At 36.4% G+C, this 288,358-nt stretch overlaps 2 protein-coding genes across 3 annotated transcripts; both read right to left on the bottom strand.

Annotated features, from left to right (window-relative positions):
• Window positions 1-54,786: 54,786 nt before the first annotated feature.
• BBS10 (Bardet-Biedl syndrome 10) lies at window positions 54,787-58,007 on the bottom strand. The gene is made up of 2 exons (XM_063075727.1): window positions 57,800-58,007; window positions 54,787-57,420 (listed from the first exon to the last, which is right to left on the bottom strand). The coding sequence occupies exons 1-2, from the start codon at window positions 57,982-57,984 to the stop codon at window positions 55,431-55,433; spliced, it is 2,175 nt and encodes a 724-aa protein (XP_062931797.1). The 5' UTR covers window positions 57,985-58,007; the 3' UTR covers window positions 54,787-55,430.
• A 6,321-nt stretch (window positions 58,008-64,328) lies between these two features.
• On the bottom strand, window positions 64,329-264,473 carry OSBPL8 (oxysterol binding protein like 8). 2 transcript variants are annotated; one of them, XM_063075453.1, is made up of 23 exons: window positions 264,111-264,473; window positions 206,389-206,497; window positions 158,032-158,169; window positions 117,425-117,495; window positions 110,583-110,660; window positions 108,635-108,736; window positions 105,957-106,160; window positions 102,721-102,805; window positions 101,244-101,415; window positions 99,347-99,584; window positions 98,549-98,733; window positions 95,582-95,663; window positions 95,086-95,184; window positions 93,379-93,475; window positions 85,798-85,896; window positions 85,024-85,121; window positions 83,062-83,151; window positions 81,580-81,716; window positions 79,555-79,740; window positions 79,128-79,215; window positions 70,447-70,552; window positions 68,489-68,591; window positions 64,329-64,463 (listed from the first exon to the last, which is right to left on the bottom strand). In XM_063075453.1, exons 3-23 carry the CDS (start codon window positions 158,120-158,122, stop codon window positions 64,331-64,333), a joined length of 2,544 nt encoding a protein of 847 aa, XP_062931523.1. In that variant the 5' UTR covers window positions 158,123-158,169; window positions 206,389-206,497; window positions 264,111-264,473; the 3' UTR covers window positions 64,329-64,330. The 2 variants fall into 2 exon arrangements, with proteins under 2 accessions (XP_062931523.1, XP_062931526.1); XM_063075456.1 differs by having other exon boundaries at window positions 158,032-158,160.
• Between the last annotated feature and the right edge of the window lie 23,885 nt (window positions 264,474-288,358).

The raw sequence follows: 288,358 nt of genomic DNA, 5'->3' as shown, positions 1-288,358 counted from the left end.
ACAGTGCTTTTGATCTTTAATAGGAAGGAAATATACACAGTGTTTACATATGTGAGCCCGGGGTCAGCCTGCCCAGATTTAATCCTGAATCCACCACTGACTCACTCGTGGTCCCTCTGTGTTTACCATCTATGAAGAAGATACTAACTGTTCATACCTAACAGTCATTTTGAGGATTAAACAAGATCACGCAGGTAAAGAGCTTGGCTCAGAGTCTGGCACATGGTGAGCATTAAAGAATCTTAACTACTACTATCTCCAACCTCCAGATCAGGAAGCCAAGGCTGAAAACAATTAAGCACTGTGTCCAAGGTCACAAACAACAAGAAAATAGGACTGGAATTTAAACCTGGCACTAATACCAAAGTTTTCTCAATGATATAAATTTTTCTGCCTTTTTTAGTCTAGCTCTTCATTCAAAGGGCCTCCAAGGAAGGAAGTATAGTGTAGAAAAACCATATCAACCTTCTTGACTAGTATTCTCTTTTAAGATATGAGAGGTGAGTGTCTAGGAACTTATACAGGGGATTATTATGCATTTGTAAATAGAACTAGGCTAGATCATGACCTTGAGAGCCATGAATAGTTACATGGCTGTCTTAAAAAAAGTTGATCACTTTTTCATAAGATGGACTGATTATCTAAATGTGAGCGGGAAAACAATTCTTCTAAAAGAAAATTTAGGAGATTATCTTTATGATTTGGGGCTGGGCAAAGATTTCTTAGGACACAAAGAACACAAGCCATAAATAAAATGATAAATTGGACTCTATAAAATTAAGAATTTCTTTTCACCAAAAGATACCATTAAGAGAATAAAAAGGGAAGCTACAAAGTGAGAAAAGATATTTGCAATACTTACAACCAATAAAGAATTCTTATCCAGAATATATAAAGAACCCTACAATATCAATAAGAAAAAGCCAAGTAACCCAATAGAGAAGTGGGGAAAAGACAGAGACATGTACTTCACAAAAGAGGTCATTAAAGTGGCCAAGAAACATATGTTTATTTGTTTTTAAATCCACCAAGCATGTGGAATTCTCAATTGACATCTAAGGATCAGAAAACCCAGTCAAGTCAAATACTATGCTGAAGCTTTCAGAGAATCAAGTGTAGATAAAGTAGGATTTGTGTTTATATGAATCATCCTATTGAAATACACAAAACACAAAAGGGCAAGGCATAAAGTGTAAAGACAAGGTTTTAAGCACATGGCAGTAACATAGCTTAATTCTGAATAAAATGGACAATGAAGTTTCAGCAGAGGTAATAATCAGTGGTGCCCTGATGGATGAGCAAATGAGCGGTCTGATCATGTGGACCTCCTGGCTTGAGGGACCTTGCAGGTGGCACTGTTGGTGGTGAAAGGAGGACAGTAGAGCAAGTCTAAGCAATTCTCCCAAAGTAGCACCTTTTCAATGATGAGTGAGACATGAGACTAAAAACATCAGGGGTCACTCTGTGAGCACTCAAAGACAAAAGTGATCAAAAGACAGTTCCTCTTTCACTGACTAACTCCAGCCACCAGGGGAATAGACCCTACCCCTGTTCTAGCTCTCACTCTCTGGTCTCTTCCCATAATTCTACCTAGGCCTTTGCTTGCAGGACACTGAAATAGAGTCCTCTTGATTGTTCCACATTCTCTTCAGGGGTCAGAGATGAGCTGATATCCTTACACCCCATTTGGATGTCTGTTTTTCATCTTTAGTGAACTCACATCCGTAGGTTGTCCGCCTTAGCCTCTGGGAGCTTCAGGACAGGTAGAATGTGCACTATTTCATCTAATTTATCCTGGGTGTGGGACATAAACTGCTGCTCCTTTAAAAGGTTTCAGTGTCAGGCTTCACAGAAATAATGAAAATACGGTCGACCAGCTGGCGAGAATTTCAAAGCTGCCCTTTTATCTCTGGTGGGGAGGGCCCGAGGCTGGCCTCCTTTGCCGTCACTCATTCCATTCAAGGCACAATAGCATTACTGTTTTCTAGAAAACAGCGAAACCCTCCAGGAGCCATTTGGTAACAGGATTTAAAAAAAAACATTACATGACTACTTTCCAGTGAAAATAAATAACTTCCAAGTGGGTCTCAAATGGAACTGCAGGGACGCTTTCCTCAACACCGAACCGAGCACAGGTGTGACACTCACTAGCAAGTTTTGTTCCAACTCATTCTGGATTGTAAGAAACCCAAATGGGTAGATGAGACTATTTTTTTCTTTTGGCATTTCTTCTTTTTTTGTCTTTCTTCCTTTCTTTTCTTTTTTTGTCTATAAATAACAGTAACTCCCTTCCCTAAAATTTTGTTATGGCCTTGTAGAGGAAAGTGGAAAGCACAGGAGAGCTACAAAGAATTAATAAAGATTTGGATTGGCTCCTGAGGAAAAAAGGAAACTGAAAAAGTTCAAGAAAGTGGCCCGAGTCCTTCAACAAGTTTCCAAAGCAGGTTAGAAATCACCTTGTGGGAAATATTAGTGGATGTCTGCAATGCTAATAGTTGGATGAACAACAATTCAACCTTCCTTTCACAACCAGCCTCTGTGAGCATTCTTTAGACGTGGAGTTTCAGACTGTGTTCCACAGAGCCCTGAGGTGTTCACAGGGTTCCATGGAGACGGAGATGTCTCAGGGGCGGGGCAACTGGCCTCTGGCCATCGGCTGGGCTCTGAACTCTACTCCTTCACTTCAACTGCCACATCTGGGCCTGTATCTGTTTTCTATGTTGGTGTCCATTGTAAGATTTATTTAAAAAATAAAATGTTTAAGGCAGAGAGAGGCTGGAAATCATTATTATAGATCATTCCCCTAAGCATCTTTCAAGAGTCTCTCAAATGAAACCCCAGTTCTCCCAACCACTGCCCCTTCAGACTACTAGTACCACCCTTAGACCTGGGTAAGCAGGCACCTGCCTAAGGTCCAATGGCAAAGGGGGCCTGGTGTTTCAGTGTGACTTCCTCAAATTTTTCCAAGTCCCCTCCAGTGCCTGGGACTATAATTCAGACAGTGCACCCCAGCCAACATGGTTCCTGGTCCTTGTTTCTCCTGTTTAGAATGCTCTCTGAAACTACCTGGCATGGGTGGTTAACCAGTTTTCCTGAGGAACTCTGGACCATACCCCTGTGGGGTTGTTCTAGGGCTCTGTTTCTGGGTCCCAGTTCCAGGAGGACAGACTGACAAGAAGATTGCTCCTACTGGCCAGTGTAGTCATTTTTTCACAGGATTGTGCAAAATTGGGCTTCCAGAGTGCTGCTGACATTCTGATCTAGGGTTACTGACACTCACAACAGACCTAAGAGGAGTTCAGGGCTTTAGGCTACTGATAGTCCCTGCCTATCTGTAAACTTGAGTGGCATGTGTGGACCTATGCATTGGGTTTTGTGTGCCATTGCTCCAACTGCAGTGCCATCTCTGGTCTCCACTCCCAAGGGTACTGAGAGTGGTAGCAGCAATCCTTTACCTCCAACCCCTTGCTGTGTGCACCCAGGGTTGTCATGCCACACTGTTAGCAGGCTATGTACTACATTTCAGGGAGTCCTCTAGGGGTGACCAGGCCTGTCTCCTCTGAGGGCTTTTGAGATTGTTGCTGCACAGGAGCAACAGGCCCTCCAATCAATGTTCTCTCTTGCTTCTGATTGATGTGGTGACACTACTCTATCCCGGCTTGGTCTTCAGGCCTGCCAGATGAGAGATGTGTATTCCTTGAATGAATGGGATTGTGCTTTTCCTTCTGGGCTCAGAGGCTCCTTTCCTCTTCTCCCTACAGGTGGCAGTATGGAAGGCAGGAGTGTGTCTGACATTAAAAGAGATGGCATCCTAGAAATGCAGTGATTATGGCCTAGAGAGTTCAAGAGAAGGCATGGTTAGAGTACGTGCTATTTTAAACTTATGGTATAAAGTTCTGAACAATAAACTTAACATGAGCAGAAAATGAATTATTGCTCCCATTTTCCTGCATGCCCTGGGTAAGACTCACATTTGTGCATCATCAATGAAGACTGTAACAACTTTGAGAGACACTGGAAGCCAGTGTACATAGGCAGTGTGATGGATGATGCCACGTCATGAGGAAAGATGTAACCAGCATGAAATAACTGGTACTAGGGAACTGCAAGGGCAAAAAGATCTATACTGCTTCTGTGCAAATAGCTTGCAAAGGGCCATGACATTGTGAGTAATAATTGTGGTGTTACATTTTTTCTTCCAGTGGGAGATATAAATTAGCCAGGAACAGCATATTTAACAATAAAGAGCATAAAGACATAGTTTCTGGACCTGAACAGGAGCAGATGGGGCCTGGACATTATGAGGAATCTTTTCATGCACTGATTGGATAGAAAACAATTATGAGTACCTTCCTCTACCCATTTACTAAATCTTTATTAGTTAATCATCTTTCATGGGTCCATAAATTTTGTAATGCTTTTTGAATAAAATTGTTTATATAGACGGGGTCCCCCAAAATATTTGCCCATGGACTCACACACCCTGAGGACAGCTCTGCTAAGACCGTCACCATGTCTTGCTTGATCTTTTGTAATAACATCCTAATTGACCCCTCTGCTTTTTAATTTCTTCACTTTCTAGTATATCTACCAAATTGCCAAAGAGTGCTCTTTCTAAAATGCAAATCTGATCAAGTTTTTCCTGCTTATAAACCTTCAATATCTGGGAAACCAAACTGAAATTTCTCGGCTTGGTATATAAGTTCCTTCATAACCTGGCCCCTCATGTCTCTCTTAGCCTCATCTTCTACAATATTCCAAGAGCTGCTCCATGCTTTAGCCACACAATTGGCAGCTTTCAAAATCTTCAATGCTCTAAAATGTTCTTTGCTGTCTTGGGATTCCCTTATCATTATTACTTGTCTTCCTAAATGATTCCTACATGTCTGGCAGGACTCACTTAGATTCCCACCGTCACCTCCCTGAATGCCTTCTTCCACCCCACTTTTCCCAAGCAGAAGGAAAGCAAGAGGGGCCAGTATAGCTAGAGAGAAGTGAGGGAGGGAGGGTGGAGTTGTGGTCATAGGGTGTGGGGTGCAGTTCACAGAAGGCCTCTGAAGATTTTATTCTGAGAAAGCTAGGAAGCCATGGAATGCCCCACATGAATTGTGCCTCCCAAAATTCACACCCTTACATAGTCCCTGCCTACTCCCAATCTAGGCTGGCTCCATGACCTACTTAACCAGTAGAATGAGGCAGGAGTGATGTTGTGCCAATTTATGGCCTAAGTCATCAGAAGGCATCCAGTTTCTGCTTTTGTGCTTTGGAAATCCCTGAGGCCATGTCAGATGTTCAGCTCCCTGCTGGAGATATCACATGAGGAGGCCATAGAAAAAGGGAGAGGCCCTGAGACTATATGGTGAGAGCAAAAAAAAAACCATCATCAGTAGACCAGCTGTCTTTGCCAAGGGGCTAGATATGTTGAGTGAAGCATTGTGGATGTTTCAGCCCCATCCAGAGCTGCATGAGAGTCCTGTGTGACATCATCTGAGCCCAGTCAACCCATGGAACCATGAAAAATAATAAAGTTTGCACCAAGATGCTAAGTTAACTGATGAGATAATTGAACCAGGACTCAGGTGAGAGTTGGTCATGGCATCTGCATTTATGGGAAAATGTTAGGTGGAGGATGTGCAGCAACTACTATTAGCAAACTCCATGTTTGGCATCATGAAGCAGGGCTCTGAGGCCAGATAGGCAGGCAGAGTGCAAGTCCAGAGTGCATCCAGCGAGATGGTAAACACACTTGTTTGTTGACTGAGCCAACTGCACTACTCCCTATCACAGTCATCCTGATCAATCCCCACTCTTGATCAAGAGAGATCAGATGATGTAGAGCTAGGACTCGGGCTCACAGACCCCCTGAGCCCATTGTACAGACTGGGTCATGAACCCTTCACATGCAGGTCTATGAGCTAGGTCATAGGAAAAGGACCTGGGAGCCGTAGGTGAAGAAACAATAGGCTTTATTCAGAGCTAGGAGCAGCCGCCCTAGTGGCTTCCCAGAGCGACTCTAGAAGCTTCACACATCAGAGCTGTTAGTTCATTATACTCAAGTCCACAACCCAAAACACCTCTGGCAGTAGCTGCAGCCCAGAGTAGAAGCAGTGGGAAGGGAAAGGCTGAGCCTCAGCCTGGCCACTGGCCCTGCTCACACCAGATACTCAGCAAGATTCTGAACATCCGAGGGGCCATGACCAATATTTTATATTTTCCCAAGAGTTGAGAGATGAACAAGCTTGGTGTGACATCTACCCATAGCTGGGCCAAGAAGTCAGGCAAGGCGACCATCCAGCTGGCAAGAAGGCCGAGGACAGGCAGCCAGTATCTGATGAGATGTTATAGCAGAAATGGCTGAAGCTGATTACCAGTTAGTCCTTTGCTTTTCTGGTCAAGGGCACAGATTCCATCCCAGTTAATTTGGCTTTATTCCATGGTCACAGACACAACCTTTAATCCCAGCCAGCTGCCCAAATTGGATGTGTGCTCCATTAGTGTTGGAAAAGATAGGACAAGACACAACATCCAGCTCACAGCTTTTCTCAGGGAAGTGCTGTGTTGTGAGTGAGTTTGTCTGCAACAGTGACATCGTCAGAAAAAGAAATGGGTTCTAAAACTCATGTACTCATCATCCTCCCCACATGTCAGCCTAAATCTGTTCCTTTATTTGAATTCCATATTTCGGCTAATAGGACCAGCAGTCCTTCAGGTTTAAAGCTTTGACATCATTTTTGAAGTCTCTCTTCTCTCTATTTCCTACACCCAAGCTAGGCCTTGATATCACTTCTGAACATTTCTTAGCTCCTCGCCTCTTTTCTATTTCCACAGTTCTACTGTTGGTACATGTAACTCTTCCATGAAGAGTTCCAATACTTCTTAACTGGTACTGCAGCCTCTACTCTTTTCTTTTTCCTCCAATCCAACTTTCTCATCCCTGTAAGAATAATCTTCCTAAAATATGTTCTGATAATGTCATTTTCCAGCTCCCAATCTATCAATGGTTCTCTAATACCTGCAGCAGGCTTGCGAACTCAGATACCTTCAGGTGATCTAAGAGTGAGATGGGATTAAGCGTAAGACACTAGGGAGCTGTGTAGCTCAAGCGGAGAGTATGAATCCTGCTGAGGGTATTTACAGTCCATATTTTTAGAACCACTGTTCTGACCAAACAAACCACAACATGCCACAAAATAAGGGCCCGGCTCTTCAGTCTAACATTAAAAGTTTTCCATGATTAGATTCCGATCTACTTTTCTGGATCCAGAGCTCAGAGACAGCATGCATATGGCGCATGTGCCACCGCTCTTCCATCCTTGGTCCATGGTAGATGTGACAACTAATCATGGTTCTCTTTCCCGTTGGCTTTCGATAAGGCCTCAGGATCCTTCTCAGCACAACACTCCAGAGAGTAACTATGAACCAGGTGGGCTCAATGTGCCCTTTAAAACCTACTTGCCATTGTGTGCGAGCTTATGTCTGATCATTTACAGCACAGGCCGAATCCTCTAAGTTCCCCATACTATGCTTATCATGCAGACCAGAGAACTGCACTATTTTGAAATAAACAGCCTGCATGAGCTGTTTTTCTCTGGCCCATGCTCTGGGCTACCACACAAGCTGCTATGTTGTAGGCTTAATCCCATTTTAGGTGAGTTGCCCCGCAGGTCACTATGGGTCATGGCAGGAGACTGATCCTGATCCTGGTAGTTTGCTCCAGAGAGAGGCTTGCATGAGGGTCTCATCTTAGCAAAAGCAGAGTTTATGGAAAGTATCGATGCCCCACCCCTACCCCTGCAGTGGCAAATGCTGTCAGCTGATCTCAGAGAGACCCGACAGGCTCAAGCTCCCTAGCAGCATCATAATCTAGGCTGCCAGTGGGTTTGGCTCTGTGGTGTGTGCAGCTTGTGGGAGATGTATATGCTATGACACCCACCCCAGACAGAGTGTGTGGCATGGTTTCCCCTTTGAGGGGCTTATTCTACTCTCTATGTACTGCCTCAATGACTTGGAATCTGCTTCACTTTTCCTATTCAATCTGGGCCTGCACATTCCAAAGAGCTCAGCTTTTTTCTTTGTTTAGTAAGACTTTTATTCTTTCATCTAAAGTAACTGACTTTATTCTTTGTTTCAAGGGAGAAGGTAAAACAGATGTAATAATATCACATAGACTAACTCAAAAACTCAAGGGAGGGAAAGAACCATTTATTTCACAACATATTTAATGGAGCCAATTTGTCTTCATTATGATCCTCTTGAGAGGTCTTCAGCCTGGCACCAGCTATAGTGGATATCATACCTGCTCAGTGTGGATATCATGCCCTAACAGCAGGCTTAAAAATAACAAAATTTGATATGAAAAAGGAGGCCTGCTTCATATTCACCCTAAATGCTACTGTGATTGCCTGTACAGGTTAACATATGTCTTGCAAAGCCTCAGAACGATTGGGTCCCTGGGGCAACCACAGCTAGCCACACAGCAGGTATGTAAGAGAACATGTGGTATGGTCAAGTGCTGCACCACAGCTGGAGCCTGGACCTTACGGAACCCCCATGGCCTTAGCCCACTGAGTGTCCTTTACCTGTTCAGAATTCCTGTAGTTTTCTTCAGGAAAAATTTCTTTCATTCCTGTGTGGGTGTGTGTTTTTTAACTTAGGAATAAACTCTGCTATGGACTGAATGTTTGTGTCCCCCCCCCAATTCATATGTTGAAACCCTAGTCCCCAAAGTGGTGGTATTTGGAGGTGGGGCCTTTGGAACACAGTTAGATCCTGGGGTAGAGTCCTCATGAATGAAATTAGTGCCCTGATAAGAGACTTCAGGATGATAACTCTCCATCACGTGAGGATACAGCAAGAAGGTGGCCATCTGCAAATCAGCAGGAGAACCCTTGTGACGCTCAATATCCAGCACTTTCACCTTGGACTTCCAGACTCCAGAACTATGAGAAATGGATGTTTGTTGTTCTTAAACCACCCAGTCTATAGTTCGTTATGGCAGGCCAAACTAAGATAAATTCCCACAAGAATTAATTATATTTGAAGAGAAGGAAAGAGGTAAAATCCATGCCGAGGACAACTTGCCGAGGAAAGTCTCTGATTATTTCTCTCTATACAAAAGGTGGAGGGAGGGTATTATCTATGTGAGAATCCCCCTTGGAATGGGAATGTGTCAATGTTGGTTTTATCTTTTTTTTCTTTGGTGGCTGGCCAGTATGGGAACCCAAGCACTTAACCTTGGTGTTACAAAGCTATGCTCTAACCAATTGAGCTAACTAGCCAGCCCCAGTTTTTCTTTAATAAAGACAAAGGTATTAGTGAGACAGTATTTGTAACTGGGGTAGCTTCATGAAAAAGGCAGGAGGAGACTGAAATGAACCCTCAGAAACACCTATGTTTCACCAAAAGCTTGTTCATCACTGAGAATTTACCGAATTGCAACTGTAGGGTCGATCTGGCTGGGGGTTGCCAGATCCCTGCCCTGGCTCAGGGCACCTGCATTTTCCCTGGGCTGAGGTCCAGGTAAAGGATGCTCATTAGCATCGAAGTCCCCAGAGCACACAGGGATGCATTTTATAAAAACTCATGAAGGATTTAAAAATAATTTTTAATTTTATTAACCATTTTTTTCTTAATTGATGTGATAACTTTTTATGGAGAAGAAAATGCAATTCACAATAAGAAGATACTATGTCAGCCCCTCCACCCTCCACCATGCACACACCCCTCCCCAACTCTTTGTTTGATCACCCATAGGGTAACTCGAATAATGTAATGCACCACCAGTAAGGAGTCATGCCTCAAATAGCCTCCCAGTGGCTGGTAAGGGGAGACAGAGACCTGTGGTATTTACTAAAATGCTTACTAAAAGTAAGTATGTTGGAAATTGACAAATTTATGTCCTCCTGATCATTGTAGAAATTGTAGTTTCTCATAATTAAAATTTTATTAGGAAATAGGAATACTCAGAAAAGACTGAAAAAAAAATCACAAGATACTATGAAGAATTAATTAGGAAAAAGCCTAGAGAGAAGGTTGCAATGTATAATAGCATATATAATTTCTTTCGTGGCATCAATAGTCAATCTCTTGATACTCCTGGTTTTCTCAAAGCCACCTTTTGTGTTCATCATTATTCAATGTATTTCTCAGCAAATATTTAAGTTACTTATTTATTGCCATATATAAAGTTATAGTATGTCTCCCGTGTTCTGTCTTGTCCTTTTTCCCCCTAAATGCTGCTTTAAATGGCAGGGCAGGATGTAGGATGTTTGATGTTCTCTGAGTTAGCATGAGTGCTGAGCTGCAAATAAATCATAAATGTGCCACATCATTCATGAATTATTCATTTTTGCTTGTGCTTTCTATAGAACACTATGCATCAAAATCAAATCCAAAGTACTGTAATCTTAGGTGGTTTCAGATAATTAAAATATTTGGTTATTCAGCCTTACAGAAAGATTTTTAAAAATTTACATCTTAAAAAAATCCTGAATACAGTACACTATTATTTTTAAAAAATGGTCTATATAAAGTTTCTTACCAGCTAGAAGAAGTAGCAGTCTTCCCTATACTTCCCATGCCCACAGAGGTGATGGATCAGGCCACAGAGAACATGAGGAGTTAAAGAAATCGAGTCCTAATGTCAATTTTTAAAGTAGAAAATAGTGCTTTCTCATAATGTGCATCCTTTCCTGTCTTTGGGTTTGCAGCCCAATTCCATGGCTGTCTAATGGGATATTCTTTCCTCTTTTACAAATGGAGCAAAGGCTGTATGTAACTTATTAAATACCCAACTTACTAAGTTCCAAAGCTTCATTTAGAAGTTGGTTAGTTGAAACAGATTAAACACATTTTCCCAAAGAAACAGGGTGAGTGATTCTGTTCCCAGGGTAGCCCACAGCCTGTTAACTCACAAGACACTGGAATTTTGGAGCTAGTGATAACCTAGAAAGTGATCACAGATAGACGCATGCTCCTATGAAGACTGTGTTCAGGATTTCAACCTGGCACAGGAAGAACAGATCTCCTCTCATTCCTTCTTTGTTCTTGCCTTCCTTGGCTGTTATGCCAGGCTGGGAAGAGTGGGAAAACAAGGAGAGGGTCAGTATGTGGGTGTGTGTGTATACATGTGGGGGGTTGATTCATAATTCTAGGGGTCTGCAAATTCAAATTCACATTTCCCGTGTGTTTTTTGTGTGTGTACATAGGAACACATATTTTCTAGCAAGACAGTGTATTTGTTTCATTAGATTCTTAGAAGGATCTCAAACTCTGATACTCAAAAAAAAAAAAAAAAAGAAAAGAAAAAAAAAAAAAAAGAAAATGAAGACTCCCCGCTGTAGCAGGTATGAACAAGGAATGGGTGGGACTCCTCGCCGGTGCATCCCCTCAGCATCACCCCTCCATCCGAGGCAATCTCCCAAGGCACATACCGTAAATGAAAGGGTTCTCCTGCTGTCTGGGCTCCATTAATACCTGATTTTTAAATCAAAGTTCCTTTCCTCTTTGATGCCCTAGGAAACAGTATCTCCTGCTCTGGAAGCATTTTCTAATAGTAAATGCCTATAAAAAAGTGAAAGCTGACCCAGAATTAAAGACTCCTTTCTTCTTTTTTTTACTACCCTTTTTCTTTCTCCTGTTAAGTTGTTCTAAAAGAAAAGGTCAGAGAGGCTTGATACACAGATGAGACCCACCTACACTTCAGGGGAATGTATTCTCGAGTCTTCTGCAATGTGTGTGCCTTGGTGGTTTTGTTTTGGGATGTGTCTGCTGTTCTGTAGGTGACAGTCTGGGTGGTGTCCTGAGGCCTGAAGGGTGGAGAAAAAGTGGAAGTAGGTCGGGAGTTATCCAAGACAGCTGAATCAATGCTGCAGATGCAGATAGAGACTTCAAACTGTTCATTCATTTACTCATTAATTCTGTTTAGTTATCAAGCACCTGCTGGATGTGGAGAATTATGCTAGGCTCTAAGGGATACAAAGAAGAAAATCCTAGGTCCCCCTTTAAAGACAATGTTGTGGGAAGATGGTCGTGCAAACGAACAATTACAAATTAAATACAATTGTTGTAAAGTAGATATATACATGAAAGCAGTGGAAGAGAGGACATAGAAATCCTTAATTATGTTCAGTTGTTTTTTTGGAAGGTAGGGGGAACTGGTGCGAAATTCTATTTTGAGAGGAGGAAAATTGTAGCCAGGAATGCAACAGGATTCTGGTCCCAGGGCAAGACGTTTAGCTTTTTGGTCTTTAGTTTTCTCCTCATAACATGATGTGGTTTACCAGGGCACCTCTAAGGTCATGGTCAGGGAGGAGGACACCCTCTAGGAAATTCCTCACTGATGGGGAGGTGAAAACAAATGACCTCTACTAATTCAAAAAATCTGTAACTCTATGGTAAATGTATTTCCATGCCTCTGATACGAGAAACTGATGTGCTAGCAGATTCCCTTGAGAAGAAAATATTCTCTGGGGATTGCAACCCATGCTTTTCCATTGTTAATGAGATTTTCACATGCATTTGCACACTTAGGCAGGGTTGGCTGCTAGAGGACTTGTTGAATATTGTCTGTGTTCCAAGAGAGCGGGTTTGGGAAGGCCCCAATTGTGTCCAGATGATTTGGGCTGTTAATAGGGAACTATCCAGCCACAGGTTTTAGAACTGTTGTCATTGGTACTGAATCAGGCCAGAATGAAGAGAATTCAAATCCTTCTTTGCATAACCTCATAATTTGCACACTCCAGTCTGAGGCCTTCTGTAGAAAGCAGATCCATATTCCTTGGCCTCCAACCTACTCCATTTGAGTAGCAACATTCCCCCCACCGTGGCTCCATGTACTGCTGCCAGGTGGCATTCTGAATCAGGGAAATCTTAATTACTATAAATTCTCACCTTGTCTTTCATAGCTCAGTTAAGGGTCCTGGACAAGCTTTCTCCTTCTTTGCTGTCCTCACATCTGCAAAATGTCTTGCTAATTTATCTTCAACCCATTGTCTCTCACACTGAACACAATTCTTCATCTAAAACTTTTGAGGCCTAATAGGTTTTATAACTTAGAATCATCTGAATTTTAGAAAAGGAACATGGTGCGTATACAGTATTTTACAAAACATACTCAACTAGGTCTGGGAAAGCACCCCATAATCAAACACATTTATATTTTAGTTTCAAAACATTTAAATTCAACAAAATTGGATAAATAAAGATCTCAGATAACCTCATATCATTTCAGGTCAGATTTTGCCACTGCATGAATTTTGCACAAGCTCATATGAAGACTTTTCTTTTGACAGCTTTTTTGATTTTGGAATTGCAGATAAGGAATTGTGGACTTGTAATAACAATTTGGTTCATAAAATAACTTGGCAGGGAAACAACTCTTCCATTTTATGTTTCCTTCCCTGTGACTGAAGTCCTGCTTGTTACCCTCCTGGGCTCGCTCCTTGTGGTCCAGCCACAGGGGAGGGAGATGGGTAGGACACCGACTGCCCTGATTGGAAAAACTAATCTGGACATGCTCTACTCAGCGTCACCAATCTCATTCTTGGGAGGGATCTGGTAATTGGCTCTGCTGTGGCTCTCTGCTTAATTTAGTCACAAACTTCTATTTCTGCCTCAGAATTTATTATTACTGTTAATAATGATGATATTTTGGTCTCCTTCTGCCACACTTTGTTTTGTTTCTTAATCAGTTAAGAACTCACATGAGAAGGAGCCTGACTTTTCAGAGACGCCGATGTTTGGTCCTTGGCTGGGAACATTGAGAAATTAAAACAGTGGAATTTTTAATTGAAAGAAACGTACCTATGGAGAGGATTTTGGTGACTTTGGGACTTGGACTTGGATGTGTGGGCAGGGCCTTGGACTTTGGCCATTTGTAGAGATTTGTATTATTAGGCTAGGCAAGTTTTTACAGTTGTTTATTTTAGCCATGGCAACTGGAACAAGAGGATTTAAGGAAACCATGAGATACTTTAACCTTAGCTCTAAGTGGTCCAGGTGTGATATCCAGGTATATGGACCACTCGCCCAGGCTGGATGTTTCCTCTTTTCATTGTCCTAGTCTTGTACTTCAGACACACTTCTCCATAGCTCAACACTTCATTGTTACCTATTTATTTGCCATCCTCTACTACATTTTGGCCCTTTGAGAGCTTGGATGGTTGTATCCTGGTATCAAGCATAGTTCCTGACATTTAGTGACCACTAAATAAATGTTTGTCCAGTGAATGAAGAAACACTGCCTGTAACCTCCCACAGAAAAGGCTTTTTACCCTAGCCAGACACACTGTGAACTCCAGCCCCCACATGCTGAGACCCAGCAGGGCAGAGGAGTCCAGAGCGCCAAGATTAAATGTGTTGACCACTGAAACTTTATGCTCTACTGCCCCAGTCCTAGAAACAGGGAGATTAAAAATAATGTTAATGAGTAGAAGAAAGGAAGGGAAGGAAGGAAATGAAGGAAGGAGGGAAGGTGGGAGAGGGGCAGGGGACAGACATAATTTATATAGTACCTAGCATTGGAATAGGAATTTTCTCATTATCAGTAGAAGTAGGAGCTTTCAAAACAAAATCAAACAACTGCCACCACTTCATAAAGGTTAAACAGGCAAACATCCCCAGCTGCCTTTGGCTATGACCCACCTGATAAGGTATACCCGGCCTACTGGCAGTCTCACCCTTAGACCCGGACAAAGGGGGCTCCTGCTGCAGGGGGTCCCAGGGTTTGGAGCATCCTCCTTGAGTCTTCTGTCTCCCTCTGGTAATTGGGACCAGCTAGGGCTGGCAGTGACATCTAGACAGGGTGCGGCAAGCCTGGACTGGAATCACACCTATGGGGACATCCTGGAACCCTCCTGCCAGGCAGGCCTCTGTGTTAGAAGGGCAGCCTGGTGAGCAGATGTTTTTTTCCTAAGCTCACGTGAGACTGTGCATCAGAATGGTGCTGACAGGCTGGTTTGGGGTAGCTCCAATTATTTATTTAGACAGAGCCCCTGGAAAAAGTATTTGTCTGCCCCCCCCCCACACACACACAGAGGGTTACCTGCCCACTGGTTCTGTTCTTCCGTGATTATATTATTTCCAAGAGAGAAGGAAGACAGAGGAAAGTCTACCTAACGAGCCATGGCAGGAATTATTGAAATAAAGGGACTACATTTTGCAGAGGGCATCGTAGGACTTTGAGAAGTGCACTTCAAGTCTGGGACAAAAAGAATTCTGGAATTTTGCAGAGAAAATATCTGAGTTGTAGAGTTCATCTTAGATCAGTCTTGGCAAGAGTGTGACTGGTTTGGAGAGGGACAAGAGAGACAAATTGCAAAATTTTTCTAAAAATGAAAAATGAAGAGCTCTGGTTGTCTGAATACAACTACGATCTCAATGAGGGAGGAAGTGGAAAAATAAATGGCAGAAGAAAATGAAGAGAAAAGAGATAAAGAATCAGGGACTAGTAGGAGACAAGCATGCCAATATTTTGGGAAGATGGGTTGTCAGGAAGGACAGGAAGCGGAAATCGGAGGCTTTGGTGGTTTTGTTACAAGTAGACACACAGCACTGGGTCTGATTCCTCTCCAGAGTGTCTGCAAGGATTCTCAAACTTGAGAGAAGGGGGCTTGTTGAAAATGGAAATTCCAGGTTCCCAATGCTTTGGTCCTGATTTGTAGTCATGCCTGGGCCCTGGGTATCTGCATTTTAAAAAGTTCTCCAGCTGATTCTGATACAGATGGTCCCTGGACCACACTCTGAGAAACCCAGGCATAAAGTCAGGATTCTTTTTTGATGATTAAAAGAAAAACATGTTGCAAATACAAACACACTTCCTCTGGGTCACAAGGTTAAATTCCAGGCCCCTGCAGAATCTGCTTTTGGGTCTCACCCACAACTCTCTGCCCATTCCTGCAACCTGAGGTCCCAACCCTCCCCTTTAAAGGGCTTCCCAAGCCCACTAACTGCTTGGATGGTAATGAAGCCTGTGTCTGAATCAAAGGCTATTTTCTCTTATGCAAACAGTTCTTCAAGAAAACTGTGTAAATGTTTTGGGGTTTTTTTTCCCCATGGAGGGGTATGAAGTATGTGAAATGTCTGGGTTGGGAAAGGGAGAAAGCACCGGAAAGTTGACCAGCACTTGAGTAGAAGCAGCTTCATTTTTGCACATGCACTGCAAAAAACATTTTAAAAATACTCTCCCCAAGCAGTCAAAACGTAATTACTTATATCAACATTGGCCACGTAATAAATTAAAATGATCAAGAAAAGCCCTATAATTGGGAAAGAAAGGCTATTCAGGAGGCTGCAGAACATAAACAGCCCTTCCTGATCAGAAGGGGAGTAAGAGACGGAGAACCTGTCTAATCCAACTGGTGCTCAGAATTTATCAGAAGGAAGTCCACTTCCTTTTTGGGGCAAGTCATTTTTTCTTTAGTTAATATTCTGCATTTATATACCCAAAGAAATGTTTGGGTTTGAAGGCTATTTAATTCAACAGGTATTTCTGTTGTCTCAGAATTTCAGCTGAAATCCAAAGCTGAGAACAATAGCTAAGGAGCACTACAAGTCCTAAAGAGAAATGCTGGTGACACCTACTCAGGATTGGTAAGAGTGGCCAAATCTGATCCTGTGGCCCTTAGCTTATCACCACCTCCAGCTTGTCTGGAGATGTGGCGGAGGAAAGGGACTTTCTATGAAAAGAACTGTCAGCAGAGTGGGCCCTGGAATGTCCCAAGCAAAGGAAGCAGCCAGAAAACCTCTCAGAGCTGGGGTGCGGCATCTGCCACAAGGGGAAAGTGACAGCTCACCTTGTCCCCAGCGTGATGTTCACTGAGGTGCGCCAGTTCCACACCACAGAGAGGAATCTGCATGTGCCCACAAAAGCTTGGGTGTGCATGTGATAAGGACAGTGGCTGGCTGCACCGTGAGGAGAGTGGCCTGACCTTTCCAGGTTGCGATGGGGTGAGGGGCAAGGGAGACAGCTTGCACCAGGTCTTCAAGGGAGCCAAATGGACACCAGGGAAAAAAGCCAGGCACAAGAGAAAGATCTGAGTGAGAATTAACAAAGAGTATATTCCATACATCAGAGAATACAGCAGGGCAGAAGTGGACGTGGGGGTGTCCTCCAAAGAACCCACAAACATTCCTCACAAGAAAAATGAGCCACCTTTCGAGCTTTTTCCACGATAGAGAAGATATTTATCATACAAGAGAGATGCTCAAGCAGCACTGGCTAAATAATAATTTGCCCCTTTTCCTATCATCCTTCTTCTCTTCTCCCCTTGTCACAAATGTGGAGGAGCGAATACATCTGGGGGGCAAGAGTGGAAGTGGTGTAAGAACAGACCCCCATGCGCTTCTGAGATCCAGGTTCTGAGCATAGGCTAGGCACGAGCAGGGAAAAAGCAAGAAGCTTTTTTTTTGCTGCTGGCTAGTGTGGGGATCTGAACCCTTGACCTTAGTGATATAAGCACCACACTCTACCAACTGAGCTAACCAGCCAGCCTAAAAGCAGGAAGCTTTTAACTTGATGAGAGAAAGGAAATTTAACATTAAATTTGTCTGAATTTCCTAATTACTGCAAATAAGAGTGTTCTAATACTGGGAAGTGACAGGTAAAGCAAAGGGACCTGCCTAAGATATTGTCCAAGGACACAGAAAGGAATGTCTGATGGACTGGTAGAGGAAAAATGAAACAAATTAAAAAGGGCATTTTTTGATTGAATCCTCTGAAGTCCTGCCCATGTGTTAAACCAGGTACCTCTGCACTGTACATAGGCTGCAAAATATGGAAACATGAGTAAGGCTGTTGCTGTCACCAGACAACTTAGACAAATGTGGAAGGATTTCTCGTGGTTATAAGAACATGTGTGTTTTGTTCCCTGTTGTTTTTCAGCCTCCCCCAGGCCAAAAAGATTGCCAGGCTTGTTGGCCTCTTTGCCTCAGAAAGGTTTATGCTTTAGGGCAGAAAACGAAAATACAAGAAGATAGTCTCTCCTTCTGTCTTTTGTGGAAGGCTTTATGACTTCTGTGAAAATATTAGGTATCCAGTAAGAGAAGGAATAGAATTCAATGTGGTCCATGAGTAGCAGGAACCTGCCCCTCCTTCGAACAGCACCATAAACAGGAGGAAAGAGGTCAGAAGGCAAGAACGGAGTTCAGAGAGAGGGCAAGTCCCAGCCAGTGGGCTCCCCTCAAGAAACCATGAAGGCTTGGCTAAGGAGACCAGATGATGGGCTAGAAAATAAAACCATCATTATCTGGACTCAGTGGGATACCCTGTAGGCTTCTTAAATTCTCATTCATCCTAAGGAAGATTGAATTCCCTACTAATCTGGAGGAGTGGGGACTCAGTCTGATATAACATGGCTTTTTAATTGACATTAATTGAATTTGTAGCTATAAATTCATGGCCACTACATAAGAAAAGAAACGACCAAACTATGTGTCTTGATAAATACCACAAGAAAGGTTAAGAGGCTGAGAAGATGGAGAAAACCATCAAGCTAGGGGTCACCAGCAAATTACTTTATGGAGGAGATAGGATTTGAGACAGACCTTGGATATTATGTAAGATTTCAAATGGCAGCAGGGGTGAAGAGATGGGTGTAATGCATCCCAGGCAAAGGGAACAGTTTCAGCAGATGCATGGAGATGGAAAAGTCTGAGGGAAATAGTGGCATAGAAGCACTCTGCTGTAGTCATCCATAGGAGAGATGAGAATTGGGTGGTGGTTGAATGTGGGTCAGGATTTGTATTTATCTTGGCAGCAACAGGAAAACATATTGGTAGGGTTTTTTTTTTTTTCCTTTTTTTATTGGTTTTGAATATTCATGAATTACAAATCTGATTGTCACCCCTCATGCCCATGATGTGAGTGCCACATTCACACTGGCAGCATACCCATTACCACAAACTGCATTTGCACCCCGTGTCCCCCATCCAACCATCTCCAACCTCCCTCCCTGTCCCCCTTTCCCCACCACTCTACTTTGTAGCCCAAGAAATGTTCTCTCCCTCTGTAAGACCAATGCACTACTGTGGTCTTTCTTTCCTTCCTTCTTTCTCTCTTAGCTCCTACATATGTGTGAGTACATGTGGTACATATCCCTCTGTGTTTCATATCGGCAGTTTTTAAGGTGTAGTATGATATGATCAGAGCTGAGCTTTAGGAAAATTAATCTGGCAGAGATTTATGGAATGGATGAAAGAGGAAAGAGACTGAAATGGGACATTGCTGTAATCCAGGCACGAGGTCATGAAGGCTGTGACAGAGCAACAGTGACCATAGATTGTAGGGCAGGATTTGAAAGACATTTGGGAAGTGGATCCCACAGGGCTGAGACCTGCATGGATGTGAGGCAAGAGAGACTTCTAAGTGTCAAGTCCAGCTGACTAGGAAAATCATGATGCCACCATAGAATTGGGAAATAGTGGAAGAGGAGCTAGTTTAAAATTGACAAATTCTAAACTTGAAGTTTAACTGGATATATGAATTCACAACTAGATAGCAATGTCAGGATAGAGGAAGGGTCTAGAGATAAAACTAGCTGTGTCTTTCATAGCAACATAGTTGCCTATCTCCATAGTGAGGACTGTCCCTTAGTGGATATCTCAGAATTATTTGGGGAGGAGGGAGTGGTTGGGCTGTGGCGAAAAGAGGTGTAGAGAACTAAAGCACCGAGTGGGGCAAAGAATGTGGTACATCTGAACCTGAAGAGAACTGGTTTTGAAGAATTTTCTAGTTAAGTTGGGATTTTCTCTCATTTTTTCTAGTGCTCTCTTGAGCCCTGGGCTCCTCTGTCTTTCCCAGCACCTTTCAAGCTTCCCATCCTGTGGATTTTGCTCAAAAACATGAAGGTACGCATTTGAGAACCACATATACATGCTGGGTTTGGAGACACTCTGCCACTTTAGACTTGGCTGACCTGGGAAACATTCCTAACCCCGCTAGCTCTCAGTTTTTTAAGAATCAAAGAGAGAGAGAGAGAGAAAGAGACAGAGAGAGAGAAAGAGAGAGAGAAAAGGAAGGAAGGAAAGAAGGAAGGAAGGAAGGAAGGAAGGAAGGAAGGAAGGAAGGAAGGAAGGTAGAAAGGAAGGAAGGTAGGAAGGAAGGAAGGAAGGAAGGAAGGAAGGAAGGAAGGAAGGAAGGAAGGAAGGAAGGAAGGAAGGAAGAAAGGAAGGAAGGAATGTAGGAAGGAAGGTAGGAAGGAAGGAAGGAAGGAAGGAAGGAAGGAAGGAAGGAAGGAAGGAAGGAAGGAAGGAAAGAGAGAGAGAGAGAGAGAGAAAGAAAGAAAGAAAGAAAGAAAGAAAGAAAGAAAGAAAGAAAGAAAGAAAGAAAGAAAGAAAGAAAGAAAGAAAGAAAGAAAGAAAGAAAGAAAGAAAATGAAAGAAAGAAAGGAAGGAAAGAAAGAAATGAAATAGCTATTTCATGGGCGTGTGTGTGTGAGTGCGTGCGTGCATGCGTGTGTGCGTGCGTGTGTGTGTGTTTAAGAAATAAGAAAATGCATAATAAAGCACCTAGTAGAGTGACTGGTAAATATTAAACCCTCAACAAGTGTTAGTTGTCATCTTCTCTGCCCTGCACATGTCAGTAGTAATTCCCAATGGAGATGAGAATTCCTCAATAGAATGGTGCTGAGCTGGAGAGTGGAGACCTGCATTCTATCCCTGGGTCAGCTATTAAGAAGGTCGTGAACTTGGGCTGTTCTCTCAATTAGGGTCCTCTGTCTCAGGTTCCACACCATTAAAATGAGAGAGTTGGAATAAATCAATGTTTGCTCTTTTCTACCACCAAGAAATTTTTAAATTGGATATACTTAAGGTGTACAATATGATGTTTTTGTATACCTATACATAGTGAAATAATCACTACAGTCAAGCAAATTAAAATATCCATCTTGTCACATTATTACATTTTTTGCATGGGTGGTAAAAGTACCTAAAATCTACTCTTTCAGCAAATTTTCAGCATATAATACATTGCTATTAACTATAGTCCTTATGCTGTACTTTAGATCTCTAGGTTTATTCATTCTGCATCACTGTAACTTTGTACCCTTTAATCTCCATTTCCCCATTTCCCCACCTTCATTCTACTTTGTTTCTATGTATTCAGGTTTTTTTGTTTTGTGTTTTCTTGTTAGATTCCACTTATAAGTGAGATTATGCAGTACTATTTTTTCTCTGTCTGACTTACTTCACTTAGTATAATGTCCTCTAGGTTTAACTATGCTGTCACAAATGGTGGGATCTCTTTTTTCTATTTTTTAAGGCTGAATAATGTTCTATTGCATAAATGTATCAGAATTTCTTTATCCATTTATCTGTCAATGGATACTTAGGATGTTTCCACATCTTGGGTATTGTGAGTATTCTGCAATGAACATGGGGGTTGAGATAGCTTTACAAGGCAGTAATTTCATTTCCTTTGGTTATGTACTGAGGAGAGCTATTGCTGGATCATACGGTAATTCTATTTTTAGTTTTTTGAGGAACCTCCATATCATTTTTATTCTATAATGGATATACTAATTTACATTCCCACAAACAGGGTACAAAAGTTCCCTTGTGTCAACACCCTCACCAATACTTGTTATCTGTTGTTTGTTTTTTGTGAGGTGATATGTCATTGTGGTTTTGATTTGCAACTCTCTGATGGCTAGTGATGTTGCCACCAAGGAATGTTTTATCCTTTCTTCATGTCTTCTAGCTTTTGAAAGATGGTTTTTTTCTTCACCATTGGCAATTGTTAAAAAACTGATTTCTATGTGAATTTCCAGTGTTACTAAACTGGAGTGATGTAACTATTGCCCAAAGTAGCTTGTACAAACTTGATATAAGACAATACACAAGCTATTGGGGTCTTAAATTTAGAAAAACAGCATGTGGACACTATTACAACTATCTTGGAATGTTAAATTCTGGGTTGGACACTGGACTAGACAAGTTGGTCTTTAAAGTTACCTCTTACACTCTCCGAATTCATAAAGTAGTTTAGGGTTTCTACTGTGTGCCTTTTGGAGGACTCAGTCATTTATTTAATGCAGTTAGGAAGATAAAACTAAGATAGGATGCAGTTAGAGATCAATTAAGCACTAGACTGAGCATCCAAACATTTGATAAAAACAGCAATCAGAAGAGAGATTAGTGTGGGATGGGACAGTCAGACACAATCAGTGTTTAGTGTAGGTAGAGTTTTCTTTGGTTCTATAATGACAGATTTTAAGTAGCCTGAAAAGAGGAGTGAAGGCATTCAAGGATTGAGTAAGAGAAGAACTTCATTATAGGATGCAAAGAAAAGAGAGGCCAACAGGAGAGAATATTGCTCTCATTTTCCCAATCCTTTTTCCCAAGAAAAAAATGTATCTACTTCTGCACCCTTACTTCTGGACTCAGTAGTCCTCTGTATGAAAACAAGCTAAAATTTTAATGCCTACCAAACTATGAAGGTATATTGAGACTAAAGAATAAAGCAGGCAACTCCATAAATTATTACCAAAAGTTTATTGATGGGTGACTTACATACAGGAAAGATGTGGTGGGTGACCATCCAGACAGTTGCAGATGCACCCTGTAATGCCTGGAGGGAGTGGTGAAGCTTATAAGGGATTTAGAAACAAAAGTGGAACTATGCTAAAAGGTAAAGTGGATGATTTTCAAGTACCTTACACCCACCTGTTGTTTATCCTAAAGGTTGCTTGCTTCACCCAGAGTTATTAGTCCCTTATCATGCTTACACAAACATAGCATTCCATTTGTTTAGTTGCTAAGTAACCTGTGCAGGGAAAGACTGTAACTATTGAAGCTCGAGCCTGAAAAGTCACAAAGATGGAGTAGGTCTGGCCATCCCTACATCCTTACTTCTGGACTCGGAGGACAAAAATCCAAAGTGTTTTGTGATTGAAGTCATTCTTTCCATTCCAGCTTTATTTCTAGTCACTCCCTCCTCCCAAACTCCATGCTCCAATCATCTTAGAAGATGGTACCTCATCCACCAAGTTTCTCAAGTCCCAAACCCTGAGTCATCTTGGTTTTCCCCTACTCTCCCTTCCCTCTCTTCTCCCCACCAGCCAATCTTCCAAAGAGACCTATAGAATTAATCTCTATAATTTCTACATTATCTTTAGAAAATGCAAATTTGATCATCACTTCTCAGCTTAACATATTTAATAGCTCTTCATAAGCCTCTTATCCTGGCATACCAGACTCTTCATATTCTAGCTTCTGATTACCTTTCTAATCTCATCTCCATTGGTTTTCTTCCTCCCAGCCTTGATATTATGTGTAGGAATTCAACTACCAGAGAAATCTGGAGGTAGCAAGACCAGGTATTAGAAGAGATAACGAGCTTAAATTAAGGCAATAGTAATGGGGATAATGAGAATATGGATTTGAGAAATATTTAGTGAGTAAAACAAAGACAACTCAATAACTAGCTAAGTTTAAGGATAAAAAGAGAGGCAAAGCTAAAATGATGATGATGTGATGACAAAGATGACACTAGTGATTACAATGATAGCAAACATTTTTCTGTACACTTGCTACATGTGAAGCATTGTTCTTGAGGATTTATATGTGTTAACTCATTACATCCTCACAATAACCCTGTGAGATAGGAAAACTGAAACACAGAGAAATTAAATAGCTTGTCCAGATCACATGGAGCACTCCAGTACAGCCTGGCTTTGGAACCATGCACAGCTAAGCACAACACCAAATTGCCTCCTTTGCTGTCCCAACTAATTGCCATCTCCTGAACACACTATATTCCTCTGAAACCTTTATGTATTTTCTATTTCTTCTGTGTAAAATGTTCTTATCCTTTCCCCTGAATGGAAATCTTCTTTAGGACACATGTCAAATGTTACCTCCTCTGGGAAGTCCTCTCTGTGCCTTCCCCCCAGCAGAGTTACTAACTCCTTATTCTGTTTTACCATTATACGGTGTGCATAGTTCTCTTGGCAAACATATTACACTATGTGCCATTACTTGTTAGCACAGCCCTCTCCACCCCCCAACTAGACTATGAGCTTCATAACAACAGAATTGGTGTTATATTTATCTCTCAACCACCAGGAACAAGCATAATTCCTGGGCCATTGCTAGTACTCAATAATGTTTCTTAAATGAATGAGTAGAGAGAGTGAATAAAAGAATAAAAAATATGGAGGTGGGAATTATCCACCGTGCCATGTTCCTGAGTAGTGCTGGTGTGAGCTCTCAATGCAGAACTGAGACAGAGATGAACATCCGAGGAGGGATCAGAAGAACGGAGTGGAGAAGTCAGAGATGAACTTGAGACTGGATGCCTGAAGAGGTTAGCAAAATGACTCCCAGAATAGCCGTGTGGGGCATGCCAAAGTCTGAGGGAGCAACTGTGGGAGGTGGATGCAATAGGAAAGTCTTAAGTTCAAATCTGAAAGGAGGAACAAACAGATGTTACACTGGTTTCTGGGCACTGGTTTTATCAATTCCCCAGCCATTTAACTCTTGGGATATGGCTGTTGTTGATTTATCTTCATTCTTCCAGAACTTCTGAAAATATGTGAACTGTGGAATAGACAGCATTACCAAGACATATCTGGAGAAGAAATCAACTTTTGTAAATAGCATGTAACAAAGATCAAGTCAACATTTCCATGGCGGGAGCCAAAATTGCTTGAGCCCCAAGATGTAATCTCTGAACATTCATTCCATTCACATGGCTGAATGGGTAGTCTTTACCCACCATGTCTCCCCACCCACTGTTGTGGACACCCTCTTATAAGTCTTTATAAAACCCTAGATGACCATCGTTTATGGAGGGACCTCCCCTGTGTGCTTGATTGCTGGAGTCATTTTGTAATCTGCTTCTCATACTTCCCAGCTTTTTAATAAAGGGCAAAGAAATGGGTTGGCTCCTTCTCTCTGTGTAAACATCATCTTCCTTTCCCTTTATAGTTTTTCCTGAGCTGCCTGGAGAGTCACTTTTGGTCCCCCATTTGGAACTATCTTCTATTGTTAGAATCCCAAGAACTTTTCTACACAGTCCTCTACCCACAAGCCTGTACAAATCTCTGTGTTACAGTCTTGTTGTAGGCAAAGTACAAAAACTAGGATTTAAGTGAGGCTATTCCAAATTATTTTCAAAGGACAAGGTTGTTTGTAAAGGTGACTATTTCAGAGCCTACCATCTTAACATACATCTTGGTATCGGATGCAATGAACTATAATATATACTCATTGATCTAGTGTTCAAGGAAGGACTATTATTGAATATTCTGGAGAAGGGAAGTGGCATTACAGAAGTGCAGAGTTGTTATTCACCTGGTATACACCAGCACTACTATAGTGGTTGTTAAAATTTTGACGTATTTTCACAGTGGTTGGTAAAAAGAGCACTTTACCTCCCTGAGTGCCACAACTCTAAGTGTCCTGCACCTTCCCCAGGACTCACCGGACCTCATCTGATCCAGCAGCTAGAGGTTAGATCCCGGCCTAGCAGACCCCATAAGACTCAGCTCCAGCTTGTCTATGCTGATAGATCAAGACCTTGCCATACCAGCTGTTAGGTTTTTTGAATGTCACTTCTGCAAATGTTCTTTGGGAAAATCATTCTGGCAGCAGTGTACAAGGAGTTAGAGAAGACTTCAGAGCCAAGAAATTCAGCAAGAAGCCTATCACCTTAATCAGGAAGTCAGGTAGTAAGCACTTGGACTAATGTGACAGAGGAAGGAGAACTAATCTGAGCAGCCTGTCAGCTCAAGAGGAACAAGGCCTCTTTCAGTGAGTGTGTGTCAAGGACTCATCTTCTGGGAAGCAAGGACATGTCGAAACCCAATCCCATTCCCACAGTAACAAGAACAGAACCACCAGCAACATCAGCTTATTATGGAGTCAAACATTACTAATTTAGGAAAATTAGCAAATTTCCTAGTTCAGTCTGCTCTGGGATGAATTTGAGCCAACAAGTGAGCCCTTATAGGGCTAAAGGAATGTATGAACAAGGATCACAGATCACATAGAGATAAGAAGGTTGAAGGAAAGGGGCAGCAGAGGGAAATGAGAAAAACAGAAAACCAGTTTCAAGGTAAACATGGGTAGTCATCAGCCGAATAACAATAGAATGTCATCAAGAAGAATGATGTCTGAAAACAGATAGTTTTTTGATTAGGGGTGAGCAGAAGTGGGACTTCAGGGATTAAGCACATGGTGTGCACTCTGGAGCACCGAATCTCCAAATTTACCAGGACTGGAGACAATTAACCCATGAACTAACTCAACAACAGCAGAAACCCACGGTGTGGTTTGTTGGCTACAGCTCTATGCAAATGAAAACTCAAGAGAAAGGGATGGCCTGTTAGATGGGTTGGTTAGAGCGTAGCCTCATAACACCAAGGTCACAGATTCAGATCCCCATACTGGCAACTGCCAAGCAAACAAACAAAAATCAAGAGAACCCACACTGACTAGACCTTCTGTTTTATAATTATGTCCTTCCTGATCATCTTTTTTTGTAATTGTTATTATTAGCATATTCATTATTACAAATCTGATCATCTTTTTAAAATTAAAGTATTGATAGCTGGAGGGTTGCTCTTGTTTTAGATAACACCAAACACAGAAGAGGAGAAGAACTTCATCTGGACGTTAAGCCTTTGGTTGAGGATGCTGTGCAACAACTGGGCTTAAACTCTGACTAGATCCCGGGTGTAGATCTCAGATTCTTCCTGAGTGAGAGAGGCGTTGGAAATGTCTGATCCAGTAAGCAAGCATTCCTTATGCCAGCTGTCACACTGGGACTTCCCCAGAAGAGACAGAATTCCGAAGGGATTATCTCAGAATTACGCCCACTTATTCCTGGAAAAATTTGAGTCCAGATTTAATAGTTTTATCTCCATAACTCCTGTCAAATTCCTAGTTTTAATATCCATGAAGATGATCCTTCTAGTAAACTGGCCTTTTAATTTCCTCAAATTCTTCACCTCCAATGACCTTGTCCTCCACTCCTCAGTCACCCACTCCCTTAGTCATATACAAGTCTAGACTTTGTGAATGCTAAGAATTGTATTTATTCCGTAGTCTTATACTCATATTCAAACATCCAATTCTTAAACTACTATCTCCTATATTTTCAAGTCACTGCCTCTGGTACCCCAATTTCAATACTTCTTCAACTCAGTCAGGATTTTTGATCTACTGATCCTATCACTTTCTTACTCCCCACCCCGAAACCCCTTTATATACCTCTAGGGCCAGACTAGGGTGGGACAGGGAGTGCAACATCTTAGGAGGTGCTCGCTCTCAGGGTCCTGCAAGAGCAGGGTCAGCACTTGTATGACTTTGTCTCCTTAAATGTTGCACTTTAAGCACCTGCCTTAGGTCTCAACTTGGTCCCAGACCAGCCCACTTGCCTCATACCTGGGTTAGATTACATGATTCATTAAAATAAATGCTATCAGCCTCCCTCCTATTCATCTGGCAAAACCCCACCTCGGTTAAAGCCAATGTTTGGCCTACTCAAGCCAGCACCTGGGAGGCTGAGCACAGCTGGAGAAAAACACCCACCCTTGCTCATCATTCTCATGAACATTAACCTCAAAAGAACATTTAATGCACATTAATAGTTTCTCTATGTTTCCTCATCCAGCGGTTCTCACTGTTAGGTCTCTGGCCCAGCAGCATCAGTATTACTGAGAACTTGTCAGAGAAGCAAATTCTTAGGCCCCACCTCAGATCTACTGAATTGGAAATTTTGAAGGCAGGGCCTGCCCATCCCGGTTTTATTAAGCCCTGGAGGGGATGTGATGTGCCCTCAAGTTTGAAAACATTTCCTTTGTCAACTTACTCTTTTATCCATCTCCTCTCATCCAACATCAAAGCCCTCCTCCTCCACACTCACAACTTCTTACCTGGATTCTTAACTCACTGAGAACATCAGAAGAGAACTTTCATCTGCTCCCAACAGCAGTTGTCCTGAGGAACCTGTGCCTGTACCCCACACCTGGCCTGCCTTCCTGCTGCGATAACTGCCTGAGCTCTCATCAGAGTCCCGTGAAGTGGCTCCATCCCCTCTCACCTACTCAAGCTCTCAAACTCCTGCAGTTGTGCCCTCTCTCTCCCTTCCCACTGGATTATGCCCATCAGTATTTCATATCTCCCAATCTCCTTTTTAAAAGAAAGAAAAGGAAATGCTCCCTAACTCCACATCCGCTTTCAGCTACCACCCCATTTCTCTGATCTCCTTTGAGCAAAACTTTACAAGCCTCATCTCTCATCTCTGTCTCCAGTTTCTCTCCACTCATTGTCTCATGGATCCACAACTCCACTGAAAGTGCTGTTACCATGCCCTTCCAATTGCTAAACCCAGCAGTCAATTCCAAGTCCTTATCTTACCTCCTTGAGTACCTTCCTCAGTGTCCCTTTGGGGCATCATTGCCATTTTGGTTCACCTGTTATTCACTGGCTGCTGCTTCTCAAACTTCTTTGTTCCATAACCTCCTGACATCTGAACATGGGAGCGCCCTAGAGCCCTGGCCTTGGTCATCCCTTCTCTGGCTACACTCCCTTTCCAGTGATCTCATCCAAGCCCTTGCATATAGTCATGACTCCCAAACTGATGTTTTCAGGATGCAACTCTCCCATGATTTGTAGAGCCAGTCACTTTCTTTACATCTGCACATCCCCAGTATATCTACAAATGAACTCAATATTTCCACCCCTCTCCACCCCCAACCAATTCTTCCTCCAGGCTTGTCAGCTCTGTAAATGGCAATTCCATCCTTTCAGTTGCTCAGGACAGAACACTGAAGTCACCCTGAGTCCCTCTCTTTCTCTCAGATCCTCCATGCATTCCTTTGACAAGTCCTTTTGGCTCTAGCAACAAAAATGCCTGGAACCTGACCACTTGTCACCACCTCCACAATAACTACACACTCACACCACCAAGTATCTCTGCCCTGGATTATTGCAATAGCTTCCTCATTAGTCTCCCAGCCTCCACTCTTGCCCCCCACAGGCTATTTTCCACACAGCAGCTGGAATGATCCCTGTTAAACATAAGCCAGATCACATTACTCTTCTGTTCAAAACCCTCTAGTGACTTGTCATCTCACTGAGAATCAGATCCAACTGCTTGACCATGGCTGACACACACACACTTATGTCTCCTTCTGACATCATTTCCTTCCACTCTTTAGTATCTCTGGCCCCTTGTAGTGACTGGATGAGCTTGGCACTTGCTGTTCCCAGGACTTTGAATGTTCTTCCTCAGATATCCACACACTTCTGTCAAATCTCTATTCAAATTTTATTTCATCAGAAGAAACTTTCTCCCTTTAGAAAAAAAGAGGAGCCCCACTCCAGGGAGCCCTGGGGTCCTATAGAGGGAGACAGACAGTGTGGTGGAGCCTATGAAGTATTCTCCAAGAGCTATTTTCCCTTTCTTCCAGAGGAATAGGATTTAGCTGGGCATATGACTGCCTGGCTACAGGCCGCATTTCCTGGTCACCCTTGTGGCTAGGTGTGGTCATGTGATTATGGAACATAAGTGGAAGTGATGTTTGCAACTTCTGTTCAAAGGCTTGGAAAAAGATGTGATTGTCCTGAATTTCCACTGTTTGTCTTATCTATGAACAGGAACATGGACTTCTCTGCAGCGCAGCTTTGACTGCTCAGTCAAGAAAAAGGCCCTTGGTGGAGGCAGAGAAACAAGACAGAAGGAGCTTGGATCCCTTCGTGACCATGTGGAGTCATGTCACCCACCTGGACTACTCCCCTCAAGACTGTTGTGTGAGAGTGAAATAAATGTCTATATTGTTAGTCTCTCATTTTTGGAGATTATTATGGTAGTTCTGCCTTTATCTTAACACGGACAGCAAAATATCTTCCATGACCTCATGACTAATGTTGTTATTGTTGTTTAAACTCTTGTTATAAAAACTTAATAAACAAAATTTAAAAATAAAATAAAAATAGAAAAATAATTAACCCATGTAACCATCTAGTTTTAGACTTTTTTCACCATATTTACTTTGTTTTTTTCCAAGAGAATTTTCAGAAGAGGCTTTATTTTCAATGATCTTCTGTACTATTTGGCATTGTAAACGATTGGTTATTTCAAACTTTAGTGAATGTCTGCTATGTGTGAACTTCTTACATTGGTGAGGAAATCAGAAAATAACAGTACTGCTTTCCCTTGTAAGTTGACAATGGGTGGAGAGAAGAGAAGAACCATGGGAAATGGAACATGAGGTGGATTGGGAGTTTGGTGGGACCAGGAAAATCTGAGTGAGAAGTGACCACAGCAATGGAAACACTCTAGGGTTTGCAGAAATCCTGGGGAGGGCACTGAACTCTCTACAGCATGCAGGTAAGGACTCAAGCCACTTTATTTAAACATTAAATATATAAACAACTACATAAGACTAGCTAAAAGACATAAGAACATCAAGATAACAATCAGCATGTGTTTAGTATATATGTGAATAGAGAAATGGATGAAAGAATGAACCTAGTACTGTACTACTGGATACAATATCAACTTTGGTATTTAAAACCCAGAGGACCATCCCAGACCAAGCAAAATAAATGGGGCACAACTGTCTGGCTCCTCTCTTCAGACCCTTTGTGTAGAATTTGATCTGGTGCTACCTCACCTGGGCCTGGAGTGAACCTTCATTTGGCTTTGCTCTTGCAATTACTGACTCTCAGCTTCTGTCTCTACCTCTTTCTCAACCACGAACAAGGAAGCTTTCCAAGAGGCTGATCTTCCACCTGCTTGGGAGGTATTCACTTTGCTTTATTTGACCATTTTTTCTCCTAGTAAAGAGCACGGAAATCCACCATGAGCTCTGAAGAACAATCCCACCAGGCTGTGCATATTTTTATTTCTTGAATTCATGTGCATCATGCTTCCTGCTATAAAAAGTCAGGATGGAATTTCCAAATGTAAGTACAACATGTCCAAGAGGCAGGTGGGGGCCAGATAATAGGGTGCTGGTTTTTCAGTTTTTCTTCAAGATTTTCAGACTTTCCTAATTGGGGTTACAAGTCCATATTCAGATGTTTGGTTTTGCCTGATTTTGAAATCTGTAAACTGATTCCCTCCTCTTACAGAAACTGCATTTTCTGAGATAGCTCTTTATTTGCACATGCACTTCAAGGTGGGTGCTGGGAGCTTGTGATAGGATTTTCCAATGTGCCTGCCTTACCTGTTGTAGTAGTCCATTTCTGTTGCTTATACCAAAATACTGGAACTGGGAAATTTAGAAGTAAAACAAATTTTTTTACTTACAGTTTCAGAGGCTGGGAAGTCCAAAGTCCAGGGAACACATCTGATGAGAGTCTTGGTGGTAGCAACAGTAATGCAGGGATCTCACATAGCAGAAAAGGGTGGAGTAGAGAGAGAGACTATCTTTTAAAGCCCTCAAAACCATGCCCCGACCACCATTTTTAATCCATTCACTACTGCATGGTCCTACAACCTAATCACCTGTTCAAGACCCCACCTTTCAATTACCATCATAGGATTTTCCACCTCAATAGTTAAAGTGGGAATTTAAGCTTCAGTGAGGTTGGGGGTGGGCGGAGCAACCAATCTACAACACTTGTCATTGTTAAAATTTATGGGAAAACCAGGAATTTTAATTGGTTATTTTGTTGTCACAATGCCTATGAATTGGGTTCAGGGGCTGTATGAGAATGGAAGAATATTTTTAGTTTGACAGCAACTTATAGTGTCCTATTTGGCAGACAATTTCTCACATTTAGTTATTCAAATCTCACATCTACTTAAGCTAGTCTGCAGATCCTGTGTAGGGGATCTAATTATAAAGATCGAATTCATGGCAAAATCTCTGAAGAAAGGATCCTTCCAGGGTTATCTCTTTCTATAGATGTCTGTGTCTTTCATTGTCCTTGACTATTTTGCAAGTCTGTAGAAATTGAAGTTAACTTTTAGAAGGCTGGTGGTGATGCAAATGATTCCCATTCTTAGAAATACAGAGAAGTTTTTCAAATGAAGGTGCATTAACTTTCGCTCTATGGAAGAGACTAGTTTTGCATCTATCAGCAAAATCAATTCAGTATTCCTGATTGCTTATGTATGTGCTTTTCCTTTGTATTCTCCTTTGAGGCAATTTTTACCTCTTACTAGTTTCCTCATCAAATAATGAGTGAAATAAAATCTTTGACATGTTTATTTTAAACTTGTATAATTTTAGGTGTTTTTTAAGAAAAATTACCCTTTAGCACTTTGATTCTTCAACAACTTAGTTCATCCCCAGAAGTGGGGGTGGTATTGAGGGAGGGGAGAACCCTGAACTTCTGACTAATCATTTACCCAGAAGCAACTGAGTTGACAGAGTTACTTGAAAGGGCTTTACCCTTATTCCTAGACATGTTCAGTATAACTCTATACTGAACAACACTGGATCTCTAGATAGATAGTTAGACAGACAGACAGACAGATAGATAGGTAGATACTCAAGGGTCAAGAAAGAGAGAGAGAGAACTTATCTCTTTACCTGTTCATTCAGTAATCTCATTTTTTCAGACTGGCTTCTCCATAAATTGCAAACCTGCTGCTAGCATCTCAGCAGCTCTTAACCCATATCCTTTGTGGAAAAAACCAAGAGCACCATTGGCATAAGCCTTTTTTCAATAATGCTGGAATGAGAAGGAGCATTCTAACTTGGGAAGGAGAGTGGCATTTTTTACAGGGCTTTAGCAGGCAAGGTCAACTGAAGTTTAGCTACTTTCAAGAATAATTGTTCAAAGATGGTTCTCAGAAAAGAGAGGACTAATTCTTACCAATTAGCAGTCATTGTTTGGACAATTTGGATTTGACCAAGAGGAATGAGAGAACAGTGAGGGGCTAAGGCCACGTGCAAGCAGGGGTAGGGAGGAACAGCTGCAGTAGACAAGGACATGGAGGGCCACCGTGGAAAACTTTCAGTTCTTCAGTGTCTTTACAGCTTACGGTCTTAGGACCACAGAGACCCTTTCCCCCACATTCAGTTGGCTGAATCCTAGGAAGGATTTTGATTGATCTGATTTGGAACACATGCTTATCCCTGGACCACTCATTGTGGTCAAGGAAGTAGGGTCAAAAAAAAAAAAAGAAGAGGCTGTTCCTAGTTAGACCCAAAGGCTAAAGCAGGGGGAGGAGTGGCTCTCTAAGACGAGGGAGTCACCCAGACCTGGCCCATGAGGGCATCACGCTGTGGGGGGCAGGGGGCAGCCACATCTTTATTCCTATTTGTGTCCTTTTCCTCCTTCCAGGTGAAAGGAACAATATTGCCATTAAGGGGATACTGCTCAGGGGAAGGCTACCCTGAGAGAGCCCCCCCAGCCAAGGTGAGAGCCTCTGAGGAGGAGCCCTCAGCACAGACTGCTGAAAGGCTGGACACAGCCCTGCTGCCCACATTGCTTCTGAGATCTTTAGAACGTCCTAAATGCTCACTGGGGTTACTCTGTGTACCAGCAAATATAGACAAGTGTGGCTTCATCCCAACAGCAGCAGTGCTCCACGCTTCTTCATTCTTCTTTTCTCACCTTTTGGGCAGCAAAACCCCTTTCAAGTATTTGGCGCCCATTAACCCCTTCTTCCCTATAAAAGTAAGACAAATCTGCCCTAAAAACATAGTTACTGGTGAAAAAAATTTAAGATTTAGGGAAAGGAAATATCTGTCCTAATCATCTATACTTGGCTAGAAGAGTAGAGTGGTTACAATCATGAACGTTAAGTCAAAATCCCCCAAATTTGAATCCTGGCTTCCCAGGTACTTGCTCCGTGACCTTGGGTCAATACTTAACCTCAATAAGCCCCAGCTTCTCATTTAGGAAATGGGGACTAACCCGTACGTCAAAATTTAAAGGGATTATGCATGTAAAGAACAAACAATTATGTCTGGCATTTATAAGATCCAAAATTACAGGGTTTTTTGTGATGATGAAGATCATGGTGACAATTATGAAGGTAATAAACATAAAATACATAAAATTATGTATATAAACATACATAAAGACATTCATGTTTTCACCACCCCTCCATTACTATTTTTAAAATAGAATTTTAGGATTAGAAGAAAACTCTGATTACCTCAGCCGTTGGTCAAGCTGTCACTTCTCTAAAGCTCAAATGCTCCAGGGCAAGGACGGAGGGGGAATGGAGTCCAGACTGCCCTGAAGGGTGAGTGAAGCCAGGGACAAGAGAAACTTCATTTCAGAGAGTTAGGTCCAGGCTCTCTCTTTGTCTGGGGGGGCGGGGGGGATGCCTGTGTGTCTGTGTGCTTGGATCTGTGTATGTTCACAGAATGCGGTGATTAAACAGTATGTAACATTGGGAAATTATCAACATTGACACCGATTACAGATGCCGGCGAATTAGCAACGTAGGAAGGGGAAATGAAATTTGGCTTAGCTGTGAAAAAGTGATACTAATTACTTTTTGATCATACCAAAAAGAGGACATGAATGTGTCCCCACATTTCTTTTCTCTGTCACCATAGCCTTTAACCAGGTAGGCCCTTGCCGAGGATATTTACATGAGCCTCTCATCTTTTATACTTAATTAATGTAAATTAATGTAAATGACTTAAAGTCATTACATGAGCCTCTCATCATTTATACTTAATTACTATGCAGTACAATCATAATCATGTGTATCACTAAATATGTGCCCAGTAAACTTTCATGTAAGTTGTCTTGATTAGAAGAATCAATTCTGCTCTACTTAGAGGCTCTGCTCAGAACTCACAGTATGTGGCATGTGGGGCATGGCCACCTGTTCACAGACACATTACTTAAATTCCCTGCTACTTCAGGGGCTATCAGAGGGGCCTGACTCCCCAGAGTTCCAGAACTTCCTGTGAGTTTGTATTGACAGTTGCTCTAGTTTGGGGAAATAGTCCTCTCAACCATATCCCAATGCAGGGAGAGGCAGGAAGGATCTGACTTTCTCTTTCTCCTTCCCCCAGCTGGAGGATCTTTAGGCGGCCCAGAGAGCTCACCTCTCACAGCTGGGGGTACACATCTGCACACAACACATACCCCCCCACACACAGAGAGACACCAAGAGATAGCACCAGAGTGATAGAGAGAGAAATAGAGAAAGGCATGCAAACCAAGAGACAAGAAGAGTCAGAAAGATGTAAAAGACTTCAAGAGATGCAGATAGAGACAGTGACAAGCAGAGAGGAAGGTACACAGATGTTAAAAATGGGCTAGAGACACAGATACAGGGAGAGTTTAGTGAGGACAGTGAATTTAGAGGCCTTCATCAGGCCAGTTGTTGTTCTCGGATACCTATGAGACAAAATAGTTCCCACAAGCACACCCAGCCAATTGTAGAGTCCCTTATTGCCCTGAATGATGAGGAAAAAGGAAGAGGGGGGGTGAAAAGAAAAAGGGGAGAAAGGGAGAGGAGAGAAAGATAGAGTAACAGAAAAACAGACTGGGAAAGATAGACAAAGAGAGGTCAGAAAAAGAGAACAGGGATTTAAGCAGGTTAGTGTGTCTGTTGGACCCTCAGCCAGGACCCAGCTGGTTAAAGGGTATGGTGACAGAGAAAAGAAATGTGGGGACACATCCGTGTCCTCTTTTTGTTATGATAAAATTTCTAAGTCCTTTATTGGCTGTGTAGATATGAAAATTTAGTGGGCCCTTACCATGAACCTGGAACCACACTAAATGCTTTTACATCTATTGACTCATTTAATCCTCAAAATAACCCTATCTCATAGGTACCATCATGATGCCCATTTTATGGAAAAGGAAACTTAGGCAAGTCACTTGCCCAAAGTCACCCATGAGATTCAAATCCTGCAGTCTGGCTCCAGATCTTGTGTTCTCAACCACAACTTATCATCAGCAAAGCCAGATATGTAATAAGTAATAGATCAGGTATCTACGATTTAAAAACATTCTTGCTAAATTATAATTTATATCAAATTAACTTAATATGCAATTCAATCAACATTCCCAGAATCAATATACTTTCATTTCAATCAAGACTTCAACACTTTCTCTGCTCAGCAAGAGAAGCAGGGGCAGAATTCTAGCATTGTGGTTAACAACAGAGAGAAGCCTCAAGGGGGTTAGCTACTTTATGACTATCACACTGTAAAATTAGGTAGACTCTAGTTTTCCACCTCTGTGGGTCCCACTTGCTGCAGTGAATTTGGGTTCTATTGCTTTTTAGTTGAGAGACCTTGAAGGGATTAGAATTGTTCCTCAGTGACTACAATTTCCCCTGTGGAAACCCATGCAAAATCTCTTCACCAGCTTTCTAATCTGTTAATAAATAATGATAATTTTTAGAAGAAATCACTTGGTTATCATTCTTGGAGATTAATTAGGTAACAAATTTAGATAAGTGCTTATGAAATATAAAGTGCTTCATGAGTGCTAAGGATTTATGCTCCAAAGTTCTCATTAGGCCTGTAGGACAGAAATTCTCTGCTGCTTCTTTTTCTTCTTCTCCTACTTTTTCTTCTTTAAATAGAAATAATTTCACAAAGATCATTCAAACTGGATCACAGACCTAAATATAAAATGCAATACTATAAAACTTCTCAAAGAAAACATAGGAGAAAAATCTGTGTAGTTGGGTTTGGCAATGAGTTTTTAGATACAACATTGAAGGCACAAACCATGAAAGGAAATATTGATCAATTAGACTTTATTAGCATTAAAAATGTCTGCTCTGCAAAAGACACTATTAAGAGAATCACAAGACAAGCCACAGACTAGGAGAAAATATTTACGAAACACATATCTTATAAAAGACCTGTATGCAAAATATACAAAGAACTCTTAAAACTCAACAATAAGAAAACAAAGAACACAATTAAAAAATAGAAGTAAGGTCTACAAATGTTTGCTCAGGGCTTGAAGTTTCTCCAAGATTCTTGGGCTTTCTTGGTCAACCCAATTGCTCTACCTTCTCTGTTCCATCTCAACAAGTTTGGCATTTTCCTTGTGTCCAACGAGTTTCCAATACTGTTCATTTTTTGTTTTAAAATTATATTTGTCATTTCCATGGGATCTTGAGAGGAAGGGCAGATTGACATATACCCTATCTGACATCTTGAGCATCTTGAACCAGAAACCTGATATATTAGGTTGAATTTACAATTCAGAGGAGCTCTGAGTTTGTTACTTGAAAAACAACAGAAGTAACTTCACAGGAGCCCAAGAGCAACTGCCAAGATATAAATAAAACCACAGAATAAAAAATCTAGAAAAAAAACCTGATCATACTAGGAGGCTGTCACTCCATTGCAGGTTTCTCAGATGCAGTTCCAGAGCCTTTTACCCAACCAGAATAAGTCCAAGACACCCAGCTAAATTGAAAAGCTGTCAATCTAAGTGGACAGAGAGACAGAGAGAAGGAAAGAGAGGGAGAGGGAAGGGGGGGAAGGAGAGGGAGAGGGAGTATGTACGTTGGTGGTGGTATTTCTTCAACTGTAAGCTAGCTAAAACATACCTAGTGCTGACAAAGGAAAAGAGGAGGAATCACTGAGATAAGAGAGGAAAAGATTTGGTGATAGTGAGTCTCTGAAGGAGAAAACTCCATCCACCAGCACATTGCCTGTCCCTTGTCCACGAGAAAGGATGCTCCTCTGTGCTTGCACCTCCTTGTTTGAGAAACAGCCATGCAGTAGCAGGACATCCTAGGAATAGAGAGTGAGGTCCTATACCTTTGCAAGTATGGTAGTGACATGGAAGCAGGGCTTTTCCACCTATCCAAGTTGGAACTGAACAAAATCAGGTCAGGGTCTCCTATGGAAGAATGAATTGTGACTATTCCAAATAGAACACCACCACTTGTTACACTGCATTGTGACCAGAACTCAATGTATATCATCTCATTTAATCTCCCCAACAACCTATGAAATAATTATAATTATCCTCACCATTGTACAGGTTGGGGAGGTTGAGCAACTCTCCTGAGATGGTTAGAACCCAGAACTGTCCGATATTAGGTCCTCTGCTTCTGCCCCCTTTTTCCTGCATCATTGTCCCTGTGGTAAAATGGAATGCTGGTTATGAATATACCTCATCAGTGCTGATTCTTACTAGATTACCCCAATCCTCCTTAAACAACTCATTGGGATGGCAGATGATGGTCATGGACATTTTTACTCCCCAGACCGGATATGTGGGCTGTGAAGTGTAAATCCAAAGTAACTGGCAAGAAAGGGAATTCAGTTCTCTGGTGACTGAGTTGCAGGCTATCCATGAACCATACTGACTTTTCAGTAGGCAATTTGGCGGGGGGGGGGGGGGGCGGGGGGGCGGGGGGGGCAGTGAGGATGTAAAGGGCTTCTAATGTTTGTGGAACCCTTGCAACACAAGGACCTAGTAGGTATTGGTGAGACTTAAGCCTGTGCTTCCTTTCTACAGCTGCTGATTTTTAAACATATTGACAACTAATATAAGAGGGCAAGAAGCTGGAAGTATAGCTTAGTGATTAAAAGCATGAATTTTGGAGCCTGGGTTTGAATCTGGCATAGCTGTTCACTAGCCACATGTGTGATGTCAGGCAAGATATTTCCCCTTGCTGAGCCTCAGTTTCCGGTAAAACAGTTACACCAATACTTCATTCATAGGGCTTATTGCTTACTTAAATGTGATTATGTTTGATATGTGCCCACCACACCGATACTCAATAAATTCTATCTATCTATTCATCCATCCAATCTATCTCCCCCCCTTCCTCTTTAACCCCCCCCACTTGGTCTCTCTCTCTCTCTGATGATCTATTTATCCAACATCATCATTGTCATCATCATCATCATTATCATCATCAACATTATTGTTGCTGTTTTTAGTATCTGGTACAGTTCTTGCTGTCCAGTCTCCTGTTTGTTCACTCTGGAGAATACTTCAGTTCAGCAAGCGGTAGGACCTTCATGGTTCCTACCTTTTACATCTAATTGCCAAGGTGAAGTCATTTAACATCATATACAGCCTGTTTCTAGCTTTGGACCAATTATCTTTTTGGTATAATAAAAGGGAAGAAGCCCCAGCTCTGAAAATTAAGATTATGCTCACTGTGTAGGTTCTGTCTTGACTGTCTACCTTGTTTTTCAGCTGCTGTCCCTCTATCCTTGCCTTGTTCCTCTCCCCACCTCACTCCACTCTGCATACTTTCTGTTTGTCCAAATCTCCTTCCACAGGTCTGCCCTCAAAAAGTTGCTACACCCTAGGAGTTATTTCCAGATGCTGAGTCCTTGGTGTTCCCCATCTGGCCTGGCCTGCCACCTGAGCCCCAGGAATTTATTGAGAATGTATTATGCCCCAATTCCTGTAGAAAACTCACATTCACTCACTCACTCATCTTAAATGCATTGAGGGTCCACCATGTTCCCAAAAGTAAGCTGCTGAATTGTGAGTAATACAGTAGAAAAATGATGAATTTTTTTTTCTTATTCAAATCTGGATTTGAATCCCGACTCTGTCACTTATTACCAGAATGACTTTGAAAATTGCTTGCCCTCTGTGACCCTGTTTCATCATGTGTAAAATGGGTATAAAGTATCTCCTTTATAGGAATTATGTGATTGTTTTTAAAAGTACATAACAACTAGCTTCATAAAAAATAGTTCCTTCTTTCCTTCCTGAAATGAGACTCATCTATTTTCATAGCTTTAACTATTACTTTTATGCAAATAACTCCTAAATTCAATTTATGTTTATTGTGTGAAAATGACTATGCTAGTGTTGCAGGGAACCCCAAGCATTTTCTAATTGTTAAGGTTTCCCTTTTCCACTTGAGAAACCGTTTTAGAAACTCTATGCTCCACTGTAGACTCTGGCCCCTGCCATTTAGCCTGCTTGCTTCCTGGGCCCACCCTCTGTGAGAAAACAGCAGTCTCACACACCCCAGGGCCCAGAGGCAAATTAGGCTCCTGCAGTGACCAACGAACTGTGTCCCACAATCAGCCAATCCAAATTAGCAGGACAGCTTCCCTCATTTACATAAGAGGACCTGAATGGGAACCTGGGAGGGAAAAGGGCGGGAATTTAGACTATATAAGTTGGTCTTTTCCTTTGTTCTGGGAGACACTGGTTTAGGAGTTCTTGCTTCCCAGTGCTCTCCTTGCTTGCAAGCAAAAAGCAAGCAAAAAGAGGTGCTGTGACACTGAACAAAGAGCTGCAACGGTAAAATAAAGAGCTATAAAACAACAACACTGACGCTGGTCTTGGATTCTTCTATGCGTTCGCCCTACAACACTTGAACCTTTAGAGAACTCAGTGGCTATAGTTGACTGAATGGTAGCCCAAAAAAGATATGCCCACATCTTAATCCCCAGAATATTACCTTATATGGCAAAAGATGTGATTAAATTGGGAATTTCTGAGGGGAGGAGCTTACCCTGGATTACACAGGTGGGTTCTAAATTCAATGATAAGTGTCTTTATAAGAGGGAAGCAGAGGGAATTTGACAGAAGAGGAGGAGGAGCTCATGTGAACACAGAGACAGAGATTAGAGTAATGTGGCCACAACACAGGATACTCCTGGAGACACCAGAAGCTGGAAGAGGTAAGGAACAGCTTCCACCAAGAACCTGCCAAGGGAATACAGTCCTTTAATACCTTTATTTCAGACTTCTGGCCTTCAGAACTGTAGGACAATAAATTTCTGTTGTTTTAAGCTATCCAGTGTGTGATAATTTGTTATAGGAGCCACAGGAAATGAATACAAGGAATATAGTGTGGCTAATTGGATGAAGGGATTAAGTAACAGGAGAACCCTGAGATAGCTGCCAGTTTCCAGTTTGGGTGATTTGGGTAGAAGATGGTGCCATTCACTAAGAGCAGGTTTAAGGAAGAAGTTGGTTCAGTTTTACACATGCTGAGTGTTGGAACAGACAGTCTTCTACAGGTTTCTTGCTCTCCTATACATATTGCTGAATACACCAAGAATGCAAGACCTTGACCACTCTTTACCTGAGCCATTTTTCAGGCTTGTTTTTGCAGTGAGCAACCTTGAGCGACTGCTTCCAGGGCAAATAGCAGGCTTGCTGACTGCTTGCTATAAAATAGTAGGTTCCTCAAGCTCACGTTCTTTTCTTCTAATGCAATCTACTGAATGTGCACGCCTCTATCTGGCCTTCCATTTCACCCTCATGGGACTTGGGGTGTAAAGGTAACTGATGTCAGCATGCTGATGCCCATGCTATGAGGAATTAGGACTTTCTCCTCTGATCCAGGATTCTTGTTTCTTCTGCCTGCATTCATAAAATAGTAACAGGCTAACTTATGAGCTTGAAAGTGGTGTAAAACCAAACTTAACTGGACCCTGGGTTTAGGGTCTATGGATCTTCCCAGAAATACCAAATAGGGAGTTGAAAAAATGGGTCTGTAGCTTACCAGAGACATTTGAGCTAGAGATAACAGATTTGGAAATCATCAGCAGAGAAGTCATAGTCAAAGTCATGAATTTGCATTACATCACCCAAGAAAATTTCATGAAGTAAGATGAGAAAAAGGAGAGAAGAAGAGGAAAGGAGAGAAAAGAAGAGGAGAGAAGAGAAGGCTAAGAAAAGAAACCTGAGGAACACTGACATTTACAAGGCAACGAGGAGAACTCAAAAGGTAGACAAGTAACACTGAGGTCAGGGTTTGGATTGCTGTACCAGCCAGCCACCAAAAAAAAAGTAGACAAAAATGATTCAAATATTTTCCTACTTACTCAGCCTCTGTATCTCAGTGACCTTTTACTTACTATCTTTGACTCCTTCCCCTGCCTTCTTCCCCTGCATCTAATTAGTGTCACTTCTAGCTAATCTTTGAGTCACACTTTGTTCCAAACCATCCCTTTTTTTCATTCCTAGCTGACATTCTAGTTTAGACTCTGCATCTGTTGCATAAATTCTTCGCAATAACCTCTTAATTGGTCTCTTTGCTTTCTGTTAATACCCATTACAATCCATCCCACACAGTACTGCCAGATTAATTTACTTAAAATATCCCTTGGGTTGACTCACTCCCCTTGGCTAGAAACAGTCAATAGTTCCCTAATATGTCCATGATCTCTATTCTTTCTTTGCCCATTAACCCTGATTCTTAACACAAAACAGGACTTGGCATCATAAGGATTAAACATTTTTTTGGTATTATCTTTTTAAAAAAACTTTATTTTATTTTAACATCTACTTGTACATTTTTGTGGGGTACAGCGTGTTTTTCCAGTACATGCACATACTGCACAATGATTCACTTAGAGCAGATAGTTTTGTACACGAGTCCACCACTTTTCCTCCCTCACTCCCCACCCCGCAGTCTCCAGTAACCATTACTCTACTCTCTACTTCTATGAGAAGCATTTTTTTTTAAGATAAGGAATAATATTTAATTGTGAAAGAGAAAAAGCAAAAGGATAGGTGGAAGAATACAAAAGAAAAGGGCACACTTAGGTTGACAGGAGGGGTCTACTTTGTGGGGTACTGGATGAGTCTTGTTCGTGGGTAAGCAAGCTATGATCTTTGGGCCAAATCCGGCTACTTGATATCATACATAAAGTGTTTTATTGGAACATACCCTGTTGGGAAAATATAGGAAAATGGTCAGGGCCCCTCAGATGTTCAGAATCTTGCTGAGCATGTGGTGTAAATAAGCACATGCACCCTGGTGTTCCTTAGTTATTGTCTAATGTAATTGCACAGGTGCACCCAGCTGTCCTGGGTTATGGACTTAAGTATAAAGGACTAACGGTTCTGATATACAGTCTCGGGACACTCTGGGAGGCCACTAGGACGGATGCTCCTAGCTCTGAATAAAGCCTATTAATTTTTTACCCACGGCTCCCAGGATCTTTTCCTATTACCTAGCTCGTGGACCTGCATGTGAACGGGTTGTGACCCAGTCTGTACAACATGCTTGAGGTGTCTGTGAGCCCTAGCCCTAGCAATACATGATCATGTCCATCATTTACATACTGTCTGTGGCTGCTTTTGTGCTACAATTGCAGTTTAGTAGTTGTGACAGAGACTATCTGTGTCACAAAGACTAAAATATTTATTATCTAGCCCTTTACAGAAAAAGTTTGCCAACCCCTGGTCTAGCTATAGCTGCAATATGTGTGAGATGTTAGACCTCAAGGAATGCAGAAAAATACAGTTTAAGAAATGATGACTGGGATTACCAATTTGACAGATTTCTGTGGACAGCCTTTGAAAGATTCCAGTAAAGATTTGAATTTTAATTGCTGGACTCTTTCTCCAGCAATTCTGATTCTGAGTCACAAGGCAATCCCAGTTAAATCCCCTTTGTGTATTGATCCCTTAGCATCTTTTACACTATTACGCTCTCTTGAAGTTTCTCTTCACATTTCCACATCTACCTTATTCCTTTAAATCCCTTCTTTCAAATTTCAACTCAAGTTCACTCCCTTTCAATAAGCTTTCTCTGTTCTTTACTGCCCACAGTAAGCTCTCACCTCACATGCCAAAAGCTGCATTTAATCAGGGTTCCCCCATTCAATCCTTACATACTGCTATGTATTTTTGGTAAATCTTTTCATGGAATGGGGCTATCTCCCTATCAGATCACAAGATTATTGAAGTCAAGGACTGTGTCATATATCTTTTCATCCCCCACAGCTTCTGACAAAGGGACTTGCACGAAATTGTGCTTGATAAATTTGCTTATTTCTCTTGTTTTCAGTATTTATAAAACAGATTTTTCAACTTCTGGTTCCTACAGAAATGCTATGTTCAAGCATTTGCACACATTATTGGCTGGGTCAGTTTTTAAGCAACTGGATTTATTATGTAAAATCCCAAACCTTGTAATGAGAATGTGAGGGTGATTGGGCTATGTGTGTTACCTTGTTGATTCGGTGTTCCCTTGCTCCTTAACCCCTCCTGAAGCCGCCTGCTCAAAGGGGTGGAGGGTCTTCCATACAAATGGCCAACAGGTATATGGAAAAATACTCATCATTGCTAATCACGAGGGAAATGCAAATTAAAACCACAATGAGATATATATAACCTCAAACCTGTTACAATCACTATTATGAAAAGGACAAAAGTTAACAAGTGTTGGCAAGGATGTGGAGAAAAGGGAACCCTTGTACACTGTTGATGGCGATACAAATCAGTACAACCATTATGGAAAACGGTATGAGTATTCTTCAAAAACTTAAAAACAGAAGTACATATGATCAAGTAATCCCACTACTGGGTATATATCCAAAGAAAATAAAATCAGTATGTCAAAGAGATATCTGCACTCTCCTCTCCACTGCCAAGATAATGGAATCAACCTAAATGTCTATCAGTGGATGAATGAATAAAAACATGTGGTATATATACACAAAAAAGGACACCTTGTCATCTGCAACAACATGGATGAACCTGGAGGACATGTTAAATGAGATAAGCCAGGCACAGAAAGACAAATACCACATGATCTCACTCATATGTGAAATATAAAAAGTTGATCTCACAGAACTAGAGAGTAGAATGGTGGATACCAGGGGCTGGGGTGGTTGATGGTTGGGAGGTGGGTTGGGGTAAGGAGGTGGGGTGGGGTAGGGAGATGTTGGTCAAAGGAAACAAACTTTCAGTTAAATAGGAGGGATAAGGTTTATCTGTCAATTAAAAAAAAACAAAGTAGGGAGGCTTCTCAGATAGGAGAACAGTTCTGTGGTCAAGTGTATAGCAGCCTTTTATTAGAGCAATCTATGATCATGGTGAAAGTGTGGGTTAATGTCCTAATTTTCTGTTTTGGGATACAGGTCTTCTGCAGTTGTTCTGTATGTTTCTCTTTATTTAAAAAAAAATTTTTATTGATGGATAGCATAAATATATAAGAGCATATATGTCATAAGAGTACTGCTCAACAAATAACACAAACTGAACACACTAGTGTAACCGGCTCCTAGATCAAAAAACATAACATTATCCATACCAAGAAATCCATATCATGCTCTCTTTCAGTTGCTAGCTCCCCCAGCCACTCTGCGGGTGATTGTTTCACTCACTTTTAACAGCATTGACTAGTTTTGCCAGGTTTTGTACTTTATGTAGAAGGAATCATATAGTATGCACTTTTGCACCTGGCATCTTTTGCTTGTGAGATTCATTCACAGTGTTGTGTGCAATGGTAGCTGTTCATTCTCTTTGCTTTGTAATGACTAAATAAATGGTGGCATATTTATACAATGGAATACTATCCATTTCATTTTCTTTTTATTTGTTTATTATTGTAACATAGTTGATTGAACATACCTGTGGGGCACAGGGTTGAATATCAATACCTGTGTGCAATATGTGATGCTCAAATCAGGATAATTAGTATATTCAATAATATACAATGTAATTGTTTTTGAGGCCCTTTACCAATTCCTCTCTTATCCTCCTCCCACTCCCCCTTTCCCACCTCTGGTAACCTCAATCCTGTTCTCTTCTTTTGAAAGTTCAAAGTCTTATTGTGATTGTTGTATCTTTCTTTCATTTTTTAAAAAAAATTTGTTTATTTTTTAGCTCCCACTTATGAGTGAGGACATGTGGTATTTCTGTTTCTGTGCCTGGCTTATTTCAGTTAATGTGATTTTCTCCAAGTTCATCCATGTTGTTGCAAATGGCAGTATTTCATTCTTTTTTTATGGCAGAGTACTACCCCACTGCGTAAATATAACACATTTTCCTTATCCTGTCATCCAATGATGGACATTCAGGTTGCTTCCAACTCTTGGCTATTGTAAATAGAGTTATAATAAACATGCGAGTATAGATATTCTTTCAACATGATTTCCATTCTTTTGGGTATATACCCAGCAGTGGGACTGCTGGATCATTACGGCAGTTCTATCTGTAGTTGTTTGAGGAAAGTCCATACCATCTTCCATAAGGCTGCACCAATTTACAGTCCCACCAACAGTGTAGGAGGGTTATCCTTTGTGTGCATCCACCAGCATTTGTTATTCTGTCTTTTTGATAATAGTCAGTCTAACTGGGGTGAGATGATATCTTAATGTGGTTTTGATTTGCATTTCCCTGATGATGAGTGATGCTGAACATTTTTTCATGTGCCTGTTGGCCATTTGTATGTCTTCCTTTGAGAAATGACTATTCAGCTCCTTTGCCCACTTTTTAACCAGGTTATTTGTTTTATTACTGTTAAGTTGTTTGAGTTCCTTGTATATTCTGGATATTAATCCTTTGTCAGCTGCATAGTTTGCAAATATTTTCTCCCACTCTGTAGGTTGTCTTTTTGCTGTTAATTGTTTCTTTTGCTGTGCAGAAGCTTTTCGATATAATTCCACTTGTTAACTTTTCCTTTTGTTGCCTGTGCTTTGGGGGTCATATTCATATCGTCTTTGCCCAGTCCTACTTCTTGAAATGTTTCCCCTATGTTTTCTTTTAGTAGTTTTATAGTTTCAGGTCTTATATTTAAGTCTTTAATCCATTTTGAGTTGATTTTCATATATGGTGAGAGGTATGCATCTAGTTTCATTTTTTACATATGGATGTCCAGTTTTCCCAGACCACTTCCATTTTCATTAACAATATCTTATATTGAAAAACTCAAGAGCTCAGCCGTTGAAAGTTAAACCCAGTGCTGCAATGAACAGTGTTATACTTGAATCCTTAATTTTACAAAAGCTTAATGGCATCAGTGTCTTGCCTAAGGATGATATCACAGGCACCATATCAGCTTCTGAGCCAGGAAAACCTATTTTGCTTCATATCTTTTATTGGTTTTGCAACAAAATAGTAATCTCTTAAATTCCATTGTTAAGCATCATTGTTGATCTTAGAACTGTATTCATATATCAACATCTTTTCAGAATAAAAATAGAGCAACCAGAAAAGTCAGCTTATATTATATTAAAGTGACATGATTAATTACCTCTAAAATGTTCCCTCCCTTTGTGCTTTACATAGTTGTGAAAATGTTATTTTTAATATCAAAAATTCAACTATGTTTAGTTTACTTTGAAATGTATTTATTCCTCCCACCAAAATACACAGACACATGCCCTTTCATAACTAATTCCTACCCCAAACTCTACTCCCTGGTAACCACTGATCTTACGTAAGTATATAAAATGGGGTTTCCCCTCTCCTTTGTTAGAGACAGACAAGCAGCGCCAGGTCAGGCCTGGCTCCTTGTCACCTCTCCTGTGTTCACTGCTCCAACCACACTGCCTCTTCAGTGCCTCATCCTCTCCCCATTTCCACCCACAAGTCCTAACCCTGCCATATTTTTACCTAAAACTCTCTTCTCTTTTTGCATTGGTCAACTCCTGAGATTTGTGCATCCCTGAGATCTCAGCTTTGACATTGTTTCCTCAGGGAAGCCTTTCCTGACTATTTAAAATCCCTCTACAAAGCATTGTGCACATATTGAAGCAGCAATTTTACATTTATTTGTGTCATTTGATTAATGTGTATCTTCCTCATTAAACTGTAAGCTTCATGAGGGTAGGGACTCTGCCAGTTTTGCTCATGGCTGTATCCTGAGCATACAGCACAGTAGTAGGTACTTAATAAAGATTAAGTAAATGAACATACTTTGAAGCCAGCACTGCTCTAGGTGTTAACCTTGATTCTTTCAAGGGTGCAATAAAATTGATATTATTGTTTCTGTTTTACTGATATGATGATCTTAAACTATGTCCATGAATTCCTTGACACTCCTCTTTCCAAATGGTGGAGCCTAATTCCCTTCCCATTGAAGGTAAGTGACTCAGTGACTCACTTCTAATGAATAGAATGTGGCAGAAGTGACACTATCATAAAAGGCATCGCACTTTCTCTTTGCTCTCTCTTCAGTCACTCACTGTGAGGGAAGCCAGCTGCTATGCTGTGTGACATCAAGGAGCCCTGTGAAGAGGCTCAGAACGTGAGGAACTGAAGCCTCTTGCCAACAGCCATGTGAGTGAGTGTGTGAGCGAGCGAGTGAAGTGGATCCTTCAGCCTGGCAAGTCTTCAGATGACTGCGGCCCTGGCCAATATCTTGGCTACAACCTTATGCAGGACTCTGAGCCAGAACCGCCCACAGGAGCTACTCCCAGATTCCTGATCCACAGAAACTATATGAGGTCTAAATGTTTGTTGTTTCAAGCTACAAAGTTGGGGATAATTTGTTACATAACCATAGCAAACTGAAAGAACTGATGAGGGAAGTACAGCAAATTTAGGTAACTTGTTCTCACAACTAGTAAATGGCAAATCCTGGATCCCAATACAGGTCAGTGTGGGTCTAAAGCCTGTGTTCTCTGTATCATGCCACGCTTAGTGTGGCAATACTAAGTATGGCATAATGAAAATGCTTAGTATGGCAAATGCAAAATCATTTTACTGTGCTGTTATAAAATCTTTGCAGATTGGTTCATGTTACAGTTTGAGAAGATTGCTTTATGGATTTCCAAAGAGGAGCTGCTGACTGGAGGAATTTCTGAGAGAATGGTGAATATAAAGCCAAATCTAATGAAGAATTTTTAGGGCACTGTACTCTTTAAAGAATTTCTGTGAAGAAGTTTTGTTGGAAGAATAGATCAAAGCAAGTTTGTTATGTTAGAAAAGAGATAACTTGAAAGTCACATTTTTCTTTAGCTCATCATTATGGTATTATAAAACAGTTTTCATAGTGTGAATGGATTATACTAGATTGCTTGATTTTTCTATATATTTAATATATTTTTATATGCACTAATATTATATATTTAATATATGTATATATTTAAATACTTATATTTAGTGTTTATAAAGGAATTACTGAAATTCAGTATTTTTCTGAGATTTCTTAGTTACCATTCCAAAGGCCTAAACCTTAGAGTAGACAAAGATCTCTTAAATAGGACACAAAAAACACCAATCTTAAAACATATATTCTCTACCTACTACTTTAATGAAACACGTCCTTTTGGGGACATATTCAATCATAATGGAATCTGGCAACATATAACTGACGAATGTTTGGATGTGGGTCCCAGTCATACCTAACTAGTCATTGCAAGCTATTTATATGCATGGTACCTGGTGGTCTTCCAGCCAATGCTGATTAAATCTAATATCTTCATCCCATCACCCTGAAATAACTCATCCCTTCTCTCCCCCTATTCCTATTTTCCTAATCAAATTAATAAAACATTCCTTTCATCTAGTCACTCCACTACTTTTTTCTTTATTAAGGCATTTTCACTAGTTTCCTTCCTTGTGAGTATTAGCTTCTTGAAGCTAATTTAAGTAGAAGAGTCTCATGGCACCCAAGAACAGGAATATTGCTGGGTCTTGGCAAGCTCTGGAATTGTGCACTGAAGAGATCTCTCTCCATATTGTTTCTGATTTCATCTTTATTCATGTCTGTGGAGTAGGTTTAATTGAGGAGTCTTTACTCAGTGACTCAGAACACGGAACACTGGTTCTCCTAATAACTTTGCAGTTTTAGAGTCTCAATTCATCCTGGAGCTAGAAAAAAAATTAATAATTTCAAGTAACAGCACTTGGGTCTCTTTAGCTAAATTAAGCCCATTCCAGTGACTGCTTTTAAAGCTGATTATTAAAGTCTCAGCCTCTTGTTCAGTTCACAGGCCCCTCCCCACAAGCACTGCTCAGCTGTTTGTGATATGGAGGTGCCGGCCTCTCCTCTCCATCCCTCTTCCTGCCCTGCTTCTGTGTTGGTGGGATTAGAGGAGGCTGGGGAAGAGAACATGTGAGTGTGTGAGTGTGGGCACGCTGGAGATGACAGACGCTACCCAGATTCAATTGGTCCTTGCTGCTACCTTACCTGAGACTGGCAATAAAAAGCTGGTGATGTCTGTGCCAAGGATGGGGTTTTAGGAGACCCATCAAATAACTCTACTCCCACTAGGAGGCAGACAAAGGAATCAGGCTGAGGGAGTTGGAAACTCCACAGTAACTCCTGATAATGTTCGTGCTGGACTGCACATCTTAAGAGTGCTAAATCGAGTAGGCACATGCACTAATAACACCAGGTTTGTGCTTTTTAAAAAAGCTTAAGGTAGGAAGATAGTGAAGGAGAGAAGTCATGGGGAGGAAATGTGGTATTATTTTATATTGGGTGGTCAAAGGAAAGTGTCTGTAAGGATGTGATACTAAAGCAGAGATACCTGAATGAAGTGAGGAAGAGAGCTATATGAAGATCACAGGCAAAGAGAGTTCTAAGCAGATGGAACAGGAGGTGGAAAGCTCAAAGGCTGGAATGAACTTGTGTGTTCAGGGAACAGAAAGACAGCCAATTTGGCATTCATTAGTACTATTTACTAAATGTTCTGGTTCTCTCTCCTTCCAGGTACAAGGCAGGATTGCACTACCTGGTTCTTCTGTGGATGGGTAGGACCATGTGACTAGTTCTGGACAGTGAGTCAAGAGCAGAAATAACACGTATCATTTATGGACAGAGCCAATCAATGGAAGACCCTCTAGAACTCTTTTCTTTGTGATATGATTGCTCCAGATAGTGGCTGCTCCATCAGCCTAGAAGTGAGGAAGATAACAATGTGGGAAGACTTGCCAGCTGACCTCTAACAGACATGTAGTGAGCAAGAAATGTTTCTATTGTTTTAAGCCTCTGAGATTTGGAGTTGTTATTACAGCATGGCGTAACCTATCCTGACCCATAGTCAGTGTAACCAGTGGGGAGAAAGCTAGGCAGATTGATGTCAGGTGAGATCTAAGAGATAGGCAGGGGCCAGATCATGCAGAATCTTGTAGACTGTGATAAATTTGGATTTCATTCTGTGTGAAGGAAAATTTTTGGAGGACTTTGAGCAGGTGAATGACATTATTCAATTTACGTTTACAAAGAATCACTTAGTCCTGCAGAGGAAAGTCCTTGTTTATAGGAAATACATATTGAGGCGTTTAGGGATAAAGTATAATCATGTTTACAACTTGCTTTCAGATGGTTCAGTTAAATGTGTTCGTGTTTGTATGTATGTACACACGTGTCCACGTACACACACAAAGGAGGTAAAATGTTAATCAGTGAATCTTGACGAAGAGTATGTAGGTGTTCATCGTACTCTTTCAATTTTTTTGTGGGTTTAAATTTTTTTAAAATAAAAAGTTGGTGGAATCACTCTATAGAACTACAAGGTGAGATAGAAGCAAAAAAGACCATTAGAAGGCTGCTACAGGTGAGAGATGAAGGGTTTGGATTGGAGTGACCATGGTGGCAGAAATGAGAAATGGAAGAATTTGAAATCTATTTCGTATGTGAAGCCAGCAGAATTTACTGATAGATTGGCTATGGGATGTGAAGAAAAGAGGAGTCAGTGTGTCTCTTAGGGTTTTTTTTCCTGAGCAACTGGGAGATTGATAATGCCATTAACTAAGAGGGAACAACAGGCGAAGGGACAGATTTAAGGGATGCAAAATAGCAATTCTATTTTGGAAATGTTAAGGGTGAGCATCCAAGTGCAGACTGATTTGGCAGCTGGATAAATGAGTTGGGAATTCAGAGAAGAGGTCTGGGCTGGAAATATAAAATCTGGAATTATGAACATCTAGTGGCAAGCCACGGAACTGAGCAGGATCTCTTAGGAAGCAAATGTAGGTAGAGGAGGGCCAGGACTGAGCCAGGAAGAACTGGAGCATGAACAAACTGGAAAGATGATCACGCAGTTCAATGATTTCTCTTATTCTGATTCTATGCTTACTGAGCAAGCACCTGACTATTATTTTATTTCCCATATAGGTCCAACCATAAAGGAAAGATTGGTCATACGGGCTTGGAATATTCTAGTTCCACAGACAATTCTCACTGTAAATAAACTGATCACACTCACAAGTTTCGTTTGAGTCATCCCCTGAGACGGAGCCATTTTCAGTGTGCTGACAAAATCTGGTGAGTCTGCATAAGGGGGAGCAAGACCTGGGGCTGTGGAAATTCCTCAAGGAAGTGATGCTACACTGCTTGCTGGCACTCTTCATTAGTTCTCATCTCTATGCAGCCTGCCAAGCAAGAATGTTCTCACATTCCCAGAACTATTGAGAAAATCCTAAGCCAGGTATAGCTAAGAAAATACTCCCTTTTTTGGCAGTATTCCTTTTCTTTTACTGTCAAAGTTCTATTGATTTGTCAGTGTCTCTTACATAGATTTTCTTTCACACTGTTCTTGCATTTCCTTAGATCAGGGTCCTTCTTACTTTATCGCTATTTGGAGAGCATTCTCTATGTGCTTGCTCCAGATCTATTTTTAAAAATTTTATTTCATTTTTGAGTAGGTAGTACTCAAATGGTTGAAAAATCAAAATATACACTAAGCAATCTCCTTCTGACCTCCTCCCAATCCATGTTTCCCTCCAACATCACTGTCCCTATTCCCTTTAGTTTGTGTGTTCATCTAGAGATTAGGTTACCAATCATTTGCTATTACAAAGCTGCAATGAATAACTATGTATACACACACGTACAATTCATAAGATGTAATTTTTGATTTCTCTCCTGAGCTGTGATGATAGGAAAGACATGTTCTACTCCTTTGGGAGGGGATCAACAATTTCTGATACAAGTTCAGGCTCAAGTTGCATTCCTCTTCCCCTTCCCTTTTAGTCTAAAACAGGAATACCGTAACACTTCTTGTATAACATGATTACGTAGCTTCCCTGGCTGAAGCAGTTCAAGGATGTTCAACTATTTAATGCCTATTATTTTAAAAATAAAAATGGTGTGTACTGATCAAATGAGAAAAAATAAGAAGGTTCATAAGAATTATTGGAGAAAATGTGTTTGTGGGTGGTGGGTTTACATGTAACTTCGGAAAACAATAATAAAAAACTCAGCTGAGAAGTTAATGCTTGCGGGCCGACCCTGTGGCGCACTCGGGAGAGTGCGGCGCTGGGAGCGCAGCAGTGCTCCCGCTGCGGGTTCGGATCCTATATAGGGATGGCCGGTTCGCTCGCTGGCTGAGCGCGGTGCGGCCGGTCACAAAAAGACAAAAAAAAAAAAAAAAAAAGAAGTTAATGCTTGCTTGTCATCTTTTTCCCTCCCAGGGTGTAGCAGGTTGTATTTTCCAAACATAGCTGCCTCAGTATATCCCATCCCACATGCTCTTATCATGTGACAATGACATTCTTCTTTTTGAGTGGTGGGGCCTGTGTTCTCTCTTGAAACTCAGCTGACCCTTGTGATTGCTCAACCAATAGAATACAGTGAATGTAGTCTAGTTAAGCCCAGTCAACATCCAGAACAATAAGAGGTAATAATATAACGATCCAAATTTACTAAGTTCTGGGGTTATTCATTATGCAGGAGTAGAAAACGGGGACAGGATTTTGACTTTCAATTGTCTTCACAATTACATGATCTTGATTCTTTAGTTTTTATTCAGATTTTACTGTAATTTTTTCTGTTATCATTGCAGGTCACCTCAAATCCTTTGTTGTAGATGGTAAAAGTATAACGTACGTTTTTAAAAGTGCTTTCCTATCTAAACCAGTTATGTAACCCCCCCAGTATTATTCTGTAAATAAGGATAACCCATGAAAACTTTATCAGCATTTCGGAGGGATTCTTTTAATTACAAGAAAAAAGATTACTTTGTGTAGATCTGTTCTACACTTTCTGCTTCTCCCCCAAACTGATCGCTTGCCCACAAAAGCTAACAGAAATAATCATAATTTCACCTATGAGGACCGAATGACAAATTCATTCAACAAACAGGTCCTCGACAGACATTTATTTGATATCTACTGTGTGCAAGATATTAGAACAGGTGTGAAACATACAAAGACCCACTTCTAGTTTACAAAGGGGTTCCTGAACTACGACTACTTATACCTATTAAAAGCCTACTATATGCAAAGCACTGGGCCTGTCTGCAGAAGTCTTTGGGCGCCTTCAGTCATGAAGGGGTATTTAAAACAACAACAAAATAAAGCAAAATGACCTGACAGGCAATTTAAAAAATAAATGGAAAAAAATTAAACAGCAATTTTAAAGTAGGTTCATTCAGTAAAAGAAAGTTAATTTATTCTCTCCATATTTACAAGAATGAAATGATGTATCATATAGCATAAATCTTTTTTAAAAAAGAACTATACTCAATATGAAGGATCATTAGATAATGCATGGTAGGATGTTATAGGTTTTTAATGCGTTATTAGTCACCACTTAGAAAACTCTAAAGTTTTTTTCTCCAGTTTTCTTCAATTCAATCTCAACCCATGTAAATAAGAATTTGTTGAATAAATAAACTGAAAACACATACTTAGAGGAATGGCTTAAAAATAAGACTTTTATTCAACAAGCAATTCTGAATACTTGTTATAAACAGCACTGCTTTGGGTGTTACAGAGAACTACTAAAAGTAGAAGAGACTGTCCTTAGCCATAGCTACATGCATAGCATTATCTGCATGTGTAAGTTTTAAACTAAAATACAAACATTTGTAAATTCACATCAGGAGTAAGAAATAACTGTTAAATTATTTGCTACTAATGAACTTGGGCTATGCACCAAATACAAGAAAAACCAGCAAATACATGAAATATCTCTACAAGCTTAGGGGCAGGAGAAAAGGAAACTATGAATTTCATACCCTTTCTGGTATTAACTTTTAAGTACAGAAATAAAAATGAGGTCACAATGCACAACCATATTTCCAGTAACATACATTCAATGGTGTATGAATGGTGAAAAATCTATCCAAGTTTTTCCCAGTGAAATGGAAATAAGCCAAGGGCCACATATAAGTAAAAACTCATTTAATTTATATGCTTTTTGAAATTTGAGACTTTTACCCACTGCTTTACAAATTATACGTAGGGAAAAATTACTTTAAATGAAGCAAATAACATATATTATAAATAGTTAAAATAAGATGGCCCTTGAAGACCCCATCCAAATCTGAGATTAAATAATTCTATATACTAAATACAGAAAAGTGAAGAATAATCATGAAGTAATGGGTTGATGCTTTAATGGTTTGTCATGGGAGAGGTTCTAATGGCTTTATAAGGAGAGTGAATGAGAAGTTTAGCTCTCTTGCTCATACCATGTGATGCCCTTCATTGCTATAGAGAGTCACCACCAAGAAGGCCCTCATCAAATGTGCCCCCTGGACTGTACTTCCCAGCCTCCAAAACTGTAAGAAATAAATTTCATTTCTTTATAAATTCAAAAAAAAAAGGTGAAGAGAGATGAAGAGTAAATAAGGATATGAAAAAAGGAAAAAGGAGCTATAAAGAAACATCCTCCCCTAAACACAAAGATTAACACAGAGCTAAGACAGAGACATAAAAGGGGGAAGAGACACATTTACCCTGATCTTGGCTTCCCCCACCTGGAAGGCTTTCCTTCTAGTTTTTTTCCATAGTCTAATATTTGCCTCTGAATAGTCTGGTGGCCTTAGTGTACTAGTTCTAAAGACTTTTAAAAGTTATGCTATTTTCCTAAGTAAACAAAATTAACTTGAGAATCAGTGGTCACATACCTGTTTTGCTTTATGGCTTGAGTTGAATTAAAAGTTTGGTTAACAAAAATTTTCAGTGTTATATAGTTCATCTTCTGAATCTTGATCATAAACTTTCACAGGCTGTCTCTTAATATTGATTACCAAATCAATGGTTAATATTTTTGCCAAACACTGAAGAACCGAAGTTAGTAACTGGTACTTAACAGTTACTGATTCCAAACCTGTCTGACCACTTACCACAGGTTGATTGGACTGCAGTGCATGAAGAGCTCTTAAATATATTTGTGGAAAGCTATTTCCTTTCTTAGACTTATAAAGGATTTTGGGAATGCCTAAAAGTGCATTAGCTATTATACTAACTATGGTTTGTTCTGATTGCTGGCATTTTTTGGCATAGTTGAGAAGATAGTAATGTAACAAGATCTCAAAATTGCCACCCACTGGCAAAACACAACCTGCTGGCATAGATGAGGAACAGTAACTCTGGGAAGTACACATATCCACTGATTTATCTCTCACTGGCAACATGCTACCCTTTCCAGCAATTTTTGTGACCTGTAAACTTCCATAAGAGATTTCTATTCTAGTGTTTTCTGTTGTTGAATTAGTGGTGGAATTACTCTCAATTATTGGTTCATAGTAATCAATTACCCTGTTTTTTTCTGGTGACAAACACATCGGTGTTTCATTTCTTTGGAATGTATCTGTTGGTGTCAGTTCTGGTGTTAGAATACATGCTTCTAATTCCACATTTGAAACTATCAGATTTGAATATGCTTTTAAATATGTTTGAGTTTTTTCCAGTTCATCTTTGTTCTTTACAACTGTGTCCTGATACAGCCTTTGTATTGAGCCATTACCAATCTCTGGTAACTGATTACCTTCTCTAGTATTCTTATAAATAAGAGGACCTGATGTGTCATTTTGGTCATTGGCTTGTGCCAGGTAATTTAGATTGAGGTCTTTAAATAACTGCCGAAGCATTTTAAATGCTCCATGTAAAGCATTCTCATGTTGTTCAACAAGACCCTGCACTGGTCCACAAAGAACTATACAGTGTGGTATAAATGGACATGGGCTAATCAAGCCAAGATGAACATACCTTTTAGATCTAAGGATAAGGGGTTTACAAAATTTCACCAAAGCAGTATTAGAGATTTCACATTGTGAGGACGACTGTGGTAGTACAAATGAAGAAAGACCAATAATCCTCTGGATAAGAGAAACAACTTCTGATGATAAACACTCCACCACTGATATGCCACTGAGTTCTGCATAATAAGTAACTAAATCTGGTTGTTTCACAGTAGATAGCAGCAATTTTACATTCTGACTAAGTAAATGTTTCATTATTGCTTTTGTCCTTTCCATAATCCAAAACTGAGATGTCTGAAACTGTGCTTCTGAATTTAGAATAAACTCTGATCCAGAAGCTGAAAAAAGAGGCTGAATGGTTTCTGTTACTATCACTATTCGTATGTCACCATCTGCTGGACAGTACACAGAAAAATCTCGCTGAAGCACAAGCCCAGCTATGACCCTGGAATCTGAAACAGGAAGGCCTGTGACACCGACATTCAACTCTGCAAAACAGTCATCTACCAACTCAAATACTTCAACCCCACTTTTACAAGACATACACTTAAAAAAGTAGTCACACATCAATTGTGAAATAAATTTGCGATTATTTCTCCCCACTCTTCCACAAAAGTATGCTTCTAAGAGCAACTCTAAAGAGCTCCTACACAATGTTCTCTCTTTAGCAGATAAAGAAAAGATGGACAAAAAGTGTCTACTTAAGTACTGGTCCATAATATAGTCTAATATTTGTGTCTGAAAAGTTAGAAGAGCTTGGGAAATAAATTTCCATTGACAACAATTTTTCCAATGCCTTCCATGCGTCTGAATATTTTCGGAAATCAAAGAATCCTTTTCTTTGTCTGTAACTGCATGAAGTCCTCTGAGCAAATGGTAAAGAAAGATAATAAATGTTTTAGCACCATCTCCTGTTTTTTTGAGATGACTGGAAACACATGCCACTATCATCCTGTACAAAAAAGAAAAAGCAATTCAGATTTTCAGAAAGCTGGCTCTCTACGTCTATTTGAATCAAGGTAAAACCATGTTTTCACAGTTGTAGGCACAAAAGAATACTGCCCCTTTAATATACATCCTTAGTTTTAGTTTTTTCTTTCCCAGATTACTTTGTTCTATTTAACGATTGTAGGGTTGGATGGAGTGGCGAAGAGGAATGAGAAGTGTTCTTGGGAGTTAAGAGCTGGGGTTCAGGAATGTGCGTCTGGGCAGTGCTGTACCCCGAGCGTACGACGGTCTCACCCAGCGTCAGTATTTCTAGTACACAGCCTCAGGGGGTACAGGTAACAGCTCGGGGTGGCCGGCTACGGCCTAGAGTGGGGCGCGTGTACCTGGCTATGGGATGCTGTAAGTGTAGCGCCTCCAGGAGGCGGCCTCCATCCCGGCTGAGCAGCACCTCGCCGGTGGGCTTCGTATACAAAACTTGGCGCCCGTCGGGCCCCACGCAGCAGCTCACGATCGTTTCCAGCACCTCCGCCACCTGCAACGCCGCCTTCACAGACCCCGCCGCGGCCATAGAACTAACAGTCTGAACCGGTTCCGGTCGCCAGCTTGAACAACTGGACGTACCAAATGGAGCGCGCAGCCGGAAACGGAAGAGGCGGGGAGGAAACCGGAAACCATGGCCGAAGCCGGAAGCCGGGGTAGCGGGGCTTCTTGGTTGGACGAGCGCGGTGCTCTTCCGCCGCTTGGTGGAAAAGCCGCGCCGTTGCATCGAGCTGGACAACCATCCGCGAAAGTGGAAAAGCGAATAGGGTTTTCCAGGAACTGCTCCTGGAGCGGAAACCTTAAGCCCTTCCTCAGCTTCTTTGGTGAATTCGTATCCCTTCAGTGGCATCAGTTGCCTCAGACTCCTTAGTTTCCCAGGAAACTTCCTTGCAAAGTCAACATGATAGTGGGGCCTGTGTGGAGGGTCTGAGCGCCGTGGGTAGAGCTCGGAGGGCTCCTGCCCCCCCCCCGCCAGAAGCTGCTGCGTGTTTCGTGGCAAAACCTCTCTCTCTCTTTGGATTCAGACCTGGGTTTGCTCTGGCATTTACTTATCTGTGACATTCACCGAGTAAACCTCCTTGGTCCCCACTGTCCTCTTTTTTTTTAAAAAAAGTGGAGGTAATGTGAGGCACCCTCCCACAGGAAATGCACTTAATGCCACTCGTGCAGAAAAGGGCAGTTTATTCACTCCAGCTGGCCAGCGTCCATCTCCCAAGGTGCAGCTGAGGAAGAGCAGCATCGGGCTTTGGTCTTATGGGTTTTTTTTAAAAAACTACATCCCGTTGGCACACGGGTTTGTCCAGGTGCACAAAGCAAGCTAGGGAGCTAGGTCATAGAGGCCAGGAATGAGCCATTCGAGCAGTCAAGCATACAAGTTTTCATTGTGTATGGGTCCTGTTCCCAGCTCCTGTTTCTATGCAATTGTTTTTGTTTCTATGAGGTCAACGATTTCTCATGCAGAAGGGGGGGGGGGGGGGGGTAGTCTGCAGGTGAAACGGGGCAAAATGGAGTTACTTAGGTTAAGCAAGCAATCCTACAGAAGCAGGTAGCGTATGTTATGAGGGTGTAGGGAGCTCTATTTCAGTAACGGATACATAAAAGAAAAATCTCCAGGTTTTGAGGAGGTAGAGAATGTTTAGAAAACTTTGCATAGTTCCTGACATATAGTAAATGTTTTTTTTTTGTTTTGTTTTGTTTTTTTAAAGATGACCGGTAAGGGGATCTTAACCCTTGACTTGGTGTTGTCAGCACCACACTCAGCCAGTGAGCGAACCGGCCATCCGTATATGGGATCCGAACCCGGGGCCTTGGTGTTATCAGCACCGCACTCTCCGGAGTGAGTCACCGGCCGGCCCAACAGTCAAATGTTTATACAGTACACCCACCAAATTACTGTGGTAGGTCACCACTCTTCTGGCCCATTATCCCCAACTTCCCCAAAAAGGAATATTTCATAAGATGCAGAAGGTTCAATTAATATAATACCCCAATATAAAACACCTATTTGAGTCAAAACATGTTGTCAGTATTGGCAAGAAAGTGATCTTGTAGATAGTTCATTGAGTTTGAACAGCAACGGGCTATTTTTCTTACTCTATTCCTATGCACAAGATAGAAAAATACTATAGGCCCTCCCCTTCCTTCCTCCCAGTTAATAAGACAGAACCGATGACAGTCAGAAACCTCTTGACCCTGAAGAGAGGGCAAGAATAGGAAGAGAGAAGGGTGGAGGAAAGGGGAGGAAAACCAGAGAGGAAAGACTAAGTGTAATTCATCTGATTTTGAGTCAGTATGGACTAATAGGTGAATTGAGGGGAAAACACATACAGGTTTAGTATATATGTTTAATAGTAAGGTTTGTTTTATTCTGGTTCTATTCATCAAGAAAGTGTTACATTACTTGATACAGATTCAAGAAGTGGGTTATTCCAAACATTTAGAAGTGAAGTGCTACAATCAGAGTTCTACTTAAGTGTACTGTAGAGAGGTGGTTTCAATTGTGCTCTTAGTGTAGTTTTGGAGTTAACTTATCTGAACCTCAGATTGTTGATGTATATAATCTGGCTACCTTCCACTTATTTTAAGGTTGTTATGAAGATTCAAGAAGAATGAATATAAAGCACCAAGTAAAGCATGTATTAGAGATTTTTCACCATCCTTTGCAACTACCTACACACACACACACACACAAAATTTAAAAATTAGAACTAATTTAGTCACCCGATGTTATATTAAAAGTCATTTGATCACAATATTTTCTTTTTAGAAATTTTATTTAGAATGCCTACTTGTAGAAGTTAGCATAATTTTACAGAACATTAGAAAAATTCACTTCTTTTCTCTCTGCAAACATAACAGGTTAGGAATAATAGATTAGAAACAATACATTACAAAACAGTAGCCTATGACTATCTGTACATTTACTATGCACCTTAAGGAAAAGGATTTGACAGTGTACTATATTTACACTGCAGATAACATACATTTATTTTACCATACAAAACTGACCAGTGGTAGTGCTTGAATTTATCAATGGGCATCAAACAAGATATTTAAACTTAGATGTATATTTTAGCATGCTAAAACGTGAAAACAAGTTCAACTGAAGTTCTGTGGCTCATCAGTTCAAATGTTTCATGGCATTTTTCTTTAAATGAAAAATTTCAATATTGTAATACTAACAATTTTACATGATTAATGCAGAAAGAAAATTTTCTAAATATTTTAGAAAGTGTATTCACATTCATTTTGTCATGGGTTTCTTGTGGCTCTTTTAAAATGTTAATCATATTAAGAAGACACTGTTCCTATATGATTTTAACAGTCCATCTTTAATTACAAACTAACAAAGCCAAACAGTATGTTAAGAGTAACAAAAACTAAATTAAATATACTAAATTCATACAATAGGTAGACCAAATGAAACCAACATTATAGTGGCAGGTTATACATTTTAAAGAATCTTTTTCCACTTAGTCAAGATAGAAGTTGAAATGTAAACTTACTGATTTCTGTGGGGTTTTGCCCATTGGTTCAAATTGGAAAACTTGATATAAATGCTAATATTTTATTTCTGTACATTTAACATAATTCAAAATGATCTGCAGTCTCATGTATGGCTCATCAATAACGCCATCATCACTGTATGTCAGACAAAAAACCAAAAAACAAAAAAACCCTATTCATTGCTCACTAGAAATGTTGAACACTGAAAAAAATGGAATTTTATACATTTGTTTTCTTAAATTTTGACTAAGATATTCTTCAAAAGTTAAAACTGCCTTCCGCAGAATTTTGTGTATATATGGCACAAGCTGACACCCAAAACAGTGTGAATTCCATCGAAAAGGCACTGTTTGCAATACTCAGAATAATCTGACAAGTCTACTTCAATGATGTCTGAGTAAAGAATATATTTGAAATAGGTAAACAGACAAACCCTTATAAAAAAGTACAGCATTACTGTTTAAATGTACTATAGCTATATAAAAGAAAATAAAGTGACACAGAGAAATGACCGTTAGGACAACTAAGCCTATAAATATTGAATCATGTTATAGTTATGTAACACAAAAATGACAAAAAGTATTTTCTTAAAGGCACAAAAGCATGAATACTAAATGAGGGTTATATTTTACAAGGCCAACTTTTCAATGGAATGCAGTTGCCAACTGTGACAAAGATTACACTGTACCTTTATAAGCAACAAAAAACTGACATGAAACGCAAGAAAAATATCTATTGCTGAAACTTATTTTAGCATCTCACATGCCCCATTTATTGTCTTTTCCTGGGCCAGCTACATCTCACTAAATGGTGGATAACTGATGGCATTGTACATTAAACAACTAAAATAGAAATGCACTTGTCAATGGTTACTCATCTAAATTTTCATGTGAGAAAATAACATTTTTGATAAAAGAAAAAAACTGGTCACAAGGTCTTAAATCCCAGAAACCATCATGAGGCTCTCAGACAATTGGGCACTATAAATCACATTATGAATCCATGTGTGAAGGAAGATTAATCTTAGATAAAGGACATTCAAAGTCAATTACATATTATGGCTACATACTAAGTTAATTTTGTGTTTTAGAGGATTCACATACTAAACTTTGTATAAACTCTGATCTAAAATTAAGCCACCTGTTTCTGAGTTTTGAATTCAGTTCACAGAAAGGGACAACTAAAAGCATAAGTGAATTTAGGTTAGATATATGCTCTTAGTGTATAAGAAACAGTCATAAATAATCTTGCTTGTTTTCATGAAATAGTTTTTCACTTCTTAGGTCAGAACCCATAACATTTGCCCTACAAAGAAACTTAAAAGTAAAGAGAATAACTACCCTTCCAGTCTTCGAAGATTACCCAAACAAATAAAACACTATTTGGACCAAATACAAGCAGATAAGAACAAAACCCTAAGGAGGGTCCCCAACAAAAAATTTTTAAGCTTTCAGGGTTTAATGATGAAATGATTTTTTGATCAGCCAATCAAATTTTATATAATATAAATTAATACTAATTTAAACCATAAAAAAGATCAAATTGTACAATATTTACAAAGTATATATCAATGAATAGGCAGTTGAGCATAATAACATTAGTAACAGAATGTGAATACAAAAATTATATTGACAAATATGAAATATAATTTTAAAAACCACCTATCTCATGTATTCATGAAAATACTGGGTAGAGGTACATCTTATTTAACAATTTAAAAAGTATTTTCACATGTACATATGGAATACAGCAATGTTTTGTCAATAATACATGGGAAATAGCTCTTCATAGAAATCTAAGGATACTTAAGACAGCCATACTGGTTAGGGAAAAAAAAAAAGCAGGCTCTTTCTATCATTTTTAATTTTCATAGTTAAGCAATCATCCCTTGGTTTTATATTTATCATGGCATAAACAATTAATTGTAATTTTATTAGTGTGTCACAGTCTCTTCTCAGTCAATGCAAATGTGACCTTCATTTTCATTAATAACCACTTCAAAATCTATCAGGTTTCTAAGATACGTTTTAGGACAACATGTTTCTAAACTTTACTGTCTTTGCAAAAATTGCTTATGCGGGCCAAAAATATTTATGTAAAAACACAAAGTCAAAATATTAAATGAAGAAACAAACAAACACAAAATCTTAGGAAAAAGTTTTCCTGAGCCTAAACAAAAGGAATCTTTTTAATTGTGGTTTTGCCACAGCATGAAGTTTCTAAGAACAAAGGGGAATAATGAAGAATTAAACTTCAACACTTGATGCTCTACTTTAGATGCTCAGCTTATTGCACATTTTAAAGAAACCAATTTTAAAGTACACATAAAGGCCACCACACAGTGTTTTGTCTTATTGCCTTTTTTTCTTTTTTGGCTTTTGAAGTATAATATTGGTTATAATTTTTTCTATTCTACTTATTCACTGAACACACTGGGGTCTAAATGAAGGCTAAAATAAGTTTTTCATAAAGAAAAAACATGAGTTAACAGCATTTCGTATGCCTTATAAACATCTCTGGAATTTGGCTTATGTTATAGACCAGTTGCCTTAAAAAAAAAAATAAGAAAAAAGGACAGCAATTAATTTTGACCACACTTTTTTCAGCATGTGCTGAAGGTGATATTCTAATCAAACAGATACAAGTAACTACATACCAGTTTTTTACACTGATATACACATAAGTACATATATACCTGTATTTATAAATATCAAATTAAATTCTAGCAGCTAAAAAAATCTTGTGTACACTTTTTGAGCAATTTGCTACCTGTCTCTCTCAATATATTAATTTTTTCTTGCTGTTTCTAAGAAGACAATTGAACTGGGTGTTTTTAAAATCACTGGAAATGATTTTAACCATATAGTGTATTGAATTATTTATATAATATGTCTATTATTCCATCATTTCCCAGTCTGTAATTCCTTATTAATAAAAGTTTTTTGACTGTTTTATGAAGAAAATTGATTACTATACATACAGTTATAAGATTGATAGCATTTTTGTTATGAACAATGTTAACATATCTCAGACCATACTATAGAATACAAAGATTACTATCAGTTAAGAGTACATAAGAGACAACTGTGTATGCATGTGGATTTATTATACTCACATGAAGACACATTCTCACAAAAGCTAGAAATACCCTGGCACTTAACACACAGCTAACTTTAATAACCAAATAGGATAGCTCTTGTTCCAGATTGAGGATAAAAGATATGAAAGGTCAATACCTCTACATTTATGTCCTAGATTTTTTGTTTTAGAAATATTGTTATGTTTTAATAAAGACCCAACTAACTTGAAAATTGGTCCCAGGCCAAAATCTGATCTTTCTAGTTCATTGATTAAATTGTACAAAACTTCTACTTAAACATGAAGTTTATTATGACTTGAAGCAAAATCAGGAGGAAAATGATGAAGTAGTCCTTTTGCTGCAGAAAATAATCCGTGGCAGGTGTGCTTGAAACTAAATGATTTCGAAGAGTCATAATATTTCTACAAAAAAAAGCAACAATAGATTTTATAATGATTTGCAAAAATGTTAGCTCAGAACTCACAATTTGATATTATATGGTCACAAAGCACTTAATTACATTATCTAAAGTTCAGTCAATACCACTGCCTGAACAGGGAGCTGATTATGCCATGTGAGCCGTTATGAGGCTTTGTCTAAATCTAAATTACACATTGTACCAAACATAGTACTTAATGGTATGCATCAAACATAATTGTTAAAGTTTGATGATGTAGAAACATAATACTATATTACAACAGTGGTTTTAAAACAAAACTTTTCCTTCTTAGTTGGCTCATTAAGGTTCTTTTATTTTTACTTTAGGGAGACAGGGGTGAGGGGTAGAAGAAAATCCTAAATTCCCCAGAAAAAAAAATATTAATACAACAGATTTCATGACATCCCCCGATGAAGAATGCTCTACAGCATTTCATATGCTAACAAAAATAAAATGTTGATTTAGTCATGAAATGAGCATACACTATCCTTATGCCATCCTAAATGCTTTTGGCTAAAAAGAGCTGATTAGTGAAGCACTATTTCTTTTTCGAACTTCAGCTATTAAAGTGTTTCAACAGTATGAAGATAGAGAAAAAAAAGTAGGCAAAACAATCAAGTAGGCTAATTAATTTATAAATATAAATAAGTTAGGAAACTTGAACACTTAACATAAAGGCTAATGATAAAAAGATGCACAAGACATGCTCTCTGCTCGAAAGGAGCTCATAATCCAATTGGGTAGACAGATACACACAACAGCAATTCTGTAGTGTAGGAAGTGCTCAAAAGGATTATGTATAAGGAGCTATGCAAGCTGAATTGAGGGATTAATAAATGCTACAGGGCAAGATGCATGATTAGAAATGTTACAAAAAGGGTGGCATTTGAGTTTAATTCTGAAGGATAAACAGGGATTTTCTTGATGGGCAAGGTGGGAGAAAAGGCAATGTAAGAAGTTCATTCAGGATGCCCACTCTCACCACTCCTATTCAACATAGTGTTGGAAGTACTAGCCAGAGCAATCAGAGAAGAGAAGGAAATAAAGGGCATCCAGATTGGAAAAGATGAAGTCAAACTGTCCCTGTTTGCAGATGACATGATCCTATATATCGAACAGCCTAAAACCTCTACAAAAAAACTCTTGGAATTGATAAATGATTTCAGCACAGTAGCAGGATACAAAATCAACACACAAAAATCAGTAGCATTTCTTTTCTCCAATAGTGAACATGCAGAAGGAGAAATCAAGAAAGCCTGCCCATTTACAATAGCCACCAAAAAAATAAAATACTTAGGAATTGAGTTAACCAAGGAGGTGAAAAATCTCTATAATGAGAACTACAAACCACTGCTGAGAGAAATTAGAGAGGATACAAGAAGATGGAAAGATATTCCATGCTCTTGGATTGGAAGAATCAACATAGTGAAAATGTCCATACTACCCAAAGTGATATACAAATTCAATGCAATCCCCATCAAAATTCCAAAGACATTTTTCTCAGAAATGGAAAAAACTATTCAGACATTTATATGGAACAATAAAAGACCACGAATAGCCAAAGCAATGCTCAGCAAAAAAAATAAAGCTGGAGGCATAACACTACCTGACTTTAAGCTATACTACAAAGCTATAATAACCAAAACAGTATGGTACTGGCATAAAAACAGACACACTGACCAATGGAATAGAATAGAGAATCCAGAAATCAACCCACACACTTACTGCCATCTGATCTTTGACAAAGGCACCAAGCCTATTCACTGGGGAAGGGACTGCCTCTTCAGCAAGTGGTGCTGGGATAACTGGATATCGATATGCAGGAGAATGAAACTAGATCCATACCTCTCACCGTATACTAAAATCAACTCAAAATGGATTAAGGATTTAAATATACACCCTGAGACAATAAAACTTCTTAAAGAAAACATAGGGGAAACACTTCAGGAAATAGGACTGGGCACAGACTTCATGAATACGACCCCAAAAGCACGGGCAACCAAAGGAAAAATAAACAAATGGGATTATATCAAACTAAAAAGCTTCTGCACAGCAAAAGAAACAATTAAAAGAGTTAAAAGACAACCAACAGAGTGGGAGAAAATATTTGCAAAATATACATCTGACAAAGGATTAATATCCAGAATATATAAGGAACTCAAACAACTTTACAAGAAGAAAACAAGCAACCCAATTAAAAAATGGGCAAAAGAGCTAAGTAGGCATTTCTCTAAGGAAGATATCCAAATGGCCAGCAGACATATGAAAAAATGCTCAACATCACTCAGCATCCGGGAAATGCAAATCAAAACCACATTGAGATACCATCTAACCCCAGTTAGGATGGCTAAAATCCAAAAGACTATGAACGATAAATGCTGGCGAGGCTGCGGAGAAAAAGGAACTCTCATACATTGTTGGTGGGACTGCAAAATGGTGCAGCCTCTATGGAAAATGGTATGGAGGTTCCTTAAACAATTGCAGATAGATCTACCATACGACCCAGCCATCCCACTGTTGGGAATATACCCAGAGGAATGGAAATCATCAAGTCGAAGGTATACCTGTTCCCCAATGTTTATCGCAGCACTCTTTACAATAGCCAAGAGTTGGAACCAGCCCAAATGCCCATCATCAGATGAGTGGATACGGAAAATGTGGTACATCTACACAATGGAATACTACTCAGCTATAAAAACGAATGAAATACTGCCATTTGCAACAACATGGATGGACCTCGAGAGAATTATATTAAGTGAAACAAGTCAGGCACAGAAAGAGAAATACCACATGTTCTCACTTATTGGTGGGAGCTAAAAATTAATATATAAATTCACACACACACATACACACATACACACACAAACCGGGGGGGGGGGGGGAAGAAGATATAACAACCACAATTATTTGAAGTTGATACAACAAACAAACAGAAAGGACATGGTTGGGGGGAGGGGGGGAGGGAGAAGGGAGGGAGGTTTTGGTGATGGGGAGCATTAATCAGCTACAATGTATATCGACAAAATAAAATTAAAAAAAATAAATAAATAAAAAAATTTAAAAAAATAAAATAAAATAAAAATAAAGTAAGCCTGAAATTTTCTAAATTAAAGCAAATAAAATCATACAATAATAAAAAAAAAAAAAAAAAAAAAAAAAAAAAAAAAGAAGTTCATTCAATGTGGGTAAAGGTCCAAAGAGAGAGGGCACAGTACATTCTGGGAGACGTCAGGAGTTTCACAGGACTAGAGCATGGGATAGGTTCAGGGGAACAGCAGATGAGGTTGCAGATGAAAACAGCAACTAAATTTAAGCCATAAAGTCGCTAAGAATAGAGAAAATTTCTTTTTCTTTTTCTAAATCATCCAGAACATCTAGCACTAAGTGATGAATACATAAAAGTGAGCAGCTAATATTAAACATTTTTTACTAATCTTAACTCATGCTAGCCTTAGCAATGGAGTAATATCAGGACTCCTCCTCCTCCAAGATACCTCTAAGTGTTAATAATCTTGAATTGCAGGATCACAGCGTGGTATGTAGGGGGAGGGGTCTGGGACTGCAAGAGGAACACTCAAAGGTCTCAGGGCAGTGACTGTTTACCCATTGTTATGGAAGCATTCCAATATTTCAACAACTGGTGCATTCCAATTAAATATTAGCCACGCACAAAGGAGGCTGCAGAAGACTTTGTTAACTCACTTTTCTCAGAAACAACCCCACCTCCACACCCAACCCAGCTACATTCCTAACATGCTATAGCAGAAAGATAAAGCTATTCCAAGTCAACCCTCAAAGAGAAAAAACAACCTCCCTTTCTCTCACAGTATTTTAGTGTTGGAGGAATTTCCTAAGTTTCAGACATCAGGCGATAGAGGCCAAGCTTCTATTCTTGTTTAGCAATGTTATAAAAATGTAAAGTTTGCATATGATTTCCTACGTAACAGTATTCTTAATTACTCCTTTGGACTCAAACGAATAGTCCCTGTCAGAATATTTTATCTTTACCTTTTAATTTCTTCCTGTGTTTGTTTTATAGATTCGATGGAACTTTGAATGTCTCCCAGCTCTATCCCTTTCTTTCTTCTTGTACTGGGTTTTACTGAGTGAGCTGAAAGGACATTTACAATGAAGTTATAATCATAAATACAATTTAAAGTTCAACTTAGTGATTCCCATATAATAAAAACTTTCCTAGACATTAGCTTTTCTGGCTTAGAGATTACCATATTAATATCAATAATCTACATTTTCAAAATTTCATATTTCAAAACTACAGCACTACAAACATATTTAAAGTAACCAAAAAATAGTTAAATTTTAGATGACATCAATTTTATTTAACTAATTAAAATAAATAAGAATTCATTAAAAATATATACATATTCATTTGGGGAAGGTATTACTCTCTTTTGTTCCTTGCTCATTTGCCTACATCTGAAGAGGGAGGATTCTTGAGCCCCCTTTTAAAATTTTTATTAATTGTTAGTTATCTTTATTCCCCTCATCACCCAAACTTTAAACTTTTTCAATCAGTTTTGATACCTCTTCTCCAATTTTTATTGCCAACCAGCAAGCTGTACAGGTTTGTTCAAATCCCCTCTTATATCCATTCCTTCCTTTCCATTTTTGTTCTGATCTTACTTAACCTTTTATCAAGTCTCAGCTTTCTCATTTTTAAAATAGGAAAAATAGGGCTGAACCCGTGGCTCACTGGGGAGTGCGGCGCTGGGCTGGGAGCGCCGAGGCCGTGGGTTCAGATCCTACATAGGGATGGCCGGTGCGCTCACTGGCTGAGTACAGTGCAGGCGACACCAAGCCAAGGGTTACAATCCCCTTACCGGTCACAAAAAAAAAAAAAAAAGGAAAAATAAACTTCACATGGTTGTTATAGGTGTGTTTTACAGTCTGGCACATGTTAATTAATAAATGCCAGCTGATAAATTATAGGTAATACAGTGTAGTGGATGAGAGTGAATTAAGGAGCCAAAGTATCTGCATATATAACATATACATACACCTCCTTATGGGGTGTGTGACCTTGGGCAGGTCAACCCATCCGTATCTCAGTTCCCTTTCCTGTCAAATGGGAATAACAACACTATAACTAACACTCCCTTCTGGTACACTGTGACTCCTGCTTCTAAACCTTTATTCATTTTTTTCCTCTACTACTCCTGTCTGTTGCCCCCATCCAGCTGAGACTGCTGTAATCCATTAGAAATCCTAATAATTCAATAGGGTTCTTGTAAGTAACGTCTCTCAAATTGAACTGAGCTCCCTCTCCTTTAAACTCTTTAACATTTATCATCTACTAATTCTTGGTATTTACCATTTATTCACCTCCAGTGTTATCTCTGTAGGTAAAAATGGGCTTCCTAGCTGAGTGTAAACTTAGACTATGGCTTAAAGTTTTTTTTTTATTTTCTCACTATGTCAAAGACATTACCTTAACCCTGTCTTGACTATATCTCAATGTAGTTCAAGATAGTTTATACATTATCTGACGTGAACAAGAATGGTACACTATTTAATCTAGTAGTCTATAAATTTAATATGGTTAAATTTTTACTTGTCTGTGGCTTCCAAACACTGCAATAATTTATTCTACAAAAAAACCTATTTTAAGCATGGAACTGAGCTCAGACTTCAAAAAATGCTTCCTGAATTCAATCTAAGGACTCATCAGCAATTTTTCAGAAGCTAACAAGGCATAAGAGCTACTATACAGTCTGGTTTTTTCTTATTTGCATGTCTCCCTTTTTTTCATTTCTCATGCTTTTACCTTATGGCCTGGTCTTGCAACTCACCTGTGTTCTAAAATAGATTTTGTACCCCATCTTTGTCCCAATTCTTACATATCTTCTTAGTTTATAATGAAAAACCATTTTTATATATGAAACATAGTATAGCAATATCTTTTTAAATTAGACACATAGTGAATAGCCTACAATAAATATTTTTACCTTCACTTCCAGATGAATCCTGGATATCAGGTTCTGGAGAGGAATAGCCTTTTGCTGCTTTTGTCTGTTGCCTGGTTGTTTTATGTTTCATTTTGGGGACACTAACCTGAAAAAATAATCGTGCTATTATTTGAGTTTGTACAGTATTTTTTTAAGTAAGACCAGTGTTGTACAATTGTCAAAACTATCTGACTCACAGACATAATATGCAGAAATAAAGACAAAGATAAAATAGTCTAATCAACATTTAACAAGATGTCATGCACTTATGCAATGAAATTATTTAATTTTAATAGGAAACTAATTGGCACAAATATAAAAAAATAAAAATACAATGAAGAGTTTCTGTTCCACTCCTGACCCCTATTCACTTAGTCTCTCTCGCACTAAATAGATACCCACTGCTCTTAGTTTGTATGTCCTCCCAGGGATATTTTTATACACGTACAAACAAATATGAATATAGATCTCCCTAACTTCTCTACCTGCACCAGCTAGTTTGTCCAGTAGAATGTTACATGACAGTGTTCTTGAATCATACTTATCTGTTCCCAATGTTAGAAACATTTCCACTGAATGATGTTGGGTTTCCAATAAAATTATCTAGATTACTTACTTTTAATGATATCTGGATAATATAAAAGCATCTTATAATAAATAGAAATGATATTATTTTGCAGAGCATTATTCAACTTTACTGAGAGCATTTAAGTCCATGTACAAGATTCAAAATATATCAAACCATCAACTAGGACTAAATTTTTCTTAGAATAATAAACTTTAGACTATATCCTAGTAATAGGTTTGCAATTCTGGTCAACAGTCCTGAACTTGAAAACTTAAATGCCAGAGAAGAAACTAGTGTCAGAAAGGCAAGGTAATGTACATGCTTAGAAAAACATGCAACCCGTTGTCACAAGTCTTTAACTCTGTTCTTACCTGTTCACCATTCTAAAAGGAATTATCCTCAATTACTTATTCCTTGAAATAATTTTGCAAAATCTTATTCATGTACTTGAAATTAAAAAATTTTTTATAATACACAATAAACAGGCAGGTTCTGGATTCAGCCAACACTCCTACTTCAAATGCTAGAGACTAAAGATTTTATAACATTTACGATACAAATCCACATTCTTAGAGCATGCTCAAATTGGAGATTGATGAAGACTGGTGAAAAGCTTATTTAAAATGACAAAAGGGGTCAGCAATACGACTAGAGATATACAAAGATTAATTGTGATTAGTTATGTTTATATTCAGGAGAAAATACAGATGCCTTGTGTGTCCCTACATGTCAGAACTGTTTCTAAAATTTTTAAACTGTGATAACATATATAAGATAAATTTTGCCATTTTAACCATTTTTAAGCATACAATTCAGTGGCATCAATTATATTAACAATGTTGTTCAACCACCACCATTACTTCCAAAACATTTTTATTATTCTAAAGAAAAATTCTGTAACAATTAAGCAATAATTACCCATTCCCTCCTTCCTCTGGTCCTTGGTTACCTTTAATCTACTTTCTGTCTCTATGAATTTGCCTATCCTATATATTTCATATAAGTGGAATCATACAATATTTTTCTTTTTATGTCTGACATTTCATTTAGCATGCTATTGTCAAGGTTCATCCATGATGGAGCATGTAGCAAAACTTCATTTCTTTTTTTGGCTGAATAATATTTAAATGTATACATCAAATTTTGTTTATCCATTCATCTGTTGATGGACACTTGGATTGTTTCCACGTTTTGGCTATTATCAACAATGCTGCAATGAACATCGCTGTACTAGTATCTACTAGCCATCTATTTGAGTCCCTGTTTTTAATTCTATTGGAGTAGAATTGTTGGGTCATGTGGTAATTCTATGTTTAGCTTTGTGAGGAATCACCAAACTTTTCCACAGCTGCTATGTCATTTTACATTCTCACCAGCAATGTATAAGTGTTCTAATTTCTCCACATCCTCATCAACATGTATTTTCCATTTTTTGATTATTACCATTCTAGAAGGTGTGAGCTAGTCCCTAATTTGATTTTGAGTTGCATTTCCCTTATGACTAATGATGTTGAATATCTTTTCATGTGTTGCTGGCCATTTATATCTCTTCTTTGGAGAAATGTGTAATCAAGTCCTATGCCTGTTTTTAAAATGGGGTGCTTTTTTTTTAAGTTAGGAGTTCTTCATATATTCTAGATATCAAACTCTTAGATAAATGATTTGCAAATATTTTCTCTCATTTCTATAGGTTGTCTCTTCACTTTCTTGATAATATCCTTTAATGCATAAAAGTTTTTAATTTTGATGAAGTCCAATCTACTTTATTGTTGTTGTTGTTGTCACTTGTGCTTTTAATATCACATCTAAGAATCCATTGCCAATTACAAGGCCATGAAGATTTACCTGTTTTCTTCTAAAGTGTTGTAGAACCATTTTGAATTAATTTTTATATTGAGTGTGAGTTAGAGGATCCAACTTCATTCTTTAACATGTGGAAATCCAGTGTCCCAGTATCATTTGTTGAAGAGACTATTTTTTTTTCCCATTGAATAGCCTTGGCATCCTTATCAAAAATCAATTGACCATAGATGTGTGGGTTTACTTTTAGACTCTCAATTCTATTCCACTGGTCTATATGTTATCATTGTCAGTACCACACTGTTTTGATTATTGTAGTTTTGTAATAAGTTTTGAATTGAAAAACTGAGTCTGCCAACTTTGCCATTCTTTTTCAAGATTGTTTTGGCTCTTGAGGGCCCCTTGCAATTCTATACAAATTTGAGGATTAGCTTTTCCATTTTTGCAAAAAATGCTGTTGAAATACTGATAGGAATTGCATTGAATCTGTAGATTGCAATGGGTAGTACTGAATTCTTAACAATATTAATTTTTCCTACCTAAGAACATGGGATGTCATCCCATTTATTTGGGCCTTTAATTTCTTCAGCAATGTTTTATAGTTTTCACAATACAAGTCTTTCATCTCCTTGGTTAAATTTATCCCTAGGTATGTTATTCTTTTCGATGCTATTATAAATTAAACTGCTTTCTGAATTTTCTTTTGGGATTAGTCATTGCAGGTGTATAGAAACATAACTGATTTTTGTGAGTTGATATTATACCCTGCAAGTTTGCTGAATCTGTTCATTAGCTCTAGTAGCTTTCTTGTAGGTTCCCTGGAATTTCCCTATATAGGATCATGTCATCTCTTAACAGGTAATTTCACTCTTCATTTCCAATTTGGATGCCTTTTATTTCTTTTTCTTCTCTAAGTTCTCTAGCTAGAACTTCCAGTACAATGTTAAATAGTAGTGGGGAAATTGAGAATGTTTGTCTTGTTTCTGATCTTAAGGGGAAGGCTTTTCCGTCTTTCCCCACTGAGTATGCTGTTAGCTGTGGGTTTTTCATAAATGCCCTTTATCATGTTAAGGAAATTCCCTTCTATTCCTAGTTTTATGTTTTGTTTTTTAATCATGAAAGTGTGTTGGATTTTGTCAAATGCCTTTTCTGTGTCAATTGAGATGATCATGTGATTTTCCCCCACATTCTATTAAAGTGATGTATTACATTGATTTTCTCCTGTTAAACCACCATTGCATCCTTGAAATAAATCTCACTTGGTCATGGTGTATAATCTTTTTAATACGCTGTTGGATTTGGTTTGCTAGTATTTTGTTGAGGATTTTTGCATCTACATTTTTAAAAAGGTCAGTGATCTATAATTTTCTTTTCTTGTGATGTCTTTATCTGGCTTTGGCATCAGGGTAATGCTGTCCTCATAGAATGAGTTTGGAAATATTCCCACCTATTCTGGTTTTTAAAAGAGTTTGAGAAGGATTTGTGTTTGTAAAAATGTTTGGTAGAATTCACCAGTGAAGGCATCTTGTCTTGAATTTTTCTTTGGAGGTTTTTGGTTACTGATTCAATCTTTTTACTTGTTATAATGTGTTGAGTTTTCATGTTTCTTTTCAGTAAGTTTATGTAATTTCTGTGTTTCTAGGAATTTGACCTCATATAGGTTATCTAACGTGTTGGCATAAAATTGTTCATAATATTACCTTATAATTCTTTTTATTTCTGTGAGGTCTGTAGTAACATTCTCACTTTCATTTCTGATTTTAAGTCATTTGTGTCTTTTCTTGATTTACTGTCTTAGTCTAGCTGATGGTTTGTCAATTTTGTTGATCTCATCAAAGAACCAATGTTTGATTTCATTGATTCTATTGTTTTTCTGTTCTCTCTTTTATCTCCAATCTATTATTTTCTTCCTTCTGCTAGCTCTGGGTTTAGTTTGCTTTCCTTTTTCTTGTTCCTCATCATATGAAGTTAGGTTATTGATTTGCAATCTTTCTTCTTTTTTAACATAGGTGTTCACAGCTATATATTTTCCTTTGAGTACTACCTTTGCAGCATCTCATAAGTTTTGGCATGGTGTGTTTTTTCTTTTCGTTTGTCAAAGTATTTTCTAATTTTCCATGTCTTTTTCTTTGCCCATTGTTTTTTAAGAATGCAGTGTTTAATTTATGCATATTTGTGAATTTCCTAGTTTTCATTCTGTTATTGATTTGTAGCTTCATTCTACTGTCAGAAAAAAATACTCTCTATGATATCAATTTTTTTAAAAAATATTGAGACATGTTATATTGCCTAACATATGGTCTATCCCAGAGAATGTTCCATGTGCATTTGAGAAGAATGTGTATTCCTGTGAGGTCGGGCGGACTGTTCTGTGTGTGTCTACTAGGTCTAGCTGGTGTATAGAGTGGTTCAAGTCATTTGTTCCCTTATTTATCTTCTATCTAGATGTTCTATCCCTTACTGAAAGTGGTGTACCAAATTCTCCAACTACTGTTGTAGAACTATTTTTCCCTTAAATTCTGTCAATGTTTGCTTCATACATTTTGTGGTTCTGTTGATTGGTAAGTATAGCTTTATAACTGTTATATCTGGATAAATTGACCTTTTTTAATATATCACATCCTTTGTTGTCTCTTGTAACAATTTTTGACTTTGACTCTATTTTGTCTGATATTAGTATAGCCATCGCAGCTTTCCTTCAGTTACTTTCATTCAGTTGCATGGAATATTTTTTTCCATCCTTTCGTTTTATTCTATTTGTGTCCTTGGATTTAAAGGGAGTGTCTTGTAGACAGTATAAAGCTGAGTCATGTTTATCTGAGTCCATTTTGCCAATTTGCTTTTGTCTGAAGGGTTTAATCGATTTATATTTAAAGTAACTGCTCATAAGAACTTACTTTTGCCATTCTGCTATTTATTTTCTGTATATCTTATACCTTTTTTGTCCCTCATTTACTCCATTGTGGCCTTCTTTTTTGTTCTGTTGGATTTTTTTGTAGTGAACCATTTTGATTCCCTTTCCATTTCCTTTTGTGTATATTTTATAGATAATTTATTTGTGGTTACCATGAGGATGATATGTGCACCTAAACTTATAACAATCTAGCTTAATTGATACCAACTTAACTTTAATAGTACACAAAAAAAACTTGTTTCTACAACAGTTCCATTGCCTCCTTACGTTTTTGTAACAAATCAGATCTTTATATATTGTATGCTCAATAGCAAGGATTTATAATTAAATTATTTTCCATTCATTTATTTTAAGTCCTGTAGGAAATAAAAAGTGAAGTTACAAACTGAAAATACAATAACACTAGCTTTTGTATTTGCCCATTTGTCTACATTTACTGGAAACCTTTATGTTTTCATACTACTTTGAGTTTGATTTCAACCTGAAGAACTCCCTTTAGCATTTCTTGTAGGGCAAGTCTAGTGGTAATGAACTCCCTCAGTCTTTGTTTATCTTGGAATATCTTAATTTCTCCCCCATTTTTGAAGGGCAGTTTTGTCAGACATAAAATTTTGGCTGACAAGTTTTTTTCTTCCAACACTTTATTTTTTAAATTTTTTAAACATTTTTATTGGACCATAATTGATTATACATATTTTGGGGGTTCAATGTTGACATATGTTGATCAAATCAATATTACTTGCACATATATTGTTACAAATTGTACTTATTCTTTATGCCCCTTGTCCAATCTCTCCCCATCCCCCTCTCCCTCTCCCCTCCCACCTCTGATAACCCTACATTTCTTCTCTCTTTCTGAAAGAGTAATGGTTACTCTGTTGATTTGTTGCCTACATGATCTGTCCAATGCTGAGAGGTGTGTTCAGGTCCCCCAATATTATCGTAGAGCAGATACTTCTGTCTCTGGCATGGGCTTTGTGCAGAGAGATATCCTCTTCTTTTCTTTGGTTTCTGCTGGTGACTCTACTTGTGGCAATGCACTCCAGTTTCTGGTGGACCATCTGTATGTTGGTTGTGGTATATAGTCACTTCGTGGCAGCTGTGGTTACTGTGGTGGCTGGGTGGGCCACCCACATGGAGATGATGTTTTGGCATGCTCCTTACCTAGCTGCTGGTGGCTCCTGGCTCCATACCTCAGGGCCCAAGGCAGGCCCTGTGGCACTGGTGGTGTGCCCGGTCATGAAAGGAGGGTACAGTCCCCAGCTCCATACCTCAGTGCCCCGGGCAGGCCCAGGGATGCTGGCAGTGTGGTTGATTGTGGGTTAAGGGTCTGGTCCCCAGATCCATGCCCCAGGACCCTGAGAGGGCACTGGTGGTGTGCTTGGTTGTGGGCAGAGGGTCCGGTCCCTACTCCATGCCTCAGGACCCCAAGTGGGCCCCAATGGGTACTCTGTTTTTCCTTTCAGTTCTGTATTGGGTTATCTGTTGTTCCCACCACTTAAACTCTGCACTAGAACTAATTTGTTCTTTTGCTTACTTCTTTTTTTTTTTTTCTTTTGCTTACTTCTAAAGTGGGGGAACTTCCTGTGGGGACCAGTACTTGAGCTCTGTGGTTGAACTAAATTGCTGCTTAGCTGTTGATTCCCTGGGGAAGGCTTTTTGTGCAGCACTGGTTTTAATGCTTGACTTTATAGGTACTTCTGGATTTAGTGAAATCCCCTGCACTAGGGTTGTGTAGAAACACTGGTCTGAGCCTGAGTCTTTTCATCAAACTGCACCCCGTGCAATTCTATATTCCTGACCACTCTCATCTGAGTGGTCCTATGCTGACTGGGGTGTAGATCAGGTGTCCTTGCTCTGCCCCAGTGTTCTCCCAGTGGGCCCTTCTCCCCCACTGCCCATGTTCCAAACACTTCCCATGGGACAGGCTGTGCTCTGGCCCATTGTGATGACTCACCAGCCTCTGAGTGGCCCCTTTTCTTCATTTGTTGTGGCTCCTTGGTCCTATGTGGTCCTCAGGAACCCTATTAGTGGTATTGCTGGCCTGGGGGCCACCAAGGCCCTCTTCTCCCCTGCTGCCTCCAAGCAATTTCATTGGAAGGGCACAGCTGTGGCTTTTGCCATCTCCTGCTCCATATGCTCAGCAGCTCCAGCCTGGAAACAGCCAGGATTTGAAATGATCGGAGCGATTTCTTCTTTCTCTCATTGTGGCTTCTCCCACCTTCATGTACTCTGTAGGTCTCTCCTCTTCCCCTGAGCTCTAGCAGCCCCAGCTTGGCTGTTGTTGCTTTCTAATAGTTGTAAATTAGTTGATTTGTGAATGAGAGTGATGCTGGGGACCGTCTATTCCACCATCTTGACTGGAAGTCCTCCCCCAGCACTTTAAATATGCCAACTCACTGCCTTCTGGCCTCCATGGTTTCCAATGAGAAATCAGCTATTAATCCTATTGAGGATGCTCCATATGTGAGGAGTTGCTTCTCTCTTTCTGCTTTCAAGATTCTCTCTTTGGCTTTGACAGTTTGTGTTGGTGTGGGTCTCTTTGAGAGTTTATCCTACTTGGAGTCTGTTAAGCTTCCTGGATTTGTAGATTTGCATCTTTCATCAAAATTTGGAGGCTTCTTTTTTCAAATATTTTTCTCCTATCTCTCTCTCTCTCTCTCCTCTCCTTGGGGAACTCATGTAATGCATATGATGACCCACTTGATGGTGTCCATAGATCCTTTAGGTTCTCTTCACTTCATTCATTTTTCTTCCTGCTCCCAGATTGAATAACTTCAATTGTCCTATCTCTAAATTTGACGATTCTGTCTTGTGCCTGATCAGATCTGTTGTTGAATACCTCTGGTAGATTTTTCACTTTTTATTGTACCTTTCAGCACTGTTTGGTTACTTTGTATAATTTCTCTTTCTTGACATTCTTAGAGATGTGTGGGTACCCTATATGAGTCCCTCAGGTAGTACTCCAATAGGTTAGAATAGAAATATACAACAATTTGTATATAAGGTCTGTTCTGCTCCTTCCAGAACCAGGGAGTCACAATGGGAATGTGGAGACCCTTCATGATTGCCACTGCACTGGGCAGGGGGTGGGGCAAGGGCAAGTAAAATGCCACGGAGCTTTCCTACTGCTTTGAAGTCACTCCTTTCTTGATCCAGTGTTCTCCTGGCTGCTGAAACCTCTGACTGTTTAAGAGAGTTCTGGTAAATTTGGTTCTGACAGTTTTTGTTTTTTTGATGTTTCTTTGGGGTGACTAGAGCTTGGAGCTGCCTACTCTGCCATTTTGCTCACCCAAAATTGCAAATTTTGAAACCAAATTTTAAATGTTGGTTACCATAGATACTAAATATTTAACAAATTTATATACTTGTGGAACTAGTTACTTTTTTATTACATACCATTGGAGTGCGATGTTTCACTTTGGTCTGGATAACACCATCTTTTTCAAACTGTATCATATCATTAAGTGGGTCCCATGGTCGGGTACTACATAAATTAAAAAAAAAAAAAAAAAAACATTTGTTTAATGACTAAACAAAGAACTTCAGGATTTTCTATTCTTTGATTAGATTTTCATTAATAATTATAAACATAGTTCTAATATTAAGATTTGCCTGTATCCAATCTTCTGATCCTCAGCTTATTTTATAGGCTAACTACTATCATAGAGTCAAGTTTATAATGGATGTAACAAATTTAAAATCTCACATTAATATACATAAATTAACAAAAAAAATTACTCCAACTAACAATAACTATTCTAAAAATGAAGGCAACAAACTATGTTAATATATTATTTGAGATAAGCTCTTTTAAATTACTTACTCTGCAAACTTATAATGCCATTCTCCTGTGAGTAGATCAAGTTCAAATAACTTGCAAGTCCACTCTTCATTTTTTGTTTTCCTATCTCTGGCAGCTTGTCTTTGAGCTTCTTCCAAAACATACTTCTCTTGAGTAGCTTCTGTTTGGTCTTTGGCATTTATGGCTCGAGTTACCCGCTGCCAGAGTCTAATACATGTGCAAAAATAGTATTAAAAAAGCAACAGAAAATCAAATTTATATAGAAGAAGCTTGAATCCTCTTGAGAAAAAATAATGCTTACATGGATTTCTGGCTTTGACAAAGCTTATGCTCATATGCTTAGGAATGAGTCAAGATATAAAAATCCAGTCCCTTGAATAGAGAAAAACCTGTTCATAAGTGGAGACTAATTTTTTTTCTTGGCAAGAGAAGCTTACTACATGGGTTCTTAAACATACCTATAATACCGAATGTTGCTGACTCAAAATGATAGGAATGTAATGAAGGTAGGGCTCAAGAATCTACATTTTTAACAAGCTCCCCAGATGATTCTTACACATACTGTTTAAGAGCCTCTGGCCTCATGAACATCCATTAGCATAACACAGTGCTTCACAACCTTGGATGCATGAATTATCAGGGAACTTTTATTTTATTTATTTATTTATTTATTTATTTTTAAGATGACCGGTAAGGGGATCTTAACCCTTGACTTGGTGTGGTAAGCACCACGCTCACCCAAGTGAGCGAACCGGCCATCCGTATATGGGATCCGAACCCGGGGCCTTGGTGTTATTAGCACCGCACTCTCCCGAGTGAGCCACGGGCTGGCCCATATCAGGGAACTTTTAAAATCAGAATACCTGGGGATGGGCCCAAGTATTCAAATTTTTTAAATGCTTCCAGATGATTTTAATGTGCAGCCAGTGTTGAAAACCACTGACTTAAGAGAAAAGACTACTGAGGTAAGATGATTTTCCCTACTAAAGCTTAGTTTATCAGTTGAATAAAAGTGGAATATCTATATTCCCCCCATCTGGGAAGGCAACATGTTGAAACTGAAAGAACAAAGACTTTGAAATCAGACAGACTTGGGTTGAACTTTGTATTTCCCAATTCTCAGCTGGTGAACTTAAAGTTACTTATCCTGTCTAAATCATGTTTCCTCATCTATAAATATGGTGAATTACATCCACACCTCAAAAATTGTTGTATGCTTTGGCAAAGGTTAGATCTAGATGGAGAGCATCATGTAGTTATGGCTGAAACAGAATTTTTAGAACTGGTGCATATATTTTCTTCTATCTTTGACAACCTCAATTTTGAGTACAGAAAAAAAAAATACATATAGACTTGAATCCCATGAGAAAGAATGATATGCATGTGGGAACATATAGTAAGGACCATGTTGCAATATGTGTATAAAGTGCCTAGTAAAGCATGTTTTACACAGAAGCCCCCTTCTCTTAACACAAAGAGGTATAATAAGAATAAAATTGGGCAATGTGTATACAATATTTTTGATTCAAAAGTATAAGTAATCTAACAAGAATTTCAAGACTTCAGGACAGAAACTACCTTTTTACCCAACCAATGTAAGTCCTTTAGAAGCCAGCACATTCAGTGGCATCATTCATGTGTTTCAGAGAATGAAACAAAAGCAGATTCTGTATCATTCCCTTCACCTAGAGTTCTACATGCCTAAACCAGGTAAGAGAACAGTTTCCAGTTAGAAACTAAGAATCAATAATTAGTCCTATAATTTTACTCAAACAAAAAGTTATTTTTTTTAAGGTACTAGAGTAGATAAGAAGAGAAAGAAAAAATGGGAAGTTTAGTTTTGAGCTGCAGAAAAACAAGATTATTTGTATTATATTTATTTGACATTCACATATACCAAAATAGAATACTGTCACATCACACAAATGATAAACTATTTTACTAAATTAAAATATGACAGAAGACAGAGAAAAGTGACCACACTATTGAGGGATTAAAAAATATTCTTTTATCTTCATGAACTTAGCTGAAAAATGGTATACTTACTTCTCTGATTCAAAATCTTCCTGCTCTTCAAATTTTACAGTGTGTCTTATTAGTCTCCATTGCTTAATGTCAGGTGTTGGATTCCAGAAAACCTCTGAATTGTCAGTCTTTTTGTCATTAATAAAAACTTCACTATCCTATATTTAAACAAATTAATAATTAATGTACAGAATTATCTTTATTTAGAAGGGGATTACTTAGTAAGGCAACATAATAATCTTTCTTCTGTTACTTAATCCTCCAGTTAAACACATTTTAAAAACAATATAACTAGCACTTTTCCAAAAGCCCCACATTTCTTGTCCTTTTTTACAAAAACATTAAGAATATATAACACTGGTCAATTTTTTAAAAATTGGTTACATACACAGAAAATTTGTGAGATTTCACAAGTTTTTACTTAATAAACAAATTTCAAACATTACATGCAAAGCCTCAACAACCATCTCCAAACAGTCAAAGTAGAGCATAGCATTTGCTGCAGCTACAACGAGATGCTGTTGACGCTCCATTAACACAATACATATATAGAAAAACCTGAAAGAGCCTTTCTTAGCCTTAAAAATTTGAGCATAATCTTAGACATTTCATTTTTAAAAAAATACTGCTTTATCTTTTTTCCAAATGGCATTCATGTAGAAATCAATCAAAAATTTTTGCCAAGCATATGTGGCCACCTAGCTGAGTCCTTAAATCCAGTTTCATTTTCTCATCATATTTCTCATCACTTTCTGATTATAATGAAGAAAATAGCACATACTCAATGATTACAATAAGAGTGCAACTAGGTAATACCATAATCCTTTTTCTTCACTTAAGCGCCTCTTAACAAAATTACAAACATATGAATTTAGGTCAGCAGAGAAGTAAATATGAGCTATTACTCTCATATACCACTAAATCTTTTCCATGTTCCTCTAAAAGAACTATAACACTAATTGGAACTGTGACTCTTTCTCCCAGATGAGAGGCAGCATAGTGCTGTGCACAAAAGCACATCTCTGGAACCAGAGTTCCTGGGCTTAAATTCCATTTTTTTTTTTTTTTTTTTTTTTTTTTAAGGCTAGTCCAATGAATCAGCTGTGCTGGAATTCTTGCTCCACCACTTTGAGCAAATTATTCAAACTCTCTGTGCCTCAGTTTCCTCCTCTACAAAATGGGAACAGTAACCAACACTAATAAAATGGGTACCTATGTATCTACCTCATAGGGTTATATTAAATGAGTTAAAATGAGTAATAACCAAACAATAAAGTACATAGTAAGTGATATATAAGTGTTGACTATTTCTACTGATTTAAAAATTTTGGAAAGATAAAATATTACATAAAACTAAATATGGCTGATAATAGATCAACACCAAAATATCTATTAGTGATGCTTTTAGTAAAGAAACAAGTAAACTTTTAATTTTAAAATGTGATTAATTTTTTTCCACAGAATAAAATTCTTCTTGTAAAGCTAATATATAAAAATACTTACCCAATGGCCTTCCAAAGTAGCTAGGACTTCTTTTCCCAATTTAAGTTTCCCTGATATTTGATTAACACAATCACTACTCCCTAGAAATGGCTTTTAAAAGACAAAATGTTAAACATTTTTAAACATTTTACTTTTAACATATTTAAGTATAGACAAAAAACAAAAAAAGTAATTGTATAGTTACAGTGCTCTTGAAGGTACAAATGGTGAAATACGGACTCAAATTTTAGGAGAAGTGATTAATAAAAAGAAATTTGAGGGCTGGCTAGTCAGCTCAGTTGGTTAGAGTGTGGTGCTGATAACACCAAGGTCCAGGCTTCAATCACTGTGTCAGCCAGCCGCCAAAAAAAGAAAAAAATTTGAATCGTTGCTGTGGAAAAAATAGGTAAAAGCAGACATACTATGTGAAATTTAAATAAACACAGTAAGAAACTTCACATGATATTAACTTGCTCATGTCCTGTGCTCTCTCAAGTCCTGTGTTCTCTCCTAACTCTCAAGATTGAGCCCCATCAATACAGTAATACACATAGCAATAACAACTTAGTAAAACTAAGGGATTTAACAATCTATTGATAGAAATGACACCTCCTCCTTCAAAACAAAATAAAATAAAATAAATTGCCTCACTGATGTCTCTCTTCGGAGACAAAATTTTGATGCTCCAATATAATACTTAAAGATGCTATAAATTACTTAAGATCTCTTTTGTCATGATTTTCAAACATTATCATCCTACAAACAAAACTAAAGTGAAAAAAATCAAAGAGCATTGCATTAATAATATTTAAGAGACCCTTTTTATCACAGCAAAGTTGCTGATCAGCTGGATATCAGCATAGGAGCAATTTAGTAAAAAATATTATATAGGTCACAGAAATATTTTTATCTGAACATAATGTACTGTCCTACCACAACAACTGACACTGTGAAAAGGTCTCAAATTTCCCTTTACTCTGAGGCAGATGGAATTTTCTGAAGATGGCCTCAACATTATCTACTCTTCTCCCTTCCAGCCCACACGGTCTTCTTCAATGAGACCTTGCCACCTTCCCATTGAGAAATGGAGTCTATATGCCTTCCCCGTGAATTGGGTGGGTTTATAAGTCTTCAACTAATAGAAGATGGCGGAAGAGATGTAATTTGGCTTCTGAGGCTAGGTCATGGAAGGCAAAAGCAGCTTCCCCCTTGCTCACAGGAACACTTGGACTTGGAAACCCTAAGCTGCCAATTAAGAAGTCTGACTACCTTGAAGCTGCCAGGCTGTGAGGAAGCCAAGTCACATGGAAAGGCCATATATACAGATGCTGGGATTACCAGTCCTAGTCTTTCCAACATCCCAGCCCAGGCATTGGATACGTAAGTAATAAACTGTCAGAATACTTTACCCCGCAACTGTCCAGTCACCCATAGTCTGCAAGTCTTCCTGAGGCCCTAGATACTATGTAGCAGACTCAAGCCATCCTCAATATGCCCTGACCAAATTCCTGACCCACAGAATCCATGAGGATTTTTTAAAAATCTATTTTTAAGCTTGTGAGTTTTAGAGTAATTTGTTACACAGAAATAGTAACTAAAACAACTCTGTCTTAACTACACACAGCTAGAGTGCAAGCTGATACATACTTTTTTATATTTTCATAAGGCAATGCTTTAATTTACTGAGAAAGTTTTAACCACTCCCTAAATCTCATCTCCTACATAATACCAACAGTTTTATTAATTAAAATGAAAAAATGATGGCTTTGTGTTAATTTGGATCTTCCAAGGCTGCTGTCTTAGGCTATTCCAAGATATGTACCCAGCTTTGCCCTCATCCCTCAGATGCACTTATCCTTGACCTTACATGAATTGTGTTTTTATATTTAGTGCTTAATTAGAAACTGAACTGTGCTCATTGTTCAATCTTTATGGCACAGCTCCCCTTTAGTCAGGTGATACCTCTTGTCATTCTCTACTAACCTTTAGTTTAAATTCAAGTATTGCACTGTATCCAGTTTTTTGACATGTTATATTGACTGTTCCACCAAGCTCCAGAGTCATTGTGCCATAAAGAATTCCTAAAGAAAAAAATAATTAAAAAGGTTGAAGACAGAGAGACACTGGTTAAAAATAAGCAGTTTTGCAAACTAATTTCCTTCTCAGAGAAACTTATAATTCAAGGGCATTCTATCTCATCCAATAAAAATCTATACTGTAGTCACAAAGTTGGTTTTGTAGGATATAAAGAGGTAACAGCTGATCCACATTAGGTGCAGATTCCATATTTATAAATTTGCTACTCACTAAGATATATTGGTAATTCCTCAATTAATACCCACAGAGCTTTTGCGGTCATTCACCGACAGGCACAGCGTGGCAAAAGATCTGAGTCACCCAATGCGCACAGCTGAAGTTGAAAGAGGCAACATTCTGCCTTCTTGTTTCAGCTCCCATACTGTAAAAAAGTGCCCTTTTTGTACTATATTTAGTGCCATGTTTTTCATATTTTTGTGCTTTTTGTTGATGATGTTTTTTCAGACTAATGTATGTACAGATATCACCATTATAGGTGAGTTAATACAGCACAGAAATATTCAGAGATCATAGCAATAATCTTAGGTATCTATAAACCAAGGATGCTTTCAAACAAAATACAAAGACTCTATCAATCTCAAAACAGCAAATTACAGCCATATACATTTACTTAAAAAGAAGGTTTAAGGAACATTTAACTCAAGTATGTAAAATGTTTACCTTTGCAATGAGCATATGGCATTGTCATTACATAATCTTCGCCTCTATTCAAGAAAGTTAACCGGGCTTCTCCCTCTAATATTGCAGACAGTGAGTTTCCTGAAATAGGTATTGTTTATTAAATTTCACAAAACGAATTCAACCAATTCAAAACAAATAAAATACATTTAGGGCACCTACCAGACATCTACAGTGGAAAGCCTTAAAAACATCTCAATTTCAATGTGCCCAAACATGTATTCATTATCTTACCTGATCCACATTCCCATTATGACAAAAGGAGCACTTTTAAAAGTTCAGTTATGATGTGCCTGTTATTATTTTATATGGGTCACAAGAAAAACCTTAAACATGTAAAATGTCCAACAAACTCTGGTCCACTGTATAGCTTAATTTGTCTTTTTAGAATAAAAACATTATTTCTTGGGCTGGCCAGTTAGCTCAGCTGGTTAGAGCATGGTGTTATAACACCAAGGTCAAGGGTTTGGATTGCCGTACCAGCGAGCCACCAAGACAAAATAAAACAAAATACAAACATCATTTCTTACACATAAATCACGTTACTTGGTTAAGTCCCATGTTTTAAATACTTATAATTGATATAATAATCCTGTGGACGATTTAGAAAAATAAAAAATACATACGCATAAACCACCACATTGCAATCAATGATAAAATTTCATGGTAATTTCTTCTAGCTTTTCTCCCATTCACATTTTTCTCTCCTCACATCCTCAGCTTTACTGAAGTATAATTTACATAAAGTCATATAACCACCACCGGAATCAAGATATAGAATTTTCCCATTACCCCCAAAAGTACCCCCTTGCTCCTCTTCAGTCAATCCTTTCCCCCAGCTCCAGGAAAACACTGGTCTGTTTTCTATCACTATAGTTTTACCTGTTCTAGAATTTTGTACAGATGGCATTACAGAACATGTAGTTTATTATGTTTGACTTTTTTCACTTAGAACAACTGTTTTTTCAGATCCATACACACTGTTGTATCAGTATTTCATTCCTTTCTATTTCTGGTTAGTATTCTGTAGCTGTGATATTTCCATACCAGTACATGGTCATTTAAGTTGTGTTCAGTCCTGGACTATCATGGAAAATGCTATGAACATTTATGAACATTTACGTACAAGTCTTTGTGTGGACATAAGTTTTAATTTTCATGGATAAATACCTAGGAGTGGAATTTCTGAGTTTACTATACGTCTATGTTTAACTCTGGACCATTATTACTCCATGTCAAAACCCATTTGACCATATGTGTACAGGTCTATATCTGAACTCTATTCTATTCCATTAATTTATATTTCTTTATGTCAATACCACATTGTGTGGATTTCTGTAGCTTTATACTGAAATCAGTCAGTGAAAGACCTATCTTGTTCTTTTTCAAAATTGTGTTGGCTGTTCTGGGTCCTTGGCTTTTCCATGTAATTTTAGAACCAGCTTGTCAATTTCTTCAAAAATGCTTGCTAGGAATTTAATTCGGACAGACTGAATGTATGGCTTTATTTGGGGAGAGGTGTCATCTTAACATTAAATATTTCAATATATGAACATAGTATATCTTTCCATTTATTTAGGTCTTCTTTAATTTTCCTCAGCAATGTCTTGTAGTCTTTGGTGTACAGATTTTATACATCTTTCACTAAATTTATTCCTAAGTATTTTATTTTTTGAATACTATTGTAATTAAAGTTCTTTTTAAAATTTCATTATGTGTTCATTTCTGGTATATAGAAATACAATGATTTTTATATTTTGACCTTGTATCTGAGATCTTACTAAATTCATTTATTAGTTCTATTCACTTTTTTGTATTTTGTTGAAGGTTTTCTATGTAGATCAGGAATGTAAATGGTTTAACTTCTTCCTTTCCAATCTGTACGCCTGTTCTTTCTTTAACTTGCCTACTGCATTGGCATGCATCTCTAATACAATTTCTGTACAGAAATAGTGCCTCACCTTGTTCCTGATGTTAGGTAGAAATTATTCAATTTTCACCTTAAGAGTATAAAGTTGGCTATATATTTTTCATAGATGCCTTTAATATAGTCCTAGTTTGTTGAGAGCTTTTATCGTGAATACATGTTGAATTCTGTCAAATGCTTTTTCTACGTCTATTGAAATCATGTTTTTTTCTCCTTTATTCTATTCATATGGTGAACTATATTGGTTGATTTTCAGATGATAAACCAAGCTTGTATTCCTGAGATAAACGCCATTTCATCATGACATATTATTTATTATACTGATTATGAAATATATTTTTATACGAGCGTACCTCATAAAGTCTGAAAAATAGAATTAAAAGACAGTACAAATCTTTCCACAAACTTTTTGAAGTACCCTCGTATATTCTTGTGCATGTATGTGTACATATTATCCTTCACATATATTGTTTCTAATTTATTAAGAATTTGTGCATGTATGTTCATGAAGGATATTGATCTGTAGTTTTCTATTCTTGTAATGTCTGGTTGGGAATCAGGTTAATGCTGGCCTCATAAAATGAGTTAAGAAGTGTTTCTTCTTCTATTTTTCTGTAAGAAGTTGTATAGAACCAGTATTATTTATCCCTTAATATAGTCACTCAATTCTACTTGTACTTAATGTTTCCACAGTTTAGCTTTTAACTTTTGTGTTCCATTTACTTTCAATTTTTTGTGTCTTAAAGGTGTTGGTCCTTGCTGTTCTATCCATTATGACAATTTCTATCTTTAAGTTACATTAGTTAGGCCATTAACATTGAAGAGATCATATTATAATTGAGCTTTGGTCTAGCATTTTACTATGTGTTTTATCTGTCCTCTCTGGTTTTTGTTCCTTATTCAGGCTTTCCTGTTTCTTTTAAAATTTATTTAAATTTTTTTTTAGAATTTCATTTAATTTTCTTGTTGGCTTTTTACCTATACTTCTTGGTGTTATTTTGTGTTTGTATGTGTATGTGTGCATGTGTGTGTGTATATGTTTGCTCTCGGGTAGGGTTTCTCCACGGTGGTGCTACTGACAATTTGTGCTGGATAATTCTTTGTTGTGGAGGCTACCCTATGCATTGTAGGATGTTTAGCAGCATCCCTGGCCTCTACCTACTGAATCCCATAATTATGAAAACTAAAAATGTCTTCAGACATTGCCAAATGCCTCATGGGGGGTGGAAATTGTTCCCAAGTTGAGGACCACTGCTTTAGAGATTAAAAATATTTATCTTTAAAATTTCACAGTCCACTTACAGTTAGTATTATAGCACTTTTTACAAAATAAAAAACTTTGCAACCTATATGTCCTCTCCTCCAAGGCTTTGTACTGTAGTAATATGTGTTATATCTGCATATGTTAGGAAACTCACAAGACAATGTTCGAATTTTTGTTCTGAACAGTAATATGTATTATAAAGAAATTGAAACAAAAAAATGAAAGTCTTTTGTATTTACCCAGATATTTACCATTTCTCACAATCTTAAATTCAATCTGAGGATCTGAGTTTCTATCTCGTATCATTTCCCTTCAGCCTGAAGAACTTTGTTTAGCATTTCTTGTAGTACAAGTCTTCTGGCAACAAATTTCTTGAGTTTTATTTTATCTGAAAATGTCCTTATTCTAAAATGATATTTTCACTGGACATGAAATTCTAGGTTGACAGCTGTTTTCTCTCAACTGAGGTATTCGTTCTACTTTTTTGCATCCTTCAGAGATCCTAATGAGAAGTTAGCCATTATAGAATCACTGTTTTCCTAAATGTATTGTGTTGCTTTTCTCTTGTTATTTTCAAGATTTGCTTTTGATCTTTGGCTTTCAACACTTGGACTATAATGTGCCTTGGCTTGGCCTTCTTCATGTTCATACCACTTTGTGTTCTTTGGGCATCGTGAATGTATAAATTTATATATTTTGTTAAGTTTGGGAAATATTTGGTCATCAGTTTTCAACCTTTTTTCTGCTAAATTTTCTCTCTCTCCTTCTAGGACTCCAGCAACACATATGTCAGATCATATGCTATTACAGTTGGCCCTTTGTATCTGTGGGTTTTGCATCCATGGATTCAACTAACTGTGGATTGAAAATATTCAGAAAAAAATTGCATCTATATTGAACATGCACAAACTTTTTTCTTGTCATTATTCCCTAAACAATATAGTATAACAGTTACATGGCATTTACATTTTATTAGGTATTTTAAGTAACCTAGAGATGACTTAAAGTATATGAGAAGATGTGCGTAGGCTATATGCAAATACTATGTTCATTTTTCAAGTGGCATTCATAAACCACCAGGGACTTTAGTATCCATGGATGCTGGCATCCACAGAAGGTCCTGGAACCAATCCCCTACAGATACCAAGGGATGACTACATTTAACAGATCCCGGAAGCTCTCTCATGTCTAAAGATCATTTTTCTCTGTGTTTTATATATTGGATAATTTCTATTGATCTCTTTTCAAGTTCACTTAATCTTTCCACTGTCATTTCTGTTCTGGTGTAAAATCATTTGATGGCTTTTAAATTTCAGACATTTTTTTCAGTTCTAGAATTTCCTATTTGATTTTTGAAATAATTTCTATTTTTATTTTTCTGTTGACACCTGTCCTACCTTTCTATTCATTGTTACTGTATTTTTTTTTTAATTGAGGGCACTTATTACAGCCACTTTGAAATGCTTGTGTGCTATTTTCAACACTATATCTTGGAACTGACCTCAGTTGATTTCCTTTTCCCTTGAGACTATGCTCCATATTCCTGGATTTCATGAGTTGGCATTTTTGGATTTTATCCTGGACATTATAAATGCTAAGTTGCAAAGACTCTGGATTTTATTATTTTTCTCCAATGAGAGTTGTTCCTTCATTTCAGCAGGCAATTATTTGGTTGAACTTGAATTACAAACTTTGTTTTCTGGGGTGGCAGCTCTGTTCTGGGCACACATTTCTATGAGCTCAACCAGAAATGTGGGAAGAGAGAATTTGGGATATCCCTTGTCTGGCTCTTTCCCTTCTGAGATTCCTCCATTCTGTCCAGTGGCCATGGTTTCTCCAAATTTAGTGTTTGGTTCCTCAAGCCAAAAAGACTGCGAAGTTCCCACCACTGTATGCTGCTAATTGCACTTGGCCTGAGGCTCAAAGCCATGAAAACACAGACTCATTGTATATAATTCCTCCCCTATGTGTGTGGAATTCCCAAATAATTTGCTTGCAACTGTTCTCTCTTCAACATCTTCAGGTAGTTGTTTTTTTGTATGATTTTCAGATGGCCAGAAAAGGATAGGTCTATTAGGGTTTTATTCAGCCATTAATGTCCACACATCTTTATCACAGTGAAACTACATAGATTTTTTGTACCTAAATTTATACATATATTGGCATATTATTTCTCTTATTTTATAGTATTTATAACCATAACAAATCTTAAAGCAACTAGATTTTCCCTTATTAAAAAAAAAAAAATACTTGTTCTTTGTGGAAAACTTGGTAAATCCAAAGACAATTACTCAAATTCCATCATTCAGGTTAATTATTAAATCTTAACATAGTTCTTCACATCTTTTTTCCTTTTATGTGCACATATACATGTTTAAAGCAGAGTTGACTTAATTGCATATATTATTTGTACTATGCTTTTCACTTAACATTATGTCATGAGCCATTTCAAATTTCAGTGTACCTTAGAATCACCTGAGGAGACTAAAAATTCAAGTTCTTGGGCCCAGTAATTTTGACTTATTAAGTCAAGATTGGGGTTCAGAATTCCAAAATTTTGATTAACTCTCTGATTCTAAAATTGATGGTTCATGAATGCCACTTGAAAAATATGAGCAGTTCTCCCAAAGAATAATACATTTTCAGCCTATAGAGAAATGGTTAAATACCTATATTTTATCTACTCTACAGAATATTAGATAGTCATCTAAAAATAAATGATGTTTAGGGTATGGAACAGTGATACAATTAAAAAGAAAAAACACAGCCCACTAGACTGCAAAGATAGTTCTTAACGTAGAAAATAATGGCATTAAAAATTAGTTATAAATACACCAGGTAATGAGAAAATTAGTTAGCTTTTGGGAAAAGAAAGTTATAATCTAACCTCATTCCATACACACTATATACACTGAAGTAAATGCCAGGCAAATTAAAGAACAATGGAAACATGAATGTATGAGAACACATAAGTGAACTATTACATAAGCTGAAGTGAGAAAGGGTTTTCTAATCATGACACGAAAAGTAAAAACCATAAAAGGAAAAACTGATAGTTTGCAGCAAAATGTCAAGAAAGAGACTACTTTTTAAGTGATATATACTCTACCCAGATGTCTTAAAATTTGGTTTAATTTAATCTAAACTCAAGAAAAATGAGTTATTTCCTAAAACAATATAAACTATCAAAACTCACCTAACAAGAGGTTTCTATATGAGCAAGCCAAAACTAAAGAAGAAATGAAGAGGTTATGAACTGCTGAAGTAATCCCAGAAAGTGAGCTATGTACCTGGTAACTCAATAAAAATTTCTACAAGGTAGAACACACACCCATAAAATCCATTTACACTATAGTCAGGGTAGCAAGGTAGAGGGATGGGAGGTGTAGTTGGGAAGGAACAACCCAAATATGAAATATATGTAACCTTTAGAAAAAAATAAGCAATCGCCCTCTGAAACAAACTAGGCAATAAAACCCAAAACCAAAACAAAACAAACATCAAGGGAAATAAAAGACATCCTGAAGAAAAATAAAGGCATACCATGTTCCTGATCTAAAACCTAAAGGCCATGTTCCTGATCAAAAACTACTCTTTGATCTCCCTGTCACAGACATCTATAGTTCTCCACCCTACCCAGGTAACTAGACCTCGGATTTCTGCTTACATATTTTGTTTTTCCTATTTTACCATAATAATTTTTCCCCCTCAGGTTAAAAATTCTTTAGTTGAAATTTAATTCTTTGATTTTTATCCATTTAAAAATGTTAAAAAAACAAATAAAAACATTTAAAGTTATATATTTCCTACTGGTATATAACTTTGGCCATGATTTGTTAGAATTGCGAAATTTTGTATTAAAGTTTCCTACTATAACCATATTTCTCTACTTTTCACTTGTAGCTGCAAAAATTTTTATTGGTATATTATTTGGTCCAAGGTTAAACATCATTATTCATCAAATCTGAACCAAGTATTTCTAACTATACTCGGATTCTTTCTCTCTCTAGTCAAAGACTAAAATAGAAAGACTGCTTCTACTCAGTTACATAGAGATGAAACAATAAAATTTGGTAGGGCTAAAGGCAAAAAAAAAAAAAAAAAACCAAAACATTTTTCATTAAAGGGCCATAATGTGCATCATTCTGTCTTAAGTGATGTTTGTGATAAATTTGCACATATGCATTGAATATTTACATGAAATGAGCCATACCTCTATTTATGAATAGGCAAAAAAGGGCCACTTTTCAAGTAAAGATGACACTTCAAATGACATATAAACTTGCCGAAAACAGCCCAGGACACTGAATAAAAGCTCACCAGAAAATACTACCTCCCAGGAAAGGGTGCAGGTTGAGATGGGGAAACTCACCATAGAATTTGGACTTAGCCAGGATACTACCACTAAGGCAAAATCCATCTTTTCGATTACTAACATAAAAGGCAGATATTGGTGGATGATGGGACACCTGTTGAACACAGGAGAAAACATAAAATATAACAAGATAAGTACAGAATTGTACTGTTATCAAAATTTCAAGTCTTATAATGAGTAAGAAGAAACATTTGGTAAGTAATAAAATCAAAATTTGATGGTTGTAATAACCAGCCTCCTACCTTCCAAGGAAACCTACCTCCTGGTATTCACAACATTAGGTAAGCCCTTCTTACACTGTATCAAAGTTGGTTTGTATGGAAGTGATAGTATGTCATTTCTGAGATTAGGTTATAATGCAGTTTCATCTTGGGGTCTCTCTCTCTCGCAATCATTAGCTCTGAGAAGCCAGCTTCCATATTGTGAAAAACCCTATGGAGAGGGCCCATGCAGCAAGAAACTGAGTTCTCTTGTTAACAGCCAGGTGATAAAGCCTAGGAGTGAATCTTTCAGCCTAGTCAAGCCTTCATATGATTGCAAAGCTGGCTGACTTCTTGACTACAACTTAATGAGAGACCCTGAGCCACAACTACACAATTAATCATACTATCTCATACGATGAGGTTATTCCTGAACCTCATCATATGAGATAACAAATGTTGTTTTAATCCAGTCAGTTTTGGCAGTAATTTGCTACACCATAATGAATCATGAATATAGTGGTTATTTTTCATATGGATTCCTGGGATTGGCTGCAGGAAACAAAGGCTTTGACAAATGTGTTATTTTAATAATGTTATGTTTTCAATATATTTACATGTTATGTTTTCTGAAATGAGAAAAAGCTAAAATCAGTTAAACTCTTCTCAAGCTTCTCAACTTTATGAAGAATTATAGTGAACTAAAATACAAGGTGGTATAATCATTAATTTTTTAAAAATATAGATAAGTGGTTTCAACTTGAGAGATGTACAAAAATCTCTAGGGGAAGAGAAAACTTTTTCAAAAGACAAACGGTTTTCTCATCCTCTTTACACTCAAGGTGAGAATTATTATAGCATGGAGCTACTGTCATTGAGAAAGAATGTCATATTACTCAAATTTGTGCAGACAGGGGAGAAGATTGAGAATCATGAAAATAGATGTACATAAGTTTAAATTAATGAAAGCTCAAAAACTAGAAATATTTTCTGACTACCTACTGTGTACAACAAAAAGAGAGGTATCAGGGAAGGTTGGGGAGGGAATATATCTTCAAGGAGCTAACAATTCAATTAAGGAAATAAATAATCTATTAAAAGGTAAACAATAGAAGTGTTAAAAACAACAGCTTAATCAATAATCACAACGGGTATAAATTTGATTTCAGAACTGGAGAACCACTGAAGAATTCTGAGCATGATCAAAAAGGTGTTTTGGAAATATGAGCTTGTCTAAAAAAAAGAAAAGACAAAAAGAATGGGGGGCTGCAGAGGAAGAAAAGTAAAGATTTATTATTTTTAGTCAAAGAATTCCATGACTGTAGTAGGAATACCTAAGAGTATAGTATTTAGTAGTATTTGGTACTAAAATGTTAAATGTTTACCAAATGTTCATCAATAAGAAAGGTTAAACAACAGTAAGTTTACTGAGTTAATATTTTCTGTAAAAATATTCCAATAACTTCTAAATCTGTTTAGCTTTTGCAACATGCATTTCTTATACCTGTTCAGCAATATAAAAAGTTTTGCTGTTTGTTCTGGGATGAATCCATAAACAACGAAACGTCTCACCAAGTATAGGATTATAAGGTTTCTTCAATCCCTAGTAAAAAAAAAAAATACAAATTTCAAGTTATAAATACAGAAGATTCAAAATAGTTTAAACCAGTCAAAATGGGTTTTATGTATCATGTGGGAGCCATCCTTATAAAATTTCATAGTAAATGAAATTCACATAAAATAAAATTAAATGACTGATAATGGGAGATGGCAAAACCTGTGCTATGAGGAAAATGTATATCTTAAATACCTCTAGTATAGATCAAACAAAAAAATTAAAAAATAAGTTAATTAAGTAATAAATGATCTTAATCATAAATTTTCAATGTTGCTAACTCAAAGAGGCACAGTAATATAACTGTTAATAAATAACCTAAAAGTTACATTAAAAAAAATAAGAAACTCATAAAAGATTAAAGAAAGTAAAATACAAACATTACCTTTGGCTTTTTATAGAATCCTGACAAATACCATTTCACTACTTTCTTCAAACGGAAATAAGGATTTTCTTCAAGAGCAGCCCTAAAAAACAAAATGGTAAACAAAAAAAAATTTACAGAATACATCAAATTCTCCCTCATATTTACCAACTAATAACTGAGTATAAGATATGATTGAAAAACATAATTCATATTTAAAATAGACGGCAAAAACAACCATGTAACTCAACTTCCAAGAATCACTTTCTTAATCTGGTCACTTTTCTCCCCATTTTTCCTATTCTTTGATACAATACCCAGGTTTTTGCTGCATAGTTTTTGGAAACTCTCCAAACCAAGATTTCTCAAGTGGGGTTATGCACAACTAAAGATGTTGTAGGGGTTCTGTGAGAAATAGTGATAGAAAAAAAATAAACACAGCATTTCAGATTCATGCATTTTGTGATGCCTAGCATTTGCAATGATGGGCAGGGGACAAGCAGCCACATTCATTTTGTTAGAAGTCTTCAGCCCCCTAATCAGCAAAGGACCAATGTTCACTTTGTTGAGTCTATTCTCAGTTGCTGTTAGAGGAGATCAACTACAACTGGTGAGTGCTATAGAGCATGAAGGGGAGGTTGCTGTCAGCATCTCCCCTGCAAATGACCTCCCTAATGATAGGATTTTACATTGGTTAGCAGTCCCTAGTGCAAAACATAGAAGTTTCAAATGACAAGTATGGTAATCAGAAAGGTTTTAACCCACTTTTATCCTTCAGCCTCCTTTTATTGGCTACCAATTGATTTTCCAGAGTGAAAACTCTAATAGTATAACAGATAATCAAAGAGTAACTTTCATTTTAAAGAAGAGTTTTGTAGGAGTCATGACCCTCCTGCCCTTCTGCCATTTTGCTGTTGTTGCAAATTTTGCAAAAACATTGTGTATGTTAGAAGTTAATTACAGTGCGATTTTTTTTCTGTTTGTAATGTAGCTATTTATTAAGCTTCATTTACACTTATTTGTAAAAAGGCATATGTATTTCACAAGCATGTCTGACAGTCCAATGTGTTAAGTTTTAAAGATTAGGTGTGAGATGGAAGAGGCTAGGCTGAGGCTTACTGACAACTGTGCCAAGTTGAAAGGTTGCACTTTTCTGGAGTAGCAACCTTCAGGATGCTCTCTTCCTATCTTAGTTTAAATTCTCTTACCATGAAATTTTATTTTAAATTTCACATATACATAGTTCAAAAGACAAAGCAATGTGAAGAATTATACATGTCTTGCTACTGCCTCATCTGTCCACACTGTTCCTACTTACCTCCAACAGGTAACTTTTTTTTTTTTTTTACATGTTTTCTTTAAGCATAAACCAGCAAATATAAATATACAGGCCTGTTTTTCTTAAAAAGAAAAAAAAAGTAGCAAACTATACACACTCTTCTGTACCCTGCATTTTTCACACAAACATAATCCTGGAGGTCCCTCTGTATCAGTTAATAGAGTTCTTCTTTATATGTGTGGATGCACCATATATTATTTAAACAGTCAGATATGGCTGGACACTTGTATTATATCTAATGTTTTACTATCACAAACCCTGCTGCAACAATCTTGTATGTATGTCATTCTGTAGCATATGTGAAGTTATAGCTGTAGGAGTTATTCCTAGAAGTAGGATTAGTGGCTCAAAGAATGAATGCATATATAATTTTGGCAAATAATGCCAGATTCCCTTCAAAGGCACTGTGTTAGTTTGTATCGCCCATGGCAGTGTATGGGAGTGCCTGTTGCCCCACAGAGCCTTAGCAACAGTGTGTGTTGCCAGAAAAGTGCAACCTTTCTATTCGGGAAGATGGGCATCTCTCAAAATCTTATTGTGATTCGTAGAAACCTGCCTTATATTCTGAGAGAAATTAATTTCTAGGTAGATAAAAGAAAGAACTATAGAACATATAAGGCAGAACTGGGGTATAAAAGCTTTTGGACTTTTTGTCAATGTGATGGATGAACAGGAGTATCTTACTATAGTTTAAATCTACATTTTTCTTATTTTGCATTAGGTTTATGTGTTTAAGGGCTGTTTCTATTTCTTCATTTTTGAACTGCCTGATCATTTCTTCCATGCCTTTTTCTATAGGTAGTTGATAATTTTCATTCAATTTCTAAGAGCTCTTTTTATTTTAGGGAGATTAACACTTTCTCTATGATATAACTTGCAAAAAATTTCCACAATTTATCAACTATCTTTTGACTTAGCTTATGATTTTTTTTTGCAACATTCATGAAAGCAATTAATAAACAGAAACTGAAAATAGATGTTGATGCAGATTCTAAAAATCAGATCACAGGGCCAGAACTTAGTATCACAGAAAACAGAGTGCCTTGAAATATCACTGCTGCTAGAATGGGAGCAGCAGGTGAGACTTGGAAAGGTGGGCATCAAGTCACTGTTCTTTGCAAAGTTTACTAGTTTTCCAAGACACTGTTGGGACAGAGGTGAATGGTTCCTCCTCTGCCTCATTTATGACTGCCTTCTTCAGAATTAAACCCAGGATCAGTTGGCGAATTCAGTAGAAAAGCAAAGATGAGAATAGGGATTTATGCCAAAAGCCAGCAACTGGTGGGGCATTCTGCTTGTGATACACTACATATGCCTCACAAGCATGCAGTGAGAACAAACAATGCCAACCGCCTCTCCCAGTGTTAGGTTAGTGAAGAGATCAGAGAAGAGCAGTGTTGTCAGGGGAGGGGTAGAATTCCTGTCTTCTTCAAGCTTGTGACTTCTCAACTCAACTTCACAAATGGAAACATTATAGCAAAGTATTAAATATTCTTCCTACTAAGGTCAACTAAAGAAGAGATGGAGAACAAAGAATGACGTCTCAGTAGAGCCTGATTTTGGAAAAGCACAATCATTGAAAATAGCACTACAGAGAATCTCTACAATTGTGAAGTATCTTCTATTTTAAGAAATAAGAATCTACTTACTCAGATAGGAAATCTGCATGATAGTAGTAATCTGAAAGTTTATCCAGGAAAGAACGGGGTTCCAAAATAAATGTAGGCAGAACCACCCTGGACAGGTCCATGCCAGGACGGACTTGTTTCAGCAATGTCCAGATAAGGCTTTTGTTTTCTTCAGACACCGTTTCTGTTTGAGAAGCCTCTCCTGCCTTTAGCAATTAACAAAAACTACTGAAATATTATGTTTATTTCAGGCACATAGATATGTAAACAAGACAGCTATTTTTGAAAATATAAATTCTCTCCAGGACTATTCTAAGGATTTTTAAAATATGGAGACAACCTTTTAGGTAATAGACTATAGCTATAAAACTTAGGTAAAAACAGTAGTTACAAGAGACATTGAAGTCAATGATATATAGAAAAGATCCACCACAAAAATCATTATACTTTATTGTTTTATACTATATTTACTTCTATACAATAGCAATAACAAGAAACTTATAAACACATATTTCCTTGCAATTTACTATGCATATGGCAATGACATCAAGCAGTATCCTATTTCAAAAGCAAATCTGGAAAAAAAAAAAAACTTTAAATGGACTATTAAATTTACTAGAGTATTTGTGTGAGTATATGTGTTTCATTGTTTATAAATCCTTATATGTTTCACATGTATGCAACTTTTAAAATAAACTAGGTATCATATATTCTCTTTCAGGAAAATAAGAAATAGGTCAAGCAAATAATATCTTCAATTTCATTTGAAAATGCCCAAGAATTAGAAAACCAGAATCTCTGAAAATTACAGACTTCTACCTCTCCAAGTTCTTCATGGCTCTGTTCAGTGTAGGTAGTCTCCTTTAAAGGCTCAACAGGCTCAGGTTCAATATATGAGTCATCTTGCCTTTCTGAAGTATCTGTGTCACTCTCTTCACTTTTCCCCATTACCTCATTGTCAGACTCATCATGTTCTTGATCGTTTTCTTTATCAGATTTATCGGAATACATATCTTGGTCCTTAAAATGCTGTCGTTCAATTTCACCATCATTTAACCTTAAGAGAATGAATTATTAGGAGGAAGAATAAAAGAGGTTAAGAATACTTAATCTACAAATAAAAATGATATATAACATTTATTGAGAATTTACTATATGCTGGGCATTGTTTCAGGTGTTTTAAATAGTTTAATGCATTTAATTTTCAAAATAACCCTATGAAATAGGTAATATTATTATTCTCATTTTATATACTTGTAAACAGAGGCATAGAGAAGTTAAATAAAAACCTGGAGAAATGTTAAAATATGACACTCTGAGCTCTTTGCCTCTCTACCACTTCCAAAAGCAAAATTTTAGACTGCCTCTTGATAGATATTTTTTCTTAGTTTTGCAAACTTCATTACTTGAATCAATCTCACAGTCACTTCTGTTCTGAAGAAAAAGTTCAAGTCAAAATCATATAAGTGAGCGCAAATGAACTACAACTTTCCACCTGTAAAGTCTCCAAAGTCACCCAAAATAAGTCCAAGAGTAAGATGAGAACATGTAAAAGGTAAGTAATTGTATTGGATTTTATTTAATATTTGTCTGATAGTCTTAATCTTGAGGAAAAAGTCTAGGCAGAATTGGAAATAGAAATTTTAGTTTAAGGAAATGAACCTGTAGCCTAAAATCAATAAGTTCTGCAATACTCACCCTATTCTTACTTAAACTGATTAGGGAAAATAATCTGTACAAAAGGGGAAAAATCTTGGGAAGAGGTTCTAACAAATGCCCATTCCTAAATCAGTTACCCCAACCCACTCCCATCCTATCCCATTTAGGCTCCAGGTACTCGGAATTAAGATAAAGTTCCAGATTGTAGTTCTGCAAAGAAAAGATGTAAAAGATCAGGTAATGGAAGTTTTAAAGAGAATAATAATAAAAATAATAAAATACAGTCAAGCAAAAGAATTGGGGAAAAAAACATTTGGTTCAGGTTACAAGGAGAAGAGCAACCTCAATGCTGATGGGAATTAGTGGCTACAGAGCAGAAACCATGGAGTGGGAGAGGGACAAAAAGGGAAGTCTGTTTTTCCTACAAAGCAACAAAAGAGACCTAAACTTCAACAAAGTCTTTGTATTGCTGCTCAGTTTCCCTGGAGAATTTTTTTTTTTTAAGTACTAACTACAATGAATGCTTCAAGGGATAAAACCACAAATAGGATACAGTTCCAATTCAAAACACTTACAATATAAGAGAATTCCACAAATATTAAGTACTGTAAGTCCAATCTCATTACTAAAAACGTGCTATAGAATTGTAAAGGACAGATTCCATCTCATTGCTATGAGGCAGGAAAAGCTTCACATATGATGTAGTATTTGAGACTGACCTTGAAGAATACATGAGATTATGACAGGAGAAAAGAGGAAGGAGGAGTAGAAATCATTCTTAATGGAAGGAACACCATGCACTAAGACAAGGTAGATAGCATAGCTGTTTTTGAGAAAGATAAAGTAATTCACATTAGCTGGAATCAAGAAAATAAATTTCTACTCCTGATCATAGCAGCAAAACAAATTTTAAAATAGGCCTTAAGCCATATTATGGGAAGAAGGTGGGCAAATTTCAATCCTAGATACACTATTAAAATTCCAGGCCCATCAACTAACTTAGTGAACATATATGGTCTCTGAAATCATTAGTAAATTAGTTGCAATAACTACTTACTGGAAGTTGTCACCGCTGTGGAGATTGTTAGCACGTAATAAGCCATACAAAGTCACGTGTGTACTATCTGATGAAATGCTGAGGTCATGTTCCTTTCCTTCCCTGATCATTGTACGTTTAAGAAGACTAGAACATTTCAAAGCCAACTCCAAAGCATCCATCCAGCACCTTCCTAGAAGAACACAGATTCATAAGCAGTATAATTTTAAAAACTATGAAACTAGCATCCATCTTAATTTAGCCCTGTTACCTTGAAGCATATTATTATTTCTTTGATAATAATGCCCTGGAAAACTTAGCTTAAACATAAAATCTTGCTAGGATTTCTTTAGGCAATCTTTCAGTTTTACAAATGCTTTTTACATACTAATCATCTGGACATCACTGTTAGATGGATAGTATACAGTATGCATTAAAAAGCATACCTAATTTAAAATAAATGTACTTCATTTTCCAAATCTTAGAACATTAACTTGCAGCATAATTTGAAGGCACCAAGCAAGGTACATAAAATATACTGAAGGTGTTATGTCCCTACTATGAACAAACTCTCTGAAATAATGTTTCATTGTTGATAGGAGGTCTATCCTCAGGCTTAACATCTATTCTATTTTTATGTATGAAAATTTTTAAGTCAAGGAAATGTCTGTATAATGCTATCTTAACTGCCATATTAATTAAGAGAAACATTAATAGCTTCATTTTTTTAAATTAAAATTTAGAATTGCATTAGTAGAAAAATGTTCATATATATCTGTTAAGTGCTCTTAAAATTCATATATATATTTATTTCAAGATCTGCTGGAAATACCAGCCAAGTAAAACATTTTCATACCAAAAGTCAGTGCCTATATTTTAATTTAAAAAATAATCATCTGGTAAAAGTAAACTTTGGAAGGTTATAAGATTCCCTACACAAACTATGAAACTTGAAAGTGAGAAAGAAATCCATTGTCAATTATTAAGGTTTTAAAGTTACCTTGCTTTCATATAAATAAGTTTTGCTCTCCCCAAATTTGCTTCATGAAATAAGTATTAAGTTGTTATATGCGAAATAAGTTTTTAATTGAATGTTTTCGTATGTAAAAAATAAACGAAAAGTGTATAAGCGTGTCATAAATGTTAGCATTTAAGGATAAGATAAAAAGTATTAAATGTATCTCTAAAATGATAAATCTTAATGATCACAAAGAACACTAAGAAGGCAAAAAGGTGTTAACATGTCAATGGAGGATGAAGAAGAAATCTCCAAGCCGTTAACTCATCAGTCAATTATACAATGCGTCCTTATCAGATTTCCCTGTTTGTGTACCAAGTTAATAATATATTTAGTGTTCTAAGCAATTTATGATTACAATGCTTCTGCTGCAAATGCCATACTAAAAACAGATTTCCTCCCAAAATAATACAAAATAGTATATAAAATAAACCCTTAACAAAGAAAACCAATATCCAATCCATCAAAAACTGTATTTACCATCTGACTCTGAAGTAGCTCGGATGATCAAATAACTGCTAGGTAAGGGTTGAGTTATGGATCCAACTGCTTCACCTTTTGGACCCTTAATAACCAAATAAACAAAATAAATGGTGTACAGTAAATACCATGAGAATTCAACTTTATATTATCCTTTATTATCTGTCATAATCTAAATCAGGCATGGATTATAATTTAAAAGCAAACAAGCTTTAATTTCACCCTTCCTATAAATGCAAATGTAAGGTATTAAGTTTTCTTTTCCAACAAATATACCTCCTTAAAACGGTACAAATTATAGTTATCACTTAGATATTATCTCTACATATTACTCACATATTAAAGGGAACTTAAATTTACCACACTAAACCAAATTTTAATTTAATAGAGATTACCATCTCACAGATACTTCTAGGTAAGAAATGCAAAATTTCAACAGCTGGAAATAATGTAATTCACAAGAAAAAGAGAAATAAATTTTGACTGGGTTTAGAGAAAAATAAATCTCCATTTTATAACCAACGATATACTTGTTTTTAATGACAAACTATAAAAGCTAATTTTGTTTTTCCAGAAATAGGAAAGAAAAAGGAATCGTTGTTGTTGCTGGCGGGGGTTGTTTTAGAAGTACATGACACCAACAGTAATTAGTATCACCAAGGCTAAACTTCAGTGGACACGGTTCTTACCTGGAAAGAAAACTAAACATCAAGTTCACAGGATAATTTTGATACAAAAGTATAATTTTCAAAGTTGTTTTGAAAGCATTCCTTAAGATTATCAGATCAAAGAATAAAATGGATTTCAAGAAGCACAAACATTAAAAAGTAAAGATACAGGTTCAGACTGAAAAAGTGGGGGGAAAATCAATATGGCTTTAACAAATACTGTAATATCCCGAGCATTTCCAAATAGCTTTATAATTTATGGGCCAGTTCCTAGAAACGATATAGAACAGGACCTAGAGTCAGACTGCCTAGGTTTCAATCCTAGTTCTGGGCTAGTAAAGTTACTTAAGTAACCTCTTTAGGCTTCAATCCCTTTATCTGTATAATGGGAGGAAACTGTATCCTCCTAATAGCATGAGAATTAAATAAAAGATTCCATGTCAAATGTTCAAAAGAGTACCTGACATAAAGAACTCATAAATATGTCCAAAGCAAGTTTTGCTTGTGGGGAGTATTCTGATGTTCATATAATTGTACAAATTTCCCTCTCTTCCTCCAGTACTTGAAATTAAATAAATATAACATTAAAATATTTAAAATGATTTTAAAATTCAACATAATTCTTATAATTCCTTAGAGTAGTAGAATAAAATACTACACATAAAAAGTATTGACAGCCTTATAACATCAAGGTCATGGGTTTGGATCCCCATGCTGGCCAGCTGCCCCAAAAAAGAAAAGTTTTGAAAGTCATTTTCTTTACTTGAGAACCACATTATATATAAATATCTGTGATACTATGAAAATATGTATCTAGTCTTCATCCCTGTCCTCTGACATACTAAGGATTCTGAAATCCTTAGAATCTCCAAAGAGGTAAGACTCTTTTCCAATGGCTGTCAGCCCCTAGGTAGTTTTGGGATGGGAGCTGGTCACAGGAAAGACCTAGGTGACCCCCCAACCTCCAGGGGGTTAAGTTAATCACCAGTGGCCAATGATTTAATCAATCATGCCTATGTAATGAAGCCTCCATAAAAACACAAGAGGCCTACATTCAGGGAGCTTCCAGATAGCTGAACAAATGGAGGTTCCTGGAGGGTGGCATGCCGGGGAGGGCATGGAAGCTCTGTGCTCCTTCCCACATCCCTCACCCTACACGTCTCTTCATCTGTATCCTTTATAATAAATCGGTAAACGTAAGAATGTTTCCCTGAGTTCTGTGAGCAGCTCAAGCAAACTAACTGAACCCAAGGAGGGGCTGTGAGAACCCTGGTTTATAGCTGGTGGGTTAGAAGTTCCACAGGCCTGAATTGTGACTGGCCTCTGAAGTGGAGGACAGTCTGGGGGACTGAGCCCTCAACCTGTGGGATCTGATGCTCTCTAGGTAGGTAGTGTCAGAGTTGAACTGGAGGACAACCCGTTGGTGTCCACTGAAGAATTGCTGGCTTGCTTGCAGGTGGGAAAAAATCCCCACATACTAGGACACAGAAATCAGAAGTCTGTCTCCTGTGTGTTGTTGATTGTGCTTGTTGCTGAGAGAGAGTAGAGGAAAGACAGTGTGTACCTTTCCCACTCTCACTCAGTTTTGTTTTTCCCACATCAGCTCAAAAGCCGAGATTCTATGGGTTAAATTCTTTCCCCTGGGGGAGGCACCTAATCCCAGGATGGAACTAACTTTTTAATTCTAAATTTATTCCTGCTATGACTCAAGACTTCTGAAATAAAGATAAAAAGTCCAGGTCTTTTCCTAGGTGTATGTATGTTGCCTAATTAAGCAATACAAAAGGAGGAGGGAAAAAGGCTGAAGCGACTTTTAGTTAGCTCTAATTTCATTAGGTGGTTTTCCTTAAAGGAGGAGTTCAAAACCCTTTATTCAAGGGTAATTGACCTTCTTAGAAACTAGGCAATAATCAGTTTGTAAAAACTTCAACTACGCTCATTTATTCAGTTAGTATGCACTGCATGTCTACTGGATTCGATACCTAATCAAATAAGGCATTTCTATTTTCGTGCTTATTTCTGCTTTTTAGCACGTTAGTGACCACAGTAATGCCTTCTAGTTACAACAGCATTAGAGCTCCGTCTCTAAAGAAAATGGCCTCCCTTAAGAGTAAATAGGACTGCTTCGGCTTACAGGCTTACCATCACACATTTACATCACTACAGGGAAGACCACAAAAATAAACAGTAGCTTCTGTTCTAGAAGGATCTTATATTTGGAAAAAGAGAAGAAAACACAGTAAACATGATACAATGTTACAAAGCAGAGTTAGTAATTACAAATTGAAAAATACAGTACAAATTGAATTCCCAAGACAAAACAGAGAGTAAGATGTGATATAAATTTGGGAAACATCTTAAATTTTTAAAATTAGATCTTAAAGGTACACAAAACCTTTTGGTGTACGTTTCATTGTGGGTAGAGACAGAAAGGGGAATAATGCTTGAAAACAGAAACAAATTTATAAGTCCTGGCAGAGGACAGAGATCATTCGATTGATTTATCTCAGTTCTACTCACAGATCGTCATCTTTACCTTTACACCTAATGTGACAAGTACTTACATACCTTTACTGCCCAAATAGACTGCTCCAAAGGATGGAAAAGTTTGAAACAAAAGCCATCTTTTTTTGATGGACGCTCAATGATTTCACAGGCATTCAGAAGGACTGTTCCTACCCACTGACCATTTTTTTGGGTCTTATAGATCAGTAGCACCCCGGGTTTCAACACACACCACAACTTGGTCCAGCTTTTTAGAGTACCACGAATCTACAGAAAGAAATTTATTTTAAAAATTAATATATGTTTTTCTCTTTGTGCTCTACAAGATATAAACTAACTACTGGCAAACAGGATGTTTTAATCTAAAATTTCTATAACAAGTAAGCTTTAGATTTAATAGATTTTTTTTTTTTTAAAGCTACTAACTACATCGCAAGCACTGCAAATAGACATGAAAACAAAACGGCTCCTTCTTCTAAGAAACTTAAATTTTAGTGGGATTCAGAAGGAGAAGGATTGAAAAAAAATTTTTTGTGGGAGACTAGGTCAATGGTTTCAAAATAATGTACTAAATAGAATAGTTTTCTTCACCTCTCTGACCAAGTCAAGGCCCACTAAAATATACTTTCCTAGTGCTGAGATTCTTCTTTTTGTAAAATTTATCATAGCTGTAATTTTATTTGTGTGAGTATATGATTGTTCTGCCTTTTAAAAATCCCTCCCCCCCACTATTACATCAACGGTACTGAAAATACTGTTGGCACACACCAGGCATTCCCTAAATATTTGGTGAGTGGTTGGAAGAGGAAAGAACCTCCTCCTAGTTCCTAAAATTATCTTCTCTAAATTACTTTGTTCTTAGTAATTACATAAAGTACAACATATAAATTTCCTGGTGGAAAGTTTACAACACGAACTACTTGAATCTCTTTTCTCATAAAATGTTCCTCATGCTTGTGTTTCATACTATGTCAATAAGAAGCGTATAACTAGTTTTTTCTATAAATTTCTCTTTCTGTAATCTATTGAAATTGTTTCTATGCAAATTCACAATACTGAAAAGGATGCTAATATAATATTTAGATTAAAAATAGGTATTATCTTCACTTTTATTTACTGTACAACATGTTCTCTTAATGCACTTACATGAATTAAAAAATAAATGTAGGGCTCCCTAACCCCCCAAATAAGCATACCATAGTAACTCTAAACGAGAAAAATTTAGAAAGGGGGAGTTCCGAGACAGGCAAGAAGAAAAGAGAAAAGCTTTGAGAAAAGGTATATGCATATGTAAAAGACTGAAGACAAGAGAAGCAAATGGAAGAGAGTTATCCTGAGGTAACATTCTGGATTTTGGAGATGAGACAGTAGAACATGGAGGACAAATTATCAGAATGAAGATAAGGTTTAGAAAAGCAGCCAGGGGATATGTTGAGGACTTATGTAGGGTAGGTTTAACTCTGAAAATCCCAGGTGAGATCTGGAGCTAATACACTTCTAAGTAGAGCCAAAATAACTTACAAGGTATTTTTAGCACAAGACTGACCCTAGCATTACTTGAATTCTCAGGGAAATTATCAGTAGATTCTCATCTCAGTGAAGGAACTTCTATGACAGATCTTATAAGGTTTATTATCAGGTTAGAGGTCTTAGCAACTCTTGGGGAAAGTGGAACTCCTTCAGGGCTAGAGTGATTCTTAGGTGAATGCCAGGCACTAAAACTTTCAGGGAGTCAGAGTCTTACAAGATTATTTATTTTTATAGGTTTATTTTAATTATACATTTTTATGGGGTACAGTTTGTTGTTTTGATACAAGCATATATTGTATAATGATCCAATCAGAATAGGTAGCATATCCATTACCTAAACATTTATCATTTCTTTGTGGTTTATAATATTCAAGATCCTCTTTTCTAGCTATCCTGAAATATACAATATCATTAGCTATTGTCATCCTAGAGCATCAGAACTTATGCTTTCTACCTAACTGCCACTTTGTACCTGTTGACAAACCTCTCCCCGTTACCTCCACCTCCCTCCCTTTCCCAGCCTGTGGTAAAATAACCACTGTTCTACTCTCTGAAGATCATTTTTTTCTTTTTTTAAAAAAGTTTTTCTTTTTTATTTTTATTGAAACATACTGATTGTGTTTATCTTTGGGGTGCAGCACTGAATACAAGGATCATTCTTAAAGTTAGAATTAGTCTGAAAGATTCCTACCATCCATTCCTCAGATAAGAATGAGAAAGAGTACAGAATGACAGGGACGAGGGAAAAGAAAATAAAAATAAAAATTACCAGAGGCCAAAAGAATAGGATATGGAAACAGCAATAGGTGTCCTTGATAATTAATGCTTTTCAAATTATCTTTTATATTAACTTTGTCTCATCTCAATAATGATATATCAACTGTACAATAATACTAAATGATCATTTGAATAGCAAAAATGTTTTTTTACAGCATGTGTGTTAGACAACAAAATATCACACAATCAAAAAGCCTTTTTAAAAGAACTGCTACACGTATTTGATGCTATCATTAAAAGAGACATTAAGGTTCCTTCTTCCCAATAAGATTGGAACACAGAACCTATGGGATACAATTAACAGTTTCTTTGACAGTGAAAAACAATCATCCTAGGAATTTCTTTGTCTTGTGGGCTTTAGGTGCACTCTGAGCTTTTCCATTCCAGTAGGTACATATCCAGCAATCCAAATTCAAGATTCAATATACACTGACCTTCAACCAATCAGCCATAACAATAACAGAAGGATCTGTAATTGTACTGAGCAACTCCTTTGTGGCTCTTTTCTTTTCTTCTCGGTAATTTTTCTTTTGCACCTATTTCATAGAAATAATAGAAAAATTAAAAACTCAATAGAAATGAGCGATTTCTTTGCAATTTTTTAGGTTTATAGAATGTAGAATATAAAATTCTAAACCTCTTTAGGATTCTAGTATCTTAGGAACTATAGTTTTCTGTTTGTTTTAGAGCTAGAAGGAGTTTTTAGACAACAAGGCTAGAATCTAGTTTTCCTGATCACTAGTCTTTATCTTTTTAAAAGAATTTTACCTCCTTTTAACTACACAATAATCTCATGGCAAAAATTTCAAAAAACACAAAGCTAAAAACCACCTTTATTATACCCCATCCTATTCCCCCAAGTTGACCATTGTTAACCTTCTGGAAAACACTATCCTTTCAGACCTTTTCTATGTACACGATCTATAGAAATACACAGCTCTTGTGTTTTTTTAACATATAGAAAAAAGTTCTCCCACTCAATATTTATCGGAGAGTTTCCTCATTCTTTTAACTGCTACATATGATTCCTAGTATAAGTAAAACAGAGAGCTAACACTGAACACATTCTATGTTCCAGTCACTGTTCTAAGCATTTCATCTGCATTACCATTATCTAATTTAACCCTCACAATAATCTTATGAAGTAGAACTATTATTATCCTTACTTTACAGATGAGAAAACTAAGGCAGAGAGAATAAATTGCCAACAATCACACAGCTGTAGAGTCAGAATTCAAACAGGTAGACTGGCTCCAAAAGCTATACTCTTAACCTCTAAACAATATACTGTTTCTGTAATTTTTCTTAATATATTCTCTTATTGATAGAAATCTACTCGGTTACCAGTTTTCTCATATCACGAACAATGCTGCAACTGTTTGTAATTGGAAGTTTTGCTCTCTTTCCTGATACTAATATGTAAAATATAAATAATTAAGAAACCATGAAAATGAAATGTATTCATTCAAAATATCAAAGTTCTACTTTTATAAGCAAGTTGCTTTTGAGATTATTTAGGAAAGCAGCAGTGGATTAATGCAGTCTTATTATTGCTTTGTTATTATTTGGATGGGGGAAGAGGGATGACAACCTGTTAGTGACTACATTTTCTTAAAAACCTAACAAAAAATCTTCCACCATAAAAGCTGCATTTAATGGTAAAGATACTTACATACATACAATAAAAGTTTGATAATTCCACCTAAAAAACTTTAGACTTTTGGCTTTTATGAATATGCATATCTGAATTAACAGATTCCATATGAGACTGTGAATGCAAATGCATACAAGATCAGGCAAGGAACACAAACAGGTAAAACAGATTGGACAGGAACCAGACCCAGTTGTGAAGCACGTGTTCCTTAAGCTCCAGATTCTGTGGATGCAGGAAGTTAGGTCCAACACTACATATTCCTAAAGAGAAACTGGAAGTCTGAACTTTGAATTAATGGTTCAAATTTTTTAATTATTACATAGGTCAAACAAAATATATCTATCTATGGGCCAAATTCAGCCCATGACCTAGCAGTTAGCAAACTTTAATTTCAGTAGGTGTCAGAGTTTCCCATCAGGTGTTCCACAACACAGTGATGTGTACTCAGGCACAGGTGTATAGAGATACCAAGTCCTCAGCCCCTGGAGTGGCCAGGTGGCCTGAAGCAGCCCACCCTGGGACAGGCACCAAGCAGCCCTATCAGCTGATCTCAGTGTATCACATGAATATTAACATTTTCTGTGTGTGCCTGTCTGTCCCTCTAGATATTGTTTTGTTGTTGTTCCTTTAGGAATGCACACATACATTTCTTCAACTTATTAACCTATTCTCAAAAGCACACACAGAGAACAACATGTTACTTTCCAGAAATAACTGTGGGAACTAACCTTAAGAGATTCTTTTTTTGTGAGCTTGCTTGAAGCTGAACTGTCCTTCTCAGAGCCATTATAAAGTTTAGATTCAGACTAAAATCAAATAGAAATGAACAGAAGAGAAATAATAATTAAAACCTTCATTTATTCTACACCTCATATAAAAATTAATGTTAAAGCTATGTTTGTGACATTCTTCCTATTTATTGCTATGATTTGAACAAATGTTGATTTTCCCTATATAGCATTTGTGTTTAAAAATGAACCCACCTTAAACACATAAATATGCAAAAGTAAAAACTAATCAATCCACAATGTAAAGTTAAATAAAATCATTTGTAAATTTTTACATTCTGTTTTTCAGAGTATTTCTAAGAACATATACAATTATTTAGTTATTCCTAGAACAAAAGTAGCCAAAGCAATTTTCTTTAACAGTTGAAATATTTTGAATAGAAAACCAAGCCATGTAAATTCAACTACTCTATCTAATTTGTATAGTGTTTAAAAACCAATATTCCCAGAATCTACTTCTTCCTACTATCCAGGGAACTTAAATTATCATTAATGTTTTAAATTTGTTTCCAGATTTTCAGTATATACTTCATATTTTTATTTGATCTTCATAAGAACCTTGAAAAATGGGCACAACTGACAATTTTATCTCCATTTTATAAAACAGGAAAGGGAGGCCCAGGAAGGTTGATTTTCCAAACTAAAAATCATTAATACAGCAGGGATCAGAACCTGGGTTTCCTAATTCAGTGCTTGTTTAAGAGACCACACTCTTTCACCAAAGTAGAAGAGCACAAAACTAAAAGCCATTTTTATAAATCTGGGAGCAACAAAATTAAACATGTTCGTTCAATGTACTATGATTTTCATTTTTACCTATTGTTAGACATAGGAGAAGGTACTTAAAGTTCTTAGCAGTACTCCTAGTGCCAAGAAAGCATAAGGGACTTGATCCAAATGGTGGCTTTCAAATGTTGAGTAGCCAGATCTCCACCATATCACTAGATCTGATCAAGGATAGAAAACTTTGTTACAAACTCCTTCACTCAATTTTAAGCTCCAGAAGGGAGGCACCATGTTTATTCATCAAAGACACCCAGTGTATTACCCGAAGAAAAAGGACTCGATAAATAACTAATGAATTAATAAAATAAAAATGAAAATGGCACTTGCAGCTCATCTCTCCTATGCCTCTGCTACTTATTATGAAATATTGGTTATTATGATGATGGCAGTAACCAGCTGAACTAGAAGGGGAAGTGAACTGCAAACAATTCTCAATGTAGAAGGTAGGGATCAACCTAGTTAAACTTTTGCTAAAGTTAGTCCTTTAAGAACTGGGTTTGAAACATCATATTGCTTACTCCCATGATGATGGCATATACTTTGATGTCAAAACAATTTCACAAAATTCCTCAAGCTGAATAGGTGTCTGTCTTCTCCTTGGCCCTGGAAACCCAGAGGTGGTATGGCTACTGTTAGAGGAATATGATGGTTTAAAATCATCAGGAGAGAAAATTATGTTAAGTAAAATAAGCCAGATAAAGAAACAAATACTGCATGTTTACACTCATAACTGGCTGCTAGGAAGGAAGGAAGGGAGGGAGGGAAGAAGGAAGGAAGGAAGAGAGGGAGGGACGGAGGGAGGGAGGGAGGGAGGGATGTAGGAAGGAAGGAAGGAAGGAAGGAAGGAAGGAAGGAAGGAAAGAAAAGACCACGACAATACATTGAACTTTCAGAAGGAGAGAACAAACCTAAGGATACTAGAGATGGGGGTAGGGAGGGAGTGAGTTTGGGAAGTGATAGGTCGGGTAAAGGGCATAAAGAAATATCACGATTTGTAAGAATGAATATGCTAATAATAACTGAAAAAATTTAAAATAAAAAAAATCATCAGGATATTCTATTTTCCACAACTCAGGAAACTGTATATTATAATGTACTTTTTAGATACTATTAAATGAAGAATACTAATAGTAAGTAATAGCTTAAAAGTTAATGGCTGTTGACTGTTTGTCAAGTATTATGTCAAACACTTTGTGTGCACTATCTCATTCAATACTCAAAGCAACCCTATGAGATAGGAGTATATCTCCCTTTTACTAATGAGGAAACTAAGACCAACAGATTAGATATCTCCCCAAAGTCACACAGCCAGTAAGTAAATGATCTGGGATTGGTACTCTGGTCTAATTCCCAGCCTCATGCTCTTAGCTATCTCATTATATTGATTTCTCACCTTTTAATACTATTCATATAGTATCTAATCTAGACTCAAATTTAATATTTATCTTTATGAACAACAGAAAATCTGTTTCCTCAACAAATGACAAGATCTGGCTTGGTTATTCCTATAAGATTCCACTATATTAGAAACCAGCAGCCCAGAAAGGTGTCACAAGAGCTTGGTAAATCAGAGCACACATATCTTAAGGAATCTTTGCCATATTGTGCAGTCTAGTTCTGAAAAAAAAAAATGAACTGACAGCTAAGTTATATAGTCATTTTATACATAACTACCTCAGTTTGCCAAATCAATATATATTTGAAATACCAAAAACCATAAATCATTTTTTGTTGGAGAAAGTTTACTTAACTAAGTTTCCCTTCCTTCATAAACTTTATTGACAACTATCTTCATGATGACCACAGGGTTTAACATATAGTACTGCTTGCCTCTTCATTAAGTGGCCTTAGAATGCTTAGTACATTATATTTTTACTTTTTTCTTTCTCTTTTTCTTTCTTTTCTTTTCCCCCTTAAACTGTTGTCCTCTTACAGGCTATGTGACTTTGAAAAGTTATTTAATCTGTCAGTCTTAGTTTCCTCATTTGTAAAATGAAGATACTACTACTAACTGATAAGGTTGCTTTCAGGGTTAAACGCAGTAGCGTACATAAAGTGTTGAGCATAGTACTCGGTATATAGTATATTTCAGGTTTATGACTGTACTCCAGACTGCAGGTGTTGTCAAAAATCTTACCTTAAATAAGTGGGGCTTTAATGTATGAAAATACTTGCAATTTGCTTTGAAAAACTACAGGTTGAATATCTCTTATCCGAAATGCTTGGGACCAGAAGTGTTTTGAATTTTTTCAGATTCTGGAATATTTGCAGATACTTTACTGATTGAGCATCACTAATTGAAAAATCTAAAATCTGAAACCTCCAAGTGTCATGTGGTACTTAAAAAGTTTCAGATTTCAGATTAGGGATGCTCAATTTGTATAAAATACTACAGATATGAGGAACAACAACAATAATAAGTTACAGTGACAACAGATATTTTGGTTTGAATAAGTTTTTTAAATGTCCAGGTAAATATATTTTTTAAAGCAAGTAACAGACAACTTAGAAAACCTGCAGACAAGTAGACAGATGGTTAGAGGATGAAGTTAAGAGACATGGGCTCAGAAACCCCTTATGCTTGTGATAGGATTCCTTTTATCACCCTAGATATGTTACTTATGCTGGTGATTTCTTTCATTGAGATGGACAATTAAACATTCATTTAAAAATGCTATTTTGGGATAGTCTGATTAACTCACTTTTCCAGTTCTCTCATTCATACTATGAAAACGCCTAGGAAAGGACGCATGAGAAAAAAGAATTGCCTTTATTAAAAAAAATGTTTTGGGAGTGACAAGGATGTATTCCACTGTGTTTACAAGTCTCAATTATGCATTTTAAGAAATAACACTTAACACCAATCCCATGACCAAAATGACAGCACTGATACTTTTTGCATCAGGTTCATAAAAGTATAAAGTTAAAACTATTTGATGGTCTCAGTTATGCAGATCAATCATGAAAGGAGTAACAAAACGTTATTCCTTAAAGTTACTTAGGTAAGAATAAAAATCTTCAGAATTCTATGAGAATGAGGTTTAACAATAAATGCATAAATTTTAAAATTATTCTAAAAAATAATAGTGGATTACATGTTAAAATATTTTGGGACAAGCTAGCAACTATAGCTCTCTTAAGCCAACAGAATAAACCAAGATTAAATCTAAATTAAGAGAGAATCAATAAGTTTTGGCTTTTAGAAAATTATGATGAGTATAATTTTACTCACACTAAATAGTTACCATGTTAAATATCTCACTCATTCACTGTAATTCTTTATCCAAAGTAAGAAAATGAATTCTTAAATTCCTATTACCAATCAGACTTTGTCAGGCACTTTTAGCATCACAATCTGGGATCTTATCTCCTCTGCACAGACAGGAAAGTTGAAGCCACTTGAATTCTACTTTCACCACTTACTAGATATTTTGACCCTTGGAGAGCCACTTACTTTCCCTGTGCTTCAGTTTGTTCACTTATAATGTTCACTTATAAAATAATTCTTGTCTCCTGGTATTATTATGAGAGCTAAGATGGCACAAACATGGTTATTAATATCACTGTAATTAAGCATCTAAAAAGTCATAAGTAGTGAATGAGAGTCAAGGTTCAAACTCATTCTTTTAACTAAAGCAGCACTGTCAAATAGAACCTTTCTAAATGAAAAATGTTCTATATCTGAGCTATCCAACATATGCCACTAGCCATATGAGGTCACTGAGCATTTGAGATGTGGCTAGTATAACTGAAGAACTTAATTTCTAATTTTATTTAATTGTAATTAATTTAAATTTAAAGATCCTCATATCAATAGGTGCTATTGTTCTAAAGCATATGTTTGCTTTTATTCATTAATGCACACAGCTTCATTAAGGTATATAAGGTTCCTTTACAACATCCCCCTTTAAAGGCTACATATAGGTGGCAAATAGGTGGCTGTGGTATGTAGGTCTCGGTGTTCAAGTGTTTAGGCTTCTGAGTAGAAATACCATTAAAATATATATTCACCAATTCTGGTATTAATTTCTTGAAAATAGGTTTTTTTAAAAAATTCTATATATATATTTTTTTTCCAGCTTGCCAGTATGGGAATCAGAACCCTTGAAATTCTATAAATTTCATTGTATTTCTAGCTACGGCAGACCCAAGATAAACTATTTCCTCTTTGATTTTTAATTACACTGATCATATAAAATGACTGACTAGGCTAAGAACACACTATCGCAAAATATGGGACCTTGGCATATTTTGTATTTTAAGCTAAAGGAAACTGAGAAAACTTCAGAAGCAGGAAGGTAACTATTTGACCTTCTCCTGCTTTTCTCCCCTGAAGCAAGCAACAAAAGAATTCTCTAACCTTCCCTGGAGCAGGTGCTCACCGCTTATACTTGGAAGAAAGGTTCTCAAGACAGAGACACGAAGAAGAATCTGAACAAACAGGCCTTGCTAAGTTTCATCCAGTTTACTATCACTAGATTATCCTCCCCTTTGTCTAATCATGCGTCTACATGACTGTTCACTTTTCATGAAACAAAAGCATAAAAATAAACAGATTTCCCTGTTTCTTTGGGTCTCCATTTCTGAAGGCTCCCATATCCCATAGAACTGACACTAAATAAATTCGTATGCTTTCTTCTTGTTGATCTGTCTTTTGTTATAGTGGTCTCAGCCATGAGCCTTACAATGGGCAGGGAAAGAAATCTTTCTCATGTATATGTTATATAAACACAAAGTACTATTAAACTTCCAACCTCAATACCTTACACAAATGATATATGAACATTTACGTAATAAATACTTAAAAGTTAAGTGTGAATAATGCTTGTATAAAATCATACACAAAAACATATTGTGCAATTCTCTCAACCACTCCCAAGAACAGGAGCAAAAAAACGTAGGATTACCAAGAGCTAAGCCTCCTGCTGAGAATAGCACAGAATTTACTGGCTTAATAAATAGGTTTTTCCCCCAGTGATTAAAATTTGATTCCACAAACATAAAAGCTTCTCCTGCTATTAAGCCTGACCAGAAGGAACAGTCAAAAGTCAAATCCCTTGACAAATGTTAGAAAAATCTAGTGAACTACTAACCCATAGGTAAACAACTGCATCATATAGTGCTTCTAAAATTTGAATATGTACTCTTAAAGAAAAAATTCTCACAGTCCTAAGAATATGTGTAAGTATCCCAGTTTGAGAAATACTGATTCAGGAAACTGTCTTTTTCTAAGAAAATGTCTCTCAATTGTAAGATATTACTATTAAGATCTTTAGCCTTTAACTGGTAAAAGGTATATATTTTGGTTGTCATCTGAATGAACCCAAAACACTTAATTTTTTTTTTTTTAAAAAAACATGAACCTGAGAATTTCTCTGAATGGAACCCTCAGAATCCAGCTTGAGAAGTACTGCTATAGCAAACATGACAGAAACAATATTACTCTGGTGAGAACACTAGTTACCAATAGACTGTATTTCCAAGTAACTAACAGCACTTAAATCAGCCCCAGTGGAACTTTTTTTTTACTGAAACATATTGATTATACATATTTTTGGGTTACAGAATTATATTTCAATACATGTATACAATGTATGAGGATCAAATCAGGGTGACTAGCATATTCATCACTGCAAAACAATCATTTCTTTACGATGTGGACATTTAATCTCCTCTCTTCCAGCCATTTGATAACATGCATTAAATTATTGTTAATTACAGATGCCTAGCTCAACTGTACACCAATAGAATTTATTTTTCCAATCTAGCTCTAATTTTGTGTCCATTAATCAATCTCCCACTATTCTCCCTCTCCCCTTCTCTTTCCCACCTCTAGTGAACACAGAAACTTCACTTTTTTCATACATACTACATGGTTCAGATATACCAACATAAAAACATCCCATAAAAGCCTGATAGGATTTCAGTGTTAGTTCCCTTATTTTAAATCTAGAAAAATGTCATAATCATATATTTGGGGACAACAATGTGCTTACCTTGCTCTTCGACATAGAAAGTGAAGATTCATCTTTATTTTGAGAAATATCTTCCTTCCCTCTTTCAAAACCTTTGAAAAAACATTGTCAATATCTCAGTACTACTACTTTTAAACATATATATTCATTAATGTTAAAAAGCAAATATATATATATATATATGCCATTCAATTTCAAATATATGTTATATTTGATATATATCACTGCAGGAAACCTAGACTGTACATACAGTTTTAAACTACTATAGTTTGTAGACCTCTAAAGCATTATCTCTAGTATACTTAATTATAAGGCTTACAGAGGCAATGAAGCCTATCCCTGAACCCACTAACATCAAGCTAAATATCTCTTTTCTGTACTTCTACGGAACTTTTCATGAATTCAGCCCTCAAAGAGTTTTTATTCTAGTGAGCTAGTTTCTAACAAAGAATCCTAACTGACAGAACCAACCCAACATACTTTTCGTACCTCTTGTCAAACCAGAAAACAAGTCAAGAATAAGTGATGAAAGAAGATTGGGGGAATAAATCTGGATTAAGGAATAAACTTGTTTTTTTAAATCTAATAATGTGCTTATTGTTGAAGAATTAGATGAGAATGCACATAAAGCACTTAGTATACTATGCTGAACACACTATGCATTCAATTAATTTGACCTTTATTATCATGTTTATTGCCATACAAATTCTAAAAGGATGAATCTAAAATACACAAGTGCAGTGGGACAAACATACATACATCCCTGCCATCATATGGCACATTAATATTGCACTAAGCCAAAAGCTTTAAAATCAATATTAAAAGGGCACAATTAGAGAAATGTTAATACTGTACTAAGATTTGTGTCGCAGGCATAAAAGTAGCAGTATAAATTTTAATGAACTTTTTTTCTACTTTTGAGGACTGGTAATATCAACTCTTCCTTACACTTACTTGTTCTGAGTCTAATAAAAGCCTATATTAAAAATTATATGTACAATTATTCACAAAGTAGCACTTTAAAAATCTTCAAGTAGTACCAGTGCCTGAAGCATTTTACAATCATTTCTAACATATCAATAAAAATATCATTTATTCTGTATTTGGCTTACAATAGATAAAAAACTCATTCCATTTTCTTAATCTGGATATTTTACTGAATTATTTCTGCAATATGAAAAAGAAGTAATTTTCCTCTCCTCTCTGGTAAGAAGAAGGATCACTCAGTCCAATACAAGGGAAGAAAACTGTTTCATAAGTGTAATTTTAAATGAAAACTTATAGAAATTTATTCAGAGAAATAAACATTATAGTAAGTAATTCTCAATACTAATGACTAACATAAATTACTTCAAAGATTTTCTAAATATACATGCTAGAGAACAAAGATTTTCTAAAAATATATGTTGTAAATGAAAAAATACATCTTCTTTTATTCTCACAGGAACAGACTTCCATTTCTCTTGTGTTGTCTTGGTTTCAGCTAAATCTAGATCAATCCATGTTAAAATTAAGAAAAATGTCTACCTTACTGCATCTGCATTCATATACAAATTATTCATGAATTCAAATACATATTTACTCATATACATATGCATTTATATACATATTATTCATGCATTCAAATGCATATTATTTTAAAAATAAAACTACATTAAAATGAAGTCAGAATAGTTTTTAAAATGTAAATATGTCTTACAGAGAGTGTCAAATGTTGGAAAAAGATACTCATAAACCTATATTGCATATTACCTGCCAAACCCAATAAATGATTCCCATTTTAAAAGATTTTCTATACCTCTAACTTACAAATCAAATGATTATTTTAAAAGCTGGGCCTGATGACTTCCAAGTTAATTAAAATTACAGAAGGACAAAGCAAAATACTTTCTAAAACATCCAAGTCTTGTTTCAACTAAAGGCAAATAAGTAGATGATCAGCATAAAATGCAAATATATAAAAATGTTCAAAAGCCCTAAAATAAACATATTTCCATATTGTACACTAAGTTTCCAAGGCTAATTCCAAGGAAGGAGAGCAAAAATTGTCACACTAAGGACTCTTTTTTTTTTAGATTGAACAAAGCTGGTTTCCTAAAAAACTGCAAAATAATCCTTTGTTGTTCTTGCTGTTTTTGCTTTTTGTTTTGGCTGCTGGCCAGTATGGGGATCCAAACCCATGACCTTGGTGTTATAAGGCTGTGTTCTAACCAACTGAGCTATCCAGCCAGCCCTGCAAAATAATCTTTATTTAAAAGAAAGTCAGTCATGAAAGTATATTTATTAGAAGCCAACGGGGCTCTGTCGAAATACTTCTTAGGCTTTTATTCATTTTCCACCATGTGTGGGAATTCAATATTATTTATAAAATTACTCCTTTATATTTATAGACAAAATCTGATGTCTACAACAAATTATTGACCACTATCAATAAGAAAGAATAGTTCCAGATCATGACTTTTCACCAAGTTTGCTTGTTAGTGATTTGTGGTTGTAAACTGCCTTCCAACTATTCTCTTCACTTGCACAATGAGATAGAAATCTACATCCCTATCAGAATGGCTAAAATTAAAAGGACTAACACCATCCAAGTATATATAGGTAAGAATATGGAGCAACTAGAACTCTATTCTTTATTGGTGGGAGTATAAAATGGCATAACTACTTTGGAAAACTATTTGACAATATCTACTAAAGTTGAATGCATGCATATTCTAACACACAGAATTCTAATCCTGGATATACCCAACAGAAACGAGTGTTTATGTCCATCAAAAGAGAGGTACAAGAATGTTCATAGCAGCTTTATCTATAATAGCTAAAATCTAGAACCAAATCAAATGGCTAATAGTAGAATAAATGAATACATAATAGTATGCTCACAAAATGGAGTATTATACAGCAATAAAAAAGAAATCAAGCATAATATTGAGTGAAAGAAGCCACCTGTCCCCATCCCCCCTCCCCCCAAAAAACCCCAAACCACATAACATATGATTCCATTTACAAACCTCATCTATGACATTAGAGGTTAGAACAGTGGTTTAATTTTGTTGCAGGAGTTATTGACTGGGAGGGGCATGAAAGAGCCTTTTGAGGATTTGTGAAGAGGTTACATGTGTCTATACATAACTAAAATTCAAAAGGCTGTGCACTTTGCCATATGTAAGTTAGGCCTCAATAAAAAAATAAAAAATCATATAACCTTACCTATTCTTCAAGTTTATTAGACTTCTCCTGCTTTGATATCCTTTCTTACCTAGTCTATACTCCTTTAGTTTATTCTGTACCTGGCTAATTCTTATTCACTTGTCAACAATAATGATAATTATAATGATAATTAACACAACAGCATTAATGAAAACAACAATAAAGCAATCAATACCCATTTGTGGGAACCTTGTGAGCATAAGGCACTATGTTAGATGCTATACTTACATTTTTTTCTAATCTTTAAAACAAAAGCACAAAAAAACTTAACCATATTTTAGTTGAAAAAACAGGACAGAAATTAAGTTGACTAATGTCAACAGTGACAGTATCAGAGCTGATTCAAACTTAGGTCTAACTTTAAAAGTCATGCTGTTTCTACAAAGCCATGGTGCCTCTCAAGGCCCAAGGCCACCTCTTCTGGGTAATTTGTTTGAGTGTACAGTTAGCCATTCCCTTCTATGAGACACACAGCACTTCACACATATTTATACTATGGTATTTATTGCAATATACTCCAATTATTTGTTTTCATGTTCATTTTCCATACTTGACTGTGAGTTCCTGAAAAGAAGGGTCTAATCCTTATTCATTCTTTTACATTAAAACATTTTATAAATTGACCCCAAATTTAATAAAAATGCACTCCATTTTTACTTCTAAAGGTTTTCTAAAATGCACGCCATCAGAAAAATGCATAAAATGTAAGTGTATAATTTAACAAATACAGGGAATAACCACTATCCAAATTACGCACAGGATTGCTAACATCCCATAAGATCCCCAGCAGTGTGATTCTTAATCATAATCCACTCTCCTCCTCAAAAGTAACTATCTTAAATTTTGTAATAATTACTTACTAGCATGTCACGGTATGCATTTCATTCATTTCCACTTCTGATTAGAATCCCAGCATGTGGAGGATTACTAACATTTATAAAACAAATGTGTTTCACAGGGCCTAGCTTCCAAAGCCCTGTAGTTTCAGGTATAACCTAACTTTTTAGAATTACATATAGAAATGTTAAGCTTGTAAAAGACAGGAAACTTTCCCCAGGCTAAAGTCTCTGTTGTAGATAAAGAATTGTAGCACAGCAAAATTGCTGGCTCAAAGGACAGATGTCCTTGGTGCAGGTTAACCTACTGATTGATATGTTAAGAAAGTTACTTGACTGTTACATAAAAATACTAAGGAAATTGCTGTAGGAAAAGATAGTGTTTGCTAAGAACAAGCTTTTGTTGGTGGACTGACTTAACCTTTTACAAACTGCATTATGGAATGTCACTGTTTATTTCACTGATGTTACTAGTTTCCATCATTAAAACTATACTTAACCATAACTCTGCCCATGTCCTTGTGTTCTTTGTAATGATTAAATCAACTGAATTTTCTTGTGAAATTTCCTTGTCTTTACAATAAAAGGGAGAAGATAACTTTGAATCAGGGCTGTCACATTCAGTTTTCTCCTCCTAATGAGGAAATTACTGAAGTGCAGTCCTTCCGGGCCTCTCAATGAAAACAGTGCTTTGAGTAATCATGTAATTCTTTTTTATGTCTCCGTTACATAGGGGGAAGTGTAACACCATTGCATGACTATACCACTATTTATCCATTCTACCACTGACAGACACTTAGGTTGTTCCTATTTTTCCCTCTTGTGAACAATGGTGCTATGAATATTCTTGGAAATGTATCATGATAGGATATATCCATGAGTTTCTCTAAGGTTTAAACATAGAAGCAGAATTCCTGGGTTATGGAATGTATGTATCTTCAGCTTTAATGATACCAAAAGTATTTAAGTGCATGAAAGTTCTCCTTTCTCTCTGTCCATGGTAACATCAGTATTGACAAAATTTTAATATTTTTGCCAGTCTGGTAGATGTGTAGTAGTTTATCAATAAGATTTTCATTTGTATGCTCTTAATTATACAATCATGTGAGCATTTTTTATATGTTAATTGGCTATTTTAATTTCCTTTTTGTGAAGAACCGTGTCAGATCTTTTGTACATTTAAAAAAGCTGGTTGTCTATCTTTTTCTTATTGATTTATATAGGAATTCTTGATGTATTCTAGATACTGGTCCTTTGCCAATTATATTTGATGCAAATATCTCCCTATTCTATGTCTGTCTTTTTATAAACTATGATTTCTTTTGGTAAGTAGCTTTTAATTTTAATGTAGTCAAATTTAGCAATCTCTTTCTTTAATAGTTAGTGCTTCGGGGTCTTAAGAAATTCTTCCCTAATTCTGTGGTCAGAAAGATATTTTCCAATAATGTAGTTTTATCTTTGCGTTTAAATCTATACTCCAACTGGAATTGACATTTGAGTACGGTATGATATAGAAGCACAAATCTACTTTTTTTCCATTTTGATACCGAACTGACCGTCCACAATTTGCTGAAAAGAATATCTTTTTCCATCGGTTTGTTGTGACACTCTTCGTGTGTCAAGTGTTCGTATATGTGTAGGGCTCCCTATTCTGTTTCATTCATCTAGAACCTTAAGTATGATATTGCCTAGAAGTGGCGATTTGCAGGCATTCTTGTCTTGTTCCTAATCTCAAAGGAAAACTACAAACATTTCACCGCTAAGTATATAATGTTTGATGTAGGTTTGCTGTATATTTACATATAAATGGATTTAGGTACAGATATTGACATAGATATTTAAGAAAATTCACTCCTTCTAGTTTTCTAAGAGTTATCAACAATAAAATTTGAATTGTATCAAAAACTTTTCCCTCATCTATTGAGATAATCATATGATTTTTTTCTGCCTTTAATCTGTTAATGTAGCAAACCACATTAATCTTTAATGGCAAGCCAATCCTGCATTCTTAGGTTTTCACCCAACTTAGTCATAAGGCATTATCCTCTTTATAAAAAGATAATGCTAGTATCATTAAGGATTTTTGTACCTGTATTCATAAATGAGTTGGAAAAATTATAGGACAATCTCTTTTAATTTCAATTGAATTTTATGTCAAAGTTATTCTAATACTAGTGTTCTTCCCACCCGCCACCCCCTCATTACTGAAAATAACTGTACAAGATTGGAATTATTTCCTCCTTGAATACTGGGCAGAACTCACTGATGATATCTACCTGGACTGAGGCATTCTAGTTCAATTTCTTAACAGATACTAGGACTATTCTGGTGTTCCATTTCTTTTTAAAAACAATTTCAGTAAGTTATATGTACTAAGAGTTTATCTATTTCATTTAGACTTTTGAATACAGCAGCATACAAAAGTCCACAATATTATCTTATCTGTTTAATATGTGCTCCATCTATAGTTATATCCCCTTTTAACTTCTGATACTGGTTAGCTATGCCTCCTTTCTCTTTTTTCCTTATCAATTTCACCACGTTTGTCTATTTTATTAGTCATTTTCAAAGAACCAATTTTGGATTTTATTGATCATCTCTAATGCATATGTATTTTCTATTCCATTAACTTCTACTCTGCCTTTATTATATTCTTCTTTTTTCCTTTATTCAGATCTAATTTGCTTTTCTTTTTTAAACTTCTTAAGAAGGATGCTTAGTTTATTAATTTATAGTCTCTTATGTTTCTTAAATTTGTATTTAGGGCTATATATTAACCAGTGTTTTAGATATATTTCACATATTTTGATATGGGATACTTTCATAATTGTTCAGGTCAAATATTTTTTGAATTCCCTTTTTAATTTCTTCTTTGATCCAATAGGCATTTAAAAGTATATTTCTGAACTTTAAATGAAGACATTTTCTACTGATGTTTTTGTCTGGATTTCTAGCATAAATAAGGTCAGAAAATATGTTCTGAATAATTTTAATAATTTAACATTTGTTGAAACTTACTTGATGGCATAGCATATGATCAATTTTTATAAATATCCCATATATATATACACATAAGAAAGTATATTCTATAGTTGTATAAGGTTCCATATAAGTCCATTATGACAAGTTTCAATTTCAAGAGTAGTTCAATTTTGATGTGTGTTTACTGATTTTGTCCTCTTTTTTCCCCCCCAGTTATGGAAAGAAGAAAATGAGTGCAGACTTATCCAGTACCTATGTAGCTTTCTGGAAAGTTTGCTTATATATTTTGAGGGGATAATATTTACCTATGCTTTTTGCCTCAAAATCTATTTTGTCTGATATCAAAAGGTACAGAAACTTTCTTTTCAGTGGTGTTTACTGTGTTTTCTTTTCCCCCAACCTTTCCCTCCAACCTTTCTTTATCCTTTTATATTTAGATATGTTTCTTTTGACAGCATAGAATTGGTTATTTTTTAAAAATCTAATCTTTAGATCATTAATACTTAACATAATTGCTGACTTATCTAGGTTTATATTTATCATCTTATTTTGATTTTTCCACATGTTCCGCCTACACTTTACTTTTTCTCTCCTTTCTTGCCTTCTTCTGTTTATAATAAACTAGGAGAGATAAAAATATAAGCTAATCACTTTATCCATTTAGTGGTTACCCTAGAAATTACAATATGTATATTTAAATTCTCAAAGTCTAATTATTATTAATTTTACCCTCCTTCTGGGCAATACAAAGACCTTGGAAGGCTTTATCTCCTTTCCAGGATAAGCTGGAAACTGTCATATATTGCAACTCTCTTTCTCTCTTTTTTTAATTCCAAAAGACATTATATTTGTTGGTTTTAGAGTCAATGTGCATTAAATTTGCCTATGCAAATTTTTGTTTGTTTTTGCTATTTATTTCTTCTTACAACTCAGACCCTCCATTTGCAATCACTCTCTGTCTGCCTAAAGCATACTTGTTAGAGTTTCCGTCAGTGAGGGCCTCCTATCAGCAATTCTCTCAGCTGTTCGTCTGAAGTATCTTCATTTTGTATACATTCTTGAAAACTTTTTTTTTAACAGGCGCAGAATTTTAGATTGGAAATTATTTATTTTTAGCATATTGAAAATATCCTTCCATTCTCTTCTGCTTCTACTGCTTCAGTTAAGAAGTCAGACATGAGTGAGTTTAACTGTCACTTTATGAAGGAAATTTGTTTTTCCCCCTCTGTCTTTGATGTTCCATAGTTTCAAAATGATGTGCTTAGGTGCTAGTTTCTTTTAACTTATCCTGCTTGGGATTCATTTGGCTTCTTAAGAATTCATGGACTAGTGTCTTTGGCCAGTTCCAGAAAAGTATTGCCCATAATATTCAAAGATTTTTTTGTCCTATTTTCTCTTTTATGATTTATTCTCCACCTTTTCCATTTATTCTCCACATCTCAGCCTCTCTTCTCTATTTTTCATCTTTTTTCTCATCCTACTGCATCCTGAATAATTCTTTCTAACCTCTCTTCCTCCTCACACTAATTCTATCTTCATCTATATGTCCAAAGAATTTTAAATTCTGGTGTTGCATTTTGTTTTATTTCATTTCTAAAACTCCTGTCCTATTGTTTCTTAAATCTGTGGGCTATTTTTTTATAAATTCCTGTTTTACAAATTCCCGTTTTGAAAGTTTGTCTTCTTTTTTTTTAAATAGTGAATAAAGCTTTAAACATATTAGTCTATATCTGATCATTCTAATATCTGAAAAGCCTCACAGGCCTATTTCTGTTGTCTGTTGTTCCAGTTACTTCTCATTCATGCTATACTTTCTTATATACACCTGGTTATCTTTGACTTTTGTACTGATCACTGACTCTGAAAAATTATTTGTGACAATCAATTGAGGCCTAGAACAAAAATGCCTTTCTCCAGAAAAGATAGGTGATTTTTATCCCTTTCTTAACAGCCTTTCTCCAAAATATTTTGTCTCTTGTTTGGCTTATACAGGATATCTTTCAGGTATTTTATTGAAGCCAGCTACCTTCAAAATGGCCACTAAGTAGTTAAGACAGATTTTGAAATGAGGCTCTCTAGCTCCATTCTCTCTCTGCAGCATACATTCAGGCTGACTCCTACATTTTCTGTGATTAAGGAACCTATAATAATAGCAGATATTCAGAATTACAAATATTAAGAATGAAAGATGGCAAACTCTTCAATCAACTAAGAAATAATTATGAATTCATCTCTTATGAAGATAAATATTTATAGTATACCTACTATGTGTCATGTATTACATTAGATGTTAGGAATAAAAATATGAAAAGACGTTGTTCCCTATCATTCCCTTCTACGATAAGGACTACTGTCTAGAGAGAAGCCAGGTATTCAAACAAAAATTATAGTTCAGTAAAATAACTGCTAATAATGAAGGTAGTGTTGTAGTTAAGAGAACAAGCTATGGAGTAAGACTACCTAAATTTAAACACTGGCACCACCATTTACTAGCTGTATGACCTTGGGCAAGCTACTTAACCCCCAGTGATTCAGTTTCTCTACAGGGGAAAATGCATGAGAGTGATATAGTATAGAAATTTGAAGCAAGTGCTATGGTATTCTCTTCATAAGAAAAAGAAAAACATATTAATGCTTTTCAGAAATGTTTTAAACCATAAAAACAAATAAAAAAGACCTTCCTGGTTATAACTCAACTACCAAAAACAACAACAAAACTAATGACATTTAATTTGGTTTTAAAAAGTCTGTCATATCTTTTTGTCCTAATCTTTTCATTTTAGGAGTAGTCACTGACTCACAATAATTCCAATAAATGTAACTCTTCCATCATGTAATTATATAACCATGGTCAAGTTCTTCAACTTCCAGGGACTTCGTTTCTTATCTACAGATAAATATTACATTAGATGATCTCAAAGAACTACACAGGATTTACTTTATCCTGCTAATGCAATGAAATATTGCTTATGAATAAATCAGCATTCTGTCCTAACTTCTAATTTGTTAACAGAATACTAGTACTATCATCACTGATAAGGTATAATCTTTAAATATACCTCAGTAACAAACTTGGTTCATTAATGTTTAGATATAATAAAGAAAATTTTATGCTGTTTCAGTCTTATTAAAATGAGATTATATACACCTATCTACAAATTCAGATTTAATTGGTATATACAAAGCAAATATAAAACTACTACATTAATATTAACTACACTAAGCACAGCCAAGAGCCAAGAAGTTATACAGAAAAAAAATCTGAGAAGTCAAAATATACTTAAAAAAACTATCTATACAATAAACCTCACAGTTTGTCTATAGATGATGTCTTTGCTCAAAGCTAATTTACAACAATTTCTAGCTACTACTGTAGAAACTGGTAAAATGGGCATATCTAGAAGTAGTAGCTGAGGTTAAGAGAAAAGACAGATAATCAGACATGAACTAAACAAAACAAAAAACACATTGCATCATGATGTCAACATGAGTACATGGGCAGGGGTGCCATCTCTATATCATAGTTCATCATAAAGAAGAAGGCTATACCAATACATTTCTTAAAGTAGAAGGGACCAAAAACAAGATTTTTCTAAGGAAAACTAAAATTAAAGAAGGGTTGTGCTCAAAGTGGTAAGGCAAAATTATCTTTAAATATCACTAATGTAGAACCAACTTCTTCTCTAAAAATGTCAGATAAAAGCTAATGTATTTAACATAATATTTTCAGTACAACAATGAAGTATCTCAGAAAAAATAAGATGTACTTTTTTGCTTTTAACTTAAATACATAACAAAAAACCACTTCTCTGAAGCACTTAATTCCATTCTATTTCTTAGCTAATAGAAGACAGCAGATATTTTAAAGAGCTTTTTATCACAGCTGGTTGTATTAAGGAGAATATGGAATCATTCGTATGAGTATGATTATCTCTATTTAAGAATTAGAAAACAAAGTAAATGATTTACTTTTCTATTAAAACAAACCCATCCAAGATGACTTTCAATACATTCTTTGACAAGACAAACTGACAATTTTGCCTTCAACTACATAATTAAGTAAATACCAAACTTTTAAAAAGCAAAGCTTTCTATTATTTATCAAGGTCACGTGATCATTCTTTAATACCAAGTAGACTTGTAGAATGAAGGTCAGCTAACAGCACATATTTGGCTTAAAAAACTATAAACAAGGATACAGAGATAAATACAGAAACAACTAAGTCTCATTGTAAAAGCTAACAGAGTATTTAACAACATTAAAAAATTTCATCATGTTGCATTTTCAAAGCCACTTCTGAATAAAGGCAAAAACTAAAATTTACACCATTTGAAACATTAACAGAAAAAGCATGATAGTAACCATACTCCACTAAGACGACTCAGTATGGATTATGAATACTATTTAAACGTATGCTACTTAGGCAGAGTTCAGGAGGATGGCTTCCAATTCTTTTGAGAAACACTATTAGAAAGGAAAATGAAACTGGTGCATACAGAATAATTTATTTAATTGGCCAGGTAAACACTTTCTATAAGGTGTTTCACTATCTCAAAGGAACATATATACCATCTATCAGCATGAGTATTTATAAAAGCCAAGAACAAAGGTTAGTGTGAAACAGGAAATTTAATTCAACAAAATATAAGTGTCAGAAAAAAGATATTAATGGTTAAATAAAGCACCAGTTTCAGTCAATATTTCTTTTCCATCAATATTAAAGAATATTTTTATTTTAAAAGAAAAATATAACTTTAAAAGAGTAGATATAATTATGTAAAGGATTAAAAATATGAAAGGAAATCATAAAAGACTGTTTATATTTAAAAACATATCCAAATATTTCCAAAAATAAATCTTTTTCAAACAATAAAAGATCAATTTATATCTATATCTCACTGACCAATTATTTAATGCCTAAATCACAGCTGTCAAATGCCTAATTTCATTTAATATATATTACCCTAAAATACCGTAACATTTTTTTTATCAAAAATTAATTACACACAAATACATCTAACAACAAAAAGAAAGTAAGATATTTCAAAAATTAAACTTAGGCAGAAAACTTCACTTTAGTCAGGACTTGACATAAAAGATTAAGATAATAAAGTAGTAAGAGTAAAGCCAACACTAAACATCAATTTTAACGTAGTTACTATTCTGTAGAAAATGGCCAAACAAATGTCAATATTAAATATCTGGTTCTCATTTGTTAAAACCTCCAAGCAATTTATTTATAGAATTTTGCAATTATCTCAAATCCAGAAAGGCTTTAATTTTATCAAAGAATCATAATATTTATTTGAATAATTAAAGCAAAAATTTATGCTACAAGCACTCAAGATTCCTACTTTACTGAATTATTAGTTCTCAAGTTCTAGCTGAAGAGACTGTAATAGAAAATATGGAAAAGCCAAAGCTAGCTGCTGAAACCTAAGCTTTCACTACAGAATTGTTTTGTTTAAATGAAAGCAGTTTTAAGATGTTAAAATGTCTGATGTATTTCAATGAAAAGTCTGCAAGAAATTAAGATAAGAATGGAAGATTAAACAAACAAACCTGACAACGAAGGAGAAAGTTCATTGTATCCTCCAAATGAAGCGTTCCGGACAAGCTTTCGGCCATCAATTCGTGGAGGAAATAAAACAGGCGAAACCCCAATACATGAAGAAAATCTACGTTGTTGTGAGCTCTCTTCTTTCATGGCTTGGATTATTTAACACATATGCTTACCCAGAAGGATAATTAAACCAATAAAGCAAAGAGAGGCTTTTCTCTCACATCCAAATGAAGCAAAACCCACCCGCACAAACAAAGGACATACATTTAAGAGCAAAGGAGGACCAGAGACTGTCAAATCAGCAATAAACAAGATAGAAAGAGAGGACAGAAAAGGCATTAAGCCATGCTGCTGATTTTTTTTCAAATGAACTGATAAATGAGAAAGGCTATTACACTAATGTTTTACCTTTTTTTAAAAAACCAGTAATGCCCTGCACTGAATTGCTGCTTTAGGAAAACAAAGCAAGATCAATATTTTGCAATGCAGGATGAAGTAATAAAGTCAGTTTCTCTTCTTTTCTTATAAATGCAAGCCTTTTTATCACTTCCATTACTTTTTTTGGAGTCTTCGCCACACTTCCCACCTTTTCCGACTATTTCCTTTCCAGCTTTTGCTTACTTCAAAAATGAATATAAACATAACACTGCTTATCTTCCTGAAGCTTCTAGATTTACATCTAATCTATTGCTTGCCTCAGCACTGATTAAGAATTCATAAGGAAAGATAGTCTTTCAAGTACAATTCTGATGGATTACAACAGTTAAAGCAGAGAATAAACATTTAAGTTTCACCTCTAGCAGGGATCCATGAGTCATTAAGACAGTATTAATGCAAACCAATCAACAGAGAAAATTAAAATGACAGCATAATAATGCTGCATGAGCCAACACATTTTCCTTAAACAGATACGAGCTGTTACAATTCCACTGTTATATTTAAACTGTTCAAAACATATATAATCTACCAACGAGTATTTCCCACTTAAAACTCTCACATTAAAAAAAAAAAAAACTTTGTTATCATAGCAACATACGGAATTTTTTTTTTTTTTTTAAACTATGGCTAAATCTAAGTGACTGGTGTGACCCCACATCATTAAATCTAACAGGTACTTTCCTTTTTCCAAAATGATACACTGTAGCATCTCTTTATACCTCATCTTTAAAATTCCAAAGAACATTCTCCTAATTATATTAAAATCCATTTACCTTACCCTACCTTAATTCACGTTAAAAAGTTGTAGTCTATTGCTTTCTTTATATGTCCTAGATTGATTTTTCCTGATCATAATTCTTACTTTTTACCTGGAAAAACACCCACTCAGCTGGACAACAAGTTCAGTTACAAATTACCAGTTCATTTTTATAGGTACCTTACCATAAGACCTCAATTTCCTTCCTCACTATATATATATACTTCCAGGCTGGTTCTCCATTCATACACAACATCCCATATAATCTAAGACTTTCTTTTTCTAGAAAAGACATTTAACAAAAAAAAGCAACTCAATTTCCTGTACATGACACATTCTTTCTTGAGCAAAGGCATTTCAAAATTTATGAGTAGAAAATAAGTAAGTTTATGGTTAATATTCATAACTGCAACAGGTTTGTGGGTTTTGGGGGCTGGTTTTGTTTTTATTTTTCTTCATGTTATAAAATATAAATTATCATCAATTGACAGAGAAATAATTATAATTAATTCATGTAATAGCGCTTTGCCTTTCAAGACATAAAGAACATAACATTACAAAAGGCTCTATACTGTAATGATTAAGCAGGATTTGAAATTAAACTGTCTGGGTTCAAATCTTGGTTCTACCCTACTTGGATGCACTTGAGCAATTTACTTAATTTCTCTGGGTCTCTGTTTCTTCTTCTATAAGATTCTAATAATAGTACCTATATTTTAATATTGTTACAAAACCAAATCAGATAATATTTGTAAAGCCTAGAAAGGTTCCAGGTCAAAATGGCAAAACGAAGATACTCAACTAATGTGTTCTCTCCTAAAACTCAAGTAAAATCACAGGAAAGGGATTTTTTTTTTTTTAATTAACAAGTATAGGTCAATTTTTAAAAAATTAACAAGTATATCCCAAAAACAAGTATACAGGAGCAGATATATTAGCAACATAAATTGGACACTTTTGGAAAGCTTGCAATGGACAGGTAGACACAATTTTATAGATCCAAGAAAGCCAAGTCCCAAGCCAGCAGTGCTAAATGAGAATCAACACTACACCAAAAATTCCTTCTGCACATAATTCACAGTGCCAGGTTCCTCTGGATCCAGGTAAGCTATTGACATCAACAGTAATACTGGAAGTAGGCAAAAAATATAAGCAATGCCTTCAAAATTTGAAGGAAAATGACTTCCAACTTAGAATTCTATACCCAGCCAAACCAGCGACTACACACTGGGGTAAAATAAAGATAACTTTAGACATGCAAGGTCTCAAAATCTCTCCTTCCATGCACATTTTTAAAGAATGTACTAGAGAAGCCCTTCTTATGTGGGGTTCTACAGCAGAATTAAGCCTAATGCACGAAGACATCCATTGTTCAAAATGAATTAACTTTATCTTCCGTACATCTATAATGTCTCCAACCATTATCTTTGAGAGAAATGAGAAAATATTCACTTAAATAATTTCCTGTAGAGCTTACTTCTTCACAGGAACCCAGATGAGAAAGGCTGAAATAGAATATATACTCTACCAAAACCTGAGAGTAAATCAAGAATGCAAGGGATACAGGAATAGGACATCCAATATAAAAGAGCTGTCATCCCCAAAATGTCCCTTGACATTTCACCATCTTTTTTGAGACAAGGGCAAATTGTTTGAGTGAGCTTTGCCCGAGTTCTTTTCTGACCCTGGCTTTTCTGACCATATGCTGATGAAGTTTCTTCTCTTTCCCCCATGCCCTGATGTTTGGATCAGCTGAGGATACTTCCAATACAATTAGGTGTTCTACTTTTTACTTATTCCTGGTAGAATATGGTGAACAAAAAGCAGAAAGTACTCTCCTGACCATATTCCTGCCAGGTGTCCAGTACCAACAAGTAATGATAAACTGTATATTTCCCAGGACTCACTAATGATCTTGCCTAACATTTTACACAGAAGACTCCTGTTATACTCTCAAATAAATAAAAGCCAAACTATTACCCAAAACTCTGTTCAGTTTATCATCTCCTTACTCAATTGGTTTGTGCTTGCTACTGTTAAATAAGCAGACCACTGACCTGACACTGTCTTTGTACTCAGAATTCCTACATAATGAACTACAGCCTACCTTAGTTTAAGTGTCTCATCTTTCTTACAGATAACTGGATCTCAGCTGATCACAAGCAGCTGAGCTTAAGCCAACCAACTGATCAGACCATGTCCAAACAAGGCAAAAACCTACCTGTAGCCAATCAAGCTATTTCTGTATATTAATTCTGATTTCTGTCTCTAAATGGAACTCTCTGAACCTCTTCTGGTTCTGAGTGCTGCATGATTCATGAACCATTCTTGCTCAAATAAACTCTGTCAAATTTAATTTATTTGTTAAGTTTAATTTGTCTAAAGTTTTTCTTTTAACACTACTAAGTTTTTCATAATAACTACAAATTGTTTAGCTATGCATACATGATATTACCATTATTAGGAAAAAAAGCAAGAAAATTCACACAAAGATAAGGATAGTGGTTACCTGGGGCACACAGAGGGCATAATGGGAAGAGATGGAAGAACTTCTAAAGCACTGGCAAGGATCTCTTCTAAACCATGGGTGCTGGGTACATAAGTATTAGTTTTATTATTATACCATAAACTGCAAATATATTTTATGCATGCTTTGACACGCATGAAACATTTTATAGCACATACACATGTAAATTTTCTTTTACTTTTCAAACTAAGTTCTTTAATTGTTGCCTGATACATAGAAAACACTCAACAAATGTATTTTTACATAAGCTGTTATTATGTCCAGGATCTTAATTCAATAGTTCAGAAAAAAAATCAAGGCAGATAAGAAAGACAAAATATTACTAAATAATGTGATATAATTCGCAAAATTTATTTTCTCATCCCTATTAGCCACATGTTACCACTTTATCCTTTCTTTCACTTGTGAATAACGTTAACTCAAACCAGTTATCTGCACTCCCTCTCTCCTAAGATGTGATCACTGGTGCTTGATCATCTGAAAATTCAAATAAGAACTGTATCTTTCCTACTTTACTTGAATGGTGGTAAAATAAACGTTGTTTAGCCAAACAGGTATCCATGGTTACACAGACTTCATAAAGCTTCCATTAACTATATGTTGAAGATTTAAAAATATTTGGTAAACTCAAAATACTTGGTGAAACTACTTGGTAAACCAAAAAAACATTACTTCAATAGAACCAGTGGAAATAACACTGTAAGTTAGGATATTTCTTGGTCCTATATCTGGTTCAATTATTATCTAGTACCCACCTTGCCTAACAACATAGAATTATGAGGATGAAATTATATATTTACGAGGGTACTTCAAAAAGTTCTTGAAAAAATACAATTAAAAAAATAATACGAATCTTTACATTAACTTTTTGAAGACCCATGGCATATATACATACACATACACAAACATATGTATACATGTATATATATGTATTAGTTTGTTCAATATAAAATGTTTCATAAATGTGAAATAGTAATAAAGTAATAAGTTACATTTTTAAGTCTATAATCTAATTCAAAGAAAATTATTATATTACAATGATTTCAAGACAGGATATAACTTCTGGACATTAATTGCACAAGGGAAACACAAATCACTTTTTCTTCAATAATGAAAAAACATTACTTTTAAAAAATGAAGTTTATTTTTGAAGGCAACTGTTAATTCAAAACCAAAATCTATATTTATTACTCTAAACTACCAAAGATACACTTAAAAAACATTTTAAATATCTGTATCAGTTTTCTGTTGCTTATAACAGAATACCCAAAACTGGGTAATTCCTTTAAAAAAAATTTATTTCTTACAGTTTTGGAGGCCGGGAAGTCCATGGTCCAAGGGGCACATCTGGTAAGGGCCTTCTTCTGGGTGGGAACTCTTTACAGGGTCCTATGGCAATGCAAGGTATCACATGGCAAGATAATGGCAAGAGCTCTCTCATGTGCTCCTTATAAAGCCACCAGTCCACACCCATGATAACTGATTGCTCCATGAATGGATTAATCCATTCATGAGGGCACAGTCCTCATGATGCAATCACCTCTTAAAGGCACCCCTTTTCAAAATTCATAATCGGACTTCCCACTCTCTTAACACTGTTACAATGGGGATTAAGTTTCCAACACCTGAACTTTTGGGGGATACACTTGGCCCATAGCACTATCTTTTGTGATTTTAATTTAATTTTAGAATTACTTATAATCATTACTGATTTTATATTAATTTTACAGGCAGACTAAGGATCAAACTATGCTAAAAACTTGATTTACCTCTTTTGAAAACCTATAGTGTAATCACATTTGGCTGTGTCATGCTGGCTAGAGTCAACTCCTGTAAAATTAATAGCAAAACTGAACACTCTTAAAACATAACTGGGTCAATATTTCAGCCTATCATTTCTCCCAATTCATACCACATGATTTAGGTATGAAGACAAGTAAAGATTACAAAGAACGTTGCAAAATCATTGTGAAAGTTTTGAAAGGTATGTGAGGCATGTAAGTTAGAAATAGATTTTGACCTGTGGATAAATATACTTATTTAAAAGTATTTCTCAAAATATAAGTCACCACACATAGGTAAGTTGAAAAATCAATTTGGTAGGTTACAACTAGTCGGGTTTTTTTAAATTAAATATAATAGGTCTGGATAGTAAATATCAGAGTACATCATGTATTCTGATATTAAAAGGGGAAGTTGTTTCATGAATCATTTGTTTTAGTTTTTTAATATTACTATATATATTTTGGGTAGTGATATAAAATGTATTTCTCATTGGAGGTCATGGTCAAGATAGAAAAACACTGATGTAAACAATATCTTTCCTGTGAAATTCCCTAATATTAAAAAGAATTATAATCTTTTAATCATAAAATTTTATTACCACCTTACCTCTGATAGACAACAACATATATTATCTCTGATCTAGTGTATCTTTTCATATTAAAATAGTAGACATTCAAGCAGTGGCAAATACTATAAAATGTCATAAAAAAAGATTCTCTAGAATCTGCTATATGCCCATAGAAAATGCCCAACCTTAATTTCTCTTTCCATATAGCCAAAAGATTAGGACTAGAGAAGGTATCTTATTGTAATACTAGGATTTTGATGAATTGACTGGACAGATTCCAGACCATCTCTATTTTAAAAAAAGATGAATGGCAAGTACAGCTGATATTTTGAAATAATCTAATTTAGTAGTTGGAAAACCCATTTAAATTCTATAAAGTTCCATATGCACACTTATGATAAAATAAATTGGATTAAAACAGGATGGAAGTATAAGAGCTGCACACATTATCTTGAATTCCAAGATAATAAACACAGGCTTTAAGAAATTTTAAAATATTTAAAGCTGCAAGAAGAGCTGGAGAAAGCTGAAAATACTGAAAACAAAAATCAACCAACAAGAATTTGAGAAAATACTATGACCAAACACATAGAAAACTATTACCCCATAAAATGAAATAAACATCTGAAGATTGTAATATACAAATTCAGCAGTAAATTCCCTTAAATAACACACAATTCAAGTTAAGAGTACAGTCGACACATTGGAGCAGCTCAGGCTTAGTAAATACATTGGAGCAGCTCAGGCTTAGTAAATAACTCTATTAATAACTTAATAATGACAGATGAGTTGAGATGGGAAATAATGACTTTTGCTTTAAAATAGAAAACACAAAAATAAGGCTCTATCAATTTCCACCTTCTAACAGACCAAAGCACTTTCTTAGCTGTAGCTAGTAAAATCTCACTGGTGAGTATATGTTTTGAAAATTATACAAAGCAATCTTATTATCCTACATTTCCTCAGAAAATATCTTAGATTCTCCATTATTAGCCTTAAATATGTTTTCAACATAAAAGCTCAGGCAAATGCACATACAAAATTAAAAGAATGCTGAAAATAACTTTAGACTAGATAGCATTCTTGTCCATATATCCATAACCGCTGCAAAAAGTATAAGATAGCACTTTCCTCCAGATGAAAAGTTGTCTATAATTTCATATGTGTGTGTGTATATGTATACATATACACAAAATCATTCATTCAATAAAAATTTAATGAGCAGCTAACATGTGTTGGTAAGTATGATAGGCACAAGACAGCTATAAACATAGTAATAGTCTCTAGTTTCTGCTGTTACTGAGCTTTCAATATGTGTGTGTGAGTACATGTTCATAACAAGTTGATTGAAACTCAGAGACTATTCCCACAAAGTAAATGTTAAATGAGGTGCTCAGGTTTCTAAGACTGTTCACAAAAATCTATTTACTGAAAAGGTACTAAATAGTACCTAATAATGTAACCATTACAATAGTACCTCATAATTACACAATAAATAATATATTTTCATAAGTGTTTGCACATGTTCTCAATAGATTCAAATAACAACATTGCGACACATAAAAGTAGTATCCTGATTTTATAAATAAGGTAATCAGGCTGCGAGACACATACTCCAGGTCACATAGTAAATGATCAATAGAGCCAAGATTAGAATCAGCAATGGAAATAGTATTTACTTTCCCTCTCCTTTCCCTAAGCCAGCCAACACAGATGACAGCATCAAGCATTTTTTGGTAGGGTGAGACTCCAAGATAAGGAATAAGAAAGATGACACCAGCTATGACCTGGCTCCATCATAATTCTACCATGATCTGGTTGGCAGCCCTGCCTGCCTAGGGACACACCTGGTGGGCATCATGCCCATTGGCACTCCTGGTAAAAGGCCTGCTGACTTTAGAAACAGCCCTGTGACCCAGCTACAGCCCTGCGCTACTGTAGTCCTGGAGGCAAAACTGCCCACCCTGTGACCCACTCAGGGATTCAATAGGCATCACACCCACTCATAACAGGCTCCTCTGGTAACAGGTCTTTCATTGACAGACCTGACTAAGGCCCTGGAAACTGCCCCTTGACATGGCTTCAGCCCTGCTAAATTTCAGTTTCAGAGGCAGTTCTGTCCACCTGGAAACCAAGCAGAAATCACAGTGAACTATGCCCCAGGTTACAGGCTCACCAACCAGAGACCCAACTGTGGATCCAGCAGCAACCACGTGACCTGTCTCCAGTACTGCTCGATTACGATGTCATAGGCAGTCCCCAAAACAGCAGAAGTGCTTTACCTGACAAATCCAGTCTGTAAAGACTAAAAGAGACATATGCACCTTCAAATTCAGACACCAATGTCAAATATACATGAATCAAAAAGAATCAGGGAAACATGACACCACCAAAGGAAACACATAGAACTACAGCAACCAATACTAAAGAAATGGACATTCATAAACTGCTTGACAAAGAATTCAAAATGCCTGTCTTAAAGAAGCTTAAAACAGAATGCTATAACTATAAAATGTTTGATGTGAACACCAGGGTAATCACACACAAAAAAGGTTCAATAAATACACAAAAGACAAAGAGAAAAAAAATCAAAGTACATCACTACCATTAAAAAAAAATCATCAAACCACAAAGAAAGGCAAAGAGAGAAGAGAGAGAAACAAGAGAATTACAAAATACACACAAATCAATTAACAAAATGGCAAGAGTAAGTTCTTACCTATTGATAATTACTTTAAAAGTAAATATATTAAACTCCCCAATCAAAAGAAACAGAGTGACTGAAATTATAAAAATAAAACCCAACTACATGGTGTCTATAAGGAACTTACTTTAGATTTAAGAACACACGTAAGCTGAAAGTGAAAGAGTGGAGAAAGATAATTTTCATGCAAATGGTAACCAAAAGAGAGTATGGATGGCTGTACTTATATCAGACAAAATGGGCTTTAAGTCCAAAATTGTCACAAGAGACAAAGAAGTTCATATAATGATAAAATGGTCAATTTAACAGAAAAACCATTATAAATATGTATGTACCCAACACCACAGCCCTAAATGCATAAAGCAAATCAGGACATATCTGAAGGGAGAATTAGACAGCAAAATAGTAGGAGACTTCAATACCTCACTCTGCATAGTGGACAGATCATCCAGACAAAAGTCAAAAGGAAACAGCACAACTGAACAGGACTATAGACACCAAATGGACCTAACAGACACATATAGAACTTTTCACCTAACAGCAGAAGAATATACATTCTTCTCAAGTGCACACAAAACATTCTCCAGAAGAGACCACCTGCTAGGTAACAAAAATATCTTAACAAATTTAAGAAAATCAAAATCATATCAAAAATCTTTTCTGACCACAAAGGAATGAAACCAGAAATCAATAACAGCAAGAAAACAGGAAAATCACAAATATGTGGAAACTAAACAAAATACTCTTGAACAACCACTGGGTCAAAAAGGAACTCAGGGCCGGCCCGTGGCTCACTTGGGAGAGTGTGGTGCTGATAACACCAAGGCCACAGGTTTGGATCCCTATATAGGGACAGCCAGTTAGCTCACTTCTGAGAGCGTGGTGCTGATGACACCAAGTCAAGGGTTAAGATCCCCTTACCAGTCATCTTTTTTTTTTTTTTTAAAGGAACTCAAAGCAGATTTTTAAAAACATCAAGAAAAAAAAAAAAAAGCTACTTACCAAAACTTCTGGGGTGCAGCAAAAGCACAACTAAGAGGGAAATTCATAATGATAAATAACTACATTCAGAAAGAAATATCCTAAATAAATAACTTATTTTTATACCTCAAGGAACCAGAAAAAGAACAATAAACTAGGCCCAAAGTTAGCAGAAGAAAAGTAATAATAAAAATTAGAGCAAAAATGAAGGAAATAGACAATTTTCAAAAAAATTTTAAAAATCAAGAAAACTAAGAGTTAACGGTTTGAAAAAATAAAATCTACAAACTCTCAGCTAGACTAAGGAAAAAAGGAAAGAAGATTCAAATAAATAAAATCAGAAAAGAAAGGAGACATTTTATTCTGATGCCTCAGAAATAAAAAGGGTAAGAGATCATTATGAACAATTACACACCAAGAAATAAAAAATGGATAAATTCCTGGAAACATGCAAACTACCAAATGAACCAAGAAGAAATAGGAAGCCTAAACAGACCAGTACCAAATAAGATTGAATCAGTAATCAAAAGCCTTCTGACATTAAAAAAAAAAAAACAAAAAAACACCGGACTAGATGAATTTATGAGTGAATTATACCAAACATTCAAAGAATTAATACCCATCCTTAAACTCTTAAAAAAAAAAAAAATAGGAAACACTTCCAAACTCACTTTATGAGGGTAGCAACACCCTGATACCAAAGCCAGATAAAGAATTCACAAGAAAACTACAGCCAATATACCAGAAGAACATAGATGCAAAAGCAAAGTGAATTCTACAGCACATTTAAAGGATCATACACCATGATCAAGTGATCATACCTGAGATGCACTGATGGTTCTACACATACAAATCAATCAGTGTGATGCACCACATTAATAGGATGCAACATAAAAACCACATAATCATCTCAGTAAATGCAGAAAAAGCATTTGACAAAAATCAACATCCTTCATGATAAAAGCTCTCAACAAAATAAGTATAAGAGGAACTTACCTCAACACAATAAAGAGCATATGCGAAATGCCCACTGCTAATATCACATTATAAGGAAAAACTGAAAGCATTTTCTCTAAGATACAGTAGTACAAGGCAAGGATGCCTACTCTCATCTCTTCAATTCAACCTAGTACTGAAGTCCTAGCCAGAGGAATTAGACAAGAACAAGAAGTAAAATTCATCCAAATTGGAAAGAAGTAAAACTATCTCTGCAGATAACATGATCATATATATAGAAAACCCTAAAGACTCAACAAAAAAATAGTTAGAACTAATAAACAAATTCGGTAAAGTTGCAGGATACAAAAATCATTGGCACTTATATACAGAAACAATGAGCTATCCAAAAAGGAATTTAAGAAAACAATCCCATTAACAGTAGCAACAAAAAAGAATAAAATACCAAGGAATAAACTTAACCAAAGAGGTGAAAGACTTGTATGCTGAAAACTATGAGATATCAATTTAGGAAATTAAAGAAGACACAGATAAATAAAAAGACATCCAATTTTTATGGATTAAAAGACTATTGATAAAATGTCCATACTATTCAAAAAACAACTAGATTCAATGCTATCCCTATCAAAATCCCAATGGCATTCTTTAAAAAAATAAAAATCCTAAAATTCATATAGAATCACAAAGACCCAGCATAGCCAAAGAAATCTTGAGGAAGAAGAACAAAGAACAAAAATGAAGGTATCACACGTCCTTATTTCAAAATATATTTTAAAACTACAGTAACCAAAACAGTAGGGTATTGGCATAAAGACAGACATATAGACCAACTGAACAGAACAGAGATCCCAGAAGTAAATCCACACATTTATGGTCAGCTGACCTTCAATAAGGGTTACAAGAATACAGAATAGGGAAAAGATACTCACTTCAATAAATGGTGGTGGGAAAACTGGATAACCATATGCAAAAGACTGAAATTGGTCTCATCTCACACCATATGCAAAAATCAACCCAAAATCAATTAAAGACTTAAATGTAAGAGCTGAAACCATAAAACTACTAGAAGAAAACATAGGGGGAAAGCTTGACAATGACCAAAGCAACAATTTTTTTGATATGACACCAAAAGCACAGGCAACAAAAAGTAAAAAATAGACACTATTACATCAAACTAAAAAGCTTTTACACAGAAAAGAAAACAAACAATACAGTGGAAAGGCAACTGATGGAATGAATGCAAGAAAGTGTTCACAAACCATACATGTATGGGTTAGAGCATGGTACTGATAACACCAAGGTCCAGGGTTTGATCCCTGCACCAGCCAGCTGCCAAAACACAAACCAACCCCCCCCCAAAAAATACAAACCATATATCTGATAAGGGGTTAATATTCAAAATATGTAAGAAATTCAAACAACTCAGTACCAAAAAACAAAAACAAAAACAACTACAAAAAACAAATAACCTGATTAAAAAATAGGCAAAGAACCTCACTAGGCATTTCTCAGGACATACAAAAAATGCTCAAAATCACTAATCAGAGAAATGCAAATCAAAACCACAATGAGATGATAACTTTTGACTAGGATGTGGAGAAAAGGGGCTTCTGGTACACAGTTGGAGGGAATGTAAATTGATATAGCCATTATAGAAGACAGTATGGAGGTTCCTCAAAAAATTAAAAATAGAACTACCATATTATCCAGCAATCCTTCTTCTGAATATATATGCAAAAGAAATGAAATTCATATCTCAAAGAGATATCCACATTCCCATGTTCATTGCAGCATTATTCATAATAGCCAAGATTTAGAAACGACCTAAATGCCCATGGATGGAGAATGGCTAATGAAACTGTGGTGTACACATACAATGGAATATTATTCAGTCTTAAAAAAGAAGGAAATTCTGCCATTTGCAACAACATGGATGAACTGGGAAGACATTATGCTAAGTGAAATACGCCAGACACAGAAAGACAAATACTGCATCATTTCTCTTATATGTGGGATTTAAAATAGTTAAACTCATAAAAGCACAGAGTTAGAATGGTGGTTGCCAGAGGTTGGGGAGTGGGGGCAATAGGAAATGCTAGTTAAAAGGTACAAAATTAATGTACAGCAAGGTGAATATAGTTAACAATACTGTATTATATACTTGAAATATGCTAAAAGGGGAAGATCTTGTATTCTCACCACACAAGAAAAATGGTAACTGTGAGGTAATGAAAATGCTAACTAGCTTGATTTTAGTGATAATTTCACAATGTACATGTACTCATATATTGAAATACCTAGTTGTACAAGAAATACATACAATTCATATTTTCCAATTATACTCCAATAAAGTTGGAAAAAAACCACAAAATTTAAAAAATAAAAATAAAAATATCATTCCAGGTAGCAATAGAGTCTATGGTGGGAAGGGAGAAAATGAATGACATCTCAATGATAGTGGGAAAAGAGGACCTTATAGGACCTAAACCATCCAACTGGATTATCCTTTACATACAAGGGCAGTCTGTAAATCAGAGACTCAACCCAAAACTCTAAAAAATATATATGTTTCAAGGATTCTACCACTAGAACACTGTGCAAATATATTAGGGGGAGAAAAATCCAAAAAACGACTATTATTTCCAGGCACTGTTTCTTCTGTATAAGTTAGTTCTCAAAACATAAAGAAAGAAAATCCCATTCTCCACTGTACCCATTCAAATGCTCCCAAAGTAATTACAGTCTTACAGCCTTTCTCTCCAAGTGTGGAAATGAAGTTATAAGACAATATTGCTTATTCTAGGATGGCAAGAATGGATACTGATCTCTCCATTCCCTTTCCTAGCAGGTGTTTATATATTGATGGCAATGCTCACGTCTTTTACTTACCCACCAGAGAGTCTATCTAATTTTAGGATCTTTGGAGTTGGACATAAATTATATTACTGGCTGCTACTCCCAGAAATTTCCTAATGATGAGCCTAATAAGGTCCTTAAGAAGCTATTTTGGTTCCATGGTTATAACCAAACACCAAATAACTTCACGGTCCATTACTTCACCTAAAAATAAGGATTTTCTCATCCTTACCCTGTACCCACAATCCCCTAAGATGGTAAATGACATAAACCTGTGGTTCCTAGATTTTAAATTTTGTGGACCAGCAAATAACACATGCACTTTATAAACATTATTAATAAAAATGAAAACCTATGTACTTACCACAACTTGAGAAAAAGCATTGCAAGTACCTTTGAAGGTTCTCATTAGCACCTGATTGCATCTCTCTCCTTTCCAGCATGAGTTAATCATTATCCCAAATTGTTTTACTTATTCCGTTGTTTTATCATGTATCTATCCCTAAACAATGCATTAATTTTACATGTTTTTAAACTTTACATAAATGTCATCATCGTGCATGAACTCTAATTTGTTTTGTATATTCTTCCAAGCTGCTGCCTGAAGCTTTCACTCATTTCATCACTGTATGGTATTCTACTGTATGAATATATTATATTTATTCATTCCATTCATGATGGACATTCTTTTCCCATGTTTCATTTTGTTTCCTGTTGCAAACAATCCTGCTGGTACGCATGTGTGAGAATTTCACTAGGTCTAGGATATACCAAGGAGTATGAAGGCCAGGGATTCAGGTATGCTCATCTTCAACATTACTATGCAATGCCAAACTGTTTTCCAAAAATAGTTCTACCAATGTATCCTTCTACCAGTCGTAAATGAAAGTTCCTGCTGTTTCACATCCTTAGTGACACTTTGAATTGTTAGACTTTAAAATTTTGTTGATCTGGTGGGTGGGTGTAAAATTCATTACAGTATTACCACCTTTGGCAATTGCTAATGATGTTGAACATCTTTTCACATCTATTGGCCATTCATGTTACCTCTTCTGTGAAATATCTATCCACATCTTTTGAACATCTTTCTGGTGGATTCTAATCTTTTTGGTTAATCCATAGAGTACTTTACTTTCTCTGGACAGTAAGTAATCCTTTGTCAGTCACATGCACTGCAATTTCTTTCTTTACTTTTTGATGGTACCTTTTGATGAACAGATGTTTTTAACTTAAGTGAGGTAGAATCTGTACATCTCCTTTTCAGGGTTTTTTTGTTTTTGTTTTTGTTTTTCTTTTTTGTCTTGTTAAAGAAATCCTCCTTTACTCCAAAGTTATAAAAATATTTTCCTATATTTTATAAGTTTTAAAGTTTTATCTTTCACATTTAATCCATCTAGAATTGATTCTGCATATGGTGAGAGGGAGGGATCTATTTTCACTTTTTTCTTCATATAGATAATTAATTTTCCCAAAGCCGTTTATTGACTAATATGTCATATATTGAGTTTCCATATATGGTTGGATCTGTTTCTAAGTCTCTGTTGTTTCCTTGGTCTCTTTGTCTATTTCAGCACAAATACCTGCTGTCTTATTTACCAGAGCATTATATTAAGTACAAAGTAATTGGTAAAGAAAGTTTTCACCCCCATCCTTGCCTGGTTCTATTTTTTCAGGAGTGTCTTGATTCTTCGTTGCCCTTTTGCTCTCCCTGGAGTGTTAAGAATGACCTTTTCAAGAATCCTATCTCTGCTGAGATATGGATTCAAAATGCATTGAACCTAAAAAAAAGTTGAAAAATGACACCTAATCTGAATAATAATGAATTTTCCTATTGTAAACAAGTCCTCTCCATTTATTTAGAATATATAATCTTAGTGTTATACTTTCCTATGTATAGATATTTCACATCTCTTGTTAGATTGATACCTAAGGTACCATATTTTCAGTAATATTTTTTGAACTGCATTTTCAAAATCATTTGTTACTATACACAGAACCACGGTTAACATATATCCAGTAATTTAATAATTTTAATTTATCTGTCAATTGGAAGGGGGATTTGTATTGACAATTATACTAGCTGCAAATAAAGAAAAATTAGGTTTTTCCTATACTTTTATTAATTTTTTTTACCTTATTCACCAGCTAAATTTCAAGTACAATGTTGAAATAAAGTGTAGACAGTACACACCTTTTTCTTGTTCCTGATTTTAATTTGACAAGGTTAAGAAAGTTCCCTTCTACATTGTCAAGAGCTTTTATCATGAATGGATGTTAAAGTTTTCAAATATGTTTTCTTTATTAGTAGGATGATGACATAGTTCTTCTTTAATTTGCTAATGTGTTATGTGAAAATTATAGATTTTCTAATATCAAACATATCCCTGTATTCCTAGAATAACCCCAATGTGGTTATAATGTTTATCTTGCTAGATTCAGTTTGCTAATAATTTGTTTAGAATTTATGCATCTAGATTCATGAGCAAGAGTCTTGTAGTTTTTCTCTCTTGTAAATTTCTTGTCTGCTTTTCACATACAAGTCTTATTTAGGGAATGTTTCTTTTCTGTTTCACCAATTTTAAGATGTCATCAACTACTAACTATATTCTTGACTTCAGAGAAGTCATAAAATATAGGGGGAGGAGGGGAGATTGATGGCAGTTATAAGACATGTAGCACACATCCCAAATTCAGAGATGATATAAAGTGTTTAACAATAGCAATGAGCAGCAAAGATTGTAAAACACAATCAATTAAAGATCCAACCCAGTCTCAGAGATGATACGTCAAGATGTATGACAAGAAGGAGAGTGCTTTTTAGAATTCATAAAATATGCTATTAATGTGGGACTGGAATTAACTTTTCCCTAAATATTTGGTAGAACTTGCTTGTAAACCTACCTGGGCCTCATGTTTTCTTTGTAAAAATAGTCTACGTTTTTAATTAGATTGCTTCAGAGACAAAAATCACAAGAATTTTCTATTACTGAGTCATTTTTAGGAAGTAATACATTTCTAGAAATTTCTTCATTTCATATAATTGTTCAAATTTACTGGCTTAAAGTTGTTTATAATACTATCTTTTAAATATCTGCTTGTATATTCAGTTGTGCCCCCTCTTACATTCCTAATGTTTCTCTTTTTTTCCCCTTAAGCTTGCCAAAGATTTGATAATTTTATTAGCCTTTTTGAACAACCAATATTGTCTTTCCTGATAACTCTCAGCCGTTTTCCATTTAACTTATTCTCTTATCTTTATTATTTCCTTCCTTCGGTCTACTTTGGGTTTATTCTTTTTCTAACTTTGTTAAATGCCTAATTCATTACTTTTAAGACTTCCTTCCTGCCAAGTATCAGCATTAAAACTATTATTTTTTAGATTACCTGCTGTAGTTTTTCATCAATTATGAAAGGTTCTCAGCATTATCTTTTTAAATATTGCCTCTCATTCATTAAACTACAATCTGTAACTGATAATTCCAATTGGTGCAGACTTTATATATCCGGGTGGTTGGGTAGTTTATACAGATTCTCTCTGATGGTGGCTTGTTTACCTCATGTGTTACTGATTTTTCCACATCCTTGCTAGCATTTGCTGTTAGTGTTTTGGATTTTCACCATTCTAATAGGTACATAATGGTATCTCACAGTGGTTTTAACTGCTTATTGACTTTTAATTATGAGCTCATATGTAATTCTTTGAGGCCTGTGTTTAAAATACTCTCCTCAAAAGAGGATTTGTGTAGATTCTTCCAGACAGCTGCTTATACTAATAACTCAAGATCATTTTAAGCTGAACTGGGGGGTGATTTTGCCCCAGAAACAGTATGAATTCTGGCCTCGATCCCACCTAAGTGTGGCTTGTGCTTAGGATTTCTCAAGGAAGACTTCACCCTCCCTCCATTCCATGTCGAATCAAGACCAAGACAGGCAAGTACACCACAGTCTTCTTCTTCTGTGGGCATGTTTTCCAGCTAATTAACTAAGAATGCTGTCCTTCAGGACTTTATGAGGAGAAATCTCCAATCCAAATTTCTATCATGAGTGGAGTAAAAAGGAGTCTTTTACTCCTTTCTCTTGTTAAAACCCAAGCTTTAGACCTTCAGGAATCAGCAAAAGCCAGTCAGGACAAATGCTGCTGGTTCCAGAGCTCATGATCTCTTTGGAGTCCCACTCTTTCAATAATTCTGTTCCTCATCTTAATTCCCTTGTTGTCATTATTTATTTATGTACGTATTTATGTATTTTTTTATTTATTGGTGGCTGGCTAGTATGGGGATCCAAACCCCTTGACCTTGGTGTCACTAATTCATTATTTTACTGACAGTTCAGTCATACTATAAAAATTGATTTCTAAGACATTTTACCCAGGATTTTGATGTTCTTACTAGGAAGGTTTTCTATGAACATCTACTTTTTGCCATGTTACTAGAACTGAAAGTTCACTTATGTGTTTTCATGTTTCCTTATAATGTTTCCCTATTTCTTTTCCCTAAATTTCCCTACTACAAATTAAACTCATGAAGACAAGAGCTAAGACCATCATCTTTGGTTGGTTCTTGCTTTCCAGTACAGATCTATGTACCAAGTAGGCTAAATAAAGGCCAGCTTGATAGAAGAGACCCTTCGAAAATCCTGTACTCCCCAGGGGATATTTGTCCATCTGTCAAGTGCATCTTTCCTTCACCTGGAAAGAGATGAATTTGCTAAAATTTCACTCTTTTATTCTTAAATAAAATTTATATATGTTCAAAGTTACAACAACCAGAAAAAATGGAAACAGAAGTATTTCTATGAAGCTACTGCTTTATTTTCTCTCAGAAATTATGCAAATATCATTTGGTAAATTATACTGATATTACTTTGTTATATATTTATGAAGAATATGAAAAGCCTACCTTTCCATGCCTTAAATAAGAAAAGGAAAATTGTAGCAGGTAACTCTACAGATAAAACTCTTTTACCACTCTTCCTAAGGAAGAGATCTCAATGTCTCAGATGTTCAAAACAAAGGAGGCTAAATACCAACAGAAAAAGGATGAGAAACTAATGTGGGTAATATCTAACATTACCTTAATTAAAAGAATATAAAAAAGAATTTTTGAGGGGGGGGAAATATCCTTTAGTGTTCTTAATGTTCATTTTTCTGCTCTGTTAAAGAAGCAATTAATAAAGCCTGGCAAGAATAAAACAGACTTGCCTCATCTTTTTAAATATGTTTAAAACAAAGCTGAATTATTCATTCGTACTTTTCAATAAATGCTTTGGAAGCATTTCAGTTTCCCCCACAGAAGCGTAGGAACATTTGAACACGGACACTGTAACATTTTACCAGAGAGATTTAGAAAACCATTTTATTCTTATTTTTTTAATTTGCCAAATATTATATTCTCTTTCGTTATTTCTATTTCATTATAGGCACTTCCACAGCTCTATGAAGCAGCTATCAAGATAAAGGAATTTCAGAACAGATAACAAGAATGTCTTAAGAAATAACTTCAGAAATCTAATGCAATAAGTCTATGCAATTTTCTTCTGCATAAATTAAATTTATGCAGAAGAAAATTAGCATAAACTCTAATTTATACTATTTCTAGAGAAAACCTATGGCTACAAACCAATGCACAGCATTTACGGGAAAAACTTAAAGAAATTTTTGTATGGGGAGAAATACAGGTCCTCTTCTAGGCAAAACAATTTTCATGAAATAAAACATACATTCAACACATTTATTATGTGTGTATGGTCCCATATATGTTCGGAATTGATCCTAGAAGTCTTACCAAGAAAGGAGGAATTGCTTCGATTCATGGAGGAAAGTGAGTTCTAGGTCTCCTTTTATCTGTGAACCACTTAAATGAAAGTACTCTGTGTTAGTCACCTGAGATTATACCTGCACTGTCTAACACTGTCACCCAGGGGAATCTGGTACATCTTCACACTAGTAAACTCTGTGTCAATGGAAGTCCCCTTTTACTTTGAAGTTTTCCATGAAGTTGTGGATATACATCCAACATGTCATTTTCAGGGCTGCCAAGCATTCAAAGTGAAGGGACTTGCTTGGCAGGTATAAGAGAGCTTAATAAGGGACAAGAGGAACACAATACTAAGAACAGACATTTTAATTCAAGCCTAGAAACTGAGTAAGGAGATAAAAATTTTCATTTTAGAAGTTTCAAATTTAAACACTTAAGGAACACTGTATATTTTCTCAAAAATCACTATCAATGAAAGATGGTTTTTTAAAAATAAAAACATACAAAATAGCTTTTTACAACCAAGAATGAAAGGGTAGCTGCAAAACAAACTATAGAACCTCATGAAGCTTTGATAACAATCTCAAACATGATCTAGAGGGAATAGAGTACTACCCATTAGACAAGCTATAATATAGTCTCTAGGCTCCTTTGGCATTTTCCTTATTTAAAAGTAGAGGGGGAAAGAAAGAAAACAAGCCTAATTAATCTACATATCTTTCTTTCTCGATAAACAATTTAAATATATTAAGCTCAAACAAAGTCAGCCTAGAACAAATATCATCTTATTTAACAGATTTAATAGACTTTAATTGGACTTAAGTTAAAAATACTTTGAAATAAACTGATCCTTAGCCTTTGAGTAAGGAAAAAAAAATCTGCAAAATACACAAGTTTTAGAATAATCTGATCCATCACCATAATCTAAACATATAACAAATAAAAGAATATCTTGATGCTCGTGGGTTTACTGAGGCGAGTCAGAGTCCCCTGGCTCTTTAGAAAACAACAACAAAAAATAAAAAATAAAAAAACCCCCACCAAAAACCTAAAATGGTGGGAGGAAACCATATTGCAGAAAATTTAAGACTTATTTGTCTTAGTTGTTTTTAAGAAATTATAGCTTATACTAAATTGGCATGAACGAATATTCATGAAGGAAACTCAGCCAAAAAACATGAAGTGAGAATGGATGAACTTCTTGAAATAATGGTAAGCAATCAATCACTTACTTAAAATTTTTTTTTCATTGTACATGTTAATGGAGTACAATTTATTGTTTCAATACATGCATATATTGTATAATGATCTAATCAGAATAGTTAGCACATCTGTCACCTAAACATTTATCATTTCTTTGTTTTATAACTTTCAAGATCTTCTTTTCTGGCTATCTTGAAGTATACAATACAATATTATTAGCTATTGTCATCTTAGAGCACCACAATTAATTCTTCCTGTCTAACTGCAACTTTGTACCAGTCAGCCAACCTTTCCCCATCCCCTCTCCCCCTCCCTTTCCCCACCTGAGGTAACCACTAATCTACTCTCTAGCTCTCTCTTCTTTTCTCTTTTCGATTTATTTTTCTTCATCAACCCATGATAATTGTACATATTTAGGGTGTACAATATGATAATTGGTTACATTCATACTGTGTGCAATGATCATATCAGGGTGTGTAGTATATCACCTCAGACATGTCACTTCTTTGTGTTAGAAACACTGATCATCTTCACTAGCTATCCAAAGATACACAGTACTTTATCATTAACTGTAGTCTCCTTATATTACTGTAGAACCCTAGATCCCATTCTTCCTATCTCTTTAATATTTTGTATTCACTGACCATCCTCTTCCCATTCCCCCCTCTTTATCTTACCCCCACCAGTCTCTAGTAACCATTATCCTACTCTACTTCTATGAAATCAACTTTTTTAGCTTCCACATATGAGTAGAACACATGGTATTTCTCTCTCTCTGTCTGGTGTATTTCAGTTAACATAATTATCTCCAAGCTCATCCCTGTTGCTGCAAATAGCAGAATTTCATTCTTTTTTACAGCTGACTAATACTCCATTGTGTACATAAATACGGCACATTTTCTTAATCTAATCATCCACAGAAGGACATTTAGGTTGATTCCAACTCTTGGCTATTGTGAATAGAGACACAATAAACATGAGAGTGCAGGTGTCCCTTTGACTTGTTGACTTCCATTTCTTTGGATAAATACCCAGTAGTGGGATTGCTGGATTGTATGGTAGTGCTATACATAGTTGTTTGAGGAATCGCCATACTGTTTTCCATAGCGGCTGTACTAATTTACAGTTCTACCAACAATGTATAAGAGTTCCCCTTTCTCCACATCCTCACCAGCATTTGTTGTTTTCTGTCCTTTTGAAAATAGTCACTCTGACTGGGGTGAGACGATATCCCATAGTGGTTTTGATATGCATTTCTCTGATGATTAGGGATGTTGAACATTTTTTCATATGCTTGTTGACCATTTATATGCCTTCTTTCAAAAAAAGTCTGTTCTTTTGACCATTTTTAAATGGGATTATTTGGTGTTTTTTTACTACTGAGTTGTTTGAGCCCTTTATATATTTTGCATATTAATCCAATGTGGAAGCATAATTTGCAAATATTTTCTCCTATTCTGCAGGTTGTCTTTTCACTCTGTTGATGGAAAAGTTTTCAGCTTTTCCCCATTCAGTATGATGTTAGCTGTGAATTTGTCATATATAGCCTTTACTGTATTAAGATACTTTCCTTCTATAGCTAATTTGTTGAGTCTTTATCATGAAGGGATGTTGAATTTTGTCAGATGCTTTTTCTGCATCTATCAAGATGATCATATGGTTGTTTTTTTTTTTTTTTCCATTTTGTTGATGTGATGTATTACATTTCTTGATTTTCATATGTTTAGCTATCTTTGCATCCCTGGGATAAATCCCACTTGATCGTGGTGTATTATCTTTTTTATGTGCTGTTGGATTCAGTTTGCTAGTATTTTATCCTGGGTTTTGGCATCTATGTTAATTAGGGATACTTGCCTGTAGTTTTCTTTTTTTGTTGTGTCCTTGCCTGGTTTGGTATCAGGGTAATGCTGGTCTCACAGTATAAATTTGAAAGAATTCCATCTACTTCAATTTTTTGAAATAGTTTAAGAAGTATTGGTATTAGTTCTTCTTTAAATATTTGGTAGAATTCAGCAGTAAAGCCATTTGGTCCTGGGCTTTTCTTTGTTAGGAGACTTTTTATTACTGATTCTATCTCATTACTTGTTATTGGTTGTAGTAGACAGAATTATGTCCCCCCAAAACTCACTGAAGCTTGAATTGTGTCCCCAAGTTTTATGTATTAGAAACTTGGCCCCCACTGTGACTATTAAGAAGGTGAGAAATAATATTATAGTAACTGAAAGGTGGAGCCTTGAAGAGGTGATTAGATTGTAGGGCCATGCCACAGTGAATGATTAAAAACGGTGGTCATCGGCGTGGTTCTGAGGGCTTTAAGAGGACAATTCAGCTCTAAAAGGAACTGTTTTTCTCTGCTCTGCTTCCACCATCTTGCAATGTGAGACCCCTGGGTCACTATCACCACCACCAGATGGACTTTGTACTTCCCAGCCTCAGAAACTATAAGCAATAAATTTTGTTTTTCTTTGTAAATCACCCAGTTTCAGGTGTTTTTTTTATAAACCATGGAAACAGACTAAAACATTGGTCTATTTAGGTTTTCTTCTTGGTTTGGTCTTGGCAGAGCATATATATCCAAGAAATTATTCATTTCCTCTAGGTTTTCATATTTATTGGCATAGAGTTGTTTATAAAAGCATCAAAATACAAAGGACCATCAGAGCCTATCTGTTGTAATGTCTCTTTTGCATGTCTGATTTTATTTGGGTCTTTTTTCTTTTTTTCTTGGTTAGTCTGGCTAATGGTTTGTTGATTTTATCTTTTCAAAGAACCAGCTTTTTGTTTGATTGATTTTTTATATTGTATTTTTATTCTCAATTGCATTTATTTCTGCTCTGATTTTTATTATTTCTTTTCTTCTACTCGTTTTGGGTTGAATTTGGTTTTGCCTTTTTAGTTCCCTGAGGTGCATTGTTAGGCTGTTTATTTGAAATCTTCCTATTTTTTTTTAAGTAGGCATTTATTGCTATAAACTTTCCTGTTAATACTCCTTTGGCTGTATCCCATAGGTTTTGGTGTGTTTTGTTTCTGTCTTCTATTAGTTTCAAATTTTTAAAAAATTTCCTTCTTAATCTCTTCTTTGACCCATTTGTTGTTCAAGAGCATGTTGTTTAATTGTCAGGTATTTGTGATGTTTTGCAGGTTCCTCTTGTTACTGATATCTAGTTTTATTCTATTATGGTCAGAAAAAATACTTGATATGATTTCAATTTTTTTGAACTTGTTGAGGCTTATTTTGTGGATTAACATATGGTTAATCCTAAAGAATGTTCCATGGGCTGATGAAAAGAATGTATATGCTACAGATGTTAGATGAAATAATCTGTATATGTCTGTTAGGTCCATCTGGTCTATGGTGCCATTTAAATCTGATGTTTTCTTGTTGATTTTCTGTCTCAATGATCTGTCCAATGCTGAGAGTGGGTGTTAGAGTCCCCAACTGTTATTGAGTTGGTGTCTATCTCTTCTTTTAGATCTGACAATATTTACTTTATATATCTGAGTGTTCTGGTGTTGGGTGCATATATTTATAACTATTATATCCTCTTGCTGTATTGATCCCTTCTTTGTTAGTGCCCTTCTTTTCTCTTAGTATAGATTTTGATTTAAAGTCTGTTTTAAGTATAGCTACTTCTGCTCACTTTTGTTTTCCGTTTGCATGAAATAACTTTTTCCATCTCTTCACTTTCAGTCTGTGTGTGTTTTTGTAGGTAAGTAGTGTTTCTTGTAGGCAACATATGGATGGGTCATCCAATCAGCCAGTCTATATCTTTTAATTGGAGCATTTAACCCACTTACAGTAAAGGTTATTATTGATATGTGAGGTCTGACTCCTGTCATTTTGTTGGTGGTTTTCTGATTGTTTTATGTATCCTTTGTTCCTTTCTTCCTCTCTTAATGTTTTATCCTTGAGGCTTGGTGGCTTTCTGTATTGATATGGTTTGATTCCTTTCTCTTTCTAGTTCACTCACTTATTAAACATATAATTGAGGCATCTAGCTCTATTTGCAAAGCTGATTGTTGGGGAGACCCGGCATGACTATTATAACAACAGCAGCACATTATGAAATCCCCAAAGCAGTGATATTAGAATTTTGAAAATTGGGATACAGTATCACCTAAGAAAATCCAATAAAGGAGAAGAGATTCAAATTACATCTTCAAGAATGAGAAGTATTTGAATGCACAGGGAGAAAGGAAAAGGATATTTCACAGTGGAGGACCAAGATACATAAATGCACAGTCTCACTGGGGAACAATAAAGAAAGCCACCTAGCCGGGTGTATGATGAAGAGAAACACAAGATGAAATTGGAAGAATAGAGTAAAATCAGACACTGTAAGAGCCTTCTGAGTACCAGACTATGGAAGCTGCAATTTACACTCTCAACTGCTGGTTTCTACTCGCTGGTTCAAATGTTGCTATATCAGATACACTTGGAGAACTTTATAAACACATAGGTTACTGAGCCTCACGCTAGATATTGAGAGGGTAGAGTAGAATCTGTATCTAAGCAAAGCTCCCAGGTAATTCTCAGACACAGTCAGACTTAGGTGCCTCTGCTCTTGGCAACAGTAAGCTATTGCTTTTTTGATAATGAGAGTAACAAAAATGCAGGCATCTAGCTAGTTTTCCAGTTACAAGCTTGAATAATAAAAATTGATATTTTCATTTACAATTTTTTATTTCTATTTATTCATATTATTTCCCTCAGAGATCTATTTCATAGGATCGTGTGTTCTTTGGGTATATACATCTATAAAAACCCCGATCCCATCATAATCTCTCACCTTAATACATAACAATAATTTTTTATTTAGTTATTTTGTTAAGAAAGACAAACCTGGTATATTGGAGAGCACAGTCCCAATGGCAGTTAGGAGGCTGTGGCACTTAGTCAATATAGGTATGAAATGACAAAGACCTCATCTAGGATGCCAATTGTAAGAATGATAACGAAGAGAGAAATCAGAGCCCTGACACTATAAACTTCTAGAAGAAATCACAGAAAATGTTCTCCACATCTTTAGGTAGACAAACACTTCTTTAATAGGAAAAAAAGTCCAAAGCTTGAAGCATAAGAAAAAACTTATAAATTGGGCCTCTTCAAAATTAAAAGCATCTGTTCTTTGAAAGAAACCATTAAGAGAAGGAAGGCATGGTAAAACTGGAAGAAAATACTCACAATTAAAAGATGATACTAAAACATATTAAAGAATTCTTAAAACTCAACAGTAATGCAAACAAACCAATTTTTTTTAAAATGCACAAAAATATGAACTGACACTTCAAAAAAGAAGATATATAAATGGCCAATGAGCATATGAAATGATGCTCAACATTATTAGTCACCAGAGAAATGCAAATTAAAACCACAGTGTGATACCACTACAAACACACTAGAATGGCCAAAACAAAGATGATCATGGATATAGAGCAGCTAGACCACTCACCCTGCTAACAGGAATGTAAAAACGGTACAACCACCTTGGAAAACAATTTGGCCATTTCTTATAAAGTAAAACATACGCTCACCATGTGACTCAGCAATTGTCCTCATAGGTACTACCCAGAAGAAATTTTAAAAAACAATCTCCAAACAAAGCATTGTACATACAATGGGATTATGTCAAAAGACAAAGGAGACAGAGTTAAAGTTTAGAAAATTTGAGGCTCAAAAAATGAAATGACTAAATTGGCAGATACTGAAAAAAATAAATAAGCTCAAGTTATATGAGGGTAGTTCAAAAGTTCATGAAAAAGTGGAATTAAAAGATAATATGAATCTTTCCATGAACTTTTTGTAGTACCCTCATATCTACGTTCAAATTCTAGCTCTATCACATACTAACTGTGTAAACTTGGGCAAGGAAACTTCCCTTACCAACTGCTCAATTTCCTCATTTGTAAAACGAGGAGAATAATGATTTATATGCTATAAAGTTCCTGTAGGAATTCCATGAGCAAATGCATATAAAAGCACTTCGAGACATAAGGAGCTTTAACTGTTATTCATTATTACTATCAGTAAGTTTTCAGAATGGTAATTGTTTCCATTCAGAAGGTGAAATACTGGTCATGAGTATTTGAGATATGGGAGATGTATCAAAGAGGTTTTCCAGACATTTGTTTATTTTTCTCCAGCAGTTTATCTTCATCATAACCAAGAGTTAATAGTTATATCTTATTTTAAACAAACCTCTGGCACCCGAAAACTGTGATGTGGAATTTTAGCAGATAAACCAGAGGGAGATATTCTACTTTATAAAAAGTTAGTAGCTTTAACAAAGAAGGACATCTAATATGTAATTCACTCTACAAATATTAATTTATTCATAACTTACCCAGGAACATTTAGGTGCAAATCAAGACATAACTAACACTGTGGCTGTCTGAAATGCAAAAATTAGAGTGCTGTATGTGGGCCATACACACTAAAAGAAGTTCTAAATGAGCCTCTAGAAGATGCTGAAGTACAATCAAGGCTGAAATATCAGACTTCAACTCAAATAGACTCATTTTTTTATTTACATCAGCTATCATGAGTGGTTATCATCTACGAGGCTCTGTTCTAAGCCTTTTATACTTATTAACTAATTTTAAACCTTATAAAAATCCTATATACTAAATACTATAATCTTCATTTTACTAATGATTGAAACATAATAACTATTAAAATGCATGAGTTCATGATATTAGAAAAACTCAAAAGGCAAAAAAATATATTTGTCACCACTGGAAGTAAACTTTATATCATCTCTTTAATATAAAAATTAGTACTTAGAAGAAAACAAATACCAATTTATCCTGCCTTTACTATAAGAACAATATTTCAACATTTATCAAACAGCTCTAGGATGATGATCTTTTCTTTATAGAAACATTCATTAACAAATGTAAAAAGAATGACAGAATTACAAAATCAACAGTTTTCAGCTCCTAATATTGTAACTAATTCAGTTAATGATCATCAAGAGACACAGACATGTTTAGGTAAAAAGTTGATGGTGAACTAGATATTTCAGGGCGCCAAATATATCATCTCTATGCTACTTTTAGGTAATGAGGGAGGAAAAGATGCAACTACCAATGAAGAGGATCAGACTGTCACCACCTGAACCTAATGATCAATCTCACATCACTAATACGGGGACCATCAGATAGTAAGTGAATTCTCATGAGATGCAGCATGAAGTACTATACATCCCTTATAAAGCATTATTGCCAAAAATGTTCATCCTGAGTGCAATCTAGCCTTTGCATTTAACTTTCAGTTTACAGAGAATATAGAAGATTAGGAACAAATTAAACAATACTGCAAAGAAGCAATCAGATCCAACAAGTCAAATGCTCTATTGGACATTGGTCCAGTTTCTTGAAAAAAGTCAAAAACTCAAGAGAAAACAACAGTAAACAAGGTACAAAAGTAAAAAAGTAAACAAAAGTCTTCGATAAACAAAAACAAAACAAAAAAATCCAAAACAGTAAAACCATAGCTTCTTACCCTGGCTATGAGGACTTGCTGGAATAAAAGATGGCTGATGCAAATCTTTGGTTGGCGTTGGATAAGCTTCTTTCCCTTGGCGCTGACTCATCTTTCCTGGTGTCAGAAGTTGAGATTCGTCACTGTTTGCTACAACAGCTCAAGGAAAGAAGAGAAAAAGAATTAGTAATGAAGTCGTAGATTAATATAGTGGCACAGTTAATAACATGGAATGGAATTCTGATGGAAATGGCCTAGGTGGTTATATGCATTTTACCAAGTCAATACTTTAATAAATTCACATAACTGTTTTGTTTTCATGTTGTTCTGCTATCAGTACAAAAGGGATTGACAGGTATGCATGAGTCAAATATACAAATTATAGACATTATGAAAATAAAAATACATATCCTACTAATGATGAAAGGCACCACAAGGTTTACTGTGCACCTTTCATTGTGCACTCTGTATATTTGCCAACAGAACAATAAGCAAGAGACAAAGTAATTTCAGAGAAGAAATATAAATGGTCAATAAACATGAAAAGATACTCAGCCTCATTAGTAATGTGAATACAAATTATTAGCAGTATAAAATAATATTTTACATTCACCAGAATTTCTATTCTAGTTTCTACTTTTCATGGAAAGTAGGTATGGTTCCTGTTTTCGAGATGGAGAAACTTGAGGTCCAGAGACTCCCTTACCTAGACAGTATATAATAAAGGCAAGATTCTAACTCAGGACCATTTGGTTTCAAAACCTGTCTCTTAAAAGCTTGCTGCCCAATAATGCATTTTAAAAAGTGCTTCAAGGCTGCTTCTCACCCATTTAGCTAAGCTACTAATACAGGAGAGCAATACCCAGTTTCAGGGAGGATGGAAAAGAGAAAATACTCTATGAATGAATAGGGCAAATCATAAGTAAGTCCTCAGTACCCTAGGATCTCCAACTCTTTTATTTTATGTTTCTGTGCTTTCAGCCTACAAAAAGTTTAGTGTCTTCTTAAGAAAGAATGATTTGGTTTTCACTCGAGGTTTTTCAACTTGCTTCACATTCACATTTTTATCATCACTTCTTTTAAATTAAATTAGGTTAACATGTTTTCCACCGTGCTAAAGTTTCAAAATTATATATTAGCTCCTTACGTTTCAAAGTAAAAATACAAAGATGTTTCCACTTATCATCCCAGCAAAGATATAAAAAATTATTTTCCTGCCAACAATAAAAAAATCTATATATGGACTTCTAAACTTATCTCTAGCTATAATATCTAGCCCTAAACTCAAACCCACATATCCAACTGCCTGCCGTATAATCATTTCTTCATTATTTAACAGGCCTCTCAAATTCATCTAGAACATAATTCTTGATGCTGCTTATCCTCCAAACTTGCCGCTCCCCATCTCAGTCAGTGGCATCATTACTCCCCTTCTCCCCAACTTTCTCAGGCCAAAAACATTAGATATATTCTTTGATTTTTTTCTTTCTGTCACACCTCACATCCAATTCATCTGTGAAATCTTTAGATTTTACCTTCAAAACTTATCTGGAATCTAACTACTTCTCTCCACTTCCATAACTATCACCCTAATCTAAGTCACCATTACTTTTCCACTAGATTATTCTAGCAGATTTCTACTGGCCTACCATCTTGCTCCTTGCTGTGTAGAGTACATTTTCTACACAGAAGCTCAAGTAATCTTTCAAAATCATAAATCAAATTTGCACCACGTAGAAATATCCTCAATGGCTTTTTATTATACTTGTAATAAAATCCATGGCCTAAAGATTCAACAGGGTCTGGCACCTGCTTATATTTCAAACCCCATTCTCTCCATCACTCTCCTGTCACTCATTTGGCTCCTGCCATAATGGCCTTCTCGGTATTTCTCAAGACATGCCATCTTGCCCTCATCCCAGGGTCTTTATGTCTCTTGTTTCTTCTACCTGGAATATCCTACCCAGATCTTCACATTATTGGCTCCTCTCATTTGTTGCCTGGGCCAAATGTCATCTCTTCAGAAAAGCCCTTTTATTTCTTCATAGTGCTTTTTGATTAGTAACTTCTTAATTTTCATATAACACAACTTACCAATTTTTTTGTGATTAGTGACCACCCTCTACAGTTATACTCTATCATCTTACCCTACAGGATTTTCATTGTAGCTCTTGTCACTACCTGAAATTCTATCATTAATTTATTTACTGTCAGCCTTCCTCCACTAGACCTTAAATTCCATGAGAGAAGGGAGTTTTGTCTGCCTTATTTTCCCATAAATTCTCAAGTCCTGGTACACTTCCTGGCATACTGAAGGTGTTGCTTCCTGACATACTAAAGGTGTTCAATAAAATCTTTTGAGCTGTACAAAGCAACTTTATACTTTTATAAAACTTCATTATCATAAAGTATATGGTGGATCCCTTAGTTACTAAATTGAAGATTCACTGGATTCCTAAAAATAATTATTGAAATTTAAAATGTACGGTACTGATGCAGAGGGAGACAAATAGACCTACAGAATATAACAGAGAGCACTCAAAAAACAGAGTCATACAAATGTGAAGCCCAAATATACAGTAGAGAAAGGGAAAAGACCACTCAACTAATGATAATAGGACAACTGGATATCCCTATTGGAAAAAAAGATAGATCCCTATTTCATACCACACACAAAGGATAGTTTTATGAAGATTAAAGACATACATATAAAAAGCAAAACTTGAAAACTTTAAGAATATCAGAGAATCCCTTTATAAGCGTGTGGTAGAGAATGATTCCTTAGAAAGACACAACAAACTACTAGACAAAAAACAAAGAATTTATAAATTTTACTATATTAACATTACAATTCATTTAATCAAAATATATCACAAAGAAACTGAAAAGAGAAAAAAAGAGGAGAAGGACATCATCAAGATGGCAGACTAGATGATTCCTAGCATCTGACTTTCCCACAAGTAACCAATTAACAACTATTAAAAAGCAGAGCCTGCCAACCTGGAACTACTAGAGCTAGGAGAAGAGGACAAGAGACCTGCAGAGTTCATGAAGGTGCTAGAGGCAATGGTGAGAGGGCTAGGGATGGCACCTATTGTTCTGAGCCAGCCTGGTACAGAGGTGGGGACTAGCTCTTACACACGGACTGAAGTTGAAAAAAGCTACAACAGCACCCTTCATGTAAACCTGCTTGTAGTATGAATGGGAGATGAGGGCTTTCGAGCACACCATACCAGCCCACAGGCTATAAAAACCACTGCTAGGATTCCTTTGGGCCTGCATAGGAGCAGGTAGCCGCAACCAACTGGAAAAAAGATCTGCCCAGAAGCCACTGAGTTACTAGGATGCATCGTGGCTTGCCCCATGGGAAGCAACTGAAGTGCAAGAGAAAGGCTGGTCTGCCAGGGGAACATTGGGCATAGCACAGGTAGCTGGTTTCAGTGGAAACTGGTCAGGGCAATAGAACTAAAGGGGGCTCTACATGCAGGAAAGACTCCATCCCAGGCCAGAATTTCCACACAGCCAAGGCCCAGAAGTGATTAAAGATTCACACAAAAAGCGCCTTCCCCAGAGAATCAGCAGCAAACAGTAGTCTCCTCAAATGCCTAGGCATCAATGTAAAGACACAAAGATTGAGAAAGAACAAAGAAATATGTTGCCACCAAATGAAACAAAGCACCAGCAACAGATGCAGAAGAACAACAGATCTATGAAATATCTAACAGAGAATTCAGAATAATCCTCTTAAGGATGTTCAGGGAGTCACAAAATTAAATGATATCTGGAAAATAATTCAGGAGCAGAATGAGAAACTTCACAAAGGAACTGAATCAATTAGAAAAGAAAACACATAGAAATTCCAAAAATAAAGAATACATTATCTGAATTGAAAAACTCAATAGAAAGCTCCAACAGCAGACTTAATCAGAGGAAAGAATCAGTGAGCTCAAAGATAAAACACATGAAATTATCCAATCAAAGGAGCAAAGAGAAAAAAGAATAAGAAAAAATGAAACAGAAACACAACAAATATGGGACACCCTCAAGCAAAATAACCTCCACATAATTGGCATATGTGAAGGAGAGGAAAAAGGAAGTGATATAGAAAGGATATTCAAGAAGATAATGGCTGAAAATTTCTCAGGTATGGAGAAAGACGACATCATCCAGGTACAGGAAGCTCAGAAGTCACCAGACAAATTTAGTCCAAGGAGGAACACCCTACAGCACATCATAATCAAATCATCAACAACCAAAGACAAAGAGAGGGTAGGAAAGAAGCAAGAGAAAAGAAATACATAATATTAAACAGAACCCCAATATATCCCTCAGAGGATTTCTCAGTAGAAACCCTACAGGCCAGAAGAGAATGGGATGATATATTCAGAGTGCTGAAGGAAACAAACTGTTAGTCAGGAATTCTGTATCTGGAAAAATTAATCTTCAAAAGGAGAAATAAAGACTGTCCCAGACAAACAAAAGCTAAGGGAATACATCAACACTAGACCTGCATTACAAGAAATGTTAAAGAGAGCTCTTCAGTCTGAAAGAAGATGACACTAAGGAGCCGTAAGACAACATTTGAAGGTACATAATTCATTACTAAAGTTAAGTTCACAGACCTCAGAATACTCCAATGTCATAAAGGTGGTGAATAAACCACTTACATCCTTAGTATGAAAACTAAAGTACAAACCTAACAAGACACTAACATATGCAACAAGTGTCTAAGAGAAAGGCAATATTAAAAGATGTACCTTGAAACAACAAAATGTCAAAAAGTGGGGGTTGGGGGGATGATGCCAAAGCATAGAATTGGCTTTGGTTTTTTCTTATACCTTAGATACCAAAGTTAGGTTGTTATTAATCTAAAATAATTCATTATAACTATAACATGTTTTTTGTAAGCCTCATGGTAACCATAATACAAACACTTAGCAGAGACATACTAAAAATAAATAGAAAGTAAAGTGTAAAGCTAGAGAAAACTACTCACCACAAAGGAAGACCATAAGACCAGAAAAAAGGAAAAAAGAATCAATAAAACAACCATAGATAGGAAAATGGCAGTAACAAGTCCTTATATACCAATAATAACCCTAAATGTAAACAGACTAAATGCCCCAATTAAAAGACACAGAGTGGCTGAATGGATTATAAAGCAAGAACCAACAATATGCTACCTGCAAGAAACTCAGGTAACTAAGACACACACTGGCTGAAACTGATGGGATGGAAAAAGATATTTAATGCAGATAGAAACCAAGAAAAGCACAGGAGCAGCTATACTTATATCAGATAAAATGGACTTCAAGCCAAGAAAAGTAAAAAAATAAATAAATAAATAAGGAAGGCCATTACATAATGATAAAGGGATCAATTCCAAAAGAAGATAAGTGAAGGGATGGAAAAAGATATTTCATGCAAATAGAAACCCAAAAAACACGGGAGCAGCTTTACTTATATTAGGTAAAATGGACTTCAAGCCAAGGCAAGTAAAAGAAAGATAAGAAACATCATTATGTAATGATAATGGGATCAACTCAACAAGAGGATATAACAATTCCAAATTTATACACACCCAACTCTGGAGCACCTAGCTATGTAAAGCAATTATCACTGGACCTAATGGGAGAGACTGACTCCAACACAATAACAGTTGGGGACTTTTAATATTCCATTTTCAGCAAAGGACAGATCATACAGGAAATGAAAAATTAAACAGGAAACATCAGAATTAATCTCTACTATAGGCCAACTTGACCTAATGGACATTAATAAAACATTTCACCCAACAGCTGCAGAATACCCATTCTTCTCAGCAGCGCATAGAATATTCTCTAGAATAGACCATATGTTAGGACACAAAACAAGTCTCAACAAATTTTAAAAAATCTAAATCATATCCAACTACCTTTTCTGACCACAAAAGAATAAAACCAGAAATCAACAACAAAAGGGACACTAGAAACCGTACAAATACATGGAAAGTAAACAGTATGCTCCTAAACAACAAATGGGTCAAAGAAGAAATCAAGAAGGAAATTAAAAAATACCTCGAGACAAATGAAAATGAAAACAAAACATATCAGAACCTATGGGGTACAGCACAATAAATGCCTACATCAAAAGAGTAGAAAGACTCCAAATAAACCCAATGTTATACCTCAAGGAGCTGGAAAAACCAGAACAAACCAAACCTCAAATCAGTAGAAGGAGAGAAATAACAAAGATCAGAGCAGAAATAAATGAATTAGAGATTAAAAAAACAATACAAAAGATTGATGATACAAAGAGTTGGTTTTTTGAAAAGACAAACAAAATCAATAAACCTTTAGCTAGAGTAATGAAGAAAAAAGAAGGAAGATTCAAATAATTAAATCAGAAATGAAAAGGCGGACATTATAACTGGTACCACAGAAATACAAAGGATCATAAGACACTACTATGAACAACTATATGCAAACAAACTGGAAAACCTAGAAGAAATGGATAAATTCCTGAACACATACAACTTATCAAAGCTGAATCATGAAAAACTACAAAACTTACACAGACTACAAACGAGTAATGAAATTGAAACAGTAATAAGTCTTCCAACAAAGAAAACCCCATTTAAAGAAGAACTAATACCAATCCTTCTCAAACTCTTCCAAAAAATTGAAAAGGAGGGAATACTTCCAGCATTACCTTCATATCAATATGGGAAAAAGACACAGATAAAAAAAAAAGAAAACTACAGATCAATATCCCTAATGAACACAGATCCAAAAATCCTCAACAAAATACTAGCAAACAGAATCCAACAACATGTTAAAAAGATCATAAACCATGATCAAGTGGGATTCATTGCAAGGATGCAAGGATGTTTCAACATATGCAAAAATATAAACATGATACATCACATCAACAGAATGAAGGGAAAAAACCATATTATCATTTCAATGGATGCAGAAAAGCATTCGATAAAATCCAACACTCAACAATTAGGTATAGAAGAAATGTACCTCAACACAATAAAGGCCATATACAACAAAACCACAGCTAATAATCATACTGAATGGACAAAAATTGGAGGCTTTTCCTCTATGATCTGGAACAAGCCAAGGATGCCCACTTTTCCCATTCTTATTCAGCATAGTACTAGACCTTCTAGCCTGTGTAATAAGGCAACAGAAAGTAATAAACGGCCTCCAAATAGTAAAGGAGAAAGTCAAACCATCCCTATTTGCAGATGACATAATCCTATACATAGAAAACGCTAAAAACTCCAAAAAATTACTAGAACTAATAAATGAATTCAGTATAGTGGAGGATACAAAATCAACACACAAAAATCAATAATCTTCTTATATGCCAACAACAAAATATCCAAAGAAGGAACCAAGAAAGTAATCCTATTCACAATAGCTACTAAAAAATGAAAAACCTAAGAGTAAATTTAACCAAGTAGGTGAAAGACCTCTACAATAAAAACTATAAAACACTGTTGAAAAAAATTGAAGACGACACAAATAAATGGAAAGATATACCATGTTCATGGGTAAGAAGGATCAATATCATCAAAATGTCCATATTACCCAAAGCAATCTACACATTCAACGTGTTCCCTATCAAAATATCAATGGCATTCTTCACAGAAATAGAAAAAACAACCTTAAAGTTTGTAGGGAACCACAAAAGATCCCATATAGTGAAAGCAATCTTGAACAAAAAGAACAAAGTTAGAGGCATCACACTTCCTGACTTCAAAATATACTACAATGCTGTAGTAAACAAAACAGCATGATATTGTCATAAAAATAGACAAACTGACCAATGGAATAGAATGGAGAGCCCCAAAATAAACCCATGCACTTAAAGCCAACTGATTTTCGACAAACATGCCAAAAATCTACAATGGAGAAAAGTTAGCCTCTTCAACAAATGTGCTGGGAAAACTAGGTATCCACATGTAGAAGACTGAAACTAGACCCCTATCTCTCACTGTACACAAAAATCAACCCAACATGGATCAAAGACCTAAATTTAAGACACAAAACCATGAAACCACTAGAAGAAAACATAGGGGAAGCACTACATGAAATGGGACTGGAGGCATTTTTTTGAGCAAGATTACAAAGGTACAGGCAGCTAAAGCAAAAATACATAAATGGGACTACATCAAATTAAAAAGCTTCTGCATAAGAAGGGATACTGTGAACAAAGTGAACAAACAACCTATACAAATGGGAGAAAGTGTTTGCCAGTCACACATCAGACAAGAATATATAAGGGTGTGTGTGTGTATATATATATATATATAAGAATATATAAGGAATACATAAGGAATATTTAAGGATATATATGTATACTATATATACATATAAGAATATATAAGGAAGTTAAATGACTCAACAACAAAAAAACAAATAACACAATTTAAAAATGGGGAAAAGACTTGAACAGACATTTCTCAAAAGAAGACATACAAATGGCAAACACGTGCATGAAAAAAATGTTCAACATTACTAATCATCAAAGAAATGCAAATTAAAACCATAACAAGATATCTAATTCCAGTTAGGATGGCTATCATCAAGTCAAAAAATAATGCTGGCAAGGATGCAGAGAAAAGGTAATTTTACATTGCTGGTGGGAGTGTAAATTGGTATAGCCACTATGGAAAACAGTATGAAGATTCCTCAGAGAACTAAAAATAGACCTATGCTATGACCCAGCTATCTTACTACCAAGTATAGACCCAAAGGAAATGAAATCAATATATCAAAAAGACACCGGCATTCCCATGTTCATAGCAGCACTATTCACAATAGCCAAGAGATGGAATCAACCTAAATATCCATCAGTTGATGAATGTATTAAAAAATGGTGGTACATATATGGGTAGTGAAAAAATAATATCCTATCATTTGCAGCAACATGTACAGAAACAGAAACCATCATGTTAAGTGAAGTCAGTCAGGCACAAAAAGACAAATACTGCACAGTATCACTCATATGTGGAATCTGGAAAAAAAAGACAAAGCCATTCTTATAGAAGTAGAGAGGAGAATAATCGTTATGGGGGGAGAGGAAAAGTGCTGGCTGAAGGAGTACGCAACTATGCTGTCTTGTGTCACTGTACAGTATGTACCCCATAAACATGTACAAGAAAATGATAAAATATTTGAATAAAATTTTTAAAAAACTGAAAAGGCACAAAACAGGTGAAGATATTTGCAACACATGTAATTAACAAAGAGTTGGTATCCCAGAATATGCTAAAAAATAAATAAATAACGCCTATAAATCAATTAGAAAAAGACCAAGAATATAATAGACAAATGGGGGAAAGACTTTCACAGTGATTTCACAAAAGAAGAAAATCAAGATAACAACGAAACAAATATTTACATTTAATAAAACTGACAAAAAATAGTAAGTCTGATAATACCAAATACTGATGAGGATGGGATCAACAAGATATCTTAAGGAATGTTGCTGAAGTATAAATTGACACGAGCACTTTAGAAAACAATCTGAAGCTATCTTATATAAAACTGAATTTCCACATAGGCTATGAATAGTCCAACAATTCCATCTTTAGACTTATTTCTAGAAAAACTGTGACATGTATGTACCAAGAGACAAGAATAAGAATGTCCATAGCAACACTGTTTATAATAGCAAATACCCAAACAACTTAAACATTCATCAAAGGAAAGTAAAACGGATTAATAAATTGTGGCACATGCACCTAATAAAATAGTATACAGCTCTGAAAAGGAACAATCTATTTCTATACCAAACAACATGGCTGAATTTTGAAAATAAAATATTAACTACAAAAAGCAAGTCCTGGAATATTACATATAAAATGATACCATTCATATAAAATTAAACAAGCAAAACTTAGTGATATATATATGATTTTAAAATAACAAAAAAACTATTTTTAAAAAGGCTAAGTATAAACAAAAAATACACCTAGTCATCACTTTGGGAGCAGACACAGGATAGAAGAGAGAAGCAGCACGTAGAAAGACATGAGGTATTTATAAGATTCTAGTTCTTAAGTTCAGTTGTAGATTCAATAATTGTTCACTGTGTAATTATGCTTTAGCACTTACATAAAACATATAAATTCTTTTGTACTTATCAGACAGTACATTTAAGGCTAATTTAAAATACACTATAAGAACAACCACTAATAGAATTAAAGTACTCTTTAGTATTCCATCAGGAAGACATAGGTATCTATATCTTGAATAACTTCACTACATGAAAAAGGAAACAGTCTGAGAAGTGTAAATTTAGTTCTACTCACCCCCTTTCTAATCCATTTTTGATTGATGTATTACTAAATGATTTTGATCAGCCTGAAGTGAGAGTACACAGAATCAACAAAGTACAGAGTGTGCCTTTTTACAAAAAAAACACAAAGCCCATCTTTCTATTTATTTTCTCTCACCACATTCACAAGCACTAACAACTATAAAGACAAAAGAGGCACTGCGTAATGTAAAAATCACTACAATGTCCTACATCACTTTTAGAATATTGGACTATTCAAATGTAAGTTTAATAAGGGCAGTGACTGTTCATGTCTTTATCCATTGGCACATAACCGATACTCAGTAAATACTTGCTAAATGACTGAACAGATATTTGGTGAATGAATCACTGTAGTGGTTTCTTACACTACAATCAACTGGCTCACCTACTAAAGACAACATTACAGTGCCCTCTGCTGGTTCTACTTCTAGTGGAAGTAAAGTGACCTATTTTGCTACTCACGCTACTTAATCTTTAGTAGAAATCACACTGGGATAAATATAAACCAGCTGCACCTTCTAAGGACAATATGAATCTTAAATAACATTCTTCATTTTCTGAATTCAACTCATCAATATAATATTTGAAGAATTTTACAAGCTTCAAAGTCTGGTGTTTGCCCTTAATCTAAGTGGAAACTAAAATAAAATGAAGTAATTTTTTAAAGTTGTAAATAATTTGTATGTAAATCCTAAGTCTTACCTTATAGATGGTACCTGTATACCTTTTCTTAAATACCCTAATAATTTAAATGTCAGTATATATCATATAGTTTTTTCCATTCAATAGTACAGACCCTAAAGTACCATGAAATTATCTTACTTTAAAAGATATATGTTCTCTAGTAAATAATTACACAGCCTTTTAATACTTGGTAGAGTACAATATGAACTCATCTCAAATATATGTTGTATATTTTTATTATATATGCTTTTTCAAAATAATGACCTTAATAAATTTCTTCTATTACAAGTAAAAATTAAAGACCTCCATTTATAAAACCCAGTTCCTTGGATAACACCCTTTCAATCAATATTAAAAATGCTATTCTATTTATATAAAGTTCAGCCATTCAGTTAACCAAAGTCAACATCCAAATATATGAGGTAATTAAAGTAACTGAAGAATCCATTGAAATTATCTGCCAAGTATCATAAGGCTGAACAACAAAACATAAAAATATTTGGGGATTTGTGTTCTTTTTTTCCATTTTTAAAATTTCTACTATCTTAATAATGCTGGTTGTACAATAAACATTAGTCACAATTAAGAATAAAAAAAGGAATTTTAGCTTATTACTTTAAATCATCTCTTTTTAGAAAAGAATTACATACATACTATAACCAGTATTACAGACAAATAGCAACTGATCTATACCAAGAAAATGTATAGCTAGAAGTCTTTATCTTGCTCAGTCCCTTCCTTTGGCCAATGAAAAAAATGAGCCCCAGAGCAGTGAACTGACTCGCAACAGTAAATTAACTATTTAGAGATAAATACTAAAACTTCCTAAATCATTTCCTACATTGCTGTTCAATAAAATTAAAATTGGTCTAATTTATGATGCTGTAAAATTTTAATTATTTGGTTAGACTTGAATTTGGCAAACTAATAGTTTCATTCTGACTTTTTAATAACAGTAGAGGGAAGATACACTAGGTTTGTAACCAATTCTCACTTCTAGGATATTTAAGCTCTTATTTTTAGGTTCTTCATCTGTAAAATTAATGTCTTACATTAGATGGTCTCTGAAGTTTCTTTCACCTGCATAATTCTATGATTTTTAATACAAAAATTGCCCCAATTGCTCCTCAGCTAAACTATGAAAATTCTTAGATACAGGGGATATGTTTCATTCATTGTGTACTCCCAGATGCTAGCACAATATCTGGCCCATCCAAAAACACCCTCAGTAAAATTTGTTGAGGTGAATTGGATATAATTTTGAAGGGTACACCTTCTACATCCCTAAGGTAAAACGTGTTTCACTTATGAAAGCCCAAAAGTAGAAAAAAATTTCATAACCAAATTATCTGTTATGTAAAAAATCTGAAAAATAAAACAGAATTTCTCACTTTCATACAGTAGTAGTGAATTCCTTGTACCATCTCTAGCTTCATAGTAATCTGATATATGCCTTGTGATGACTGTAGATAGGATTATACTATAAAGAAGAGGTCCTAAATTATGAATTGAATAATTAAGTAAATGATGTATCTTTAGATAATCAAGATGGAAATATATAAACACTGTTTATCCACCTCAGATGAACAATGAGAACAGACAGGCACTGGGCACTGAATGACCACTTATACTCTTTGTATTTCAATGCCTGAAAAGAAAAGTAGAAGACTTCATAAATCAAAATTGAAATGCCATTGTCTTTCACAAGTACACATCAAAATACTGTCATGTTCCCAAACATGCCATTCAAACTTAGGCTACTTACTTGACGGCCCAAGGACATCTTTGCTATCACCAAGAAGCTTTTAATGCAGGGTAATTGAGCAGCAAACAAATACAGTCCAAACCAGGTAGAAGCAAAATGCATCAGGATGGAAGCAGCAGTGAAACAAAAGGACAAGGAAAGTAGCATTAGTTTATAAGTAGAAAGCACATGCACATCAATACTAATAACAATAATTTACAAGGACTTTCTTTTCAACAAACAAAAGGATCTTGGCTTAGGGATTATCAAATATTTGTTTTAATGTTGAAAAATGAAGGTGAAAAATAGAATCACTCACGTATTTTGTTTTGAAAACTACTCAGATCAAAAACTACTTCCAATTATAATTCAAGATATGGGCTAAGAGTGGCAAAAATTATTTAGAAATGTAAGGAAGAGCCAAAAATTATTTATTCCTTAAATTTAAGGTAGTTTAAAAATATATAATACTCATGCACTATTAAATATTAGTTCCACATGCGATGAAAGCGCTTAACACTAGAGGTTTAGTATTTTTCTTTTACAAAAAAGAAAGGAACATTTACTGAGTGCTAATTACATGCCAAGCATTTTGTGAAGAGCTTCTACAAAGACATCAACAAAGTAGAACAAATTTTTTCTCAGATGGAAAAAAAAAGGAAATATTAATTAGAAAGAAATTTAATTAAGTCAGACAAAATTTTCTTAGGACCCACTAAATGTCAAGCAGATTATCTGGGTCTTTAGGAAGTCAGAAGGTTCAATTCTTGAATGAAGAACTTGCAATCAACTAAAAGAAACAGGAAAAAGACTGCTGACCTTTTGTCTAGTCACTACTGTAACATACAGCATTACTGTGAATGTTGCCTATAGACAAGTGCTTTGGTCTGCTTTGGTAGGAATAGAGTTCTCAGCTCTCCTGCACTTCACATGCGAAGTATAGTAACATACAGAAGCTGATGTAACAACAAAAACAAAAAATTCTCATTACTTATATTATTTTTTGGTCTTATTTAAAGAGAGTGAATCTTAACTGGCTATGACAAAACAACGGAGCAGCTGTTTGCTTTGGGCTTCTGTCAACTCCTTGGAGAAACTCTTGGACCAGTTACTTCCCTAAAGTGATGGCTATTTTACAATGGTTGAAATTATGTTCTAGTGCTTAAAGGCATTTGCTCTATTCATTTTTCTGCAGTTGCCCATTTAAGGTCATTCTTCTATAAACTGATTTCAGTTTCACAGATAAACTAAACAAATTCAGCATTGTTGACAACGAACTAATTGTACTCAAGCCCTTATTACTGATGGCCATGTTATCACAACCAGCAAGCTTGTGGAAAGAGATTAAAGTATCTGTGGCAGGCAATCTCTAAAATGGCCCAAGTGATCACCATTCCCTGGTATATAATCCCTTCTGGGTGTGTGATGGACCTACTGAACCACTTCTAATGAACAGAATATGGCAGAAGTGATGAAGATATCTCTTCTGAGATTGGATTGCAAAAAGACTGTGACTTCCATCTTGTTTGCAGTCTCTTGGATCTCTCATAGATAGATCACTTGGGAAATCCACCTGCCACTTCATGAGGCAGTCTTGTAGAGAGGTCCACTAAGCAAAGGAACTGAGGTCTGCCAACAACCACTAAGTGAACTTGGAAGCCAATCTCCCACCTCCACTCTGCATATACCAGTTGAGATCGCAGCAGTGCCCCTTTCCAAATATCTTGACTGCAAACACATGACAGACTTTGAGTTAGAGACATCTAGCTAGGCTGCTCTTGGATTCCTGACCCACAGAAACTTGAGATCATAAATGCTTGTTTTATGCCACTTAATTTTGGGATAATTTGGCATGCACCAATAAATAATATAACACAGGAAAACTGAAAGAAGTTAGGAAGCTGACAGAGACATCTGTGGCAAACTTTACAAGTAAACATCTTCTTAAAAACTCCCTGTATTAATATGAAAAATTACTAGTTTCCCTAGATTTAGCAGTAACTTCCTAAAGGACAGCAGTGGCTCTAATCATACATATCCACATCTGAGAATATTTCATATCACAAGGCCAGTCATGTTTGACGATTTTAAGAGTTATCTATTTGGAGTAAAAGAATAAACTCACCTTCATTGTACAGTTCTGTTACATTCTCAAATGTTGTCAATTAACAGCACAATGTCAAGTTCTGTACAGCTATAATCCTTGACTGTTTACTCCCAGAAAATAGTCTGTGGCATATACAGTAATTTCTGAATATTTGTTCCAAAAACCTCCAATTATACTTCCTCTCAACATTATATCCTTAAGCATGTCTATGTTGTATAAATCTAATTCCATTGGACTTATCCTAAATTTTTTTCAGATTGAGGCACTGAAGAATACTTAAAATAAACAGTCTATTCCACACATCCACCCATCCAACAAATATTTACTATCTACTATGAACACATATCATTTTAGGCACCAAGTGATACAGAAGTAAACAAAATAGACAAAAATCTTGCCATTGTGGTACTTAGGTCCTAGTGGGAGAGATGAACAATAACATAATAAGCAAGTAAAAATCCATAGTGTATTATATAGTATAAAAACTGAGGGGAAAAAATAAGCAGAGAACAGGGGCATATAAAGTGTTGGGAAAAGGGAGTTAAGATTTTAAATGGGATGGCCTAAGAAAGCTTCATTACAGCGTTGACTAAATAAGATGAAGGAATGTGCCATAAGGACATATGGGGGAAAGTATTGCAGACAGAGAGAGGAGCAAGTGTAGAGAATTGAGATGAGAATAAGTCTGGTGTGTTCGGGGAAGAGTAAGGAAGCCAGTGAGGATGGAATGCAAGAAGAAAGTAGGCGATTAGTAGGAGATTAGGTCAAAGAGGTAAATGGATGCCAGACTGTGTAGAACTTTGTAGGGCCTAGTAAGGAGTTTGGCTGTATTTTGAATGAGATAGAAAACCACTAGATGGCTTTGAGAAAAGGACTGACATGGTCTGTTTATGTTTTACAGGATTGCTCTGACTACTATGTGAAGAATAGACTAGAGGGACATGGGTATAATCAGTTATGAGGTTATAGCAATAATCTAAATGACAGATGAAGGTGTCTTGGACCAAAGTGGTAGCAGTGAAGATGTAAGTAGCTGAGTTCTGAATTTATTTTGAAGGTAGAGCTAACAAGATTTCCAAATAGACCACGTGTGAGGTAAAAGAGAAAAAGAGGAATCAAGATGATGTCAAGCATTGGTGTCTGAGCACCTGGAAGGATGGAACTGCCATTATCTGAGATGGAAAAGACATTGAGAGCAGCCATTTACAGGGAGGAAAATAAGGAGCTCGGTTTGGGACAGGTTAAGTTTGAAATGGTTGTTAGACAGTCAAGTGGAGATGTCAATAGGCAGTTAGATATATAGACCTGTACAGGGAATGTTTCAGTCTGGTAAGAAAATAGTGTAAATTATGATATGTGTGAGAATTTGGTTGAATTACCTAAAAGATTTATTCATAGAAGACTGAAAAATGCCACAGGATGAAAGAACAGGCACCAGAAAAACATTCATGAAAATGGACAATAGAACCAAGAATCAAGCTGAAACACTCCAAAAGCAAAAGTGAAACACAACGAAAAGTAAGCATAGCTTCAGAAACCTTCCCCAGAAGGATATGGATACAAGGCTTTAAACTGGGATGCAAGTGAAATCACCTTCCCAGCGTTGGTTGCAGGTGATGCTAATGAGAAACGGGATAGAAGTAATTGAGGATTAGATATCAATTTTACCAAGTAACTTACATTACTGAAGTCTTCTGCATATGATTAAACAATACACTACTAACTTCTTATTCTTATCTCTTTTAGGACCTAGGTCAGTACCATGTTATATAACAGCGTGAATAAAGACAATGTGAAATTACTGATGTGGAAACACTCTACACAAGTATCTTGTAAAATATTTTTAAAAATTAAAAAGCTAGGCACTTTTCTTGGCTTTTGCTAAAAAAGCAAAGTACTGCTACAGCCTCAAAAAATCCAGGAACATCTCACTTTGTTTGGAAAAAGACCATTAAGATAGGATAAAAATATTTTCTCTATTTGAGTAATATATATTTACCATTATCCCACAGACAATGTCCACACAGTCATCTAAATAATTTCTTTGTTATATAAATAAATCTTCTATTTTAGCAGAAGGTATGGGCTGAAAATAGCAAAATAATAGTAACATGCCTGGAACTTTTATTTATTATTAATAAACTATCAAAGTACTTTAATTAAGGATAAAGTATCTGTAGCCATTATCTAAATCTTTATTGATTTTAGTCTATAGATCTGGGAAAAAGAACCTTATGCAAACATATGACTTTATTTTATTGTACATCTAAATAATGTGCCACATCATCTATAATTAGCATGAAACATAAAATATTTAAGAAATACATATGAATAGGTAGAAACTCATCCCCATGCCCTTCATCCTGGGAAACAACTCAGTCTTGAGCAAACCAGGACAGATACAGAAATAATCCCAAGAGATCTATAAGCTTTGATCTCATTGCCTTTAGCACAGCACTTCCCTCTTAACATACCTAATGGCTTGACTTAAGTCATCTTATGAGCTTAAGGGAAAGCAAAAAGAGCTTATCAAGCACTGACGTACCTGGGGCACCTTTCCCCCAATGAAATTGATCAAGTTGTTCTCATAGAAGCAATCCTGCTGCAGCTGGCTCCCAGAAATCACAATTCAGAAAGATTATACAAAACATCTCATGAGTGCTTCATTTAGTGTTATCTTTGGCCCTGAGAATAAGAAACTTCAGCAAAGGATATATAACACTGAGATCTGTTTGTTCTTTGAAGAGAAGTCATCACACTATAGTTAGCTGAATTTTTTCATATTCCTGTAATCATCTACAAAACACACATGTATAAATTTTATCTGAGTTTTATAGGAGAGATTTTAAAGGAATATTTTTCTGGGAACTAGAGCTTATTACTACTGGATAGGGAAGATTACCTGGCCTTTCAGGCAGTTATTTAAAAATAACCTAATCACACTTTTCATCCAGCAATTCCTCTCATAGAAATGTATGCTAAGGTGATCATCCAAAACGTTCAAAAAGATTTGCCCATAGATATTTATCACAACATCAATTATGGTAATCTAAAACAGTAATCTATTTTAAACGGCATTAAATAAATAATAATACATTCACACAATGAAGTAGTATGTAGTCATTAAAGTTGTTTTTGTTTTTCGTTTGCTTTTAGACTAAAAAACATCCATGATATACTGGCTTTTAAAAGTAGGTTATAAGGAAGCTTATATGATATGACCTGTCTTGTAAAATTTCATATGTAAAACATACACATTCAAACTTAGGAAAGATGCTGCCAAAATATTCACAGTGGTTACACTTAGGAGGTAGAATTTTACTTATTGTGTTTTTCCATATTGTTTAAATATGGTATACTAACATGCATTATTTTTATAGTCAAAAAAGATTAAACCTATTTACATTCTGGAAAACATGTAAACAATTTTTAAACTGATCTTTTCAATCTACACTAGCTATTTCTTATAATGATATAATCATCTATGATCAAGTACAGTGGAAAATATACAAGAAATCCTAGAAAAATACAAAAACATTAACTTTTCAAACATAGCACCAAATATTACTGTCTCTTGAACTTCAGTAACTTTTGAATATGGTAAAATCTAACAAAAACAAATTTTCTCAGGAATGATTTAATCTTACATACCTTAATCTGAATCTAGACAGCACCCACAGTTTAATCGCATGAATTAAGTGGTGCAATAATCCTTTAATAAGTAGCCCCTTCCCCTCCAAAAAAGGTGCAACAGTACTTTTACACTTAAAACTGAATCCTTAAAAAAATTTCTTTTCATATCTACGGCTTCTACGGGGCTGACTGTGGCACTTGAGTATCTGAGGATTTTGGTATCCACGGGGATCATGGAATCAATTCCCGTGGATACCAAAGAACGACTGTAATTAGTTATCTCATAGTAGTTTCTCTATTACTTTCATGATAAATAAAAAATCAATTTTTTATTTAACTTTTCCCTAATATTATAATGTTCTAGTACAGTTTTGTCAAATAAAACGTTCTGCAGTGATGGAAATATTCTGTATCTGCGATGTCCAATAGGGACTAGCTACATGTAGCTACTGAATCCTTGAAACGTGGCTAGTGATACTAAGGAACGAAATTTTTAATTAATTTTAATTTAAATTATTTGTATTTAATGACTATCCTATCAGACAACTCAGGCCCAGCACAACCTAACCTTTCCCCAGCTCAACCTAATTGACCACTCCCTAGCACATGACTGCTCCTTTTCTCAACACTCTGCTCTTCCTTAGTTTCCAAGTTATTGTCTCTCCTTTCTCTTCCCTCTCTCTGCTTGGGTCCCTTTCCCTAGAGCCCCCTTAAGAGAGTTATTTCCCAAGGCTGCATCCTACAATCTCTTTTGTCCTCCATGCTTTCCCCAGATGGTTCCACTGACTTAATTTTTTAAAGGGCTCAGTTCACCACTAATGCCCCAAATTAGTTTCCCACCTCAACCTCTTCTGAGCTGCATTCCCACAAGGCCATCTCAATTATCCTCTTGGTGAATTCAACCTTCTCATTTAAGATAAAGTATCACACTGACCTCCCACTGCAGGCACAGCAAATGGATATTCCATCTGCGTTATCACTGCATCCTTCTATTACCAGGCAGGACTGCAGGGGGAGCCCACAGAGCTCCATGCTCAAAATTAATCAATATGACTTTCACTTGCAACTAATGGCATGCATCTGGTAAGACTGCTGGTGAAGTCTATAGTTATAAAACAAGAAAAAAGTTGGCTGTCCATTAAAAAAATTAAACCCATGACCTTGGCCTTTGTTCTCATATACATGTTTTATATCTGAAATAAGCAGCCATAGTTGCCTGAAAAGGTTATGACATAACAGCACAACTGAGACCATATTATCACATCACAATCGTGCCAGGTGAGATATGAGAACTGGTTATATAAGACTGCTCATTTACATAAGGATTTCAGTGTATGATGCTTAATTTTATGAACTGCTTAAATAATTTCAATTTTCAGTCTGAAATAGAGTTTATCTTACTTGGAATTTCATTTTGACCAATTCTTTGCATTCCTTACACAGATACACGAGCTGACATTCTGGATTGAATCATGACCAGAATCTGAATTAAGACATAAGAACTGCATAACAAATACCTTCTTTCCTTCTAGAGTTCTTTTCTATTTCTAACAAATTGCTGATTAGTATATCATGCTGTATAGTATCAAGCCACAGGCAAGACTGCTAATAATATCATGGAAACGTCAACCTCAATGACTCATAAATCTACCACACAGAAGAATGCAGTTAGAAACTGCTCTGCCTGTCTCAGCAAATACATGGTGCCTAAATGTCAAAATATTCCCCCAGGATAGGAAAGTCAAAATTAGTTACAAGAGAAAAAAGTTTTGGATCAAATAAAATAGGTCATGTATCATATTTTTCAAAGTATACATTATATTAGGTAAGGAATATAAAAACTTTAAAAGGATGCTTAAAAGGCTAGGTGTAATATAGATTAATTTATAACATAAAAGCATTAGCTTTTACATTCAATGACAAGAATATTATATTCAATGACAAGAATTAGAGAGTATTTAAATCCTGATACTGCCCACTGACTAGCTAACAAATCTTACAAATTACTTACCCTTTCAGAGCCTCAGTTTCTTCATCTCTAAAAACAGAGTAATATCTACCCCACAGTATAACAGGATTAAGTAAGAAAGGCTGTGAGACACCAAGCCCAGGGTATGCACACAGTAAGTGTGTAGAAAATAATTTTTTTTCTCTCTACACAAATACAGTAACCCAAATACAGAAAGTATAGATTCTAGAAGTCTATAGGGAAAAGCAAAATCCAGAAGAGAAATGGTACAGAAAACTATTAAGGATTATAATAGCTGCTGGAGAAAGAGTAATAAAGAACTTAATGAATTCTTTATTTACTTTTTTATTCTCTTGTTTTTTGAGGCTAGGATAGTTTTTTACTGCAGAGAATGGCAAAGCAAAACAGTGAAATGGGAAGACTGTCAAGCTGAGGCACAGACCCAACCCTCCCACTAACTGTGAGATATTGGGCAAGTACTGAACCATTACAGTACTAATGTTCCTTGATTATAAAGCTATTAAGATTGAACCACAGAACCTTCATGATTCCTTCTGATAACAGTGCTCAATAAATGACAACTATATATCAGATACTAAACTGAACCTTTTATATACTTACATACTTAACCCTGCAATATTCCAATCTCTCTGGAGAGCTACACACTCACCAGAACAGTTCAACTGAAAAGGTTCTGACCCAAATAAGAGTTAAGAATTGCCAGCAAGAATTTGCCAACGTCTGTAGTAGTAGGGTAACAGATGATGGAGGACAAGCAAGCAAGAAGGATTGTGAACCATGAAGTAAATCACTGGAATCCCAGCCACATCTGAACTAATCAGGCTCTCTTTTACCTTTTGTATTCTATAACTCCTATTTAACCTGGTCATAGATTTCATATTGTACTTTAATCCTCCCTCCCTCCTTTTTTTTGCTTTTTTGGAAGCTGGCTGGTACAGGGATCTGAACTCTTGACTTTGGTATTATTACACTGCACTCAAACCAACTGAACTAATCGGCCAGGCTCTTTTTATCTCTTGAGTTTATCTTAGTATACTAATTTCCCACTGCTCTACCAACTAAATTTACTTTCCTCATACACCTAGTCTAAACTTCATGGATAGCCATTTCAGTCATCTCTCTGGGAACTGGGAATTTTTTTTTTTAATGAATATATGCTTTCTAATCTGAGTTGAGTCAAATGCTGCTGCTTAGCAATTATTTCCTTTGGTGCTCATTTCCTATTAAAGTCCCCGTAGCACTTTTCTTTCCACTTCTCAGATCTTCAACCCCACATCTCAGCAATTGAACTAGCCCTTCCACGCTTTAGTAAGGTGATCAAGAAAAAGAAAACAGGAATACACATACAAAATGAAATAGCCGAAAACAATATAATCCCAAAATTAATTAGAAATTTAAGAAAGAACTCATGATGTATGAAGGTACTTCAAAAAGTTCGTAGACAAATAGAAAGATAATACAAATCTTTCCACGAACCTTTTGTAGTACTCTTGTAATTTCCACACACACACACACTCTCTGAAGCCAACCTGAATAATCTCTCACTTGCCAAAGATGAAGTAATACGACCATCAAAAGGTTATTCCATGTAGTTGGTCTAATCAAATCAAGTACGTTAAAAACTTCAGAGTTCATAAATCAAAAACCATAACTTATTTTTGAAGAATGCTAGGGAACCAAGTCATTACTCTAAGAATCAGTGAATATAGAGAATAAAAAATGTATTCTCCCTTTCCTATAGGAACTGTCCCTCATGGTAATCAAATAGTTGTTTTGGGAAAGTTTTAATTTTTTTAGAATTCTGGCCAACAAGTAACAAGGCGTACCACCACCTTGTAACCCCTTATGAATTAATAGATCTAGGAATGCTCATCAATGGCTGCTAAAACAATTAGGTGAAAAACTCATAAGGAATTTTAGTATAGATATGGCAGACTGTATTTTCCAAACACAGCCAAAACAATATCAGCCCTCCCAGATTCTCTTCTAGAACAGGGGTCAGCAAGCTATGGGCATGGACTGGCTAGCAGTTTTTGTGAACAAAATTTCACTGGGACACAGCCATGTTCTTCCATTTACATACTGTCTAAGGCTCCTTTCATATTTCAATGGCCAAGCCCAGTAATTGTAACAGAGACTGTACATCTCTACTTGGACACAGGTATCTCAAACTCAACATGTCCAAAACTGATTCATCTTTCCCCCCTGACTTGCTCTTCTTTCTATATTTTTTCCTTACTAATATCACAGAAATCCTTCTAAAATGAGAATGATGAGATTCCTAAAGCCTTGAAAAATCACTTCAATGATTTTGCAGTTGGTAGGCTATGGGCAGCTACCAAAACCGGAAAGAAAAATATTTAGTCCCCTCTTCAAGGCTCTTTGCAATTTTGCTAATCTATGTCATGCGTTCCTCCACACAACCATAAATCCTTCACCTTACAAAAGTGACAAACTGCAAGTTACTTTCACTTCCCTGAACATTCCATGATGTTGCACAACTTACTTATATTTACTCTCACTGCTCCCTCTTCCTACAATTCTCACCTTCACTAGGCAGACAAATACCTAAGTGCTTTTCAACACTCAAGTCAAGCATTGCCTCCTCTAAGAAAACTTACCTGACATCATCTTTACCCCTCCTCTAAAATAACTGACTCTTCTGGTCCCCTCTACATCATACGTGGTTATCAGCAACCTATTATCGCACCCATTAAGAACTGCTAAATGCATTAATGCCCTAAAACTCACTGAAAGAAAATACAACTTGATATGCAAAGGCCTGACTTCTGACTCCACTGTCTACTAACTACAGAACTCCAGAAAAGCTACATAATTTCCCTAAATCGCAGTTTCTGCATCTGCAAAATGAGGATACCATTTTAACATTATTGTTAAGTTTCAACATATTTAATATGTAAAAAGTACTCTGTAAAGTACAAGTTGTCTTAAGTATCTTCCTGAAACCACACATCCAATCAATCTTCAGGTCCTGCTGACCTGTATCTTTAATTCCTTTCACATATTTTCTATCTTGCTATCAATACCCTAGAGGTTTAAATTACCTTTTACCTAGATTACAACAGTATGTTAACTTGTTCCCTAAACTAACTGCCTCTATTTATATATAGTTCTCAATCTTGCACACTGAAATCACCTAAGGGACTTTAAAAGGCACTGATGTCTGTGTTTCATCCTCTGAGAGTCTAATTCAATTGAATAGGGGTATAGCTGTGCATTGGGAACTTTCAAAACACTCCAGATAACTGTACTGTTCAGTTGATTGACCCTCCAATATGCCACAATTTTACTAATATAATTTTCCTAAACCACAATTCTGAACAGGTTGATTTCCTGCTCAGAAAAAGCTCAATGTTTCGATACCCCCTTAAAAACAAAAATCCCAAACAGTAAAAACAGTATTCAAGGCCCTGTATACTCTGATTCCAACATAGGTAAGAGGCAGTACAGAAAAGTGACTAAACACTGGCCTCTGGAGCCTAAATGAATCCAGGCTCAGTTACTTGTTAGTTGTGTGACCCTGAGCAATTTATTTATCTCCCTGTGTCCTCATTTATTTAATGGGGGTAGTAATTCTGTCTCATAGGGTCACTGTGAAGATTAAGCGAATTTATCTGCAAAGCACTTGGAATAGCTCCTGGTACATGGTAGAAATTAAATAAACATTAGTTATTATTCATTTCTGCTAGTTTTACTTTCTATTTATTTCCCTAATGCACCAAACAGTATTGCCTGTGAGACCTAAAATCTGCTCTGAACACCATGTAGGCATGAACCTAGCAAGGTACTATGTGTGTAGACCGTGCTCAATGAAGATTGGTGAACTCAAAGAACGTTTGATCAAAACTGAATTTTACACATTGCACACACACGTAAGTATATAAATTCAGTCCCTCTCCCAAGCTCCCTCTTGTTCCACTGTCGCTGTTTTCACATATTAAACTTAAGATGACTTCTGAAGCAGTCATCATTTAATGAAAACCTACTAAGTTGAGGTCTGAATTAAAATCCCTTCATTGTTCTACTGTAACTAGACAGACAGGTAAAGATTTTCTTGGACTTCTAATCAAATTTTATCTTCATATATCTCCAACATGCTAAAATTCCAATCCTTCACATTTCTCTTTAAGGTCTTACGAGACTCCCATTTTATTAAAAAAATTATTTTAAGGTTCTTAATGTACACAATTTTAATTAAGAGTTAAATGTAGACCTGTGGGTATCTTAGCTTTAATGATATCCTACTTACAAAAAAGTTAAGCATGTCTTAAAACTTGGAGAAATACCAAATGATAATGTTTATGAAAAATCTTTAATCCATATTGTTTAAAACTGAGTAGTTGCAGTATTTATGAATACTGGAAGGAATAATAAGTCTTTAACTCCTCCCCAAGGCTAGTTTAGCAAAACAAACAGCTTTCTCTATTCTCATGTTAAATAATGTGACTGTCTATACTGAATAAATGATGCAGTCTATTTACTTTAATGTTCCTTAACAGTTCTGCTCGGTTTTCTGTTTTTTGTTTTGTTTTGTTTTGTTTTTGTGGCTGGCCCATACCAAACCTGTGACCTTGGTGCTAAAAGGCTGCACTCTAACCAACTGAGTAACCAGCCAGCCCTGTTCTTTTGAATCTTTGGTCCATTTTCAGCTATTCTACATACAGAGAACACAGTCAATTATGAAAGAAACTGCTTTTGCAAGTGGGAACTGAATTACTAGTGAAGTCACACACTAGAGATGGATGGGTAGGGAGCAACCTTAAAGCAGGAAGACTGGAGTACCACAGATGCAGGAAAGGCCAGGGGGCAGGAAGTAGGAGGAGGGAAGGCCAGCCATCCTTCTGTGTTCTTTTCTCTCTGTAATACTGCCCTAGACAAATCATTGCCCACCCTGTCTTTATTGCCAGCACTGAATATGATTTAACACCAATCAGAGGCATTAAACGCTGATCTAAACATTTTTGTTTCTAAACTGTGCACATGTCCAGTTGCAATATGCATATAACAAGTGCAGGCAAAGAGACTGACCACTACCTTCTACTTTCCTTTCCCCCAAATGACTTAAGTGATTACAACTAAGGAAGCAGCTTGTAGAAAAGAAATGTGCCCAGAGCAGAAATGCAGATAAGTTTCCTAAAAAGATGATTATAAGAGTGAAAAGGAAAAATAAGGAATGGTTAAGCTACGATTTTAGTAAAAGAGATTCTCTACCCTAAGACATATATTCCCTAGATTGACCAAAATGGTCAAAAGGTAGGCCCTGGGTTCTTAACTTACTATCTAGGACAGTATCAAAAAAAGCAGTAAATATTCCCAGGAGAATATTATTTCTAAAAGAGTATAAGCTCAAGAACAAAAATAATATCCTAAGGAGCTCAAGTGCTGTGAAAGACAACAAACTGAACAATCTCTGTCAACGAAGAGAAAATTCCTGAACCTAACATTAAAAACTTAAAATAGCTCTCTTCTCTCTCTGCTTCCACCATCTTGTGATGTGAGACCCGTGGGTCACTGTCACCACAATCAGATAGACTTTAGACTTCCCAGCCCCATAAATTATGGAAATATACATGGTCTGGGAACCAAGGAGTAGAAGCAGGAGTGGCCCCAATTACCATCACTCCCAACGACCTACTGAGAGATTGCAGGCTAGAGAACCTGTTCTCCAAAGGGGGATGCAACTTCTCCAGTGGCACAGCAAGAGTCCCATTAAATTTGCTGCTGCCTGGGCACTTTGGGCTCTTTGTGTCCAGGGACAAGCAGGCCAGAAGAGGTGTCACTGACTTGGTAGGATCCTTCCTGAGGTCAGAAAGGCCATCACGAGCAGCCAAGTGTGCATGGAGCAGTGAGACGTCCAGCAGGGGAGGCAGAAGCTCCGCAGAAACCACATGCCCTGCGGTGCTGGTGTGCGACCCAGCAGCCTGGCGAAGTGCATGCTGAACAGTGAGGTGGCTCCCTGGAGAGGCCCCAGACCTGAGGCAACAATGCACACAAAGCACTAGTAGCCAACCGAGCAGACACTGAGGTAGTCATACCAAATTGGCAACCCCAGCAACATCCTAGCCAGACAATCGTGTTAAACCAGTAGACTGTGACACCCCCTGCCACAATGATTAAACATCAAAGGAAAGATACCAGAAATATGAAAAATCAAGAAAGCACACCACCAAAGGGTAATAACTTTCAAGCTCTAGATCCTATAGAACAAGAAGCCCTTGAAATGTCTGACAAGGAATTTCAAGTGATAATTCTAAGGAAACTGAATGAGATACAAGAATACTCAGCTAGACAACATGATGAAACGGGAAAACTATACAGGACCTGAAAGAAGAAATGTACAAAGAAATCAACGCCCTGAAAAAGAATGTAGCAAAGCTTGCCGAGCTGAAGAATTCATTCAACAAAATAAAAAAACAACAGAGTTTAACCAGCAGGCTTGCAGAAGTAGAAGAAAGAACTTTGGACCTTGAAGATGGGCTGTTTGAAATAACACAAGCAGACAAAAAAGAAAAAGAAAAAAGAATTAAAAGCATTGAAGAAAATCTAAGAGAGATATCAGACAACCTTAAGTGCTCAAATATCCGAGTCATGGGTATTCCAGAAGGGGAGGAAAAAGGAGATTGCATTGAAAACATATTCAACAACATAGTGGCAGAAAACTTCCCAGTTATTGGAAAAGACACAGATCTTCAGATTCAGGAAGCTCAAAGATCCGCAAATATATTCAACCCAAAAAGGCCTTCTCCAAGACATGTTATAGTCAAACTGACAAAACTCAAAGACAAAGAGAGAATCATAAAAGCTGCAAGAGAGAAGCATCAAATCACCTATAAGGGAGCCCCAATCAGACTAACATCAGACTTTTCATCACAAACCCTAAAATCCAGAAAGGAATGGGATGATATATTCAAAATACTAAAAGACAAAGGTTGCCAGCCAAGAATACTCTACCCCACAAGGCTATCCTTCCGAAATGAAGGGCAAATAGTATATTTCTCAGACAAACAAAAACTGCGGGAGTTCACTACCATACAACCACCCTTACAAGAAATCCTCAAGGGAGTACTGGGTTTGGTTCCTGAAAAATAACTACCACTGCCATAAAAACCCAAGAAAAATCAAAACCCACTAGTATAATTGGCATCTATGAAGAGAAAACAAACTAGTATCTACAACCTAAGGAACCAAAAAAATACAGAAAACAAACAGTAAATCAGAAAGAAAGGAACAAAAGACACTTAAGACATCCAAACAAAAATCAATAAAATGCTAGGAGTAAATCAACCCTTTTCAATAACAACTCTTAATGTAAAAGGCTTAAATTCCCCAATCAAAAGACACAGACTGGAGGACCCAACTATATGCTGCCTGCAAGAGACCCACCTCACTCATAAAGACTCACATAGACTAAGAGTGAAAGGATGGAAAAAGATTTACCAGGCAAACAGAAAAGAAAAATGAGCTGGAGTAGCTAGTCTTATATCTGATAAAATAGACTTTAAACTAAAAACCATAAAAAGAGACAATGAGGGTCACTACTTAACGATAAAAGGATTGATCCATCAAGAAAACATAACAATCATAAATATATTTGCACCCAATGTTGGAGCAGCCAGATTCATAAAACAAACTCTATTAGACCTAAAGAAGGAAATAGACACTAATACCATAATAGCAGGGGACCTGAACACCCCACTGTCAATATTGGACAGATCATCTAGGCAAAGAATCAGCAGAGAAACACAAGATCTAAACAACACACTAAACCAGTTGGACTTGGCAGATATCCACAGAACATTCCATCCAACAACCTCAGAATATTCATTCTTCTCATCAGCACATGGATCATTCTCCAGGATAGATCACATATTAGGTCACAAATCAAGTCTCAATAAATTCAAAAAAATTGGAATTATCCCATGTATTTTTTCAGACCACATGGATTAAAATTAGAAATCCATAACAAACGAAATCCTGGAAACTATACAAACACATGGAAATTAAACAGCATTCTACTTAATGACATATGGGTCCAAGAAGAAATCAAAAAGGAAATCAAAAAATTTATTGAAACTAATGAAAACAATGATACATCATACCAAAAACTGTGGGGTACTGCAAAAGCAGTATTAAGGGGGAAATTTATTGCATTAAATGCTCACCTCAGAAGAATGGAAAGATGGCAAGTGAACAACCTAACACTTCACCTTAAAGAACTAGAAAGACAAGAACAATCATTAAGATCAGAACAGAAATAATGAAATTGAAACCCAAAAAACAATACAAAAGATCAATGAATCAAAAAGTTGGTTTTTTGAAAAGATAAATAAAATTGACAAACCATTAGCACGGCTAACTAAAAAAAGAAGAGCGAAGATACAAATAACACAAATTAGAAATGAAAAAGGTGATATTACAACTGATACATCTGAAATACAAGGAATCATTCGAGACTACTATAAACAACTATATCCCAACAAATTTGAAAATCTGGAGGAAATGGATAAATTTCTGGACACACACAAGCTACCAAAACTGAGCCAACAAGATGGAGAAAATCTGAACAGACTAATAACAATAAAGGAGACTGAAACTGTTATCAGAAGGCTCTCAACAAAGAAAAGCCCAGGACCAGATGAATTCACAGCAGAATTTTACCAAACATTCAAAGAGGAATGGACACCAATTCTTTACAAACTATTCCAAAAGATTGAAACAGAGGCAAATCTCCCAAACTCATTCTATGAAGCAAACATCACCTTGATACCAAAACCAGGTAAAGATTCACCTAAAAAAGAAAACTACAGGCCGATATCCTTGATGAACACAGACGTAAAAATCCTCAATAAAATACTAGCTAACAGAATTCAGCAACACATACGTAAAATTATACACCACGATCAAGTGGGATTCATCCCAGGGATGCAAGGTTGGTTCAACATATGCAAATCAGTAAATGTGATACATCATATAAATAAAAGCAAACACAAGGACCATATGATCATCTCTTATAGATGCTGAAAAAGCATTTGATAAAATTCAACACTCGTTCATGACAAAGACTCTCTATAAGGTATAGATGGAAAGTATCTCAACATAACTGAAGCCATATATGATAAACCCACTGCCAATATCATCCTGAATGGGGATGATATTGGAACTAGACAAGGATGCCCACTCTCACCACTCCTATTCAACATAGTGTTGGAAGTACTAGCCAGAGCAATCAGAGAAGAGAAGGAAATAAAGGGCATCCAGATTGGAAAAGATGAAGTCAAACTGTCCCTCTTTGGAGATGACATGATCCTATATATCAAACAGCCTAAAGCCTCTACAAAAAACTCCTGGAGTTGATAAATGATTTCAGCAAAGTTGCAGGATACACAAGATACACAAAATCAACAGACAAAAATCAGTAGCATTTCTATTCTCCAACAGTGAACATGCAGAAAGAGAAATCAAGAAAGCTAGCCCATTTATAATAGCCACACACACAAAAAAATACTTATGAATAGAGTTAACCAAGGATGTGAAAAATCTCTATATTGAGAAATAGAAACCACTGCTGAGAGAAATTGGAGAGGATACAAGATGTAAACATATCCCATGCTCTTGGATTGGAAGAATCAACATTGTGAAAATGTCCATACTACCCAAAGTGATATGCAAATTCAATGCAATCCCCATCAAAATTCCAATAACATTTTTCTCAGAAATTGAAAAAACTATCCAGACATTTATATGGAATAACAAAAGACCACGCATAGCCAAAGCAATTCTGAGTAAAAAAAATAAAGCTGGAGGCATAACACTACCTGACTTTATACTATACTACAAGCTATAATAACCAAAACAGCATGGTATGGCATAAAAACAGACACACTGATCAATGGAATAGAGAATCCAGAAATCAACCCACACACCTACAGCCATCGGATCTTTGACAAAGGCACCAAGCCTATACACTGGGGAAGAGACTGCCTCTTCAGCAAATGGTGCTGGGATAACTGGATATCCATATGCAGGAGAATGAAACTAGAACCATACCTCTCACCGTATACTAAAATCAACTCAAAATGGATTAAAGAAATAAATATACACCCCAAAACAATAAAACATCTTAAAGAAAACATAGGAGAAACACTTTAGGAAGTAGGACTGGACACAGACTTCATGAATATGACCCCCAAAGCATGGGCAACCAAAGGAAAAATAAACAAATGGGATTATATCAAACTAAAAAGCTTCTGCACAGAAAAAGAAACAATTAAAAGAGTTAAAAGACAACCAGCAGAGTGGGAGAAAATATTTGCAAAATATACATCTGACAAAGGATTAATATCCAGAATATACAAGGAACTCAAACAACTTTACAAGACTAAAACAAGCAACCCAATTAAAAAATGGGCAAAAGAGCTAAACAGGCATTTCTCAAAGGAAGATATACAAATGGCCAACAGACATATGAAAAAATGCTCAATATCACTCAGCATTTGGGAAATGTAAATCAAAACCACACTGAGATACCATCTCACCCAAGTTAGGATGGCTAATATCCAAAAGACTGTGAATGATAAATATTGGCGAGGTTGTGGAGAAAAAGGAACTCTCATACATTGCTGGCAGGACTGCAAAATGGTGCAGCCTCTATGGAAAATGGTATGGAGTTTCCTCAAACAATTGCAGATAGATCTACCATATGACCCAGCTATCCCACTGCTGGAAATATACCCAGAGGAATGGAAATCATCAAGTCAAAGGTATACCTGTTCCCCAATGTTCACTGCAGCACTCTTTACAATAGCTAAGAGTTGGAACCAGCCCAAATGTCCATCATCAGATGAGTGGATACGGAAAATGTGGTATATCTACACAATGGAATAATACTCTGCTATAAAAAAAGAATGAAATACTGCCATTTGCAATGACACGGATGGACCTAGAGAGAATTATATTAAGTGAAACAGGTCAGGCACAGAAAGAGAAATATCACATGTTCTCACTTATTTGTGGGAGCTAAAAATAAATAAATAAATACACAAACAACCGGGGGAGGGAGGGAGGGAAGAAGACATAACAATTACAATTCCTTGAAGTTGATACGACAAGCAAACAGAAAGGACATTTTTGGGAGGGAGGGGGGAGAGGGAGGAGGTAGGGAGGTTTTGGTAATTGGCCATAATAACCACATTGTATATTGACAAAATAAAAATAAATAAATAAATAAATATAAAAATTAAAATTAAAAAAAAGAAAAGAAAAAAAAAACCAACCTTAAAATAACCACAATAAATATTTTCAAAAAGATATGGGAGAATACTATAAAATTGAAGCATGAACAAGCAAATCAAAGAAAATAGCTGGTAATAGCGGGTATAAAAATATTATATCAAAATAAAGTATAGCAGGCTTAAACAGCAAAATGAATATGATTCAATAATAAATTAATGAGCTGGAAGAGTGATCAAGAAATTCAACAAGAAGACATCAGGAAAGAAAAAGATGGAAAATATAGAAGAAGAGTTAAGCAAAATGGAAGAAAGAAGCAAAAGTGCCACATTCATAAAATAAGAGACCCAAAACAAAGACATAGTGGATTTAACAAATAAGAGAATATTAAGTTTTAAATAATTTTGTAAACCTACAATAGATAAATTTCTGGAAAATACAGAAAGTTATAAAGATTCCGCAGCTCTCACCCCCTAACATACATATATATAAAATCACAGGCTCAGCTATATAAAGATTGGAAGAAGAAAAAAACTGTTATTTGCAGATGATATGAATCAGACAAAATATTAAAACTAATGAAAACAAAATAGGCATTCAATATATATCTGTTTCATGTTGACATGAGGAAAGAAACAAAACAAAAACAAAAAACTCCTTAAAGGTATAGATCATATCTTAATGCAAGGTACAATTATGAAGCAGCCAGTTTTCTTGGTCATCACTCCTTCACTCCTGAAAGCCCTGTCATTTCTTCCTTCTACCCTTTCCCCCGCCCAACCATCAGCTTCCAGGTTCCTTTCTTCATATCAGGTATCTTTCAATTATTCTGTCTTAAAGTCTTAGCTGCTCAAGGTTTCAATAAGCAATTCTCAAACTTTTGGGCCTCAAGTTCCCTTTATAATCTTAGAAATTACTGAGGACTCCAAAGAACTGTTGTTTATGTGGATTATACCCATTGATTGATATTTTCTGTACTAAAAATTTTTAATGAGAAATTCACTACCACAGCCAGGTGATCAAAGCCAATAGCAAAAGTGGTAAGTTATGCTGACAGGCTATACCCTTGCTATGATAAAAATGGCACTTTACCTCTATGGTCGTCCTCCCCAAAACCCATAAGCCCAATCTAATCATGAGAAAAACATCAAGCAAATTCCAGTTGAGGGACACTGTGAGAAATACCTCACCAGTACCCCTCAAAACTGTCAAGGTTCATCAAAAATAAGGAAAGTCTGACAAATTGTCACATCCAAGAAGATCCTAAGGAGACATGATGACTAAATGCAATTTGGCATCCTGGATGGGATCCTGGAACAGAAAAAGAACACTAGGTAAGGACTATGAAAATCTGAATCAAATATGGACTTGAGTTAATAATAATTTATCAACATGGGCTCATTAATTGTATAAAATATACCACACTAATATGATTTTAAAAACAGGGGAAACTGGGTACAAGGTATATGGGGACTCTGTACTATCTTCACAAATTTTCTGTAAACCTAAAATGAATAAAGTTTATTTTTAAAAATACCTCTTAGAAAAAAAAATCAAACTCGGAAAATTTGAAAACACAAGAATTCACAGGCACACACTCCAATAGCCACCAGAGTGATTACATAATCACACCACATGTACTCTCTGGAAAACAGTACTATACACTTATGAGAAAGTACAAAAAAGGCAAATAATATGAATCACCATGGTATTATTATAAAAATAATTTTGACCTTACAGATTCTCTGAAAGGGTCTTGGGGAGTCCCAAAGTCCTGAGAACACACTTGGAGAAGATCTCCAAGCATGATGGAAATAAAAAAGATTTCAGGCTATGAATTCTGGTGCTATATTGTATAGACTACTACCCATTTCTCATATTTTTCAAAGCTAACACTTTCTCCAACTAGGCTCCCCAATATACTAAAGAGTCCTGCTAAATATCTGCAAGATTTTTACATTATATTAACAAGAACAACCTCTAACAAGTAATATATATACATAAAATAAGATGAAATCTTTAGTACCCATACAATAGGAAATACTAAGCAATATTTTCCCACTTGGAAAGTTTGAACAATTACAAATATTTACCTACTGCCAACTTATAACTTTAGAAAATTAAAGTGAAGAAAACATACACAAAATACAACATGTACCTATCAAATTGTTTTTTCCTTTAAATATAGCGTATTAAGTGTTTCCCTTTTATAGAAGTTTTGATAAACTTGTAAAATGTCAGAAAAACTAATAGTCTGAAAGACAAAATATCTAACAAAATATAAGTTGGTTGGTTTGCTTGCTTAAAAGGTATGGACTAGACATAGTCATTCTCTCCAGCCCACATTTTTCTAAGCCTGGCAGGATATTAATTTATACTCCTATTGAATTAACAGATCTAGGCAATTATCAATGGCTGTTATTATTGCAAGAAGAGAGACAATCAGATATTATGTGCCTCCTGATGGTAATACACAATACCCAATTTTTGTCAAAATATTTTTTCTAACCTGAATCTGAACAATCCTCTAATTCTAACAAGCAATTTGCAAGAAATATAAAGGACCAATAAACACATTAAAAATAATCACTATGGACTTCCAGTCAAGATGGCAGAATAGATGGTCCCCAGCATCACTCTCTCCTACATATCAACTAATTTACCACTATTAAAAAGCAATGACAGCCAAGCTGTGGCTGCTAGAGCTTGGGGGAAGAGGAAGAGAGACCTAGAGAGTGCAGAAAGGCCAGAGAAGCCACAATGAGAGGGAAAAAAAAAACCCTCTCCAACTGTTTGGAGGACCGGCCACTTCCAGGCTGGAGCTGCTGAGTGCAACACACTGGAGCTGCTGAGCACACCAAGCAGGAGCTGTCAAAAGCCACAGCTGTGTCCTTCCGATGAAGTTGCATGGAGGCGGAAGGGGAGAACAGGGCTTTGGTGGCCCCCAGGCTATCAAGACCACTCATAAGGTTCCTGTGGACCCACATAAGAGCAAGAAGCCACAACAACTAAAAATGGAGCCACTCAGAGGCCGGTGAGTCATTGCAAGGGAACAGCATACAGCCCATCCCATGGGAAGTGTTTGTAGCATGGCCGGTGGGGGAGACGGGCCCACCAGGAGAACACTGGGACACAGCAAGGACAGCTGATCTCCCCCCCAATCAGGGTAGGATCACTCAGAGAAGACTGGTCAGGAATATAGAATTGCATGGGGTGCAGTATGATGAAAAGACTCAGGCTCAGACCAGTGTTTCTACACAACCCAGGTGCACTGGATTTCACTAAACCCAGAAGTCCTATAAAGCCAACCATTAAAACCTGAGCTGCACAAAAAGTCTTCCCCAGGGAATCAACAGCTAAGCAGCAAATTAGCTCAACCACAGAGCTCAAGTACTGGTCCCCACAGGAAGTACCCCACTTTAGAAGTAAGCAACGGACAACAACTTAGTTCCAGCACAGAGTTTAAGTGGGAACAGCAAATAATCCAACACAGAACTGAAAGAAAAAACAGAGTACCCACAACCAGAGACAAAGTTTGATATTAGCTAGTAAAGGTCTCATTTCACCAAGAATACCCAGAACACCTAGAAGGACTGGAAGTTCCCTGGGCTACCAAGCCCGAAAGGGGAAACAACCAGGCACACCACCAGTGCCATGGGACCCGCCCAGCGTCCTGAGGCTTGTAGTACAATTTGTAACAATAGATGTGCTCATAATATTGATTTGATCAACATATGTCAATGTCAAACCCCCAAAATATGTATAATCAAGCATGATTCAATAAAATTTTTTTTAAAAAATCACTATGAGGGGAAACCTATATTACAGAAAACTCTACAGAACAAACTACGTTATTTCTTCAATAAGTTGAGAAGAAATAATTAAACACAGATGGAGGAGAGACTTTAAAGATTCAAAAAGACTGAAGTGCCAAATCAACCAAATCCAACACAATGACCTACTAAAAAGAATACTTATGAGATAATCAGGGAAATTTAAGCATTAAATAGTTATTTGCTTATATTAAAGAATTATTACTTTTTAGGGATAATAATGTATTTACGGTTGAAGTTTTAAGGAAAAGTCTTTATATTTTAGAGATATACTCATTTACTGAACTACTTATGAATAAAATGATATATCTGAGATTTGCTCAAAAAAATCCAGTTTAGAGAAGTGGTAATAGAGATAAAACAAGATTAACCTAAGCTCATAACTGTTGAGGATAGGTGATGAGTACATGAGGGTACATTGTACTAGTCCATCTATTTTTTAATATATTTGAAATCAAAAAAGAGAACTTTTATTAACATTCTTGAATGTATAATTAATATAAACTGTTACAGTTAGCTAGTAGTTATTAGGAAGACAAAGCTATTTTAACTTGAGAGAATAAAAATGTAAGTAATAAACTGGTGACTAATATTTCTACAGTCATTGTATTATGTTACATAAGGAGATCTCTGCAACATAAGAATTTTCATAATTTAGGACTTCAATCCAGCTGGCAACTCCACAAGTGAGGTGCCCCACCAGACCACAGACTTGGGGTTATCCAACAACAGGACCCACTTCCATTAGACTGGATTGCTCCAGAAGTTAATACTGACTCTGATAGGCAGAAGAACGGTCTCCCAAACATGTCCACATCCTAATCCCCGAAGCTGTGAATATTACCTTACATCGTAAAAGTGATTTTGCAAGTGTGATTAAGTTACTGATCTTGATATAGGGCAGTTATCTAACTGAGTGGAGTATTTAAGCAGGCCCCATATAATCACAAAGATCCTTAGGGAAAGTGGGCCCCGTATAATCACAAGGGTCCCAAGAGGAAAACAAGAGGATCAAAGCGAGTAGCAGGAGATGTAACAACAAAGGCCAAAGTTTGAAGTGATGCAAGGAAGAGGCCACAAGCCAAGGAATGATTGCAACTTCTAGGCACTGATAAAGGCAAGGAAAAGGATTCTCTCAGAGCCTTCAGAAGGAACACAACCCCACTAACATCTTGCTTTCAGACTTCTGACCTCCAGAACTGTTAAAATAATAAATTCATGTTGTTTTAAACTACTAAATTTGTGATAATTTATTACAGGAGCAATAGGAAACTAAACTAGCACAAAATGACCAATGGTGCTATTGTTTAAGAATACTTTTGGAGGATTAATAATTGGCATACAGATAATTTATAAGTGGACTTGAATGCACAAATGTCTTAAAGGACAATTATTGGGAATGTGTACCCCCAAAATACTGTTGTTACAAAGAAGCTATCATTAACAACACACAATATACTAAATCAATAACAGTAATGATGAAGCTAAACTAATAGTATTTATAACAGAACAAAAATAGCAACATTTAAAAATGGTGACCCACTAAAAATAATACTTGATATACCAAAAATTGGGGTAATTCCATTAGTTTGCATGCACGCAAACACAAGCTCTACAATGTTGCCAAATGTTATATAGATAGCAAGACTTTTTAGAATATGATTTCAAACTTTCAGTAAACTCTAATAAAATATCAATTTTACTTATGATCACCAAATCAGAGTAATTGTGAATAACTCACCTACTAAGTACATAACAATCAAAGTTTCAGGAAGTTGGATCATCTCTAGGCTCATCAGGAAGACTCACTGACTACACTCTGAGAATTGCTGAACTAAATGGTCTTTGCAGTTCCTTCCACTTCAGAAAGCCTTTGTTTCAAAGTACCCAATTTGAATTAGAATCTTAAAGATGTGTTCAACTGAGAACCCCTTATAAATACTACAAAGTTTCATACATATTTTAAAAACTTTTATTCTCTTCTGAAAAGTCATTTATATAGTTAATTTTTAATACAATGAAAGATTTTGCCCTCTAATAAAACTTATAAAGCAGTTTCTTCAGGTAACAGAAATTATACTTCAAAAGATATAATGACTTTCCTTAAGGTAGGGAACATATTCAATTCTTTTTCTAATCTAAAAGAATATTTCACTTTTTTAGTATACCTCAATCTATTCAAAAAATTTGACTTTAACACTTTAAATTAAGCATTTCTTAGTGGTTAATTTCCAAAGTGATATAAGTTCTGGACTTGTAAAAAATATTTAAAGACATATATTAAATGTACACGTGTATCCTTCCAGGATACAAGTGCCACACATAGAGAGACAGATTCAATCTATACTTTTCAGTACCTAACTACCTAAGGCAAACAACACTACCACAAAAATAGAACTATATGCAACCAGAATAATAAGAGTGAGCAAATATTTTTTTTTAAAAAAGAGTAATCTCATGTGCAAGAAGAAAATTAAATAAATGGACACTAAAGTAAAATTTAGTTCAAGCTTTCTCAACCTCACACCAAAACTACTGTAGAAGTCTCTTATTTAATATCTTGTCTCTCACTCTTCCAAATCATTTTATATCCTGCTTCCACCCACATAAAAATATTCAGTGACATTCCACTACCTACAGGATCAAGTACAAAATCCCCAGTCTGGCACTCAAAGTCTTCCATAAATTTGGTCTCTCTCTACCACATCAATTATCATTCCTGTAAACAGGACTCCCTTCCAACCCATCTTACTTCATTTTTCTACTCGTTTTACCCAGAATAAATCTTGAGCAATTAATTCCCCATTCAGCCTTGCCTCCAGCTATTTTCCCATTCTAGAATGCGCTCCTTGCTGGTTTTCAGTCCTATGATCCTTTTTTACCAGTGCTATTCAAAGTTTATGTTTTCTTTAAAAAGTTTCTTCAATTACTCCTGTGTACAGCAACCACCCAATCTTCACAGGCCTCTCCTGACTTCTAATTATTTATCTTTTTGGAAAGAAGGCTTAATATTAAGTTATATTAACAATAACAATAGTAGCTTTTATTTAATGGATATTTACAATGTGTGTAGCATTATAATAAGCACTTTATAAGCACTTTTTCTCACTACTCAAAACAACTCTGGAAGGTGGATATTACAATTATCTTTATTTAATAGATAAGTGGAAACCTGGACAATTTAATTAACTATCCAGGTCACACGACTAAGTGACAGAGCTCAGATTTTAACAGGTAGCTAAATGTCTTACAGAGCCCATGTTCTTATCCACCTCTCCCAAATCTAAACAGTAACTAGGTTAGGCCATTCAGTTCAAAGGTGATATTTCATAAATAGGTAACTCAAAAGTGGACCTCAACATTAGGTTCAAATCAAATACAGAATATTTCAGTAGTTCACATTGAAATTATTGGTATTATTTGCTCTAAAAGAGAGCCACAATATTTCCTAGGAGAAACTTAATGAACAATAAGAAGAAAATTGTTCTCACTACTTTTTAAACAACTTTGCTCCAACTTCTAAATATCAACAGAATTTAGAATAAAAAATAATTAAAATTTTATTAATACATCCCAGAAATTCTGGTATAGAATTTAATACTATCTACTTAGATATCTACTTTAAAATGTAACAATAAATTTTAAACAATTCTATTCAGAAAGATAGGTATGTACTCAACATCTGAGTAGTTATTAAGTATTTGGAGACAGACAACCCTCACTTAAGCTGTGAGGTCTTGGAGAAGAAAATTAACTTCCCTGAGCCTATTTCCCTGTCTATACAAGTGAAGATAAATATCTTCCTTTAATGGCTGTTATAAGGTCAGTCTGCCAAAGCATACACTTAGAAAATAGCAACTGTTGTTTCTATTACTGACATTTTTATTATCACAAGGAGATAAAAAATGTTTCAGCTAAAAGAACCTAAGAAAGTCCATTTGCATTTAAAAAAAGGATGTTTATGGCAAAGTAAACATCATGTTCTAAAGACAAGGTTTAATCTTAATTTTTTTTCTAAAATTATAGTAAAAATAAAATAACCTACCATCAGTTTTCCATTTATAATCACCGTGACAATAACCTTCTTCATAAGTCAAGTTATTTCCATACCCATTTTATTCTCCATTAACAAGTTATCATTTTAAAGTTTAACTTTTTTGACCATTTAAGAAGCCAGAAATTCAAGAGAGGTTGGAACTAAGTTAATACAAGTCAGCAAAACTGCATTTTGCTATCAATCATTAGACTGTTTCTGCACCGGAGCCTTAACAAAGGGCATTCATTAAATTAAAATTTACAAGCTCCTCAATATAACACTCTCAACTCCACGCCAATATGAAAGACAGAAAAGTTGACCTCTGCCTTATTCCAACAATATAAATTTGTCAAAGAATCTACCACCTAACAAATGATAAAGCTACTGGCTGACTACATTCTACTGAAGGGCGTCCATTACTTTAGGTAACAGAAACATTCCTAATAAATATACTCTATAAGTCAATATTTACTGGAATCACTCAAAATGCAACAAGAGAATTGAAAATAAAATTATGCTGGAGCAAAATCTTTTTATACAGTGACAAATCATCATTTAACCTACCCTACTGGTGTGTTTTTTAAAATTTATTGGATAAGGTATACTTTACCTGGTACTTATCTATTTACCCTACTTATCTATTTTTTTAAATTTCAGAATATAATTTAATCATAATCACAGGGCAGCAATGTTTACTAAATCTTAATATTTTAACGTGAAAAGAATATATGTGGAGTTTTCAAGATGGCAGCGGCTGCGGCGGCAGGCGCGGAGTAGCTGAGGTGGAAAAGGCGGCCACTGGGCCTCAGGCAGCCGGGAAACTTGTGGACCTTCCTCTCACCATCTCTTAAGGGAGGACTACAGCTGCTGGCCGGTCGTGGGGGCTCAACGCCACTTTGCCCCCGGCAGGAGAGGCTGCCTCATTTACAGGCAACAGCTTTGAAGTGTGGAGCAGGAAAAGAACTGATTCTTAGCTGCAAAAGCGAGTCTTGAAACAGGGAACACGGCGCCAGGGCTGCTGTGGATGCAGCCAGGATCCCGGAGGCTGGGGCCGCACTGAAGGTGGCCAGCTGCCCTATTCAGGAATCGAGGTTTCAGACCGGCATTAAAGAAGATTCCTGGGAGTGCCCGAGCGGCGCCGCGACTGAACAGCCCGAGGCGGCAGCGCCGAGAACACGGAAGGCGACAAACCAGAGACAGAGAGCGAGCACCCGACCTGGCACAGCACTGTGAGTGATCCCTGGCACAGCTCTATTCGGGGGGTGGATGCCCACGCGGCTCCCGCCTGCACAACCAGGCCACTCACCGCCCCGGTGCTGCCTCCATTTTCCCAGGTGCAGGCAGCACCGCCCTGCTTGGCCATCACTGAGCCCATTTGCTTGGCCTGGCGCTGGGCTTTCCGGAGCCTGCGGGCCGGCCTCCTCTCCCACTCCCTCCACGGTTCTCTGGCGGGGCTGGGGGCGTGGGGTGTCCCTACCAGTGTTGGGAGGGCAAGGAAGTACGGGCAGGCCGACTGTCACTCCACCACACCCTGGACTCCGGCCCCGGTAAACTTCCTGTTACTGGGAGGCAGATACCATCTCTGCGACCACCAGTTTGGAAAAAAGCCTAACGAATTTCTGGTTGGGAATAGTGTGGTAGGAGAGTTCCCAGGTCCGCTTGAACCTGCCGGAGAGCAGGCTGCAGGCGGGCACTAGACTCGGTTTATACCGGGGGGATACAAAGGTGAACAAGACCCGAGAAAGATCTACACAGTGCTACAAAGGCACCCAGAGAGACCAGTCGTCTGTGCCTAGCAGAAACCTGGTAGACTTCCTGGGCGAGGCGGTGCTGAGCAGGGTCTTGAAGGCCCAGCTGATAGACGAGGGGTGCAAAAGACACACCCCAGCCCAGCACAGTGTGCACAGAGGGGGGAGACATGTGGCCAGGGAGGCAGAGACTCGACAGAAACCACACACCCGGTGGGGTCGCCACTGCACGATCTAACAGCCTGGGCCAGAGCACACGGAACAGGGAGAAGTCCTGTACAGGAAGTGAAAGCTCAACAGAGATCACACACCCTGTGGTACGTGATCCACCAGCCCAGCAGAGTACAAGCTGACCAGAAAGGTGGATCCCCAGAGAAGCCCAAGACCCGAGGCAACCACACACACAAGACACTAGAGGCCAACTGAGCAGTCACGGCGGGAACCATAACAAATTGGCAACCACAGCAACATCCTAGTTAGTCATTAGTCTCAAACCGGTGGACTGTGAAACCCCCTGCCACAATGAATAAACACCAAAAAAAAGATACCAGAAATACAAAAAATCAAGAAAGTACACCACCAAAAGTTAATAAATCTTATACTCTAGATCCTATAGAACAAGAAGCCCTTGAAATGACTGACAAGGAATTTCGAGTGATAATTCTAAGGAAACTGAATGAGATACAAGAAAACTCAGCTAGACATCATGATGAAATGAGGAAAAGTATACAGGATCTGAAAGAGGAAATATACAAGGAAATCAATGTCCTGAAAAAAAATGTAGCAGAACTTGCTGAACTGAAGAAGTTATTCAGCAAAATAAAAAACACAACGGAGAGTTTAACCAGCAGGCTTGTCGAAGTTGCAGAGAGAACCTCTGAACTTGAAGATGGGCTGTTTGAAATAACACAAGCAGACAAAAAGAAAGAAAAAAGAATCAAGGACATGGAAGAAAATCTGAGAGAGATATCAGACAACCTCAAGCGCTCAAATATCCGAGTCATGGGTATTCCAGAAGGGGAGGAAAAAGGAGATTCCATTGAAAACATATTCAACAAAATAGTGGCAGAAAACTTCCCAGGTATAGGAAAAATCACAGATCTTCAGATCCAGGAAGATCAACGATCTCCAAACGTATTCAACCCAAAAAGGCCTTCTCCAAGACATGTCATAGTCAAATTGTCAAAACTCAGAGAAAAAGAGAGAATCTTAAAAGCTGCAAGAGAGAAGGGTCAAATCACCTATAAGGGAGCCCCAATCAGGTTAACATCAGACTTTTCATCACAAACCCTAAAAGCTAGAAAGGAATGGGATGATATTTTCAAAATACTAAAAGACAAAGAGTGCCAGCCAAGAATACTCTACCCTGCAAGGCTATCCTTCCGAAATGAGGGGCAAATAGTATATTTCTCAGACAAACAAAAACTGCGGGAGTTCACTAACACACGACCACCCTTACAAGAAATCCTCAAGGGAGTACTGGGTTTGGTTCCTGAAAAATCACTACCACTGCCATAAAAACGCAAGAAAAATCTAAACCCGCTAATACAATAAAAATGGCATTTATGAAGAGAAAACAAGCTAACAAAAACACTATCTACAACCTAAGGAACCAACAAACAAAGACACCAAACAGTAAATCAGAAAGCAAGGAACAAAAGACACCTAAGACAACCAAACAACCAATAAAATGCTAGGAATAAATCAACACCTTTCAATAACAACTCTTAATGTTAAAGGCTTAAATTCCCCAATTAAAAGACACAGACTGGCTGACTGGATCAAAAAGCAGGACCCAACTATATGCTGCCTACAAGAGACCCACCTCACCCATAAAGATTCACACAGACTAAGAGTGAAAGGATGGAAAAAGATTTACCATGCAAACAGAAAAGAAAAACGAGCTGGAGTAGCTATTCTTATATCTGACAAAATAGACTTTAAACTAAAAACCATAAAAAGAGACAATGAGGGACATTACTTAATGATAAAAGGACTGATCCATCAAGAAGACATAACAATCATAAATATGTACGCACCCAATGTTGGAGCAGCCAGATTTATAAAACAAACTCTATTAGACCTAAAGAAGGAAATAGACACTAATACCATAATAGCAGGAGACCTGAACACTCCACTGTCAATATTAAACAGATCATCTAGGCAAAGAATCAGTAGAGAAACACAAGATCTAAACAAGACTCTAGACCAATTGGAATTGGCAGATATCTACAGAACATTCCACCCAACAACCTCAGAATATTCATTCTTCTCATCAGCACATGGATCATTCTCCAGGATAGATCACATATTAGGTCACAAATCAAGTCTCAATAAATTCAAAAAACTTGGAATTATCCCATGTATCTTCTCAGACCACAATGGATTAAAACTAGAAATTCATAACAAACAAAACTCTGGAAACTATACAAACACATGGAAATTAAACAGCATTCTACTTAATGACATATGGGTCCAAGAAGAAATCAAGCAGGAAATCAAAAAGTTTATTGAAACTAATGAAAACAATGATACATCATACCAAAACCTGTGGGATACTGCAAAAGCAGTATTGAGGGGAAAATTTATTGCATTAAATGCTCACTTCAGAAGAATAGAAAGATGGCAAGTGAACAATCTAACACTTCACCTTAAAGAACTAGAAAAACAAGAACAATCCAAACCTAAAGTTAGCAGACGGAAAGAAATCATTAAGATCAGAGCAGAACTGAATGAAATTGAAAACCAAAAAACAATTCAAAAGATCAACGAATCAAAAAGTTGGTTTTTTGAAAAGATAAATAAAATAGACAAACCATTAGCATGGCTAACAAAAAAAAGAAGAGAGAAGACTCAAATAACAAAAATTAGAAATGAAAAAGGTGATATTACAACTGATTCATCTGAAATACAAGGAATCATTCGAGACTACTATAAACAACTATACGCCAACAAATTTGAAAATCTGGAGGAAATGGATAAATTTCTGGACACACACAAGCTCCCAAAACTGAACCGTGAAGACGTAGAAAACTTGAACAGACCAATAACAATAAAGGAGATTGAAGCTGTTATCAGAAGGCTCCCAACAAAGAAAAGCCCAGGACCAGACGGATTCACAGCAGAATTTTACCAAACATTCAAAGAGGAATTGACACCGATTCTTTACAAACTATTCCAAAAGATTGAAACGGACGCAAATCTCCCAAACTCATTCTATGAAGCAAACATCATCCTGATACCAAAAGCAGGTAAAGATATAACCAAAAAAGAAAACTACAGGCCGATATCCTTGATGAATATAGATGCAAAAATCCTCACTAAAATACTAGCAAACAGAATACAGCAACACATACGAAAAATTATTCATCACGATCAAGTGGGATTCATCCCAGGGATGCAAGGTTGGTTCAACATACGCAAATCAATAAATGTGATACACCATATTAATAAACTCAAACACAAGGACCATATGATCATCTCTATAGATGCTGAAAAAGCATTTGATAAAGTTCAGCACTCATTCATGACAAAGACCCTCTATAAGTTAGGTATAGAGGGAAAGTATCTCAACATAATTAAAGCCATATATGACAAACCCACTGCCAATATCATCCTGAATGGGGAAAAGCTGAAAGCTTTTCCTTTAAGAACAGGAACTAGACAAGGATGCCCACTCTCACCACTCCTATTCAACATAGTGTTGGAAGTACTAGCCAGAGCAATCAGAGAAGAGAAGGAAATAAAGGGCATCCAGATTGGAAAAGATGAAGTCAAACTGTCCCTGTTTGCAGATGACATGATCCTATATATCGAACAGCCTAAAACCTCTACAAAAAAACTGTTGGAATTGATAAATGATTTCAGCACAGTAGCAGGATACAAAATCAACACACAAAAATCAGTAGCATTTCTTTTCTCCAATAGTGAACATGCAGAAGGAGAAATCAAGAAAGCCTGCCCATTTACAATAGCCACCAAAAAAATAAAATACTTAGGAATTGAGTTAACCAAGGATGTGAAAAATCTCTATAATGAGAACTACAAACCACTGCTGAGAGAAATTAGAGAGGATACAAGAAGATGGAAAGATATTCCATGCTCTTGGATTGGAAGAATCAACATAGTGAAAATGTCCATACTACCCAAAGTGATATACAAATTCAACGCAATCCCCATCAAAATTCCAAAGACATTTTTCTCAGAAATGGAAAAAACTATTCAGACATTTATATGGAACAATAAAAGACCACGCATAGCCAAAGCAATGCTGAGCAAAAAAAATAAAGCTGGAGGCATAACACTACCGGACTTTAAGCTATACTACAAAGCTATAATAACCAAAACAGTATGGTACTGGCATAAAAACAGACACATTGACCAATGGAATAGAATAGAGAATCCAGAAATCAACCCACACACTTACTGCCATCTGATCTTTGGCAAAGGCACCAAGCCTATTCACTGGGGACTGCCTCTTCAGCAAGTGGTGCTGGGATAACTGGATATCCATATGCAGGAGAATGAAACTAGATCCATACCTCTCACCGTATACTAAAATCAACTCAAAATGGATTAAGGATTTATATATACACCCTGAGACAATAAAACTTCTTAAAGAAAACATAGGAGAAACACTTCAGGAAATAGGACTGGGCACAGACTTCATGAATACCACCCCAAAAGCACGGGCAACCAAAGGAAAAATAAACAAATGGGATTATATCAAACTAAAAAGCTTCTGCACAGCAAAAGAAACAATTAACAGAGTTAAAAGACAACCAACAGAGTGGGAGAAAATATTTGCAAAATATACATCTGACAAAGGATTAATATCCAGAATATATAAGGAACTCAAACAACTTTACAAGAAGAAAACAAGCAACCCAATTAAAAAATGGGCAAAAGAGCTAAATAGGCATTTCTCTAAGGAAGATATACAAATGGCCAACAGACATATGAAAAAATGCTCAATATCACTCAGCATCTGGGAAATGCAAATCAAAACCACATTGAGATACCATCTAACCCCAGTTAGGATGGCTAAAATCCAAAAGACTATGAACGATAAATGCTGGCGAGGCTGCGGAGAAAAAGGAACTCTCATACATTGTTGGTGGGACTGCAAAATGCTGCCGCCTCTATGGAAAATGGTATGGAGGTTCCTTAAACAATTGCAAATAGATCTACCATACGACCCAGCTATCCCACTGTTGGGAATATACCCAGAGGAATGGAAATCATCAAGTCGAAGGTATACCTGTTCCCCAATGTTCATCGCAGCACTCTTTACAATAGCCAAGAGTTGGAACCAGCCCAAATGCCCATCATCAGATGAGTGGATATGGAAAATGTGGTACATCTACACAATGGAATACTACTCAGCTATAAAAACGAATGAAATACTGCCATTTGCAACAACATGGATGGACCTTGAGAGAATTATATTAAGTGAAACAAGTCAGGCACAGAAAGAGAAATACCACATGTTCTCACTTATTGGAGGGAGCTAAAAATTAATATATAAATTCACACACACACACACACACACACACACACACACACAAACCGGGGGGGGGGGGAAGATATAACAACCACAATTATTTGAAGTTGATACGACAAGCAAACAGAAAGGACATTGTTGGGGGGGAGGGGGGGAGGGAGAAGGGAGGGAGGTATTGGTGATGGGGAGCAATAATCAGCTACAATGTATATCGACAAAATAAAATTTAAAAAAATAAAAATAAAAATAAATAAATAAATAAAGATAATAGGGGATTATCACCCTGCAAACTAAAAAAATAAAAAAACAACTTTCCTTGCAGCAGCTGGCATTCCACTGCATGGATGTTCGAAGCACAAATCCCCAAAAATAGGACGGAGCTTCTCAAGGTTGTAAAATGAAGCTGAAGAGGCTACCAGCACTGTTCTTATCAGAAGCAGCAGGGTCCTTGCTGGATTGAGTATAATAGTGTTGCTGCTTCCAAAATGGAAGACAATTACCAAACGACTGTGCACACTCCCATCCCTGCTGGAACTTTATGCCTGGAAGATACAACCCTCACTCACACGTCTCTGAGAGAGATGGAGGGGATTCCCTGTGGAGGATTCTGTTTCAATAGTGACTTCCCAGTCTTCTATAGAATGCATGCTTGCTTTGCATGGGAAGGGTCCAAGTTAGTCCAGTAGGCATTTTGAAAAAGGAAGGAACAGAAAACCCTTCATAACCGAAGATAAAACCAAATCAAACCTTACCTCACAAATCTCCTTTTTTGGGGAGTGGGTGTTTGGAGTTGTGCTGCCAATAACAGTAGCCATTGCCATGTGTGGCTACTGAGCACTTTAAATATGGCTACTGAGACTGAGGAACTGAATTTTAAATTTTGTTAAATTTTAATTAATTTAAAAGCCAAAGCAGTGTACAATATTTTTCTGTTAAGCACAACATTATTGTTTTGGTAGTACTACATTTCACTTTCATGGTTGATAATTTAGCATCTTGAATTGAGACTGTCTCTAAGTATAAAAATTTTTTTTGAAGATTTAATATAAAAAAAAAAAAAAGAATATATGTGGATATGTGGCAACTGCTCTTAATTCTTCACTACTTTAACTAGTAATTATTTTAACTGTTTCATTCCCTCTACCTGCTCTGCTCATAGCTGCACTTGATTTGAGATTTAGAGGCATTTCATTTCTTCAACTGTTAACATCTCTTGATGTCACTAAAGATGAAAAGTTTTTGGGGGAAAACAAACACAAACTATTATATTAGTATGTTTTACAGTATATGACAGAAAGGGTGGAGGGATAGAAAGAGGAGATGGAGCAGAAATATCAGAAAACTGACTGGGTTGTGCTCCAACAAGCTTTAAACTATCCATAATTCTCATATCGACAAAGGAGTTAAAATATTATTTTTTAAATATTTTTTTAAAGTTTCTTTTAAATATATTTTAAAAATAAAATCATGGCTTACATCAAACACCTTACAGCTATAGATGATAGTACCTTATGCTATATTTGAACTACTCACCGAAGTTCGGTCAGGTTCTCCATCTGCCAAACCTGCCTCCATAATGAAAGAAGATATGTCTATGCTTCTCTTTCCATTAACATTTAGCCATCCTGTAAGTCTGGAAATCCTACAAGAAGAAAATCATGTGTTAGGACTGGTATAAAATTGTGATATGTGGGAAATAAAGCATTAAGTATATTAGGAGGGAGAAATCATTTTAAGCTGATGTTATTGGGAAACCAAATAATGGAAAAAACAGATTTTGACATGGGCTTGAAGAATGGTAAAAGTTCAGAGAAAAAGGAAAGAACACATATTCCAAGTGAAGGTGAATAGCAAGAGCAAGGTTAACACATGAGATTTCCCAAAACTTGAAAAAATGCTTAAATCTACTTACAATTAATAAAATAAAATAAGTTTTTCATTATTGCATTGGTGAAAACTAAAAAGTAGGCTAAAATCCAACAATGGAGAATGTGTAGGAAAACAGATATTCTCATATACTTTTTGTGATGAAAATATAAATCAGGATGACATTTTGGAAATACATATGCTTTCATCCAGCAATTTCAAGGCTAGGAATTTTAACACAGATATACTCATACAAATGTACAGAGATATGTAAATAAACACATCAACAAAGTAACAGATATGATGAGAAAAACCAGAAACAACCCTAATGTCAATCATTAGGAGCTTCCTTAAATTATATTACAGACATACAGTGAAATATCATGCAGCAAGTTTTAAAAATGAGGTATATCTGTATATACTAAACTGGAAAGAAGACCACAACACATGAGATGGGAAAAGCAAATGACAGAATGTTATATATAAAGTACTCTTTGTGTTTCTGTATTTTTCAATTTTTACCATGAATATGTACTACTTTTATACTTATATATAAGCCTTTGAAGTATGTCTTCATAACAAATTTATTTTGAGCTTTTTAACTATCAAAACCTCCAATCTGAACTTCCATAGTCACTACATGTATTCAGAGGTCTGTAGTAACCTCTCTAATTCTTCCTTAAAATAGATCACTAACAAAACCAACAAATTAGTAGATTTCCAATCATTTCTTGGAGTTCCAAAAACATTTTCTCATTTCTGCAAGTATAAACGGCTGCTCTGAAATATTAACGCTGGTGAGAACATTTTTTTAATTGGACTTTAGAGGGCTGGCATCTGTTGTCTTTGATATAACCAATAAGGTTAGCCCACGAGGTTACCCTGACTTTCAATTTAGGAATTTTATATAAACTTTCCTCACTACATGTCATATACATTGTAATTATTTATTCTCACAAGTCAATTCTCTTCAAGGACGAAGACTGTATTTCACTGATCTATCAACTGCTAGTTCATGGTAGTTAATAAACATTTGTTGCATAGAACTAACACTTTCAACTCAACTATCATATATGTGAATAAATAAAATAATCCAAAACAGCAGATGTTATAAACATTGTTTATGTCTGTGGGATGCCCACTGAAATTCATATTTGAATACTGAGAGGCATTATATTCTAGAAATTTGCAATATTAAAAACAAAATAACAAAGTTCCATAGGAAGCTTCTATCTCAAAAAATATTTTACCTATTTTCTCATCTTATCCATTCCATTTTAGTGATTTACTCATTCCTAATCATTATACTAGGCACTTCAAATACATCAATGAACATACAAACAAAAAATCCTGCTCTCATAAAGCTTATATTCTAAAAGGGGAAACAAACAAACAATAAATAAAATAAATTAGTAAGTTATATAGTATGCTAGAAGGCAGTTAATACTATGGGGAAAAAATAAAGCAGGTTAAGATGAACTAGGGCATAAAGGGTTACAATTTTAAATAGGATGGACATGGTAGGTCTCATTGAAAAGGTGGCAGCTAATCAAAGATATGAAGTAGGAAGGAAATTAGCCATGTGGGTATATGAGGGAAGAGTTTTCAGGTTAGAGAGAACCACCAGTACAAAGGTCCTAAGGCAGGAGTATAACCTGTAAGTTTGAGGAATAGCAAAAAGCAATGTAGCTACAACAATGTGAGCAAAGGTAAGAGTGGAAGATGTGATCACAAAGGTAACAAAGGTAAGGAAAAGTAGAAGTAGATCATACTGGTCCTGTAGGCCACTGCAGATTTTAGCCTTTTATTCTAAGCAATATGAAATGCCATTGGAGGGTTCTGAGCAAGGACCCCTTGATAACATGATATGACTTGCATTTTTAAAGTTTCTCTCTGTGTTGACAGCAACTGTAGTGGGAGAAGGGTAGAAACTGGGAGTTCAGCTAAGAGGCTATTGTATTAATCCAGAAGACAGATAATACTACTAGGATGAAGATGATAGCCACTTAGTGGCAGGTAGGTTGTACTGGACTGCTTCCATCACGCAAGAGGTGCAATTTTAGTCCTACTGCAATAGACACTATGGATATAGATCTTTCACATACGCAATGCTTCTGCCCAAACTCCCCTCCGTGGACTTATAGAATGCCTTATTCACCATCCTGGTGTTCCATACAGCATTGCTTCTGAACAAGGAACTTACTTCATAGCATGCTAATGGAATTCACTAGTCTCACCATGTTCTCTACCATCCTGAAGCAACTGCTTTCACAGAACAGTGAAATAGCCTTTTGAAGACTCAATTACAGCACCAGCTAGGTGGCAATACCTTGCAGGACTGGGGTATGGTTTTCCAGGAGGCTGTATATGCTCTGAATCAATGTCCAATATGGTCCTGTTTTTTCCCATAGCCAAGACTTGCAGCCAGGAATCAGAAGGAGAAAATAGGAATGACAACATTCACTATTACCTCTACTGACCCACTAGCAAATTTTTTGCTTCTTGTCCCCACAACTTTATGCTCTGTGGGTATACAGGTCTCAGTTCCAGAGGGAGGATTGCTTCCACCAGGAGACACAATGACTCTACTAAACTGGAAGTTGAGACTGCCACCCAGCCACTTTAGGCTCCCCATGCCTCTGAATCAGCAGGCAAAGAAGAGAGTTACTGTAGTGACTGAAGTGACTGATCCCCATTATCATGGTGAAATCGGACTGCTACACCACAACGGTGTAAGAAGGTAAGGAAGGGTGTGTATAGAAAACAGGAGATCCCGTAGGGCATCTCTTAGTACTACCATGCCCTGTGATTAAAATCAACGAAAAACTACAACTCAATTCAGGCAGTCCTACTAATCGCCTAGACTCTTCTTCAGGAATGAAGGTTTGGGTCACCCCCCCAGGTCAAGAACCATGATCAGATGAGGTACTTGCTAAGGGTAAGGGGAATACAGAATGGGTAGTAAAACAAGGTAGTTATAAACACACGCTACAACTACCTGATCAGTTACAGAAACTAAAACTGTAATTTTTATGAGTAATTTTCTTATGAATATATTTGTCTGTATCAAATATCTTTGTTTTTTTCCCTCTCTCATTCTCTTATATAAGGTGTACTGACTTTACACCATAGTATTTAAGTATTGTTAACTCTGCATCATAGTATTTAAGTTATAGGATAACAAGAAGAGTGAATATTGCCCAAGCATGTTACATATTCTTCTGGGTAAAGGACTAGAATATTGTGTGCAGGATAGTTGTATCATGTTAGGTGGAAGTATAACATTGTTATTGTATTTATTTGAAGATTAAATATTACAGATTTAAGTATTACAACAGAACTTTATTTCCTCATAGGTCTAAAAGCTAGAATTCCAAAATAAAGGTGTTGTCAGGTTTGGTTTCTCCTGAGGTTTAACTCCTTGGCTTGTAGATGGCCATCTTCTCCCTGTTTTTCACACGGTCTTCCCTCTGTTCATGTCTGTCAAAGTGTCTTCTTATAAGGACACCAGTCATATTGAATTAGTGCCTACCCTAATGACTTCATTTTAATGTAACTACCTCTTTAAACACCCTATCTCCAAATACAGATACATTCTGAAGAACTGGGGGTTAGAACTTCAATATGAATTGTTGGGGGTCGGGGGGGAGGACAAATCAACCCATAACAAGTATAGTTTAAAGAAATATGTATGGTGCCAAGTTGACAAGGGATAGACTGTGATAGCTAATTTTATTTGTCAACTTGGCTAAGCTATGGTACCCATTACTTGGTCATAGATGTTGCTGTGAAGGTGTTTTTTAGAAGTGATTAACATTCAAATTAGTAGACACTGAGTAAAGCAGTTTACTCTCCATAATATGGGTGGGTCTCATCCAATCAGTTGAAGGCTTTAGAGAAAAAAAAAAAAAAGACTGAGGTCCTCTGAAGAAGAAAAAATTCTGCCTCTGAAATGCCTTCAGAATGAAGACTTCACAATCAACTTCCTTGGGTTTCCAGCCTGTCAGTCTTCCCTGCAAATTTCATACTTGCCAATCAATCAATCAGTCTCTCTCTAAACACACACACACACACACACACACACACACACACACACACACACACACACACACACATTCACATACATCCATCCCACTGGTTCTGTTTTTCTGGAGAATACTGACTAATACAATATGTACATATGTATTCATATCTTTCTATATAGGTACAGATATATTTATTTCACCATTCATTCTCACCACCTTCTGTGCTCTCCTCTGTATCACAGAAGCTAAAATCATGAGAACTACATTTTGGAAATGTCTTTGCCTCTGGGATTCTGGATGTGATTTACATTTGGCCAGTGTAATGTATTTGCATAATATTTGGAAGATGGAAGAGAGACAGAAACCAGACCACTCTTTTTCTGATGACAGTGAACAGACACATGGGCTCTGACAGACATGAAGTTTTTGCATTGATCACCAAATGCCCCCGTCATCAACCCACGCTGGTATCACCAGGTAGCTATTATTATCAGCAGCAGTGACTAACCTGAAAGCCAGGAACAGCCTTCCACTTCCACACCTCCAGATTTTCCAATAAATTTGTCAGTATCTAATTCCTGTTATTAATTTTCCTTTTGCTTAAAGTACATGTAGTGTGTTTTCCTCAATGAACCTGATCTGATAATTGTTTAAAAATTAAATAATTAAAATATACTCTATATTAGATAGTAATCAGTGCCAAGAAGAAAAATTAGGCAGAGAGGAGTTATATGACATATCACAGGAGTAGGAGAAAATTTGAAACAGGATTGCTTGGAAAGGCTTTAGGCCTCACTGAGATCACTGAGTCAAGATCTCAGTAATGTGAGGGGGTGAGCCATCCAAATGTCTAGAAGAGTCTTCCAGCCAGAAAAGTAAACAGCAAGCACAAAGACCCTGAGTCAGGAGCATGTATTTGTTTGATGAATATCAAGGAGACTATTGTGGCAAGTAGAATAAGGAAAAGAGTAGTGAGCAAAGACAAAGAGAAAACTAAGTTCTAAATCATAAAGAGCCAAAGGACAGAAGGACTTTGACTTTTACTTTGAACGAAATGGGAAGCTATTGCTGAAAAGAAAGTCAAGAAATAAAAGGATCAGACTTGTGCAGGATTCCTCTTACTGCTGGTTGAGGATAGCTTACAAATGAGATTTTTGCTATAATACAGGCAAGAGACAATGGTGGTTTGCACCATTATAGTACCAGGAAATGTGGTGAACAGTGTAAATTCTTTATATGTTTTAAATATATAGCCAAAAGGATTTACTGATAAACCAGATGTATGGTATGAATTTTCTGAAAAAGGAGACAGGAACTTAGCACAGTTTTCGCCCTGGGCAACTGAAAGAATGAAGTTGCCATTAAGAAGTATGAAATACTTTATGGGAAGCCTTGGGGAGGAAAGGACTGGATATCAGGACCTCCTTTTGGATATGTTCACTTTGAGATGCCAGTTAGACTTCTGAATGGAGATATCAAGGAAGCTGTTAAACATGCAGAGGTGGGGTTGAGATGGAGAAGTCTAGAAATGTAAACTGAGAGTAAGTAGACAGATGGAATTTAAAACCGTAAAACTGGATGAGATCTCCATGGGAATCTGTCCAGACAGAAAAGAGGCCCAAATTTAGAGCCCTGGGGTACTCTAATATTAAAGAATCAATATTTATAAAATGAATTAATGAATCCTGCTTCAATTTCCAGAATTACCCTGTATTCATTACACTATGTAATGACAGAATTACTCTATATAAAAAGCAAAGAAGACACATAAAGTAAAAATCATAACATGACTAACTGAAAAAGGTAGCAGGAAGAAGAAAGGAAAGAATTTAAGGATAACTGCCCTAAATACCTTACCTTTGAAAACAGGAAGTTAAGAAATACTGCATAAAAAATCCTGGACAAAGAGGGTGGTTGGGAGCTTAAAGTATAAGCACACTAATCTCCCCATCTTTCAGAGGTTAAAGTCAACAGATGCTTAAGTGGTAATAAATTTGGGAATAGGGAAGAATATTTTTTAAAGTTAAAACAGCAATTAAAAATAAACTTCATGGCAGTAGGCTCTAGAAAGTAGCCTTGGGCAGAAGAAAGTCTTTTCTGACATTTTAAGCTTTTTAAACAGTGTATATTGCTTCTAAACCGAAAAAAGTCTAATGACTTTTCTGTAAAAGAGAACAGTGTATCAAAACCCTGAAGACTCATTTCTCGAAATTGCCAAGCTAAAGCTAGGCCCCCATCCTAATTTAAACGTAATTACTAGTTGAATTCAAAGTTTAAAGAAGACTGTGTTCTCTCTTTTGTTCCTTTTGTTATTAGTTCTTTAGACACTGGGGAACTGGAGCCTCACTACACTTAGTTATTTTTAATAAAAATTCTTCTCTATTTTGACTTAAATTGTTATTTCAATTACAGACAAAAGAAAAAGGAAGGAGCATCTACTAGGCAGGCTAATGGCTTTAACACATGTCATTTAATCATAACAACCTTATGATGCCGTATCAAACGATGACTGCCACCAAAGGCAGCAACAAGCTGTATATGATTCCTTTGTGACTTCCTATCTCACAGGATGCCTCAGAAGTTTTTTTGTTATATGAAATGCATACGTATGTAACAAAAACAAGGATTCTCAAAAGCAAAAATGCTGATCACTGAATACACCATACTTTTAAAGAATAACACTATCCTCTTATCACCGGAAGATAGCATTATCTTATCACTTATCTGTAGGATTAAATTAAATAATCTTAACTTCACTCAGAAAATTTGACCTTCCCCCCAAAAAACCAAAAAACCAGATTGCAAATAAGAAAAACTTGCTTTAGCTAGTCTGAACTAATCTACAATATTTACAGTGGGTTAAATCCTAAAAGAAAGCCTAACATAATGAGAAACTAATTATACAAATGTGAGTTTCCAAATATCAAGCTAGCACCAATATTCTATTCACGAGCACTTTCAAAGAAAAAAAAAGTCTAAGTGAATTGCTTGATTAAAGCAGTTTTCCAAATGGCTTTCATCAAAATTACAGCAAAATAGTGTAGTACATATGCTTCTTAAAGTATAATACTACTTTGGCCTTATGAATATTGTTGTGTTCTTCCATTCTAATAACAATGCTAATAATAATAATAATAGAAAAATGATAATAATGATAATAATGAGGCAAAAAGGTGGACACTGATGGACAACGGGGAAGCCAAGTTAGGAGTATACAGTGCAAGTTATCCCACTGTGTACAATCCTAGGGAGATGGATAAGGAAGACATGCAACCAGGGAAACAGAAGAAACAAACTGAACAAATCGCACCAACTCTGAGAGATAAGGGGGAACAGCCTAGTAAATTACCTAAAGACATCGAGGCAGCAAGAGAGAAAAAATCTGATGGCTGCCTTATCTTGATTGCTCTGGAGCATGTAGGTAGGTAGGTAAGTACTCCCAGAAACACTGCCTTCTCCCAAAAAACCTCATTAAAAAGCACCTTATTTCATAACCTTTAAATACATAACTAATGTGCATATAGGTATGTCTATTCACAAACTCATTATAATCTAGGTTCCATTTATTTAATGACTATCTAACAAAACATTATAGCCCAATGAATTACTTAAATTCTGAACTAGAAGGGTGTCCAAATACTTTTTATATCTCTAGATTTGGCAAATGTGTCAAATACTTAAAATAAATGCATTGTTTTAGATAGATGCATACTATATAATAAAAAGCAGAAAGAAAAATGTACTAAAAACTTTTTTGATCTGTTGATTTATAAATACATACTACTTATGTAGAGTTCAGCAAAAACATATCATCAGCACTTTGATCAGGGTAAAACCAGAATGTTAACCTAAGTTCAATGAAAAATAGGAAATTGGTCTATCAAAATTCTCACAAGGTAAAAAAAACAAATTCCATTTCCCATTATCTCCGGACCAACCACTATTATACATAATTCAAAAAATATATGGTTTATAAATCTTAATACCTATTGTTGCTTCACCATCAGTTATATGTCCACTGTGGAATTCAAAACATATTCATCAAATATTATTTACCTCTTGTCATGAAGGAAGTATTATCCTAGACTCTGGACATATAGAAAATAATTAAACATCATTCCTGTCCTCAAGGAACTTGGAGTATAGCCAAGAGAAAGTAAAATAAACTTAATAGTATAATATAGCAAGTCTTACCACAAAGTATGTGCATGTCACCTACAGCAGCAAATAAGGTTATTACACCCAACTTCTAAGGGTGGAAGAGTGAAGGGAAGAAAAACAAAAACAAAAAACACCTCTTCTAAAGCTACTTTATATTAAATAAAACAAATTAACTATCTGAAATAGAATATATAAATAAACCTCTCTGGGATTCATTAATGCAGAATCTTTCCTAAATATTTATAATTTAAAGGACTTTTTTAATTTATGCAGTCTATTTTGAACTTCCGGTTTACATTGTTTGAGATTCATTTATTTGGGTTTTAGACTGAGCCACAAGAGAACTAATTTAGATGATCTACCAATAGATAGACAATGCTACAAAAGAATAAAGAAAAACTGAAGTAATCTCAAATAAATTACCACATAGTTTATAACTTAAAAAAAAAAAAAGAATGTATCTGGAAAGGAACAGATTAGAAAGGCTATTTCCTAGTTTAAAAAATAAATAAAATGTAGTTACAGCAAGATTCAATGGACATTTTGCGGAGTTGGATATAGAGAAGAAAGTATTTATGGAGGGTAGAACATAACTCACTTGAAGTAATATAAGTTTCCCTAACATCAAACCAACTGACAGAAAGCTATATAAGACCCCTCTTTCTATACGTTTTATACTTCCCCTCTAAAACCTCAAGAGAAATAACAGTAAGGTCCAGGGTTCAATTCCCATGCATGCTGGCTGCCAAAAAGTAAAAAATAAATAAAATAAAACTTCAAAAGAAGAAAAAATCATTCCCAAGTGAAATATACCATTCCATGTGTTTTTAAAAGAAATAGCAAAATACTATGTAGAAACAATGACCAACACAGTAACAACCAGACCCCCAGTATCCACTGTATGGTCTCTAAATACCATTTCTCGTTAAAAGACACTAGGGATTCTTGGGGAAATGGCATATTCCAGGCCTAAGACAACAAATGTACAAGATGAGCCTAAAGTATCTTGCATTCCAGAAAGCAAGAATAGTATCAAAGACTGCTAGAGTCATATTATAACAACTTAGGAGCCAACTCAAAGTGGCTCCCACTAGCCAAACATGGGACAACTTGAGTATATGGGGGTTGTGGGGGAAATCAATGTATAAAGAAGTTTTCAGTAATGTAATTTGAAAACTTGGTTAACTGACCCCAACAACTACTGACTATGCATTCTTTTCATATACACGTATTTTCAAATCTGACCATATGCTGGATCAAAAAGCAAGTCTCAAACAACTTTCAAAGGCCTGAAAACATACAGACTGATCTCTCACCATAATGCAATTAAGCTAGAAATCATTAACATAAAAACAACTAGAAAATCCCCATGTGTTTTTTAAAAAAGAAATATACTTCTAAGTAACCTATGGATGGAATAAGTAATCACAGTGACAATTAGAAAAATTAAGTTTTTAAATAAATGATAATGAAAACACTATCAAAACTTAAAGTATGCAGGAAAAATTTACATCTATAAAAGACAATTTGAAAATCAAAGAGTTAATCATCCATTTCCAAAAATTTGAAAGAGCAGTGAAGGAGTTCAAAACATGCCACCCCAAAGTATGTTGCAATGGCATACTGATTATTTTGAGCTAAAGACACTCTCATCTTCCTTGAATTTATGAGGTAGTTGGCATACAGAATATCAGAAAAAGGATGGTGCTTTCAATACATTAAATCAGATATCCGTATGGAAGGGGGTGGAAATTAAGCCCTACCTCACACTGTGCACAGAAACCAAATCGAAATGGATTGCATATATAAATGTAAAAGACAAAACACAACTTTAAAAAGATATAGGAGACCATCCAAATAACCTTGAAGGTCTAAATAATTTCTTAAGCAGGAAGTACTAACCAGAAATACAAAAACTAATAGAGAGACTACATTAAAAAAAAAAAAAAAAAAAAAACCCTCTATTCATCAAAAGACATCATAAAGCCAGTAAAAAGACAAACAGCATTGAGGAAGAGAGTTGTCACACTTAATATAGATAAATGATACAAATCTAGACTATAAAAAACTCCTGCAAATCAATGAGACATACACCCCAATAGAAAAAACAAGGAAGAGACTTGAACAAGCATTTCGCAGAAGAGGACACTAAAATGACCAATAAGCATAAAAAAAAGTGCTCTAAAATCGTAGAGATCTTACTACAAACCCATAAGAATGACTGAAATTAAGAAGACTGATGATACCAAATGTTGGTAAGACATGGAAGAATAAAAATTCACACACTGGTGCTTGGGAGTAGTAAGTTAATACAACCACTTTGGAACACAGTTTGGCCTTATCTCTACTCCTAAAGTTGAGATATGTAGGCCCAAAGATTTGGCAATTCCATTCCCAGCTATACATGCCAATATTTGAAAAATGCATTCACAATTGCATGAAGAAGTATATACAAAAAGGTTCACAGCATTCATAGCAATATTATTTGTTAATAGCCAAAATCTAGAGGAGAGGGAGAACCATAAACAATAGAAGACACAAATCAATTGTGGTAAACCCAAACAATGGAATATCATATAGCAAAAGAAGAAAACTACAATGATATGGATCACTATCATCAACGAAATATTAAGTCTTACACAAAGTGTACATACTATATGATCCAATTTACATAGGGTTAAAAAATAAGACAAACCATAAAAATCCAGATAATTGTTTATCTTTGAGGAAGATGAATGGGGTAACGATTTGGACAGGACACAAGGGGCTTCTGAATACTATCAGCGCTCCAGTTTTTGGCTGGCTGGTGCTTACGCAATGGTTGGCCTTGTAACAATACACTGAACTTTACATTTACGTACATACGTTTGAATGTGTTATCTTTACGATTAAAAAAAGTAATCATTGTAAGGCAAAAATAATTTAAATAGGTGTTTTGAGGGATGAAAGAAGCCCTTTTGGAGAACTCAAACTCTAAATTTCCAATAAAATCACTTTTGAGAAAAACAGAATGGCCCACTAAATCTAACACTATATGCCATAATATATAAGATGAAAGTTTAGCACTCTTATATTACAGTGAATTGATGCTGTAATTCTATCCTCTGGATACATGTAGAACCACTTCTTAAGTACGATCACCTTATACTACAGCTAAATTGCTTGTAGATTACTTGGATCTTTTCATACACAATTCTACCACAGAATTGAAAGAGTAGGTGACAACATAAAAGAAGGCAATGCAAAAAAAATTAAAGCGTAGGGGCTGATAAAATAACTGGTTTTTCATGCTCTCTAGCATAATGCGTTTATGGAAATAATTATAATTTTAAGATTTCAGACATGGTCTTGAAAATTTTTTATGCTAAATACCCAAATGTAGATGAATTTTTAACTATAAAGATAAATTAACTGTTTCATCAACTATAGTTTCACCACCTATGACAAATATTAAACATAAATATTACATACTTTTTAGTGTATTCACTCATTAATATTCTTTTAGGAATGGTGACTAATATATCTTATACTTGTATATATGAAACAAACAGGCTATATTTGTCGAGATAGATGACAATGGTAAAGTTTAAATATTTGGCTTCAAAAGCCTAAAAAAATCAAAGTGACATACAAGGAGCTTATTTAATAAAAACCACCAGAAACAAGAATTGCAGTTTTCCCTCTTACCTACCTTCCACACACCCTCCTATAAAATATCTGGGAGACCAGAGACTGTAACAACTTTTAACAAAAACTACAAGACCCAAAATATAGGTAACTTAGTTGTTTTGAAAAGCTTTATTATGAACTTGCGTGGCATAAATAGATACTCCAAATGTTTTTAAATGAATGAACAAACTTAAAAAATACATACCGACATCACACTAGTTCTAAAAAAGGAACAGACAAGACTCTACTCCTCCTCTAGTTGTTTCCTCCTCTGTGCGCCCAAAGTGCTTCTAGCACTAATCACACTATTTTCTAAATATTTGTTCATCCATCTGTCTCCCCCATTTGATCCAAAGCTTCATGATGATAATCAGTTCACACTAGTTAATGAGTTCCTGATACATGCAAAGCACTATGTTTGCTACCTCTGGAGAATCAAAGTGCACAAAATACATATTGTCTGTGACCACAAGAACCTATCATGAGGTCATAAGAAGCTTCTTATAGGAAGTGATGTTTAAGTTGAGATCTAAAGGACAAGTGGCAGTTAGCTAAGCAAAGAATGGCAAGAAACACATTCCAAGCACAGAATACAAATAAGCCATAAGGCAAGAGGTCATTTATATATTCTTCTGTATTTACAGCAGCACTACACACTCCATAGTCCATATATTCCATCAGTGATAATGAGATGATGGGGAAAGAGATGTGAGAGGATGGAAAAATGAAAAAAAAAAAAAAACAACAAAACTTAAAGTCAATATAACAGCAGCCTATTTTATTCAAGTTTGTGTATTTTGGATTTGGCAATTCACATTTAAATATGTTATTTCACTAGGCTTTTTTAAGAAATGAAAAATAACCACTGATGAGGGTTCATTCAATAGTTGTTTCCCCTAGTCAGTATTAGGTAGTATAGAAAAGAAGCAATTACAGCAGGTAAAATTTTGACATTCCTCTGCTCTAGAACAAGGAAGTTCTCAAAAGAATAATATATTGGATAGAAAGAGAAAAGTACTTCTTTCCATCAGATTACTTATCTGCCATTTTTTTCCTAAGCGCATTTCTTGTATTTTAAGAATCCAACAACTGAGTCCAAATCATCTTACACCCACTAAATCATCACTTAGCATAGTGTGAATGAAAATATCCTTAACTGTTCATAACACACACCTTGGGTTTTCACAGTAGTCAAAACTCTTCCTAATTATACAGACATGTTGTGACTATAAAGGAGTGTAAATGACAAGATTAATGCTTCTCCCTACCAGCAGAAGTACACAGGTTGCATATCCCTAACCCAACAATCCACAATCCGAAACTTTTTGAGTACCGACGTGACACCATAAGTGAAAAATTCCACATGCAACCTCATGTGACTGGTCAGAGTTAAAACACAGGCACACAATACACAGTTTATTCAGCATCCCCAAGGGAAAAAAGACACTATCAGCCCTTTCAGTTGCAATAAATCTTTTCTCTACATACCCAGATTCCCCCACACAAGCACGACCACCAAGGGTAATAAAATAGCACATATGCAGGCCAGACACGCCAATGGCAGGATCCCCACAATGCCCCACATATATGGCCTACATGCATTACTATGGGGTTTTTTTGTCGTTTTTTGCTTATTCTTGCTCGGTAGTATAAAGATATTGTTGAAAATGTCAAAAAGGTTGCAGATACCCCTATGGGTAACAGTGATAAGAAAAAGAAGAAGCATTTATGTGTATCCATAGCACAGAAAGTCAAGATGTTGGAGAAACTGAACAGTGGTCTAAATGTGAAACATTTTACGAAGAGTATGGTATTGGAATGACTACCATATATGACCTGAAGAAACAGAAAGAAAATAGTTTAAGTTCTGTGCTGAAAGTGATGAACAGAAGTTGGTCAAAAAATGAAAAAACACTGCATAAAGCTAAAAAATGAAGATCTCAATAATGTATTGAAACAGCGGATCCATCAGCATATTCTGTTCACGAAACAAGCAGAGATCTATCACCATAAACTGAAAATTGGGAACCATGAATATTCAACGGCTGGTTTCAGAAATTTAAGACAAGGCATTAAATTTTTAAAGATTTGTGGTGATAAAGCACCTGCTGATCACACAGCAGCAAAGAAATTCATTGAAGACCTTGCCAAGGTCATCACTGATAAAAATCTGACACCAAAACAAGCCTATAACGCTGGTGAAACATTACTGTTTGGCATTAGTAATGTTTAATTAGTAAAACATTACTGCCTCAGAAAGACACTGACTACAGCTGATGAGACAGCCTCTAAAGGAATTAAGGATGCCAAGGACAGAATGTGAGGGTACTTCAAAAAGTCCATGGAAAAATGTAATTGAAAGATAATACCCATCTTTCCATGAACTTTTTGGAGACCCCCTCAATTGTGCTGGGGTGTGCTAATGCAGTAGGCACTCATAAGTGGAAACTTCCATGATAGGCAAAAGCTTGCGTCCTCACTGTTTTCAAGAAGTGAATTTCTTGCCAGTCCATTATGCTAACAAAAAGGCATAGATCACCAGCGATATCTTTTCTGACTGTTTTCAAAAACATTTTGTAACAGCAGCTCATGCTTACTGCAGGGAAGCTAGACTGGATGACAACTGCAAGATTTTGTTATTCCTTGACAAAAGTTCTGCTTATCCTCCAGCTAAAATTCTCATCAAAAATGTTTATGCCTTATTTCCTTCAAATGTGATGTCACTAATTCAACCAAGTGACCAGGGCATCCTTAGATCAATGAAGAGGAAATATGAAAACACTTTCTTGAACAGCATGCTAGCAGTAGTAAACAGAGGCATTGGTGTGAAAGATTTTCAAAAGGAGTTTAGCATAAAGGATGCCACATATGCTGTTGCCATCTATTGGAACATGGTGACTAAAGACGTAGATGTGCATGCCTGGCATAACCTCTGGCCTGCAACTATGTTCAGTGATGATGACGAACAAGGTGGTGACTTTGAAGGATTCCATACGTTAAGTGAGAAAAAAGAGATGTCTGACCTCCTTACATATGCAAAAATATACCTTCAGAGTCCATCCGTAAGCTGGAAGAAATAGATATAGAAGAAGTTTTTAACACTGATAATAGTGCTCCAGTTGTTCATTCATTGACCAATGGTGAAATAGCCGAAATGGTTCTGATTCAATGTGATTGTTATAACAGTGATGATGAAGAAGACATTAACACTGAAGAAAAAGAGCCTAGACAACATGGTAATAATGTGTGATGACTTATTTAAGAACTAGAGCAGTGTACATACATAACAGAACAAGAAATAATGTCAGTTTATAAAATCAAAGAGACTTCTAAGACAAAAAAACTTGTTAATAAGGCAGATGACTCTGGAGGAAACATTTTAAAAAGCCATCCAGAGGAATGTCTCCTCATCTCTAGAGGACCCACTTCCTGGTCCCTCAACTGCTTCTGATGTTTCTTCTCACCTAAAAAAATAGAATACCAGTGTACAGTAAACTTTTAATCAAAACACAGCATCATGGGTGGAGACTGAAAACCTACTGTTTGTTGTTGCTGTTGTGTAACAGCTGATACGGGTGTTCTGATGAGGCTGTGATGCTTAGTTACTCTAAACACATTATATTTTCACTTTATAAATAATATGTGATTTCTTTTACTGTCAAGTACTTATGTGTGAATAAGTGTAAGGAAATGATTGCTTATCAGTAGCATACAAATTCAGAGTCAGGAATGATGATGAAGGCAAATAACCACAGATTGCCCATATGGGTGGCTGAGATGGTGACACCATTGCTTTCTGATGATTCAATGTGCACAAACTTTGTTTCGTGCACAAATTATTTAAAATATTATATAAAATTACCTTCAGTTTATGTGTACAAGGAATATTTGAAACATAAATGAATTCTGCGTTCAGACTTGAGTGCCATCCCCAAGATATCTCATTATGCATATGCAAATATTCCAAAGTCTGAAAAAATCTGAAATCAAGAACACTTCGGGTCCGAAGCATTTCAGATAAGGGATACTCAACCTGTATTAAAGAGTGGTATGTGGTGAGGATATGGAGAAACTGGAAGTCTTGTGCATTGTAGGTGGGAATGTAAAATGGTACAGCCACCATAGGAAAACAGTATGGCAGTTCTCAAAAATTAAAAATAGAATTACTATATGATCCAGCAATTACACTTCTGGGTAAATACCCAAAAGAATTGAAAGCAGGTTCTCAAAGAGATATTTGTATACCAATGTTCACAACAACATTATTCACAATAACTAAAATGTAGAAGTAATCTGTCACCAGATAAATGGATAAGCAAAACGTGGTGTATATATACAATGAAATACTATTCAGTCCTTAAAAGGCAGAAAATTCTGACATATGACATAATATAAAAGAACCCTGAGGACAATGCTAAGTGAAATAAGCCAGTGACAAAAAGACAAATACTGTATAATTCCACTTCTATGATGTCCCTTGAGTAGTCATAAAGAAAGAAAAAAAAAATTACTCATAAATACAGAAAGCAGAATGGTGGTTGCTGGAAATAGCAGGAGGGGAGAATGCAGAGGATTGTTTAACAGGTATAGAGGTTCAGTTTTGCAAGATGTCAAAAGAGTTCTAGAAATGGATGGTGCTGATAGTATCACAACAATAAAAATGTACTCAATACCACTGAACTGTACACTTAAAAATTGTTAAGATGGTAAATTTTATGTTATGTGTATTTTACAATAAAAATTTTTTAAAAAGTGGTGTGAATTATTCCTATTTAGAAATACCATGATTAGATATCAGATTTAGGACATAACTTGCCGTGAAGATGACAAATTGATCTGGTTCCTTTTAGAAAGAAATCAGTTATGGTGACATTGCGATCCCTTTGCATGATGCAGTAGCTATTTACACTGAATCATTTAAACTTAATTATCACTTGTTTCATTTGTAAGCAAATGAGCCCTTCGTGCTAACAGGTTAAATCTTAAATCTTTCAGAAAATTGTACTATAACTCTTCTGCTCTTTAAGGATTGCCCATGAATTAAGTATCTCTAGAACTCAAAGTATGAAAGGAGAAAAAAATGCTTAAATAAAACCCAACTATAACACCTGAAAAACACTGTGACATGGTTAAGGTAGACAGACAAGATGTGAAGCCAACAGTATTTATAGTATGGAAATATAGCAGGCTCCTTATCTTGAGTTTCAGGAAAAAAATGTTGTGATTTCCACTCTATCAATCTGTATTATCTGCTTAAAAATCAACCATAAACTTATTTTTGTATTTCCTATAAAAACAAATTTTAGGGAAAACAAATTTTAAGGGATGGGGGGAAAGTTTACTGCCTGTCTGTCCTTCCAAATTTCTGAAGTTTCCCTCTTCCACCAAAGCTGATGAAAGGGTTAGGGCGGATTTCACAAAGAATATAGTAACTATCCATCGAGTCAAGGGAAATATTTAGAGCACTTTAACAACACGTATTTTATAAAAAACTGATTCCCCACTGCTGTAAACTGAGTATTTGTGTCCTCTCCAAAATTCAAATGTTGAAACTCTAATCCCCAATGTGATGGTGATAGGGCCTTTGGAAGGTAATGAGGACATGAGAGTGGAGCCCTCGTGATAGGATTAGTGTCCTTATAAGAAGAGACACAAGAGAGTTCTTTCTCCCCCTCTGTCTCCACCATATAAAAACTCAGCAAGAAGACAGCTGTCTGCAAGCCAGGAAGAAGGTCTTCACTGGAACCTGACCATGCTGGCACCCTGCTCTCAGACTTTCCAGCCTCCAGAACTGTGAGAAATAAATTTTTGTTGTTTAAACCATCCAGTCTATGGTATTTTGTTACAGCAGCCCAAGCAGACTAAGATATTCACCCACCTACTCATCTCCAATAAAAAGAAAATTTGAAATTGCATATTTTAAAGGCCAATATATCTCTTTATTTAACTCAAAAACAAAGGAACAATTATGGATATGGTAAACCTTCTCAGTGGAAAAGCATGACAACTACACTTTAAAAGGTTATATGATGACTACAAAGCAATATGGAAAAGAGATTATGATATAATAGAAATGTTCTATGTCTTGACTTCACTGGCGGTTACTTGGATGTATACATGTGTAAAAATTCATTGAGCTGTACTCTTAAGATATGTGCACTTTAGTGTATGTAATGTGTACATCATTTTTTAAAAAGCTCATTTGTACTGCCTCACATTGTTGCTAACTGTTCTTTTATATACTGCTTCAATTTGAATTCAAAGAACCCTGAAACAAATTTCTGGCATAGCCAAAGTACTACATGTCTCATTGTAATGACAGATGTTTTAAATAATCCAAGAGGGAAAAAAACAGATGCATACATTAAAAAAACATATTTCCATTAATAGGCAAATACTCAACTAAATCAGTGGGTTCTATTTATCAATATATAGCACAAAAGCATTAACTAAACTTTTTTCAAATGTTTACTCCCCCATCAGTCACATAAGTATGTCAGATGTGAACCTAATGATTTTTCCTTATATCAATACATCTCTTTTGGTAATCATTTGTATACCAACTTCAGAATTTTTACCACGTACTACTATACAGTTACTTAATTTTTTTTACCTCACCTTTATTTTAACTTTAATTATACTTAATTAATATAATCCATAAACTTACTAGTTTAAGTAAAAAGTTCCATTTTTCTAATATATATTATAATATATAACTCTGAAAATTAAAAATGTTCATTAATGTACTAGCTAAAGTCATTTCTCATCACCACACCAAATATCGGCAGATCCTGTCACAAACTGTTTCATCCTCGTGAAATGTTCATTCTTGAGACACTCACTTTCCCTGTCCTGATGTAGCCTGATGAAATATAAAAAATATTAGACTTGCTATCAGTAACTCTCATTTCAAGTCCACATCTCTGTGGAGAATGCTGTGGACCTTTACACAAACTACTTCACATCTCCAGAACTCAGTTTCTTCAAAAGTAAAATTACGAGGCTAAAAGGGCAATTATTGAGATTCCTTAAAATTCTAATATTCTGAAATCTAACAGCCAGCAGTTTTATCTCTTGTCTATATATTGCTGGCATATTTACTGCAATGGAAAAGAACATAAGTTATAAGGTACCACCTTAACTGTAAGGTCCACACTTGGTCCTTCATAGTATTACCTTAGGGGGGAAAAAAAAAGAATGTGAGGCAACTTACAATAACCACAACAAATCAATAAAGCATATTACAGTTTTCTAAGATTTTTAAAATTCAATTAAAATCTTATCCTATGTGATCCATACAAATAATCAACTAAAAAAAAAAAAAAAAAAATCAGTTCCAGTAGGGAATCAAAGCAATATTGATGTATCTTAACTATTTTATTACAACTGAAATACACACATCTTTTGATGGAAATACATTTTCATTAAGGATGAAAGGATCTGCCAATTAGAGATGCATATCATTTTCCCAGCTTAAATCCCAGCTATAATACATGGTCTGAGATCTCTACTGTTAGTTCTGTAAAGTGAAACAAAACTTACACTTGCAAAACCATCAGTTTAGAGAATCCTAAATTTTTACAATTACTTTTCCTATCTTTTCTAGTTCTTAATTATCTTATCCATACCAAGGCAGGCTCAGATGAATGACTGCAGAAAGCAGTGGGCTGCAATACAGCAGAATCCCAAGCTTAGAAAACCCACACATTTGATAATTGGCAGCAAGCATGACTGCCTTTTCCTTGGGAAGAAGATACTATCTCTACCTTCCAAAGCCATTCTCTATACAAACCTTCTGGAAAAGAGAGTCTAGAACAAAGGACAGTCAGTGCTTTACTTGCAAGATATGCAGAAACACAAGAGATCAATAGAGAATTGTCTTCCAACAGTCTGTTCATCTCTGTCTACTTCACTACAAGCCAATACAACATCCTGTAACATTTCACCTTGCACTATGTAAGCATTAATAACAGAAGATCGAATCAGTGATTCACAGGCCATTCCTAAGAGACTTCACTCTTGCAAATGTTTGAGAGTTGTAATTAGCAGACTTTCTTCTATCTGCTTTTGAACAATTTGAAGAATCTTTTTAAAGGTAAATCACACTTCAAGTCCAGTCTTAACTACCAAATGCCTTCTGCACTGACGTTAACCATCACCCAAAAGGCTTCAGGAATTATTAAATGAATCAAGTGACTGCTGTAGAAAGGGTACATCCTAAAATAACAGATATTTGTCACATCAACCCAGAAAGCCACAGAAGACAAGGACGTGTAATAGAATCACCCCACACGTGATATGCTATTCTTTAAGCTACCTTAGCCATGGAAGGTCCCATATTGACCCACAAAGGTATAGCAACTTTGAATTTCACTGCATTTATCCTACTCTCCAAACTCCTCAAGCTATACCACAATCCTATGCCAGAACCACAAAGGAGACCAAAGTCTAAGGGAAGAGTAGTATGGTCTACCTCTTTGAAAAAGCAGTATGAAGTTATTATACCACTACTTCATTTCAATCTTGTGGTTTTTACCATGCCAGAGCTAAAATATCATTATGAAATTCAAATTTGAGAAACTTGTAACAATTCTAAGCTCCTTCTTATTCTAAGGATTTCTGCTTAGGAACAAAAATTTGTTTAATACCTTTACAAACTGCAGTCAGAAACTGAACTAGGATATCAAGGTACATACTATAAGGAACACAAGACAATACTAAAGGTTCAGCAAATGACATTTAAATAATTAAAATTGGAATCCCTGCTAATTTTCCCCTCTTGGGAACTTGTTAACATCTCCTTCCAAAAACAAATCAGTTAGTTAGCAGATTATGTAGAAACCTAATAAAATTAGAAAGATAAACTTTCAGATTAAGAAAATCAACTGAAACTGTGTGATGCCCAAAGACATAAAATAATTTACTATTTGTACTTGCCTTAAAACAGCAGTGCCATTCCAGCTATGGATTACCTACCTATCTTCTACTACATAAAAGGAAAAATTTTTCTTCTTATTTAAGCCACTATTCATTTGGCTCTCAAAACAGAGGACTGATATCCAAACTAACATCACAGAAAGCCTCTGTGTGAAGGTAAGAATTGAAGAAGCTGGTGGGAGAGGAAGGCCCAACCACAGAGGCTCAAGGTAAGAATAGGCTCATTATTGAGAGGCCAGTATGCCTAAAGCATAGTAAGCAAGGAGAACTGTCCCAGATGAAGCTGTAGAGACAGTCAAGTAAAGAATCTGCATTTTATTTACTGTGAAAGAGGAAGCCAATGAAGGGTCTGTGCAAGGCAGGCACATGAGCCAGTTTATACTCTAAGGCACATTACTAATTGCTTTACATGCACTACTTCATGCAGTCATTACAACAACCCTATAAAGACAAGTAATTTTTCACCATAGCCCCATTTTCAAAATGAGAACACTGAGGATCAGGGAAGTGAAGTAACTTGCTGATTGCTCATTCTGCACCATCCACAGGAGCCTCTGTGTTACTCCTTTAACGTGTCAAGCAGACGTCCATAATGTTTTTGTACCTACTGTTCTTTGCCCAAAACACTCTTCCCTATGGTTCACTCTCACTTCTCAAAGTTTTCTCTGCTTAATGTCACTTTATTTTGTTTTGTTCAGCGAGGTGTTCCCAACACCTCAAACAGTGCCTGGCACATAGTAGGTGCTCCTTAAACACTTAAGAATTGGGGGCTGGCAGTGATGCAGCTGACACTTTGTTATCATGCAAGCCAGTCCTTTATAGTATAATAAAGTAAAGCAATAAAGGCCATGATGGCTTATTAAAGAAGGACTTATTTAATACTATCAACTCAGAATTCCCTAGTCCTTGAAATGAGATGGATGATGAGATCACTAATGAAGTATATGTCACTTAACTCAGTGAATTGTATTTTTTAATTTAAATATATCTCTTGAGGCATTCAGTGCAAAAAATTTAATAGTTGCACCCTATCTTACTGTCCGATAATGTGACTTATAGGAACCAATCATAGGAATCTAATTAGTCAGACTTATAGTTTTGATAACTAGGAAATAAACTAAAAGATTTTTTCCCCTCTCTGTCAGTGAACTTGATAATACAGTGATCATTTTAAAGGTAGAAACAACCTTTAAGAAAAAGTAATATTGAGTTTCCTGATTTTTTTAAGTAAGTAATAACTTATGAAGGGAGGTGGAAAAGAGCATTGTAATTGGAGAGAATTCAGTTTGGATTCCATTATCCAAGGAGCTTCCTCTGGAGTGCTTGATTTATTTCTTTACTTTTTGTTTTGTTTTGTTTATTTATTTATTAATATTATTTTTTTACATTTTATCATGATATCGTGGAGCAGTTGAGGGGGAGGAGGAAAGGAGAAGGAGGAAAGAAATAGGGTAGGAGAAGGAGGAATGAGGAGGGGCAGGGTTGAGGGCTGTGGCATGCCTCATTCCTGCGGGGGAGACCAGGGAGCTTCCAGTGGTGGCTTAGTCATTGCTGGGCTAGGTGCAGATGTCAGGGGTGTGTAGCTGAAGCCCTCGCCCCCCCACCGCACTGACTTGGGAGAATCCAGCACACTTCCTGCGGTGGCTCAATGGTTGTTGCTGGGCTGGTTGCAGGTGTCAGCAGGGGGAGTTGGCTGAGGCCCTCAGCCCCCCACCATCCTGGCTCAGGACAGCCCAGGGTGCTGACTGCAGCAGCTCGGTGGTTGTCACTGGGCTGGCTGCAGGGTCCTTCTAGGTTTTATAGGTGTTCCTTGGTGACATAAGACCTTTACTAGTTAATATCAAACTTTGTCTCTCGTCTGTGGGTATTTTGTTTTTTCTTCCAGTTCTGTGTTGGATTATTTGCTGTTCCCACCACTCAAACTCTGCACTGGAACTAATTTGTTGTCCTTTGCTTACTTCTAAAATGGGGAAACTTCCTGTGGGGACCAGCACTTGAGCTCTGTGGTTGAGCTAAATTGCTGCTTTGCTGTTGATTCCCTGGGGAAGGCTTTTCGTGCAGCTCAGGTTTTAATGATTGACTTTGTAGGTACTTCCAGGTTTGGTGAGATCTGGTACACCTGGGTTGTGTAGAAATTCTGGTCTTGGCCTGAGTCTTTTCAGCAAACTGCACCCCCATTTCTGTATTCCTGACCAGTCTCCACTGAGTGGTCCTGAGCTGACTGGGGGCAGATCAGCTCACCCTGCTGTGCCCCAGTGTTCTCCCAGAGGGCCCATCTCCTCTACCACCTGTGCTGCAAACACTTGCCATGAGACAGACCATGTGCTGGTCCCCTGCAATGACTCCACCGGCCTCTGAGTGGCTCCTTTTTTTCAGTTGTTGTGGCTCCTCACTCTTTTGTGGGTCCACAGAAACCCTATTTGTAGTCTGGCCAGCTTGGGGGTCACCAAGGCCCTCTTCTCCCCTGCTGCTTCCAAGCAACTTCCTCCGAAGGGCACAGCAGTGGCTTTTGCCAGCTCCTGCTCTGTGCACTCAGCAGCTCCAGCCTTGAAGCAGCTGGGGCTCGAAATGGTTGGCCTGATTCTTTCTTTCTCTCATCGTGGCTTCTCCTACCTTCATGCACTCTGTAGGTCTCTCCTCTTCCCCTGAGCTCTAGCAGCCCCAGCTTAACTGTCACTGCTTTTTAACAGTTTTAAATTGGTTGATTTGTGGGAGAGTTGACACTGGGGACCGTCTATTCTGCCATCTTGACCAGAAGCCCCCTGGTTCATTTCTTTTACACACTATCAAATGAAGAATTTGTGGTCAACTACATGATCAGTACTAAGGGGAGAGGCATTTCTAAAAATATCTATTTGAGCAGCTGACTGACATTTCCGTTTGTCTAATTGATCTTATAAATCTACTGCAGTCTTTATAAAGCAAATACCAACCCTCCTCAGGCACTTGACCACAATCAACCTGTATCAACAACTTTAAAAGAGAAAGCTCACGTATTCAGAAATGAGACTATTAACTTCACTTCTACCTCAGCACTTGACCAGTTTTCTAAAATTCTGAGTTGAGCACAAAGCTCAGAAATGTCTTTCAAAGGAGAAATGTGGTTTCAGACAGAAGAAAAACTACACCTATATTTCTACTACAGCCTAGGAGTTATTATTCACCAGAACAAGTTAATTAAAAATGCATAATCAAGATCCATCAACATTTTCAGTATGTGAGAAGCAATGAAAAAGGACACAAAATAAACAGAGGATAAAATCCCTATGTAGTAAATGACACAATTTAATTGGGAGGTGCAAAAATAGACACAAAATAAAACACTCATAAATAATCAATATACAGGAATAATTGGATATGTGTTACATTTATCATTTCTTATTTTTTTTTTTTTTTTTTTTGCTCAAAATATGGTGGTTTAAGAAAAGAAGAAAGAGGAAAACATCTGGGTACAGTTTTGAACCAAGAACGGTACTCATTAATCTCACATTTTTTTACTTCCATTTACATGTAGTCAGAAACTAAATTAAATGCAATCTATCTCTAACACGTTTCTTCAAGTCAACACGTTCCCACTAAGCACACACTATGGTTTTGAAAACTGCCATTAGAGTTCCTCAAATGTTTGTGCAAAAGACTACTTCAGGCAAAGCTAGGATGTTTCTGTTAAAGAGAAACAGAAAAAAATGGAAAAGAAACATGATTTAAAAGTAATTGAAAAGGGTTACAATTTCATTTCCTGTTGAGTGTCAGATCTGGTACTTAAACAACTGGCTGCTGGTACATACTTTTGTTGCTGCAGCCCCAATTTGCCAACTTTCTCAAAAATCGTATAGATATGCCATTGGAACCTAGAGTTGCTTACTACCGATGATAGTCAAACTAAAGAAAAGTACCAAGTACTTTGCTTCTTCCTTAATACAAACAATATTTGCCCTGGAAGATACCAAGTACAAAGTCCCTAGTGATGGCAGCATCTTTGAAAGCAGAAACTAACAAAAACAAATGAAAGACAAAAATCAACAACACATAAACACATACAAGCCATGAAGGCAAGGGAGTAAATTAAGCAAATTTTTATTCTATTTTCAAAATGACATTGGGTTGGAGAATTTACACTACGTCCGCAATGCATTATAAAAATAATCAAAACGGTGTGGTATTGGCATACAACATATATATCAATGGAACAGAATAGGGAGTCCAGAAATGGACCCATGCGCATATAGTCAATTAATTTTCAACAGAAGTGCAAAGCAAACCAAAGGGAAAAGGGAAAATATTTCAATAAGAACTGTATATTCATTTTTTAAAAAAACTTGGCTCTTATACTAAACAAAAAAATAACTCAAAATTAATCACAGACCTAAACGTAAAAGCAAACACTTTAAAACTTCTAGAATAAGAACTGGAGAAAATCACAACTTTGAGGTAGGCAAAAATTTCTTAGGAGACTAAATACAAACCATGAAACAAAAAATAGTATCTGAGCTTCCTTTGCTGGACTTCATAAAAATTAAACTCTTCTCTTCATTAAAAATAGAGTTAAGAAAAAGAAAAGACAAGCCACAGACTGGAAGAAAATATGCACAATACATATACCGGACAAAGAACTAGAATCCAGACTAATGTAAAGAATAAAACACAATGTTTTAAATGGACAAAAAAGATTTTAACAATTTACCAAAAAAAAAAAACATACCAATGGCTAATAAATCCAAGTAAGATGCTCAGCAATACTGGTTATCAGTGAAATGCAAATGAAAAACCACAATGAGATATGACAACAAAACCACTAGAATGGCTAAAAATTTTTAAACTGACAATGTAAGTGGTTTATGAGGATGAGGAATAGCTGTAACTCTCTCATACAGCATTGGTAAGGATGCAAAACGGTACAGCTACTCTTAGGTATTTACCCAAGAGAAACAGAGACATGTCCATTCAAAGACTTGTACATAGATCTTCATAGCAGCTTCATTTATAATAGACAAACACTAGAAATAAGTCAAATATCTATTAACAAGTGAATAGAGAAACAAATTGTAGTACATTCGCTGATACAGTGGAATACTACCAGGAAACAGAAAGGAACCACCTCAAAAATATGCTGAGCAAAAAAAGCCAGACAAGAGTATATGCTCTATCATTCCATTTATATGAATTCCAGAACAGACAAAAACAATCTATAGTGACAGAACCCAGACCAGCTATTGTCTGGGAGAGAATGGGGAAGGAGAAAGATTAAGTACAAAGGGGCAAGACAGAATTTGGGGGACTGACGGAAATGTTCTACATCTGAATTGTGGTGGTAACTACAAGGATGTATACATTTGTCAAAATGCATCAAAGTATATATTTAAGATGGGGCATTTTATTTTATGCAAACTATACTTGAATAAAGTAGTTTTGGGGGTTTTTGTGTGTGTGTTTTTTTAAGAGCTATTGGTGCGTTAAGGGGTGGAAAGCATGAAAGACTACAGAAACAGAGAAAGGCAGAAATACACTTTAGGAAGCAATGTTTTTAAAGTCAGAAAAAAGTTCAAATTCTAGCACAGCTAAAATGAAGAGTGTAACTGAGGGAATTTATTTAACTTCAACTGTTAAAATGAGAATAACTCACAGGATAGCTGTGAAAAGTAGATGAGATAGTTAATCTTAACACTATACTAGAGTACTTCAAAAAGTTCTTGGAAAAATAGAATTAAAATACAAATCTCTCCATGAACTTTTTGAAGACCCCTCATATGTATGCTGGCACATCACAGTAACCCAATTTTCATTACTTGAATCTGTATCTATCTGTGTTAAGTGTTAAGGTAAAGTAAAGAAAATAAGTAACAGTTACACAGAGTTGACATAAATCATGAAAGAATTTCTAGAAGAAATAATTTTAGATGCAAATTTTGAGAGGAGAAAAGGAAATGGATAGAAAGAGAGTACTGCAGGTGGAGGAAATGATAATGCACCAAAGAACAGAGGCAGAAAGAAGCAAGTTTTGTGTAGGAGATGGCAAAATTAGAGTGCCTGTGGCACCAAGTCCATAAATGAGAATAACAGAAAAACCAGGATAATCTTCCCATCTGACGCAAATATTCATTTAAATTTTACAGTAGGATCTATCCAGAATTGTAACTTCATCAGTGCATGCTACAATATGAAATAAGTATATTCAATTGTTTAGAACAGGGAAAAAAAAGTTTCAACACTCTGTTGGAAAAAAGGTGAATGCTCACAATCACCAGCTTCAGTCTCTTAGAGGTTAGCCATAGTTCTTCCTCAGAGAAAAAATAATTATTAAAATATAATTATAGCTAAGCAACATAAGGATTTGCTAGACAGCTTGTGCTCCTAAAATTATGAAAGCTTTACATTTTTCAGAATCTGAATTCTAAAAGTGATTGTTATTTTGTAAAACAACATATAAAAAAGGCTCCCCAAATAACTATTTAGCTACAACAAGAATTATTTTATGGCATACTACTTAAAAAGTATCAGAATACTAAAAGTGTATTTCAAGAAACCTGATGTGACCAAAATCAGAATTCTTTTGTGAAGTATTCATAAAGCAAATCTGCACAGGGCCTGGTTTTCCAAAGCCTTGCAGTTTCAAATATTGACCTTGCAAAGGACAGGAAATTTTCCCCAGGCTACAAAGTCTCTCTTGTAAATAAAGAACTGTAACACAGCAAGGTTGCTGGCTCAAAGACAGACAGGTTTGTGATTGATATGTAAAGATACTGGGAAATTGCTGTAAGAACAGAATGTTTGCTAAAATCAAGCTTTTGGGAGGAATTTCAAGATGGCGGTGGCTGCGGCGGCTGGCGTGGAGTAGCTGAGGCGGAAAAGGCGGCCACTGGGCCTCAGGCAGCCGGGAAACTTGTGGACCTTCCTCTCGCCATCTCTTAAGGGAGGACCGCAGCTGCTGGCCAGTCGTGGGGGGTGACCGCCACTTTGCCCTCGGCAGGAGAGACTGCCTCATTTACAGGTAACAGCTTTGAAGTGTGGAGCACGAAAAGAACTGTTTCTTTTTTTTTTTTTTTTTTTTTTTTTTTTTGTCGTCTTTTCGTGACCGGCACTCAGCCAGTGAATGCACCGGTCAGTCCTATATAGGATCCGAACCCGCGGCGGGAGCGTCGCCGCGCTGCCAGCGCAGCACTCTACCAAGTGCGCCACGGGCTCGGCCCAAAGAACTGTTTCTTAGCTGCAAAAGTGAGTCTCGAAACAGGGAACACGGCGCCAGGGCTGCTGTGGATACAGACAGGATCCCGGAGGCCGAGGCCGCGCTGAAGGCGGCCAGCTGCCCTATTCAGGATTCGAGGTTTCAGGCCGGCATTAAAGAAGATTGCTGGGAGCACCCGAGCCGCGCGGTGACTGAACAGCCCGAGGCGGCAGCGGCCGAAAACGGGGAAGGCGGCAAACCAGAGGCAGAGAGTGAGCACCTGACCTGGCACAACCCTGTGACTGACCCCTGGACCAGTCCTGTGGGTGGCAGACTCCCACCCAACTCCCGCCTGCATCACCAGGCCACTCACCGCCCTGGGGCTCCCCCCATTTTCCCAGGTCCGGGAAGCTCCGCCCGGCTCGGCCGCCACTGAGCCCTCCCACTTGCTTGGCCCAGCGTGGGGCTTTCCAGAGCCTGCAGGCCGGACTCCCCTCCCACTCCCTCTGCGGTTCTCTGGCGGGTTGGTGGCATGCGGTGTCCCTGGCCAGTGTTGGGAGGGCAAGCAAGTACGGGCGGGCGGACTGTCACTCCACCACACCCTGGACTCCGGCCCCCGGTAAACTTCCTGTCACTGGGAGGCAGATACCATCTCTGCGGCCACCAGTTCGGAAAAAAGCCTAATGAATTCCTGGTTGGGAATAGTGTGGTAGGAGAGTTCCCAGTTCCGCTTGAACCTGCCGGAGAGCTGGCTGCAGGTGGGCGCTAGACTCGGTTTATACTGGGGGGAAACAAAGGTGAACAAGTCCCGAGAAAGATCTACACAGTGCTACAAAGGCACCCAGACCGACCGGTCGTCTGTGCCTAGCAGAAACCTGGTAGACTTCCTGGGCGAGGCGGTGCCGAGCAGGGTCTTGAAGGCCCAGCTGATAGACGAGGGTTGCAGAAGACATGCCCCAGCCCAGCACAGTGCGCACAGAGTGGGGAGACGTGTGGCCAGGGAGGCGGAGACTCGACAGAAACCACACACCCGGTGGGGTCGCCACTGCACGATCCAACAGCCTGGGCCAGAGCACACGGAACAGGGAGAAGTCCTGCACAGGAAGTGAAAGTTCAACAGCGATCACACACTCTGTGGTACGTGATCAACCAGCCCAGCAGAGTCCAAGCTGACCAGAAAGGTGGCTCCCCGGAGAAGCCCAAGACCAGAGGCAACCACACACACAAGGCACTAGAGGCCAACTGAGCAGCCACGGAGGTAGCCATACGAAATTGGCAACCACAGCAACATCCTAGTTAGTCATTAGTCTTAAACGGGTGGACTGTGAAACCCCCTGCCACAAAGAATAAACACCAAAAAAAAGATACCAGAATTACAAAAAATCAAGAAAGTACACCACCAAAAGTTAATAAATCTCAAACTCTAGATCCTATAGAACAAGAAGCCCTTGAAATGACTGACAAGGAATTTCGAGTGATAATTATAAGGACACTGAATGAGATACAAGAAAACTCAGCTAGACATCATGATGAAATGAGGAAAAGTATACAGGATCTGAAAGAGGAAATGTACAAAGAAATCAATGTCCTGAAAAAAAATGTAGCAGAACTTGATGAACTGAAGAAGTTATTCAGCAAAATAAAAAACACAACGGAGAGTTTAACCAGCAGGCTTGTCGAAGTTGAAGAGAGAACCTCTGAACTTGAAGATGGGCTGTTTGAAATAACACAAGCAGACAAAAAGAAAGAAAAAAGAATCAAGGACATGGAAGAAAATCTGAGAGAGATATCAGACAACCTTAAGCGCTCAAATATCTGAGTCATGGGTATTCCAGAAGGGGAGGAAAAAGGAGATTCCATTGAAAACATATTCAAAAAAATAGTGGTAGAAAACTTCCCGGGTATAGGAAAAGTCACAGATCTTCAGATCCAGGAAGCTCAACGATCTCCAAACGTATTCAACCCAAAACGGTCTTATCCAAGACATGTCATAGTCAAATTGGCAAAACTCAGAGACAAAGAGAGAATCTTAAAAGCTGCAAGAGAGAAGCGTCAAACCACCTATAAGGGAGCACCAATCAGGCTACCATCAGACTTTTCATCACAAACCCTAAAAGCTAGAAAGGAATGGGATGATATTTTCAAAATACTAAAAGACAAAGGTTGCCAGCCAAGAATACTTTACCCTGCAAGGCTTTCCTTCCGAAATGAAGGGCAAACAGTACATTTCTCAGACAAACAAAAACTGCAGGAGTTCACTACCACACAACCACCCTTACAAGAAATCCTCAAGGGAGTACTGAATTGGTTCCCGAAAAATAACTACCACTGCACTAAAAACCCAAGAAACATCAAAACCCACTAGTATAATAAAAATGGCATTCATGAAGAGAAAAAAAGCAAACAAAAACGCTATCTACAACCTAAGGAACCAACAAACAAAGACACCAAACAGTAAATTAGAAAGCAAGGAACAAAAGACACCTAAGACAACCAAACACCCAAGAAAATGCTAGGAATAAATCAACACCTTTCAATAACAACTCTTAATGTAAAAGGCTTAAATTCCCCAATCAAAAGACACAGACTGGCTGACTGGATCAAAAAGGAGGACCAAACTATATGCTGCCTACAAGAGACCCACCTCACCCATAAAGATTCACACAGACTAAGAGTGAAAGGATGGAAAAAGATTTACCATGCAAACAGAAAAGAAAAACGAGCTGGAGTAGCTATTCTTATATCTGACAAAATAGACTTTAAACTAAAAACCATAAAAAGAGACAATGAGGGACACTACTTAATGATAAAAGGACTGATCCATCAAGAAGACATAACAATCATAAATATGTACGCACCCAATGTTGGAGCAGCCAGATTTATAAAACAAACTCTATTAGACCTAAAGAAGGAAATAGACACTAATACCATAATAGCAGGGGACCTGAACACCCCACTGTCAATATTAGACAGATCATCTAGGCAAAGAATCAGTACAGAAACACAAGATCTAAACAAGACTCTAGACCAATTGGAATTGACAGATATCTACAGAACATTCCACCCAACAACCTCAGAATATTCATTCATCTCATCAGCACATGGATCATTCTCCAGGATAGATCACATATTAGGTCACAAATCAAGTCTCAATAAATTCAAAAAACTTGGAATTATCCCATGTATCTTCTCAGACCACAATGGACTAAAACTAGAAATTAATAACAAACGAAACTCTGGAAACTATACAAACACATGGAAATTAAACAGCATTCTACTTAATGACATATGGGTCCAAGAAGAAATCAAGCAGGAAATCAAAAAATTTATTGAAACTAATGAAAACAATGATACATCATACCAAAACCTGTGGGATACTGCAAAAGCAGTATTGAGGGGGAAATTTATTGCATTAAACGCTCACTTCAGAAGAATGGAAAGATGGCAAGTGAACAACCTAACACTTCACCTTAAAGAACTAGAAAAACAAGAACAATCCAAACCTAAAGTTAGCAGACGGAAAGAAATCATTAAGATCAGAGCAGAACTAAATGAAATTGAAAACCAAAAAACAATTCAAAAGATCAACGAATCAAAAAGTTGGTTTTTTGAAAAGATAAATAAAATTGACAAACCATTAGCATGGCTAACAAAAAAAAGAAGAGAGAAGACTCAAATAACAAAAATTAGAAATGAAAAAGGCGATATTACAACTGATTCATCTGAAATACAAGGAATCATTCGAGACTAATATAAACAACTATACGCCAACAAACTTGAAAATCTGGAGGAAATGGATAAATTTCTGGACACACACAAGCTCCCAAAACTGAACCATGAAGATATAGAAATTTGAACAGACCAATAACAATAAAGGAGATTGAAGCTGTTATCAGAAGGCTCCCAACAAAGAAAAGCCCAGGACCAGATGGATTCACAGCAGAATTTTACCAAACATTCAAAGAGGAATTGACACCAATTCTTTACAAACTATTCCAAAAGATTGAAACGGACGCAAATCTCCCAAACTCATTGTATGAAGCAAACATCATCCTGATACCAAAACCAGGTAAAGATATAACCAAAAAAGAAAACTACAGGCCGATATCCTTGATGAATATAGATGCAAAAATCCTCACTAAAATACTAGCAAACAGAATACAGCAACACATACGAAAAATTATTCACCACAATCAATTGGGATTCATCCTAGGGATGCAAGGTTGGTTCAACATACGCAAATCAATAAATGTGATACACCATATTAATAAACTCAAACACAAGGACCATATGATCATCTCTATAGATGCTGAAAAAGCATTTGATAAAGTTCAGCACTCATTCTTGACAAAGACCCTCTATAAGTTAGGTATAGAGGGAAAGTATCTCAACATAATTAAAGCCATATATGACAAACCCACTGCCAATATCATCCTGAATGGGGAAAAGCTGAAAGCTTTTCCTTTAAGAACAGGAACCAGACAAGGATGCCCACTCTCACCACTCCTATTCAGCATAGTGTTGGAAGTACTAGCCAGAGCAATCAGAGAAGAGAAGGAAATAAAGGGCATCCAGATTGGAAAAGATGAAGTCAAACTGTCCCTGTTTGCAGATGACATGATCCTATATATCGAACAGCCTAAAACCTCTACAAAAAAAAAGCTGGAATTGATAAATGATTTCAGCACAGTAGCAGGATACAAAATCAACACACAAAAATCAGTAGCATTTCTTTTCTCCAATAGTGAACATGCAGAAGGAGAAATCAAGAAAGCCTGCCCATTTACAATAGCCACCAAAAAAATAAAATACTTAGGAATTGAGTTAACCAAGGATGTGAAAAATCTCTATAATGAGAACTACAAACCACTGCTGAGAGAAATTAGAGAGGATACAAGAAGATGGAAAGATATTCCATGCTCTTGGATTGGAAGAAGCAACATAGTGAAAATGTCCATACTACCCAAAGTGATATACAAATTCAATGCAATCCCCATCAAAATTCCAACGACATTTTTCTCAGAAATGGAAAAAACTATCCAGTCATTTATATGGAACAATAAAAGACCACGCATAGCCAAAGCAATGCTGAGCAAAAAAAATAAAGCTGGAGGCATAACACTACCTGACTTTAAGCTATACTACAAAGCTATAATAACCAAAACAGTATGGTACTGGCATAAAAACAGACACACTGACCAATGGAATAGAATAGAGAATCCAGAAACCAACCCACACACTTACTGCCATCTGATCTTTGACAAAGGCACCAAGCCTATTCACTGGGGAAGGGACTGCCTCTTCAGCAAATGGTGCTGGGATAACTGGATATCCATATGCAGGAGAATGAAACTAGATCCATACCTCTCACCGTATACTAAAATCAACTCAAAATGGATTCAGGATTTAAATATACACCCTGAAACAATAAAACTTCTTAAAGAAAACATAGGAGAAACACTTCAGGAAATAGGACTGGACACAGACTTCATGAACACGACCCCAAAAGCACGGGCAACCAAAGGAAAAATAAACAAATGGGATTATATCAAACTAAAAAGCTTCTGCACAGCAAAAGAAACAATTAACAGAGTTAAAAGACAACCAACAGAGTGGGAGAAAATATTTGCAAAATATACATCTGACAAAGTATTAATATCCAGAATATACAGAACTCAAACAACTTTACAAGAAGAAAACAAGCAACCCAATTAAAAAATGGGCAAAAGAGCTAAGTAGGCATTTCTCTAAGGAAGATATACAAATGGCCAACAGACATATGAAAAAATGCTCAACATCACTCAGCATCCGGGAAATGCAAATCAAAACCACATTGAGATACCACCTAACCCCAGTTAGGATGGCTAAAATCCAAAAGACTCTGAAGGATAAATGCTGGCGAGGTTGCGGAGAAAAAGGAACGCTCATACATTGTTGGTGGGACTGCAAAATGGTGCAGCCTCTATGGAAAATGGTATGGAGGTTCCTCAAACAACTGCAGATAGATCTACCATACGACCCAGCTATCCCACTGTTGGGAATATACCCAGAGGAATGGAAATCATCAAGTCGAAGGTATACCTGTTCCCCAATGTTCATCGCAGCACTCTTTACAATAGCCAAGAGTTGGAACCAGCCCAAATGTCCATCATCAGATGAGTGGATACGGAAAATGTGGTACATCTACACAATGGAATACTACTCAGCTATAAAAACGAATGAAATACTGCCATTTGCAACAACATGGATGGACCTCGAGAGAATTATATTAAGTGAAACAAGTCAGGCACAGAAAGAGAAATACCACATGTTCTCACTTATTGGTGGGAGCTAAAAATTAATATATAAATTCACACACACACACAGACACACACACACACACACACACAGACACAAAACCGGGGGGGGGGGGGGGAGAAGATATAACAACCACAATTACTTGAAGTTGATACGACAAGCAAACAGAAAGGACATTGTGTAGGGAGAAGGGAGGGAGGTTTTGGTGATGGGGAGCAATAATCAGCCACAATGTTTATCGAGAAAATAAAATTTAAAAAAAAAAAATCAAGCTTTTTTTAGTGGATCGACTTAATTGCATGTTCTCAGCTTCAATTGTTAAACTTGTTAAACTGTACTTAGCAAAAACCCCACCTATGTCTCTTCCTGTAACTTTCTGGGCTGGAGAATAAATGCAGGAAGAGAACCCCAATTGGTGGTTAATTTCCCAAATGGAAGGAATGCCTAGCTCTTGAGGGTTCTGGGAAATTAATCCCTTTTTGAGGCTTCTCACTGCTCAGAAGAGATGGGCTTTGAGTAATCTTTGGCGGCTCTGTCACCCAGGGGAAAAGGGGTGACAAATCTGTGGGAGGCAAAGCAACATTCTTTAGCATTTATAATTTTAAAGTGTTTCTAATTCTCCAGGATAGACCACATATTAGTTCACAAATCTAGTCTCAGCAAATTTTTAAAAACTGAAATCATTCCAACAATCTTTTCATGCCACAATGGACTAAAACTGGAGATAAACAATAAGCAAAATGCTGGAAGCTATACAAATACATGGAAAATAAATAATAGGGTCCTGAATGACCTACGGGTCCAAGAAGAAATTAAACAGGAAATCAAAAAATTTCTAGAAACTAATGAAAATAAAGATACATCATACCAAAACTTGTGGCATACTGCAAAAGCAGTACTAAGAGGCAAATTTATTGCAGTAAATGCTTATATCAAAAAAAATGGAAAGAATTCAAATAAATGACCTAACACTACGCCTCAAAGAACATGAAAAACAACAACAATACAAACCTAAAGGCAGTAGACGGAAAGAAATATTTAAGATCAGAGCAGAACTAAATGAAATAGAGACCCAAAAAACAACAGAAAACATCAGCAAAATGAAAAGTTGGTTTTTTGAGAAGATAAACAAAATAGACACACCATTAGCTGGATTAACAAAAAAAAGAGAGAGAGAAGACCCAAATAACAAAAATCAGAAATGAAAATGGAGACATTACAACCGATATACCACAGAAATACAAAGAATCATTAGACTATTACAAACAACTGTATGACAACAAATTTGAAAATCTGGAAGATATGTATAAGGTTTTAGACACATATAAATTACCAAAACTGAACCAAGAAGAGAGAGAAAACCTGAACAGACCAACAACAGGCAAGGAGATTGAAGCAGTAATTAGCAATCTTTCAACAACAAAAAAAAGTCCGGATCCAGATGGCTTTACAGCTAAATTCTATCAAACTTTTACAGAGGAGTTAATACCAATTCTCATGAAACTATTCCAAACAATTGAAACAGATGCTACTCTCCCAAACTCATTCTATGAGGCCAACATAATTCTGATACCAAAACCAGATAAAGACACAACAAAAAAAGAAAATTATAGGCCAATATCCTTAATGAACCTAGATGCCAAAATCCTCAACAAAATATTAACAATTAGAATACAGCAACATATTAAAAAAATTATACTCTATGATCAAGTGGGATTCATCCCAGGGATGCAATGATGGTTCAACATCCAAAAGTCAATAAATGTGATATATCACATCAAGAAGCTCAAGGACAAAGACCATATGATTATTTCAATAGATGCTGAAAAAGCATTTGACAAAATTCAACATTCTTTCATGATAAAGACTCTCAACAAATTAGGTATAGAAGGAAAATATCTTAACACAATAAAAGCCATTTATGACAAGCCCACCACCAGTATTATTCTGAATGGGGAAAAATTGAAGGCCTTCCCCTTAAGGACAGGAACAAGACAAGGATGTCCACTCTCACCACTTCTATTCAACATAGTACTGGAGGTACTGGCTACAGCAATCAGGCAAGAGAAAGAAATAAAGGGAATCCATATTGGAAAAGATGAAGTCAAACTTTCCCTATTAGCAGATGACATGATACTATATATAGAAAAACCTAAAGACTCTATCAAAAAACTCCAACAGCTGATTAATAACTTCGGTAATGTTGCAGCATACAAAATAAATGTCCCCAAATCAGTAGCATTTATATATTCAAATAATGAATTAACAGGAAGAGAAATAAAGAAAGTAAGCCCATTTACAATTGTCACCAAAAAAATACGATACACAGGGATCAATTTAATGAAGGAGGTGAAAGACCTCTACAATGAGAATTACAAATCACTTCTGAAAGAAATTAAACATACAAAAAGATAGAAAGATATTCCATGCTCTTGGATAGGAAGAATTAACATTGTGAAAATGTCTATACTACCCAAAGCAATCAACAGATTCAATGCAATCCCCATCAAAATACCAATGACACTCTTCACAGAAATGGAAAAAACAATCTTATCTTTCATATTGAAAAACAAAAGACCCTGAATAGGCAAAGCAATCCTGAGCAAAAAAAACAAAGCTGGAGGCATAACTCTGCCTGACTTCAAATTATACTACAAAGCTATTGTAACCAAAACAACATGGTGCTGGTATAAAAATAGACATTCAGACCAGTGGAGTAGAATAGAGAACCCAGAAATCACTCCTCAGGTTTATAGCCATCTGATATTAGACAACGGCAACAAAAATCTACATTGAGGAAAAGATGGCCTCTTCAACAAGTGGTGCTGGGAAAACAGGATATCCATATGCAGAAGAATGAAACTAGATATGCATCTCTCACCATACATTAAAATCAACTCAAAATGGATTAAAGACCTAGGTATAAGACACAGAACTGTAAAATTACTAAGGGAAAATATAGGTGAAACATTTCAGCAGTTAGGCTTTATGAACATGAGCCCAAAAGCACATGCAGCAAAAGAAAAAATAAACAAATGGGTCTATATCAAACTAAAAAGTTTCTGCACTGCAAAAGAAACAATCAACAGAGTGAAAAGAAAACCTACACAGTGGCAGAAAATTTTTGCTGGCTATGCATCCGACAAGACACTAATATCCAGGATATACATAGAAATCAAGCAATTATACAGTAAAAAAATAAATGACCCAATTAAAAAATGGGCAAAGGAGCTGAATAGACATTTTTCAAAGGAAGACATACAAATGGCCAACAGATACATGAAAAAATGCTCAACAGCACTAGTCATCAGGGAAATGCAAATTAAAACTACATTGAGATACCATCTCATTCCAGTTGGACTGGCTATAATCAAAAAGACGGTGAATAACAAATGCTGGCAAGGGTGTGGAGAGAAGGGAACACTACTGCACTGTTGGTGGGACTGTAAATTAGTACAACCACTTTGGAAAACAATCTGGAGGTTTCTCGAACAACTACAGATAGATCTTCCATGTGATTCAGCGATCCCTCTTCTGGGTCTATACCCAGAGGAACGGAAATCATCATGTAGAAGAGATACCTGCACTCCCATGTCTACTGCAGCTGTTTACAATAGCCAAGATATGGAACCAACCGAAATGTCCATCAATAGATGATTGGATAAGGAAACTGGTATATATACACTATGGAATACTACTCTGCCATAGAAAAGAATGAAATACTTCCATTTGCAACATGGATGAACCTGGAGAAACTTATGTTGAGTGAAACAAGCAAAGCGCAGAGGAATAAATACCGCATGTGCTCACTCATATGTGGGAGCTGAGAGAGAAAGGAAGGCAAGAAAGAAAGACCACAGTAGTGCCATGATCCAACAGGGGGAGGGAACATTCCTAGGGCTACAAATTGGATTGGAGGGGAGAAGGGGAGCGGGCGGGAGGTTGGGAAATAATTGGGAGGGGACAAAGGGTACAAAAGTAATTTCTGGTAATGGGTATGCCCCCAGTATGAATCTGGCCGTCACATCATGGGTGGGAGGGGGGACAATCAACTTTGTATCTCATGAATATTCGTAATAAATAAATAAATAAATAGATAAATAATAATAAATAATAAAGATAAATAAAAATAAAGTGTTTCTACATGATGACAATCAACTTTGTATCTCATGAATATTCGTAATAAATAAATAAATAGATAAATAATAATAATAATAATAAATAGATAAATAAAAATAAAGTGTTTCTACATTTATACATTTATAAGTGTTTAATGAAAAAAATGCAGGATTAGCATTCAAATTAGTGTTCAAATTAACTTAAATCTTTATTAAGATTTTGCATATTTGAGAGAGTAATTCCTTTCCATATTTTATATATAGAACCGAAAAGTGTTCTTTTCCATGTCTTATTTCTGGGAAGAAACAGGCAAGATAGCTAGTAATAACTTGAGCTAATTTAGTTCGCAGAAGGAGAGAAATATACAGAAATGTACAATGAGAGAATGAGATGCACAATGAGAAATGAAATACTAAAGGGCAATAATACTGACCTTTAAAGGCAATAGCAGCAACGGGGCAACAAAGCTACAGGATTTAATTAACAAAGATATAGGATTAAATGTAAGTCTACTTATTGAGAAAGGATGTCATGTAGTGACAGTCAGCTAACAAAAGTTTTATCTGCTTCATCTATGTAAGGGCAACACCCAGTTAGAGGCCCTGGCTCACACTAGAGCACGTAGAAGACAGAGAATGACCTTATGTACTTTTGCTTTCTTGGACCCAAATGTAGCAGATTAATGTAGTAGCTGAAATATTTATGAACACATAAGAAAACTAACTGATGTGTTATATTGTTCAAACTCATGAATGATTTTCCCTTTAAAATTTTCCTTTCATGATAGTATTTTACATTACACTTTTCAAAGCATTTACTATATGTTTACTAAAAATACATAACTCCTCCTGTTTTACAAAACATAAATTAGAATAGAAGTTCTTAATAATAAGATTAGCAATGAAATATTAGTTAAAACTTGCCACTAACTATTTCTTGTTTATTTTTTGATGAAAAGAGATTTTAGTTAAGACTTACCACTGTTTCTTGCTTGTTTTTTCTTGAGATTTAAGGAGGATTAACTTTTTTTAAGTCAAACATCTTCAAGAATGATTAAAAAGATGACAGGCAACATGAAAGCAATCCTTTTAAGTATAGTTCAACAGCTTTATCACTATAGATAAACTTGTTTTATTTAGAGGTAGGAAATTTGACCATGGGATAGCAACATTTCTCAGATTAGAGCTTTAAGGATGAGGTTCAAAATTTAAGGAAAAAGAAAGTCTCTTATAAGAAGCCATAACAGCTGCTATTAAATAAGCAGAAGGAAGAAAAGTATCCTGAATCTTTTGCTTGGGGTAGGAATACATTTTGAGCTATACACCTTAGAACCATGCCACCCAACAGCCATTTATATAGAAAAAAGAATACATACAAATATCAATTAAAAAAAATTTTTTAATTAAAGCTCTCCCTGGGCAAGCCACTGTTAAAGTCACTGGGTTTCTCAATTATTATCCTTTATTTGTGTCTCTGACTTAATAAAATCCTATTTGGAAAAAATAAGTACATTTTTTTTAAAAAAGAGTTTAAGCAAAAAGTAAAATAAAAAGGGCAGAGAAATTAAATATATAAAGGGAGCAAAAAAAATTTAAGAAATAAAAGCTAAAAATTAGGAATAAGGAAAAAGTGTATAAAATGTTAGTGGAAAAGAACACTGTAGACAAAAAGATAACATCCCAAAACAGCTAAAAAATTTAAAAGATATAAAAATGAAAAACTAAAAGGAAGTAAAATCAGCAACTTAAGAAACTGAAAGCAGGTAAAGAAAAACCATCCGTAGCGAAGCTAATTCAAAAACTGAATATCTCCACCCAAAGATTCTTAAAGCTAAAACTGCTTTACTCTCCCAAGTTTTCATAAAAATTTTACTTAGCAAATAATCTCCGTGTGGAAAGCCAAGGTGAAGAGCACAGCTTCTGGCCTCGTACCAATGACTCCTATTCCTAATGCCCTGGCTTTTCTAAGACATGTATGTGAGAAGGTGATACAATTACTTAAAGTCTGCTGAGCAGGCTGTAAGTCCCATTTGTCATACTTCCCATGAGCAGTCAATGGAGCCAACCAACTGCAGAACCACTCACATCCCACACCTCCAAAAAAGGTGGTATAAATTTTCAGTGAAAAAGCAGTCAGCTTCAAGGAAACTTCTCTTTTTAGGCCACTTATCTTAAAAGCAGCAGTATGCCTACAGAGTACACTAGTAAATGATTAAAAATCATCTTTTTGAATCTTGTTTCTAACATCATTCCTTCTCCCACCATTGTATTTTTAACTAGGCAAGAGTTTATCCCTTTAAGTGTTCACAGCTAGATTGAAATAATCACTTTTCTAATAAAATTCAAGGAAATGCCTGCCCTTTGAAATCCTAGCATTACTAAACAGCACTTTAGAGCTATTAGGAAACTTCAAGTCAATTCCTCAACATCTATAAGTTTTACAAATGAAGAAACTAAACAGAGGGGTTAAGTGACTTGACCAAGATCATGGAGCAAGAGACTAGAACTCAGGTCTCGAGTCCCAGTCTAATGTTCTAAGAACAAAACACAAAATCCATGGGAGGAAGTATTAGGAATCAGCCTTTTAGATTTTAGATGTTTTCATTGGTAAAAAAAAAATTGCAAAACAGTATTACAACATAATCCTAATTCTGATTTTAAAAAATTTTACATACAAGTATGTGTGTGCTTGTGTGTGTGTGTGTGTGTGTGTGTGTGTGTGTGTGTGTGTGTGTGTGTGTGTGTGTGTGTGTGTGTGTGTTTTCATGGAGAGACAGTGAGAGAGATAGAGAGAAAGAGAGAGATATCTAGAAGAATAACAAACTACTAACAAGTGGGCTATTTTGGACATAAAGCAGAGTCTGCCGGCAACATTCCCAGGTGACACACACTTTAAGAACTGCTGGCCTACAGGATTCTCTCCTTGAATGTGCCATAGGTACCTTAATCTCAGCATGACCTAACTGATCTACATCTACCCTCCTCGCCCTCCAAACCATTCTTCACAAAGCATCCAGACAGACCATTCTAAATTTGATCATTTCACTCCTTTGTTTAAAATTCTCTAATAGTTTCGAAGGGATCATAACACAAAAATCAAATTCCTTAACATGGCCTAAGGCTCCACGTGATCCAGTCCCTGCCTCCTGCACCACATTGCTATCCTTCTCAATTTTTTTTTTTTTTTTTAACACTCCGGTCACAGTGGACTCTTTCAGTTCCTAGCAAAGGCCAAGTTCCTTGCTGTTCCAGGAGCTTTAAACAAGATGTTCTGCCAGAAATATTCTTTTCTCTCTCAGCTCAAATCACCTTCTTTGGCTCCCCTCCCCCACTAGGTCAGCAAATTCTTACATCATCCTATATTTCCTTCTCTTAGCACTTTCCACAATGGTGACTACACAGTGAATTGTGTAATCAGTAGTTTACTTTCTATTCCTTCCCCCTCCCCCACACACAAGCTCAAGGAGGTTAGAAAGCACATCTATCTGTCTGTCTCCTACTGAATTTTCATCCCTGTGCATAGTGACTGGCACTCAAATCTGTTGAGTTAATGGTCTTGTAACATTAAATTATTTTGGAACCCCAAAGAGAAAAGTATTATTAAGAACATGTTAGAGGCATGTTTTTAGCGTCCTTTAATTCTTACAAATGAGGACACTTCATTAAACTCCATCATCTGGGAGTTTAAATCAAGAAAAATAATACCTTCAAAAGATAAAATGAAATCTTCATATCACAAGTTCCTCAGCAACAAGATATACAGATATATTAATTATTTGTTATCTGCACCAACTATAGCATTGATATCCAAAAGCTATTCAGTCATATATACTGCAGACTAAGATAATTTTTGTGAAAAATTTAACTTAGATGTAAGCCTGCATCAAAGAGTACACTCCAGTGGGGTAGCTGCCTGAATATTAAACCTAGCCATTGATAACTACAAATTACATAATAAATACTAATACAACCAAGAATTAAATAAGCTAAGATAATTTCTGCAAAAAGTTTAACTTATACACAAGCATATATCAAAGAATACACTCAGATGGGGTAGCTGCCTGGAATTAAATCTAGCCATGGACAACCACAAATTACATAATAAATATTAATATAACAAAGAATTAAATCATGCAAACCTCTGCAAATGTTGTTCTATAAAGTCTAATATTCTTTAAAATGGAAAGAATAATTCATTCGCCAACTTTTTCCTCTAAAGCACAGTGCTAAATCAGCATAGCACCAACCTAAGTGGGAAAGAGAACTAACAGATATGACAATCTTAGGATGTAACTTTATTATAGTAGAATTTCCATCCAAACAAAGGTCATCTCCAATCACAGTCACTTTTAGAGACTATTTTCAAGTTGCCGCTGCACAAAAGAATTTTGGAACTCCTCTTTCCTAATCACTTTCTTAGCTACCTTATGAATGACACAAGAATAGGTTTCATCTCTTTGGTCACTGCTTGTTTTTAACTAAAAATGACATTGCTCATTTTGATACTTAATCGTATGTATGGGACTTGGTTCAGAATGACTTCCTGCTTTTGCAAATACCAAATCCATTCTCAAAATATGTAACTTGCCATCACAGTACACAGGTTAAAAGAATGAGGTTAAAGGCACTAGAGAAATGTCAAAAGAATAGTTCTAAAAGTGGTTTTTGAACATCAGTGAAATTACTGAAATAAATTCAATATAACTTTGAACATACATACCAATCATTTCTTAGACACGTTAAATTCTAGTATATTTATTTTAAAATTGGTCATATTTCTACTCTGGGCATGACTCACAGACAGGCCTGATACTTGATTTCTGGTTTTCCTGAGTGACAGATGCTATAATACAAAAGCAAATTTATTATAAACTACAGATTAAGAAATGGAACAAATTTTAAGAATAAAATCTGGTAGTCTAATATAACAATGTGGCTTGAGAAGGCAGTATGGTATACTAAAATGAACATGGCTATAGAATAAAATAGGCCAAGATTCAACCCCTCACCTGGCCCCTTAGCAGCTACATGACTGCACATGTTACTTAAACATGAAGTCAATAAAAAGAGGAATAATTCCATCTATAAAATGGAAATAATACCACCTATTTCAGAGCTATTGTAAGGATTATATTACTGAGTATATTACCTGATTGGAATTCTAGCCCCTAATGTCTTCAAGGAATCCTCAAAAGAACCTGAAAGGCTATCTGTTCCAAACTCTCCATTTTACTAAGACCCAGAGAGACTAAGAGGTCTGCCAAGGTCACACAGTTACTTAGTACGAAACATAAGACTTCTGGCAGGTTTCTTGTTTTCCCAGTGCATCTGTTTACTAAATCACTTGGTGTTTGTAATGCTAGGTTGCAAGGGCCTGTGACAGAGGGTCTGATAGAGTAACACAGGCCTCTTAAGGATGGTGCTTACAAATCTGATACTGGTAACCACGTATTAATAATTTAATCATATATTAAATGTCTTTGTTTTTAAATTTAGATATTTTAAATTATAGCTAAAATTTACCTGATTCTACAAAAATTTTACTTTTTTCCTAAAAGGTTATTTTCTTTTTTTGTTGTTTTTTTGTTTTGTTTGGCTTATTGATGCATTTTATTGTGAGATGGGGGAGTCTGGTAAAAAACTAGAAAACGAACACAGTATAACAAGGTACTCAAAAATGAAGAGTCAGATTTGCAACTTATATACATGAATACAGGAACAACAGGAACTGGCACAAAAGGTTAAACATTGTTCCCAACACTGTTGATATAAAGTAATCCTGATTTGGCTTACTAAGGAAATGAGAGTTTTATGTGATTAGGTTAATCTCTTAATAAAACTGCAGAGCATCATGCTATTAGTCACCGTGAATTTCAAAATTTAAGAGTTTTATATTAAAAACTGGTTAAGGTAAAATGACTTGATTGTATGTAAAACTAATACATTCCTATTTATTCTATTTTACAGTCCACGGCAAGTATAAATGTTAACATAGCACTGTTAAATCAAATCTCAATGCAAGAGAACCAACTGTATCTCTACTTTAAATCTTATCAACTCGGAAAGTTTATTTTCTAAGGAAAATATGAATCTTGCTTTGAATTAAGATACCAGAAAAAATAAATGTATTTCTCATTTATTAAGTATGGCAACTAGTTATTGGCAACCAAAAGAATTACCAAAAGTTACCCAGTTTCCTACAAGTAAAAATTAATACCCATACTTAAGCTGAGAGTTCATTACTAAGGATCAAAGCTTGAAATGCAAGATCTATATAGTTAATTCAAGACAGTCTCAAGGAATTTTATTGCTGATATTTAGTCCCCAAAGCAATTTCTTCATATTTTGATATAGACTAAGAATGGCTTTTTATCTTTGGCATGAAAGAAAAATTAGTATCTGAGTGCCTAACTCTGGCCTAGATGCTTCTGAGTTTTCCATTCTAGGTATAAATTACCACAACAAAGTACTCATCATCTATAATTTATAATGTAAGTAACCAAGACACTTAATTATACTTCCATGTGCCAATTCAAAAAAGACCTATAAAAACCAACAAAATTTTTAATACCTGAATTAAGAATAACTACCAAAAAATTAATACTATGGAGATAACTCATACTGAAAGCCTGTTCCTAAAAGAAAACTCTGATCACCATGACAGTGAAAAAATTCTTAGCTAATCTTTTAAAAAGTGTATATATTCTCTACATTTAATTAAAATCATAATTTGTCTTATTGTGACAAAACGTATCACTTATTAATTCCAGCTTATGCGTTTAGAGAATAGTTACTACTACTGTGAATTATGAAGAAGCCTCCAAAAAATAACCAAATAAACAAGACTTTGCTAGTTAAAATATGTTCAGTAATCAACCTCAGAAATGAATCTCTGTTTTCACAGAGGAATTTTTTCTCAATAATGACAGGTTTATTTATTTTTTTTAATTCCTACATTCTAGTCATAAATACTTGGGAAGATAAAGATATAATAACCATAATTTCCCAAATAATCAAACTTTTGAAAATATTCAAAGAATTATCTTTAAAATACTGATTATTGAGATTTCATTGTCATAAAAAATGCATATATATAAGGTGTACAATTTGATATTTGAAGATTCTATTTAAAATGTCAGAAATAGCGAGAAACAAGTAACAAAATTATAAAAATAACAGAAGTAATAAAAGATTCAGTCAGTCAAGAAAAAAATCATGACAACACATATCTGAAAGAGAAAATGCTTAGAATACATGCAAAAGGTAAAGCAAGAGACATATGACCACTATTTAATCCAATCTCTGGATTCTAAAATCAAGAGTTTCACAAAATACAGAGAAAATTCATAAAATAATCCACTGCATGAGGGAATATTTACAACTGTGACTTCCTCTACATTGAGCAAATAAACTGCAAAAGAACCGATTTATTTTCTAAGCTACGTTAAATTTCAAAAAAGTATTTACTACGTAGGTTCTATAATAACTTACATAATCAGGCCAAATCTGGGATTAAGCCTTCCAAATCACAACCCTTCTGACAGGATTTCAACTTCAAAGTAATCATTTTTAAAACCTGGATTGTAAAAACTTCTGATTGCAGAAGTGTAACTCCAATCATAAAAGATACACACTCCAATAGTCAAAACCATAGCTGTAGAAAAAATTAATTCAAACTCTATAAGAGAAGAATTGAACAAGATCAAAGGGCAAATGTGGCAATATCACAGAAGAGAGGGAAAGAAATGGATAAATGTAAATGTATTTACCCAGGTTAATTTACAGTTCTATTCTAACTAAGCTCAATAAATATGGAGCCTGAAGATTCAGGAAAGGAGTCTGGAAAAGGAAAAAAAAGAAAAGTATAAAACAATGCTAGGAAATTTTTATGAGTAAAAAAATGAAAGGAGCAAATGAAAATTAAGGCCATCAATGAACTATCTAAGCAAACTAAATTCAACATTTAAAGTACCAAAGATAAAAAGGTAGAAGAGAAGGAAAAGTAATAAAGAAAAAATATTAACTACTGAACCAAGGTAGTTATCACACTTAAGGCAGAGAAGTAAATAAAAAGTATGATAACGCCTCACCTGTCTGGATACAACTGAGAAATGGAACATTAAGACTTGAATAATCAAAATATCACAAGCATCATCAGTGTTTAAATCTGAAATGCCACTCTCTGGAGCAAAGTCACTATCCTATGCACAATTCTAATTCAATTTCCAAGTAGCAAACCAGAAATGGCAAGAGAATCAATCATAATGACATGTGTGAGTTGGGGTAGATGACAGCAAAAGAAGAAACAGAAAAAACTAAGAAGCAAACAAAATTCAAATAATTCAATTTTAGGACCAACTGGCATAAAGAAACAAACACCTATACAGATCAATAGTGAAGGAACATCACTGTCTAACACTGTATTATTATCATAATTTCTTTGGATAAATCTGTATTAACAACATTAAACATTATCTGCATTAAAAAAAGTTCAATAGGTTCTGTATCTCCTAGATACAGAAGCTAGAAAAGGCCTTCTAATAAAGGATGAAGGACTAAATATAAATTTTCCCTCCAGTTACCCCAGATACTCCACTGAGATAAAAATAATTCATACAGAATGAAACAAAACCATTCAGAGCAAAGAAATTAAAACTGAGGACAGGTATATAGAAGGAATTCAATAAACTTCTGAAAGATGAAAGTATGTGATATTGATAGACATAATAACAAGTGGGGAAAAAAATCACAGTCTTGTTATAAACCCTTTAAGAGAGATGGAGAAATTATAGGGATCAAAATGTCAGACAGGACCCCAGAGAAGCACAATTGCAAAGTAAATAGTACAGCAGACGATGGCAATAAACAGGAGAGATAAAAATAGGAGAATTAAGAATTACTTGACTGACTGCGTCTCCAAGCAGCACCTGAACAACTGACATTTACCCTCAGGCAAAAAGACAGTCAGATTTTCTTTAAAGAAAGTGAATGACTGTCTAGGGAAGGCTAAGTGGGAATACTGGCACAGAATAAAACCTTCTCATCCATCATTTAATGGACCCACAGCCTGGCAGCTAGCTCCCCTCCCAATTACCCTAAAACAATGCTTGCCAAGGGACAGACCCTACTCTTTACTGCCCTGACTTCAAAAGTGATCTGGCCAGAATTCCTACTCAGAAGAAAAATCTAATAAGGAAAACAATCCAAGGAACAGGTGGAAGAGGGAGAAGACCCAGACCAGGAACCCAGTCTTCCTTTCTTAACCATGAATGGACAACCAAAAATCGCCAGGCATATAGGGAAAACTAAGCATGAAAAAGAATGGTTACAAAAACAAACATAAAAACTAACCAGAGGGGAAAAGAAAATAATTAAGGAGATACAGACATCTTTTTAAAATCTACTTTATACATCCTGAGACTCAAGAGATATTACAACATAAGAACGGTAGGAAAAGAAAAAGAGAGCAAGAAAATTTGTAGATTACTCCCAAAAAGCCGAAAGACTAGAGAAAAAAAAATCCTCTAAGCAAAGAGAATCACAAAATATGGAAGTAAAGATGCAACAAGGAAGATCAATCCAAGAGAGAAAACATCTGCCTGAATGAACAACTGAAAAGCAAACAAGAAAGTGAAGGGAGCAAATTATCAAAGACATATTAGAAGAGAATTTCCTAGAGGTGGAAAAAGAATCTGATTCAGACTGTAAGGGTAACTGAGCATCTAGAATAAATAACCAAAGCACAAGAAAAATGACCATTACACCCCATTACGACTTTGTAGCAGAAAGATAAAACACAGAGGGTCCTAAAAGCTTTCAGACAGAATAAAGAACAAATCACCTTAAAAGGACAGCAAATCAGAATGACGTATGACTTTTAATCAGCATCCCTGGATGCCAGAAGACAAGCAAACAATGCTTTCATGGTTCTAAGGAAGAATTGTTTGTAACCAATAATATTGTATGTTATAGCTCTTGCTGTGTAACGGAGACACAAAAAAGATGACTCAAAGCAGCATGAATGCAATGAGAAGCCCGAAGGGACCACACCTCAGCAACTCCTCTGTTAGAAAGAGAAACTGGGTACCGCCCCGAGTTGATTTTTGCTTCAGTTTTTAGTGTAAAGACAAGGAAATTACAGGAAAAGAACAGATGGTTAATCAATCATAGTAAGAACATAAAGAACTTGGCCATGTAGTGATCTTCATCCAAGAATGCATGGTTTAAAGTAGTTTAAACAATATGGCATCAAAAGAGTCATAAATCCAAGCTAGGGGACATGCAAAAGAAACAATAAGATAATTAAAGTGCCTGACTTCTTAAGAAATCAAAGAAACAGCTTAAAGCAAAATGTGGAACAAGCCCTGTGAACTAACTAATCTTGCAAAACGTCCTTGGAAATATTAACTCACATATTTTCCCATCATCTAATTTTGGTGTATTAAGGGTTATTGCCCTCAGAACAATCCGTTTTGCTTCAGTTCTCTTGTTCACATTAAAGAACTGTGTAAGTTTCCTTCTCACAAAATCTTACAATGAACCCATTATACTAACAATCAGTGTATACAATCCCTTACCTAAACAGTCATTAGAATTGATTTGGTGGGCTCTTGCCCTCTAACTGTAGGCTCCTGCCTCCTATCCGAGGACTTTTTTCCCATACACACATTACCTAAAAACCCTATCTAATAATCAAATAGGAATCAAGATTTCTTTTTTTTTTTAATTGAATGATAATTGATTATTCATATTTTGGGGATTCAATGTTGACATATGTTGATCAAATAAATATTACCAGTATGTATACTGTTACAAATTGTACTTATTCGTTATGCCCCTTGTCCATTCTCTCTCTATCCCCCCCTCCTCCCACCACTGATAACCCTAGATTTCTTCTCTTCCTCTGAAAGAGTAATGGTTACTCTGTTGATTTGTTGCTTAGATGATCTGTCCAATGCTGAGAGGTGTGTTCAGGTCTCACAATATTATCACAGAGCAGCTGCTTCTCCTGTCACTCTGGAATGGGCTTTGTGGAGAGAGACATCCTCTTCTTTTCTTTGGTCTCTGCTGGTGACTCTCCTTCTGTCAATGCACTCCAGTGGCTGGCGGACCATCTGCGTGGTCATTGTGACGTCTAGCCACTTTTGCGGCAGCCATGGTTACTGTGGTGGCTTTGGTGGGCCACCCACATGGATGTGATGTTTTTGGCATACTCCTTGGTGCTGGTGGTGTGCCTGGTTGTGGGCAGGGGGCCCCGGTCCCCAGATCCATACCCCAGGCCCCCAGGCAGGGCCTGAGGCACAGGTGGCATGCCTGGATGTGGGAGTGGGGTCCATTCCCCGGCTTCAAGTCTCAGGTGGAATCAAGATTTCTAACCCTCTACAATTGTACGCAGCCAAACTATCAGTCAAAAGTAGGAACAGAAAGAAAACATTTTTGCACACAGAAGAATTCAGAAAATTTGCCTCTTATGCATACTGTAAGAAGTTACTTGAGGATGCACTCCATCAAAAAGATCAAGTAGATCAAGGAAAATATATAATACAAAGGATCCAATTCAAGAGTATAATGAAAAGAAGTTACAGAAAGAGACCTAAAAGGAAACCACTCCAAACTGAGGTGGAGTTACAGACAACTCCAGATATAGAAAGAACACAGTATAACAGGTAGTATGCTGGAGAATTGGGGTGCAGGGGGTGGGGAAGTAGGGAAGACTATGACAGAGGTATAGAGATCAAGAGAAGGGGGCAACTAGAAACACCAAGAAAAACAAATTTTTTTAAGTTAAATGGTCAGATTATGGTCATATTCAATTTTTTTTTTAATTCAATGGTCATAATTGATAAAATAAATAAAATAAAATCCACTGGACCTTCATATTATCAATGTTTTTCTTCTAGCACCCCAGGAGCTACTTAATAGGCTCTATAGAAAAAAGATCATAATCTGAGCCTACCACATGAGCTAGCATTAAATAATATTTTCATAGTCATATCAACACTATTTATTGGTTTTCATCATTTACAGAAACCTATGGACATGACGGCTGGGGCTACAAGGGAAAAGATGTGCTTAGGCAATAAAAAGTATAGCTATCAGGATTTAACTATACTTTAGAAAGAGAAAGAAAAAGAAGAAAAAATGAAAAGTTCAGGTAATGTTTAAAGCTGATAAAGTGTGGATCAACATTCAAAAGAAACTAGGGTGTTTTATAAAAGCAACACAGCTTCCTTTGTTGCATATACATAAGCAACCTCCCCATTCCCTAAAAGGGAAAAATATCCTTCAATTAAAGATAATAGTTTCTTTCATTTTAAAATAATTTCTTTCAGGTTCACTCAGTCTTTTAGGCAGTGTTTCTCTACTGAGGGTGACCTTGCCCCTCAGGGGACATATGGCAATGGTCTTGAGACATTTTTCTATGTCATAATTGGGGAGGTGCTACTGGCACCAAGTGGGTAGAGGCAAGGGATGCTGCTATACATTCTACAATGCACAGGAACTAACAACAAAGAATTATTCTCCCCCAAATAATAATACCAAGTTGAGAAACCCCACTTTAAAGAAACTCTTTAGACTTTTATAATTTCTGTGCATACCTCATTCTTATGATGGTGTATGGGCACTGGAGAAAGCATTCACAGGCATAGGGAGTGTTATGTTTAGTCTGAAGAGAGACCCTCACAGGCCTATGAGATTTGGCCATTGGCCCTCATAGAGTCATAATGGCATATGCTGATGAGTATGTTGGAACAGGATCCAATGGACCTCCTTACTTGGCTCCACCTATCTCAGCTCCTGTTGGTAGGGATATTCTTAGGGCCTCAAGGACCAGGATCCTATATCCAGTCCATGGCTTATAGTTAAGGCAACACTATCAGCTTAACAAATAAACCCCAAGTTTTCAGCAACTCCACACAATTGAAATTTCTCATTAAAACTACAGTCCATTGTGGGTGTTCCTGTTAGTGCACAGCTTTCTTCTAAATGATAATTTAGGGGCTCTAGATCCTTTCAATTTTATGGTTCTACCACGCTTTAATAGCCCCAGCCTCTGCATCTGGCCCTTGGATTGGAAAAGAGGAAGAGGAGAAAAAACATGCACTTTTCTGCCAGTTCAATCCAGAAATGACAATGCATCATTTCCACTCATATTCCCCTGGTGAAAACCACAGTCACAAGCAAGAGGAAGCACAAATTCTGGTGAGCAGTGAGCTGAATCTGCCACAGCTGCCCTTCCCACAATCTCTCCTGCATGGTCCCTCTCCACACAGTAGCGGTCTCATGACAAGCGTGCTGGGTCGACCCAGCTAACTTCTATTTCCTTGATTAGGAGGATGTGAGAACTTCCAGATCTCCTTCTTACCACATAAGAACCATGGGAAATTTAGAGGGTGCTATTTCTGGCCATCTCTCTGCCTAAATACACCACTTCCTTCCCCTGCAGCCATCCCATGTCAGCATAGCACCACGTACAGAGCAATAAGCTAGGTAAGTGGCTATGCAGTTTCCAAACTTAAGCAGTCTGGCTCCAGAGCCTGTGCTACTCTGACTCTAAACTTCTAAAATAGTAAGTGATAAGAAAGTCCATTATTACCAACATATATTTGTAAAGAACCCACATCTTGCAAAATAGCCTAGGAACTATTAGAAACTCCACACTATGAGGTACAGCAATGTTTTTCTTCATTCCTGTATGGCTGACCTCAAACATTGTTATAGTCAAAACAATATGCAAAATTACCCAGGAAGCAAGTAGTCTCCAGACCCTATATCAGTCCCTCACCCTATCTACACTTGAACAATGTACCTGTGCCCTCATGTCCAAAGCATCCCACCTCATTACGCTTGTCCAGTTACTTAGACCAAACTTTCTCAAATCCTTTTGGTAGACTCTACTACCAACTACTTAATCTCTCAGTGCCTCAGGTTTAAAAAAGAATAGCCTGATTTAGGGGAGGTCATTGTGGGAATTAAATGTGATGATGTGTGTCAAGTACTTTGAGAGTAGTACCTGATATATATAGTTAGCAGTCAGCACATATTAGCTATTATTATCATGACTAACTATTCCCACTAAGACACCTTAAGGAACTGTAACAGTCTCTTTCTCAATCTATCAAGTTTTTAACAACCCTAAATCAAAATGTTTCTCCTTTTTATTTGAAAAGAGTCTTCAAGCTCTAGAGCAATTTCCTCTTTTTTTTTTTTCAGTCCTCTGTGAATGTGGAAATGGTGAGTAACTGGACTATCATTTGAAGACTCAATACTCTTCTTAGTCTTTTTATAATAAAATTCCCTTCTACATATTATATAAAGGACAGACTGCTCCATGGGCCATGAAAACAAAGAGTTCACAAAGTATAATGAAATTGTGAGATTCATAAAAGAACAAACAGCTACTGGAGCAAAAAGCTTAGATAAGAAATGATGCAGAAGGCTATTAGTCTGTTCAAAAAATATTGAATTCTATAATTAAACATAGAAGGCATGCTTTCTTAATGGCTTACCATCACTCACATATAGAGTGATGGTAAAAACATATAGAGGACATTTTTGGTAAATTTTTTCTTCATAACTGGAAAACTCCTTGTTTCTTCACAACAATGGACACACAGATGGCATGACAGGCAAAGACAATTTCTTCAAAAACATGTTCTGTAGAGAAGAATAGCCTAATGGCTCAGTTTTTCAGCTCTGTTTATTCCTTACTTAAAGCTTTAAAAATCTGAGGCATCTAGCACTCCCTGTGGTTGATAATATTAAGCTGTATTTCTATCAGAAAACATTAAGCCGGATTGAAAGAAAACTATTGATGGAGTTTGGATGTGTTGTCCCCTCCAAAACTCATGTGGAAATTTGATCTCCAATGTGGCAGTGTTGGAAACTGATTGAGTCATGGGAGAGGATCCCTCATGAATGGATTAATGCTCTCCCTGGGGGAGGGGGGATTAATGAGTGAGTTCTCGCTCTATTAGTTCCCAGGAGAGCTGATTGTTTAACAGACCTTGGCACCTCCTCTCTCTCTCTCTCTTGCCTCTCTCTTGCTTCCTCTCGCCATGTGATCTGCTTGTACCTTCCGGCTGCCTGCCACTTTCTGCCATGAGTAGAAACAGCCTGAGGCCTGTGCCGGATGCAGCTGTCCCAGAATCGCAAGCCAAATAAACCTCTTTCCTTTATAAATTACCCAGTCTCAGGTATTCTGTTATAGCAACACAAACGGACTAAAACTACTACCTAAAATTGTCATTCTGATAATTTAAAGGTAATGCCAAAGGTCAACTAAATGGGTCAAGTAGATATTAGAGTTCATGATATAGGAACCAAAATATTTTTTAAAGATCTAGAGACAAAGAAATGTTTTAAATCATTTTATATTCGCTGCAGTCCTCCTATGTGTTAGATATCAAAGTAGGCACTTTCACACTCATTATATAATTTCACTCTCCCAACAACCATGTGTGGTAAGGATGAGTACCTTCAGTTTACAATGAGAAAACTAAGGCCCAGTGATTTGCCCAAGGGCATGCTGCTTGTATAAGACGCTGTCAGAACTCCAATTCAAATTTTCTGACCCCCCAGTTCAATGCTCCTGCTTTAACTGTACCCTTGTCACTTCCAAAACTCAAGTACTCTACTTTTTATTAGGTGCGCCAATCTTTTCACCTGGAGAGAGGCAAGAGTTGTGACTGGAGAAGAAAAATTCTTTATAATATTACAAAAAAAAAAAAAAGATTTATAGTACTTAATGTGACATAATTCACTTAGTCACACTTAAATGCTTTGGTTCATGCTGTCTATCCCCTTAGATACCTGCTTATCTTCAGACACACAGCCTAAACCAAGACCTAAATTCAAGAATCACTTCCTCCAAGAAAGTTTCGCAAATGAAATGACCTGTTCCCCTCCTCCTAAACTAATACCCTTCCTTTAATATCTCACTGCATGTATCTAGTTTAGATTAAATTATCACATACTGCTTTTGTTCTCCAGTCACGTATCAGGAACTACATTTTCTCACTCAGTAACTAGTGAGCATTTGGAGGTTCAATGGTGAACAAAATGGATAAGGTCCTTGCCACCATGGAGAACTTACATTATCTAGGACTTTAACAGGTAAAAAATAACACATAGTATAAGAATGTGATCTTCCAGGACAAAGATTTCTTCCCTACAAGGTCTCTGAAGAAAGCTCTCTCCCTTGCAAGCTGGATAACACTCTTCAGAGAGAAAAATCCCTTCTATCATGCCTTCCAGATGAGACCTTCAACTTCATGCCTTTGTGAGAGTATGTATATGAGGGGTGGGGACCAACGTGGGAGGAAGGATAGATTTAAAATCTCTCAGGGGTTTCCCACATTCGGACACAAAATCTGCACACATTAATCCAGACATCTCTCCCTGTTGTCCCTCCTATCGAAAGGAAACTATACTTCAGCCACAATTGCTCCAATCAAGCACTTCCATTAATCTCCTCACACGCAGCCACCTTCATTAAAAGGAGTATATTTATCAGAAGCTTTTTTTTCCAAGTTGTATTAATGCCTTATTGTAGGTCATATTCAGAAGAACAAGTATGAACCTTTGTCTTCTACTTTTGAACCATCTGGTGCTCCAAGATCACTGCTATAAAATGTTTCCAAATTTGGATATTATAATATCAACATTAAAATATAATACTCCATGTATTTCTATTAAGATAAAAGTTTTCCAAAATATTATTAGAAAACTACAACTAAGTATCAATTCTTGCTACAATTCAAGAAATCTGCTCTTGAAGGATTATTTATAAACCAAACCAAGTTGAAATGTACTAAGAGCACTCACTGGTTAAAATCCTATGATTTGTCCTTTAAAAAGAGACTTTTGTAATGCATATGTTATAAATTTATAATTTCATCATTTTCTTAAAGCAAACTAAACTAAAATATAACTTTATTACACATAATTGTATATTTATCCCCAAAGTATATTTTGAGGCTCTCAATTTAAAAATGAACCAAGAAACTAAATACTGCCAAACGTATAAGGGCCATGAATGTGTCATAAGAAACATATTTGATTGCCTGTAAAAAGCAATAACATTGTAACTGAAAAAAAATATAGCAGTATCTTTCCACAGATCAGAGATTCAATAATTATTATTAGTCAATGAAAGAGAAATAAATCATGACCATTTTTAATTAAACAGGCATTTCTAACCACCTGTGTACAATGCATTGTGGCTCAAACGTTTCACATGGAATTTGACCTCAACAACTTAATCTCCGTAATTAAAGACCTAAAAGATACGTCTTATGTTTCATCTATTCCCTTCTCAGCACTTTGAACAGGCATACTTCAATCGCTCCATACACAGTTGCTATCAAAAAAAAAAAAAACAAAGGTAACAAATACAGCCGGCCCTCCATATCTGTGCGCTGTTTGCACATCTGCAGATTCAACAAACCTCAGAAGGAAAATATTCGCGGAAAAAAACCCAATTTTTAAAAATAATAAATAATACAAATTTTAAAAAAATACAGTATAACAAATATCTACATAGCATTTACAGTATATTAGGCATTATAAGTACTCTAGGGAAGATTTAAAGTATACGGGAGGATGTGTGTTGGATGTATGCAAATACTATGCCATTTTATATAAGGTATTTGAGCATCCATGGGTTTTGTATCCGCGGGGACTCTGGAACCAATCCTCCAGGGACACCGAGGCACCACTGTATTGAAATTAGTTGTGCTTTTGCAGAGGACATTTTAAATTACACGGCCTTACTCTTCCTTCTCCAAACTGTTTTATAAAACTAACATGACCTTAATAATTTCAGTGCAGAACAGGTTCTAGCAAGCATAGAAACTGATCACAGTGTCTCAGCATGATCAACTTTAGATGAAACCCTGAGGGATGGAGAAAAATAAGCAATTCACCCACTTTCCTTCACAATTCTTGCTCTCTCTGGAATCCTAAAAGAGGCAAAAACTGTTTTAAATGATTATTTGAAAAGCCTTAATTGGCACTGAATTGGGGCTGAGTTTGAAGTGAAGTTAATAAAAAACTAACTCTGCCATATACAGGGCATTCTAACACTACTTATATGTCATTTAAGTCTTCCAGCAGCAGAAAGACAAAAACTTCATTAACTTATTTATTTAAAGCAAATATGCTTATATCATCTGTTAGGTAAGTTTTACCATCTCTTTAAGTAGAATCCCAAGTTACCTATTATTTCAGACAGCATTTAGACAAAATGAAATTAGGTTATGTTCCGCAACGCAGATGTCTCTCATAAAGTAGAGTGTTAAGTGACTTTTGTGAATGGAAAAATCTGCATGTACTGCTGCTTCCCGTCAGCCGGTCTTCAGTGGGTGGCTCAATGAACCAAAATCACGCTCCATGTGAAGCTCCTTGGAATGTGAGTCCACTCTTGAGAGAGGGCTCCGGAATTAACATTAGATTTTAAAGTACTGCAAAGGCTTCGCCTTTCCTCCAACGTTACAAGAAGGCCACGGGATCTGGGGTTTAAAGGAACAACACCGTGTCACTCGGCTCTGCAAGGGCGGGTGCAGTCTGCGGTGCGTGGCACAGCCTCCTCTGGGGCTGTCACAGGAAAACGGGAGCCTCGCCTTAACCGCACAGAGAGACAAAGCGCCAGCTTTCCTGAGCGTGGGGGCTTCCGGCGAGACCCTGTCGTCCGTCCTGTCAAACTTCAGGAGGGGGCAGACACTCGGGACGATCAGAATGTTCGAAACGCCCCCACCCCCGTTGCCCCGCCGCGGCTTTGTAAGGCTGCAGACTCAACTACTGCGGGCCCCAAAACTCTCCACCCCCGGCGGCCTTTCCAATCCCCCACTCCAAAAGGGGACAAAGGAGCCAAACAGGAACTCCTCAGCGCGGGGTGTCCAGGAGTCCCCGACAGCCCGAGCTCAGAACGTGGGAATAAGGGAGCGCAGTCGCCCAGGGGGGTGCTGACCCGCCGCGCCACCCACCCACCCCCAACTCAGGGGCCGGCGCAACACTCACCGGTGCGGAGCCCCCAGAGAGGCGGGACGCCGGGAGCCGGCTCCCCCGCGGCCCGCACGCGTCTAGTCAGCCCCTAACTTCTCCCCGCCGCTGTCGCTGGCGGCAGCTGGGGCGCGAGCCCAGACGGAGGGCGCTGTTCTAGCCGCCGCGGAGGCGCTGCCGGCTCGGCCCGGGAGCGGGGCGAGAACTCCGGCCCCGCGCTCCACGGGTCAGGGCGGGTCCCCGCCTTCCCTCCGCCTGCCCGCTACCGGCTGCGGCTGCTGCCGCGGCCAAACCTAACAGCCGCCGCCCGGCCGGGATCGCGTCGCGGCCTAATGTTGTCATCAGCCGCGTCGCCGACTTTCTGGACACCAAAGCCGCCACGATCCTTCACATTCTAGCGCCCTCCCCCTCCCGGCCCCGCCCGCGGCTGGCGAGCTTCGGCCACACCCCCTTCCCGTCACGTGACGGTGTGCGGAGGCGGTGGCCCAGTTGCTTCCAGCGCGGGGCGGGTGAGTACCGAGCGGGAGCGAACCGTGTCCGCACGCCCAAGGGTGGCCTCGGGACACGAACCCCCCGCAGTCAGCTGGCGCCTCCTGCCCTGCTGGAGCCAGGCCTTCTGGGCCGTTCGCACCGGGCCCTTCCTAACCGGAGGAGACTGCAGAGAGCTCCCTGGTTAGGGCTCAGCAGGACCTCACCTCCCAGGCCCCAGCGTGAGACCCGCTTCCCCAGCCTTGGGCTTGATTAAAGTTTTAGCCGATAAAGAAAAAAAGAAAGCATCGTAATGTATGTCTGCCTTGAAAAGCATTCAGTAACTATTTGTTCCTATTTCTAGTAGCACGTTAATTGTGGCGTTTAATTCACGGTTATCCTCATCAGAGGTTTTTATTTTTGAGGAAATGGTGGTGTATTTCAATCACGCTGGAATGAAAATAGCCTAGCAAACTTATTTTTGTTCCTGTTCATGTTCTGGATCCTTCGTGCCAGTTTTAAATCATTAAGTTTTACAGTGTGTTAGGTTGGTGGCAGTTTAAACACAGACACAGAAATTTGGCAGTTGGTTGCATCTTTTAAATAAAGCCTAATTCTTGATTTTGTTTTAAGTACCCCAACTCTTGGACTGAACCTTATCCCTTCTTTTTTAACCATGATCCAAGGAACCCTCCCTACTCCCACCTTGTTAATGAGAGGAAAAGGGAAAAATGCTAGGCACCAAAGTAAAGAAACAATACAGAAATAAGGGAGGGAAAGAGCAGAAGGACCATACTCAAACCCTGCTAACAATAAAGGTAAATGAGAAAGCTTTCTGTAATAAACTCAGGTCATAGCTCATTTTCCTTTCTAGCCCAGAACTAAGGATTTTTTCTTAAGTAATTGTCATCTCTACATTTTCTTTACAAGTCAGAAGACCTTCTTATCACTGGATACTTTGAGATGAATAAGCAATAGAGTTTGGCCTATATAATCCTTATTAATATATTTCATAGCAGCTGTAAAAAAATCATAGACTTTAAAACTCACCATTATTTTGTTACCCAAGATAGAAAAGTACTGCCAGTTAAACTACACCATGCCACTGATCTTTAAGACACATTTAAGACATCTTGAATTCAGAGCTGTTAACGTGAAAAACAATGAGTCTTAGAATCTCTGAGATAATATAATAAACTGGTGTTCTAATGAGGAAAAGATTCTGCCAGATTCTGTTCTGAAGTCTGAGAGATTGTACTTGTAGTTCAAGTAAGCATGAGGGAAGTTTATTATTCTGTCAATGACACTATTTCAGCAAAGCTAGTAACTTTGGGGTGTGTTAACAAATTGAAATCTGTGTCCTATTTTCTAGAGCAGTGTTTTTCAAACTGTGACTTAAAAATCGATATATTTTTTAATAAAATAGGCTAGAATGAAGTAGAATATAAAAGATCAGAGTGTATAATACCTAGTAAGGACAAGAAACTTATATTTCAGATATAGTTGAGGGTGATAGTGATTTTAAACTGTATTTCTTACTGTGAGTTGCAATCAAGTAGATTTGAAAAAGAATGTTCCCAGAGCATAGATAACATGCAGAATATACCATCTGGACTCTATTTCCCTGGTGCTTTTCATTTATATTGGAAATAGAGACTAAAGACAAGAAAAAGGGGGTAAACTGCCCTGCCTAATCCTCTCCTGCCTCAGCCCCAACTTCTTACATTGGCTTTTGAAAATTTGATCATTTGTCGGAGTGGAAAGCAATGTATTGAAAGCAAGGTGGCCTAGGTTATAATTAGATATGTGACTAGATAAATTACTCTCTGCATTTCAAGTTCTGATGAAAGTAACAAGTTGGACTGCAGCATCTAGTAATAGTAATTTGTCATGAATAACTAATGATTTTGACATACCTCACAACTGATTGCAACACAATAATATATCTAAACACTAGAGTGAGAAATCTCTGCTTTTCAGATATCATATCTCATATTTTATGATTCCAAAAAATGATCCGTCTATCATTTTCAGTGTAACAACATAAACAGAAACTGTAATATGTTGATCATGCACTGTAACTGAAAAATATCCAACTCCAATTTGCTATGTATGAGATATCCTGTAAACTTTCTACTCTTAAAATTATTTTAACAATGACATTTTAAAATAAAACTTTTTATTATAACTATGCAGTTTTAACACCAATGAGACAATTTATCACTTTCGCCTACTGCTTAATTAATTATACATTTATAAGAATGAAAAATTCTTTTTTGCCCAATTGGTTTAAGCACTGACAAGCATTATCATTTTTTCCACAGAATATATTTCAATCCTGACCTAAAATGACAGAGATGTGGTTTGACTTGACATTTTCTTTTTTCTCTTTAGACTATCTAGTTAAAAACTTATGTTGCCAAAGGTTGCTAATCAGGATTCTAGATGAAATTTATCATTTTCTGGAAGAAAATTGAAACAGAGTAATTTCAGCCATAAATAAGGTATTCAACACAACTTAGAAGACTGTGGGAAACTGTACTATCTGATTGGTCATGTGAGTTGCTTTACTAATGGTTTGTGAGCATATGTGACACATACTAAATCAAAGCAGAAGTTTTAAATTTGAGTGCAACATTCAGGTGAATCTGTTCCTGTTGTGCTGCCATGAGAAATGTATGTTCCAGATAAGATCTCAGAATAAGGAAATAATATAGAGCAGACCTGAAATTTACCCTCATGTTGGAGCAACCCTGCAGCTACTGATATGAAACAAGAGTAAAACAAAATATGTGTTGTTGTAAATCACAGAGATTTTTCAGATTGTTTGTTATATAGCATAATCTCACAAATCATCTAAAGTAATTTTGAACCACCAAATTAGTGGTTTAAATGTCTATTTAATAAAATTAAATAGACATCTAAAAGATGGTCAACCAGATATTTGTTAAACAGCCACCAAAATTTTATGTTAAAAAGTAGTCTATTTATAAAATCTAAGATTTGCATGCAAAATATTTGCATATTGATTCTAATATTTCTGTTTAGTAGTATTTGTCTTAAAGAAATAAACTTGGAGGAAAATTTGGATAATAAACAAAGTATAAAGATGAATAGAACCGTATGTTTCTGGCAGTGTTATGGACTAAATACTTCAATCACTGGTCACACTGAAAAAAATCCTGGAAATATTTAAATATTTTTAAAAATATTCTTAAAATTTTGTTTAAATATTCTTAAATATATTGATTAACTGACAGTAAGGTAAGATATTAAGTCAAAAACTAAATAAGGCAAGAACATAGAGAGTTAAGCAGACAGACAGCCTACAGACAGCCTTTACCCCCAGGGCATCTACTAAACCCAGTTAATATGAACTTTAGTATTCATGGCCTTTTAAGAGACAAAACCCATGGCCTTCATTGAACACACACACACACACACACACACACACACACACACACACACACACACACACACACACACACACACACACACACACACACACACACACACACACACACACACACACACACACACACACACACACACACACACACACCTGCAATTTCAAGGAGTATTCATTCAGCATAAATAAACTTGCTCTTTACTGGCATACACACCCTTTCCCCAGAGTCTACAAGAAAAATTTTAAACCATGGCACCTAGAGGAGAGAGGAAAAGCAAAATCATATCTGAGAATTTGGATCCACAATCCAATTCTCATACAAAAAATGTGACTTGAATTCATACTACCTGAGTGACCCCCCAAAACCTCAAGCTTATCATTTAAGAATGATTTTTTGATAGTGCTCTCGGACATCTGGAGGAAGCAAATGCCAATCCTTTCTGGAAGAACCCATGTTTATCTTAAGCGTTCAAAAAGGACTACTAAAATTCTGAGGAAAATGAACAGCTCACATTTCAAAAAATAACAAGCACAAAAGAAAATAAGACACTGTCTTAGCCTGTTTTCTGTCACTTATTAAAAAAGACCTGAAACTGTTCGATTTATAAAGAAAAATTTATTTCTTATAATTCTGGAGGCTGGAAAGCCCAAGGGCATGGCTGGGCATCTGGTAAGAGCCTTCTTCCTCACAGGGACTCTGCAGAGTCCCAAGACTGCATAAAGCATCACAAGGCAAGGGGGCTGAGTATGCTTGTTCGGGTCTCTCTTTCTTTCTTTATGAAGTCACCAGTTCTGATGTGGGAGGTCGGGTTTGAGGGGCCCAATAGTCGGCCTCAACCCACCCAGTCCTCTTACCAGGTTCTTGACTCTGCCACAGGAAAGAATTCAAGGGCAGAGTCACAAACATGTTTAATATAACAGATAAGAAATACAGGTTCCACAGAGTGAGTGTGGCACCGCTCCAGAGACTGAGCAGGGCCCACACCAAGTTTAACACAAAAGTAAGTTCAGTATAGACATCAAGTCTAACACAAAAGCAAGAAAAACATACTTAATGTTCAGTACAAAGTGCAGGCTGGCTCAAGAGAATGAGCAGCCACTTGCTGAAACTAAGTTTGATACAAAGTAAAGCATACACATCTCAGCCAGGGAAGTGCAGGTTGCCCCCAGGAAAGTGAGCAACAACCGGTGCCTTCAACTGGGATTCAGCTTTTATAGTTTCTCTAATGAATACTTAATTAAGTGGGCAGTGGTTCCCAAATATGTAACATTTAGTCTTGCACATGCTTAGTTGATCTCTTCCTGGAGCATGTTCATTGGTCAGACCCTATGACATGCACCAGGCATATTCAGGAATATTCCATGCTCTCTATTGAGCATGCCCAGCCACTGGATTTGCATAAGCCAGTCCTTTGAGGTCTTTTCCCTGTGTTGGTGCTGAAAATAGGTCTAACTTGCAACAGTAACTTTCCTCCAGGGGAGAGCCTAGAGGAAGGGGCCTGAGAACTCAGGGAGTGGCTGGAAACCTAGAGGTGTGTCCTGAAACACAAGCCCAGGGAAACTGAGCACCTCCTGTATCAGTTCCACTCCCACCATAACCCATAATCCATTAACCCACTAATTTATTAATCCATTATTCCATGAATGGAGTAATCCATTCGTAAGTACAGAGCCCTCATGATCCAATCACCTCCTAAAGGTCTCACCTTTCAGATATAATAGTCAGGTTTTTCTACTGTCTAATACTGTTACAGTGAGATCAAGTTTCAACATAAGTTTTGGAGGGGACAAACATTCGAACAAGAGCAGACACCGTTAGTGAAAATCAATACAAATATAATATAGCAGAAACTAACTTATAGATTCTAAAGGACTTCCGATACTGTATTTACCAGGCACAGTCTGTAACTATATTAAATATTTTAAAAAGGGCTAGAAGACAAGCTTGAAAATATGTGCAGAGAACAAAAAACCATAAAGAATGACTGAGGATATCTGAAGAAAACAAATAGAACTTAAAGAATTGAAAAATATAAATAATTAAAATTAAAAATTCAGCAGTCAAGTTTAATAGTCTACTTGACATAGCAAATGTACAAACTAGCGAAGTGGGATACAGAGTTATCCCAAATGCAACAGAAAAAGAATAAATGAAAAATATAAACAGACCTTTAAGTGACATGGAAGACATTGTGAGAAGATCTAAAATAAATCTAATGATAGCTTCAGAAGAAAAGAAAGGAAACAATGGGGTAGAGGCAATATTTGATAGGATAATGGTTGAGTACTTTCTAGAACTGATGAAACACTTCAACTCACAGACTTAGAAAGCCCCCCAAATCCCAAGCAAGTTAATGAATAAGTCCATACTAAGATACATCATAGTAAACCGGCAGAACGCCAAAAACAGAAATTAAAAAAGTGTCAGTAACTGACAATTCATTAGCAGCAATGGAAATCAGAAGACAGTGCAATAATATCTTTAATGGGCTAAAAGAAAATTACTCTCAGCCTAGAATTTAGAACCCAGTGAAAAGATCTTTCAAGAATGAGGCCAAAATAAAGGTATTTTCAGGCAAACAAAAGAATGTGCTACTAACAGATTCACACTAAAGGAAAGTCTAAAGAAAGTCTTTAGACAGAAGGAAAATAGTCCCAAATGGAAGGTTTGAGAGTTGAGAATAAACAAAGTGCATTGAAAGTGGTAAATATTTCCATGAATCTAAAAACTATTGACTATGAAAGAGTAGGAATTGTTAAAATGATTTTAATAATTTTTTAAAAAATAACATCCACTTATATATCTAACATCAGAAATAGGTCCAACCAAATTCTCATTTTACATCTCAATAAACAGATCTCATCACACCAGGTAGTTTACCCATTTTACTATTATCTCCATTCAATACATGCCTTTAAAAGCAAAAACACAATACATCTCCATTTATTTTTCTCTTCTTTTCTCATCTACACAGGCAAAATTGTATTATTATTTTATTGGCATTCTCTTTTTAAATAACTGTAGTGGTACAGCATTTCAAGTGTTTTTCTTCATAATGACTTTATTGTTTCAAATTTGCATAATGTACCAGTGGAGATGGTTTATTATTTAATCAGGCTAAGAAATTAACATTTTATGAGATCATGCTTTAGAGTAATAAAAAGCAGAATTATATACTATTTTCACATAACTATGAAGTATTAATGATTCCCACCTTAAAAGTCTAAAAGTGAGAGTTCATCATAACAAATTATGTAATTATGTATTCACAGGTTAAGGACAATTAAGTCTCATTGAAAAGCTCTGCCTACTCTTTCCACCCACATTACCTATTCAAAACTAGGTGCATGCTATGACTTTTAACACCATCTCTAGAAATAGCTAGAAATTTATGCTCAGGTTTTAAAGATTGACTCCTGAGTTTTAATTAAACTCAGAGGACATCCTAAACTCAAAATAAATTTTAAAAAGAAGTACCCGTTCTTTTCTGATAGCTACCTAAACTACACATTCCCAGTTATAAATGTATTTTTCATTTCAATTTTTATAAAAACAACAGTTTATCACAATGGCTTAAACATGGGAAGCATAGAACACATAAGCCCTTAGATTTCCGAAGTTCTAACTATAATGCAAAGAAATTATACCTTACTTTTTTAAACCAGAGCCTTATCCCTTTTTTCTCAATCGCATGAGATTATTCAAAACATACTTATTTCTATAATACTTTCTTGATAAAACCAAATCTATAGTTTCACTGCAAAGTGTCCAAATGACTTTTATTTATTCTCTTCATATATGTAAAAGTTTATATATTACTAGTATTCCAGTTAGGTACTAAATTACTAGTTATTTACGAGATTGTTCCAGTTAGCTTTGTCCAACCTGTATTTACACAACTCTATGAACTTCCTGAGAGGTCACAGGTAATTCAATTTGTATAAATCAGGTTTTACATTAATTCTTTCAATTTAATAAGTTATGAATGTTTACCGGGTCCTAAGCCCACCCTGTTTACAAAAAAAAAAAAAAATTATCAAGTATCTGTATATTCCACCTCTTTCCTGAAATGAATGCAAAGCTAGCAGGAGGTCTCGCCCCATAAACTAAGTGTTTCAAAACTCATGTCCGCTGTTCTCTGTTGGGAGTGAAGGTGCAATATACGCTTACAGCGTTATCAGGTAACAGCCATCTACCCACCCCTCCCAAGGACAGGTCTAACCTACATTCCTTCTGCCAGATCTCCTAGGTACTTAGTGTCTCACTTACCCCTCCAGAACACTGATGCCCAATGGTGACAAGGTGGAGAAAGAAAGCACCTGCCCTATATATCTACAAAGTTTGTCCACTGTGTTCCCATCAGGTTCACTTTCTTTATCTGTGGGTCAGTTCCATAGGAATGCATTCTACAACTACCACTTGTTATTTTCTACCCTTAACCAAATATAGTAATCATTTCCTCCTTGTCATATCTATGATTTTTTTCAGTAAAAGTACTCAAATCAAAAGCAACCCATGCTGCCTACATGCTATTTGCTCCCCAAAAATCTATTAAAGCGCTGTGAAAGGCCTAACATCGTATGACCTCTGACGAGTTAATCCGATTGAGCATGCTAACATGTTCAAATTTCTATAAAGCATTTTGCAAATACAGATTACTCTAAATGCTAAGAAGCAGATGTACTGATCTTCTTAGCATTCACATGATTCAGCTACAAATAGAATTTGAACAGATTCCAAATGCACAACTGTCAAATTCATAAAAAGTAGCAAAAAATGTCAAGTAAAAGTTTAGGCTTTGCCTTGAATAGCAGCGACTGTTATTTGAAAAAAAAATCAAAAGTATTGTGTTAATGTTTTATTTGTTCAGTGCTAATTTGTGACAGAACTAAGCACTTCCATCTCATGCATAAATATTCCAGTTGGATTAACAGTAATAACCCAGAAGCTGGTATGAGTTAGTGTTATTATTAGGTCCAAAGAAAATCTCAAAATCACTTTAACCAATATTACAAAGTTCATTAATATAAATTTTACTCACTAGTAGTATAGTGTAGAGGATTTGGGCTCCAGCATTAAAGTCAGACAGATCTCAGTTCTAATGCTAGCCCTGTCATTTACTAATTGTGTGACCTCACCAATGTTCGTTTTGGCATCTGTGAAGTGGAGTTAAAAAAATACCTACTTTATAGTATTATAAGAATTAAAGAACTTAAGAAATGTAAACTATTATGATAACTGCATTTGGGGAATATTATGTTCTACACAATATTAATAACTGTGTTTTCAGTACACTCAGTTGGAAGAAAATTACACACTCAGCATGCACTCTACCAGCTTTTCAGTGATACCAAGGCTTTTGCAGCAACTGGCCTGATTCTGAGGATTATAGAAGATACATAGACAGGCATAACTTCAAGCCATGTAAGCAGATTTATTTAATAATCTATACAACCCCTAATATGTAAGTATTAGGATCTTACATGTGATGTGGAAATAAAAGCCATTTCCTTGGCAATCAGAGACAGATTCAATTTCAGAGTTGTGGAGTCTACTTTCTATTCAAGTAGATCTCTAGACAGACCTCCTATTACAATACACTCTAAGCCAATACCCTGTTGCCAAACTTATTTTTGATACAACAAACCACAATAGAACAAAACTTGTCTCTAAGAATACAGTAATATATGCATTTTCTTATTAATTCTTGTTCTTCTGCCTTTACTGTGTCACTTAGCTACCCAGAACGTCTAATCTTTGATTTTTGATAGATGTGAAGATGGCTTTTTGAAATCTTTCTTTGAAACATGTAAGATAGATATAAAGACTTGATGGGTTCAAGTTAAACATTTAAGGCTAGAAACTTGGTAATACAGTATTTTTTATGTATATTTTTCATGCTATTTGACTGATGCAAAATTATTGATGTTTAGAGTGACAACTGAATTAACGATATGGCAGTCTGATTTCTTCATTATAAATTTGTGACTAGGAAGTAATATGTATGGTAGTACTTTGATTCTATACAGATGTCCACTTCCCCTTCAAACATAAACCTCTTGCTTTAGCACCTGTTGAAAATCCTTCCATGAGTCAATAATTTCCATAAGAAGTACAGAGTAATTCTAAATCCAGTATTCATTCTATATTCTGACTTTCTTCAGTAAACTAGAGCTTCCTTTATTACATGGAACAATTAGGTTACCCAGAAATATTGTTCCTACTAGAAAATAAAATAAATAATAATTCTTTCTTTTAGTTACTAATTTTCAAAGTAAAGATATTTTGGAGACTAATGAGAAGATTAGAATTCTGGTTTTAGATAAGATGAAAATTTATTGACTTTGAAAGGTGAAGATTGTTCACTGAAAAAAGTAAATAGGTTACAAAACTGCACACCAAGTATGATATCATTTTGGCAGGAAAAAATACATTTATGTATACTTACATGCATATATAAGGGTAAATAAAGATCTAGGAATATATACAATAAGCTGTTAATGATGGTAATCTCTGGATTGGGAATATAATTGTTTTTATTTTCCTATTTTGCATATATATGTTTCCTACTTTCTAGATGTATATGCTGCTTTTATAATAATAAAAGGTTATTTAAAAAGGAAAATCACTATTTCTCACTGAGCCCAGATATAACTTCTGAATCATCATCAACATGAGACTGTATATTCTAGCATGGGAGGCTGCCAGGGCACCAACCCAGCTGGTAACTTTTTAAAAGCCACTCTTTGCATACCAATTTTTTTGTCTATGCATTTTACCCTTGGCTCATAAGAACTACTTTGCACTAGATCTACATAGCCTTTTCACTTTGGCAACCATCACCAATGGTCAACTTCTTTGTATGACCCTTGGTTTCCATTTGGGCAGAAATTCTCTCCTTCTTTAGTTTTTGTGTCATATCTTTTTGGTTTTCCTCCTACCTTTCTGACTTCTCTTCAGTCTCCTTTGCAAGTTTATATTTTATTCATTTTATTTATTTATTCTTTCATTTATTTATTCAATCTATTTTTACCTATTTGTTTAATTGCCCAGAATTCCATACTCAGCCTTCTTCTCTTTTCACTCTAATTCTTCTTCTTGGAAAAGGGAAGAGTGAATGGATCTTATGTTTTCATTCTTGTTAATCTATCAACTAGGTATCTGTAGCCCAGTTCTCTCTCCTGAGCAACATAAGTATGTATATAGTCACTAATTATTGCAGTCTACATTTATACATTTCACCTCAAACATGTTTAAAACAACTCATCATTTCTCTTTATTTATGCATTAATTTTTCAATAGTTATTGGGTATCTTCTGAGAATCAAATTATGCTAGGAACTAAGATATATACAGTGGTGAGTAAAACAAGCATGGCTGGAAATTAAGTCGAAGAAGTAAATAGAGGACAGATCCTTTAGGATGTTGTGTGGCATGGTTAGAGTCTTAGATTTTGTTCAGAGTGCAACAGAAACCACTCAATTGTTTTTAGCAGATATGTGACCAGACTAAATTTGCTTTTTAAAAAGATCCCTGTAGCCACTATGTAAAAGATTGGTGGTGGGTAAAAGAAGAAGCAGAGACAGAGGAATTAGTGCAAACATCCAGGCTAACTGTGGCCTAGACTATGATGGTAACATTGGAGCTATTTTTTTGGAAGAAGAATGTGTAGGTTTTAATGTTAGCTTGATGTTAGGGTTGAGGAAAAATGGAGGATCAAGAATGACTATCAGGTTTCTGGCTTCAGAGAGCAGGAAGATAGGAGAATAAAATGCTTTCAAACAAAATAAAGAATTTGGGAATTATTGAGGACAGGAATGGATTTACCAAGTGTTAAATTATGAATGGGAGTCTCTGAAGTTCTCCAATAAATTAAAAATAAATTACCTCTGTTTTTTCAAGAATATTTTCTTGAATTCCACATTACTCCAATACCAGAATACATTTGGGCAGATGTTTAAAATGTTACAATTAGTTTTTGATGGGAGAGGTGGAAGAAAAAGGAGGAGGTGTAAGTTTCTAGTTGGGCAACTATAAGAATGGCGGTACCAGTCACTGAGGTGGGAATACAGGAAGATAAAATAGATGCCTGAATTTATGTCTCTATCCACAGCTTACTTCTAAGCTTCAGATTTGATTATTCAAAAATATCTATTTGACTTTTTTCGCTTGCTTGTCTCATAGACATCTCAAGCTTTACATATATATTCTAGATATATTTTGATGGTAAAACTTTTTGCATGTAGGAGATAAGGGAAGAGGAGGACTCAAAAATGACACCTAGGCTTTTGTTCTGAGCAACAGGGCAAATGGTAGTCACATTACCAAAGAATGTTAAGACTGGGAAGGGAACAGGTTTTGTTGAGGCATGTGAATCTAGAGTTCTGTTTAGATGTGGTCAATTTGTAGTACCTGTAAGACATTAAAGAAAATAAACCACATAAGATGTATATACAAATCTGATGCCCTGGAATAAAAATTAATCCCAATTGAACCACTGCCTTCACTTTTGCACTTTATATTTCTATGCTCTGCATTATTGCCTGGGCTATCATTCATTCTAATATGCAAATCTAATTATGTCACTACCCTGCTTAAAATCCCTTAAAATATCTCATAAACCTTCTGAACAGAATCCAGAGTTCTTGATGTGGTTTGTAAATATGTCCTCTGTCCACATCTCATCCCCTTCCATCACTCAGCCCTCATGCTCTACATTCTAACTTACATTTCCCTAAATGTGACATGCTATACATTTTGGTGCTTTGATCCATGCTTGTCCCTTAGCCTGAAACAACCTTTTCTCACCTCTTTATTCCATGCCTTGGGTTGAATATACTCCCAAAACTTAATCCCCAGTGTAACTGTTGAGGGTGGGAAATCCTATTATGGTAATTGATATGTGGGGCCTTGAAGAGGTTATTAGATTGTAGAGCAGGCCATAGTAAATGGATTAATAATGGTGGTCATGGGCATGGTTTGGAGGGCTTTAAAAGGTGAGTGAATGAGGAGGTTAGTATCTCTCTCAAATTCCACCAGTTTGCAATATGAAACCTCTGAGTCACTGTCACCAGCACCAGAAGTGTTCCTTGGACTTTGGACTTCCCAGCTTCAGAAACTGTAAATAGTAAATTTAATTTTCTTTATAAAATACCTGGTTCTGTGTATTTTGTTATAAGCAACAGAAACAGACTAATACATTCCACGAATGTTTTTACTTATCCTTCACTTCAGATAGTGCCTCCCTTGGAATACTTTACAAGACACTATCTACCAAAATACAGATTAGGTACTTGTATCAGTTAAGGATTATGTTTTGCTGCATGGAACAGAAACCCAATGATGATGACTTAACCAAATGAGGGTAGGCAGCACAGGGCTAATATAGTGGCCCCAGGATTTCTTCAGAGATGCAGCCTCTGTCTACCTTTTTTCTCTACCATCCTTAACATGTGCCTTTCATCTTTATGCTCTCAATCAGGAAGAAGGAAAAAAAGTGACAAGAAAAAAGGTGTAGTACTAGGGGAGTGATGTTAGCAAGATGGCTGAGTAGGAAGCTCTAAACCCTCCTTCCGCCCACAAACACACTGATTCAGCAACAATTCATGGACAAATTTCCTTTGTGAGAAATCGGAGACGAATTGAAAGGCTCCTGCACCATGGTAGAATGTGAAACCAGACTCAGACTCAATGAAGCCGGTAGGGAGATCTGGGACACCCTCTTGCCAGAGTCCCTGCCCCTAGCACAGTGACATGCTGTCAGGGAGTGCTGTGGTTAATATTATTAATATTACAATTCTATAGATGAAGAATTGAGGTGGGTAGGGCAAAGGGTGCCATTTCTAGAAAAAGGTAAGGTGAGGAATAAACCAAGGAATAATGGTTCCAGAATCTGGTCTTGTAATTATTATGCATTAACACATTTACAAAGAGCTAGCAAGCAAGAGAAAGAGAGGGTATGCATGCATCAGAGTTGCCCTAACAGTCCACGTTTCTCCTCGTCCAAGTGTAGATTCTTTTGTAAAGCCAAAATTCTGCCAGTGCTTGCATTCTTCAAGTCATGAAATGGCAGTTGACGTGTCTTTTTTTGTATGTATCTTATCCTGATTATTACATTTTTCTGCATTAGCATTCCCTTGGGGAAACATAGAGATGCAGCTTTATTGTGGTTCTTGTGTCTCTCTGGGAGTAGTCACAAAAATAAGTAAATAAATATGTCCCTACTCTGCAAGGGATAAATATTGTGGCAGTGAGAGCTTTAGCACGAGGGTTTGGCTCCTGGGTTTACAAACTAACTCTTCCATTTACATGTTGCCTTGGGCCACTGTATTATTCAGTGTTCTCCAGAGAGACAGACCAATAGGGTATGTATATAAATATATGAGAAGGAGTCTGTTAGGGTAATTGGCTCACATAATTGTACGGGCTGAGAAGTCCTATGGTAGGTTGTCTGCAAACTGAATGCCAGTAGTGCGGTTCAGTCCATGTCTGAAAGCCTCAGAACCAAGGAAGCTGATGGTGTGATTCTCAGTCCAAGGCCAAAGACCTGAGAGCTAGAGGTGCCACTGGTGCAAGTCCTAGAACCCAAAGGCTGAAGAATCTTGAGTTCTGATGTCCATGGACAGGAGAGAAGAGTGTATCCCACCTTTTGCAGATAGAATGAGAGATTTGCCATTTCCTCCATTTTTGATCTCTCTGGACCCTCAGTGGACTAGATAGTGGATGCCCATATTGAGGATGGATTTTTCCCACCCTGTGCACTAAGAATTACACGCTCATCTCTTCTGAAAACACCCTCATAGACACACCCCAAAATAATGCTTTACCAAGTTTCTAGGTATTCCTTTTTCTAGTCAAGTTGAGACCTAAAACTAACCATCACAGGAAGAGACCTACAAGTTCCTGGCTTCACCTAGGGGAGGGAATGGGTTGGTTCATGTGTCTAGCACCCTAAGTTTTCTGAGGGGAGTGCCCAAGGAGCTAACATCTCTCTCACCAATCTTCAAGTTCTGACAGGTTTAGCACAGTCAAGCTGCCCAGAGGATGAAAATGGCAGCTTTTGCTGGCTGATGCCATAGTTTTCTGCCTCACTAGCTCACCAGAGAGGGAGTGAACAAAACCACAGCTGTCTGCTTCTCTCTGGCAGGAGAACGAGTTTGTAGAGGCTTCCAGAATCTCTGGGCTTACTGGTAGGAGTCTTTTCCTGTATGAGGCCAGTCAATGAAGATCAGGAGAGGTGCTTGCTTTGTCTAATGCACAAACATAAATACAGAGACTCCAGGAAAATGAAAAGTCAGGAAAGGATGTTCTAAACAAAGGAAAAAGATAAATCTCCAGAAACCAACCCTAATGAAATGGAGTTATATGATTGACCTGACAGAGAGTTTAAAATAAATCTCATAAAAATGCTCACTGAGATCAAAAGAACAATGTATAAACAAAGTAAGAATTTCAACAAAGAGGTTGAAGATATTAAAAAGTACCAAACAGAAATCATGGAGCAGAAGAACCCAATAACTAAACAGATAAATTCAATACAAGAGTTCATTGGAAGACTATATTAAGCAAAAGAAAGGATTACTGAGCTTAAAGACAGGTCACTGGAAATAATTCATTCAGAGGATCTAAATAAATAAATAAGAGTGGAGAAATCTTATGGGGATAATGGGAAGCCATCAAGCAGACCAATATATGCATTATGGAAGTCCCAGAAGGAGAAAAAGAGAAAAAAAAACAGAAAGCTTATTAAAAGAAAGAATGTCTGAAAACTCCCCAAGTTTGGTAAAGGAAATGGACATCCAGATCCAAAAAACCCAAAGGACAACAAATAAGATGAACTAAAAGAAATCCACATGTAGACACATTATAATCAAATTGTCAAAAGTCAAAGATGAGAGAATTTTGAAAAGAACAAGAGAAAAGCATCTTGTTCTATACAAAAGAACCTATGTAAGATGATCAGTGGGTTTTTCATCAGAAACATTGCAGGCCAGAAGGGAATGAGATGATACATTCAAAGAGCTAAAAGAAAAACTGCTAACCAAGAATAATGAACCCAGAAAACTCTCCTTCAAAAATGAAAGAGAGATACTTACCAAGGCAAAAAAAAGCTGAGAGTTTATCACCACTATACCTGCTTTACAAGAAGTTCTAAAGCAAGTTCGTCAAGTTGCAATGAAAAGATACTAAACAGCAACATGAATGCTTAAGGAAGTATGAAACTCATTGGTACAGATAAATATATAGACAAATATAGAATACTATATTACTATAATGGTGGTGGGTAGGTCACTTTTATTCTAGTATAAAAGTCAAAAGACAAAAGTATTAAAAATAACTGTAACAAAAAACTGTTAAGACACACAATATAAGTAGATGTAAATGTGACAACAATAAAGTGTGGGGGAAGGGAGAGGTTAAAGTACAGTTTTTATATATAATTAAACTTAGTTTTATTAGCTTAAAATAGACTTATAACTATCAGATATTTTATGTAAGCTCCAAAGTAACCACACACACACACACACAAACACCTATAGAAGTTACACAAAAGGAAAACAAAGGAATCAAAGAATATCAATACAAAAATAAAATAAACACAAAGAAAGACAGAAAGAAAGGAAAAGACAGGCAGAAGAACTAGAAGAATAACAAAAGACAACTAACAAAATGGCAATAGTAAATATTTCCCTATCAATAATTACTTTAAATGTAAATGGATTAAGCTCCCTAATCAAAAGACATACATACAGTGCCTGAATGGATTAAAAATCAAGATCCACCTATATGCTGTCCACGAGATACCCACTTTATACCCACTTGGATATTCACATGGAAAAGAATGAAAATTGAACCCTTATCTTATACCACACACAATAATGAACTCAAAATGGATGAAAAACTTAAACCATCAGACCTGAGAGTGTAAAACTCTTAGAAGAAAACAGAGGAGAAAAGCTCCATGACATTGGTCTTGGCAATGCTTTCATGAATATGACACTTAAGTACAGGCAAGAAAAACAAAATAAACAACAGCATGGAGGTTCCTAAAAACATAAGAAAAGAACTATCACATGATTCAGCAATCCCACTTTCAGGTATTTATCCAAGAAAATTGTAATATGGATCTCGAAGAGATATTATTTTCATTGCATCACTATTCCGGAGGCTGGGAAGTCCAAGATCAAGGCAATGGCAAAGGCAGTGTCTGGTGGGGCCTACTTCCTCAAGGACAGCTGTCTTCTCACTCTAACCTCACATGGTGGAAGGGGTGAGGGCGCCACCTTCATGACCTACTCACCTTCTAATGGCTACACCTCCTAATACCATCTTTTTGGAGGTGAAGATTTTAATGTACGAATTTTGGGGGAACATAAACATTCAGACCATAGCAATAATATTAGAAGGAACCATCTTCCCTGCCTCACAGTTTTTCTACCTACTTTTTAAAGTAGGAATGTATTTATTTCAGAACTGCATTTCCATCTTTCTTTTTGCCACCTTCCTCAGGTAGAAGGAGTATTTTATTTAATTGATGATTTGGGGTGAAGAGAATAAGACCCAACCCCTTTCTTGCCATCTTTTTCAAATCTCCCTACCCACAATAGATTATGTTCTGCTCTGCTCCTCATTACATGTAACAAACTAAAAACACATGGATCAGGGCACAAACTTGTCTTCTAGAAGAAGTGTGAAGCCTGACTCTCACTCTTACTGCTGTTGACCTACTGAGTATAAAATAGTGATTCTGCATAGGTCTGTCTGTCCTGCAGACCCAAACGTTCCTCAGGTGAGTCTTTCCCCATTTAGACTTCGGGAAAAGTAGTGAAAAACTTTGTTGTGGCTCTACATTGAACTCGTATTGTTCAAGCAGTTTTATCAGTAAGAAGTCGGTATTTTGTCTCTCTTTTTCTGGCTTCCTATCAATTGACTCTGAATTCAGAGAAGAGTTAAGGTATATGATCACTATCACTGCCAAAGTCCCATCAATGATTGGATAATATTAAATTTTTTGGTAGACAACTCTATTCAAAAGTAGTTTAGTGATAGCCCAGGTCTACCAAAAAAAAAAAAAAGGAAAATAAAATCTTGCCAATCTGACAATAAGGCAATAAAAGATTCAAAAAAAGGATGATGGCAATTATCAGAGGGTCAGCGAAAAAGCAACTTATTTATTCACGAATGCCTACTATGTGCAAGGCAGTGTTCCAAGTAGAAGTTTAAAGAGTTGGAATACTTTAAACAAAAGTTACCTGGTAATCTAATTTGACTGTTTGTATTTTGAATTTTTATAATGATCAAGTGCAGAGCAATATTTTATAATCAAAGCTGATACAATTCAATCAATGTTATAATATTTGAGTGCTTACTGCTTGTCAAACAAGCAATTGCCATACAATATCTGATTGAATCCTCAAAACAACTCTATGAGACAATACATCAGCATAGTCTAGATTATGCTGCAGTTGAAAAAGTCAATTGTTTAACTGTACAGGTTTACTTCCTGTTCTCAAAAAGTTGTCTCTGGATGCAGGCAACTGTCCTCCATGTAATAACATAATAATCCAGGCTGCTTCAACTTTGTGAGGCAACCATCATAAAGTGAATCCTATTCCATGATGGTCACAGTAAAAGAAAGACTGGGGAATCTCATATCAGCTTCTCACTGCCTCGTCCTGAAAGTGACACATGTCAATTCTAAAATATTTCACTGGCCAGGCTGAGTCACATGGCCTCTCCAACTGCAGGGTCCCTGAGAAATACAGTCAATCCACTGTGTGTCCAGAAGGAAAAGAGAACTTGAATATTGATTGACAAGGGCAATATGTAAAATAAATAGCAATTATTACTGTTCTGTTTGTATAGGTAAGGAGATTAAGGCTTAACAAAATTAAGTAATTCATCCAAGTTTACATACAAGGTAAGCAGGGAAGCCATTATGTGAATCTTGGCAATGTGACTACAGAGCTTGTGCTTAACCTCTATCCTACATCATCTCCCAGCACACACTGGAAGTCTGGAAGAACCTAGCCATCATTAGAGATACTTAATTCAATCATATGAATTCAGTTCAATTTGAATCAACATATATTTGCTAAATGCTTTCTTTGTACCAGGCATTGCAGTTGTATTTGGAAAAGGTTGGATTATTTGATCATATAGATCTCTTCTAGCTTTGAGACTGTGAAATAAATAGGACAACTGTGCTGGTTAATTTTATGTGTCAACTTTGCTGGGCCACAGTGTCCAGATATTTAGTTAAACATTATTCTGGATGTCTCTGTGAAGGTGTTTTTGGATGAAATTAACATGCAGGAACTTCAAAAAGCCCATGGAAAAATGGAATTGAAAGATAAAACAAATCTTTCATGAACTTATTTATAAATATCCTGTTAGTTTGGTTTCTCTGGAGAACCCTAACAACAAGCTTAAAAATTAGTTTCTATAAAAGAAAGTTAGGGATTGATACTTTATTACGTTTTAGGCTAAGAACAAGATCTTATGCAATCCCTGTTTACTTTGATCTTCCAGAGTTGAGTGAAAATAGCAGAATCTTAGAATGACCTGTTGAAATAAGTCAATGTTTATTGTACTTTCTATAACACAAGAAGTTAAAAAAAAAACACATTGATAACAAAATACATAAATTTTTGCAAAGAACCTTGCAGACAGGAAAACAACCAAAACAATCTGCCATATATAGGCCTCAGAATGTGGTTTTATAATCTGTCTACTTAGGAGAGTGTTCTAATTATCTTCACAGATTTAATGTTGTGAGAACGTGTGGCTAGGTGTTAATTATCATTTTAGAAGGAATTCAGTTTTCCTACACAAATGAGAATGTTAATAGTCTCCAATTTTAACTTGTTCTCCTGTAAAAGATGCTGTTTTTTGAGCTATTTAGTTGCCACCTATTGACCACACAACTACAGAATTCATTAAGAAAAAAAGTTCTCAGTACATTGCATATGATAATGATAAACTTCTGAAGAGATGCATTCAACTTTTATTAAATGAGATACAATGAATTTCCAGTGCTCAATTGAGATGTGTAAATTAATCCAAAGTTCTTCTTAAACATAATCTTTCTATAAGAGAAATGTCATGTTTTATGTCTCTTCAAACTCTTTTTGAAACCATGTGAGAATGAATTACCAAATTTAGAGGAAAAAGAGAACACTTATTCAAGAATCTTAAAAACTATATTTTTATCTTGCTTCTGCTACCAGCTCTCTGGCTTATCTCGGACAAGATACTTTAACTTCTTGATACTTACTTCTTCATCTGTAAAATTATGTATCATTGACATAAAATAAACTGCACATATTTAAAGTATGTAATTTGATGACTTTTGACATATGTGTACAACCATGAAACCATTACTACAATCAAGATATCGTGAACATATTTATTACTCCCAAGAGTTACTTCTTGCCATTTTGTAATTCCTTACTCCTGCCCCTCCCAGGCCCCCATCCTCAAGTACCCAAGCACTGATCTACTTTCTGTCACTATAGATTAGTTGCATTTTCTAGACAAGAAAGAGATTTTTAAGTTCACTAGTTTAAGAGATTAAAATAGATATGGAGCAAACAAATTTTTTTTAAATATTAAGAAAAATTGAGTTTCCCTATCTTGAAACCTGAGGCAGTAGAGTGAAGCTGCGGTTAAAGGCTTCAGCTTTTGCATCAGCAGATATGAGCCTGGGTCTTGACTCTGTCATTTACTAGCTATGTGACCTTGGGCAAGTTAGTCAACATCCTTGCTGAGGTTAACAGTTTCCCCATACTTAAAGAAGTGGATAATAATAGCATCTATCCTCATAAAGATGTTGTGAAATTGCATGCAAAGCACTTAGCTCAGTAATGGGACTGCGATACAAAGTACTCAACCCGTGGTAGTCACCTATCTTTAGACATTTGAAAGAGCACCAACCCAAATCTAAGAAAAGGAAATGAGAAGTCTGATCATGCAGCCAGTGTAATTTTAAGGCAATCATTTTAGAAGTGGTATGTGAGGGTTACCATAGTCCACTGTGTTAGACATGGTGTTCAGCTGACTCTAACTCTTGTCCTTTTCTTAATCACCCCATTGCTTTTCCTTCCTCATAACTCTTTCCCCAAGTGTCATGGTATCACTTTCTTCATAATTCCATCCCTCCTTCCTAAATACATGACCTGACAGTCATTGTATTCCACCTTTGTGATCTGACAAATAACATGGCCAGAGCAGAGTAAATGATAGTCACTGCTTGAAGTGGCAGGCACCATGGAACTAAGGGAACTAGTGCGTTTTTGTGATAACTATTCTTTAATAGTTTTCTCCCTTATATTTAAATACTTTTCTTGCTCTTTTTGAGCTGTCAAGCTCTGCCAGCTTCATATTTGATAAAGTTTTCTCTCTAAAATGGAAACTATTTGAGTTCCACTTGCTAGCTTAGGCCACTCTGTAGTATCTGGAGCCAATTCTAACTTTATAAAGGAGAGAGTTAAGACTCTGTATCTTGGGGCGAGGGGGTTGGGGGGGAGCCAGCCAGTATGGAGATCCAAACCTGTGACCTTGGTGTTATAAGCCTGCACTCTAACCAAATGAGCTAACTGGCCAGCCCAATGTGCTATTTCTTGAAAGCTGTATAAGAAAAGCAGCTTTAGCATGTTTTCTTCCATGAAGTTTTAGCATTGCCTCATTAAAGTTGGTCCAGAGAAATATATGGGGAGGAGATTAATTCTTCCGTGGGAGGAGAACCTCCTACCTGCTATCCCTCTTACCATTTTTACAGGTTTATTCACTTCTATCTTAGCTTGGCTTCCTCCCAGAAATTAGAGTTTGAGTCAATAACTTATGTGCTGGTAGTTGATTGTGGGAAGGGATACCAGTGACTAGGGATGGGGAATTGGGAAAACTAAAACATGGAAGGAAAGAAAGCCAATTCAAGAGAACATTTATCATTCTGGACATTGCTGTAGGCAGCTAGGGCTCATTTTGCTAGGCCTATGAATAGCTATCTAGAATTCACCTAGAATTGTTTGCCTGAGTGAAGAAGAGGGGAAGATTTATTCACTAGTTTCCTTCCTCCATTGGTCAACATGGAGACAAACCCTAAGGGAACCCCCGATGGTCCCTGCCTTCTTGTATTAATGACCTTCTTTAGGCCCCTCCCCCTGAGCCTGGGTGGAACCTATGTATTGTTTCCTTCTAGAAGAATATGGCAGATGTGATGGGATATCACTCCCATGATTATGTTACATTATGTAAGAATCCATCTTAATAGTAGACTCACTCTCTCTCACTTTCCTGCTGTCCTTGAAGAAGCAAGCTGCTATGTGTGAATTGCCTCTTAGAGGACCACATGGCAAGGAACTCAGATGGCCTCTAGAAGGTAAGGGCGCATCTGGCTCACGACCAGCAGAAAAACCCCTGAAGCTCTCAGTCCTACAACTGCGAGGACATAAATTCTTTCAACAACCTGATAAAGTTTGGAAGCACATTCTTCTTCAGTCAAGCCTCCAGGTGGGCACACAGTCCAGTCAACAGCTTTATTGTAGCCTGGAGAGATCAAAAAGCAGCAAACCCAACTAAGCTGTGCCTGAACTCTTGACCCACAGAAACTGAGATAATAAATGTGTGTATTTTAAGCTGTTAAATTTGTAGTCATTCATTACACAGAAATAGAAAACTAATACAGATTTTGGTACCTAGAAATGTGGTGCTGCTGAAACAAATACTTAAAAATGTGTCTCTGGCTTTGGAACTGAGCAGTGGGCAGAGGCTAGAAGAATGCTGAAGAGTATAAAAAAGAAAACCTACGGCCGGCCCCCTGGCTCACTCGGGAGAGTGCCGTGCTGGTAGCACCAAGGCTGAGGGTTCGGATCCTATATGGGGATGGCTAGTGCGCTCACTGGCTGAATGTGGTGCAGACAACACGGTGCCGAGGGTTGCGATCCCCTTACCAGTCAAAAAAAAAGAAAAAAAAGAAAAAGAAAGCCTAAATAACCATGAACAGACTGTTGGTAGAAATACGAATATCAAGGATACTGCTGTTGAGGGCTCAGAAGGAAGCTAGGAACATGTTATTGGAAACTGGAGGAAGGGGGATCCTTGTTATGTACTGGCAGAAAACTTAGTGGAAATTCTCTTGCAGTTATGTTGAAAGTAGCACTTGCAAATGATGAACTTTTAAAAATATAGTTAAGAAGATTTCCAAGCAAATTGTTGAAGGTGACAACTGGTTTGTTCTTGCTACATATAGTAAAATGCAAGGAGAAAGAGACAAACTGAGGGAAGAACTGTTAAACAAAAAGAAATCAGGATGATTTTGAAAATACTCATCCTCCCAGATGGCAAAAATATTAACACTTGGAAATGGCTCTGAGCACTGTCAGGAAAGCTTGCTTTAGAGAAAATGCCCATAAAGTGACTCTACAACCTCTTGTTAATACCTCAAAAAGACCAAAAGGGCAGAGTGCCAGTCACATAAAGGTCCATTTCAGATCCTCTCAATCAAACCACTGAGTCTCTAGGAAGCTTATAGGTGATGTTGCTCAGCTCAGCCTTAGTTTCTCAGCAGGAGCCAAAGATACAGATGGGATTGCTTTTGAAACAGTCTGTGGGTGTGACTTTCATCTAATGGTGTGAACCCCATTGAAATACATGATAAACCACAAAGTTTTTGAGAAAGTTATTTCAGCAGAAACAGTACCAGCTTGGAATGAGAGGAACAGAAAGACTACAAAATGAAAGGAGGCTGTCAGACTCCCCAGAATATGTCAGGAAGCAGGTTGATAAAAATACTCATCTGAAAACACATGCTACCTTCCATGAAAAAGTAAAGATGACTCAAATGATTGAACCAAGGACCTAGAGAGAAGAACCAAGAGCCACGGAGGATCATTCCCGAGCCTAGGAACCTAATTTAAAAACTTACCATATATACCCAGTTATATTTCAACACTGCTATATAACAGTGACTCTTTACCTTCCATCTTCCCCATTTTTGAACTGGAATATCTATTGCTATTATCCTAAGTCTATCCCACCATTGTATGTTGGGTGTATTGGAGGCAGATAACTTGTTTCCTTAGTTTCACAGGTCCATCCATGGAGAGTATTGTATCCCAGGAATTGCACTTAGTAGATTATACCCAGGAACTTTGTCTGCACCTGCATCTAATTTAGATGATGAAATTTTGGACTTTGAGCTGATGCTATAATGAATGAGACTCTTGAAAACCTTGGGAGGAGAAAAAATGTATTTTCCATGTGTGAGGGTTTGAGGGCAGACCCTACACTGATTTCCCAATGATCCCTTCTTCCTGGTATTAATGCCCTTGTGTAATCACCTCCCATGAATATGGGAAGAACCCGTGAAGCATGTAGCCAATAGAATATG

Source organism: Cynocephalus volans, chromosome 12, assembly GCF_027409185.1.
Source record: "Cynocephalus volans isolate mCynVol1 chromosome 12, mCynVol1.pri, whole genome shotgun sequence".
NCBI classification, from domain to species: Eukaryota; Metazoa; Chordata; class Mammalia; order Dermoptera; family Cynocephalidae; genus Cynocephalus; species Cynocephalus volans.
The sequence above is the reverse complement of the archived record's forward strand: the minus strand, read 5'-3'. Positions and strand labels throughout refer to the sequence as shown.

Coding starts and splice junctions, on each gene's coding strand:
- BBS10 (XM_063075727.1), bottom strand. CDS start 57,984: ATGGCCGCGGCGGGGTCTGTGAAGGCGGCGTTGCAGGTGGCGGAGGTG. Junction 57,421..57,799: donor TTACAGCATCCCATAGCCAG/GTACACGCGCCC, acceptor TTTTTTGTACAG/GATGATAGTGGCATGTGTTT.
- OSBPL8 (XM_063075453.1), bottom strand. CDS start 158,122: ATGAGTCAGCGCCAAGGGAAAGAAGCTTATCCAACGCCAACCAAAGAT. Junction 110,661..117,424: donor TTTCTATGTCGAAGAGCAAG/GTAAGCACATTG, acceptor ATTTGATTTTAG/TCTGAATCTAAACTTTATAA. Junction 93,476..95,085: donor CTTTTTATATTGCTGAACAG/GTATAAGAAATG, acceptor TGTGTTCAACAG/GTGTCCCATCATCCACCAAT.